This window comes from Triturus cristatus, chromosome 2_1, assembly GCF_964204655.1.
Source record: "Triturus cristatus chromosome 2_1, aTriCri1.1, whole genome shotgun sequence".
Lineage (NCBI taxonomy): Eukaryota > Metazoa > Chordata > Amphibia > Caudata > Salamandridae > Triturus > Triturus cristatus.
Window position 1 is genome coordinate 529,117 of NC_140581.1, and position 243,793 is coordinate 772,909.

At 51.6% G+C, this 243,793-nt stretch overlaps 1 protein-coding gene across 1 annotated transcript; it reads left to right on the plus strand.

Annotated features, from left to right (window-relative positions):
• The first annotated feature begins 105,511 nt into the window (after positions 1-105,511).
• Positions 105,512-243,498, plus strand: LOC146863573 (E3 ubiquitin-protein ligase TRIM39-like). The gene is made up of 4 exons (XM_085640882.1): positions 105,512-105,551; positions 118,762-118,794; positions 132,096-132,335; positions 242,978-243,498. Exons 1-4 carry the CDS (start codon positions 105,512-105,514, stop codon positions 243,496-243,498), a joined length of 834 nt encoding a protein of 277 aa, XP_085497008.1.
• Positions 243,499-243,793: the final 295 nt, after the last annotated feature.

The following is a 243,793-nucleotide window of genomic DNA, read 5'->3' on the forward strand; positions in this document are numbered from 1 at the left end:
GGAGCCTTGTCCGAGCTGGCATTTGCTGGCCTTCACGGTCAGGCCCGCTTGGCGCAGGGCCATTAGTACTTGTCGGAGGTGCTGGAGATGCTCGTGCCATTGAGAGCTGAATACGGCGATGTCGTCAAGGTACGCTGCGCTGAACTCCTCGAGTCCGGCCAGGACCTTGTTCACCAACCGCTCGAACGGCATGACCCTGAAGCGGTAGTGGCCATCTGGCGTGGAGAAGGCAGAGCGCTCCTTCGCTCCTTCCGTGAGAGCGATCTGCCAGTATCCGCAGGTCAGGTCGAAAGTGCTTAGGAACTGGGCGGCCCCCAGGCGGTCGATGAGCTCGTCGGCTCGGGGAATAGGGTGAGCGTCTGCGCGGGTGACCCGCGTTGAGCCCCCGATAGTCTACACAGAATCTTAGTTCGGGGGCGACCCCTGGGGAGGCCGCCTTCGGGACCAGAACCACCGGGCTGGCCCAGGGGCTGTCGGAGGGCTCGATGACTCCTAGGGTGAGCATTTTTTGTACCTCGGTCTTGATGCAGGTGTGGACCCGGTCAGGCACCCGGTAGGCTCGGTGTCTCACAGGCGGGCAGTCGCCGGTGTTCACGTCGTGGACACACCAGTCGGTCACCCTTGGGATGAGGGAGAAGAGGTCTGCGAATTGTCCGAGCATCTGGCGGCAGTCGTCGGCCTGTTGGGGAGTGAGGGTGGCCGACAGCTTCACTCCCTCCACGGACCCGTCCAGTTCTTTCGTGCACAGGAGGTCGGGCAGGGGTTCGGTGTCTTCTTCTGCCCCCTCATCGGTGGCCAGTAGCAAACTCAATTCTGTCCGTACAAAGTGGGGCTTGAGACGGTTTACGTGGAGGACCCGAAGGGGGTTCCGTGGGGACTGGACGTCAACCAGATATGTGACCTGGCTCTTCCGTTCGACCACCTTGAAGGGACCAGTCCATTTGTCTTGTAGGGCGCAGGGTTTCACCGGAGCCATGACCCAAACCTGCTGGCCCGGCTGGAACTCGACCAGGGTTGCGTTCTGGTCATACCAGCGCTTCATTTCTTCTTGGCTGGCCTCGAGGTTAGCCTCTGCAAGTTCTCTAAACTTCCTCGTCTGGTTGCGGAGTGCCAGGATGTAGCGGAACACATCAGGGGGTGTCCCCCGGGGGCTTGTCTCCCAGCCCTCTTTGACCAGGCTCAGGGGCCCTCGGACGGGATGTCCGTACAGCAGTTCGAAGGGGCTGAACCCCAGAGACTTTTGGGGAACCTCCCGGTACGCAAACAGGAGGCAAGGGAGGAGGATGTCCCACTTCCGGCGCAGGGGCTCTTCGAGGCCCAGGATCATTCCCTTTAGAGTTCTGTTGAAGCGTTCCACCAGGCCGTTGCCCTGGGGGTGGTAGGGGGTCGTGAACTTATACGTGACTCCGCACTGCTGCCACAGGGACTTCATGTAGCGGGATATAAAGTTTGTGCCGCGATCACTCACAACCTCGCGGGGAAATCCGACACGGGAGAAGATCCCCATGAGAGCCCGGCCCACCACGGGAGCCGTCACGGTGCGGAGGGGGATGGCTTCGGGGTAGCGGGTGGCATGGTCCACCAGGACAAGGATGAATCTGTGGCCCTGGGCGGTCTTCGGGTCCAGGGGTCCCACGATGTCGATGCCAACCCGCTCGAACGGGGTACTCACAACGGGGAACGGTTGTAAGGGGGCTTTGCGCTTTCCGCCACTCTTCCCACTGCCCTGGCACGTGAGGCAGGACTTGCAGTGTGCTTTTACATTCGCCCGCATCCTGGGCCAATAGAAGTGGGTCACCAATCGCTGGTATGTCTTGTCTTGGCCTAAGTGTCCTGCCAAGGGTACATCGTGGGCCAGGCCCAGGAGGAGGCTCCGGAACCGCAGGGGTACCACCAGTACTCGTGCTGCGCCTAGCTCGGCGGACTTTTGCTCGCTGTAGAGGAGGCCATTGTCCCAATAGACCCAATGGGTTCCGGTTTGGTCACCGGCGACCTGGGCTTCGGCTTGTTGTCTAAGTCCCTCGAGGGAGGGGCAAGTGGTCTGTTCCTGGCAGAACTCTTCGCGGGAGGGCCCCCCTTCGCAGCGCCACTGGGCCAACTCGGGCAGTTCTTCGAGTTCCATCGGGGCCTCTGGGGCGGAAGGTTCCGGTCCTTCCCCTGGGTTAGTGTCTCCTTCCCCCTCGGAAGGAGGGTGGTATGCTTCTGGTAGGGTGTCCCTGCTCTCGGGGATAGTGTTCGGTAAGAGGGCTTCACCGCCCTTGGAGAGAGGCAATCGTGCGGTCATGGAGCGCGTGGTGGCGCAGACCCATTCTGGTAGGCCCATCATCTCCAGGTGGGCTCTTCGTTCTACCTGCCCCCACGGGGAACTCTCCAGGTCGTTGCCCAGGAGGCAGTCTACGGGTTGCGAGGTCCGGACCGCTACCTTCAGTTCTCCGGAGACCCCTCCCCACTCGAAGGGCACCAGGGCCATCTGGCAGAGGCTCTCAGAATTGTCGGAGGATACGACCGGACAGAGGGCCCCGGCTAGGATCTGGTCTTCGGAAATTAGGCTGCGGTGGACCGCGGTGACACTCGCCCCGGTGTCGCGGAGGCCCTCGACTCGGTGGCCGTTGATGGTCACCCGCTGTCGGTACTTTTCTGTGTTGGCGGGCAAGGGTGTCCCGGGGACCATTTCTCGATCACCAAGGGAGACCAGGGCCATGGCCGCCGGTTCCCATTCCTCGGAGTCTTCCATTTCTTCCCCCAGAGCCACGGAGGCCATCTGCCGGGCCGTGGGGTTGGTCGTCGTTGTTCGCTGATACTGGGGACACTGGGGGTCATTGGCGTAGTGACCGGGCTGCTGGCAGCGGAAGCAGGTGATCCTAGCTCGTGGACCTGGTCGTCCTGGGGCTCCGGTGCTGGCGGGAGACTGGGCCGAACCCGCCGCTGGTGGGCTGCTGGGGGGGCTGGTGGAGGACCCCCCGGCAAAGTTTCTTGGTCGGCCGTGGTTCCCTCCGCCCCTCTGGCGGGGGGGACCCTGACTGTTGCGGCCGTAGTCCCCCACGGGGCCCCGGGTGGCCCGGGTGTTCACCCAACGATCAGCCTCAGCGGCCAGCTTCCGAGGGTCGGTGAGTTTACTGTCTAGGAGATGCTGGCGCAGTTCTATAAAGCAATTGGCCTGAGGAAATATGAATTTTATGATCAGATTATGTCCCCTATCTTAGACCCCAACGGCTCCATGTACATGCTACAAGTACATGTATGTTCCCTCCAGTTCCAGTTATGAAGACGCAAATACATGTGCGTCCACCGTCAACATGTCCTCTTTCAGATCCGCCATGAATGAGTCGGATATTCCGTTCCTAAGTATGAAAGGCCACCGACTTTATGTGGTTCACTTTCCACGTTTTACAGTTCAGGCGAGTAGGCCCTGAATTCTGCCATCAAGCCTTTTCCTGCCTTCTGCCTCTGAAAGCTCCAGTCCGAGCCCGCATCTGTATCCATGAACTTTGTCCTACTCCCTGCGCGGCTAACGGTGCCTGATACGGCCTGTTGCCTGCCAAAAAAACTGTATTTCACCTTCAAGATTATCTGCTCCGCTCCTCATCCGATGCATTCCTGTCTAGTAGTTTAGGTAAACATTCTTCCAGCTACCGAGCAAAGGGCCAGGCCTCACTGTCCTCATGCAAGTAATTCATAGCCCTGTTACTATGGAGGATTCCTGCCCCCTCGCATCTCATGTAGACACTTAGACGCTTGTACACGCACTAACAGTCAGTATAGAATAGATTCCGTCCGAGAGACCTTTCCTTTTGGATAATACAGTTCTTTAAACATAAGATATTAGATATGATTTGGGATTAGGTTGACATGACCCCCCAGACTTCTGTCTCCACATGTAGAGCTAAATGTCAAGTCCCCTTCACCCTCTAGTTGCACGTCAATCACACGTCATGCGGCTGCGCACGCATCTCTGCCAAGTATTTCTGCTGACATTGCAGGATTCTCTTATGGATCCACCCACCTGTGACATCATGTTTAATGACGTTTCTAGTCTACGCCTATGTTTACGCCTTTTTACATTACGTATGTGTATTATTATCTATATTATCAGCTGTTACGCCTCCTGCATCTGTCTTAATGTAATGCTTTTCATATAAATATCTTTACTTGTCAATAATGTATTGCCTTTCCTTCCTGAACCCTCGTGGTGATGGAATTTGATGCCTATGGTTCGAACCATAATTCCTTGTAAGGAATAAAGCCTTTCAGAACCTCTAATACCACGGATTCTGCCTCTTATTTTTACCGAGTTATTCTTACTAGACTTTACCGCATAAAAAATAGTACAGGTAATTAAATATTTACCACAGGCCGCTAAATGCTCCCAGGCGATCAGATCGAACAGTTCTTCGAAGGTGGAGACCTTGCTGCCCTTGATCCAACCGTCCAAGGCGCGGCTGTAAAAGTTCACGTATTCGACCCACGTGGTGCCCGGTATCTTTTTGCAATCTCGGAACCGTTGTCGGTACATTTCGGGGGTGAGTCCGTACCGGCCCACGAGGGCTTCCTTCATGTGGCTGTAGGAGTTCATGACCGCGGAGGGCAGATCGAGCAGAGTGTCCCTTCCTTCGCTTAAGAACCGGCCCCATAGGCCAGCCCCCCCAATCCTTTTGCGGGACTCGATGAGAGGTCATGGCGACTTCGTAGGCCTTAAACCACTGCTGGATATCATCGTTCTTATAATACTCCTTTACCACATCCTTGGGGATGTGAACTTTGGTTTCCCCGGCGGGAGCGGCCGGTGGATTCCCGGCTGGCTGTGACTTTTCGTGTCTAGCCCGCCACTCAATCTCCTTCAGGCCGCGCTCATGTTCTAGCTGGAGTTTCTTTTCGTCGTGCTCCCTCTGGAGTCTCTTCTCTTCGAGTTCCCCTTGTAGCCGTAACTGCTCGACGGCTAACTTCTTCTCTGCCAGTTTTATCTCTCCCTCGATTTTTAGTTTTGCCAGTTCCAGTTCGTGGTTGCGGCTTCTCTCTCGGTCCGCTAGTTCCTCGGGGGACAGGTTCCCCTCTGGCCCGTTGTTTCTCGCCGGGGTGCTTGGTGGTTCATGGGTAGAGTCTCCTTCCGTTTGGGTCGGGGGCGCCCCAGTCTCGACCCAGGCTTTCAGTACTTTCTGGAAGTCTTCCTTTGTGCTTAGTCCGGTGGTAGCGATGCCAAGGTCCTTGCAAAACTGTTTTAGTTCCCTATGCGTGTAATAGTCCAATTGATCCTCTCGGAACGGTGAGCTTATTTCGGTACCTGCGGCACCCAGGGAGGTTTCTCCTTCCATCTCTGTTTGGTAGTGCGTCAGTCGTTCACTGCACGCTCTCTTTCGGTGTCGGCTCGGATCCCGTCGTCTGCCACCAAATGTTGGAAAGGCGTTTGCCGGAAGGGGGTTTGATACACGTCTTGCCCACCCCTTTGACCCACCTCTCCCAAGTAAGCCGAACCAGGCGCGCACACCCTGAACTGCACTGCGAACAGAGGGACACCACACGTATTCTTTGTAGGACGATAGGTTCTTTTATCGATGATTTCAAGGGATCTTTATGACCCAAAAGGCAAATGGTACAGCAGTGGCACACCGTACCACAAGTCAGTCGTGGGGAATGGGGGTAGCGGGACAGTCTTTCAAGATAGTGTCTCTGCGAAATACCCTGCGGAAGCTCACAATCCTCGAGCTGGAGGGTGTCGTGTCTCTGGGTGATCTCTTCCCGAGTCGTCCTCAAGGGGAGCGCCGCGAGTCTCTCAGCAGGCACAGGTGGTCGGAGTTCAGGAGCCGCGATTCCGTCAGCAGGGCTCAGATGGTTCAATAGCTAGGGGCCGCGAGTCACTCAGCAGGCCTAGATGGTTCAGTGCTCGGGAGCCGCGACCTCGTCCGCAGGGCTCAGATGGTTCAAATAGCAAGAGGCCGCGAGTCACTCAGCAGGCCCAGGTGACTTCAGCGTTCAGGAGCCGCGACAGCGTCAGCAGGCTCAGATGGTTCCAGGTCTTCTCTGTCCTTGTTTCTCCGGCACCCCTTGTTATACTCCGCTGGTCCTTTGAAGTCCGGACGGCTCCCAGAGGGGGGCGGGGGTGACGGAGGGGGTTCAGCGGGATTTCCTGCCGCTCACTTCTTTGGTCTTTTCAGGTGGGTCTGGGAGGGTCCCCAGACGCTCGGTAGGGGAGGCGCCTGCTCCCCAGGGGCCTGGTGGCCGATTGAGTCCTCCCGGGGAAGGCGACCCGAGGTGTGACTCGGCTGGCGCCTCTGGGTCTGGCTCAAGGGTTCCCGCTTCCTTGGTTGGACATGCGTGGTAGGGTGGTGAGTTGGTCAGGCCTCTGGCCGGCCCGCAGATCGGGGGTGACTGGGGCGGCCGGAGTCGGAGATGTCGTGTCTTGAGGGTGGTTGCAGGTTGGCTGGATGATGGAGAGGGCCGCGCCGTGAGGCCGGTCTCACAGGGGTCGTGAACTTGTATGTGACCCCGCACTGTTGCCACAGGGACCGCATGTACCTGGAGATAAAGTTCGTGCCGCGGTCGCTCACCACTTCGCTGGGGAATCCCACTCGGGAGAAGATCCCCATCAAGGCCCGGCCTACCACAGGGGCCGTTATAGTTCTTAGCGGGACCGCCTCCGGGTACCTGGTGGCGTGGTCCACGAGGACCAGGATGAAGCGGTGGCCCAGGGCGGTTTGGGGGTCCAGGGGTCCCACAATATCGATTCCGACTCGTTCGAACGGGGTGCTGATGACGGGAAATGGCTGGAGGGGGGCCTTGACCCGACCCCCCGTCTTTCCGCTGGCTTGGCAGGTCTGGCAGGACCGGCAGTGGTTGTCCACATCTCTCCGCATCCGGGGCCAGTAGAAGTGGGTCACCAGACGACTGTACGTTTTGTCTTGCCCCAAGTGTCCGGCGAGGGGCACATCATGGGCCAGGTTGAGGAGGAACTCCCGGAAGCGGAGGGGGACCACCAACACGCGGCTGGCCCCGAGTTCTGCTACTTTCTGTTCACTGTACAACAGGCCCTCGGCCCAGTAGATCCAGTGGGTGCCGGTCTGGTCACCGTTGGCTTGCGCGGTCGCCTATTGTCGGACCCCTTCGAGAGAGGGACAGGACTGTTGTTCTTGCTGGAACTGCTCCCGGGTGGGGCCCCCTTCGTGTCGCCATTGTGTCAGCTCTGGTAGGGCGCTCGGAGAAGCCATCTCTTCGGGGGAGGATATGCTGGGTCCAGGGTCGGTGTCCGCCTCCTCCCCGCTGCTGGTGGGAGGGGGTGTGAGCCCCTCGGGTTGGGCGGTCCCGGAGGTCGAGGATGAGCGGGGGGCCGGGGCGGTCATGGACCGGGTGATGGCGCAGGCCCAATCAGCCAGCCCCAACATTCGGAGGTGCTCTCGTCGCTCTACTTGAGCCCAGGGGGAACTTTCCAAGTCGTTCCCCAGGAGGCAGTCGACCGGGGCGTCGTCGCGCACTGTCACCTTCAGCAGGCCCGTCACCCCTCCCCACTCGAAGGGGACCAGGGCCATCTGGCATAGGCTTTCACTGTTGTCGGCCGTCCGTACGGGGCACAGCACGTTCGGTAGAATCTGTTCAGGGGTCACCAGGTGGCAGCGGACAGCGGTGATACTGGCGCCTGTGTCGCGAAGGGCTTCGGCCCTTTGTCCATTGACCGTGACCTGCTGCCGGTACTTCTGGGTGTTGGTTGGGATGGGGGTGCAGGGTACCATCTCTCGGCTACCCAGGCAGACCAGGGACATGGCTGCCGGCTCCCACTCAGTGTTCTCTCAGTCGAGGGCCTCCTCTTCCTCTTCTCCTCCCCCCAAGGCGGCGGCTGTCAGCTGCCGGGGCGGGGGCCCGCCGGTCCCGTTTCTTCGGTTCAGAGGGCAGGCCGGATCGCTGGCAAAGTGTCCGGTTTGTTGGCAGCCGTAGCAGGTCACTGGTGGCCGTGGTCCGGGTCGGGCCGGGCCCACCCTTCGGGCTAGGCTCGGGGAGAGATGTGGTTGCGGTGGCCCTCGAGGGGGGCTCCTGGGTGCCCCGGCGGGAGGGTCTCGGTTCCTGTTCGGCCCTCCCCCCCCCACCGCGCTGGCGGGGGGGTCCGTTGGGGTTCCTCTGGTACTCCCCCATTGAGTTCCGGGGGACCCGGGAGTTGACCCATCGATCGGCCTCGACGGCAAGTTTTCGCGGGTCGGTCATTTTGCTGTCGAGGAGGTGCTGTCTCAGTTCCACGAAGCAATTGTTGGAAAGGTGTTCCCACACGATGAGGTCGACCAGCTGCCCGTAGGTGGTTACTTTGCTCCCTTTGATCCACCCTTCTAGGGCCCGACTGAAAAAGTCCACATATTCCACCCATGTGGTACCCGGGATTTTCTTGCAGTCTCTGAACCGCTGGCGGTACATTTCCGCTGTTAGCCCGTAGCGGGTGAGCAGGGCCTCCTTCATGTGATCGTAGGAGGTCATCACCTCCTCCGGTAGCTGGAGCAGCGTGTCCCGCCCCTCACTCAGGAACCGCCCCCACAGGCCCGCGCCCCAGTCTTTTCGGGGCACCCGATGAGAGGTCATGGCCACCTCGTAGGCCTTGAACCATTGTTGGATGTCGTCATTCTTGTAATACTCCTTGACGACCTCTTTCGGGATATGTACCTTGGCCTCGGAAGGCGGTAGAGTGTCTCTAGTACTGGGGGTGTCGGTCCCTCCGTTCTTGGCCTTGATCTCGAGCTCCTTGAGACTGCGCTCGTGCTCAAGAGTTAGTTTCTTTTCCTCCAACTCCCGGTGTCGTCTCTTCTCCTCTATCTCTTCTTGAAGGCGTAGCTGCTCTAGGGCCAGTTTCTTTTCTGCCAGCTGGAGTTCGCCGTCCAGCCGCAGTCGGGCGAGCTCTAGCTCGTGGCTCCGGACCTTTTCCCGCTCTCGTATTTCTTCTTCGGAGAGGCCGGTTTCTAGGCTCTTTCTTCCTCCGGTTGCCGGAGTCAGTGCGGTTGCTGTGGTCTCAGTCAGGGGCAAGGGCCCTTCTTCCTGGGAGGGGCCTGCCCCGGCCTCCAACCATGCCCTCAGAGCTTTCTGCATCTCCTCTTTGGTACCTAGGCTGGTGGTTGCAATGCCTTTGTCTTTGCAGAACTGTTTTAATTCTTTGTGCGTATATTCTTCCAGCCGTTCGGGCTGGAACTCCATTGTCGCGTTGTTTTCCTGGCTGCTCATGATGCTATTCGTTTGGATGGGTAGCAAGTGGGTACTGGCTGGTACGTACTGCGTTCGGCTCGGATCCCGTCGCTGCAACCAAATGTTGGAAGGCGGACCCCGAGGAGTCGGTGAGACCACCAAGGGGGGGGGGCCCTCACACTGCACGAAGTAGCCGAGCGCTGCCGAGAAGTCTCCTGAGAGATCCTTCTCCTATCACGTACTAGCACAGTAACACCACCACACAGGACTCAAGGAGGTTGTCTTGTGACAAGCAATTCTTTATCAGCAATAAAAAGGTTACGAGGTCAATATTTACACGAAGGGATCGAGGGATCCACCAAAAGTCTCAGTGTCTCTTTGGAAGGGTCGGGGTAGCGGGGCAGTCTTTGGCAGGAATGCGGTACGAGGGTACCTCGGGCCCAGTTCTTATCCTCAAGCTGGAGGACCTCCGGATCTCGGATGGGTCGAGCCGCGACGGCGTCAGCAGGGCTCTGGCGTACAGTTTGTGGAGAGCCGCGATTCAATCAGCAGGGCTCTCAAGATGGTTTCTGCTCAGCTCGAGCCGCGACGTCGTCAGCAGGGCTCCGAGGAAGGTTTCAGCGAGGTTGGGCCGCGACAGCGTCAGCAAGGCTCCGATGTTCCAGGTGGTTCAGAAAGGGTTCACAAGAAGGAGCCGCGACGCAGTCAGCAGGGCTCGTGATGGTTCCGACAAGAGTTCTTCTCCGTAGGGTCAGCCGCGATTCAATCAGCAGGGCTCTCGACTCCGGGATACAACTGCCGAGCTGTGGTGGGGTCGCCCCAGATATAGGTCTGGAGCCCTTTGATGTCCGGACCTATGCGCCCGAGGGGGCGGAGTGGCCGGGTGGAGGTGGCCAGACGCCCAGCAGGAGAGGCGCCAGGCCCATGGGAGTTGCAGGGCGATCACACCTCGAGAGGGGAGGACAGTTGGGGGCCCCATCGATACTGTCCTCCGCCGGGGGCGATGAATGGTTCCTGCGGCACCCCCTGGCTAGTTCGTGGTGCCTCGATGTCGGGGCTTCGCTGGGGTCGAGGCCGGGTTGAGTGGGGTCGCGCCGGCTGGTGCACGGTGTGACGTGGATGCCAACAAGATGGCGGAGCCACGAGGAGTATGCGACCACGTGCAGCTCCGGGTGAAGGGCCTTGGTGCAGTTCAGACGGGTGGCCCGTGAAGGCCGGGGCGGGGAACGGGCACAATCCAGGGGGTTAAGGACCACGCCACGAGGCCGGGTCCAACACTAACTTAGAAAGTCCCCGTAGAAACACAAAACGGGGCTGGTGGGGAAATCGATGCCAGCAGAGGCTAAGTTAACAGGATACATTTTTTTACCGTTTAACAGTCCCTACTTTTAGCCTCTGCTAAATACATTTTACCTAATTAAATAAAGAAACATATATATTCCAGATGCATAAAACATCATGAGTACAGAAAGCATAAAAAGAACATATTAACATACGTAGGGCCATATGTAGATAATTTTTATTTACCGATTCATAAATACCAAATTTTACCGAATCGGTATTTATAAATCGGTAAATAGAATGTAGGTAAACATTCGGTAATTATTACCGAATCGGTAATATTCGGTATTTATGAATCGGTAATTACCGATTCGGTAATAATGCATCCCTTCCCATTCATTCCTATGGGCCTGGAGGCCCATAGGAATGAATGGGAAGCCATTCACTATTACCGATTCGGTAAATACCGAATCGGTAATAGGGGGAGCATAATCATGGGTGGCAGGGTGTCACATTGACACCCTGTTGCACCCCTGAATCGTGCATGTGTGCACATGTGGCGCACATACATGCCCTATGGGCATGTATGTCTGCCACATGGCACTTTCCAAACAGCACAAACTTGCTTTTTCAAAGGTATTTGTCATTTACCATCAACTTGAGGTTGGTGGTAAATAACGAATCCAGAAACAAAAAATGCACTCACTTGAGTGCCCCCTACATAGGATTTCAGGAATCGGTAATTTTCCCGATTCGGTAATCCTGCCAACTACATCTCAATTGCCTAAATACCGGTCGGTAACGGGATATTTACCGATTTTCGGCCGTTACCGACCGGTATTTAGGTACCTACATATGGCCCATAGTGATATAATCACCATGACCACCATATTCCTTCACTTCTAAATCTGATCCTTTTGCCTGTGAGTTACCATCATCATCTGGATAGCATGCTATATTCAGCCCTTTATAAAACCTCCTGTATCAAATGTAAAAACCTCACTAACATATGCTGCCCATAAAACTCCAAACCAAGCCGTGAGAAGCGTTCCCCCTTTTCCGTGGTGTGCAGGCAACAATCCACAAACCCAACAATCAAAAAGATTAGCAATACTATGCATATAATGCAACCTTTGAATAAATGAATTATTCTGGTAAAAAAAACTTTGTTTCTCATCTAACAATGAAAGAGTAAAATAATAGTGTTCAGGTGTAGATGTTGGAGGTACAAGCATGTGCACAGGGTATTTTACATGTAAAAACCAAGTTATAACACAAATTCCTATAACAATAATTAAACTAGCTACTAAGTAAATTGACATCCTTTTTCTATTTTTCTTTCTTGACGTGAGATGTTGAGTATCCTGGTGTTCTTCCTGCATATTTATCGACCAAAAACCAGTAATGTTCTTAATCGTATTGTCTCTCAGAATGCTGCGCAAAATGTCCCTTTTCGAAAGAGTCTATAGTTTATGTCCAACGCATATCAGTCAATGGGGAATTTTCAAAGAAAAAACAAATACTTAAAACAACACCTGTTCACCTCAACAAAGTCTAAACTAAAAAGAGTAAAAACCAAAATCGTTGAAGACTTGCAGTTCGATGATAACTATAGCAATGAAAAATGAGTGTAACAAGTACTAGAAAGGTCATCCACAAGCTCATCTGCAACAGCCTGAAGGATCAATAAATAGTTTGCTTTTTTTTCAAGAAATATTTCTGGGCTAACTGGTGGAAAGTTCAGATTCTATTGCCAATCCTGAACAGAGTAATGTACACAAGGATAGTATAAGCAGTTTTCTGCACCGCAAATCTTCTTTCCATTCAAATATTCTTTTCTCTTCAGCTCTTGACACTTTTTGCTTTTCCAGTGCAGTTTGCTTTAGTGCTGCTTCAGACTGTGTGTGTTCCCTTACAGCTTGACTGACCCTCTTCTGTTGACTTTTGACCACTGCGGGCATCTTTTCTTGAGAGGAGCTGTTTTATCAGGGGAACACGAGACCATAGTGTGAGAGACATGCACACAATTTGGAAGGCCACCACATTTCACAACAGTCTTTGCCAGGATCATTTGGAACAGGCCTTTCCATTTCACAACATCTCTCAGATCAAAGTTTTGGCACCAGCCACTATGCAGATCTTGTGTAGCCGCTGCAATCTGGTGAGAAACTGCACACTCCACATCAGCCAAACCTTCACAGCAATGGCTGGTCTTTTCATCAGTGTATTCACAAGTGCATTTGAATGGACTCATTCAAGCCACTTCAGTAATGCTAAAACAGTCTTTTGCAAAGTGTAACTCTGTGCTGTCTTTTTGTTGCTTCATTGTGCTTGAAACTTCAGGCAGATAGCTACAGTCCAATCTGTGGTTCTGCACACATCATCTTTGAGACCTCATTATGATCTTATTTCAGAGAAACTGACAATCCATACCTTGGACAGCAGTCCTTTGCAATAACACCTTTGCTAGTATACGGATGTCATTTTATTTTTATTCTGTTGTGATACAACCTTGTTGTTTTGCTTATGAAATATTTTCTGGTACCTCTTTTAGTTCTTAACAAGTGTCAGCATTAAATAAACCGTATCCTTTTCAAATTTACCGGCAAAATAAAATTCCCTTGATTCCCTGATTGGAGACACTTCCAACTCCAGCATCACTATCTCAATCTATTGGATCTCAACATTCAATTCTACCTCAACTGTGCTTTTCCCTTCGATGGTGTGAGACAATGGATGGACCGGCTTCTCTTTTAAGGAACTCCTCTGCATATCCTAGGACCTACTGACCTTTGCCTGTGTCAGGGTCCCGCTCACATTGTGCATGAGCCTACCTGCTCCTCCTGTTGTCATTCTCACCAACCCAGTGTGTTTCCTTGCGCAAGAGAGTCCTAACACATGCCTCCTGGCAAGTGCTGAACATCTTAGTAAGTTGTTCATCAATGCCTAGGCCATGACACTACTAACAGTTTGTGACAACTGATCTCTACTCGTGAGGTACGTCCACCCCAGTGAAGAGACTCCCCACCAGCTCCCAAAGCATAAATCAATTCCAGGGCCTCCAAATTCCCTTGATTGTGTGTGATGTAGCCCGGATGGTTGTATGGTGCTCTACATGATTCACTGATAGCAGGGCGGCATCCTCCTTCTCTGCAGGGACTGTTGTAAAGCCAGGTTGAGGTGCCCGGTTTGAAATCACAATCACTGAACAGAGCACAAACGATATGTTCTTCTTACCTGACCAGGCACAACCCAGATCCAAAAGGTCGTCCTGTTGCCTGAGAGGGGCAACACTGAACTAGAGACTGTGCAAAAGGCATGGCCAAGTGTGTGCACCTTACACAAAGAAAAGGGCTTCATGATTATCCTTATCTATCTCTACTTCCAGAAAATAAAGACCCAATAACAGCATCTGACTGGCCAGGCCGAATACCAATGAACAGTCCCCCTGGTTCCTAGTTACCAAGATCACCTAAAGAAATGTCTTTTGACCAGATTGACTCCCTCCAAAGTTGAGACTCACACTTGAATTTGAGTCACGAGTTGGTTCTGGGACAACTGACACAGCAGTGGATAATCGACCTCTTTGGCTAATGCCGTTTTCACCTCTTACTCTGCAGAAGCTCTGCACAACTGTGTAGAGAACATTTGGAACCAGGAATGTTGGCTGTCTTCCCTCAATGAGTTGGGACAGTTACTCAAGACTGAGGACAAAAGCCTGCACTGCTGCAACCCAAAAAATGAAAGGAGATAGAGTGCCTCACTTTTGGGAATAGGTCTTTCCCGGGGTAGAGGGCCTGACTGAAGACCCTGGGGATTATCCACCGGTCCGCCAAGGGTAGGTGGCCATGGCCTTCATCACTAGCCTCCACCACTGGCCCCCACCACTGGCCCCCATCACTGGCCTCCACCGCTGGCCCCCATCGCTGGCCTTCACCGCTGACCTCAATTGCTGACCTCCATCGCTGGCCTCCACTGCTGGCCTCCGCCACTTGCCCCCATCACTGGCGTCCACTGCTGGCCTTCACTACTGTAATGATCAATTCGAGGATGGAGCTTACAGAGAATCCCAGCTTTTCTCGCATCTCTTTGAACATATAAAGAGCTTGAACTTTACAAGATAAGTGATTGGAAACTGGATAAAGGGAAGAGGGACCACAGTAGAACCCACTGAGATACTCTGTTGTCACGAACGTCCAGCAGGGATTGGCACATGGGTATGGTCTGATGGGAGCAGTGACCACAAATAATACATGGAGGGACTTCTGAAGAAGTAAGGTGTAAGCCAACAGGTCTGTGCACAACAATTACCAAAGAGGAGTTAATAAGTGGAGAAAGACACACAGTCACAGAGAGTATCTTCCCCTGATGCAGGGTAACATTGGCAGTAGTGAGACCAGGCATTGACTAGGACACCAGCACTGATCCGCTGGATGCCAAGGAGCAGACAACTCCAGCAGCAGCAGCTGAACAACATATAAAAAAACAAACAAGGACGCAATTCTGAATGACAATGGCCACTGAGAGCAACTGGAAGGGAGGAAAGCAACTAAGCTGATTGGACACAAAGTTTTGTATATGAACTGAGTAAAACTGAGCCAACACAATGCTGCCAGGCAGAGGGGTGAGTGCAGTACTGTTAAGTACTGATTTTACTCCTACTAACCCAGATGTTAACCCTAGTGGCAATCCAAGTATGTTGCCGCATAAATAACTTGAAGAAGAACAGGGTTACCAAAGGATGAGTAGTTTAGTTTTGAAGAAGATCCCATCCATCCATCCAATAGCCTTCCTGGTGTAACTGTTACCGATCCCTCAAACCACAACACTTTCCATCACCTGGTTATGACATGCAAGGTGACATCATGGTGTTCCATAAATGCACAGATCTGACAGCTACCCAGCTACCACACACCTCATCCTCCTTAACAAACCAAACAAAAGAACGTTCCTGTATTATTTTAACTAAATACAAAACTTAAACCAAGAAGAACACCTGTACGCGCACATGAATTACAATAGTGATGGTTTAGAAGTCATACATACTCTTTTAAAATAAGTTACACATAGCCTTTCACATATTCTGAGTTTTTTACAGACATACCAGATTTCCTTATTTCCATTCCAGATTTCCTTATTTTCACTTCCTCATCAAACCCAATCCCATTTTCCATACTATTATTGTTCAAAGTGCCTTTGCAAAAGACAGCAACTCTGTTGAAGTTCCATAGTTGATGATCCTGAAATTTGATTGCATTGTTGAAAGCCTTGATGACTTGAATAGGCTTGGTGAAATTAGGACCAACACCCCCCTCACCAGGTCATTTGATCAAGACAAAGTCACCTACTTGCACCTCCATCTTCCTCACAGCTATCCGCACGTCAAACCTTTTCTTTCTGAGTTTTACCTTTTCCTCTTCTCTCTGACGCCGGGCATCATTACCTATACCCTTTCTCAATTCAGACTCATAATTATTGACCTAGGCAGGTTCCACTGAGGTGTTTGGAAGCCTGCCTCTAAATAGTTGAAAAGTCTTTTTTCCTGTTCTGCAACATGGGGTAACTCTAAACATTGCGATCCTTTTCATTGCTTCCTCCTTCCAATTCAAAGAGTTAGACTTGGCCGACATGATCATTTCCTTAAGCATCCTATTTAACCTCTCAACCATTCCATTCATTTCTGGGTGATATTACTCAAACGTCTTGCACTTTGTATTCCTGTTACTCAGAAAATCTTCTACTTTCTTGGATGTTAGTTGCACTCCATTAGGCGTAAGCATGGTGTCCAAAAACCCTTCCCGCACCGTTGAGTTCCTTCAAGAACCTGATCACATGCTTGCTCTCTATAGCACTTGTCAAAAGAATCTCAGCCTATCTTGAAAACTTGCCTAGTGCAACTATTAGAAACATCTGTTGACCTTCCCCACGGGTGGACATAAAATGTCCATCGCAATTTCCGCGATTTGTTTGGACGTTCCCTGACCACCGTAGGCTCTACTCTTGTCTGTTTAGACTTTTCACTAAGTGCACATGGTAAGCAATCTTGCACCACTCTCTCAACCTGTTTTCCATACCCGGCCACAAAGATTTCTTACACCTGGTATGTATTCTATTTCAAAATAATACTCATGTAGATCAATTGCCCAATTTGTGATTCTTCCTGACATCAGATCAAACCTTTCTTTTTGAAAACCTCACACTGGGCCATATTATCAAGAACAGGCCATAACATTATCGCCGCTTTAGTGGCAGGAAACTGCCACTAAAGTGGCAATAAGGGGCTTGATAACATGCCATATAGAATTCCAATAGAAGCCCAGGTTGTGGTCCTTCACACCAGAACCTGGGCTTCTGGGCAACTTCCAAGAAGGAATGAGGGCCGTCGCCGAATGGATGAAGATCAGCCGCCTGAAACTGAACACAGACAAGACGGAGGTCCTCATCCTTGGACCATCCCCCTCCGCCTGGAACGACTCCTGGTGGCCCGCCGCCCTGGGCACAGCACCGACACCCACCGACCAAGCACGCAACCTAGGGTTCGTCCTGGACTCATCGCTCACTATGACCAAGCAAGTCAACGCCATCTCCTCCTCCTGCTTCAACACCCTCCGCATGCTACGAAAGATCTTCAATAGGATCGCCACAGAAACAAGAAGGACTGTCACCCAAGCCCTCGTCACAAGCTGGCTCGACTATGGCAACGCACTCTATGCAGGGACAACGGCCAAGCTACAGAAAAGACTGCAACGCATACAGAATGCCTCCGCACGCCTCATCCTGGACATCCCCCGCCACATCACCGCCCACCTGAGAGACCTGCACTGGCTCCCCGTCAACAAGAGAATCACGTTCAAGCTCCTCAACCACGCACACAAAGTGCTCCACAATGCCGGACCCGAATACCTCAACAAACGCCTCTCGTTCTACGCCCCGACTAGCCAACTCCGCTCAGCCACCCTCGCCCTTGCCACCGTACCACTCACCAGAAGAACAACAACAGGCAGCAGATCCTTCTCATACCTCGCCACCAAGACCTGGAACTCCCTCCCCACCCACCTCCGACTGACCCAAGACCTGCTCACCTTCAGGAGACACCTCAAGACCTGGCTGTTCGAGCAGTAGCAGCACCCTTCACCCCCACCCCCCTACCCTCAGCACCTTGAAACCCTCGCGGGTGAGTAGTGCGCTCTATAAATGTACTGATTGATTGATTGATTCTATTGGAATTCTATAGGGAATATTATCAAGCCCCTTATTGCCGCTTTAGCGGCAGTTTCCTGCCTCTAAAATGGCGATAATGTATCATCGGTTCTTGATAATATGGCCCACAGAGTCTTGTGATCAGTCCTTAATACAAAGTCTGAGCCCCCAGCCCCCACAAGAACTGTTTCAGCTTCTTCACTGCCCAGTACAAGCAAGGGCCTCTCTGTCAATAACTGAGTACCTAGACTCAGGATCTTTTAAGCTGTATGGATTAACATAAAAGTATTCATGCTATCCTTCCCCAATTGTAGTAGCACATTCCCCTGTCCTTTGAGACTGGCACCCGTTGTTATTATAGATCTTTTCTTGGGATCACATTGAATAAGTGTAGGAGCAGCACTGAGCTGTTCCTTTAACACCAGGAACTCCCTCTCGCAAATCAACCACCTCTCTTAACCAACTCCTCATGCTGTCATGCGGACACTCAAATCAGCAAATTCTTAAAAATTTGCCGTAGTACTTTATCATCCCCAAAAATGTAATTATCCCCTCACGGGATGAAGGTGAGCTCATGTGCAGAATTACATCCACTAACTCTGCTTTGGGAAATACACCCTGGTTAAAAATTGTAAGTCTCAAATTGTTGATGGTTCTTGAACCAAATTTGCATTTCTACAGTTTTATGGTGAGGTTTCAGTCAGTTAATCTTCTCAACACATCTCTCGAACAAACATGATGTTCTTCAAGGTACCTTCTAAAAACTAGGATGTCATCGTGGTAGACACAAACCACTTTGACTCCTTGTAAAACCCTCTATTACACGTTGAAACACTGACGCTGCCGAGACCAACCCAAATGACAGTCACACTAACGTAAATGTTCCAACAGGTGTTATGAACGCAGTATAATCTCTAGAGGACTCCTTCAGTTCAATCCGATGCTAAGCTGAGGTGAGGTTTATGGTACTAAAAAGCATAGCACCACCCAGCAACAATAAAAATTGTACGATATTTGGAAGAGAATACTGGTCCACAATTACATTCTTCTTTAGGTGTCTCAAGTCTACGCACAAGTGCAAGCTTCCAGTCGAATTTCTAGCTACCGCAACAGGCGCAGGCCACTCAATCCCCTCAACTTCTTCTATAATACCACTCTCTTTGAGTTTCTGATTTCATCACACATCTTATCTCTGATAGCAACGGGAACATTCCTCATTTTGCAACATAAAAGTTGCACTGCTGAAACTAGACAAACCTTGTGTTTATAATCCCTCAATTCTCCTATCTCTTTCCTAAAAACCTCTGCAAAACCATTCTTGAGTGGTTCCAACATTTTACCATTATAGTTTGAACACTGCAGAGTTCGCCATCAAACAGATAGGTGGGTCCCTGCTAGAATCTAATAAGACACCCATGTCACCCTGATGTATCCAACTAATGATACTATCACCTCTTTCAGGCACATATATCTTCCCTGAAACTAATTATCCCATCCTCATGCTTCGGATTGAGTTTCTTTAACTTCTCCTTTACAACACTCAAACTTTGTTCCTTCTCTTTATTTTTCTTAATTATACCAACACACTCCATGGAATATTCCACCCGTTTCGCACCCAACAGAACTTCCTCCTGAGTGGGCTCATATTTTAACCATAGCTCCTCCCTCACTCTTTCAATACCACATCCAAGCATAATTTGATCATGTCAATTTTCATCTACCATGCCAACAAATTTGCATGAAGCAGCAAGCCTTCTTAACAAAGTGCCACAGCTTTCAATTGATTCTTCCTCCTTTTGAAATTTTCTCGCAAAATGACACGGTTCTGGAGTGGTTATCCAATTTCTTCATACACACTTGTAAGAAAGAAAGGAGGTGAGGGATTATTTTGCATTTTCTAAACCAATAGCTAGCTCCACAATACACAATAAAGAAAATGTATGCTTCGCAAAAATTGAACAATATGAATAAAAAAGGTAAATACAATCCCAAATCTAGAACTGCCACAGTCAATGAATTCTTAAAATACATAAAAAATCACTGGCACATGGTAAGACGAAGGGGCAGATTTACAAGGACTGGCGCATCCCTGAATATCAGCAGGGATGCGCCAGTAAAGATGTGACATGCAATTCTACCCTTGCGCCATCACGGATGCGATGCATTTACAATGCAGCGCACCGTGGCGCAGGGATAGACAGATGCGTGTCGCATCTGATGGCATAAGGGCGGCGCATTGCTGGACTCATTTGGCAAGCGCGACGCAACTCCAGCAATGCTCAGGGGTGCCCTATGCCTAACATGCTGCGTCACTCCTTACGCCTGCTTCAAGCAGGCGCAGGGTTTCGACGTAGCATGGACGTAAAAGTGACTCCGTGAAATCTTTTAGATTTCACTGCGTCACTTTTACGGGGCTGCCTTACGACGGACCGCCCACCCTGGATACATTAAATCTGACGCAGGTTTAATGTGGCGCAGGGGTTTACAACGTGACGTATCTCCCTAGATGCATCACGTTGTAAATAAGTCACAACGTGGCGCATGGTTTACGCTGCCGCTGTGTCACAGAAGTGATGAAACGTGTTAGACGGACCGGGAGGGTCGGCCGAGGACAAGGGGAGAGGTCTCCGGGGAGAGCCGTCTCCAGCGATCGTACAGATAAATAACTTCCCCCCCACAGACAGACACCACACAAGGAGAAGATTTAGCGTTCTTTATAGGCAATTTCTTATGGTACGATGAAATGGTACAAGGAGGTCTGGACTCAGGAGTCCCCTCGATTCAAGTCTTTCAAGATGGGGAAAGGGGGTAGCGGGACAGTCTGGTTACCAGTCTGGTAGTTGAGATGGTATGGGGGATAGCTCACAATCCTCGAGCTCGGTGTTCTAGCTGGGACGGGCCGCGGCAGCGCCAGCAGGTCCCGGTGAAGATGGTTGATACACGGTCCGCGGCAGCGCCAGCAGGTCCCGGAAAGATGGTCGATACACGGTCCGCGGCAGCGCCAGCAGGTCCCGGTGAAGATGGTCGTTGCAACGGGCCGCGGCAGCGCCAGCAGGTCCCGACGAGGATGGATGTTGCAGAAGGCCGCGGCAGCGCCAGCAGGCAGGACGATAGTTCACAAGATAGGGCTACGGCAGCGCCAGTAGTCCGTCAAGGCTGAGTTCTCTCGGTGTCTCTCGACTCCAGGATACAACTGCCGTCCTGCTCCGGAGCTGCCCTAGTTATAGGTCTGGCGCCCTTTGATGTCCGGACCCTCGCACTTGGAGGTCGGAGGGTCCGGGATGAAGGTGTCCAGACACCCAGCAGGGGGTGGAGCCAGCGCCTGGGGGAGCTGGAGGCGATCGGCACCTGGCGGGGGAGAGCCCTTGACGCTTCGTTCTCCCATTGACCTGCCAAGTGGTCCGCTCACCTCCTGGGTGGATGGTGGTGCCGGAATGTCGGGGCCGGCCAGGCCCAGGGTTAGGGTCGGGTGGAGGCCACGCGGCCTCGTGGCGCAGGGCCCAAGATGGCGGCTTGATCCGGCCGGGGGAGCCGGTGGTGGCTCGGTCCCGTGATACATGGAGGTCCGGGGGCAGGAGTTCCGTCGGGAGACGGGGTGCGGGTGATTCTTTGTGGGTCACGCCTGGCGGGCCGGGGCTTGGGCCCTGTCATGCGGGGAGGGAGCAAGCCCTTCGTGTGGCCTGTCCAACATGCGTCCCCCCCAGCTGAAGGCAGGGAGAGTCACCCATCTTCCTGGGGACTCTCCTCGTCGAGGCGGAAAAAGCGTGACAGGCCATCTGCGTTGGCGTGGTCTTGGCCCGGTCGATGTTCCACGGTGAAGTCCATTCCCTGCAGGGAGATGGACCAGCGCAATAGTTTTGGGTTCTCCCCCCGCATCTGCATCAGCCACTGCAGGGGTCGATGGTTGGTTTGTACCCGGAAGTGGGTACCGAAGAGATAGGGCCGGAGCTTTTTGAGGGCCCACACCACTGCGAAGGCCTCCCTCTCGATTGTGCTCCAGCGCTGTTCTCGGGCCAGGAGACGTCTACTGATGAAGGCCACCGGCTGGTCATGACCCTCGGGGTTCAGTTGGGAAAGAACCGCTCCGATGCCGTGGTCGGAGGCATCTGTCTGTACAATGAATTCCCGACTGTAATCGGGGGCCTGGAGCACAGGGGCGGTGCACAGGGCGGCCTTCAGCTTTTCGAAGGCCGCTTGACAGTCGGGGGTCCAGTTAATCCGCTTCGGCTGGTTTTTGGACGTGAGACCCGTGAGGGGCCCCACAATGCTGCCGTAGTCCCTCACGAACCGCCGGTAGTAGCCGGTGAGCCCCAAGAAGGCTCGGACCTCGGTCTGGGTGACGGGGGGCTGCCAGGACTGGATGGCAGCAATTTTAAGTTGCAGCGGGGCCACCAGCCCGCTTCCCACCTGGTGCCCGAGGTAGGTCACGGACCCTTGACCAATTTGGCATTTGCCGGCCTTAATCGTGAGGCCAGCCCGCTGGAGGGCCTGCAGGACCTTTTGGAGGTGGAGGAGGTGGTCGGACCAGTGGCGGCTGTACACAGCGATATCGTCCAGGTAGGCGGCGCTGAACTCTTCGAGCCCTGCCAAGACCTGGTTCACTAGACGTTGAAAAGTAGCGGGGGCATTCTTCATGCCGAAGGGCATGACCTTGAAGTGGTAGTGGCCATCGGGGGTAGAGAAGGCGGACCGTTCCTGAGCCCGGGGTGTGAGACCGATCTGCCAGTAGCCCGCTGTTAGGTCGAAGATGCTGAGGTAGCGGGCGGCCCCCAGCCGGTCGATCAATTCATCGGCTCGGGGGATAGGATGAGCGTCGGTCCGGGTGACAGCGTTCAAGCCCCGGTAGTCGACGCAGAATCTCAGTTCAGGTGTGGTGCCGGGGTTAGCGGCTTTGGGGACCAGTACAACCGGGCTGGCCCAGGGGCTGTCCGAGGGCTCGATGACCCCGATCGTGAGCATTTTGGCCACTTCCTCTTGGATGCAGGTCCGCACCCGATCTGGCACGCGGTAGGCCCGGTGTCGGATAGGGGGACTGTCCCCGGTGTCCACGTCGTGCAAGCACCAAGGGGTGATCCCGGGGGTGAGGGAGAACAGTGTAGCGAACTGCAGCAGGAGGTCCCGGCAACCCTGGCGTTGCTCCGGTGTGAGGGCATCGGAGAGCCGGACCCCGTCCACGGAACCGTCGTTCTCCTGAGTCTTCAGGAGATCCGGGAGGGGTTCGGAGTCCTCCTCCGCCCCACTGTCCGTAGCCATCAGGAGGCTGAGTTCGGAGCTCACAAAGTGTGGTTTGAGTCTGTTGGTGTGGAGGACCCGAAGGGGGTTCCGGGGGGTCCCCATGTCGATGAGGTAAGTGACGGGGCTTTTGCGCTCGACCACTTTGAAGGGCCCCGTCCACTTATCTTGCAAGGCACATGGTTCGGTGGGGGACATCACCCACACCTGTTGACCAGGTTCGAACTCTACGGAGGAGGCATTGTGATCGTACCATTTTTTCATGTCCTCCTGACTGGCCTCGAGGTTCACCTTGGCCATCTCCCTGAAGCGTCGGGTCTGATTGCGTAGGGCCAGGAGGTACTTGAAGACGTCTGGAGGGGTCTTTAGGGGGGCCATCTCCCAACCTTCTTTGACTAGGCTGAGGGGCCCTCGCACAGGGTGCCCGTACAGGAGTTCGAAAGGGCTAAAGCCGAGGGACTTCTGGGGAACTTCCCGATAGGCGAAGAGGAGGCACGGGAGTAGTACATCCCACTGGCGACGGAGGGGCTCTTCCAATCCCCCAATCAACCCCTTGAGGGTGCGGTTGAATCGCTCCACTAGTCCATTCCCTTGGGGGTGATAGGGGGTCGTGAATCGGTAGGTGACCCCGCACTGTTGCCAGAGGGACTTCATATATTTTGAGATAAAGTTCGTGCCTCGGTCGCTGACGACTTCTCGGGGGAAGCCCACCCGGGAGAAGATCCCCATTAGGGCCCTGCCAACCACCGGAGCTGTTACAGTTCGTAGGGGCACCGCCTCGGGGTAGCGGGTGGCGTGGTCCACCAGTACCAGGATGAACCTATGTCCTTGTGCCGTGCGGGGGTCCAGGGGCCCCACAATGTCTATTCCTACCCTCTCGAACGGGGTGGTGACCACTGGGAAAGGTTGCAGAGGGGCTTTCAGCTTACGGCCGCTCTTCCCACTGGCCTGGCACGTGGGGCAGGACCGGCAGTGGTTAAGGACGTCGTTCCGCATCTTCGGCCAGAAAAAGTGAGTCACTAGGCGACTGTAGGTTTTGTCCTGGCCCAGGTGTCCAGCCAGGGGGACATTGTGGGCCAGAGTTAGTAGGAAGTCTCTGAAGCGGAGAGGTACCACCAGCACTCGACTGGCCCCTAGCTCTGCGATTCTTTGTTCGCTGTATAGCAGGTCGTTATCCCAATAGACCCAATGAGTTCCGGTGGAGTCCCCTGCGCTCTGGGCGCTGGCTTGCTGTCGGAGTCCCTCGAGGGAGGGGCAGGTCTTTTGCTCCTGGCGGAACTGTTCTTGGGTGGGCCCCCCTTCTTGACGCCACTGAGCCAGGCCGGGAAGGTCCTGGGGTTGCGCGACCCCTTCGGCCGTTGGTTCTGGGGGGTTGGCCTCGTCGTTGTCCTCTACTGGGGCGACCGGGGGCGGAGGTTGCTGGCCATTCTGGTTCTTCTGATCGGGGGACGGCACGGGCGGCCATGGACCGGGTGGTTACGCAGGCCCAGTCCGGGAGGCCCAGCATCCCCAGGTGCTCTCTTCTTTCGACGGTGGCCCACGGGGAACTCTCAAGGTCATTCCCCAGGAGGCAGTCCACGGGGGCATCATCCCGGACCGTCACCTTCAACAGGCCGGAGACCCCTCCCCATTCGAAGGGGACGCAGGCCATTTGACACAGACTTTCGGAATTGTCGGCTGAGCGGACGGGGCAGAGAATGTTCGGCAGGATCTGTTCGGCCTTCACCAGGTGACAGCGGACGGCCGTCACACTGGCGCCTGTGTCACATAAGGCCTCGGCCCGACGTCCATTAATGGTCACCCACTGGCCATATTTCCGGGTGTTGGCGGGTAGGGGAGCCCGCGGGACCATGTCTTTTCCCCCTAGGCACGCTAGAACCATGGCGGCCGGTTCCCACTCTTGCTGGGCCGGCTCATATTCTTCCTGTTCCTCTGATAGTCGTTCTTCCCCCAGGGCGGCGGCAGCTACCTGGCGGGGCTTTGGTGTTTGGTTCTGCGGGCAGCTCGGGTCATTGGCGTAGTGGCCGACTCGCTGGCATCGGTGGCACGTGATGTTGGCTCGGAACCCCGGGCGCATCGGGGGGTTGCCCCGGCCGGCCGGGGGTGGGGTGCTGGCCACGGGTGTTGCCGGGATGGTGTCTCTCCCTCGCCCCTGGCCTCCTCCTCCTCCCCGGGGACGGTGCTGGCCTTGGTTGTTTCGGTTTTGCTCATGTGGTCCTCTCCGGCCCACTCAGGTGCTTTCCCATCGGTCAGCTTCGGCGGCGAGTTGCCGGGGGTCAGTTAATTTACTGTCGAGGAGGTGCTGCCTGAGCTCGACGAAACAGTTGTTCGACAGATGCTCCCATACCATGAGGTTAAAGAGTTGCTCGTAGGTCGTTACATGGCTCCCCTTGATCCAACCCTCGAAGGCTCGGCTGAAATAGCTGACGTACTCTACCCAAGTTGTACCCGGGATCCGGGTGCAGTCTCTGAACCTCTGGCGGTACATCTCGGGCGTGAGGCCGTAGCGGGTGAGGAGGGCAGCCTTCATGTGGTCGTAGGACGTCATCTGGTGATCTGGGAGCTGCAATAGGGCATCGCGGCCTTCGTTGACGAACCTCCCCCATAGTCCGGCTCCCCAATCACTCCGGTCGATCCGGTGGGAGGTCATGGCGATCTCGTAGGCTTTGAACCATTGTTGTATGTCGTCCTCTCGGACATATTCTCGGACAACATCCTTGGGGATGTGGACTTTTTTCTCGGTTGCTCCCGAGGTGTGCGGTCGCTCAGGCACCCCCGGTTCTTTATTCTGTTTCCGAAGTTCTATTTCCGCCAGTTTGCGCTCGTGTTCGAGTGTTATTCTTTTTTCCTCGAGCTCTCTCTGTCTCTGTTTTTCTTCTCGTTCTTCTCGGAGCCGCAGATGTTCTAGATTTAGTTTCTGCTCGGCTAACTTTAGTTCACCGTCCATCTTGAGTCGTGCCATTTCCAACTCATGTAATCTGGTTCTTTCTCTTTCTTGGATCTCCTCCTGCGAGAGGCCCGTTCCCCGCTCCTCGGGAGCCGTGGCGTTCCCCTCTGGTGCGACACTGTTTTGGTCGGGGGATCCGGCGACCCCAGTTTCTGGCCACGACTCAAGGGCGCGCTTCAAATCCTCTTTGGTACTCAGGCCGGTGGTAGCAATGCCTAGTTCCATACAGAATTGTTTAAGTTCGCGGTGGCTATATTCTTCCAACTTATCCATTTGGAACTTTTCAGTGGGACCGCTATCTTTGGCTGACATCGTGGTTTTGTCATGGGGTGAGCTACTCTCTGTACGATTACGCGTTGATTCGGATCGCGCCGCTGGCCACCAATGTTAGACGGACCGGGAGGGTCGGCCGAGGACAAGGGGAGAGGTCTCCGGGGAGAGCCGTCTCCAGCGATCGTACAGATAAATAACTTCCCCCCCACAGACAGACACCACACAAGGAGAAGATTTAGCGTTCTTTATAGGCAATTTCTTATGGTACGATGAAATGGTACAAGGAGGTCTGGACTCAGGAGTCCCCTCGGTTCAAGTCTTTCAAGATAGGGAAAGGGGGTAGCGGGACAGTCTGGTTACCAGTCTGGTAGTTGAGATGGTATGGGGGATAGCTCACAATCCTCGAGCTCGGTGTTCTAGCTGGGACGGGCCGCGGCAGCGCCAGCAGGTCCCGGTGAAGATGGTTGATACACGGTCCGCGGCAGCGCCAGCAGGTCCCGGAAAGATGGTCGATACACGGTCCGCGGCAGCGCCAGCAGGTCCCGGTGAAGATGGTCGTTGCAACGGGCCGCGGCAGCGCCAGCAGGTCCCGACGAGGATGGATGTTGCAGAAGGCCGCGGCAGCGCCAGCAGGCAGGACGATAGTTCACAAGATAGGGCTACGGCAGCGCCAGTAGTCCGTCAAGGCTGAGTTCTCTCGGTGTCTCTCGACTCCAGGATACAACTGCCGTCCTGCTCCGGAGCTGCCCTAGTTATAGGTCTGGCGCCCTTTGATGTCCGGACCCTCGCACTTGGAGGTCGGAGGGTCCGGGATGAAGGTGTCCAGACACCCAGCAGGGGGTGGAGCCAGCGCCTGGGGGAGCTGGAGGCGATCGGCACCTGGCGGGGGAGAGCCCTTGACGCTTCGTTCTCCCATTGACCTGCCAAGTGGTCCGCTCACCTCCTGGGTGGATGGTGGTGCCGGAATGTCGGGGCCGGCCAGGCCCAGGGTTAGGGTCGGGTGGAGGCCACGCGGCCTCGTGGCGCAGGGCCCAAGATGACGGCTTGATCCGGCCGGGGGAGCCGGTGGTGGCTCGGTCCCGTGATACATGGAGGTCCGGGGGCAGGAGTTCCGTCGGGAGACGGGGTGCGGGTGATTCTTTGTGGGTCACGCCTGGCGGGCCGGGGCTTGGGCCCTGTCATGCGGGGAGGGAGCAAGCCCTTCGTGTGGCCTGTCCAACAAAACGGCAGTGTAAATGTGTCGCAAGGTGCTCATTAATCTGATCCTAAGTCTCAAAATTCTGGCTACAAATATGCATGTAACAGAATGATTCTGGAAGATGAACAAGTGTGTGAATCACTGCTGGGAAATCTGTAGATACACGCTACAATAAAGCGTAGAAGAGTGTGCGCATCACAGCAAAGTTCAATGTTAGACGGACCGGGAGGGTCGGCCGAGGACAAGGGGAGAGGTCTCCGGGGAGAGCCGTCTCCAGCGATCGTACAGACAAATAACTTCCCCCCCACAGACAGATACCACACAAGGAGATGAGTTAGCGTTCTTTATAAGCACTTCTTAAGGTACGATGAAAAGGTACAAGGAGGTCTGGACTCAGGGGTCCCCTCGATTCAAGTCTCTCAAGATGGGAAAAGGGGGTAGCGGGACAGTCTGGTAGTTGAGGTGGTGTGGTGGGTAGCTCACAATCCTCGAGCTTAGGTGGTCTAGCTGGTACGGGCCGCGGCAGCGCCAGCAGGTCCCGGTGAAGATGGTCGTTACAACGGGCCGCGGCAGCGCCAGCAGGTCCCGACGAGGATGGATGTTGCAGAAGGCCGCGGCAGCGCCAGCAGGCAGGACGGTCGATCACAAGATAGGGCTACGGCAGCGCCAGTAGTCCGTCAAGGCTGAGTTCTCTCGGTGTCTCTCGACTCCAGGATACAACTGCCTTCCTGCTCCGCAGCTGCTCCAGTTATAGGGCAGGTGCCCTTTGATGTCCGGACCCTCGCACTTGGGGGTCGGAGGGTCCGGGATGAAGGTGTCCAGACACCCAGCGGGGGGTGGAGCCGGTGCCTGGGGGAGCTGGAGGCGATCGTCACCTGGCGGGGGAGAGTCCTTGGCACTTCGTCCTCCCATTGACCTGCCAAGTGATCCGCTCACCTCCTGGGTGGATGGTGGTGCCGGGATGTCGGGGCCGGCCAGGCCCAGGGTTAGGGTCGGGGGGAGGCCACGCGGCCTCGTGGCGCAGGGCCCAAGATGGCGGCTTGACCCGGCCGAGGGAGCCGGTGGTGGTTTGGGCCCGTGCTACAGGGAGGTCCGAGTGCAGGAGTTCCGTCGGGAGACGGGGTGCGGGTTATTCTCGTGGGCCACGCCTGGGGGGCCGGGGCTTGGGCCCTGTCATGCGGGGAGGGCGCAAGCCCTTCGTGTGGCCTGTCCAACATGCGTCCCCCCCAGCTGAAGGCGGGGAGAGTCACCCATCTCCTTGGGGACTCTCTTCGTCGAGGCGGAAGAAGCGGGACAGGCCATCTGCGTTGGCGTGGTCTTGGCCCGGTCGGTGCTCCACGGTGAAGTCCATTCCCTGCAGGGAGATGGACCAGCGCAGTAGTTTGGGGTTTTCCCCCCGCATCTGCATCAGCCACTGCAGGGGTCTATGGTCGGTTTGTACCCGGAAGTGGGTACCGAAGAGATAGGGCCGGAGCTTTTTGAGGGCCCACACCACTGCGAAGGCCTCCCTCTCGATGGTGCTCCAGCGCTGTTCTCGGCCCAGGAGACGTCGGCTGATGAAGGCCACCGGCTGGTCATGACCCTCGGTGTTCACTTGGGAAAGAACCGCTCCGATGCCGTGGTCGGAGGCGTCTGTCTGTACTACGAATTCCCGACTGTAATCGGGGGCCTGGAGCACAGGGGCGGTGCACAGGGCAGCCTTCAGCTTTTCGAAGGCCGCTTGACAATCGGGGGTCCAGTTAATCCGCTTTGGTTGGTTCTTGGACGTGAGACCCGTGAGGGGCCCCACAATGCTGCCGTAGTCCCTCACGAACCGCCGGTAGTAGCCGGTGAGCCCCAAGAAGGCTCAGACTTCGGTCTGAGTGACGGGGGGCTGCCAGGACTGGATGGCAGCAATCTTAAGTTGCAGTGGGGCCACCAGCCCGCTCCCCACCTGGTGCCCCAGGTAGGTCACGGACCCTTGACCAATTTGGCATTTGCCGGCCTTAATCGTGAGGCCGGCCCGCTGGAGGGCCTGTAGGACCTCCTGGAGGTGGAGGAGGTGGTCGGACCAGTGGCGGCTGTATACAGCGATATCGTCCAGGTAGGCAGCGCTGAACTCTTCGAGCCCCGCCAAGACCTGGTTCACAAGACGTTGAAATGTAGCGGGGGCGTTCTTCATGCCAAAGGGCATGACCTTGAAGTGGTAGTGGCCATCGGGGGTAGAGAAGGCGGATCGTTCTTGAGCTCGGGGTGTGAGACCGATCTGCCAGTAGCCCGCTGTTAGGTCGAAGATACTGAGGTAGCGGGCGGCCCCCAGTCGGTCGATCAATTCATCCGCTCTGGGGATAGGATGAGCGTCAGTTCAGGTGACAGCGTTCAAGCCCCGGTAGTCGACGCAGAATCTCAGTTCAGGTGTGGTGCCGGGGGCAGTGGCTTTGGGGACCAATACCACTGGACTGGCCCAGGGACTGTCCGAGGGCTCGATGACCCCGATCGTGAGCATTTTGGCCACTTCCTCTTGTATGCAGGCCCGTACCTGATCTGGTACGCGGTAGGCCCGGTGCCGGACAGGGGGACTGTCCCCGGTGTCTACGTCGTGCAAGCACCAAGGGGTGACCCCGGGAGTGAGGGAGAACAGTGAAGCGAACCGCAGCAGGAGGTCCCGGCAGCCCTGGCGTTGCTCTGGGGTGAGGGCATCGGAGAGCCGGACCCCGTCCACGGAACCGTCTTTCTCCTGAGTCTTCAGGAGATCAGGGAGAGGCTCGGAGTCTTCTTCCGCCCCACTGTCTGTAGCCATCAGGAGGCTGAGTTCTGAGCGCACAAAGTGTGGTTTGAGTCTGTTGGTGTGGAGGACCCGAAGGGGGTTCCGGGTGGTCCCCATGTCGATGAGGTAAGTGACGGGGCTTTTGCGCTCGACCACCTTGAAGGGCCCCGTCCACTTATCTTGCAAGGCACATGGTTCGGTGGGGGACATCACCCACACTTGTTGTCCCGGTTCGAACTCGACGGAGGAGGCATGGTGATCATACCATCTCTTCATGTCTTCCTGGCTGGCCTCGAGGTTCGCCTTGGCCATCTCCCTGAAGCGCCGGGTCTGATTACGTAGGGCCAGGAGGTACTTGAAGACGTCTGGAGGGGTCTTTAGGGGGGCCATCTCCCAACCTTCTTTGACTAGGCTGAGGGGCCCTCGCACAGGGTGCCCGTACAGGAGTTCGAAGGGACTAAAACCGAGGGACTTCTGGGGAACTTCCCGGTAGGCGAAGAGGAGGCATGGGAGTAGCACATCCCATTGGCGACGGAGGGGCTCTTCCAATCCCCCAATCATCCCCTTGAGAGTGCGGTTGTATCGCTCCACTAGTCCGTTCCCTTGGGGGTGATAGGGGGTCGTGAATCGGTAGGTGACCCCGCACTGTTGCCAGAGGGACTTCATGTATTTGGAGATGAAGTTCGTGCCTCGGTCGCTGACGACTTCTCGGGGGAAGCCCACCCGGGAGAAGATCCCCATTAGGGCCCGGCCAACCACCGGAGCTGTTACTGTTCGTAGAGGCACCGCCTCGGGGTAGCGGGTGGCGTGATCCACCAGTACTAGGATGAACCTATGTCCTTGTGCCGTGCGGGGGTCCAGGGGCCCCACAATGTCTATTCCTACCCTCTCGAACGGGGTGGTGACCACCGGGAAGGGTTGTAGAGGGGCCTTCAGCTTACGGCCACTCTTCCCGCTGGCCTGGCACGTGGGGCAGGACCGGCAGTGGTTCAGGACGTCGTTCCGCATCTTCGGCCAGAAAAAGTGGGTCACTAGGCGACTGTAAGTTTTGTCTTGGCCCAGGTGTCCAGCCAGGGGGACATCGTGGGCCAGATTGAGCAGGAAGCTTCTGAAGCGGAGAGGTACCACCAGTACTCGACCGGCCCCTAGCTCTGCGATCCTCTGTTCGCTGTATAGCAGGTCGTTCTCCCAGTAGACCCAGTGAGTTCCGGTGGAGTCCCCTGCGCTCTGGGCGCTGGCTTGTTGGCGGAGTCCCTCGAGGGAGGGGCAGGTCTTTTGCTCCTGGCGGAACTGCTCTTGGGTGGGCCCCCCTTCTTGACGCCACTGAGCCAGGCCGGGGACGTCCTGGAGGTGCGCGTCCCCTTCGGTCGTTGGCTCCGGGGGGTTGGCCTCATCGTTGTCTTCTACTGGGGCGACCGGGGGCGGAGGTGCTGGCCATTCCGGTTCTTCTGGTCGGGGAACGGCACGGGCTGCCCTGGACCGGGTGGTTACGCAGGCCCAGTCCGGGAGGCCCAGCATCCCCAGGTGCTCTCTTCTCTCGACGGTGGCCCATTGGGAACTCTCAAGGTCATTCCCCAGGAGGCAGTCCACGGGGGCATCATCCCGGACCGTCACTTTCAACAGGCCGGAGACCCCTCCCCATTCGAAGGGGACGCAGGCCATTTGACACAGACTTTCGGAATTTTCAGCTGAGCGGACGGGGCAGAGAATGTTTGGCAGGATCTGCTCGGGTTTCACCAGGTGACAGCGGACGGCCGTCACACTGGCGCCTGTGTCACGGAAGGCCTCGGCCCGATGCCCATTAATGGTCACCCACTGACCGTATTTCCTGGTGTTGGCGGGTAGGGGAGCCCGCGGGACTATGTCTTTTCCCCCTAGGCACGCTAGAACCATGGCGGCCGGTTCCCACTCTTGCTGGGCCGGCTCATACTCTTCCTGTCCCTCTGACAGTCGTTCTTCCCCCAGGGCGGCGGCAGCTACCTGGCGGGGCTTGGGTGTTTGGTTCTGCGGGCAGCTCGGGTCATTGGCGTAATGGCCGACTCGCTGGCATCGGTGGCACGTGACATTGGCTCGGAACCCTGGACGCATCGGGGGGTTTCCCCGGCCGGCCGAGGGCGGGGTGCTGGCCACGGGTGTTGCCGGGAGGGTGTCTCTCCCTCGCCCCTGGCCTCCTCCTCCTCCCCGAGGACGGTGCTGGCCTTGGTTGCTTCGGTTCTGCTCGTGCGGTCCTCTCCGGCCCACTCGGGTGCTCTCCCATCGGTCAGCTTCAGCGGCGAGCTGCCGGGGGTCGGTCAACTTACTGTCGAGGAGGTGCTGCCTGAGCTCGACGAAGCAGTTGTTCGACAGGTGTTCCCATACCATGAGGTTAAAGAGTTGTTCGTAGGTCGTTACATGGCTCCCCTTGATCCACCCCTCGAAGGCTCTGCTGAAATAGTTTACGTACTCCACCCAAGTTGTACCCGGGATCCGGGTGCAATCTCTGAACCTCTGGCGGTACATCTCGGGTGTGAGGCCGTAGCGGGTGAGGAGGGCAGCCTTCATGTGGTCGTAGGACGACATTTGGTGATCTGGGAGCTGCAACAGGGCATCGCGACCTTCGTTGACGAACCTCCCCCATAGTCCAGCTCCCCAATCACTCCGGTCGATCCGGTGGGAGGTCATGGCGATCTCGTAGGCTTTGAACCACTGCTGTATGTCGTCTTCTCGGACATACTCTCGGACAACATCTTTGGGGATGTGGACTTTTTTCTCCGTTGCCCCTGGGGTGTGCGGTCGCTCAGGCACCCCCGTCTCTTTATTCTGTTTCCGAAGTTCTATTTCCGCCAGTTTGCGTTCGTGTTCGAGTGTTATTCTTTTTTCCTCAAGCTCTCTCTGTCTCTGTTTTTCTTCTCGCTCCTCTCGGAGCCGCAGATGCTCTAGATTTAGTTTCTGCTCGGCTAACTTTAGTTCACCGTCCATCTTGAGTCGTGCCATTTCCAACTCGTGTAATCTGGTCCTTTCTCTTTCCTGGATCTCCTCCTGCGAGAGGCCCGTTCCCCTCTCCTCGGGAGCCGTGGCGTTCCCCTCTGGTGCGACACTGTTTTGGTCGGAGGATCCGGTGATCCCAGTTTCTGCCCACGACTCAAGGGCGCGCTTCAAATCCTCTTTGGTACTCAGGCCGGTGGTAGCAATGCCTAGTTCCATGCAGAATTGTTTACGTTCGCGGTGGTTATACTCTTCCAACTTATCCATTTGGAACTTTTCAGTGGAACCGCTATCTTTAGCCGACATCGTGGTTTTGTCGTGGGGTGAGCTACTCTCTGTACGATTACGCATTGATTCGGATCGCGCCGCTGGCCACCAATGTTAGACGGACCGGGAGGGTCGGCCGAGGACAAGGGGGGAGGTCTCCGGGGAGAGCCGTCTCCAGCGATCGTACAGACAAATAACTTCCCCCCCACAGACAGATACCACACAAGGAGATGAGTTAGCGTTCTTTATAAGCACTTCTTAAGGTACGATGAAAAGGTACAAGGAGGTCTGGACTCAGGGGTCCCCTCGATTCAAGTCTCTCAAGATGGGAAAAGGGGGTAGCGGGACAGTCTGGTAGTTGAGGTGGTGTGGTGGGTAGCTCACAATCCTCGAGCTTAGGTGGTCTAGCTGGTACGGGCCGCGGCAGCGCCAGCAGGTCCCAGTGAAGATGGTCGATACACGGGCCGCGGCAGCGCCAGCAGGTCCCAGAGAAGATGGTCGATGTACGGTCCGCGGCAGCGCCAGCAGGTCCCGGTGAAGATGGTCGTTACAACGGGCCGCGGCAGCGCCAGCAGGTCCCGACGAGGATGGATGTTGCAGAAGGCCGCGGCAGCGCCAGCAGGCAGGACGGTGGATCACAAGATAGGGCTACGGCAGCGCCAGTAGTCCGTCAAGGCTGAGTTCTCTCGGTGTCTCTCGACTCCAGGATACAACTGCCTTCCTGCTCCGCAGCTGCTCCAGTTATAGGGCAGGTGCCCTTTGATGTCCGGACCCTCGCACTTGGGGGTCGGAGGGTCCGGGATAAAGGTGTCCAGACACCCAGCGGGGGGTGGAGCCGGTGCCTGGGGGAGCTGGAGGCGATCGTCACCTGGCGGGGGAGAGTCCTTGGCACTTCGTCCTCCCATTGACCTGCCAAGTGATCCGCTCACCTCCTGGGTGGATGGTGGTGCCGGGATGTCGGGGCCGGCCAGGCCCAGGGTTAGGGTCGGGGGGAGGCCACGCGGCCTCGTGGCGCAGGGCCCAAGATGGCGGCTTGACCCGGCCGAGGGAGCCGGTGGTGGTTTGGGCCCGTGCTACAGGGAGGTCCGAGTGCAGGAGTTCCGTCGGGAGACGGGGTGCGGGTGATTCTCGTGGGCCGCGCCTGGGGGGCCGGGGCTTGGGCCCTGTCATGCGGGGAGGGCGCAAGCCCTTCGTGTGGCCTGTCCAACATTCAATAGCAAAGAAACCAGCAGAACACACTTCAAACCATTAGAATGCGCATATAAGTGTGCGTGTCACTGCAAAGCTAAGCAGCCAGGAACTCAGCAGAGGCACACTCCCAAGGCAGGCATGAGCAGAGGCACACTTTCATGGCAGGCATGAGCAGAGGCGCGCTCCCAAGGCAGGCATGAGCAGAGGCACGCTCCCAAGGCAGGCATGAGCAGAGGCACGCTCCCAAGGCAGGCATGAGCAGAGACACGCTCCCAAGGCAAGCAGGGGCAGAGGCACGCTCCCAAGGCAGGCAGGGGCAGAGGCACGCTACAAAGGCAGGCAGGGGCAGAGGCACGCTCCCAAGGCAGGCAGGGGCAGAGGCATGCTCCAGAGGCAGGCAGGGGCAGAGGCACACTCCCACAGCAGGCAGGAGCAGAGGCGCGCTCCCAAGGCAGACAGGGGCAGAGGCACGCTCCCAAGGCAGGGGAAGAGGCACGCTCCCAAGGCAGGCAGGGGCAGAGGCACGCTCCCAAGGCAGGCAGGGGCAGAGGCACGCTCCCAAGGCAGGCAGGGGCAGAGGCACGCTCCCAAGGCAGCCAGGGGCAGAGGCGCGCGCCCAAAGCAGGCAGGGGCAGAGGCACGCTCCCAAGGCAGGAAGGGGCAGAGGTGCCCGCCTAAGGCAGGCAGAAGCAGAGGCACGCTCCCAAGACTGGCAGGGGCAGAGGCACGCTCCCAAGGCAGGCAGGGGCAGAGGCGTGCTCCCAAGGCAGGCAGGGGCAGAGGCGCGCTCCCAAGGCAGGCAGGGGCAGAGATGTGCACCCAAGGCAGACAGGGGCAGAGGCGCGCTCCCAAGGCAGGCAGGGGCAGAGGCACGCTCCCAAGGCAGGCAGGGGCAGAGGCACGCTCCCAAGGCAGGCAGGGGCAGAGGCACGCTCCCAAGGCAGGCAGGGGCAGAGGCACACTCCCACAGCATGCAGGAGCAGAGGCACGCTCCCAAGGCAGGCAGGGGCAGAGGCACGCTCCCAAGGCAGGCAGGGGCAGAGGCACGCTCCCAAGGCAGGCAGGGGCAGAGGCACGCTCCAGAGGCAGACAGGGGCAGAGGCGTGCTTTTAAGGCAGGCAGGGGCAGAGGAACGCTCCCAAGGCAGGCAGGGGCAGAGGCACGCTCCCAAGGCAGGCAGGGGCAGAGGCGCGCTCCCAAGGCAGGCAGGGGCAGAGGCGCGCTCCCAAGGCAGGCTGGGGCAGAGGCACGCTCCCAAGGCAGGCAGGGTCAGAGGCACGCTCCCAAGGCAGGCAGGGGCAGAGGCACGCTCCCAAGGCAGGCAGGGGCAGAGGCACGCTCCCAAGGCAGGCAGGGGCAGAGGCGCTGTGAGACCGGCCTCGTGGCGTGGGCCCTCTCGACCAGCAAAGTACTCTACAACCACGCCGAACCTCGTGGACACGGCCTTCCGGCTCCCGTGGACCAACATCCCGAGGGCCGACCAGATCCCCAACACGCATGCCTGGCCGAGGGAGAGCGAAACCCCCCAACCCAGACCAGACCGAGAGGCGTCGACCCTGTCACACCTCTGGTCTCTTCCCCGAGGGAGGTTTCGATCGACCACCAGGCCCCCGGTGAGCGGGCGCCTCGCCTGCTGGGCGTCTGGAGTCCCTCCCGGACACCCCTGAACAGATCAAAGGTCCGAGCGATGGGAAAACCCCCACACACCGCCCCCAGGCACCAGACCCCTCTCTGCGAGGACTCCGGACTTCAAAGAAGAGGGGGAGTATAACAAGGGGTGCTGAAGGGACGGGAGGCAGAGAAGACCTGGACTGACGAGAGCCTGCGGACTTGGTCGCGGCTCGATCGCTCCCCGAACAGAAGAACGCTACCCGAACCCCGAACTGTCTGAGCCCTGCTGACGCTGTCGCGGCTCCCCGAACTCTGAACCATCTGAGCCCTGCTGACGCTGTCGCGGCTCCCCGAACTCTGAACCATCTGAGCCCTGCTGACGCCGTCGCGGCTCCCTGAACTAAGACCCTCCGGTGCCTGCTGAGTGACTCGCGGCCCGCTCCTCCAAGAGAATCGGCAAAGATCGCCGAGAGAAGCAACATCCCCTCAGCTCGAGGATTGAGAGCTGGGCGCCGGATACCCCGCAGAGACACTGATTGAAAGACTGTCCCGCTACCCCTTACCCCTCATCACAAGATCGCTGCCGCTTGTGGCATTCATTCTGCACCTGCCTGCCGGATCATAAAGATCCCTGATAACCATCGATAAAAGTCTATTCTCTTACAACGACTTACTGTGTGGTGTCCCTCTATCCGAAGAAGAGAGTAAGCGCAGCGTGTGCGATCCTAGGTACGAGACCCTTCCAGGAAGGTCCTCCCTGCTCTTGCTCGGCCTAGTTTTGGGAAGGGTGGGCCTCAGGGTGGTCAGGAACACATTCCGCAGCCTCCCCGGGGGACGCCTTCCAACATTTGGTGTCAGGCGACGGGATCCGAGCCAACACCTAGAGATCGTACAGTAGACGGCGTACGCACTACCAAGAATAATGGAAGGAGAAACTTCCCTAGGTGCCACAGGCACCAACCCGAGCACGACATTCCAAAAGGACCAGTTAGAATATTATACGCACCGAGAACTGAAACAATTTTGCAAAGACTTTGGAATCGCTGCCACCGGACTAAGCACGAAAGAGGACTTCCAGGGGGCATTAAAAACATGGGTCGAGGCGGAAACTCCCCAGACACAAACGGAAGGAGAGCCTCCCAACGAACCACGAAGCAACCTGGGGAGGAACGGCGCCCCCGAGAGGGGCCTATCCCCAGAGGAACTAGCGGACCGAGAAAGAGATTGCCACCACGAACTAGAACTAGCAAAATTGAAAATCGAAGGAGAGCTAAAACTGGCAGAGAAAAAACTGGCGGTGGAACAGTTACGCCTACAAGGAGAACTAGAGGAAAAGAAGCGACAGAGAGAGCATGACGAACAAAAACTCCAACTAGAGCACGAACGTAGCCTAAAAGAAATCGAGCTCAAGGCTAGGAAGGAGGGGGCCCAACCCTCGGGAACACAACCCATCTCCTCCACCGTGGAACCAAAGGTCCACATCCCCAAGGATGTGGTAAAGGAATACTATAAGAACGACGATATTCAGCAATGGTTCAAGGCCTACGAAGTCGCCATGACCTCCCACCGAGTCCCGCAGAAAGACTGGGGGGTTGGGCTGTGGGGCCGGTTCCTGAGCGAGGGAAGAGATACCCTGCTGGACCTGCCCTCCACCGTAATGAACTCCTATAGTCACATGAAAGAGGCTCTAGTAGCCAGATATGGGCTCACCCCTGAAATGTACCGGCAATGGTTTCGAGACTGTAAAAAGATACCCGGTACCACCTGGGTGGAGTACGTGAACTTCTACAGCCGGGCCTTGGACGGGTGGATCAAGGGCAGCAAGGTCTCCACCTTTGAGGAGCTGTTCGACCTAATCGCATGGGAACACTTGTCCGCTAATTGCTTCGTAGAGCTACGCCAGCACCTCCTGGACAGCAAGCTCACAGACCCTCGAAAACTGGCCGTCGAGGCTGACCGATGGGTGAACACCCGGGCCTCCCGGGGCCCCGTGGGAGACTACGGTTGCCACAGTCAAGGACCCCCCTGCCAGAGGGGCGGAGGGAATCAAGGCCGGCAACGGGAGCTCCCGGGGGGACCCCCGCTCAGCCCGCCCAGAGGACCATCTCCGCCCTTTCCGGCTCCACCTCCGGCCAGCACCGGGCTACCAGGGAGGCCAGGGCCCCGAGTGAGGATCACCTGTTTTCGCTGCCAACAAACCGGACACTATGCCAGCGACCCTCAGTGTCCCCTGTACCAGCGGTCCACCACAACAACCCCGCCGGCTCGACAGATGGCATCCGTAGCCCTGGGGGAAGAGATCGAAGACCACGAGGAATGGGAACCAGCCGCCATGGAATTGGTCTCTCTAGGGGACCGGGAGATGGTCCCCGGAACATCCCTGCCCGCATATACGAAGAAGTACCGACAGCAGGTGACGGTCAACGGTCACCGCATCGAGGGCCTCCAGGACACAGGGGCGAGTGTCACAGCGGTTCATTGTCACCTGATCTCCGAAGATCAGATCCTGCCTGACGCCTTTTGCCCCGTTATATCCTCAGACAATTCCGAGAGCCTCTGCCGGATGGCCCTAGTCCCCTTCGAATGGGGGGGAGTCACCGGCAAGTTAAAGGTGGCGGTCCGAACCTCCCAGCCCGTGGACTGCCTCCTGGGCAACGACCTCGAGAACTCCCCGTGGGGACAAGTGGAACGGAGAGCCCATCTCGAGATGATGGGCCTACCCGAATGGGTATGCGCCACCACGCGCTCAATGACTCTCAGGGCACCTCCCTCCGAGGGGGAAGAGGCCCGGCCGCTGGACACCGCCACCACCCCCGAGATCCAGAATACACCACCAGAGGCCAACGACCCCCCTCTGGACGAGCCAACCGCTCCCGACGAAGGGTCAGTGCCTTCCGACCCCGAAACCCTGACCCACCTCGAGGGCTTGCCAGAACTGGCCCAGTGGCCCTGCGAAGGGGGCCCCTCCCGTGAAGAGTTCTGCCAAGAACAATCCACCTGCCCGTCCCTCATCGGACCACGACAACAGGCCGAGGCCCAAGCAGCAGGCGACCAGACTGGCACCCACTGGATATACTGGGAGGACGGCCTCCTGTACAGCGAACAGAAGTCGGCCGAGTTGGGATCGGCCCGGGTACTGGTGGTACCCCTATGCTTCCGAAGTCTCCTCCTGGGCCTGGCCCATGATGTACCTTTGGCCGGACACTTAGGCCAAGATAAGACCTACCAACGACTCGTCACCCACTTCTATTGGCCCAAGATGCGAGCAAATGTGGAGGCCCACTGCAAGTCCTGTCTCACGTGCCAGGCCAGCGGAAAGAGTGGGGGCAAGCGCAAGGCTCCGCTACAACCCTTCCCCATCGTCAGTACCCCTTTTGAGCGGGTAGGAATAGACATTGTGGGATCGCTGGACCCCAAGACCACCCAGGGCCACCGGTTCATCCTCGTCCTAGTGGATCATGCCACCCGTTACCCCGAAGCCATCCCTCTCCGCACCATGACGGCCCCCGTGGTAGGCCGGGCCTTGATGGGGATCTTCTCCCGCATGGGGTTTCCCCGCGAAGTCGTGAGTGACCGGGGCACGAACTTTATCTCCCGATATATGAAGTCCCTCTGGCAGCAGTGCGGAGTATCGTACAAATTCACCACCCCGTACCACCCCCAAGGAAACGGACTAGTCGAGCGCTTTAACAAAAAGCTGAAAGGAATGATCATGGGCCTCGAGGAACCCCTACGCCGGAGGTGGGACGTCCTCCTCCCCTGTCTCCTGTTCGCCTACCGGGAGGTTCCCCAAAAATCCCTGGGATTCAGCCCATTCGAACTACTGTATGGGCACCCCGTCCGAGGACCTCTGAGCCTGGTCAAGGAGGGGTGGGAAACAACCCCCCGGGGGACCCCCCCGGATGTGTTCCGATACATCTTGGCGCTCCGCAACCAGACCCGAAAATTCAGAGAACTCGCAGAAGCAAACCTCGAGGCCAGTCAGGAAGAAATGAAGCGCTGGTATGACCAGAATGCCACGCTGGTCGAGTTCCAGCCGGGCCAACAAGTCTGGGTCATGGCCCCAGTGAGACCCTGCGCTCTCCAAGATAAATGGACTGGGCCCTTCAAGGTGGTCGAGAGGAAGAGCCAAGTCACATATCTCATTGATATGCAGTCCCCGCGGAACCCCCTCCGGGTTCTCCACGTGAACCGCCTCAAACCTCACTTTGTACGGACCGAATTAAGTTTACTCCTGGCCACCGATGATGGGGCCGAAGAAGACACTGAGCCCCTTCCAGACCCCCTGGGGGCGAAAGAAACCGATGGATCCGTGGAGGGAGTGAGACTGTCAACCGCCCTCACAGCCCAACAGACCGACGACTGCCACCGGCTACCAGGGCAGTTTGCGGATCTCTTCTCCCTGACCCCCGGGGTCACCAACTGGTGTGTCCACGACGTGAACACCGGAGACAGCCCGCCAGTGAGACATCGGGCCTACCGGGTCCCTGATCGGGTCCGAACCTGCATCCAGACCGAGGTGGCAAAGGTGTTAGACCTCGGGGTGATCGAACCCTCTGACAGCCCCTGGGCCAGCCCGGTAGTCCTGGTTCCGAAAGCGACGACCCCGGGTGTTGCCCCCGAGCTGAGGTTTTGCGTGGACTACCGAGGCCTCAATGTGGTCACCCGAGCGGACGCTCACCCTATCCCCCGTGCCGACGAACTCATTGACTGCCTTGGGGCCGCTCGCTACCTCAGCACCTTTGACCTGACCAGTGGGTACTGGCAGATTGCCCTCACCGAGGGAGCCAAGGAGCGCTCCGCCTTCTCCACCCCGGATGGACACTACCGCTTTAGGGTGATGCCGTTCGGAATGAAGAATGCCCCGGCCACCTTCTAGCGGCTGGTGAACAGGGTCCTGTCTGGACTGGAGGGGTTCAGCACAGCATACCTCGACGACATAGCGGTCTTCAGCTCCCAATGGGCCGAGCACCTCCAGCACCTCCGTCAAGTCCTGCTGGCTCTGCGCCGGGCCGGCCTCACCATCAAAGCTAGCAAATGTCAAATTGGGCACGGCTCCGTAACCTATATGGGGCACCAGGTGGGAAGTAGGCAGGTCGCCCCCCTCCAGCCGAAGATCGACGCCATCTTGTCCTGGGAACCCCCTGCAACCCAAACGGAAGTCCGAGCCTTCCTGGGCCTCACCGGCTACTACCGAAGGTTTATTAAGAACTATGGCAGCATCGCCGACCCTCTCACAGAACTAACCTCCAAAAAACACCCCAAGAAGGTACACTGGACTCCCTCCTGCCAGAAGGCGTTCGACACCCTAAAGGCCGCAATGTGCGCGGCGCCAGTACTCAAGGCACCCAACTACGCCCGGGAGTTTGTAGTCCAGACGGACGCCTCGGAACACGGCATCGGGGCAGTCCTCTCTCAGTTCGACGACAAAGGCATAGATCGACCCATAGCCTTCATCAGCCGAAGGTTACTTCCCCGGGAACAGCGGTGGAGCACAATTGAACGAGAGACATTCGCAGTGGTCTGGGCCCTCAAAAAGCTACGGCCCTACCTGTTCGGAACACACTTCCGAGTGCAAACAGATCATCGACCCCTGCGGTGGTTGTTGGAAGGCGGACCCCGAGGAGTCGGCGAGACCACCAAGGGGGGGCCCTCACACTGTACGAAGTAGCCGAGCGCTGCTGAGAAGTCTCCTGAGAGATCCTTCTCCTATCACGTACTAGCACAGTAACACCACCACACAGGACTCAAGGAGGTTGTCTCAAGACAAGCAATTCTTTATCAGCAATAAAAAGGTTACGAGGTCAATATTTACACGAAGGGATCGAGGGATCCACCAAAAGTCTCAGTGTCTCTTTGGAAGGGTAGGGGTAGCGGGACAGTCTTTGGTAGGAGTGCGGTACGAGGGTACCTGGGGCCCAGTTCTTATCCTCAAGCTGGAGGACCTCCGGATCTCGGAGGGGTCGAGCCGCGACGGCGTCAGCAGGGCTCCGATGTTCCAGGTGGCTTCAAAGTGTTCACAAGAAGGAGCCGCGACGCAGTCAGCAGGGCTCGTGATGGTTTGAGTTTGAGTTTGAGTTTAAAAATTCTTATATAGCGCTCTTACACCAGCGGTTTCATGGCGCTGTAAACTGGCAGATCTCCTCTAGACAAGGAAGGGAGGTCGGGTAACAGGGATTAAATGAAGATTTTGCTAAAGAAGTAGGCTTTAAGTTTCTTTCGAAACTGGGAGTATAGGGTTAGGGATCTGAGATCCAGGGGCAATGAGTTCCAAAGGATTGGGGCAAGAGTCGAAAATTTTGAGCCCCCCCACTTTTTCCGGCGAAACCGGGGAACTGTCAGGAGGGATTGGGCTGCTTTTTGGACGTTAGCTCTGTGAGGGGGCCAACAATGCTCCCATAGTCCCGGATAAACCGCCGGTAGTATCCGGTGAGACCCAGGAAGGCCCGAACAGCGGTCGGGGTAGTGGGGGGTTCCCAGGCCTGGATGGCATCTATTTTCGGTTGGAGAGGGGCCACCTGCCCGCTCCCTACTTGATGGCCCAGGTAGGTCACGGATCCGTGGCCGATCTGGCATTTGCTGGCCTTGATTGTGAGCCCGGCCCGCTGGAGGGCGGCCAGGACGGCTTTAATGTGAAGGAGGTGCTCTGCCCAGTTGTTGCTGTACACGGCAATGTCATCTAGGTAGGCCGCGCTGAAGGCCTCAAGCCCGGCCAAAACCTTGTTCACCAGTCTTTGGAAAGTGGCCGGAGCGTTCTTCATTCCGAAGGGCATCACCCGAAAGTGGTAATGCCCATCCGGGGTCGAAAAGTCGGATCTTTCTTGGGCGCCGGGGGTGAGCTGGATCTGCCAGTACCCGGCGGTGAGGTCCAGCGTGCTCAAGTAGCGAGCGGCCCCTAAGCGGTCGATGAGTTCGTCGGCCCGGGGTATAGGGTGGGCGTCCGTCTTGGTCACTGCATTCAGGGCTCGGTAGTCCACGCAGAATCGTAACTCCGGGGGGTGGCCGGGAGCTGCGGCCTTTGGCACCAGGACGACAGGGCTGGCCCACGGGCTGTCGGAGGGTTCGATGACCCCCAGGGCCAGTATCTTCGTTACTTCGGCCTGGATGCATGCCCGCACTCGGTCGGGTACCCGGTAGGCTCTGTGTCGCGCGGGGGGGCTCTCACCGGTGTCGACGTCGTGGACGCACCAGTGGGTCACCCCCGGGGTGAGGGAGAAGAGGGCTGCGTAGTCCTGCAGCAGTTGCTGGCAGTCGTTGCGCTGTTCCGGAGTCAGGGAAGAGGCGAGTTGGACACCTTTGATTGATCCATCATGGACGTTGGACTGCAAGAGGTCGGGCAGGGGCTCGGAGTCGTCCTCGCCCCCCTCGTCGGTCGCCAGTAGCCGGCTCAGTTCGGTCCGGGCAAAGTGGGGTTTTAGCCTGTTAGCATGTAGGACCCGGAGGGGGTTCCGGGGGGACTCCAGGTCGACCAGGTAGGTGACGGGACTTTTCCTCTCCACCACCTTGAAGGGCCCGGTCCACTTGTCCTGGAGGGCGCCGGGTTCAACCGGGGCCATGACCCATACTTTCTGACCTGGCTCGAATTCTATGGTAGAGGAGTTCCGATCATACCACCGCTTCATGTCCTCCTGGCTGGCCTCGAGGTTGGCTTCGGCCATGGCTCGGAACTTGCGGGTCTGGTTTCGGAGGGTCAGGAGGTATCGGTAGACGTCAGGAGGGGCGCCTTGGGGCTTCGTCTCCCAGCCCTCCTTGACCAGGCTGAGCGGTCCGCGGACCGGGTGTCCGTACAATAGTTCAAACGGGCTGAACCCCAGGGACTTCTGCGGGACCTCCCGATAGGCAAACAGGAGGCACGGCAGCAGGACATCCCATCTCCGCCTGAGGGGCTCTTCCAGGCCCTGGATCATTCCCTTTAGTGTTCTGTTGAACCGCTCAACCAGTCCGTTCCCCTGAGGGTGATAGGGGGTCGTGAACTTGTATGTGACCCCGCACTGCTGCCACAGGGACCGCATGTACCTGGAAATAAAGTTCGTGCCTCTGTCGCTCACCACTTCGCGGGGAAATCCCACTCGGGAGAAGATCCCCATTAAGGCCCGGCCTACCACGGGGGCCGTTATAGTTCTTAGCGGGACCGCCTCCGGGTACCTGGTGGCGTGGTCCACGAGGACCAGGATGAAGCGGTGGCCCAGGGCGGTCTGGGGGTCCAGGGGCCCCACGATATCGATTCCGACCCGTTCGAACGGGGTGCTGACGGCTGGAAAGGGTTGGAGGGGGGCCTTGACCCGACCCCCCGTCTTCCTGCTGGCTTGGCAGGTCTGGCAGGACCGGCAGTGGTTGTCCACGTCTCTCTGCATCCGGGGCCAGTAGAAGTGGGTCACCAGACGGCTGTACGTTTTGTCTTGCCCCAAGTGTCCGGCGAGGGGCACATCATGTGCCAGGTTGAGCAGGAACTCCCGGAAGCGGAGGGGAACCACCAACACTCGGCTGGCCCCGAGTTCTGCCACTTTTTGCTCACTGTATAGCAGGCCCTCGGCCCAGTAGACCCAGTGGGTGCCGGTCTGGTCCCCGTTGGTTTGGGCGGACGCTTGCTGGCGGACCCCTTCGAGAGTGGGGCAGGACTGCTGCTCTTGTTGGAACTGCTCCCGGGTGGGGCCCCCTTCGTGTCGCCATTGTGTCAGCTCTGGTAGTGCGCACGGGGAAACCATCTCTTCGGGGGAGGATTCACTAGGTCCAGGGTCGGTGTCCGCCTCCCCCTCGCTGCTGGCGGGAGGGGGTGCGAGCCCCTCGGGCTGGGCGGCCCCGGAGGCCGAGGATGAGCGGGGGGCCCGGGCGGTCATGGACCGGGTGATGGCGCAGGCCCAGTCAGATAGTCCCAGCATTCGGAGGTGCTCTCGTCGCTCTACTTGAGCCCAGGGGGAACTCTCCAATGCGTTCCCCAGGAGGCAGTCGACGGGGGCGTCGTCGCGTACCGTCACCTTCAGCAGGCCCGTTACCCCTCCCCACTCGAAGGGGACCAGGGCCATCTGGCACAGGCTTTCGCTGTTGTCGGCCGTCCGGACGGGGCACAGCACATTCGGTAGGATCTGTTCGGGGGTCACCAGGTGGCAGCGGACAGCGGTGACACTGGCGCCGGTGTCACGAAGGGCTTCGGCCCGTTGTCCATTGACCGTGACCTGCTGCCGGTACTTCTGAGTGTTGCTTGGGATGGGGGTGCAGGGCACCATTTCTCGGCTACCCAGGCAGACCAGGGACATGGCTGCCGGCTCCCATTCAGTGGTCCCTCAGTCGAGGGTCTCCTCTTCCTCTTCTTCTCCTCCCAGGGCGGCGGCCGCCAGCTGTCGGGGCGGGGGCCCGCCGGCCCCGTTTCTTCGGTTCAGGGGGCAGACCGGATCGCTGGCATAGTGTCCGGTTTGTTGGCAGCTGTAGCACGTTACTGGTGGCCGTGGTCCGGATCTGGCCGGGGGCGCCCCCCTTCGGGCTAGGCTCGGGGAGAGTTGTAGCTGCGGTGGCCCTCGAGGGGGGCTCCTGGGGACCCCGGCGGGAGGGTCTCGGTTCCTGTTCGGCCCTCCCCCTCCACCGCGTTGGCGGGGGGGCCCGGTGGGGTTCCTCTGGTACTCCCCCATTGAGTTCCGGGGGACCCGGGAGTTGACCCATCGATCGGCCTCGACGGCGAGTTTTCGCGGGTCGGTCATTTTGCTGACGAGGAGGTGCTGTCTCAGTTCCACGAAGCAATTGTTGGAGAGATGTTCCCACACGATGAGGTCGACCAGCTGCCCGTAGGTGGTTACTTTGCTACCTTTGATCCACGCTTCTAGGGCCCGACTGAAAAAGTCCACATACTCCACCCAGGTGGTACCCGGGATTTTCTTGCAGTCTCTGAACAGCTGGCGGTACATTTCCGCGGTTAGCCCGTAGCGGGTGAGCAGGGCCTCCTTCATGTGATCGTAGGAGGTCATCACCTCCTCCAGCAGTTGGAGCAGTGTGTCTCGACCCTCACTCAGGAACCGCCCCCACAGGCCCGTGCCCCAGTCTTTTCGGGGCACCCGATGAGAGGTCATGGCCACCTCGTAGGCCTTGAACCATTGTTGGATGTCGTCATTCTTGTAGTACTCCTTGACGACCTCTTTCGGGATATGTACCTTGGTCTCGGAAGGCGGTAGAGGGTCTCTAGTACTGGGGGCGTTGGTCCCTCCATTCTTGGCCTTGATTTCGAGCTCCTTGAGACTGCGCTCGTGCTCAAGGGTCAGTTTCTTTTCCTCCAACTCCCGGTGTCGTCTCTTCTCCTCTATCTCCTCTTGAAGCCGTAGCTGCTCTAGGGCCAGTTTCTTTTCCGCCAGCTGGAGTTCGCCGTCCAGCCGCAGTCGTGCGAGCTCTAGCTCGTGGTTCCGGACCTTCTCCCGCTCTCGTATTTCTTCTTCGGAGAGGCCGGTTTCTAGGCTCTTTCTTCCTCCGGTTGCCGGAGTCAGTGCGGTTGCTGTGGTCTCAGTCAGGGGCAAGGGCCCTTCTTCCTGGGAGGGGCCTGCCCCGGCCTCCAGCCATGTCCTCAGAGCTTTCTGCATGTCCTCTTTGGTACCTAGGCCGGTGGTTGCAATGCCTTTGTCTTTGCAGAACTGTTTTAACTCTTTGTGCGTATATTCTTCCAGCCGTTCGGGCTGGAACTCCATTGTCGCGTTGTTTTCCTGGCTGCTCATGATTACTGTACGTTTGGATGGGTAGCTAGTGGGTACTGGCTGGTACGTACTGCGTTCGGCTCGGATCCCGTCGCTGGCCACCAAATGTTGGAAGGCGGACCCCGAGGAGTCGGTGAGACCACCAAGGGGGGGGGGGCCCTCACACTGCACGAAGTAGCCGAGCGCTGCTGAGAAGTCTCCTGAGAGATCCTTCTCCTATCACGTACTAGCACAGTAACACCACCACACAGGACTCAAGGAGGTTGTCTTGTGACAAGCAATTCTTTATCAGCAATAAAAAGGTTACGAGGTCAATATTTACACGAAGGGATTGAGGGATCCACCAAAAGTCTCAGTGTCTCTTTAGAAGGGTAGGGGTAGCGGGACAGTCTTTGGTAGGAGTGCGGTACGAGGGTACCTGGGGCCCAGTTCTTATCCTCAAGCTGGAGGACCTCCGGATCTCGGAGGGATCGAGCCGCGACGGCGTCAGCAGGGCTCCGGCGTACAGTTCGTGGAGAGCCGCGATCCAATCAGCAGGGCTCTCAAGATGGTTTCTGCTCAGCTCGAGCCGCGACGTCGTCAGCAGGGCTCCGAGGGAGGTTTCAGCGAGGTTGGGCCGCGACAGCGTCAGCAGGGCTCCGATGTTCCAGGTGGCTTCAAAGTGTTCACAAGAAGGAGCCGCGACGCAGTCAGCAGGGCTCGTGATGGTTCCGACAAGAGTTCTTCTCCGTAGGGTCAGCCGCGATTCAATCAGCAGGGCTCTCGACTCCGGGATACAACTGCCGATCTGTGGCGGGGTCGCCCCAGATATAGGTCTGGAGCCCTTTGATGTCCGGACCCAGGTGTCCGGGGGGGGCGGAGAGGCCAGGTGGAGGTGGCCAGACGCCCAGCAGGAGAGGCGCCAGGCCCAAGGGAGTTGCAGGGCGATCACACCTCGAGAGGGGAGGACAGTTGGAGGTCCTATCGATACTGTCCTCTGCCGGGGGCGATGAATGGTTCCTGCGGCACCCCCTGGCCAGTTCGTGGTGAACTTGTCGTGAACTTGTATGTGACCCCGCACTGCTGCCACAGGGACCGCATGTACCTGGAAATAAAGTTTGTGCCTCTGTCGCTCACCACTTCGCGGGGAAATCCCACTCGGGAGAAGATCCCCATTAAGGCCCGGCCTACCACGGGGGCCGTTATAGTTCTTAGCGGGACCGCCTCCGGGTACCTGATGGCGTGGTCCACGAGGACCAGGATGAAGCGGTGGCCCAGGGCGGTCTGGGGGTCCAGGGGCCCCACGATATCGATTCCGACCCGTTCGAACGGGGTGCTGACGGCTGGAAAGGGTTGGAGGGGGGCCTTGACCCGACCCCCCGTCTTCCTGCTGGCTTGGCAGGTCTGGCAGGACCGGCAGTGGTTGTCCACGTCTCTCCGCATCCGGGGCCAGTAGAAGTGGGTCACCAGACGGCTGTACGTTTTGTCTTGCCCCAAGTGTCCGGCGAGGGGCACATCATGTGCCAGGTTGAGCAGGAACTCCCGGAAGCGGAGGGGAACCACCAACACTCGGCTGGCCCCGAGTTCTGCCACTTTTTGCTCACTGTATAGCAGGCCCTCGGCCCAGAAGACCCAGTGGGTGCCGGTCTGGTCCCTGTTGGTTTGGGCGGACGCTTGCTGGCGGAACCCTTCGAGAGTGGGGCAGGACTGCTGCTCTTGTTGGAACTGCTCCCGGGTGGGGCCCCCTTCGTGTCGCCATTGTGTCAGCTCTGGTAGTGCGCACGGGGAAACCATCTCTTCGGGGGAGGATTCACTAGGTCCAGGGTCGGTGTCCGCCTCCCCCTCGCTGCTGGCGGGAGGGGGTGCGAGCCCCTCGGTCTGGGCGGCCCCGGAGGCCGAGGATGAGCGGGGGGCCCGGGCGGTCATGGACCGGGTGATGGCGCAGGCCCAGTCAGATAGTCCCAGCATTCGGAGGTGCTCTCGTCGCTCTACTTGAGCCCAGGGGGAACTCTCCAAGTCGTTCCCCAGGAGGCAGTCGACGGGGGCGTCGTCGCGTACCGTCACCTTCAGCAGGCCCGTTACCCCTCCCCACTCGAAGGGGACCAGGGCCATCTGGCACAGGCTTTCGCTGTTGTCGGCCGTCCGGACGGGGCACAGCACATTCGGTAGGATCTGTTCGGGGGTCACCAGGTGGCAGCGGACAGCGGTGACACTGGCGCCGGTGTCACGAAGGGCTTCGGCCCGTTGTCCATTGACCGTGACCTGCTGCCGGTACTTCTGGGTGTTGCTTGGGATGGGGGTGCAGGGCACCATTTCTCGGCTACCCAGGCAGACCAGGGACATGGCTGCCGGCTCCCATTCAGTGGTCCCTCGGTCGAGGGTCTCCTCTTCCTCTTCTTCTCCTCCCAGGGCGGCGGCCGCCAGCTGTCGGGGCGGGGGCCTGCCGGCCCCGTTTCTTCGGTCCAGGGGTCAGACCGGATCGCTGGCATAGTGTCCGCTTTGTTGGCAGCTGTAGCACGTTACTGGTGGCCGTGGTCTGGATCTGGCCGGGGGCGCCCCCCTTCGGGCTAGGCTCGGGGAGAGTTGTAGCTGCGGTGGCCCTCGAGGGGGGCTCCTGGGGACCCCGGCGGGAGGGTCTCGGTTCCTGTTCGGCCCTCCCCCTCCACCGCGTTGGCGGGGGGGCCCGGTGGGGTTCCTCTGGTACTCCCCCATTGAGTTCCGGGGGACCCGGGAGTTGACCCATCGATCGGCCTCGACGGCGAGTTTTCGCGGGTCGGTCATTTTGCTGTTGAGGAGGTGCTGTCTCAGTTCCACGAAGCAATTGTTGAAGAGATGTTCCCACACGATGAGGTCGACCAGCTGCCCGTAGGTGGTTACTTTGCTACCTTTGATCCACCCTTCTAGGGCCCGACTGAAAAAGTCCACATACTCCACCCAGGTGGTACCCGGGATTTTCTTGCAGTCTCTGAACCGCTGGCGGTACATTTCCGCGGTTAGCCCGTAGCGGGTGAGCAGGGCCTCCTTCATGTGATCGTAGGAGGTCATCACCTCCTCCGGCAGCTGGAGCAGTGTGTCTCGACCCTCACTCAGGAACCGCCCCCACAGGCCCGTGCCCCAGTCTTTTCGGGGCACCCGATGAGAGGTCATGGCCACCTCGTAGGCCTTGAACCATTGTTGGATGTCGTCATTCTTGTAGTACTCCTTGACGACCTCTTTCGGGATATGTACCTTGGTCTCGGAAGGCGGTAGAGGGTCTCTAGTACTGGGGGCGTTGGTCCCTCCGTTCTTGGCCTTGATTTCGAGCTCCTTGAGACTGCGCTCGTGCTCAAGGGTCAGTTTCTTTTCCTCCAACTCCCGGTGTCGTCTCTTCTCCTCTATCTCCTCTTGAAGCCGTAGCTGTTCTAGGGCCAGTTTCTTTTCCGCCAGCTGGAGTTCGCCGTCCAGCCGCAGTCGTGCGAGCTCTAGCTCGTGGTTCCGGACCTTCTCCCGCTCTCGTATTTCTTCTTCGGAGAGGCCGGTTTCTAGGCTCTTTCTTCCTCCGGTTGCCGGAGTCAGTGCGGTTGATGGGGTCTCAGGCAGGGGCAAGGGACCTTCTTCCTGGGAGGGGCCTGCCCCGGCCTCCAGCCATGTCCTCAGAGCTTTCTGCATGTCCTCTTTGGTACCTAGGCCGGTGGTTGCAATGCCTTTGTCTTTGCAGAACTGTTTTAACTCTTTGTGCGTATATTCTTCCAGCCGTTCGGGCTGGAACTCCATTGTCGCGTTGTTTTCCTGGCTGCTCATGATTACTGTACGTTTGGATGGGTAGCTAGTGGGTACTGGCTGGTACGTACTGCGTTCGGCTCGGATCCCGTCGCTGGCCACCAAATGTTGGAAGGCGGACCCCGAGGAGTCGGCGAGACCACCAAGGGGGGGCCCTCACACTGTACGAAGTAGCCGAGGGCTGCTGAGAAGTCTCCTGAGAGATCCTTCTCCTATCACGTACTAGCACAGTAACACCACCACACAGGACTCAAGGAGGTTGTCTCAAGACAAGCAATTTTTTATCAGCAATAAAAAGGTTACGAGGTCAATATTTACACGAAGGGATCGAGGGATCCACCAAAAGTCTCAGTGTCTCTTTGGAAGGGTAGGGGTAGCGGGACAGTCTTTGGTAGGAGTGCGGTACGAGGGTACCTGGGGCCCAGTTCTTATCCTCAAGCTGAAGGACCTCCGGATCTCGGAGGGGTCGAGCCGCGACGGCGTCAGCAGGGCTCCGGTGTACAGTTCGTGGAGAGCCGCGATCCAATCAGCAGGGCTCTCAAGATGGTTTCTGCTCAGCTCGAGCCGCGACGTCGTCAGCAGGGCTCCGAGGGAGGTTTCAGCGAGGTTGGGCCGCGACAGCGTCAGCAGGGCTCCGATGTTCCAGGTGGCTTCAAAGTGTTCACAAGAAGGAGCCGCGACGCAGTCAGCAGGGCTCGTGATGGTTCCGACAAGAGTTCTTCTCCGTAGGGTCAGCCGCGATTCAATCAGCAGGGCTCTCGACTCCGGGATACAACTGCCGATCTGTGGCGGGGTCGCCCCAGATATAGGTCTGGAGCCCTTTGATGTCCGGACCCAGGTGTCCGGGGGGGGGGTGGAGAGGCCGGGTGGAGGTGGCCAGACGCCCAGCAGGAGAGGCGCCAGGCCCAAGGGAGTTGCAGGGCGATCACACCTCAAGAGGGGAGGACAGTTGGGGGTCCTATCGATACTGTCCTCTGCCGGGGGCGATGAATGGTTCCTGCGGCACCCCCTGGCCAGTTCGTGGTGCCCCGATGTCGGGGCTTCGCTGGGGTCGAGGCCGGGTTGAGCGGGGTCGCGCTGGCTGGCGCACAGAGTCACGTGGATGCCAACAAGATGGCGGAGCCACGAGAGGTATGCGACCTCGTGCAGCTCAGGATAAAGGGCCTCGGTGCAGTTCAGAAGGGTGGCCCGTGAAGGCCGGGGCGGGGAACGGGCACAATCCCCGGGGGTAAGGACCACGCCACGAGGCCGGGTCCAACAGTGGTTGATGCAGATGCGAGGGGAAAACCCCAAGCTGCTACGCTGGTCCATCTCTCTCCGGGGGATGGATTTCACTGTGAAACATCGCCCCGGGACTGACCACGCCAACGCGGACGGCCTGTCCCGATTCTTCCGCTTCAGCGAGGAGAACTCCCAAGTGGATGGGTAGTTCTCCCCGCCTTTCAGCTGGGGGGGGCATGTGTGAGACCGGCCTCGTGGCGTGGGCCCTCCCGACCAGCAAAGTACACTACAACCACGCCGAACCTCGTGGACACGGCCTTCCGGCTCCCGTGGACCAACATCCCGAGGGCCGACCAGATCCCCAACACGCATGCCTGGCCGAGGGAGAGCGAAACCCCCCAACCCAGACCAGACCGAGAGGCGCCGACCCTGTCACACCTCTGGTCTCTTCCCCGAGGGAGGTTTCGATCGACCACCAGGCCCCCGGTGAGCGGGCGACTTGCCTGCTGGGCGTCTGGAGTCCCTCCCGGACACCCCTGAACAGATCAAAGGGCCGAGCGACGGGAAAACACCCACACACCGCCCCCAGGCACCAGACCCCTCTCTGCGAGGACTCTGGACTTCAAAGAAGAGGGGGAGTATAACAAGGGGTGCTGAAGGGACGGGAGGCAGAGAAGACCTGGACTGACGAGAGCCTGCGGACTTGGTCGCGGCTCGATCGCTCCCCGAACAGAAGAACGCTACCCGAACCCCGAACCGTCTGAGCCCTGCTGACGCTGTCGCGGCTCCCCGAACTCTGAACCATCTGAGCCCTGCTGACGCTGTCGCGGCTCCCCGAACTCTGAACCATCTAAGCCCTGCTGACGCTGTCGCGGCTCCCCGAACTCTGAACCATCTGAGCCCTGCTGACGCCGTCGCGGCTCCCTGAACTGAGACCCTCCGGTGCCTGCTGAGTGACTCGCGGCCCGCTCCTCCAAGAGAATCGGCAAAGATCGCCGAGAGAAGCAACATCCCCTCAGCTCGAGGATTGAGAGCTGGGCGCCGGATACCCCGCAGAGACACTGATTGAAAGACTGTCCCGCTACCCCTTACCCCTCATCACAAGATCGCTGCCGCTTGTGGCGTTCATTCTGCACCTGCCTGCCGGATCATAAAGATCCCTGATAACCATTGATAAAAGTATATTCTCTTACAACGACTTACTGTGTGGTGTCCCTCTATCCGAAGAAGAGAGTAAGCGCAGCGTGTGCGATCCAAGGTACGAGACCCTTCCAGGAAGGGCCTCCCTGCTCTTGCTCGGCCTAGTTTTGGGAAGAGTGGGCCTCAGGGTGGTCAGGAACACATTCCGCAGCCTCCCTGGGGGACGCCTTCTAACAGGCGCGCTCCCACAGCAGGCAGGGGAAGAGGCACGCTCCCAAGGCAGGCAGGGGAAGAGGCACGCTCCCAAGGCCGTCAGGGAAAGAGGCACGCTCCCAAGGCAGGCATGAGCAGAGGCACGCTACCAAGGTAGGCAGGGGCAGAGGCACGCTCCTAAGGCAGGCAGGGGCAGAGGTGCCCCCCCAAGGCAGGCAGGAGCAGAGGCACGCTCCCAAGGCAGGCAGGGACAGAGGCGCGCGCCCAAAGCAGGCAGGGGCAGAGGCACGCTCCCAAGGCAGGAAGGGGCAGAGGTGCCCGCCTAAGGCAGGCAGAAGCAGAGGCACGCTCCCAAGGCTGTCAGGGGCAGAGGTGCCCGCCTAAGGCAGGCAGAAGCAGCGGCACGCTCCCAAGGCAGGCAAGGGCAGAGGTGCGCTCCCAAGGCAGGCAGGGGCAGAGGTGTACGCCCAAGGCAGGCAGGGGCAGAGGTGCGCTCCCAAGGCAGGCAGGGGCAGAGGTGCGCTCCCAAGGCAGGCAGGGGCAGAGGTGTGCGCCCAAGGCAGACAGGGGCAGAGGCGCTACCAAGGCAGGAGCAGAGGCACGCTCCCAAGGCAGGCAGGGGCAGAGGCGCGCTCCCAAGGCAGGCAGGGGCAGAGGCGCGCTCCCAAGGCAGGCAGGGGCAGAGGCGCGCGCCCAAGGCAGTCAGGGGCAGAGGCGCGCTCCCAAGGCAGGCAGGAGCAGAGGCACGCTCCCAAGGCAGGCAGGGGCAGAGGCGCGCGCCCAAAGCAGGCAGGGGCAGAGGCACGCTCCCAAGGCAGGAAGGGGCAGAGGCGCTCCGAAGGCAGGCAGGGGCAGAGGCGCGCTCCCAAGGCAGGCAGGAGCAGAGGCGCGCTCCCAAGGCAGGCAGGAGCAGAGGCGCGCTCCCAAGGCAGGCAGGGGCAGAGGCACGCTCCCAAAGCAGGCAGGAGCAGAGGCACCCTCCCAAAGCAGGCAGGGGCAGAGGCGTGCGGCCAAGGCAGGCAGGGGCAGAGGCGCGCTCCCAAGGCAGGAGCAGAGGCGCGCGCCCAAGGCAGTCAGGCTGATACTTTAGTCTCTTATAGCTTAGAAATATTCACTGCGTTTGGCTAAACAGTAGGGCTCCCTTGATGGGTTGGGGCTCTCTGGAGGGTTGAGACCCCCTGCATCGCAGGGGTCTGCCTTGCGCCCCTGGTTAGAGGTCTAATATTCAATGGCTGGGATGGGCAGTCTTCCACAGTTCACAAACCTTTCTCTGTCCGAATAACACGTTTCTGTGATTGAAGCGGGCAGTGGTCTTGTGCTGTCCTGACTTTGTGCCTCAAGCTTACATATCTCTGGGGCCCCTTCCCTACTTGTTCTTCACCTTACACCCGGACAACCACCCTGGCAGAGTCAGTCACATCAATGCAGGTGTGCCTAGCAAGCCCCAGATTTAAATCGCCCACTTGGCAAACTCACAAAGCAGAAGTTCCTTTTCTCTGAATAAAAAATAAATTACCCGACGTCAAGGGAATTTTCTCTCTGTTTGTGTTCATCATGGATAGTGGGGCAGATGGGGGCGGGGAAACTGAGTGACGGTTGCCCACCCTCTCCACAATAAGGCAGGACAGTCGTTCCGCCCACATGTCCCACCGCAAAGAACGTGCAGAGCAATCCAGGATTCCTCGAAGATTCCATTTTATTCCTTTGTTTGGACCAATTATATTCCACAGGTTTATCACAACATTTTCATTCTTCAAATTAAGGCAACGTGAATCTCATATTTGTCAAATGCTGGTGACATGCCCATCCAGGCCTTATTCACCAGCACCTGGGGTTCAGCAGCCCCTGGCAGCTTTTTTTAAATCTTTTTTATTGCCATCTGTAAAAGATAACATTATCGTGTTCAATACACTATCATAGTCACGGCAAGAATGTCATCATTAGAACCTTTCTCAATCGTTCTCTCAACGATACATTATATATACTGCTATTATCAACATATGTGTCCTCCATTCCATAGAGATTACTATCGCTTGTCCACTAAATTCACTGTCTCAATGCTATAGTCAGGAGTTCTTACATTCTGCCACCTTAAAGTATGTGGGAGGGAGTAGCTGGAGTTGTTGATAGCACTATCTATCCCAGACATACATGTATGTAATATGCATACACAATTGCCCTATAATAAATCCAGCAACAGGAAGAAAAAAAAGAATAAGTAAAAATAAGGGAAATCCAAAAAAGAAAAGAAAAAGAAAAGAAAAATAACTCCGTGCATCCTTAAACTTAATGCACCATGAACTACTATAGAACCACCAGGAGTCCGCCAGCAATACTGCTATCTTAAACAATGTGATCAGCGCTATTAGAGTTAGGGGGTTCTCCAGAGGGAGGAGGAGGGGAAGCTGGGGAGCACCGAGAGAGCCCCAAACAAACAGAGGTAGTGACCAGCAGCCAACCCATCCAGGGAGATATTCAGACAGTGGCCTGATACCGGGGGGTTAATCCAACTTGTTTCCCGGGGTTTACACTCACATTCACACCTCAAAATTAGAGTAATCATCAAGTATTCAAGGGTTGCATACCCCCCTGATCCCTCAGAGTCAGTCGTATCTCTTTGTGAGTCTGGATCGGGCATATTGCGCATGTCCCACGTTCTCACTATATCCGCCCACGGTTCTGCTAAAGGTTTTCGCCTCTTCATGATCTTGTCTTCCCTGAGCGGGGCCTTCTTCTCTGCTCTTGCCCAACAGGAAACATCTTTTTCCCAATCTACTACCAAGGGACTTTATTTCATTTTCCATCGAAGGGTATTCTTCGTTTGGCTAGGAGGAAAGCCAGATCTATAAACCTATGTCCCATTTTTTTCGATTTGGGTCTCGGGAATAAGCCCAGAAGGCAGACCTCCGGTGAACGCTCCAAATTCTGCACCAAGACCTAGTTGACTGTTTCTACTATCCTGGTCCAGTCACCCCCTGGCAGCTTTATGCAAAAACACTCATGGGATAGTCTCAAGAACGTGTGATAATCATCGCAAAATTCGCTTAACGCAACTCTTCACATCGCAGTCTATAGCGGGAAAATAACGCTGTGTTAACGTTGTATTCTCAACACAGCGGTCCCATGCAATAGGCTCACGATAATGCATCAAATGTCTGCGATAAAGAAAACACAACGCTGCAAAAATGCGAAACACGGGCGCAACAAAAGTTGCAATGAGTCCAATCGCGACACAAAAAACATCGAAAAACAGCGACAGGCATGCAATTCCCATGCATCAAGCGAGAAAAGGCACCATAAAAGCTGAACAAAAACAAAGGGAAACAACCACAAACTGCGTAGCACCATGAATGCACCCGGACCGAGTGCAGAGGTCAACGCGAACCCCCACAAGCCACACAGACCACCAGCAGGGAACCTTGGATCGGGGCAGGCCAAGGAGAAGAGGAACACGGGGTGCAGTCTGCAGGAAAACTGGATCAACATCACGGAGGTGACAGAACACTACCATTCAATTTGACAAACGTGACTGCAGTCAGAGTGTTGAGGGGGTCAATGAAGGAGGTCAAGAGGCACTGGCATGATGTGAAAAACGAAACCAAGCACAAACCCGCTGTCAACAGGAAGGCTGCAACGGCGAATGGAGGTGGGAGTCCTGAGCCACAGGAGGAGCTGGAGGAAATGGTGGCCACAGTCTTCAGTGTGGAGACGGTGCAAGGAGTTGGGAGTCTGGACACAGCTCTATAGGACCTGACACAACATCAACAGGGTGAGTAACGACCAGGGACCGGGGGGACGGGGGAGATGGGCACAATGGCACACATGCACAACAAGGTGTAGCACACTGCACACCCACAATGAACCTGGATCATGTCCCTGATCCCCGTGGCACACTGGAGCACACATAGAAACACTAAGTCGGCCCCCGTCCACCGTGTGCCCAAAGGGGCCCCACCGCACACATCCCACAACAAATACATGCACACGTGCGAAACCCTGCACAGATGCGTCTATGTGACCCACACTAACAATGCAACTGACACTACATGTCGACCAGCATGGCTGCAGTACAATCATCATGACATTGTGCACGCCATGACACTGAGGTGGCTGAGTGTGAACCACATCCAGAAAGGAGCAGGTCACACTCTGACACATCCACGTGCACAAACAACCCCTTACGTCACCAATACATCTACAGACAAACAATGCACAAGAGTACAACAACCGTCCAAGAGCATAAATGACCCAAGTCGCCAAGATCTCTGCACCGTAAAAGCACATAAGTCAAAGGTACACCACCTCAAAGGGATAAGGGGCAGCAAAATCACAGCTGCAGGGGCAACTCCCCTCCAATGCTGCACACACACATAGCAATCACAGCACATCCACATTGACGACAATATGGCACAAAGTGAAACACTTACACTGCAGAACAGAGGACACAACTGGGTCCGCTCATGCGTAGAAACTGGCCAATCACATCTGACATAGCTGCCAGAAACTGTCAGATGAAAATGCACATGTACAACCTCACATCCATCATGTCGTTCCAATGTCCACTGTCACGCATCAAACATTCTGCACCTCCCAAACTGTCACAATGTACATTGTCATACAGTCTGCATGTAAACTTGAACAATTCGCCACCACACGTTAACATAATGTCAAAATGCATCTCCCCTTCACATTGCAGAGGGACAAACAACACCCACAGCAGAGCACACCAGACAACTCATCTGTGATGCTGAAGAAGACCTCGGTTTGGGCAGCTGATCATTATCTGACCGCTCGTGGGTCTGGGAGTTGTTTTGTTGGGTTTGCTCTAACACACCAGGAGGTCCACAACATGTACACAGATTGGTGCTCTGGGGGGGTTACTGGGAGGGGGGATTACATCAGATGATAGCCAGTAATACTAGTCAGGTTGAGGGATTTAAGTTCCTGACTTGGAACATCATGGGGATGGGTTCACCTTCCAAACGCTACAGTATCCTGAATTACATAAGACGGCAGGGAGCACATGTAGTGCTGCTGCAAGAGACCCATCTCACAGGGGTGGAGGTGACTAGGTTGCGATGTAGATGGCGAAGGCAGCTATTTGCAACTACTTACTCGGCTTTTGCAAGGGGGGTGCTTGTGTGGGTCAGGCCTGGGGTTCCCTTTCAGGTCTCCAGGAAACTCATAGACGCGGAAGGGAGGTTTGTAGTGGTCAGGGGAACATTGAAGGGCAGAGGCAGAACGCTGGGAAGTGTTTATGCACTGAATTGTGATCAGATCTCCTTTCTAGAACAGCTGTCTGCAGCATTGGCAGGTGTGGCACGAGATGATTTGATTCGGGGGGGGGGGGATTTTAATTGTGTATGTGACTTAGGCTGGGACAGATCTACTCCCTCGCTAAGAGGGACAGTAGCGACCACTATGGCCATGGGGCTTAAGAACTGGATAAGGGGGTGGGAATTGATAGATGTTTGGAGACTCCACAACACGCAAAAAACAGAACACTCTTACTATTCCTCCCTGTATGATTTACATACGAGATTGGATATGTTCTTTTGTTCAGACAGATTGGCTCCGCTGTTCTCTGGGGCTGAATACCTTGGTAGATCCCTTTCAGATCACAGTCCCTTGTTAACACAATTTGCCCCTACCACAGAGAGGGCCCCAATCCCGCTATGGCGCCTAGATCCCACCCTGCTGGAAGGTTTTTGTGAGACCGGCCTCGTGGCGTGGGCCCTCCCGACCAGCAAGCCACCCTGCAACCGCACCGATCCCCGATGTCACAGACTTCCGGCCACCATGGCCCAACATCACGATGGCCGGCCAGACCCCAACACGCATGCCCGGCCGAGGGAGAGAGAAACCCCCCAAGCCAGACTGGGAGGCGCCGTCCCTGTCACACCTCTGGTCTCTTCCCCAAGGAAGGTTTCGATCGGCCACCAGGCCCCCGGTGAGCGGGCGCCTCGCCTGCTGGGTGTCTGGAGTCCCTCCCGGACCCACCGGAACAGATCAAAGGGCCGAGCGACAGGAAGTCCCGACACACCGCCCCCAGGCACCAAGACCCCTCTCGGCGAGGACTCCGGACTTCAAAGAAGAGGGGAAGTATAACAAGGGGTGCTGAAGGGACGGGAGGCAGAGAAGACCTGGACTGACGAGAGCCTGCTGACCTGGTCGCGGCTCGATCGCTCCCCGAACCGAAGAACGCTACCCGAACTCTGAACCATCTGAGCCCTGCTGATGCTGTCGCGGCTCCCCGAACTCTGAACCATCTGAGCCCTGCTGACGCTGTCGCGGCTCCCCGAACTCTGAACCATCTGAGCCCTGCTGACACTGTCGCGGCTCCCCGAACTCTGAACCATCTGAGCCCTGCTAACGCTGTTGCGGCTCCCCGAACTCTGAACCATCTGAGCCCTGCTGACGCTGTCGTGGCTCCCCGAACTCTGAACCATCTGAGCCCTGCTGACACTGTCGCGGCTCCCCGAACTCCGAACCACCTGTGCCTGCTGAGTGACTCGCGGCACTCTCCTCCAAGGGAACCAACAGAGATTGCCGAGAGAAGCAACATCCCCCAGCTCGAGGATTGAGAGCTGTGCGCAGGATACTCCGCAGAGACACTGACTCAAAGACTGTCCCGCTACACCCCATACCCCCATCACGAGATCGCCTCTGATTGTGGCGCTGTACCTGCATTTCGGATCATAAAGGTCCCTTACGTCTACGATAAAGTATACTGTCTTACGAAGAACTACTGTGTGGTGTCCCTCTGTCAGAGAGTGCAAGCGCAGTGTGTGCGATCCTAGGTATGAGACCCTTTCAGGAAGGGCCTCCCCGCCCTTGCTCGGCCTAACTCTGGGAGAGGTGGGTCAACGGGTGGTCAGGAACGTATTCCGAAGCCCCCCCCGGAGAACGCCTTCCAACAGTTTTAAACAATGCCTTTCTGAAGCTATGACCCCCCATTATGCCGAAAATCATGGGACCGCTAGCTCCTGCCTGACAGAATGGGATGCCTTTAAAGTGGTAATCCGAGGGCAATGTCTGGGGCAGACGGTGGGGGCCAGGTGGGAGATTGTCCGGGAACTTGAAACCCAAGAAGCTAAGATTCTGGCGTTCCATAGAGAGATTGCGGACACTGAACTATCAAACATACCAGGAATGGCAACATGTAAAAGGGGGTAGGGTGAGGAGGCTGCTGGCCTGGTTTATCAGACCGGAAAGTAGGGGGCGCCTCTAATCCTAGCATCCATACTATGGACGGGCGGGTACTGTGTTCCGCGCAGGACATAAATATCTCGTTCCGGGAGTATTATGCAAATCTCCACGGGAAGCCGAGAGAATTGCGGGGTGAGGACATATTGGATTACTTAAAAAACCTGAGATTACAGAGACTGGCCCATGACTAAAGACTCGATGGTGCTGCCGATCAAGGCTGGGGAAATTAGGGCAACCATCAAGGAGATAGCCCGGGGAAAAACACCTGGGCCTGACGGCTTCCCGACTGAATTTTATTCCTTTCGTGGATATTGTGGCCCCGAGATTAGAGCAGGTGTATGCAGCTGCACTGTAGGAAAAGCTGTAGGGATATCTTCTTCCTCACGAATGCGCATGCACGGGCGCCCGCGCATGCGCATTCGTGAGGGAGAAGCTATCCCGGAAGCAGCAAGATGGAGCCCCGGGATGTGGCAGCTCAGGTAAGTAATTTTTCTTTATCTAATCTTTGTAATAATTGTAAAATGAGGGCGGGAGGGAGACGGGTGGCGGGCAACTCTGCTTCGCCGCGGGGTGTGCGTAGTCTGCCCCTGCTACGCCTACTTTGCGCAGCGTGAAGTGGGCAGTACTACGCACACTCCGTGGACGGAGCGGAGCAGTGCGCCCACCCTTACTCTATAGTCTTCCAGGCCTGTATGGACTTGATTCACCAACCTTTGGAAAGTGGCAGGTGCATTCTTCAAACCAAAGGGCATTACCACAAATTGATAGTGCCCACTAGGTGTAGAAAATGCTCTCTTTGGCTTTGCATCATCAGCTAATCTGATCTGCCAGTAGCCAGCTGTCAGGTCAAATGTGCTTAGAAACTGGCCATGGCCGAAGTATCTATCAGCTCATCTGAACTGGGGATGGGATGGGCATCAGTCCTAGTGACTGCACTGAGACCGCTGTAGTCCACACAAAACCTCATTTCTCTCTTGCCATCTTTGGTGTGAGATTTCGGCACAAGGGCTACTGGACTAGCCCAAGGGCGATCTGAGGGTTCAATGACTCCCAAATCCAACATCTTTTGGACTTCTGTCCTTATACAGTCCCTAACATGGTCAGGTTGCCTGTAGATCTTATTCTTTACAGGCAGACTGTCCCCAGTGTCCACTTCATGAGTGCACCAGGTTGTCTGACTTGGAGTCAGAGAAAACATATGTCTAAACTGGCAGAGAAGTTTTCTACAGTCAGTTTGTTGCTGGACAGTGAGGCTGCCTGCCAAGGCTACACCATCTACTGATCCATCATCAGGGTTCTGAGAGATCAGGTCAGGGAGTGGGTCACTCTCTTCCTCCTGTCCCTCATCATTAGCCATGAGCAAGCCCATGTCTGCACTGTCAACATATGGTTTTAGTCTGTTGACATGAAGTACCCTATGGGGACTCCTAGGGGTTCCAAGGTCTACCAAGTAGGTGGCCTCCCCTTTCTGTTCAACAATTGTATGGGGGCACTCCATTTGTCCTGGGGGGCTGCTGGGGCCACAGGCTCCAACACCCACACTTTCTGCCCTGGCTGGTACACAGTCAGCACAGCCTTTTGGTCATGCCAGGCCTTTTGCAATTCCTGGCTAGCCTCAAGGGGGCTTATTTATGAGCCCTTGCGTCACTTTTGCGCCGCTGGTGCGTCACTTGTTGTGACGCACCAGCAGCGTAAAAGATGCACCATGTTGCGTCATATTTACAAAGTGACGCATCTAGGTAGAAGCGTCACTCTGTAAACCCCTGCGCCACATTATACCTGCGCCAGGTATAATGTATGCAGGTTGGGCGTTCTGATGCAAGTAAGCCTCATAGAAGTGACACAGTGAAATCTACGAGATTTCACTGCGCCACTTCTAGGATGCAAATGTGTCAATATCTTACGCCTGCCTCACAGCAGGCTTAAGACTGACGCAGGCCCTTTCACATGGGGCTTGCCCCATGCGAAAAGACACATTGCTGGAGTTGCGTCACTTTTATGACACACTCCAGCAATGCGTCACTTTTGCGTCACTTTTGCGTAACTCCTTGCGACATGATGCATCATATTGTAAATATGATGCACCCAGCATGTCGCAAGGAGGGTGCAATGAAAAGTGACTCATCGCTGCTTTCACGCAGCAATGCGTCACTTTTCATAAATGAGGCTCAAGGTCTTTAGTTGTCTTTTTCATATACTCAGCCATCCTGGAGCAGAGACCAAGCACATAGCCCACTATGTCCTGTTTAGGGGGTTTGAGAAGTAATTTACATCCCTCCTTCACCTGACACAAAGGACCCCTAACAGGATGGCCAAACACAAGTTCAAAAGGGCTGTAACAAACCCCCTTTTGTGGCACCCTCTCTGTAGGCAAACAAAAGGCAGGGCAAAAGGATGTCCCATCTGCGCCTAAGCTTTTCTGGGAGACCTTTGATCATGCCCTTTAAGATTTTGTTGAATCTTTCAACTAAACCATTGCATTGTGGGTTTATAGGGTGTGGTGAATTTGTAATTCACTCCACACTCCTTCCACATTGCAGTTAAGTAACTTGACATGGAATGGCCCTACCTCTTCTGTGTGCTGAGGCGGATGGGATTCAGCCAAAACTTCCTGACTCTTATTAAGCTCCTCTACACGAAACCCAGAGCCCGAGTGAGCGTCAATGGTCTTGTCTCCAAACCGTTTGATGTCTCGAGGGGCACTAGGCAAGGCTGCCCTCTCTCCCCGCTCCTCTTTGCGATTGCAATGGAGCCGTTAGCGGCTCGAGTTCGGCAGCACCATACAGCCAGGGGCATCGGATTCAGTGCTAGAAGCTTACTGATTTCGCTGTACGCGGACGATGTCACCTTGTACGTCCTGAACCCTAAAGACAACCTGAGCCCTATACTTCGTGAATTTGTGAGGTTCGAGGGCTTGGCAGGGATATCCATTAATTGGTCGAAGTCAGTGGCCTTCCCCCTGACGGAGAGCACTGTTCGGCCTGCCCCTGACTACCCCCTCAGGTGGGAGACGGAAGCTGTCAAGTATTTGGGCATCTGGATCAGCCGGGATGTACAGGAGTTGTGGTCGCTGAATTTTGGTAGGGCGGTGGACTGGTTGGAAGGAAAGGTCGAAGTCTGGAATAAGCTACCGCTGTCCCTGGTCGCTAGAATTGCTCTTGCCAAGATGGTGGTCCTTCCCAAATTTTTGTACCTGTTCGTAAACGTGCCACTACCTATGACAACACACTTCCACACCCGGGTCCGCTCACTACTGCTGAAGCTGGTATGGGCCGGCGGCCAGGCCAGGGTCTCTTGGGACCTTCTCACGCTTCCGCTCCGACAGGGAGGCCTGGGGGCCCCGGACTTGAAGTTCTATTCACTCTGTGCACAAGCTCAGTTCTTACATTTCTGGGCCTACCTAACCCCCTACCAGCTGCATTTGGCGGTGGAACTGGCAGTAGTCGCCCCCTCGCCATTACGAGTGGCACTATATGGTGAGGTTACGTGCCCGTCGCGTGATGTGGACACAGTGGAAATGGTCCGCTGGTCCTGGCGCGAACTTCGGAAACGAGCTGGTCTCTCCCTGCTTTATGCGCCGGCGATTCCTCTGAGGGGCAACCCGCTGCTACCTTGTTTGACGGCGAGGGGTGGCGTCCTCACTATCCGTGGGAGTCGACTTCTCACCTTCGCTGACCTATATCCAGATGGCACATTTTTCGAGATGCCTGTGGATGAGGATGCCCAGCCTTGTACGTTTGCTGACAAATTACTATATCATTCCCTAAGGGAATCTTGCAAGAAGATAGGACCGTGCTTCCCGGAAGAGCCCTGCGCACTAGAGGCCCTGCAAAACTTGCTCTCGCGGCCCTCCTCTAAAAAACTGGTGTCCAGATTATATAACTGCATGCAGGAACAAGCACCGGTGACAGTAGCCGCGGCCGTGGCCGCTTGGGCTGAGGACCTGGGGGACCAGCTACCGGAAGACGCCTGGGAGTATTGCTGCGCTCAACTCACGGCTCTCTCACCGAGTTACCGACTGCGGCTTATCCACTTCAAATTCCTACACAGATACTACCGCACTCCGACGCTACTACGCCGCATGGGTCTACGTGAGGATGCCTCTTGCTGGAAATGTGGGGGTGACGATGCCACCTTTCTTCATGTGGCTTGGAGCTGCCCCAAGCTGGGGGCATACTGGACAGGGATCTTCAATGCCATCAATCAAATCACGGGGAGGGGGGACTCACCATCTCCACTGCTGGGATTACTGGGGTATGTTAAGCACACCGTGCCCTGCGACAGGAAACTACATGCATTACTCCTTTTATACGCCAAGCGGCAGATCGCTATACACTGGGGCAGGCCGGCCCTCCCCACGCTTGAGAGCTGGATCAGAGATGTGACTTACGGCCACACACAACTGACACACTATTGGGAGACCATGCCCACCGCTTCCAGGCCCACAGATATATGGGGCCCGTTTGTACAGTGGACTACAGAACGCACGGCTCCTGACTCCGCCGGTACTTCACGGGCTACTAGTATTTCAGACGACATGGGCTGAGTGTACTCGCTGCGTAGGTTAACGACAGAGGTCCCGCTGCCCCCGCGCTTCCACTGACAGGAACTGCCCAGACGTAAGCTCTGCGTTTACTGCCTCCGCTGACCCGGATAGTGTCCCCCGCCCCACCCCCCCCCCTCACGCCCTACTGGGCCGACTGTGGATAATTCATTGCCCCTCCCCCCCTCCCCCCTGCCCCGCCCGCCTGTCGCTACCTCATACACAGCCAGGATACCTTTCCGAGCCTGCCCTGAACAGGACTGGCCCTCTACTGGGGAGACCAGTGGCGGACCCACTCGACCCTTTGGTGAACTGAAGTGTGATACAAACGCTGTTTCCAAGTACTTGCACCTATGTTTGACGTTTTTGGTTTGGCTTGTTTGGGGGTATTGTTGGGAGAAACAAGGTGCTGACTGGCACGTCCTTTTTACAGGCTGCTGTGGAGGGTGGTTGACTGCTGCTTATTCGGAGGCGGCCTCATTGATTTTCGCTATCCTTCACTTGTCAGCAGCACTAAGAGAAAAGTAAGACCGTTTACTTGCTAGAGATGCACAGTACAAGATGCAGATTTTATTGTACCTTAAGTTTACCTCTGAATGATCCACTGCCCGGATGACGACCTTAAAGATATTTATATGTAATCTTTGTATAATCTACCAGATAGCGGCCTGCCTCCGGGTTGTTGGCGTGACGCAGTGTACAACATCTCTTTCATTTGTTCATAATAAATGTCTTACAACCAAAAAAAAAAAAGTAACTTGACATGAAGTTTACACCCCTGTCAGATACTACCTCCTTAGGAAAGCCCACTCTTGAGAATACACCCAAGAGGGCCCTTGCCACCACAGGTGCTGTAGTGGTCCTAAGTGGAATGGCTTCTGGGTACCTAGTGGCATGGTCCACCACCACCAGTATAAATCTGTGCTGTTAGAAATGGGGACCCCTGGTTGGCGTTGGTAGTGCCAGCGACAAGCAGGGACCCATCACCTCTAGTCAGGGCGTAGGATTACCCCTAAGAATAACCCCTGCTCACCCTTAAGGTTGCGTGGCGCGAGCAGACAAGGCTAATCCCCAGACGGTATACGGTTAAGCATTTGAGAGCATCCACACAGCAAAGACATCAGTTGTACCACAGAGGGACACCAGTCGGGTTTTTATAAAAATATGTAGACTTTATGAAAATAGATATATTCTTATTCAAGCTTAAGTACAAGACCGTCAATAACGTTTTTAGATGCACACAATACTGGTTTGGATCAAGAGTTCTCTTTAAGAAATGCTTCGTGTCAGGTTCTGTGCAGAGCGGGTCTCTGTGTTACAGACCCTCTGATCCGTGGCGCGCACTTTCCAGTGCGGGGGCACAAAATACCTGGCAGTGACTTGGGACGATGCGGGGCCACGAACGGGCGGTTGTCGGCAGCTCACAGGCAGGTTCGGCTCTCAGCAGCGCCGCGATGCGGGGCATTGGGGCGGGACCTCCGGAGGAGCTGCGGAGGAGTCAGGCTGCGGCAAAGTCCAGCAAAGGGGGAGATTGCTTCAGGGTTGAGGCTACTTCACCCGGGGCGGCAAGGCGACACTTAGCGGCCAGTACGGGTCGTACTGGGCGGCTCTTTAGGTGCGGCGCGGCCTTAGGGAATGAGGCACTGTGCGGAGATACGCTTGTAGGTGCACGCACAGGGTCGTCTTCTCAGACTTGCGCTGTGAGGTCGTGGCGGCTGTCGGCAGTGGCGGTGCGGCTCAGACGTGAAGGGGAGAGCGAGTCAAGTGCAGGACGGCCTCAGCGGGACACGGTGCGAGCTACGGCTTACACAGCGGAGGCCCGCAGGGCCGGGCGGCACCAGCACGGACTCGAGGCACTTCAGGGCAAAACAACGGCTGCAAGGCACACTCAGCAACGTCAACAGCGGAGCACGAGCACAGGCAGTCCAGCAGCTCGTTTTTGAAGGGGGAGAGAGCCCAATGGTCCTGGGGCTCAGTTCAGGGGGTAAGTTCACAAGCAAGCCCTTGGAGATTGTTCACAAAGCACAAGTTGATTCAAAAAGTCTTTCTCAGTCTTTTCCTCTCCTTCTTGCAGCAAGGCACCCACCACAGGCCAGTCTCCCAGGTCAGAGACAGTAGTCCTCCATGTAGCTTTCCCAGGTCCTTCTCTTCGGGCAGAGGTTCTTCTTGGCGTAAACAGGATCTGATTTCTTAGGAGCAGGGTACTTCTTTAATAGCAAGTTTCTTTTGTTCTTTGTCGCCAGGAGGCCTGTGCCTGGCTCAGTCCAGTTCTGGAGCACTTTGTTGTGGTGACTCTGCTCTTTCCTTTCAGCGCAGAGGGCAGAGACATCAGCCGCTCCACAGGGGGCGGAGCCAGCATTGTGATGGCAGAGCACAGGTCTATTCAGAATCAAGGTGCACTCCTCCCACCCATCCTGGTGTAATCTCTCTACCCACCACCTGGAAGCCAGCCTGTCTCCTGGAATTCCCCAGCCCTGCCCCTCACTGAAACTAGGCAGCACACACACACACACAGCAGAGGCGGACTGAAATGGCTAAGCAAGTAAATACTAACTTTCTAAAAGTAGGATTTACAAACACAGGATATTAAAATAAACTTTACTACAAGAAATATTTTATTATTCTGAGTTCAGGCATTCTAAACTTGACTTCCTACCATGCTCTCTGAGTCCACTGGGATTATAGCGTGTAATAATTCCAGAAGCCAATTCTGGCCTATGGAGAGCAGGTAGCCTTCAATAGTGAAAAACGAAAATGGTTGTAATTCACTATTAGGACATGCCACACACATCAGGGCATGTCCTACCTTATGCCTACAATGCACCCTGCCCTTGGGCCTACCAGAGGGGTGACTAATATGTAGTTAAGGAAAGGTTTAGGGACTAGCAAGAAGGTGCACTTGCGCAATCAGCGCGACAGTACCAGACTGCACGCAGGTTCTGCAGTGGCAGACCTTAGACACATTTTGCTAGGCCGCTTCCGTGGGTGGCACAACCAGTGCTGCAAGCCCACCAGCAGCATTTGTATTTACAAGCCCTGGCACTCCTGGTGCACTTTACTAGGGGCTGATAGTAAACCAAATAAGCCAAACATGGACACCAATCAATGTATACATTTTACCATAGGGAGAACATATGCACCTTAGCACTGATCAGCCATGGTACGGTGCCCAGAGTCATAAAACAGCTAACAACAGGTCAGAAAAGATATAGGAGGAAGGCAAAAAGTTTAGGGATGACCCTGCAAAAAGGGCCAGGTCCAACATGTGCCCAGATACTGTTTGAGGATCCATCGGACCAACAATGTCAATACCTACCCTCTCATAGGGAACCCCCAGCACAGGTAGTGGTATCAGGGGGGCCTTTGTGGTTCCACCTGCCTTGCCACTGGCTTGGCAGGTCACACATGAGCGACAAAACTCCTTAGTGTCTTCAGACATGTGGGGCCAGTGAAAGTGAGGGACAATTCTGTCCCAAGTCTTGTTCTGGCCCAGGTGTCCTCCTAAGGGAATATCATGGGCTAGTATCAGTTGGAAGCCCCTAAACTTCAGAGGTATTACCAACCTCCTGGAAGCACCAGGCTTAGGGTCTCCACAGTCTGAATAAAGGAGTCCATCATCCCAATAGATTTTATGGGTGCCACTAGCATTCCCAGCAGCCTCATCAGCAGCTTGCTTTCTGAGGGTTTCAAGAGAGGGGCAGGTTTTCTACTGCTGGCTCAGATCTGCCCTGGAAGGGCCCACTGTCCCCAAGAACTCAACCTGGTCAGGTTCAAGCTCCTCTGGGACAGTTCCTTCTTCAGGCTCAAGATCATCTCCCTCAGGAGGCTGATCTGTATTCAGAGTCAGGGGGGAAGGCGCTGCCTTAATCCTACTGCTCCTCCTCTTGGGAGGCACCTGGTCAATTCTTCCAGAATCCAGGGCCTGTCCAGTGTTAGACATTTTGGCCTGTGACCTAGTTACAGCAAAGACATGAGCAGGGATTCCTAGCATTTCTGCATGTGCCCTGAGCTCCACTTCAGTCCAAGCTGAAGTTTCCAGATCATTGCCAAGAAAGCATTTGACTGGTAGGTCTGCACTTACCACAACCTTCTTAAGGCCAGTTACCCCTCCCCCGGAGAAGTTAACAACTGCCAGAGAATGGTCTGTTCTGACATTGCTAGCATTGGTCACTTGGTACATTTCACCAAGTATAATCTGCCCAGGATCCACAAGATCTTTTGTCACCATAGTGACACTTGCTCCTGTGTCCCTGAATGCCAAAGCCTCTTTTCCATTTATTAAAGGCTGCTGTTTGTATTTGCCAAAGTTACTGGGACTTACAAAGGAGGACATATCCATGCCTCTATCACAGATCAGGGCAGCCTGAGTTGGAACTCTGACTAGGCCAGAGTCCAGCTCAGAACCCAGGGTCAACCCTACTACACCCTTATTCTGGACATTGCCACCACCTATTGTAGCTGTACTAGGGGGAACAGTTGCCTTAGGGGCAATGGTGGCTGGAGTAGATTCTTTGGACTTGGTGCAATCACTAGTCCAGTGAGTTTTCTGCTAACAGATCTTGCATCATGGTTTCTTTTGGCCTTTTCCCTTGTTAGACTGTGAATCCCCACCTGAAGAAGATTTTTGGGGACCTTGTGAAGACTTCTGGTCTTTACCCTTCTCGGTATGAATACACAGAAGTCCAGGGGTATAGAAAACCAAACAAAAACAAAAACAAAATCCACCTGTCTGCAGTGAACCTAACAAAAACCTGAATGAAGCTAACACCAGAACCTAGTATTAAAGTCCTCATAAAGACTACGTAATCCCATCACCCACCGTGGTGGCATGCTTCATCATATGGGATCTCCTCTTAACCAAACCTGGTTTGGCTAAGGAGCTGCCACTCCCAAGGTGTATCTAAGGGAGGTGCTCGCGGATGTTTTAAACTACGCTAATGAAATGAGATCTCCTAAAGATCAATGAGGCTAGCCTAAGTTGGGTGAGGCCCTAAAGTGCAGTGTGAAACTAAGTGATATAAAATTGACTACAGGAACAGAAAGACTTTAATTAGGAGTGTGCCTGTGCCAATGTTAAAAACAGAGTAGTTGCGCGGTCTGATCAAATGAACGAGCACGCTTACAATAAACCAAAAAAAGGTCTACATGTTTCAGCCATAACAGATCATAAAATTGTGATCAAGGCTTTCTTCAGGACCAAATAACCGAAACTACTGCAACTGCAAGCTAGTGCAAAAGTGAGCACTGGCATGACTTCGTGTCTAAAAGTAGAAACGTGAAACGATACAACCAACCTTGTACCACAGGATCAATTGCAAAAATTTGAACTCCTACCGGTCAAGAAGGTAAGTGCCTGTATCAATGTAACAAAATATGAAAAAATATGTATATAATTAATAACCAGGAAATGTACTTCATACAGGTTTATAGACACTGCAAATCAAAGATATCAAATAACCCAATATGAATCTTACCCGTAATGAAATCGGGACTAAGCCTACCGCTCCTGGTAGCAACTCAGGGTGTGAGGCAACGCTCTGTGAAAGAAACAATTAAAAACATGGTCTAGTATGATGAAACGTGTGCACCAGAGGTGCAACAGGCACCGAAGCCTGTCGCTCCCTCAACTGAATCACATAAAGACATTCAACAGGCAGGGAAACAAATGTATTCAAGGAGGGACCGTGGGATGACTCAACCATAGGGTCAAGGTGAATCCTCACTAAATGCCAAAAGCAGGTACATTTTATATATACAAAATTAGAATAATTGACAATAGTGCCCGAAACAGCGGGGCACACGGATATTCTTAAACTGTCAACATTGAAATCAAAACGGGCAATCGTAAACGAGGAGGAGATAACCTCAAAGAACTAAATACCCGCATATTATTTTTATTCATAATTTTTGCATGATAAGAGCAAATACCCTTCATAGATACTTCAAGAGTAGCTCGCACTTCACTGGTGTTCAAAAGTGCGCGACTCTAGTGTCAAGAAACAGCCTCAAGGGCTAACAACACTGCCAGCAAAAAACGGGCAGTAGATAGAAAAAGGGAACCCCTCTATGTACGAGCAAAGGCAGCCACCGATGAACTCGGGAAAGGTACATCGCTGCCGATAGTGCAGCAACAGTAACACACGTCAGTAATTACAACAAATCTCCGAAGATTGTAAACGAAGATTTATAACAACCCAACCACCGCAATTAAAAAATATGGGCATTGACTGGGAAAAACAGTGTTAAGAACAAGCCGACACAATGCAGAAAGGTGCATCGACACGGAGAATCTCACCACTCCGTCGCTACCCCGAACCTTCTTCCTGGATGCTGGCGGCGGCAACCAGTAAACGGCCGAACACGGGGTAAAATAGCACCAACAACGCCCAGACGCACAACATAGCGTAATGACGTGGCGCGTCAGTGGCAAAGTGCAGGGCCCTCTTGATGACGTCACAGCGGGCAAGGGAAGTCTGGGAAATGTAGTTACCCAGTCTCAAAAACCTCCGGCCAGATCATGTAAAGCCCGAGAACTTACAAGAGAACAACAATGAGTTCCAGAGAAACAATCTACCACAGTCATGCCAAAAAGATGTAAAGGGACCAGCACAACGGTATTGGTCACTTATAAAGGCATCCTAGGCTGATCGGACAACAAAACGCAAAATAACTGAACAAACCCAACTGGATCACTAGTGTGTAGGGAAGCATAGTGGTATTCTGCATGATGTTTGACATGAAAGCAAATAACAGCAGACCATGCACACCATCCACTAGGCTGCCTAGTGAAAAAACTGCCACTTGCCTGTAGGCTGTTTGAGTGCTGATGAAAAATCACAATATACAGATATAGTCACTAAAATACAACCCACTCACGATAAACATCTACAGATGGGACCATGGTATGGAATCATTAAGACCAAAATGGTCACTTTGTAACTTAAACACCCAAAGTTGTTCTTTATTGAAAAGAAATTTAGACACATCAGAAACGTGTGCAGGAATAAATGGTTGTTCAAGTACCGTCCAAGACATCTGATTAGGACTGTGATTACACTCCAAGAAATGGTTAGTCAGTCTCGTTGATGCCTTTTTGCATCGAATGGTGCTCTTATGTTCCATGATGCGTTGTTTCACTTTTCTCATGGTCATCCCCACATATTGTTTCTGACAGGGACAAGTGATTAGGTACACTACCTTCTCACTGTTGTAATTAGTATGACGCAATTGTTTCCACGGTTTGGCAAGACCAATGTTAATCTCAGTAGTGTGTGCTGTTTGCGCACAAACCACGCACCCACCACAAGGGAAGTGTCCCCTAACCGGTGGAAGATCCCATAAGGGGTTAGCAACAGTTGGTGGTACGCTACGAGGCCTGGTATGGACCATGGCATCACGCAAATTGTTACCCCTTTTGTACGAAAAAAGCGGAAAAGCCAATTTTAATTGGCCAGTATTCAAAATTCGCCAATGTTTCCGCAAGATCTTCTGAATTCGATTGGAAAATGTACTGAAGGTGTTCACAAAAGTCAATCTCTCATGTTGTGCTTTGGGAACAGCAACTTCTAAAAGGGCATCCCGATTGTTATTGGCTGCTCGTTTATAAGACTGTTTAATCAGCTTCGATGGATAGTTTCTAAGCATCAGGTTCTGCGAAAGAACATTGGCATGTTTCGTAAAAGCTTCGGTGGTAGAACAGTTCCTTCTCAACCGAAGGAACTGGCCAAAAGGCAGACCAGTCCTTAGTCCCTTAGGATGGAAACTGTCAAATTTCAACAAAGAGTTTCTTGCCATGGGTTTAGTATATAATTCACTACCAAGGCCTCCCTCTGTAGGAAAGATCCACAGGTCCAATAAAGCCAAACCCAGTTTGCTAAATTCAACAGGGAAGTTGAGGAAGACGTTTTGGTCATTGAGCCAATGGTGAAAAGCCGTAAGAGAGACATCGTCTCCTCTCCATATGACCAAAACGTCATCGATGTAACGTTTCCATACTTTGATGGATCCAAGAAAGGGATTGGTTGACGTGAGCACGTAATTCTGCTCGAAGAGATGGACATAGAGATTGGCCAGGCTGGGGGCAAAAACACTGCCCATTGAAGTACCGGAGATCTGAAGGAAAAACCGGTCTTCAAACTTGAACAAATTTCCGTCATGGCCAGCCTGGCACACTCCATTATGAAAGGAACAGGTGAACTCAGTGGCTCAGATACCCTTCTCCCCACCCTTGTCAGAGTTCTTAGGATCTTGCTTCTTCTGGTCACCGCCTTGGTTCTGAACCTTCTGCTTCACCCTGGTTCTGACCCATTTGTCTGCCTTCTTTCCCAATTCTTGGGGAGAGGTCAGATCAGAGTCCACCAGGTACTGATGCAACAGCTGATTTGGACAATTATTATGGATCTGCTCCATCATAATTAAATTGTACAATCCTTGTAAGTCATGCACCTTGCTGCCAAGTAACCAACCTTCCAGAGTCTTAGCAGCACAATCTACAAAGTCCACCCAGTCTTGATTTTGTGCTTTTTGGGTATCTCTGAACTTTAACCTATATTGGTCAGTGGTTAGGACAAGACCTTCAATTAATGCACATCAGCATCCTCCTCTCTAACAGTGAGGAGCTCATCTCCACCTTTGTCTGCAAAGGAGAGCCACACGATTGCTGCCAACTGCTCCTGGGGGACCCTCTGAACTTTACAGGCCCTTTCCAGTGCAGTTATCCATTTGTGGATGCCATCCCCACTTTGGTAGGCAGGGACAATCTTGTTTAGGTTTCTATGGGCATGAGATCTTTCCCTATCACTAGGGATGTTGCTGCCACCATGGGACTCTAGTCCCATCTTTTTTTCTAGCTCTGTAGAGCTCTAGGGACTCCCTTTCTAGGGCTATCTGCTGCTCTTTGTTCTTAAGCTGTGCCTCCTCATACTTCAGCAGTCTCTCTCTCCTTTCCTGGGAGGATTCCCTCCTATGAGCAGAGACAGAGGTCCCTATAGATGAACCAGAATGGTTAGACTCCACTGAGGGAGATCTTGACCTTCTAGGCCCACCACCAACTCTTCCAGAAGGGACAAAGAGGAGACCATTGTGGCCCTCCCCCTCATCTTCCAGGGGAGCTGGATTTTCCAGGTCAAGATCATTGTCATCTTCCTTGCCAGCATTAGAGGTCTGGACATGGGGAATTTCACCCCTAGGCCCTTCCTCATCTGCTGCCCCACCCACTCTGCCTACCCCTGAAGACCCTCTAGGTCTTCTGAGTTCATCCAGCATGAGTACCTCTACGAGGCGTTGGGTGGTTGCACTTTTGCCTGTCTTTAGTCTCCTAGTTCTGCATAATTCTCTCAATTCCAAGAATGGGAGTTTATCATATGTGGAGGGAAGACGCCCATTGGCTTCTGGCAGGGACCCACTGGTTCCTGGCCTTGACATTACTAGTAAGGTGTGGTGTATTGCACTACCTACTCTAGTGTGGCCTACTAAACTCTCTTGAGTTGTAGAAAGGGTGTACTAAGCCCTTAACACACAACTCTAAGTTCAGTAGAACTTACTGTATTCTAAAGCTTGTATTATATCTACCTAGGGTACCTTTAGTGGTTTTGAGTTAGCCACTCAATTGAGATTATCGGGTAAAACAACAGCAAGCTGGAATCCCACACGCTGCACATCAATGTGAGAAGTTGGCCTGGTATATGCTGTCCACTAGTAATAGTGGGCACCCTGTACCAGTCCAAACAATCCCTTATTGATGATAGGTTAAAGACAACCTTTATTGAAAGCTATCCTAGTGGTAGCTATGGAGAGCAGCCTTCAGGCTAAGTCTTGAAGGAATTTAAAGCAGCTTGTTTTACCAGTCTATAGTCTCTTGAATGGCTGAATGAAAGGCAACCACACCAGGTATATATATAAAATATATGTATTTATTTCTAAACACACCCTGCTAGTCTCTTTATGAGGCTAGAGGTCTAAAGTTCTAAACACATAAGTCACACTTCAAATATTACAGTAAAATAGCACAAATACACGTCAGGCCCGAGGGGAGAGCCAAACCATATACTAAAATAGTGGTATAAGAACCACGACTTAACTAGACACAAGGCCTAGAGCCTGTAGAATCACTGAGACCCCAAGGAACCACCCAAGGTAGTGACACAGGGGACCCACGTGGGCTGTGTGCAGTGTGAGCGCACAGCTGCAAGCTCCCGTTAGCTTCTATGGGGAAAGTTGCGGTTAGATTTTTAAAGATAAGGGACACTTAGAGATGAGCTAGGACCAAACCCTTTTGGGCTTAGGAAGTTCTAGGGTCAACACCCACGGGAGCACCATAGTACTCGAGTTACCTCACCCAGGGAAGCCGGGTGCATAGGTGTCAAATGGTGTCGCGTCACGTCGTCGTCTTCTTTGGAAGCTGGCGAAGAAGTGCTGCTGCCGGGAAGATGCGAAGTGCCCGAAGAGATCCAAGCCTGGATCGAAGTCGAGAAGAACCTGAAAGCAGAGGGGACAGAGTCTGGGTCACTAGCCAGTGACTAGGGGCACGATAGATGAATGCCCACCGATGTCGGGTGATTTCAGGTGAAGAAGGTGAAGCTTGACTCTTCAGCCACGAGGACCAGGAGGCATCGAGGATGACCAGGAGCTGGATTCGAGCTGTCCCATGAAGGATGTCGAGTGCTGCAGCGTCGGTGCCCGGATTGGACACCACAAGCCTTGGCAACAGCAACCCATGCAGAAAGGAGAAAGATGCTTCGGTGCAGACCAGCAAGGTCTGCGGGACTCACCACGCGGTGGGGAGTCAGGGCACATCTGGAGCAACCAGGAAGCCCAAGGAAAATCAGAGTTGCCTTAACAGGGACCCACCAGTCAACGGACCAGGGATCGTGAAGGAGCCTCGAGCGGAAATGCAAGAAGCAGGCTCACGGAACACTCTTGGAGTGTAGGCCCACAATCTTCAGTGCAGATGGTGCTCGGGGTCTTGGCTACACGTAACCCAAAGCACGACTTCAAGAGACGTCGAGAAGTCAATGCACTTACAAATGTGCACGGTGACCAGGAGTTCCGGTTCCACGTTAGTCACGAGGGCTGCTGGTGACTTGGGTCGGCCTCTGAGAAGTCTGGAAATCCTCTTCCTGGGCTGCAGGTACTTCGGAGTCCGTCTGGAGCTTCGGAGATGCAGACGGGCATATGTTTCGTTGGTGCCTGCCAAGCAGGGGAGTCACTCCTTGACCCCAAAGGAGATTTCTTCTGTCCTCTAGTCTTGAGTAGAGCGTCGAAGTTCCAGGATTCAGCTACAGAGTTTCATCCAGGGATATATAAAGCCCTGTTGCCAGGGGTTCCTTACTTATACCTAAGAAAGGGGTTGGACTAACTCTAGGGACCCACTTATGGGAGAGTTTGGAAAGAGGGGTGGCTACACCCATTTCCTTTGTCCAGTTTCACGCTAGAGCAGGGGCTGGAAGCCCCTGAACCGGTTTGAGCTGGACTATGCACAGGGACACCAAATGTGCCCCCAGTGCAGGACTTCAAAGCAATCTGAGAGTGCGCCCACCCAGCCCCAATACACATCAGCATGTCTGGGAGGTGGTTACACCTCCCTGTGACAGGAAACCTATTGTCCAGGCCTCCCCTGCCGGAGTTATGGTCAGCAGCAGGAGGCCAGACCTGTGTCTGTGGTTGCATCATCCATTTTTGATGCCAGGACTCTTTTAAGTTGGTACCGGGTATACCGGTGCTGTCATGTCTCTCCCTCTAGAAGGGTGGGATCGTACTCTCACACCAGTTACTGGTGTGGGGGTATGATTTCAAGGTGTTTGACACCAAACACCACGGGCCCGATTCACAGAACAAACTTAAGACTAAATCCTAAACTTAGTACCATTCTGGTATTCACAGAATGCACTTAGTACTTCTGGTATTCACAGAATGAACTTACTACTTTTGCTATTCACAGAATGAACTTAGTACTTTTGCTATTCACAGAATGGATTTACGACTCCTAAACTTACGTCCGCACTCAGGCCGGAAATTCCGGCCCGGAGGCGGAGCTTCCGGGCCGGAGGCGGGGCTTCCGGGCCGGAAGCTCCGCTTCCGGCCCGGAGGTGGGGATTCCGGCCGATTTAGCTATGGCTGAAATCTCCACCTCCGGCCTGGAAGCTCCGCCTCCGGCCCGGAAGCCCCGCCTCCGGCCCAGAAGCTCCGCCTCCGGCCCGGAAGCTCCGCCTCCGGCCCGGAATTTCCGGCCCGAGTGCGGACGTAAGTTTAGGAGTCGTAAATCCATTCTGTGAATAGCAAAAGTACTAAGTTCATTCTGTGAATAGCAAAAGTAGTAAGTTCATTCTGTGAATACCAGAAGTACTAGGTGCATTCTGTGAATACCAGAATGGTACTAAGTTTAGGATTTAGTCTTAAGTTTGTTCTGTGAATCGGGCCCCACATGTTTGCATGCAGCTAGTCCAAAGTTAACATTTACCGTTGGGTTATAATGCACTTAAGAGTATATGGTCAGCTGCACCACTGACAACCCTGGAGGATAGATTCCGAAGGCAGGCCTACCATAGGGGTGACTGATAGGTTTCTATGTGCAGTGATAGGTGAGACCTTACCCAGGCTGCAGTAGCAGACCTGTGGTGTAATTTTGGAGGGCTTCCCAGGGGTGGCATAATACATGCTTCAGCCCCTGGTAGGCATCTGGGGTACCTATGCCCTGGGTACATAGTATACCATATACTAGGGACTCACAAGGGTACTCCAGAATCCAATCTGGAGTGTACCTAAAGTACATGGAATCAATTTAGAGAGGAAGTAGCTAGGCTGGAGTCCTGAATAGCAGGGCCCCAGCCAGACTAAAGTCGAAAAACAGTGTTACAGCAGCAAAAAGTGGGGGTAACCATAAGAGGCAGATCCTACTCTCCTACAAAGACAACCTTATATGAAAGCTATCCTAGTGGTAGGTATGGCGAGCAGCCTTCAGGCTAAGTCTTGAAGGAATGAAAAGCAGCTTGTTTTACCAGATTGTAACCTCCTGAATGACCAAATGAAAGGGGAACCACACAAGTGTTGATATTAAAATATGTATTTATTATTAAACACTCTACTAATCTCTTTATGAGATTAGAGCACAAATTACACAATGTTAAATCACTAGAACGACAGTAAATAGCACAATACACAGTGGGCTCCAGGGGGAGACCAAACCATATACTAAGAAAGTGGTATAACAACAACGACCTGACTAGACACAGTGCCTAGAGCACGTAGAATCGCTGGGACCCAAGGAACCACCCAAGGTAATGACACAGGGGACCCACGGGGGCCGTAGCAGTGTGTAAACACAACCGCGGGTTCCCGTTAGCTTCTATGGGCAATGTCGCGGTTGGAAATTTAAAGATTAGGGACACTTAGAATCGAGTCAGGACCAAACCCTTTTGGACCTAAGCAGTTCTAGGGCTAGCACCCACGAGAGCACCAGAGTACTCGAGTTACCTCACCCAGGGAAACCGGGTGCATAGGTGTCTTTTGGTGTCGGGTCGCGTCGTCGATTCCAATGGAAGCCTGCAAAGAACTGCTGCTGCAATCAATTTAGAGGAGAAAGCAGCTAGGCTGGGGTCCTGAATAGCAGGATCCCAGCCAGACTAAGTCAAAAACAGTGAAACACCAGCAAATTGTGGGGGTAACTATAAGAAGCAGATCCTACTCTCCTACATATGCCTGTTATTGTCAGGGTAAAAGAAGGCCAATCGCTGACCTTCTTTTCAGACATTGCCTCAAAGACCCAGAACCTTTTCAGAGATTCCCACCCCCTGCACCAGCGAAGTCACCAGAGGGAGTCACTACTTGTGCAACGCCCACTCCTCTATGGGACAGTGGGACCGGAAGTCTGGCGGAGAGGGCGCTCTTCATGAGATCCCAATGTCTGCCCTTGTGTGTTACACATGCTTTGATGAGTTGCTTCCAACTAGCCACACACACACATAGAAACACACACACACACACACAGAACATCTCTTCCTTATTACACACCCCCACTGCTTTGTTACTTGGAATCTGTTCTGTACCCTGTGTACAAGCCATCTCTGAACTCAGACCCTACCTTCCCAATGCAGCTTGTGTGCACCATGCCAAAGGTAGAAACAAATTCTGAAGTGCTAACTCTCACAGGGCCTTCTTGGAAGAGGCTGTCTTAGCCTCAACTCAGGGGTGGTGGCCACAACTCACGTCACTTGAAGCACCAGCAATGCTGAGTAGTGAGTGTACTGTGAAAGTTCTGCTTGTGTTTGGGCTTAAGTGTGTCTGAGAGTTGCGGCTCTCACTACTTCCCTACTGCTTGTTTCTTGGCACCGCCCACTCACAGGCCACTGGCTTCTATGTATTAGAAGAGGGAGCTGGGGTTGTGTCCATTCTAGAAAGGGGCGTGCTCCCCGTGGTGACAAAGAGCCTTCTGTGTAACACATGATCTCACTTCTGTCTCTCTAGAGAACCTGTTCTACAACACTGAAGGCGACAACCCATGTATGTATTCCATGTGTGTTTATTATTCCATCTATGGATCATAAGTGCATTACTTCACATATGTAACATGTTTGTCTTGCTTAAAGTATGCATCACATTTGTATTACTTCGTTAATGTATCATGTGTGATTATTGTTCCATTAATGCACACTATGTGTGGTTCTCACTCCATGTTGTATCACATGTATGAGTATTACTTCATGTATATATCACAGGTGATTAATATTCCATGTATGTATCTATATCCGCTTACAATTCTGTAGTGAAGCCAGGGATTTCCCTGCACACATTGCATGTTAGTATAAGCGCTTTAAAAGCTAAACGCCATCTTGCCGCTTTGCTGCTTTTGCACACAACACTACAGGTAGTTGTTATTATAAGTGAAACTGCTTGCTTGCTTTTTATTCACGTGAGAACGATCTTTTGTTCACATACCTAGACGTGCACCGCAACCTTAGTCTGAACACTCTGTGCAGAAACCGTCAAGGTCAAATAACAATGTATGCTGTTGAATTCAGGTTGCTCGGCCCACGCTCTAGACACAACACGCACATAGCTGCAAATATCTGAAACACAGGTGCCTTTAATATTGCACTTGCATGCATAGTTCAGACACTTGGAGAAAAACTTTTTTAGATACAGAGAGCTGAGCTGAACCTGTGATGTGATTCACCTAAGCTGATCTTTGAGGTATGGGGTTCCCCATTCAAACCTAGAGACCTTTTATTATTATATAAAACTAGCTTATTAGCGAAGGGAGGGTGATATACAAGTTATTATAGGACCTGTTTCCACTATCATTATAATATGATTTCTCCCTTCATTTTCTATGGAATTGTAACAATGCTGATGGTTTTATTTTTGATCATTTGTCTGCTTATGTTGGCCAAAGTACTGCATCTTAGAGCACGTAGTTAAAAATTAACATTTTAATCTTTTCCGTGTCTCTGATTACTCTTGTTGTGGACTGATATGAGAATAATAACGAAAAGGTGTTCTTGATTCCCACCATTCTTGAGAGTACTCTAAGTCGCTTGTTCTGGGTTGTCTAATCATTGGTAGCTTCGAGATGATACGGAGAACAAATGAGACACTGATGCTAGTCGGATAGGGGTTCTGGGTACTTGTTCTGGGTACTTGAGTATTTGGTACACCACAATTCACTGAGGTCCTGGTTTCCTGTGCATAGTTCTGTGCCTGAGCAGAATCCCTACATCAATTCCATGTGTGTTTATAACACCACATATGTATCGTATGTGCGTCGGCACTCCATGGGGGGGATGTACAAAGATTTTGTGCTGTGTTTGCGTCAAAAAAGTGATGCAAATTGGCACAAAATCTTTTTTTCCCAATTTACTTGGAAATAACTGAAAAGTATTGCGCTGCTTTGCATTTCTTTGCGTCAAGGTGGGCATACCAAGGGTGGTGCATCGGCGTTCCCATGCAACCACCAAAGGTTTTTCACGCTAAACCCAATTTACTAAATATAGGGGGAGATTTACTAATATTTTGAGCTCTGTGTGACGCAAATCAGCGCAAAATCATTGTTTCCCAATTTACTTTCCGGCGCCAAACTTGTGTAGCTCTGCAAAAAATGGAAAAGAAAAGTGAAGCAGTTACTTTGCGCCATAAGGGGGTGGGAACCAAGGGTGGTGCAAGGGCATTCCCATGCAACCACCCAAGGTTTCCCACGCTTAATTTAGGGGTACATTTACAAGAATTGCTGCTGTGAGAAGTTGGCCTGATACAAGGTGCCCACTATAACTAGTGGAAAGCATATATCAGTCCAAACAACCCCTTATGATGATAGGTGAAAGACAACCTTTATTGAAAGCTATCCTAGTGGTAGCTATGGAGAGCAGCCTTCAAGCTAAGTCTTGAAGGAATGTAAAGCAGCTTGTTTTGCCAGTCTATAATCTCTTGAATTACCAAATGAAAGGACAACCACGCCAGGTATATATTTAAAATATATGTATTTAAGATAAAACACACCCCTCTAGTCTCTTTATGAGGCTGGATTTCGAAGTACTGAAGTTACAAGTCAGTATTCAACAGTAAAAGCACAAATACATGTTTGGGCCCTAGGGGCGTACCAAACCATATACTAATAAAGTGATATAAGAACCACGACTGAACTAGACACAAGGCCTAGAACCCTTAGCCATAAGAGGGGCTTATGGTCTGTCTGAACAAGGAAGTGAGTACCAAACAAGTATGGCCTCAACTTCTTCAGAGCCCAAACCACAGCAAAGGCCACCCTCTCAATGGCTGACCAACGTTTCTCTCTAGGGGTCAGGCTTCTGCTTATGAAAGCTACTGGCTGATCCTGACCTTCATCATTCAATTGTGACAGTACGGCCCCTACCCCCAATTCAGATGCATCTGTTTGGACAATGAACTTCCTGGAGTAATCAGGACTCTGTAGAATGGGAGCAGTGCACATGGCCTGCTTCAGGTCATCAAATGCCTCTTGACAGCTAGCTGTCCACTGAACCTTTTTGGGCATTTTCTTGGAACTTAAGTCATTCAGGGGTATCACTATTGATCCATACCCCTTGACAAATCTCCTATTGTACCCAGTCAGGCCTAAGAATGCTCTCACCTGAGTCTGGGTGGTTGGAGCAACCCAGTCCATGCTGGTCTGGATTTTGCTCTGCAGTGGTTGAGCCTGGCCTCCACCTACAAGGTGGCCCAGGTACACAACCTGACTCTGCCCTATCTGGCACTTGGTGGCCTTGATAGTGAGGCCTGCCATTTGCAGGGCCTCTAAAACATTCCTTAGGTGGACCAGGTGATCCTCCCTGGTGGAGCTAAAGACAGCAATATCATCTAGATAAGCTGCCCTGTAGGCTTCCAGACCTGTGAGAACTGTATTCACCAACCTTTTGAAAGTGGCAGGTGCATTCTTCAAACCAAAGGGCATCACCACAAACTGGTTGTGCCCACTTGGGGTCGAAAATGCTGTTTTTGGCTTTGCATCATCAGCTGTCAAGTCAAATGTGCTAAGGTACTTGGCTGAGGCCAAAGTATCTATAAGCTCATCTGCCCTTGGAATTGGATGGGCATCAGTCCTAGTGACTGCATTGAGACCCCTGTAGTCTACTCAAACTCTCATTTCTCTTTTCCCACCACTGGTGTGAGGTTTTGGCACAAGGACCACTGGACTAGCCCAAGGGCTATCTGAGGGTTCAATAACTCCCAAATCCAACATTTTCTGGACTTCTGTCCTGATACAGTCCCTGACATGGTCAGGTTGCCTATAAATCTTATTTTTAATAGGCAGACTGTCCCCAGTGTCCACTTCATGAGTACACCAGGTAGTCTGACTTGGAGTCAGAGAAAACATGTTTCTGAACTGATTTAGCACCTGTCTGCAATCAGTTTGCTGCTGGGCAGTGAGGCTGCCTGCCAAGGCCACACCATCAACTGACCCATCATCAGGGTTCTGTGAGAGGAGGTCAGGGAGTGGGTCACTCTCTTCCTCCTGTCCCTCATCAGTAGCCATGAGCAAGCCCATGTCAGCCCTGTCTACATATGGCTTTAGCCTGTTGACATGGAGAACCCTGTGGGGACTCCTGGGAGTTCCTAGGTCAACTAAGTAAGTAACCCATCCCTTCTGTTCAACAATAGTGTGGGGTCCACTCCATTTGTCTTGGAAAGCTGCTGGGGCCACAGGCTCCAACACCCACACTTTCTGTCCTGGCTGGTAAATAGTCAGTACAGCCTTTTGGTCATGCCAGGCTTTTTGCAGGTCCTGGCTAGCCTCAAGGTTTTTAGTTGCCTTTCTCATGTACTCAGCCATCCTGGAGCGTAGACCAAGTACATAGTCCACTATGTCCTGCTTTGGGGGCTTGAGAGGTAACTCCCATCCTTCCTTCACCAAACACCATGGACCCCTGACAGGGTGACCAAATAAAAGTTCAAAGGGGCTGTAGCCAACCCCCTTTTGTGGCACCTCCCTGTATGCAAACAAAAGGAAGGGCAAGAGAAGGTCCCATCTTCACCTAAGCTTTTCTGGGAGCCCTTTGATCATGCCCTTTAAGGTTTTGTTGAACCTTTCAACCAACCCACTGCATTGTGGGTGATAGGGAGAGGTAAACTTGTAAGTCACACCACACTCCTTCCACATTGCCCTTAAGTAACCAGACATGAAGTTGGTACCTCTGTCTGATACCACCTCCTTAGGAAAACCCACTCTTGAGAACACTCCCAACAGGGCCCTTGCCACCACAGGTGCTGTAGTGGTCCTTGGGGGAATAGCTTCTGGGTACCTGGTAGCATGATCCACTACCAATAGAATAAATCTGTGCCCAGATGCTGTTTGGGGATCCATGGGACCAACAAAGTCAATCCCTACCCTTTTAAAGGGCACCCCCACCACAGGTAGTGGTATCAGGGGGGCCTTTGTAGTGCCACCTGCTTTGCCACTGGCTTGGCAGGTTAAACAGGAGCGACAAAACTCCTTTGTGTCTTCAGATATGTGGGGCCAGTGAAAGTGAGGGACAAGTCTATCCAAGTCTTGTTCTGGCCCAGGTGACCTGCTAAAGGGATATCATGGGCTAGGGTCAATAGGAAGCCCCAGAACTTCAGAGGTATAACCAACCTCCTGGTGGCACCAGGCTTAGGGTCTCTACACTCTGAGTACAGGAGTCCATCATCCCAATACACTTGTAGGTACCACTAGCACTCCCAGCAGCCTCAGCTGCAGCTTGCTGTCTGAGGGGTTCAAGGGTGGGGCAGCTTTGCTGCTCCTGGCTCAGATCTGCCCTGGAAAGGCCCCCGATCTCCAAGAACCCAAGAACTCAACCTGATCAGGCTCAAGCTCCTCTGGGACAGTTCCTACTTCAGGACTGTGATCATCTCCTTCAAGAGACTGATCCCCCTTCTGGGTTAGGGGGGGAAGGCTCTGCCTTAACCCTTCTGCTCCTCCTCTTGGATGGCACTTGGTCCATTCTTTCAGAATCCAAGGCCTGTTCAGTTTCAGACATTTTGGCCTGTGACCTGGTTACAGCAAACACATCTGCAGGGATGCCCAGCATTTCTGCATGAGTCCTGAGCTCTACTTCTGTCCAAGCTGAAGTCTTTAGATCATTGCCAAGCAAGCATTCGACTGGTAGGTCTGCACCCACCACAACCTTCTTAAGGCCAGTTACCCCCTCCCCAGGAGAAGTTAACAACTGCCAGAGAATGGTCTGTTCTGACATTGCTAGCATTGGTCTTGGTACATTTCACCAAGTGTAATCTGCCCAGGATCCACAAGATCTTTTGTCACCATAGTGACACGTGCTCCTGTGTCCTTGAATGCCAAAGCCTGTACTCCATTGATTAAAGGCTGTTGCCTGTACTTGCTCAAGTTACTGGGGCTCACGGAGGGGGTCATATGCATGCCCCATCACAGACAAGAACAGCCCGAGTGGTTTCTCTGACTAGGCCAGAGCCCAATTCAGTACCCAGGGTCAACCCTACTAAACCCTTGGCTTGTGTATTCCCACCACCAATTGTAACTGCACTAGAGGGACCAGGTGCCTAAGGGGCATTGGTGGGGGCTGGAGTATTCTCTTTGGACTTGGTGCAATCACTGGTCCAGTGTGTTTTCTGCTTACAGACTTTGCACCATGGTTTCTTTTGGCCTTTCCCTTTGTTGGACTGTGAATCCCCACCTGAAGAAGATTTGTGGGGCCCTTGTGAAGACTTATGGTCTTTACCCTTGTCCCCACCCTTGTCAGAGTTATTAGAATCTTGCTTCTTTGGGTCACCACCTTGGTTCTGTACCTTCTGCCTCACCCTGGTTCTGACCCATTTGTCGGCCTCCTTTCCCAATTTTTGGAGAGAGGTCAGATCAGAGTCTACCAGGTACTGGTGCAACAGCTGATTTTGACAGTTATTAAGAATCTGCTCCCTCATTATCAGATTGTACAATCCTATGAAGTCACACACTTTACTGCCCAATAACCAACCTTCCAGAGCCTTAGCAGCACAGGCAACAAAGTCCACCCAGTCTTGATTTTGTGCCTTTTGGGTATCCCTGAACTTTAACCTGTATTGTTCAGTGGTTAGGCCAAACCCATCTATCAGTGCACTTTTCAAAACCTGGTAATCCTCAGCATCCTATTCTCTTACAGTGAGGAGCTTATCTCTACCTTTGTACGCAAAGGAGAGCCATAAGATTGCTGCCCACTGCCCTTGAGGGGAGCCTCTGTACTATTCAGGCCCTCTCCAAGGCAGTTATCCATTTGTGGATGTCAGCCCCACTCTGGTAGGGAGGGACAATCTTACTTAGGTTTCTATGGTCATAAGACCTCTCCCTATCTCTAGGGAAATTGCTGCCACCAAGGAACTCTAGTCCCTCCTTTTTGCTGGCTCTGTAGGGCTCCAGGGCTTCCCTATCTAGGGCCATCTGCTGCTTTCTTTTTTTTTATTTATTTTTTTTATTGAGAGTTCGAATATAACAATACAAACAAAACAAAAAGCAGGATACCATTGAAGACCAATTAATACAGTACGAGAAAAGGAATACTAACAATATTCTTGCAAATTGTCATTTTAACATTTAAATTATAAAGTGCAGGATTATGTAAGAGCAATCAATCAATCGACTGTCATTAATATTCAAAGATTTTGTTAAAATGAAAACAGTACGAAACATTTAAATACAGTGGACGTCTTCTCAGTTAATATTACAGAACTAATTTATAAAGTGCCACATGCGAAGTCGAGACGATCATACTAGACTAATAGATTAATAGATGTTCTCGCGAGAGTGTAAATCTTGTTAAGTAATAGCTAGACAAATTTAAGAATCAAACACACTCCAATGTTTATCATATTTTTTGAGAGCCCCTGATCTAAGAGCATAATTTCTTTCCCTACCCTGGATTTGGAGTAGTTTTGACTTCCATGCCTGGAAGGATGGTACAAGATCTGTTTTCCAGGACTGTAATATGAGGGCTTTAGCTATTAAAGAAGCTATAAACAGGGACTCATCATGTTGGGTGTGGATAGGAGAGCAGCCTAGAAGGGGAATAAGGTCATCAAATACAATATTAGTTTTAAGAACAATTGAAAGATATTTTTCTATTTCCTTCCATAAAACCTGGATTTTTGGACACTCCCAGACAATGTGTTTCCAAGTGCCTTTTTCATCGCATCGGAAGCATTTGTCGACTACTTGGGGGAAAATACTATGTAAAAAGGACGGGGTTCTATAAATTAACCATTTGTTGAAAAATTGCATACGTTTAAAATTTGCTCCGCGAAAAATGGTTTTATTGAATTTATTTATTTTGTCCCATACCTGATGATTAATTATAATATCTTCCCTCTTTTTCCATCTTTCAATAATCTTGCTGTAGAGGTCCTGGACCTTACTTTCTTTTAATATTTTAACCCAGATACTCATTTTCTTTTGGATTTTATTATTAAAGATAGTGGAAATATTTTCTTTATTGAATAAATTTCCTATATTGAGTTCTCTGAGTTTTGGATTTATTCTAATAAAGGACCAATTCAGCGTTAAATGCGAGTGGATTAACTGGCTGTGGATTTCGTCCCAGGATTTCCATCTATTTCCCAGGAGGAAATCTTCAATTTTCTCAAAACCATTCTCCTTCCAAAGAGTCAATATTTTTCGGTCCATACAGCAAGCATCTCCCAAGCTACAATTTATTAAATTTGTCTTATTGCTAGAAATGTGCAAGTCATAAAATTTAAAAAACTGCGTTTTCACCTTAAGAATCCACTGAAGGGATTTATAGCGAACTTTTTTAGGATCTTTCGTGGCTCTAACCGGATCATAGATTTTCAATTCAAACAACATCCTTTTCATAAAAAAGTTATCTGTCTCATGAGAATCTAAGAAAAAAAACCTGTGACTGTAATGTGCAAAAGACGCGAAATAGTATTCTTTAATGTTTGGGAGGGACAGCCCTCCTTGTGCAGATGATAAATATAAAGTGCTCACTCAGTGCTAGTCTGGGAGATTTTTTTGCCCATAAGAAAGAGGAGATCAAAGCTTCTATTTTTTTAAAATAAGAGGCCTGGATTACGCAGGGGATTGCGCTAAAAAGGAAATTGAAAAGAGGTAACACCAACATTCGAATTAGCGATGCCCGCCCCATAAGAGACAGGGGAAGTATATTCCAGCGGTCTAAAAGTGAACCCACCTTTTTTAATAAAGGTACAAAATTAAGTGAAAAAAGATCATCTGGGCTATCGGATATAAGTTTTCCAAGACATCTCTTTGGATCCGTGTTATATATCCTCCTGAATTCAGGAGCTAAGGTGTCTGTAGTGCAGTTGAGAAGAATAATTTCCGTTTTGTTTACATTGATTTTATAGCCCCCTAGCTTTTGGAAATCAGAGAAGATTTTTAAAATCTTGAATTGGCTTGAGGGTTTAGAGTCAATGAAAAGGGCAATATTATCCGCATATAACTTTATATTTGTCATTCCTAAAATTGGGGCAGTGTCGGCTTTAATATTCCTGATGGCGATCGCTAGAGGTTCGATAAATAGTGCAAATAGAATTGGCGACAAGGGACATCCTTGTCGCGTGCCTCTAGTAACCACACAAGACCCAATATTGGTCTTATTGATGATAATTTGTGCCCTAGAATTCATATACAAATTTCGTAAAATACAAATAAAAACATTCGGGAAATTAAAACTACATAAAATTGCAAACAGACAATCCCAAGACACTAGATCGAAGGCTTTCTCCGTATCCAAAAACCAAATTTGAGCCTCCACTTTGTTAGTTTTAAAATAATCTAGTGCCTCCAATAAAAATGTAGTGTTGGAATTGAGATGTCTGCCTGCGATAAAGCCACACTGATCATAGGCTACCAGAGATCCTACTATTTTATTTAATCGATTTGCTAAAAGTTTTGTAAAAATGTTGTAATCTGTATTCAAAAGGCTAATCGGTCTGTATGAATTTATATTTTCCTTATCTTTTCCTTTTTTAAAAATACTGACCACCACCGCTGTATGGAAGGAGTCCGGTGGGGGACTCCCTTGAAGTAAGTTATTAATTAGTTTCAAAAACTCCTTACGTAATATTCCCCCAAATTTTAAAAAAAATTCAATAGGGAGGCCATCCTCACCGTTAGCCTTGCAATTGGGGAAGGACTCTATCACTTCATCTAATTCTAATAGTGTAAAATCCTGTGTAAGGTAATTCTTACCCTCAGCATCTATTTTAGGTATTTCGAGTGTCTGTAAAAATTCCTTGATCGAGTCAGGTGTAGCCCCCTCAGTCGCTTGACATATCCCCTCATAATGTTTTAAAAACAACTCACCGATGGAAATGGTGGTCTTAGCTTGTATTTTAGTAATGGGGTCTGTTAGCTGATCTATTCTGTTACGCACCTGTTTTTCTTTAGATTGCCAGGCCAACAGCTTTCCTGTGTATTCACTCTCCTCATAGATCTTTTGCGCTTGTGTATTGGTAATAATCTCATCTAAGTCATAATAAAAATCCTTCATCCTGCGCTTCGCCTCATGAAGTTTATGTCCAGAGATCTTAGATCTGACCCTATAGTGCTCTTGGGTTGCCTGCGAGAGTTCAGATTGAAGTTTAGTTTTCTTCTCCCTTCTTGTCTTGAGTTTGGGAATTTCTTTAGATGTAATAATTCCACGTAAAGTGGCTTTAAATGCATCCCAAATTATATTTACTGGGGCTGTACCTCTATTCTGTATAAAAAATTGCTCTATCTTTTCGTTAATATCCGTACACCATTGTTGGTCAAGAAGGTTAAGTTTGTTAAAAAACCATCTACTTGTAGAGCTTACTTCATAATTCCCCAAATTGACCTTCATGCAAAGAGCTGCATGGTCTGAAAAAGCATTGGGTAGGTAGGCGTAGTTATATAGTTCTAGGTCATGGGATGAAAGGAAAAAATCTAACCTTGACGCAGAGTTATATTTTGCTGAGTGGCATGTATACTCGCGCTTGGTAGGATTTAAGTTGCGCCAATGGTCAGTAAGATCTAGGTCAGTTTTACAACTTTGGACAGCTAGAGCAAGTTGAGGTTTATTCAGTCGGCAATCTTTCTTGGAAGAGTCTAGTCGGGGGTCTTGTAATAAATTAAAATCGCCCCCCCAAATTATTGGCCCTGAAAGCCCCGTTAATGCCTGCTTAACCTGTAAAATAGCTTGAGGGTCATCCAAAATTGGTGCATAGAATGTGGAGAGGATGACATTAACATTATTTAATTTACCGTGTGCGACAGCCCATCTACCTCTGGGGTCTATGCACGTCCCTTCAAGATAAAAACCTACATGTCTCCCTATTAGGATAGAAACTCCTCTCTAGGCCATCCCAGCAGGAGCAGATATGTTATAGCCCGCCCAGCTTTTGAAGAGTTTAGCTGACTCTGTCTGATCTTTATGGTGAGTTTCTTGGAGATAGATGACATCTGGTACAAGGTTTTTCAACCAGCACTCAATAGCGTTCCTTTTGCGAACGTTATTCAGACCATTAACATTTAGAGTGATAAATTTCACCATGTTGTTTTAAATTCAAGACATTGGATGTAGCCCTCCACACGGATACAAATGTGCAAATACGCAAATGTGCAAATATACAAACAGCAGCAGCAACCTATACATTGGATGAAGCCCTCAGCAAAAATACAAATGTGCAAATGTGCAAATGTGCAAACAGCAGCAGCAGTATAACCGACTGGCCAATGATCTATATACATATAACAATGAAAAACAATACATGAAGAATCTAAATTTCAATGTGCAAATATGCAAAAGAGCAGCAAAAGTGTAAGGTAATGTTATTCGGAGAAACATACCATTCGTTATGCAGACAACGTATTGTAAAAAAATAGACCATATAGATATATAATATCATCAGCCAAAAAAAAAAAAAAAAAAAATTACCACTGTCTGTGCAAGTATGCAGATAATCAGAAAAATAGTGCAAATAGCAACGTGGCCTGAGGGTTTAAGTCCCTCTTAGTACAAAATGGCAGATATACTTATGAGGTCTTGTCATCTTAACATGATCCATATGGACAAAAGTGACGAAAAGAAGATTTTCGTGAAATAACCTTACTCATACCGTAGTCATTAAATTGTGAAAAAACATATTGCCTTAGAACTCTCTTTTTTCCCCCCTTGCGACACCCCCCTTCACCCCCCTTCCCTCCCCCCTTGAGTGGACGGAGACCCCAGTGTCTCACTTCCGTCCAACTCTGTTGTATCTTCTTTTTGGATGCCATCACATTGCATCCTTGTGTGCTTCCTGTTTTCATCAAATGTCCGCCCTAAGATAATAGTAGCTTCAGCGAGATTCAGCAACTTATTTAATTATCCCCCAAGGCCGTCGAGGAATGACTGAGCTTTGTGTAGGACCGAGAATATAAAAAATGTTCCTTTAGCCAATACTTTGAGTTTCGAGTGCTGCACTATGGTGGCTTGGGCCCCCTTGCTCTTAAACGAGTCGATGAGCTTCACAAAGTCTCTGCGTCTGTGAGCAGATGCTACCAACATATCACCAAAGATTCGAAAGTTATTCACCCCCTCCACATTGAAAGTTCTTTTAGAAAATGCGGTATTTAGAATTTTTTCTTTCACCCTAAAGTCAGAAAAATTAAGCAGAATAGTACGGGGGTATTTCAAATTGTTAGGTTTATGTGCAGGGACTCTGCGTGCCCTTGTAATAGTCAGGTCTCCTTGCAGTTCAGGGATAGCTTTTTTCAGTAGAGAATCTGTCCACTTGACTATATCCTTATCTTCAAGGCCCTCTGGTATCCCTACAAGACGTAAATTAGATCTCCTATTATAATTCTCAAGGTCCTGAAGCTTTTCCTCTAAGTGGGATTTCTCTCTATTTGCCTCCACGAAATTTTTCTGAATTGTAATTAAAGAGTCCTCTAGAGACGATATCCGAACTTCGGCTTCAGAGATCCTCAAGGGAATGTTGCCAAGGCACTCTTTCATCTGGTGGCAGTATAGGATGAAAGGGAAGTGTTTGAGGAAATCGCAGTTGGAACCGTTGGTGTGGGTGATGAAACATCTTCTAACCTTATCGGTATCTTCTGCGTTGTGGGACTGCTTACTTGACCTCCAGTGAGAGCGACCTCATTCTCCAAAAAAACACTTGTGCTCCCCTGCTTTAACCCCCCCTGTGTAGGAGTACTTGAAGACTGGCCCTGTTGAGAAAAGTGTTTTGAAAAGAGAGGGTATTGTTTCGGGGTAGAGCGACTCTCGTGACAGGAGGTAGGGGACATAATAACATTTATGGCCGTTTTATCCGTGGACCATTCTTAATCCCTTAGCTTCCACACCTCCCTCTTCTTTGTCGCCGACAGCAAGCAAGCTCTGTTCTGCAGATAGATCAGAAAGAGTCAAGCTCTCTACCTCTTCCTCTTCATCTTCACCGCCCTCCTTTTGATCATTTTCCTCATTGTCGTCATCCTCAGCCTGTTTCCTTAACACATTATACTTATTTTTTCTGTATAAGTCAGGGGATACCAATGCCTTCTGTTTCGGGGCTTCTTTTTGTTGATTTTTCCTTTTGTTTTTTCTCTCTCCTTTTGTGGTTGATGGTGAACTAATCGGAACTGTGGGCTTGACCTCCTTCCCCAGCTCCAACTTGGACTTGGACTGTTTGCCCCTCACTCTTGTCGCCATCTGGCAAGGTTCACGGGGTAGCTTGCCCCTTCGTAATTTTCTCGCAACTTTTCAATCAATGCACTAGCGAGTCGCAAGAGTTGCAAGAGGGGCACGGAGCAGCGAGCGCGAACTGGGAAAACCCCAGCGCGCCTTACCTCACACTAAGAACAGGAGACCAGCACTTGATAACAATGCCCCAATTTCCAGTTATTCCAGGTGAAACGGCTTTAATCACGCTATATAACCGCTGGCAAGAGAGATATCAGCGTTGCTTTACCCCTCGACCCCTTGTAATTTTTCAACTTTATGGGCAGCGCACCAGCGTGAAGAGCACAGAGGGCACAGTTCGAACACAGCGAGCGCGAACCGGATACGAAACCAAGTGCGCCTTACCTCACAGCGTCTAACAACCGGCGCCCCCCAGTGCGAACTCACGAACTTGCACAGCTCTCAGCGCTCGGCATCAGCGACAGCGTCAGCCCCCACCTCGGGGGAGAAACAGAAGGTCAGGAGAGACAGGAGGTCGGGAGAGACACCTCCGTCTGGTCTCGCATCGCAGCCTTCCGAGCTCAGGCTTCTGTATCCAACGCAGCGTTCTATTGCATGTGGGCGCGTCAGCGGAAACCCAGGAGGTAGGAAACAGGAAGCACAGTGGTGACGAGGGTGGGTCCGCGTCAGCCGTTCATCCTCCCCATCTGCTGCTTTCTGATGTTAAACTTATCTTGCTCATACTTCAGCAGTCTTTCTCTCCTCTCCTGGGAGGTTTCCCTCCCTCTGTGAGAAGAAACAGAGGTCCCTACAGATGAGGTAGACTGGACAGACTCCCTTGAGAGAGATCTATTCCTTCTAACCCTACTTTCAACTTTTCCTGGAGGGACAAAGAGGGGAGCATTGGGCTCTTCCTCATCATCCTCATCCAGTTGAGCTGTGGTCACCAGATCCTGATCATTGTCATCAGTCTGTTCAGCAGCAGAGTTTGGCCCAGGGGGAGTTCCACCCCCAGATCCACCCTCAACTGCTGCCCCACCCAGTCTGCCTACCCCTTCAGGCCCACTATGCCCTGAGAGATCATCCAGCCTGAGTATCTGTAAAAGATGCTGGGTAGTTGGGATTTTGCCTGTCTTCAGCTTCCTAATGGAACATAAGGCCCTAAGCTGTGCAAAGGAGAGATCCTCATATTTATAGGGAAGGAGCTCACTGGCTCCTGGTAGGGACCAACTGGTTCCTGGCTGGTTAGACATTACTAATGTGGTGTGGTGTTTTGCACTACCTACACTAGTGTGGTCTACTAAACTCTCTTGAGTTGTAGAAAGGGTGTGCTATCCCCTAACACACAACTCTAAGTTCAGTAGAACTTACTGTAGCTAAACTTGATATTACATGTACCAAAGGTACCTTTAGTGGTTTTCAGTTGATCAATTCAATTGAGATTATCTGGTAAAACAATAGAAATCTGGAATCCCACCGCTGCCACCAATGTGAGAAGGTGGCCTGATATATGCTGTCCACTAGTTCTAGTGGGCACCTTGTATCAGTCCAAACAACCCCTTATGGTGATAGGTTAAAGACAACCTTTATTGAAAGCTATCCTAGTGATAGCTATGGAGAGCAGCCTTCAGGCTAAGTATTGAAGAAATGTAAAGCAGCTTGTTTTACCAGTCTACAATCTCTTGAATGACCAAATGAAAGGACAACCACACCAGGTGTATATTTAAAATATATGCTTTTAAGATAAAAACACACCCCTCTAGTCTCTTTATGAGGCTGGAGTTCGAAGTACTTAAGTTACAAGATAGCAATCATCAGTAATAGCACAAATACACGTTTGGGCCCTAGGGGCGTACCAAACCATATACCTAAAAAGTGGTATAAGAACCACGACTGGGATAGACACTAGGCCTATAGCCTGTAGAATCACTGGGACCCCAAGGAACCATCCAAGGTAGTGACACAGGGGACCCACGGGGACTGTGTGCAGTGTGTAAACACAACCGCGGGTTCCCGTTATCTTCTATGGGCAATGTCGCGGTTGGAAATTTAAAGATTAGGGACACTTCTAATTGAGTCAGGACCAAACCCTTTTGGACTTAAGAAGTTCTAGGGATAGCACCCACGTGAGTACCAGAGTACTCGAGTTACCTCACATAGGGAAGCCGGGTGCATAGGTGTCTTTTGGTGTCGGGTCGCGTCGTTGATTTCAATGGGAGCCTGTAAAGAACTGCTGCTGTCGTGAAAAGGAGAAGTGTCCGGAGAGATCCAAGCCTGGATCTAGGATGTAAGGAACCTGAAAGCAGAGGGGACAGAGTCTGGGTCACAAGCCAGTGACCAAGGGCAGGATGGACCAATTCCCACAGATGTCGGGTGCTTCAGGTGAGTTGATGGGTGTCTAGACTCTTTAGCCACGAGGTCCAGGAGGCGTCGACAAAGTCCATGAGCCGGATTCGAGCTCTCCCACAAAGTCTGTCGAGTGCTGTGGTGTCGGCGACCAGGAAGGACCCAACAAGCCTTAACAACGGCAAGTCACTGGAATTTTGAGAAAGGACTGCGGTGCAGACCAGCAAGGTCTGAGGGACTCACCCAGTGAGGGTAAGTCAGGACACGTCTGGAGCAACCAGAAACGCCCAATCAGAAAAGGAGTTGCCTTTGTGGGGACCTGCTAGCCAACGGGTTAGTGATCGCAAAGGAGCCTCAAGTGGTCGCACTTAAAGCTGGCCCATGGGTCACTCATGGAGTGGAGGCCAACAATCTTTGGTGCAGGAGGTGCTCAAGGCTGAGGCTACTCGGAGCCCAAAGCACAACTTTGAGGAGGACCAGGAAGATAGTGTTGCTGCAAAAGTTCATGGTGTCCAGGGGTCACGGTTCCACGTCACCCACGATAGCCACGGGCCTCAGCTTTGCTGTGGACTCAGGGTAGCTCAGGAAAGTCTGGAAATCCACCTCTGGTGATGCAAAGACTTCGGCGTCCAGCGGGAGCTTCAGTGATGCAGACAGGTCAGTTGCTTCTTTGGTGCCTGCCAAGCAGGGGAGTCACTCCTTGACCCCAAAGGAGATCTCTTCCGTCTTCTAGTCAGGATAGAACATCGAAGGTCCAGGATGTATGTTGCAGATTTTCGTCCAGGGTGATCTAAAGTCCTAGGGACTGGATTCCTATATCTATAGTAAGTTTAGGTGATGGACTAACTCTAAGGCCCCACCTATGGGTGGGCCAGGAAAGAGGGGTGGTTACACTCATTTCCTTTGTCCAGCTTCGCACCAGAGCAGGGGCAGGTAGCCCCTGCAACCGGTTTGAACTGGGCTATGCACAGGAACAGCAAACGTGCCCCTAGTGTAGGACTTCAAAGCACCAGAGAGTGCTCCCACCCAGCCCCAATACACATCAGCCTGTCTGGGGAGGTGGTCACCTCCCTTCGACAGGAAACCTATTGTCCAGGCCTCCCCTGCCAGAGTTTCGGTCAGCAGCCGGAGGCCAGACCCGTGTCTGTGGCAGAGGCATCCATTTTGTGATGCCAGGGCTCAGGAAAGTCCTACCGGGTTTAGCCAGCGTGAACATGTCTCTCCCTCTGGAAGGGTGGAATGCTACCCCCGCCGCCAGAACTGGCAGGGGGGTAGTATTCCAAAGCATTTGACACCAATCATGACATGTTTTGATGCAGCCATCCCAAAGTTAGCATTTACCGCAAGGTTATAATGCACTTAAGGGTATATGGTATGGCTGTATCACAGAACAGTCATAAGGATGTATTTCCGAACGCTGCCGAGGGGCTCAGCTCATGCTTGGGCACCCTCTCACATAATACCAAGCACTCTGACTTCAGGATCGTCAAGGCCTGCCATAGGAGTGGCTTATAGGTTTATAGGTGTCTGTATAGGGTAGTGATATAGGTAGCCTATACCACAGTAAGGGGTGCAAGCACACCCTTACCCAGACTGCAAAAGCAGACCTGTGGTGTCATTTTGGAGTGCTTCCCAGGGGTGGCATAATATATGCTGCAGCCCCTGGTAGGCCTCTGAGGTACCTATGCCCTAGGTACATAGTATACCATATACTAGGGGCTTATAAGGCACTCCAGAATCCAATTAGAGATGTACCTAATGTACATGAAAACCATTTTAGAGAGGAAGCAGCTAGGCTGTGGTCCTGATTAGCAGGGACACAGCCAGACTAAGGTCGAAAAACAGTAAAACACCAGCAAAATATGGGGTTACCCATGTGAAGCAGATTCTACTCTCCTACAGCTGGCACTAATGAGAGGAGAGTCTCTTATTTTAGTAAATAGGGCGCTGTTAGACCTGGCACCTTGGCGTGAGTCTCCCTTCCACTTTTTGCGGATGTGCCTCATGTGTTTTGTTGGTGTTTGCTGCTCATGGCACTGTGCCACTGCCAATCAGTGCCACAGTGCAAGTGCTCCCTATGAAAAGTGTATACGTTGATTGGTGTCCATGTTTGGCTTATTTGGTTTACTATCAGCCCCATGTAAAGTGCACCAGGAGTGCCAGGGCGTGTAAATACAAATGCTGCTGGTGGGCTTGCAGCACTGGTTGTGCCACCCACAGAAGCGGCCTAGTAAAATGTGTCTAAGGTGTGCCATTGCAGAACCTGCGTGCGGTCTGGTACTGTCATGCTGACTGCGCAAGTGCACCTACTTGCCAGTCCCTAAACCTTCCCTTAACTGCATGTTAGTCACCCCTATGGTAGGCCCAAGAACAGGGTGCATTGTAGGCATAAGGTAGGACATGCCCTGATGTGTGTGGCATGTCCTAATAGTGAATTACAGCCATTTTCGTTTTTCACTATTGAAAGGCTATCTGCTCTCCATAGGCCAGAATGGGCTGCTGGAATTATTACACTCTATAATCCCAGCAGACTCAGAGAGCATGGTAGAAAGTCAAGTTTAGTATGCCTGGACTCAGAATAATAAAATACTTCTTTTAGTAAAGTTTATTTTAATATGCTGTGTTTGTAAATACTACTTTTAGAAAGTTAGTATTTACTTGCCTAACCATTTCAGTCCGCTTCTGATTCGTGTGTGGGTGCTGCCTAGTTTCAGTGAGGGGCAGGGCTGGGGAATTCCAGGAGACAGGCTGGCTGCCAGGTGGTGGGTAGAGAGATTACACCAGGATGGGTGGGAGGAGTACACCTTGACTCTGAATAGGGCTGTGCTCTGCCACTACAATGCTGGCTCCGCCCCCTGTGGAGCAGCTGATGTCTCTGCCCTGTGCACTGAAAGGAAAGAGCAGAGTCTCCACAACAAAGTGCTCCAAAACCGGACTGAGCCAGGCACAGGCCCCCTGGCCACAAAGAACAAAAGAAACTGTGTATAAAAGAAGGAGCCCTGCTCCTAAGAAATGAGATCCTGTTTACGCCAAGAAGAACCTCTGCCCGAAGACAAGGACCTGGGAAAGCTGCATGGAGGAGTACTGTCTCTAAGCCTGAGAGACTGGCCTGTGGTGGGTGCCTTGCTGCAAGAAGGAGAGGAGAAGACTGAGAAAGACTTTATATTCCACTTGTGCTTTGTGAACAATCTCCAAGGGCTTGCTTGTGAACTTGCCCCCTGAACTGCGCCCCAGGAACAGTGGGCGCTACCCCTCCCTGGAAGAAAGGAAGCTGCTGCTGGTGAATTGCCTTAACGCTGACTCCAGAGAACCTGTGTGCCCCCATCCCGCCGAGCAACGTGACTCCTGCCCGACTGTGCTGCTGTGAGCACCGAGACGGCCTGCCCCGCCTGGCCTGAACAAAGTAAGCTGCTGCCCCCTCGAGCCGAAGCTCGCACCATAAGGAAGAACTGTCCATCTGAGCAACGAGCCTCTGTGGCCCCCGAGCCGTAGAGACCACCGCAAGGACCGACGACACCCAAGTTCCCCGCTTCTGGACGCCGCCGCAGCACCTCGCGCTGAATTCGCCCCCGAGCCGCCCCTCCTTCCACCAACCTCGAGGCGAGCCGTAAAGTCCCGAGGCACCCCACCAAGCATTGTTGTCCTCTGCCAAGCGGGACTGCAACGTGACGTGGGACGCCCCTCCTACGACTGCTGAGGCCGCCCCGAAATCACCATCAAGAAAGAAGGTATTGTGTGCCTCGAACCCCCCAGCGTACTTGCAGCGTACGGCTGCATCCCCCGGAGCGGGGCGCGTCCTCGCGGGCCAACTGTACGGTCCGTACTGTCTTGGACTATCGTCCCCGTACGCTGATCCCCGCGGGAAGCGTGAGCCCTGGAAGGGATCGTCCTGAAGAGCGTACACCCCGGTACGACGCGTACTATCACCTGTACGGCCCGTACTGCTCTGTACGCCAGAGTCCCCGTCCGCCTGCTCACGCGGGAAGCATGAGACGTAGGGGGGAAGCGTCCCGAAGAGTGTACGGCCCGTACTAACAGCGGTACGGCGCGTACCAACAGCGGTACGGCCCGTACCGCTGTTGGTACGCGCAGGTATACACTTGCTTGTCACAAGTGTATACCTGCGCCAACCAGAGACCCCCGATTCTAACATTGGTGGCAGCGGTGAGGATCACGGATTTGCATTTGTGGTGTCTGCGCAGTGATTATTGACCATTGCACAGTTGAAGAACCGGGGTTTAACCCAGCGGCGTCAGGGGCACGCCTAAGATCTTCGAGTTCATCTGTCTTGGTATACAGAGACACGGAATACTTCTGGATGGCATCAAAGACCAAGTTTATTAGCTGCAGCTAGTAACAATGATCCTAGAAATACATCACGGTGTAAATTCTCCGGAGACTGCTCATTTTATTAAGGTGAGACGTCTCCTTTTATACCCAATATTCACATTATAAATTTACACCCACTACACAAAATTCTAGCCAATTAGGTACATTTTCAAACAAAGTGTCACATAACAAAAACTCAATTTACAGTATCCCAACCCAAAAGTTAATTATTAGGAATGTCCCAAATTCAATCTCCACAAGCCGGACAAACCTATAATTGAAAGCATAACCCATGTAATGAAGAAACATAAAAAAAGAAACGGTAACAGATGTTGAACAAGATAAGGCATGTGCAAGGAAACTAAAAGTTAACGATGTCCTGAACATTGATTGGCAATCTCAGACAAATATCGATCAGGGAATTTGGCTTTGCGGGGTCAGTTTCAGTTGCAGAGGTCAGTTTCTTACAGTTCATTTCAGAGTCAAAAAGAAACCTAGTTAATGTATACATGAACTAAGAAGGCCAGGCCACTTTATTCGCCAGGCTACCTTCACAGGCCTACGTGAGGGCAACACGAAATGGTGGCACAGAACAAAATGGAGTCAGACTCGAGAATTACAGAACCTCAGACCCTCCTTTTGCCATTACGTAGGCAATAACCTAAGACTCATGTTAATCTGAATCTAGGTCTATGTCGATATTCATTAGGTCATCAAGGTGTTGCTGTAGCATCATCTTATTATTCTCTACTTCTCTTGGGACAGGTCTCCAAACACACATAGTAGCACAAAGACTACAAATGGCGGGACCACACTGGATGCAAAGACAACAAGAGAAAAGGATGGTTAAAACCATACCAAGGAATGTCAAAATCTTCCATCCCCATTTGGACAGCAGTCCCCAAAACCATCCCGTCAATGACCAGTCTCCTTCGTCTACATGGATAGACTCAGAGATTTTATACAACCTAGAGATAGCTTGGTACACTGTAGGGGCATTATCTGGTATGTAAACACAGCAACTGGATCCAATAAAATTTACATACTCCTCCTCGATCTGCAAGTATGATGTCTAATACCATACGGTTCTGCAAAGTCATAACGCGGTCCGCTTGAGGCTCAGCTGTAACATTACTAAGAGCACCTGCTGTCTCATTAATAGTAGCTTCAACAACGCGGACAAGCGGTCGAATATGCCTACTATTGATCATAGGGCCCCAAAACGGCAAGAAGCCCTTGAAGAAATCTCCTACTTCGTGTGCTGCGGTATCTTCCTTATTGAAGACACCTCTACCATATCTCGTTCTATGATAGTCTGAAGCAGTAGTGTAGGGGGAAGTAGAAACGCCACATAACACGTTCCTGAAAAATCAGGTGGCAACCATGTGTAGGCTCTGTCATGACAAACAAAATATGTGCCTTTAGCTGGCACAAACGGTGGAGAAGTCCGAGATGAATAGACATAGGTTTGAGCACACAAACTCTTACCTAGCTGAGCTTTCGGATTCCGACCATTACCTTGAAAACAAAAGTGGCCTCGGTGGGGTACAATCCAAATAGGGGGAGACCTTTTTCGTCTCTCCTTCGCTGTCAAACTGGTACTATATGAAATGAAATGAAATGAAATGAAATGAAAAGTGGATTTATAAAGCGCAATTGCTGCCAGAAGGCGTCCAAGCGCTACTTGAAGAATAGAATGAGGGTTAGCCTGGACACTTCGGGAAATTAATTTTGGAAAGTAAAAAGAAAAGTCTTTAAGTGTTTACGGAATGAAGAGAGATTGGAGTTGGATCTGAGTTGAGGGGGCAAGAGGTTCCATAGTTTGGCGGCATTAAATGAAAACATCCTGCCACCGGACCGCATTCTTCTGACTCTTGGTACAGTTGCTAAGAAGGCCTGACTGGAGCGGAGGTGCTTTGTCGGAAGATAATGAGTCATAAGGTTCCGGCAGATTGCTGGGCCTGTATCCCAGAAGGCCTGATGAGCAATGCACAGCGCTTTAAAAAATATTCTTTGACGGACCGGGAGCCAGTGCAGTTTCCTCAGTCCGGGTTTTGCTGATATTTTCCGGGGCAATTGAAGTAGTGTGCGGGCAGCACAATTTTGCACTGTCTGCAGCTTGCGGAGGGTGTATTCGGGGGCACCTAAGTATGGAGAGTTACTGAAGTCAAGTCGGGACTGTATCAATCCCTGTACAGCGACTTACCTAGCCTCCATGGGTAGTAATGGGAGCACTTTCCTAAGCATCCTGAGTAGGCCAAAACAGGTTGCAGACAACTTTGTGGCCTGGATGTTGAGTGTTAGGGCCTTATCCAGCCAAACGCCCAGACTTTTTATATTGTCCTTAGGAACAGGCGGGGTGCCAAGGCAGGAGGGCCAAAGAGAGTCAAAAGAAGTGGGGGCGGCAGGCCCCAGAAACAACAGCTCCGTTTTGCTCCCATTGAGTTTGAGGAAAGATCTTGTCATCCACACATTCACAGCCTCCAGGCATTCCCTTAGTCCTCTTTGCATGGGGCCATTGTTCTCCTGTGCCAGGGATACCACTAGCTGAGTATCGTCCGCGTAGGAAACTATTTTGATGCCAAATGGGCGGACGATCTCAGCCAGCGGTCGCATGTAAACGTTGAACAGTGCAGGGCTCAGCGATGCGCCCTGCGGGACCCCACAGGTAAGAGATTTACTAGTGGAGACAGTGTCTCCCTCAAAGACCCGGAAGGATCTATTACTTAGGAAGGATGTGAACCAACTTAGAGCCTTGCCCGAGATTCCTATATCAGAGAGACGGCAGAGAAGCACATCATGACTAACCGTGTCGAAAGCTGCGCTTAGATCAAGGAGGATCACTGCCACTGATCCTCCCTGATCCATCATCCTCCTGGCTTCTTCGGTTACCGCCAGTAAGGCAGTCTCCGTCCCATGTTTTGGTCGGAAACCAGTCTGGGTGATGTCTAGCAGCTGATTTGACTCCAGGAAAGCCATAAGGTGGATGTTGACGTGCTTCTCCAAGATTTCACTTATCCATGGGAGCAGGGAGATGGGACGATAATTACTGAAATCGTCAGGGTCCAAATTGGGCTTTTTTAGCAAGGCACGGACCATGACCTGCTTCTGCAGCACCTCGAACGGATAATTTGGAGGAGCAAAATGACCCGCTGGAGTTGGGGTTCCCTTTCCAGGATTATGCATCAAGCAAATCATGCAGTGTTTAACCAAATTCTCAGCACACTTAGGAATTCCACCATTCTGCCATACCGGAGCCAGCAACTTACATATCCCTTTTGAACTAATGTGAGCCAACCCATGAGCCATAGTAACCACCGGAAGCACATATGCATCCGGCAACAACCATCGCTGGTGCTCTGACAACTCAACCCAACAGCCTGTTGAATCCAACATTCCCGTACTCTCTCTCCACATACTCAATTCTTTCTCAGTAGCTTCTGCCTGAATCATCGTCACACTTTCTGTTGTATCTTCACACATTCCTCCTTCCACAACCCATCTGGCAGGACCTGCAACATACATCCGACTCGTCACATCTTTTGCCGTTTCTCTCGCTACTTCATCTGCAAACGCATTCCCTTGACCCACATCATCCGTACCCTTCTTATGCGCACTACACTTCACTATCGCAATTTGGGTCGGCAAAGTAAGTGATTCAAGAAGTTCACTCACTAATTGTCCATGCTGAATTTTCGTACCAAGGGAAGTAAGAAATACTCTCTCTTTCCACAAGCGACCAAAACTATGAGCCACGCCAAATGCGTATTGGCAAGGCTGGCGGCCCTGGAGGGGTCTGCGCCGGGGGAGGAAGAACCACCTGTGAAGCAACGGGTGGCTGAACAACAACATGGGGTTGAACGACACCTAGGGGTGCAACAACTGGAGGTAGCACCCTGCACATAAGGGGGTGGTAATCTCAGTAAATGTGACATCAAAGGATCCTTTTCAGGGTCTATAGTCACATTTGAAAGGGGAGGTGGCAATGGCCATGCAATGTTGTCTATCTGACACTTCAATCACACAAACTTCTTCATCTTCCTTAAACTGCCTAGCAGCTTGCATTACCAATATATTCCTTTCCTTCCTATCTCTCTTAGCTTGTTTAATTTCTCGCTGTTTGGCTTCCTTACGCCAAAGGCGGAAAGAGTCAAACATCGCCGGCCGGGCTTTCTTCTTAAATAGTGCAACTTCTAGGTTATCTAAAACATCTGATTCAAAACTACCATGTTGGGGCCATCGTAAAACACCATCTTTCCTTGTATAACGGACCCATACTTCATTAAAGGTAATGGGACCTACACCATGCTTTGAATAGAGCTCATAAGTTGGAGTTCCAACCGGAGGTATCGGACACGAATCCTCCAATCGGGAATCCCTATTACAACTACAACAAAACCATTTCCTAAATTTGCTAAAACCAGGCATCTTTTAGCTCACTAGTCTTGCTTCAAACTTCAAGGGGTTATCAAAAATGATACATTCGCAAATATACGAAGCCCCCGGCTTCGACTATTGCAATGGCCGAATCAAAACCAAGAAACAAAACAAAGTCGTGGGAGCGACCCACTTATACTTACCCAAAATGTCTGTCACGCCACCAGAAGACCGTCTAACGTCTCGCCTTACAAGAGGGTCCAAGACAGGGCGACAGTCAGGGCAGCAGTCCTTCGCAGCCGTCGGAAAGGGGAAGCCTCGCAGAAAAAAACCTTCGGTCCACGTCGACATGCAGGGGTCGATGAAGTGGCGGCCGTTCTCCAGAATTTCCTCACGGGGCTCCGAACAATCTTCGGGCTTGGACCAGTACCGCTGAAGTCGCCCCACGTTGGGCGCCTGTTGAAGAACCGGGGTTTAACCCAGCGGCATCAGGGGCACGCCTAAGATCTTCGAGTTCACCTGTCTTGGTATACAGAGACACAGAATACTTCTGGATGGCATCAGAGACCAAGTTTATTAGCTGCAGCTAGTAACAGTGATCCTAGAAATACATCACGGTGTAAATTCTCAGGAGACTGCTCATTTTACTAAGGCGAGACGTCTCCTTTTATACCCAATATTCACATTATAAATGTACACCAACTGCACAAAATTCTAGCCAATTAGGTACATTTTCAAACAAAGTGTCACATAACAAAAACTCAATTTACAGTATCCCAACCCAAAAGTTAATTATTAGGAATGTCCCAAATTCAATCTCCACAAGCCGGACAATCCTATAATTGAAAGCATAACCCATGTAATGAAGAAACATAAAAAAAGAAACGGTAACAGATGCTGAACAAGATAAGGCATGTGCAAGGAAACTAAAAGTTAACGATGTCCTGAACATTGATTGGCAATCTCAGACAAAGATCGATCAGGGAAATTGGCTTTGCGGGGTCAGTTTCAGGTGCAGAGGTCAGTTTCTTACAGTTCATTTCAGAGTCAAAAAGAAACCTAGTTAATGTATACATGAACTATGAAGGCCAGGCCACTTTATTCGCCAGGCTACCTTCACAGGCCCACGTGAGGGCAACACGAAATGGTGGCACAGAACAAAATGGAGTCAGACTCGAGAATTACAGAACCTCACAGTGAGGACAGTCCAGTAGCTTGAGCCACAGACCTTTAATTTTTGCTTGCCAAGAAAGAAGATCCCTTGTGTTTGGAGTCATGCCGGGCCCAAACAGCATAGAGAAAACGACATCTGAAGCCTCTGAAGTAGGAGAGGTTGAATGGGATGAGTCAAAACTGGACAGCTACACAAAAAACGAACTCAAGTACTTCTGCAAGAAGCTCAAGGTTCCACATGTAGCATGCAGGATCAAAGCAGATCTCTACAAGGCACTGAAAGCCTGGATTGAATCAAGGGGTGCAACTGAGGAGGTTGTACCAGTGGAACCAGCGGAGAGCGTTCATAGTTTTGGCAGAGGCCTGTCGCCAGAGGAGCTGGCATACAGACAGGCCACCAGGGATCATGAAATGAAGTTGGCAGAGCTGAAATTAAATGGGCAATTGGAGCTAGAAAGCAAGAAGATGGCTCTGGAAGAAAGAAAAATTCAGATGGAGCATGAGATGAAAATGAGGGAGCTGGAGCTCAAAGCCAAAAGTTTGGAAAACCCTCCCTCTGGTGGCAGCGCAACGCCGGTGCAGGTAGAGTCAAGGGTGTACATGCCAAAAGATGTAGTTAAAGAGTATTTTAAGAATGATGACATAGGGCAATGGTTCAAGGCCTATGAGGTAGCCATGTCCTCTCACCGGGTCCCTGAGAGAGATTGGGGAGCGGGGTTGTGGGGGCGGTTCCTCAGTGAGGGGCGGGACACACTCTTAGATTTGCCCTCTGACGCCTATAACTCTTACCCCGACATGAAGGAAGCTTTAATGACCAGATATGGGCTAACTCCTGAATTATATAGACAGAGGTTCAGGGGGTGTACCAAGATTGTTGGGAGTACCTATGTGGAGTATGTAACCTTTTTCTGCAGAGCACTGGATGGCTGGGTGAAGGGTAGCAAAGTGAATGATTTCCAAGGTCTCTTTGATTGAATTGCATGGGAGCACTTGTCCCTTAATTGTTTTCCAACACCTGATTGATAGCAAGCTGACTAACCCTAGGAAGCTTGTTGAAGAGGCGGACCGCTGGGTCAGCACCAGGGTCCACAAGCGTCACGTGGGAGACTCCGCCAAGGGTGGGCAGGGTCCCCAGCAGAAGAGTGGGGGGGGACAGGGGAAAACAGAAAGGGTTCCCAAAAGGCCCCCAGAGTAATACCCAAGGGAACCAGCAGAAGGGTTCTCAGCCTCCCCCACCCCCGAAGCAGGCAGGGGCCCCGACAGTTAAACCTGTTCCCAAGGGACCCCCACAATGTTATAAATGTGGTGAGCTGGGTCACTTTGCCAGTGATCCCAAGTGTCGCCAGTATGTGAAACCAGCACCCACTGGTGCTCTACCCAAGAAGATGGCTACAGTAGACTTTGGGGAGGAGATAGAAGTCCAAGGTGGGTGGGACCCCGTTCAGATGACCTTATTCTCACTAGGAGACAGTGAGATGGTCCCTAAAACCGACTTGCCCTCTAACACTAAGAAATATGGGCAAGTGGTGACCGTCAATGGGAGGAAGGTAGAGGCTCTTAGAGACACAGGCGCCAGTGTGACTGCAGTCCGGCAGCACCTGGTATCTCAAGAGCAGGTTGTACCCCATGCCTATTGTCGGGTTGTCAATGCTGACAACACAGAGAGTCGTTGTCCAATGGCTCAAGTTCCCTTTGAGTGGGGGGGGTCTCTGGTACTCTGCAAGTCGCTGTGAGAAATGCCATGCCTGTAGACTGTCTCCTAGGGAATGATTTGGAGAGCTCCCCTTGGGAAAAGGTGGAGAAGACAGCTCACCTGCGGATGGTGGGTTTACCCGACTGGGCGTGCGTGACCACCCGGTCAATGGCAGCCAGTAGGGGTGTTCAAGAGATCCTGGAGCCTGAGGGAGAGGCCCAGGATCCGGCCTTAGAGAGAGGGCGCAGGAGGTGTGGGAAACCGGCCCCTAAAGTTTCCACGGCCCAGGAGGAAGCAGGCCTTGAGGGGTATGCCCTGGAGCCTACCGGGGAACAGATAGCCGAACTGGGGGACCTGCCTGCGCTGACCCATTGGCAGCAAGAAGGAGGACCCTCCAGGGAGGAATTCTGCAAGGAGCAGAGAGAATGCCCCTCTCTCGTGGGTATGCGGCAGCAGGCTGCAGCCCAGGCCGATGGTGATCAGTCTGGTACACATTTCATTTACTGGGAGAATGACCTCCTGTATTCAGAGCCTAAGGTTGCTGAACCTGGGTCAGCCCGTGCGCTGGTGGTACCCCAGAAGTTCCTACTGGGGCTGGCTCATGATGTGCCATTAGCAGGGCCTTTGGGGCAGGACAAGACCTATGAGAGGCTTGTCACCCATTTTTATTGTCCTCAAATGCACAGGAGCTCAGATGCTCATTGTAGGACCTGCCAGACTTGCCAGGCAAGTGGTAAGAGTGGAAGGAAGCAAAAGGCTCCACTCCAACCTTTCCCTGTGGTCAGTACCCCATTCCAGCGAGTGGGAATTGACATTGTGGGGCCACTGGACCCCAAGACAGCCATGGGCAACAGGTTCATCCTGGTCTTGGTGGACCATGCCACCCGGTACCCTGAAGCCATCCCTCTGAGGACAGTGACGGCCCCCGTGGTGGGCCGGGCACTGATGGGAATTTTCTCACGAGTGGGATTCCCTCTAGAGGTGGTGTCTGACAGGGGCACCAATTTCATATGAAATCCCTTTGGCAAGAGTGTGGTGTAACCTACAAGTTCACCACCCCTTACCACCCCCAAGGAAACGGGTTGAGGAACCCATGAGGTGTAAGTGGGACGTCCTCTTACCATGCCTTCTCTTTGCATACCATGAGGTGCCACAGAAGTCTCTAGGGTTCAGTCCCTTTGAGCTTCTGTATGGCCACCCAGTACGAGGACCTCTAAGTCTGGTCAAGGAAGGCTGGGAGCAATCTCCCAGGAAACCTCCCCAGAATGTATACAGTTACATGCTGGCCTTCAGGAACCAGACTAGGCGTTTCAGGCAACTTGCTGAGGCAAATCTGGAAGCCAGCCAGGAGGAAATGAAGCGGTGGTACGACCAGAATGCCACTCTGGTGGAGCTTCAACCGGGACAAAATGTATGGGTCCTGGCCCCGGTGGAGCCTTGTGCACTCAAAGACAATTGGACCGGACCCTTTGAGATTGTGGAGCGCAAGAGTTCTGTCACCTATTTGGTGAACTTGCAGTCTCCCAGGAACCCTATGAGGGTCCTACATGTCAATCGATTAAAGCCCCACTTGGAGAGGTCCGAAGTGGGCATGCTCTTGGCCACAGACGATGGGGCGGAAGAGGAGTCCGAGCCTCTTCCTGACCTCCTGATAGCCTCAGAGCGAGACGGGTCAGTGGATGGAGTTAGCCTCTCACCCATCCTGACCCCTGAGCAACAGGATGACTGCCGCCAGCTGCTGGGGCAGTTTCCTGACCTGTTCTCCCTGGTTCGTGGTGTCACAGATTGGAGCGTTCATGATGTGGACACAGGAGACAGCTTGCCTGTGAAGCACAAGGCTTACAGAGTAACTGACAGGGTCAGAGCCTGCATCAAAGAGGAGGTCTCAAAGATGCTTGCTCTAGGGGTGGTTGAGTCCTCCAGCAGTCCTTGGGCCAGCCCAGTGGTCTTGGTCCCAAAGTCTGCAACGCCGGGTGCCACACCCGAACTCCGGTTCTGTGTGGACTACAGAGGACTCAATTCGGTCACCAAGACTGACGCGCACCCCATCCCCAGAGCTGATGAGCTCATCCATCGGTTAGGGGCGGCATGGTACCTTAGCACGTTTGATTTGACGTCTGGGTACTGGCAGATCGCCTTAACTGATGGGGCCAAAGAGAGGTCAGCATTCTCCACACCAGATGGGCAATTCCAGTTCAGGGTTATGCCGTTTGGGATGAAGAATGCCCCTGCCACCTTCCAGAAGTTGGTCAACCAGGTGTTGGCTGGGCTGACCGAGTTCAGCGCCGCCTACCTGGATGACATTGCAGTGTTCAGTGGCACATGGAAAGAACACCTGCACCACCTCTGGGAAGTGTTGATGGCACTGCGCAAGGCAGGCCTCACGATCAAGGCAAGCAAGTGTCAGATCGGGCAGGGTTCAGCGGTGTACTTGGGACACCAAGTGGGGAGCGACCAGGTGGCGCCTCTCCAACCCAAGATTGAAACCATCCTGGCTTGGGAGCCCCCAAAGACCCAGACAGAGGTGAGGGCCTTTTTAGGACTCACAGAGTACTACAGGAGGTTTGTCAAGGGGTATGGCAGCATTGTTGCCCCCTTGACAGAGCTGACTTCTAAGAAGCAGCCCAGGAAAGTGATCTGGACTGACACCTGTCAGAAAGCTTTTGACACCCTGAAGACTGCCATGTGCACGGCGCCCGTGATCTTGGCTCCTGACTTCTCCAAAGAATTCCTAGTGCAGACCGACGCATCAGAGCATGGTGTAGGGGCTGTTCTCTCAAAGATGACTGAGGAAGGCTGGGACCAACCTGTAGCCTTCATTAGTAGGAGGTTACTTCCACGGGAACAAAGGTGGAATGCGATCGAGCGAGAAGCATTTGCTGTGGTCTGGGCACTGAAGAAGCTGAGACCCTACTTGTCTGGGACTCACTTCCGGGCTCAGACCGACTACAGGCCCCTCAGATGGTTCATGCAAATGAGGGGTGAGAACCCAAAACTGTTAAGGTGGTCCATCTCCCTACAGGGTATGGACTTTACGGTGGAGCATCGCCCTGGCACAGATCACGCCAATGCTGACGGTCTGTCCAGGTTTTTCCACCTTAGTGAAGAGGAACTCCCTGGGGTAGGGTAGTTCCCCCCACATTTCAGCTGGAGGGGACACGTGTTAGACCTGGCACCTTGGCGTGAGTCTCCCTTCCACTTTTTGCTGATGTGCCTCATGTGTTTTGTTGGTGTTAGCTGCTCAGGGCACTGTGCCACTGCCAATCAGTGCCACAGTGCAAGTGCTCCTTATGAAAAGTGTATGTTATGTTATGTTATGTTAAAAATACTTATAAAGCGCTCGTACACCAAACGGTTTCATGGCGCTAGTGGGAGAGATGCGGCAGAAGTGTAATAACCAAGACTTACGCATAAGCCTGTGTGAATAGAAGGGTTTTAAGGAGGGTTCTAAATCGAGAAAGGGAGGTTGCAAGTCTGAGCTCAATAGGAAGAGAATTCCAAAGTTGGGGGGCCAAAAAGGAGAAACTAAGGCCACCGTGTTTTTTCCGTTTACAGGGGGGGACGACGAGGAAGTTTGAATGAGAGGAACGGAGAGCGCGTGAAGGTGTATAGCGGAATAACAGGGATGAAATAAAAGCTGGGCCAAGGTCGGCTAGGGCTTTAAAGATAGTACAGCCCAGTTTGAAGGTGCAACGTTTTTCTACTGGAAGCCAGTGAAGGCTCTTCATCAAGGGACGGACATGTTGATGTCTCGGTTGTTGGAAGATAAGTCTGGCTGCTTGGTTCTGAACCAATTGTAGACGGTGAAGCTGGTAGACCGGAATGCCAATATTAGAGTTAGCATAATCTATGCGAGAGATAACTAGGGCCATGAGAACCAAAGTAAGGGCCTCGGTAGTCAGAAATCTCGAGATCTTTCGGATTCTGCGAAGATGAAAAAAACAAGATGATACCACGGCGTTGATTTGAGCTTTCATGGTCAGATCTTTACTGTTGGACCTGGCCCCTTTTGCAGGGTCATCCCTAAACTTTTTGCCTTCCTCCTATATTTTTTCTGATCTGTTGTTGGCTGTTTTATGACTCTGGGCACCTTACCACTGCTGCTCAGTGCTAAGGTGCATATGCTCTCCCTATGGTAAAATGTATACATTGATTGGTGTCCATGTTTGGCTTATTTGGTTTACTATCAGCCCCTAGTAAAGTGCACCAGGAGTGCCAGAGCTTGTAAATACAAATGCTGCTGGTGGGCTTGCAGCACTGGTTGTGCCACCCACAGAAGCGGCCTAGTAAAATGTGTCTAAGGTCTGCCACTGCAGAACCTGCGTGCAGTCTGGTACTGTCGCGCTGACTGCGCAAGTGCCCCCACTTGCCGGTCCCTAAACCTTCCCTTAACTACATATTAGTCACCCCTCTGGTAGGCCCAAGGGCAGGGTGCATTGTAGGCATAAGGTAGGACATGCCCTGATGTGTGTGGCATGTCTTAATAGTGAATTACAGCCATTTTCGTTTTCACTATTGAAGGCTACCTGCTCTCCATAGGCCAGAAGGGGCTGCTGGAATTACTACACGCTGTAATCCCAGTGGACTCAGAGAGCATGGTAGAAAGTCAAGTTTAGTATGCCTGAACTCAGAATAATAAAATACTTCTTTTAGTAAAGTTTATTTTAATATCCTGTGTTTGTAAATACTACTTTTAGAAAGTTAGTATTTACTGACCTGGCCATTTCAGTCCGCCTCTGCTGTGTGTGTGTGTTCTGCCTAGTAACTGTAAGGAGCAGGGCTGGGGAATTCCAGGAGACAGGCTGGCTGCCAGGTGGTGGGTAGAGAGATTACACCAGGATGGGTGGGAGGAGTACACCTTGACTCTGAATAGACCTGTGCTCTGCCACCACAATGCTGGCTCCGCCCCCTGTGGAGCGGCTGATGTCTCTGCCCTGCTGCTGAAAGGAAAGAGCAGAATCACCACAACAAAGTGCTCCAAAACTGGACTGAGCCAGGCCCAGGCCCCCTGGCGACAAAGAACAAAAGAAACTTGCTATAAAAGAAGGAGCCCTGCTCCTAAGAAATCAGATCCTGTTTGCACCAAGAAGAAACTCTGCCTGAAGAGAAGGACCTGGAAAAGCTGTATGGAGGAGTACTGTCTCTAAGCCTGAGAGACTGGCCTGCGGTGGGTGCCTTGCTGCTGGAAGGAGAGGAAGAAAAGACTGAGAAAGATTTTTGATCAACTTGTGCTTTACAAACAATCTCCTAGGGCTTGCTTGTGAACTTGCCCCCTGAATTGCGCCCCAGGAACAGTGGGCGCTACCTTTCCCCTGGAAGAAGAGAAGCTGCTGTAGGTGATTCTGCCAACGCTGACCTCAGAGAACCTGTGTGCCCCTCATCTGAGCACCGCGACTTCTGCCACTGGGACTATTGTGAGCACAGTTAAGGCCTGCCTGGCCTGAGCACAGCAAGCAACTGCCCCCTGAGCCGTAGCTCGCAAAGTAAGGAAGAGACTGACCAGGCTCCAAGCGCAGAGTCTCTGTGACCCCCCTGGCCGTGGAGTTCATTGTAAGGACCTGCGACGCACTGTTCGTCACCTGAGCAACGCCGACAGCACGCCGCGCTGAAAGATCACCCCCGAGCTGCCCCTCCTGCTTCTGAACTTTGTCGTGTACCTGGAAGCCTGGAACATCGCCCCCCAAGAAAAAGGTACTGTGCAGTGCAGCGCCCCTGTACGCAGCTTCCCTTGCTGTGTACGGCGATCGTCCCGCTTCGCTTCACACGCGTGAAGCGTGAACTTTGGCAACGTGCGAACCAGCTGTGCGAGGTGTCCCGACGAAGGTACGGCCCGTCCAGCATCACATACATTGACGGTGCTCACGCGGGAAGCGTGAGGTTCAGCAAGAGGCGTACCGGACGTGTACGACGCGTACCTACGAGGGTACGGTCCGTACAGTTCACGTCCAGCGTACGCGTGCTCACGCGGGAAGCGTGAGAAACGGCACGACGCGTCCAAACAGCGGTACGAAGCGTACAATACCCCTAAGAAGCCTCTTTTAAGTAGAAAAGTGCCATTTTAAGAAGTGTGGACTGCCTAAAAGCGATACAAGTAACTGGAACCTCATTTAAGTAGAGAACTGTATTTTTGAAAGCCTGCGTAAAGAAATGTTATATATAAAGAACTTTATTTTTACATAAATACAGCCTTGTGTCTCAGTGTGGTGGGTTGGTGGTTATTGTGTGGGACACTTTGAATGCTGAACCTAATGCCCTCTGGAATCTAGCCTGACTGCTCACGCCACGTTACCTAGAGGGTGAGCAGGGGTTATTTTTAAAGCGGTAATCCTACTCCCTGACTTAGAGGAAAGGGTCCCTGCTTGTCGCAAGTGCATGCCTGCGCCAACCAGAGACCCCGGATTCTAACATTGGTGGCAGCGGTGGGATTTACGGATTTGCATTTTTGGTGTCTGCGCAGTGAATATTAGCCATTGCACAGTGAGGACAGTCCAGTAGCTTGAGCCACAGAACTTTTTATTATTTTTTTTCGCTTGCCAAAAAAAGAAGATCCCTTGTGTTTGGAGTCATGCCTGGCCCAAACAGCATAGAGAAAACTGCGTCTGAAGCCTCTGAGGCTGGAGAGGTTGAATGGGATGAGTCAAAACTGGATAGCTATAAGAGAACTGAACTCAAGTACTTCTGCAGGAAGCCGCCACGAACATCACCCCCCAAGAAAAAGGTACTGTGCAGTGCAGCGCCCCTGTACGCAGCTTCCCTCGCTGTGTACGGCGATCGTCCCGCTTCGCTTCACACGCGCATGTCGCAAGTGCATACCTGCGCCAACCAGAGACCCCGGATTCTAACATTTACTTATTATGACTCCAAGGCTTTTCACGGAGTCAGCAGGTTGGGGGGGAGTACCTAGAGAAGGTGGCCAGTAGCTGTCATTCCAGGGGTTGGAGGTGCCGCCAGTCAGAACAAGCTCAGTTTTATCAGGATTGAGTTTAAGTTGACTGGCGTTCATCCAGTTGCTAATGAGACATAAGGTAGCCTGAAACCTGAAGACTGACGTGGTGGAAGAGTCAATTGTAAACACTAATTGAAGGTCGTCAGCATAATTAAAAGTAGCCACCTCACAGTTACGTAAGGAGCGGATCAAGGGAAGCATGTACAAATTGAAAAGCAAAGGGGAACGAGAGGATCCCTGAGGGACTCCGCAGGTCAAGCGTGCCCTCCTGGCTGAAAAAGTGTCTAGGCGAACAGCCTGAGACCGATTCTCAAGGAAGGAGGAGATCCATTTCAGGATGGTCCGACCAGGGACATGGGGAGATGAGGGGGGGGAGTAATAATCAGGTTGGCAGTCCAAACCTGATCCAAGATGTGACCCTTAACATGAGTAGCTGCATAGATATGCTGGGTGCAGTTAAGCCCAGAGACGAGGTCAGTATATTCCAGAGAGCTAGTGCTTTCCTTAATGTCCGAGGGCCAATAGTTGAAGTCACCTATAACAAGAATTTTTGCGTTGTTGATGACTAGTTGAGAGATGAGTTCGCCAGCCAACTGAGGGAAGGAGGGCATGTGTTGGGGGGGTCTATAGAAAAGCGCACAGATAAAAGGGAGATGGGGGGAGTCAAATTTTAAGATAAGACTCTCAACAGACAGTATGCCAGTGACTGTTAAAGCCATGAATCTAAATTTATGATGAATGATGGCAGCAACTCCTCCACCAGGTTTCCCAGGGGGTCTATTGGCCTGGAGTATATAGTACCCTGTGGGAATTGCTGCCAGAATGTCTGGTAGAGAATCGGCAGTAAGCTAGGTCTCTGAGAGAAATATGTCGGGTTGATTAGAGTCAAGAAAGTGAAATATTTCTAATTGGTGCTTGGGCAGTGAACGGGTGTTAAGATAGTAAAACTCCATACATGTCTTATTAGAGAGCGGGGGAGAGGTGTGGGCCGGTGTCTCGGCTAAGTTGGCCGAAATGCGCTCTCTAAGCGGGAGAGTGGGGAATGCAGATGACTCGTACCTAGGATGTAGGATACCTACAAAAGAAAGATAGGTTTTTATGCAGGGGTCAATTGGCCAATTCGCTTGAATACTACGCAGTTCAATGGCTGAATAGGACAAAGTTTGGGCAGAGTGAAGTGCCCCTAGCTCCGACCGGCCACGGACGGGCGCAGACGGGCTTGCCAGCGGCGCGCCCGCTGCGCGCGTCCGCTGCGCGCTCGTGCCAGCCTGCTTTTAAATAGTGGCCCTGGTACAACAAGATTGGTCCTCTGCACGCCTCTCTGATTGGCAGCCAGTAGAGTCAGTGCGCATGTGCAGAAGCGCAGACACTCTATCCGCGAATCATGCGCTTTCCTACACACAATGAAAGTCTAAAAACAGGTAAATTTGCCTTAAAAGAATGTGGACCAAGTTTCTAACAATTAAAAACAGATTGTGCAAAATCGCTGAATATTAATTATCGTACCGCGTCTCTCCCGGCTCACACCTCAGGAGTATACGTTGATTGGTGTCCATGTTTGGCTTATTTGGTTTAACATCAGCCCCTAGTAAAGTGCACCAGGAGTACCAGGGCGTGTAAATACAAATGCCGCTGGTGGGCTTGCAGCACTGGTTGTGCCACCCACAGAAGCGGCCTAGTAAAATGTGTCTAAGGTCTGCCATTGCAGAACCTGCGTGCGGTCTGGTACTGTCATGCTGACTGCGCAAGTGCACCTACTTGCCAGTCCCTAAACCTTCCCTTAACTGCATATTAGTCACCCCTATGGTAGGCCCAAGGGCAAGGTGCATTGTAGGCATAAGGTAGGACATGCCCTGATGTGTGTGGCATGTCCTAATAGTGAATTACAGCCATTTTCGTTTTTCACTATTGAAAGGCTGCCTGCTCTCCATAGGCCAGAGTGGGCTGCTGGAATTATTACACTCTATAATCCCAGCGGACTCAGAGAGCATGGTAGAAAGTCAAGTTTAGTATGCCTGGACTAAGAATAATAAAATACTTCTTTTAGTAAAGTTTATTTTAATATCCTGTGTTTGTAAATACTACTTTTAGAAAGTTAGTATTTACTTGCCTAACCATTTCAGTCTGCCTCTGCTGCGTGTGTGTGTGCTGCCTAGTTTCAGTGAGGGGCAGGGCTGGGGAATTCCAGGAGACAGGCTGGCTGGCAGGTGGTGGGTAGAGAGATTACACCAGGATGGGTGGGAGGAGTACACCTTGACTCTGAATAGGGCTGTGCTCTGCCACTACAATGCTGGCTCCGCCCCCTGTGGAGCGGCTGATGTCTCTGCCCTGCTGCTGAAAGGAAAGAGCAGAGTCACCACAACAAAGTGCTCCAAAACCGGACTGAGCCAGGCACAGGCCCCCTGGCCACAAAGAACAAAAGAAACTGTGTATAAAAGAAGGAGCCCTGCTCCGAAGAAATTAGATCCTGTTTCGCCAAGAAGAACCTCTGCCCGAAGAGAAGGACCTGGGAAAGCTGCATGGAGGAGTACTGTCTCTAAGCCTGAGAGACTGGCCTGTGGTGGGTGCCTTGCTGCAAGAAGGAGAGGAGAAGACTGAGAAAGACTTTATATTCCACTTGTGCTTTGTGAACAATCTCCAAGGGCTTGCTTGTGAACTTGCCCCCTGAACTGCACCCCAGGCACAGTGGGCGCTACCCCTCCCTGGAAGAAAGGAAGCTGCCGCTGGCGAATTGCCTTATCGCTGACTCCAGAGAACCTGTGTGCCCCCATCCCGCCGAGCAACGTGACTCCTGCCCGACTGTGCTGCTGTGAGCACCGTGACGGCCTGCCCCGCCTGGCCTGAACAAAGTAAGCTGCTGCCCCCTCGAGTCGAAGCACGCACCGTAAGGAAGAACTGACCATCTGAGCAATGAGCCTCTGTGGCCCCCGAGCCGTAGAGACCACCGCAAGGACCGACGACACCCAAGTTCGCCGCTTCTGGACGATGCCGCAGCGCCTCGCACTGTGTTCGCCCCCGAGCCGCCCCTCCTTCCACCAACCTCGAGGCGAGCCGTAAAGTCCCGAGGCGCCCCACCAAGCATCGTTGTCCTCTGCCAAGCGGGGCTGCAACGCGACGTGGGACGCCCCTCCTACGACTGCCGAGGCCGCCCGAAATCACCATCAAGAAAGAAGGTATTGTGTGCCTCGAACCCCCCAGCGTACTTGCAGCGTACGGCTGCATCCCCCGGAGCGGGGCGCGTCCTCGCGGGCCAACTGTACGGTCCGTACTGTCTTGGACTATCGTCCCCGTATGCTGATCCCAGCGGGAAGCGTGAGCACTGGAAGGGATCGTCCTGAAGAGCGTACACCCCGGTACGACACGTACTATCACCTGTACGGCCCGTACTGCTCTGTATGCCAGCGTCCCCGTCCGCCTGCTCACGCGGGAAGCGTGAGACGTAGGGGGGAAGCATCCCGAAGAGTGTACGGCCCATACTAACAGCGGTACGGCACGTACCAACAGCGGTACGACCCGTACGGACGGCGCTTCGATGCGCACGGGCCCACAAAAGGTGCAGATTGCACCCAAATCGTGCACTTTGAAGAACTGTGGCACCTTTAAGCATTGCAACCAAGTAACTGGACCCATATTTACAAGTGAAGACTGTAACTAAAGCCTGCTTGAAGAAACCTATATAATGAAGCTTTATTTTTATAAGTACAGTCGGGTGTCTCTGTGTGGTGGGTTGGTGATTGTTGTGGTACACCCTAAATGCTTAACCTCATGTACTCTAGAGTTTAGCCTGACTGCTCGCGCCACACTACCTAGAGGGTGAGCAGGGGTTATTGTCTGGGAGTAATCCTTTGCCCTGACTTAGAGGAGAGGGTCCCTGCTTGTCGCAAGTGTAGACCTGCGCCAACCAGAGACCCCCGATTCTAACAGGCGCTCTCCTCCTCTCTCCTTTGCACATAGCGCAGCACAGCATTTGCGGCTGCTGCAGGGCTCTACGTGATAAGAAAGTAAATCTGCCCGATGTCTGTATTAAATGTCGTGCTGTGCTCTGCTGTGTGATAGGGCAAGGGCGGTACTAAGTTATGGCGCGGCTGCAGTCTGCGGGGTCCGGCGCTTAAACACTGCACGATGTCTGGCGGAATACGAGACTGAGTAGAAAAGAAAGCTTCTCCTCACCGTTACCCCTGCCACGAGGACGCACACATGTCTGGTGCAAACCTTTGAGTGCCAACGTTAGCAGAAAATGCTGTGAGTCCACATCCGGGGAATCTTATGACCCATGGGACGCACCCTTGATGCAAAGGAGCACAAAGAAGCGTATAACGCTACGTTGAGTTTAGGGTTAAATACCAGCTAGGAACGACTCTCCAATCAGTTCCTTCCGTTACTTTTGGTGACACTGCACCATGCAATCCAGGCTTGTGTGTTTATCGGGCAAGATGTGGGGCATCATTTATGAAAAGTGACATATCGCTGCGAGAAAACAGCGATGCGTCACTTTTCATTGCGCCACCAATGATGCGTCATATTTACAGTATGGCGCATCATGTCGCAAGTGGTTACACATACGTCAGTATTTCTGACGTATCTGTAGGCGCAAAATGATGCAACTTCAACAATGGGTCATTTCACGTGGGCAAGTCCCATGTTAAATGTGTCTGCGTCAGTCTTACGCCTGCTATGAGGCAGGCGTAAGATATTGACGCATTTGCATCCTAGAAGTGGTGCAGGGAAATCTTATATATTTCACTGCGTCACTTCTGTGACCCTTTCTTGCATTGGAACAACCCCCCCTGCATACATTATACCTGTCGCAGGTATAATGTGGCGCAGGGGCTTACAAAGTAAGGCATCAGCTTAGATGCGTCACTTTGTAAATATGGTGCAACAAGGCTTATTTTTACGCCACTGGTGCGTCACAAAAAGTGACGCAAGGGCTCATAAATAAGCCCCATGGGGGCAGATTTACAATAACTGGAGCATCCGTGCATATCAGCAGGGATGCGCCAGTTATTTTGCTTCACAGCAGAAACCTCTTGCGCCACCATGGATGCGCCACATTTACAATGCGGCGCACCATGGCGCAAGAATAGACAGATGCGTGACGCATCTGATGCCGTAAAAGTGATGCAGTGCTGGAGTTGTGTCGCAAGCGCAATGCAACTCCAGCACTTCTCGGGGGCGCCCTATACTAGCTCTGCTGCGTCACACCTTACGCCTGCTACCAGCAGGCGTAAGGTTTTGGCGCAGCGGGGTCGGAAAGGTGACTGAGTGAAATCTTGTAGATTTCACTCAGCCAATTTTCCGAGGCGTTCCTGCGCCGGACCCCCCCCTGCGCCGGAACGCCCACATGAAACCTGACGCAGGTTTCATGTGGTGCACGGCTTTACAACGTGATGCATCTCCCTAGATGCGTCACGTTGTAAATACCCCACAGCATGGCGCTGGCTTTACGCCGCCGCTGCGTCACTGAAGTGACGCAACGGCGGCGCAAAAGTGGCGTACGGGGCTTGTAAATCTGCACCGTGGTTTGTAGGATCGCACAAAGACACACGAATCCGGCCCAATTCAAATGTTCTTTGCCAAAGGGCTGTGAATAGTCACGGTTCATATACGTGTTCATGCAGCGCAAAGTTCAAAAGCAGAGTGAAGCCGAGCTGATTTCAAGCGTTGCTGCAATGGCTGGCAGGTTCCAGGGGCAGACCCCAGGGGCAGACCACAGGGGCAGACCCCAGGGAGGGTGTGCCATCTACTGGGCCTGCTCCGAGCTCACTGCACCGCTCTTGTTCTAGTTATACATGTTCATAACTTGCACACATGCAATGACGGCACAGCACTGATCACATGTGCGCTCACATTGCTCATAAACGTCAGACTCCGCCCCACGGGTCTGTGCATGAACTGTGCATCCTTGACCCTCGCCCTCTGTGGTGCGGGGGTGTTGTGCATGTGATTCCCAGCTGTGCATGTGACTGACACCTGACTCTCATCTTTCTCCACAGGGGGCAACTCTCCCGACGAAGATGGGGTTGCAGGTAAGATTATTTTCTATGTGTAAAGTACAACTGTGTAATGCATGGTACGTAATGCACCGTGTGACTGTGCAATGTGTAATGCACAGTGTGACTGCGCAGTGTGTAATGCACAGTGTGACTGCGCAGTGTGTAATGCACAGTGTGACTGCGGTGTGTAATGCACAGTGACTTTACGCAGTGTGTAAAGGACAGCGTGACTCTGCACAGTGTGTAATGCACAGTGTGACTCTGCACAGTATGTAATACACAGGTGTGACATCGCAGTGTGTAATGCTCAGGTGTGACTCTGCACAGTGTGTAATGCACAGTGTGACTCTGCACAGTATGTAATACACAGGTGTGACTGCGCAGTGTGTAATGCTCAGGTGTGACTGCACAGTGTGTAATGCACAGTGTGACTCTGCACAGTATGTAATACACAGGTGTGACTGCGTGGTGTGTAATGCACAGGCGTAACTCTGCACAGTGTGTAATGTTCAGGTGTGACTCTGCACATTGTGTAATGCAAGGTATGTAATGCTCAGGTGTGACTCTGTGCAGTGTGTAATGCACAGTGTGACTCTCCACAGTATGTAATGCACAGGTGTGACTCTGAACAGTGTGTAATGCACAGGTGTGATTCTGTGCAGTGTGTAATGCACAGTGTGACTCTGCACAGTGTGTAATGCATAGGTGTGATTCTGTGCAGTGTGTAACGAATGGTATGTAATGCACAGGTGTGACTGCACAGTGTGCAATGCACAGGTGTGACTCTGAACAGTGTGTAATCCACAGACGTGACTCTGAACAGTGTGTAATGCACAGATGTGACTCTGCACAGTGTGTAATGCACAGATGTGACTACGCAGTGTGTAATGCACAGGTGTAACTCTGCACAGTGTGTAATGCACAGATGTGACTCTGCACAGTGTGTAATGCACAGGTGTGACTCTGTGCCCTGCATAATGCATGGTATGTAATGCACAGGTGTGTCTGCGCAGTGTGTTAAGCACAGGTGTGACTCTGCAGAGTGTGTAATGCACAGATGTGACTCTGCACAGTGTGTAATGCACAGATGTGATTCTGCGCAGTGTGTAGTGCACAGACGTGACTCTGCACAGTGTGTAATGCACACATGTAACTCTGCGCCCTGCATAATGCATGGTATGTAATGCACAGGTGTGACTCTGCACAGTGTGTAATGCACAGATGTGACTCTGCGCAGTGTGTAATGCACAAGTGTGACTCTGCGCAGTGTGTAATGCACAGGTGTGACTCTGCATAGTGTGTAATCCACAGTTTTGACTCTGCTCAGTGTATAATGCGCAGGTGTAACTCTGCGCCTTGCGTAATGCATGGTATGTAATGCACAGGTGTGACTCTGCACGGTGTGTAATGCACAGATGTGACTATGCACAGGCATAACTCTGTGCAGTGCATAATGCACAGTGTGACTCTGCACAGTATGTAATACACAGGTGTGACTGCGCAGTGTGTAATGCACAGTGTGACTCTGCACAGTGTGTAATGCACAGGTGTGACTCTGCACAGTGTGTAATGCACAGACGTGACTCTGTGCAGTGTGTAATGCACAGGTGTGACTCTGCACCCTACATAATGCATGGTATGTAATGCACAGCTGTGTCTTCGCAGTGTGTAAAGCACAGGTGTGACTCTGCAGAGTGTGTAATGCACAGATGTGACTCTGCAGAGTGTGTAAAGCACAGGTGTGACTCTGCACACTGTGTAAAGCACAGGTGTGACTCTGCACAGTGTGTAAATCACAGGTGTGACTCTGCACAGTGTGTAAAGCACAGGTGTGACTCTGCACAGTGTGTAAAGCACAGGTGTGACTGCACAGTGTGTAATGCAGAGATGTGACTCTGTGCAGTGTGTAGTGCACAGACGTGACTCTGCACAGTGTGTAATGCACAGATGTAACTCTGCGCCCTGCATAATGCATGATATGTAATGCACAGGTGTGACTCTGCACAGTGTGTAATGCACAGATGTGACTCTGCGCAGTGTGTAATGCACAGGTGTGACTCTGTGCAGTGTGTAATGCACAGGTGTGACTCTGCATAGTGTGTAATTCACAGTTTTGACTCTGCTCAGTGTATAATGCGCAGGTGTAACTCTGCGCCTTGCACATTGCATGGTATGTAATGCACAGGTGTGACTCTGCACAGTGTGTAATGCACAGATGTGACTATGCACAGTGTGTAATGCACAGGCATAACTCTGTGCAGTGCGTAATGCACAGTGTGACTCTGCACAGTATGTAATACACAGGTGTGACTGCGCAGTGTGTAATGCACAGTGTGACTATGCACAGTGTGTAATGCATAGGTGTTACTCTGTGCAGTGTGTAACACATGGTATGTAATGCACAGGTGTGACTGTACAGTGTGTAATGCACAGGTGTGACTCAGTGGAGTGTGTCATGCACAGGGTTTACTCTGTGCAGTATATAATGCATTGTATGTAATGCATAGGTGTGATTCAGTGCAGTGTGCAATGCACAGATGTGGCTTTGCGCAGTGTGTAATGTACAGATGTGACTCTGCACAGTGTGTAATGTACAGGTGTGACTCTGCACAGTATGTAATGTACAGGTGTGACTCTGCACAGTGTGTAATGCACAGGTGTAACTGCCCCTGCGTAATGCATGGTATGTAATGCACAGGTGTGACTCTGCGCAGTGTGTAATTCACAGGTGTGACTCGGCACAGTGTGAAATGCATAGATGTGACTCTGTGCAGTGTGTAAAGCACAGGTGTGACTCTGCACAGTGTGTAATGCACAGATGTGACTGCACAGCATGTAATTGCCAGGTGTGACTCTGCACAGTGTGTAATGCACAGATGTGACTTTGTGTAGTGTGTAATGCACAGGTGTGACTCTGTACAGTGTGTAATGCACAGGTGTGACTGCACAGTGTGTAATGCACAGGTGTGACTCTGCACAGTGTGTAATACACAGATGTGACATTGCGCAGTGTGTAAAGCACAGGTGTGATTCTGCACAGTGTGTAATGAACAGCTGTGTAGCTCTGCGGCCTGCGTAATGCATGGAATGTAATGCACAGGTGTGACTCTGCACAGTGTGTAATCCACAGATGTGACTCTGCGCAGTGTGTAATGCAAAGATGTGACTCTGCGCAGTGTGTAATGCACAGATGTAACTCTGCTCAGTGTGTAAAGCACTGGTGTGACTGCTCAGTGTGTAAAGCACAGGTGTGCATGTAAAATAAAGCTTGAATTGTTCAAACCGTTGTCCCATGTGGTCATTTTTGGTGGTGAAGCTCTATGCCAGGTTTAAAGTGAAGTTTTCCGGTTGAAGGTATTTGATAACGTGACAGTGATAAACGTTAGTGATCGGTATTGACAAGAAACGCATTTGAGCATTCGTGACTGAAGTTCGTGGTTGAATAGCAAAAGTCGTGCCGGGAAACAAAATTTAAACTAGAGGTTTAAAGTAAAATTTCAAGTGATTAAAGGTGTTTAGTAACGTGAAAATGTCGAACTTTTGTGATCGTTATTGAAAAAGACTCGTTTGGGCATTCGTAACTGAAGTTCGAAAAAAGTGGTTGTGCTCGTGTAACATTAGAAAAAATTGAGACAAGCGGGGTGAAGCGTGTTGCGACAAGATTTAGTCTAAAGTAATTACAAAGGTAAACAAAGATAAAACGATATTATTGCTCGTACCTTTCTTGGTTATGATCGTTTGATGTACCGCTTGGCCGGTATTTTAGTTGCTGTACCAGCGTTTCAAGTGATGTTAATATCAGCACGGTGTGGATAAAGTCAGTGCTCGTGCCTCTCCCGGTTGCAATCGTTTGGTGTGCCGCTTAACCAATCTTTGGTTGCTATATAAACGTTTCACGTGGTGTTAGTATCGACGTGGTGTGAATAAAGATAAAAATAGGACTGTGGATTGATCCAAAAATAAAAAAGGGACAGGGTGTGTAAAACCAAGGTGGCCATTTTGTAATGGGTTTTTGCTTAGAAATGGCTATTGGAACATATTTAGACCATGTGAAAATACTCCAGAAAAAATAATCATCAATTAAATCATAAATAACATGACAGTTCAATGCGTTCATTCATCCCGAACGGGTGAATGCTGTCCAATCTTTTGATCCAGTAGTTCTCGCGTTGAAGTAAATGTTTTCTGTGATCACGACCTTCTTTTGGTGTTACCACTTCAAGGATTAAGATTTTAAGTTGACTGATGTGGTGATTGTTTAATGTGAAATGGTTAGCCACTGTTGACTTGATGTTCTTTGTACGGATGTTTGATTTGTGTTCATTGATTCTGATTTTTGTTTTTCTCTCTGTTTTTCCCACGTAGACTATGCCACATGGGCATTTCAATAGATATACCACGTTCATCATGTCACATGTGGCTGTGACATTGAGTTTAATGTTATAACCCTTTCTTGGGTGTGTTATGTTGGTTCCAGGAATGATATTGTGGCAATTGTTGCAATTTTTGCACGCAATAGTTCCTTTGTATGTTTGTGTGTCTTTAATCATCTTGTGTTTTAAGATTTCACCCAAGTTCTTACTCCTGGTATATGCGAAGATTGGTGTGTCTTTAAAGAGATTTTTGAAATCCGGTTCAATTGTTAACATTGACCAATGGCGTTTGATAATCCGTTCTACAATGGAGCTGGCCGTGGAAAATTTAGACACCATCGTGATGCGATTTTCTTTGGTGGTTGTTGTTTTTGATAATAGTTGTTGTCTGTTTTTTTGTGAGCTTCTTTTTTCTGCGTCTTCAAGCACTTGTTTGGGGTAACCTCTTTGTTGAAAGCGTTCCTTTATTTCATTTAATCTGACAGTTGATGTTTGTGGGTCAGATACAATTCGTTTGACCCGTAACATTTGTGAATAAGGTAAATGCCGTTTTAGTGATTCCTGATGTAAACTTGCATAATGTAATGTATTGTTTCGGTCCGTTGGTTTCCTGTAAATGTCTGTTGTAAAGACATTATGTTAGAAAAGGTAGACGGACCGGGAGGGTCGGCCGGGGTCAGGAGGAGAGGTCTCCGGGGAGAGCCGTCTCCAGCGATCGTACAGATAAGTAACTTCCCCCCCACAGACAGATGCCACACAAGGATAAGGTTCAGTGTTCTTTATAAGCACTTATTTAAGGTACGGTGGAATGATACAAGGAGGTCTGGACTCAGGGGTCCCCTCGATTATAGTCTCGCAAGGTAGGGAAGGGGGTAGCGGGACAGTCTATTTACCAATCAGGTAGTTCGGATGAGATGATGATGAGCTCACAATCCTCGAGCTTGGTGGTACGGGCCGCGGCAGCGCCAGCAGGTCCCGGTGTGGATGGTCGATACAACGGGCCGCGGCAGCGCCAGCAGGTCCCCGGAAGATATACGGTCCGCGGCAGCGCCAGCAGGTCCCGGTGAGGATGGTCGTTACAACGGGCCGCGGCAGCGCCAGCAGGTCCCAGGAAGATATACGGTCCGCGGCAGCGCCAGCAGGTCCCGGTGAGGATGGTCGTTACAACGGGCCGCGGCAGCGCCAGCATGTCCCAGGAAGATGAATGTTGCAGAAGGCCGCGGCAGCGCCAGCAGGCAGGACGATGGTTCACAAGAGCGGGCTATGGCAGCGCCAGTAGACCGTCAAGGTTGAGTTCACTCGGTGTCTCTCGACTCCAGGATACAACTGCCTTCCTGCTCCGGAGCTGCCTCAGTTATAGGGCTGGTGCCCTTTGATGTCCGGACCCTCGCACTTGGAGGTCGGAGGGCCCGGGATGAAGGTGTCCAGACACCCAGCAGGGGGTGGAGCCAGCGCCTGGGGAAGCTGGAGGCGATCGGCACCTGGCGGGGGAAGAGCTCTTGACACTTCGTTCTCCCATTGACCTGCCAAGTGGTCCGCTCACCTCCTGGGTGGATGGTGGTGCCGGGATGTCGGGGCCGGCCAGGCCCGGGGTTAGGGTCGAGGGGAGGCCAGGCGGCCGCGTGGTGCAGGGCCCAAGATGGCGGCTTGACCCGGCCGGGGAAGCCGGTGGGGCTGGACCCCGTGATGAGTAAGGGTCCGAGGGCAAAGGGTCCGTCGGGAGACGGAGTACAGGTGCTTGTCGCGGGGTTATGCCAGACGGGCCGGAGTCCGGGCCCTGTCGAGCGGGGAGGGAGCAAGTCGCCTGTGAGGCCTGTCCAACATGCGTCCCCTCCAGCTGAAGGCGGGGAGAGTCACCCATCTCCTTGGGGACTCTCTTCGTCGAGGCGGAAAAAGCGGGACAGGCCATCCGCGTTGGCGTGGTCTTGGCCTGGTCGGTGCTCCACGGTGAAGTCCATTCCCTGCAGGGAAATGGACCAGCGCAAGAGTTTTGGGTTCTCCCCCCGCATCTGCATCAGCCATTGCAGGGGTCGATGGTCGGTCTGTACCCGGAAGTGGGCACCGAAGAGATATGGTCGGAGCTTTTTGAGGGCCCACACTACTGCAAATGCCTCCCTCTCAATGGTGCTCCAACGCTGTTCTCGGGCCAGGAGACGTCGACTGATGAAGGCCACCGGCTGGTCATGACCTTCGGGGTTCAACTGAGAGAGGACGGCTCCGATGCCGTGGGCGGAGGCGTCGGTTTGCACCACAAATTCCCGACTGTAATCGGGGGCCTGGAGCACCGGGGCGGTGCACAGGGCGGCCTTCAGCTCCTCGAAGGCCGCTTGACAATCAGGAGTCCAGCTGACCCGCTTCGGTTGATTCTTGGATGTGAGACCCGTGAGGGGCCCCGCGATGCTGCCGTAGTCCTTCACGAACCGCCGGTAGTAGCCGGTGAGCCCCAAGAAGGCTCGGACCTCGGTCTGGGTGACGGGGGGCTGCCAGGACTGGATGGCAGCAATCTTAAGTTGTAGTGGGGCCACCAGCCCACTCCCCACTTGGTGCCCAAGGTAGGTCACAGACCCTTGGCCAATCTGGCACTTGCCGGCCTTAATGGTGAGGCCGGCCCGCTGGAGGGCTCGTAGGACCTCTTGGAGGTGACGGAGGTGGTCGGACCAGTGGCGGCTGTATACAGCGATATCGTCCAGGTAGGCAGCGCTGAATTCTTCAAGCCCCGCCAAGACCTGGTTCACAAGGCGTTGGAATGTGGCGGGGGCATTCTTCATGCCAAAGGGCATGACCTTAAATTGATAGTGGCCATCGGGGGTAGAGAAGGCTGACCGTTCCTGAGCCCTGGGTGTGAGGCCGATCTGCCAGTAGCCCGCCGTTAGGTCGAAGGTACTAAGGTAGCGGGCGGCCCCCAGCCGGTCGATCAGCTCGTCTGCCCGGGGGATGGGATGAGCGTCGGCCCGGGTGACAGCGTTCAAACCCCGGTAGTCGACGCAGAATCTCAGTTCAGGTGCGGTGCCGGGGGCAGCGGCTTTGGGAACCAGTACAACCGGACTGGCCCAGGGACTGTCCGAGGGCTCGATGACCCCGATCGTGAGCATCTTGGCCACTTCCTCTTGTATGCAGGCCCGTACCCGATCTGGTACGCGGTAGGCCCGGTGCCGGACAGGGGGACTGTCCCCGGTGTCTACGTCGTGCAAACACCAGGGGGTGACCCCGGGGGTGAGGGAGAACAGGGCAGCGAACTGCAGCAGGAGGTCCCGGCAGTCCTGGCGTTGCTCCGAAGTGAGGGCGTCAGAGAGCCGGACCCCGTCCACGGAGCCGTCCTTCTCCTGAGTTTTCAGGAGATCCGGGAGGGGCTCGGAGTCTTCTTCTGTGCCACTGTCTGTAGCCATCAAGAGGCTCAGTTCGGAGCGCACAAAGTGTGGTTTGAGCCGGTTGGTGTGGAGGACCCGAAGGGGGTTCCGGGAGGACCCCATGTCGATGAGGTAAGTGACGGGGCTTTTGCGCTCGACCACTTTGAAGGGCCCCGTCCACTTATCTTGCAGGGCACATGGTTCGGTGGGGGACATCACCCATACTTGCTGCCCAGGCTCGAATTCAACGGAGGAGGCATTGTGATCATACCATCTCTTCATGTCCTCCTGGCTGGCCTCGAGGTTCGCCTTGGCCATCTCCCTGAAGCGCCGGGTCTGGTTTCGTAAGGCCAGGATGTATTTGAAGACGTCTGGAGGGGTCGTTAGGGGGGCCATCTCCCAACCTTCCTTGACTAGGCTGAGGGGCCCCCGCACAGGGTGCCCGTATAGGAGTTCGAAGGGGCTAAAACCGAGGGACTTCTGGGGAACTTCCCGGTAGGCGAAGAGGAGGCACGGGAGCAGTACATCCCACTGGCGACGGAGAGGCTCTTCCAATCCCCCAATCATCCCTTTGAGAGTGCGGTTAAAACGCTCCACTAGTCCGTTCCCTTGGGGGTGATAGGGGGTCGTGAATCTGTAGGTGACCCCGCATTGTTGCCAGAGGGACTTCATGTATTTGGATATGAAGTTCGTACCCCGGTCGCTGACGACTTCTCGGGGGAAGCCTACCCGGGAGAAGATCCCCATCAGGGCCCGGCCAACCACCGGAGCGGTCACTGTCCGTAGGGGCACCGCCTCGGGGTAGCGGGTGGCATGGTCCACTAGTACCAAGATGAACCTGTGTCCTTGTGCCGTGCGGGGGTCCAGAGGTCCCACAATGTCTATCCCCACCCTCTCGAACGGGGTGGTGACCACCGGGAAGGGTTGTAGAGGGGCCTTCAGCTTCCGGCCACTCTTCCCGCTGGCTTGGCATGTGGGGCAAGATCGGCAGTGGTTCAGGACGTCATTCCTCATTTTCGGCCAAAAAAAGTGGGTCACCAGGCGACTGTACGTTTTGTCCTGGCCCAGGTGTCCTCTGATCGGGGGGCGGTCCGGGCGGCCATGGATCGGGTGGTTATGCAGGCCCAGTCCGGGAGGTCCAGCATCCCCAAGTGCTCTCTTCTCTTGACGGTGGCCCACGGGGAACTCTCGAGGTCATTCCCCAGGAGGCAGTCCACGGGGGCATCGTCCCGGACCGTCACCTTCAGTAGGCCGGAGACCCCTCCCCATTCAAACGGGACGCAGGCCATCTTACACATGCTCTCAGAGTTGTCCGCCGAGCGGACGGGGCAGAGAATGTTCGGTAGGATCTGCTCGGGCTTCACCAGGTGACAGCGGACGGCCGTCACGCTGGCGCCGGTGTCACGCAAGGCCTCGGCTCTCTGTCCATTAATGGTCACCCACTGACCGTATTTTCTGGTGTTGGCGGGTAGGGGGGCCCGCGGAACCATGTCTCTTCCCCCTAAGCATGCCAGGACCATGGCGGCCGGTTCCCACCCTTGCTGGGCCGGCTCATACTCTTCGGGTCCCTCCGATGATTGCTCTTCCCCTAGGGCAGCGGCAGCTACCTGGCGGGGCTTGGGTGTTTGGTTTAGCGGGCAGTTCGGATCATTGGCGTAGTGGCCTAGTCGCTGGCACCGGTGGCACGTGACGTTGGCTCGGTACCCAGGCCGCAACGGGGGGTTGCCCCGGCCGGCCGGAGCCGGGGTGCTGGCCACGGGTGTTGCGGGCAAGGCGTCTCTCCCTCGCCCCTGGCCCCCTCCTCCTCCCCGAGGACGGTGCTGGCCTTGGTTGTTTCTGTTCTGTTTGTGTGGCCCCCTCCGGCCCACTCGGGTGCTTTCCCATCGGTCAGCTTCTGCGGCGAGCTGCCGGGGGTCAGTCAGCTTACTGTCGAGTAGGTGCTGCCTGAGCTCGACGAAACAGTTGTTTGACAGGTGCTCCCATACCATAAGGTTGAAGAGTTGTTCGTAGGTGGTGACCTGACTTCCCTTTATCCAACCCTCGAAGGCCCGGCTGAAATAGTTCACGTACTCTACCCAAGTTGTACCTGGGATCCGGGTGCAATCTCTGAACCTCTGGCGGTACATCTCGGGCGTGAGGCCGTAGCGGTTGAGGAGGGCAGCCTTCATGTGGTCGTAGGACGACATTTGGTGATCGGGGAGCTGTAGCAGGGCATCGCGACCCTCGTTGATAAATCTCCCCCAAAGTCCGGCTCCCCAATCACTCCGGTCGATCCGGTGGGAGGTCATTGCGATCTCATAGGCTTTAAACCACTGTTGTATGTCGTCTTCTCGGACATACTCGCGGACCACATCCTTGGGGATGTGAACTTTTTTCTCAATTGGCCCCGGGGTGTGTGGTCGCTCAGGCACCCCCAGTTCCTTATTCTGTTTGCGCAGTTCTATTTCCGCCAGTTGGCGCTCGTGCTCGAGCGTTATTTTTTTCTCTTCCAGCTCTCTCTGTCTCTGCTTTTCCTCTCGTTCCTCTCGAAGCCGCATATGCTCGAGGTTGAGTTTCTGTTCAGCTAACTTGAGTTCCCCATCCATCTTGAGTCGTGCCATCTCTAATTCGTGTAATCTGACTCTGTCTCTTTCTCGTATCTCCTCCTGCGAGAGGCCCGTTCCCTGCTCCTCGGAAGCCGTGGCGTTCCCCTCTGGTGTGATGCTGTTTTGGTCGGAGGGTCCTGCGACCCCCGTTTCTGTCTATGACTCAAGAGCGCGCTTTAGATCATCCTTGGTACTGAGGCCGGTGGTAGCAATGCCAAGTTCTATGCAAAATTGTCTCAGTTCGCGGTGGTTGTATTCTTCTAATTTCTCCATTTGGAACTTCTCGGTGGAGCTGCTATCTTTGCTCGACATCGTGCTTTGTCGTGGGGTGAGCTACTCTCTGTACGATTACGCGTTGATTCGGATCGCGCCGCTGGCCACCAATGTTAGAAAAGGTAGACGGACCGGAAGGGTCGGCCGGGGTCAGGAGGAGAGGTCTCCGGGGAGAGCCGTCTCCAGCGATCGTACAGATAAGTAACTTCCCCCCCACAGACAGATGCCACACAAGGATAAGGTTCAGTGTTCTTTATAAGCACTTATTTAAGGTACGGTGGAATGATACAAGGAGGTCTGGACTCAGGGGTCCCCTCGATTATAGTCTCGCAAGGTAGGGAAGGGGGTAGCGGGACAGTCTATTTACCAATCAGGTAGTTCGGATGAGATGATGATGAGCTCACAATCCTCGAGCTTGGTGGTACGGGCCGCGGCAGCGCCAGCAGGTCCCGGTGTGGATGGTCGATACAACGGGCCGCGGCAGCGCCAGCAGGTCCCCGGAAGATATACGGTCCGCGGCAGCGCCAGCAGGTCCCGGTGAGGATGGTCGTTACAACGGGCCGCGGCAGCGCCAGCAGGTCCCAGGAAGATATACGGTCCGCGGCAGCGCCAGCAGGTCCCGGTGAGGATGGTCGTTACAACGGGCCGCGGCAGCGCCAGCAGGTCCCAGGAAGATGAATGTTGCAGAAGGCCGCGGCAGCGCCAGCAGGCAGGACGATGGTTCACAAGAGCGGGCTATGGCAGCGCCAGTAGACCGTCAAGGTTGAGTTCACTCGGTGTCTCTCGACTCCAGGATACAACTGCCTTCCTGCTCCGGAGCTGCCTCAGTTATAGGGCTGGTGCCCTTTGATGTCCGGACCCTCGCACTTGGAGGTCGGAGGGCCCGGGATGAAGGTGTCCAGACACCCAGCAGGGGGTGGAGCCAGCGCCTGGGGAAGCTGGAGGCGATCGGCACCTGGCGGGGGAAGAGCTCTTGACACTTCGTTCTCCCATTGACCTGCCAAGTGGTCCGCTCACCTCCTGGGTGGATGGTGGTGCCGGGATGTCGGGGCCGGCCAGGCCCGGGGTTAGGGTCGAGGGGAGGCCAGGCGGCCGCGTGGTGCAGGGCCCAAGATGGCGGCTTGACCCGGCCGGGGAAGCCGGTGGGGCTGGACCCCGTGATGAGTAAGGGTCCGAGGGCAAAGGGTCCGTCGGGAGACGGAGTACAGGTGCTTGTCGCGGGGTTATGCCAGGCGGGCCGGAGTCCGGGCCCTGTCGAGCGGGGAGGGAGCAAGTCGCCTGTGAGGCCTGTCCAACACATTATTGGTCAATTTTATTAGTACATCCAAGAATGTGATTTTTTGTTTTTGTACATCATGTGTGAATTGTATTCTGTTGTCAATAAGATTCAGGTTGTTTAAGGCTTCAATTAATGTGGTTTCAGAGCCATTCCATAGTATGAAAATGTCGTCAATGTACCTCAGGAACAGTTTGCAATTTTTCTGCCATGGATTCTTATTTAGGATATGGTCTTGTTCGAATTTGTCCATGAACAGGTTCGCGTACGCCGGTGCGGTGCAATTTCCCATGGAAGTGCCTGTTGTTTGTAAAAACCATTGGTTTTTCCAAGTGAAATAGCTTTGAAACAACGTGAAATGCAGTAATTCCATTAGGAAGACTTGCATTTCTAGGTTTATTTCCGAGTGTAATAGTGCCATCTCAACAGCTTCTATCCCTAGATTGTGAGGTATTGAAGTATATAGTGCTTTTACATCTATGGTGCACATAAGTAGTGTTTCATCTTTGTGAATGTTGAGATTATGAAGTTTATTTAAAAAATCCGTTGTATCCTTCACGAATGTTTGGATTTTAAATACAAGTGGTTGTAAATGTCTGTCAATGAATTGTCCAACCGGTTCATGCAAGCTTCCTTTGGTCGAAACTATTGGTCTAAATGGTGGATTTATCAAATCTTTATGTATTTTTGGAACCATGTAGATGGTGGGGCTTCTTGGATGTTCTTTAATAAGGAACCTTTTGGTTCTGTCGTTAATCACTACTTTTTTCGAAGGCTTGGTTAATAAGTGCTTTCAATGTGATTTTGTAGTTTTCAGTGGGATTAATGTCCATCTTGATGTAAATGGTTTCATCAGAAAGATGTTTGGTAACTTCTGTTTCATATTTACTCATGTTAAGTATAACAAGGGCTCCTCTCTTGTCCGCCTTTTGGCATATGATGTTGGGGTTGTTGGCGATGCTTTTTATAATGCCAAGTTCTTTTTGTGTAAGGTTGGTTCTTTTGCTTTTTTTTTTACAAGATTGAGTTTTGTTAAATCTTGTTTTACTAAGTTTTCAAACATATCTAGAGTTTTATGGCTGATGGGTGCCATATATGAGCTTGGAGGTGATAGTCCCTTTAGTTGGTCGGGTTCAATTTGGATTTGTGGTGTTAGAGTATTTTCAAAGTAATTCTGTAATCGTAGTTTTCTCATAAGTTTAAAGAAGCTTATTTCGAGTTCCAAATGGTTAGTGTTAGTTGTGTGGACGTATGACGTACCCTTTTGTAATGTTTGTAATTCGATTTTACTTATCTAAACGTGAGCTAAACCAAAGATTGCATGCCAGCACCCTCATCAAATGTCACCGAACCCAACGTATACCACGAGGATTAAGAATATCATTAAAACCGTCCCTTTGCAAAAATACACAAAAATTTAAGGACCGCTGGTACGCGATCCTCAATAAATGTTCTTTAGATCTAATCCTACTTATCATAGAGGAACTATCCACAATACTCGAGAAGCTATCCAAAGAAATAGTCACCATCACCAATGAACTTACTAATTCAATGTCCACAGAAGAATGGTCAAAAATCTTGGAAGACATCAATGAACAACTCACTAAACATTCCCAAGAAATAAATGAAAGGAAAATACGCAAGTTCCGCCGGGATACGGTGGACTACAAACTTGGAGAAGTCTATAGTTGGGCTGAAATTTACGCAAAAAGACGACAAAGTAAACCGTATTCACAAAATACAGATACGTCATCTTCAGACAGTGATATCACAAAAACACCATCCAGAACCAAACCACGGCCAGCTCCATTGTAAAACGGATTATCAAACGCCATTGGTCAATGTTAACAATTGAACCGGATTTCAAAAATCTCTTTAAAGACACACCAATCTTGGCATATACCAGGAGTAAGAACTTGGGTGAAATGTTAAAACACAAGATGATTAAAGACACACAAACATACAAAGGAACTATTGCGTGCAAAAATTGTAACAATTGCCACAATATCATTCCTGGAACCAACATAACACACCCAAGAAAGGGTTATAACATTAAACTCAATGTCACAGCCACATGTGACACGATGAACGTGGTATATCTATTGAAATGCCCATGTGGCATAGTCTACGTGGGAAAAACAGAGAGAAAAACAAAAATCAGAATCAATGAACACAAATCAAACATCCGCACAAAGAACATCAAGTCAACAGTGGCTAACCATTTCACATTAAACAATCACCACATCAGTCAACTTAAATTCTTAATCCTTGAAGTGGTAACACCAAAAGAAGGTCGTGATCACAGAAAACATTTACTTCAACGCGAGAACTACTGGATCAAAAGATTGGACAGCATTCACCCGTTCGGGATGAATGAACGCATTGAACTGTCATGTTATTTATGATTTAATTGATGATTATTTTTTCTGGAGTATTTTCACATGGTCTAAATATGTTCCAATAGCCATTTCTAAGCAAAAACCCATTACAAAATGGCCACCTTGGTTTTACACACACTGTCCCTTTTTTATTTTTGGATCAATCCACAGTCCTATTTTTATCTTTATTCACACCACGTCGATGCTAACACCACGTGAAACGTTTATATAGCAACCAAAGATTGGTTAAGCGGCACACCAAACGATTGCAACCGGGAGAGGCACGAGCACTGACTTTATCCACACCGCGCTGATATTAACATCACTTGAAACGCTGGTACAGCAACTAAAATACCGGCCAAGCGGTACATCAAACGATCGTAACCAAGAAATGTACGAGCAATAATATCGTTTTATCTTTGTTTACCTTTGTAATCACTTTAGACTAAATCTTGTAGCAACACGCTTCACCCCGCTTGTCTCAATTTTTTCTACTGTTACACGAGCACAACCACTTTTTTCGAACTTCAGTTACGAATGCCCAAACGAGTCTTTTTCATCACAAAAGTTCGTCATTTTCACGTTACTAAACACCTTTAATCACTTGAAATTTTACTTTAAACCTCTAGTTTAAATTTTGTTTCCCGGCACTATTCACCCCGTTCTAATTCAGTACGACTTTTGCTATACAACCACGAACTTCAGTCACGAATGCTCAAATGCGTTTCTTGTCAATACCGATCACTAACGTTTATCACTGTCACGTTATCAAATACCTTCAACCGGAAAGCTTCATTTTAAACCTGGCATAGAGCTTCACCACTAAAAATGACCACATGGGACAACGGTTTGAACAATTCAAGCTTTATTTTGCATGCACGCATGACGCTAAGACTTAGTTTTAGTTGAAACAGAATGAATCACCATTCCTCATGATATTATTTAACATTTATCCTAGGACTAATCCCTGATGAAGGGTTTTTGAACAACCCGAAATGCATTGGATAAACAACAGTCCTTATACTATGAATTAATAAACAAAAGAAGGATAAATAACAATGTATGAAGAATAAAATACAAATAATTGACATCGAAGCTTGTTTATTTCAAGAAATAAATCGATAAAAACACTGCATAACGGTGGTGCCCAAGGGGGACACAACCCATATGGGAAGTGCTTCACATTAATTGGTCATATCGACGTCTGAATGAAGACGCCACCCCTGGAGCACACATAAAGACCAACAGATTGGAAGCAACATTTATGAACTAAGGTTGTAGCGCGTATCTCAACCCTATTGTTAAAGCACAGGTGTAACTCTGCATAGTGTGTAATGCACATATGTGACTCTGCACCCTGCGTAATGCATGGTATGTAATTCACAGGTGTGACTGTACAGTGTGTAAAGCACAGGTGTAACTGCACAGTGTGTAATGCACAGGCGTGACTCTACGCAGTGTGTAATGCACAGCCGTGACTCTACGCAGTGTGTAATCCACAGTTTTTGCTCTGCTCAGTGTATATTGCACAGGTGTAACTCTGCGCCTTGCGTAATGCATGGTATGCAATGCACAGGTGTGACTCTGCGCAGTGTGTAATGCACAGATGTGACTCTGCTCAGTGTGTAATGTGTGGTATGTAATGCTCAGAAGTGACTGCACAGTGTGTAATGCACAGATGTGACTCTGTGCCCTGCGTAATGCATGGTATGTAATGCACAGGTGTCACTCTGCACAGTGTGTAATGCACAGATGTGATGCTATGCAGTGTGTAATGCACAGATGTGACTGTGCAGTGTGTAATGCACAGGTGTAACTCTGCGCCCTGCGTAATGCATGGTAGTAAGGCTCAGGTGTGACTCTGCGCAGTGTGTAATGCATGGTATGTAATGCACAAGTGTGAATTTGTGCAGTGTGTAATGCACAGCTGTGACTCTGTTCAGTGTGTAATGCATGGTATGTAATGTACAGGTGTAACTCAGTGCAGTGTGTAATGCACAGGTGTAACTCTGCGCCCTGCGTAATGCATGGTATGTGATGCACAGGTTGGACTCTGCGCAGTGTATATTGCACAGGTGTAACTCTGTGCCCTGCGTAATGCATGGTATGTAATGTGCAGTGTGTAATGCACAGGTGTGACTCTGTGTAGTGTGTAATGAAAGGTATGTAATGCACAGGTGTGACTGTGCAGTGTATAATACACGGCATGTAATGCAGAAGTGTGACTCTGCACAGTGTGTAATGCATGGTATGTAATGCGCAGGTGTGACTGCACAGTGTGTGATGCACAGGTGTGACTGCGAAGCGTGTAATGCACTGGTGTGACTGTGCAGAGTGTAATGCATGGTATGTAATGTACAGGTGTGACTGCGCAGTGTGTAATGCACAGGTGTGACTCTGTGCAGTGTGTAATGAGTTGTATGTAATACATAGGTGTGATTCAGTGCAGTGTGTAATTGTGAGAAGTTGGCTTGGCATATGCTGGTCACTAGTTAAAGAGGCCACCTTGCACCAGTCCAATTCGACTCTTATGGTGGATAGGTTTAAGACAACCTTTTAAAGAAAGCTATCCTAGTGGTAGCTATGGAGAGCAGCCTTCAGTCTAAGTCTCAGAGGAATGTAAAGCAGCTTGTTTTACCTTATAATCACTTGAATTACCAAATGAAAAGGACATATATATCAAATATATATGTATTTATTACTAGACACACTCTACTAATCTCTTTATGAGATTAGAAGTCAGGAACATATGCACCAATCAATGGTTCACAGCAAATTAAGCACATATATGGCTGGGGCCCTAGGGGCATACCAGACCATATACTAAAAAAGAGGTATAAGAAGATCGACTTGAGAAGGGAGAAGGCCTAAGGTCTTCAGAAGCACTGGGGCCTCACTAATCCACCCAAGGCAGGTAAGTAAAGGACCCACGGAAGACGCATGCAGTGTGAGAATACAGCCGCAGATCCCAATAGACTTCAATGGAGCAAATCGCGGTTGGAATTTTAAAGTTTTAGGGTACTTCGGGAGAGTCTACAAGCAAGTCACTTACAGGGTAAGTAGTTCGAGGGCCAACACACACACAGGAGCACTGGAGTGCGCGAGTTACCTCACCCAGGGAAGCCGGGTGCATAGGTGTCTTTTAGTGACGGGTCGCGGTGTCGTTTTCAATGGGAGCCAAAAAAGACTTGCTGCTTGTGAAGACAGGAGAAGTGTCCAGTGGAATCCAAGGCTGGATTCTGAAGAAAGAAGACCTGAAAGCAGTGGAGACAGTGTTCAAAGTCACTTGCCAGTGACCCGGGCCAGGAAGCTGGATGCCCACATAAGTCGGGTGTTTTCAGGTGATCATGGGTGTCTTGACTCTTCAGCCACGAGGTCCAGGAGGGATCACTGACATAATATCGACTACAAAAATATAGACTTACAAAAATATCGATGCCAAAATATAGAATACCAAAATATCGACTCCCTATCTCCAAACAGGAAAAATACAAAAATATAGAATCCAAAATATCGTTGTAAATAATATAGTTAGTCAAAATATCGAATTTTTTAAATGTTTTAAAAGTAATGTAAAATTAATGAAATAATACATATAATTAACTGACACATACTTAAAAATACTTAAATAACATTAAAATTAATAAATAATTAATGTAACTAAAAAAAAAAATTAATACATATATATTAACGTAATATTTATTACAAATATTCAATATTTTCTGCGTAGGATAGCGGGCGGGTAAAATTTACTATTACCACTCCAGTAAGTGCAATAGTAGGGAAAGCGTTGGATAGCGGGAGGGTAAAAATTACTATTCCCACTCCAGAGAATGCAACAGTAGAGAAAGTGTTGGATAGCGGGAGAGTAAAAATTACTATTCCCACTCCAAAGAGTGCAACAGTAGGGAAAGCGTTGGATAACGTAGGGGTAAAAATTACTATTCCCACTCCAGAGAGTGCAAACGTAGGAAAAGCATTGGATAGCGGGAGGATAGAATTTACTATTCCCACTCCAGTGAGTGCAGCAGTAGGGAAAGCGTTGGATAGCGTAGGGGTAAAAATTACTATTCCCACTCCAGAGAGTGCAACAGTAGGAAAAGCATTGGATAGCGTAGGGATAAAAATTACTATTCCCACTCCAGAGAGTGCAACAGTAGGGAAAGCGTTGGATAGCGGGAGGGTAAAATTTACTATTCCCACTCCAGTGAGTGCAACAGTAGGGAAAGCGTTGGATAGCGTAGGGGTAAAAATTACTATTCCCACTCCAGTGAGTGCAACAGTAGGGAAAGCATTGGATAGCGTAGGGGTAAAAATTACTATTCCCACTCCAGAGAGTGCAACAGTAGAGAAAGTGTTGGATAGCGTAGGGATAAAAATTACTATTCCCACTCCAGAGAGTGCAACAGTAGGGAAAGCGTTGGATAGCGGAAGGGTAAAAATTACTATTCCCACTCCAGAGAGTGCAACAGTAGGGAAAGCATTGGATAGAGTAGGGATAAAAATTACTATTCCCACTCCAGAGAGTGCAACAGTAGGGAAAGCGTTGGATAGCGGGAGGGTAAAATTTACTATTCCCACTCCAGTGAGTGCAACAGTAGGGAAAGCGTTGGATAGCGTAGGGGTAAAAATTACTATTCCCACTCCAGTGAGTGCAACAGTAGGGAAAGCATTGGATAGCGTAGGGGTAAAAATTACTATTCCCACTCCAGAGAGTGCAACAGTAGGGAAAGCGTTGGATAGCGTAGGGATAAATATTACTATTCCCACTCCAGAGAGTGCAACAGTAGGGAAAGCGTTGGATAGCGGGAGGGTAAAATTTACTATTCCCACTCCAGCGAGTGCAACAGTAGGGAAAGCGTTGGATAGCGTAGGGGTAAAAATTACTATTCCCACTCCAGAGAGTGCAACAGTAGGGAAAGCATTGGATAGCGTAGGGATACAAATTACTATTCTAAGTCCAGAGAGTGCAACAGTAGGGAAAGCGTTGCAAAGCAGTAGGGTAAAAATTACTATTCCCACTCAAGTAAGTGCAAAAGTAGGGAAAATAATAAATTAATATTTTCTTAACAATTAGTTAATTATTAATACCAAAACAAGTATTACAATTAATTACCAATCACACAAGATTTAATAATTGATTATTTATAAATACCAATATATTTTTGTTTAATTAATTACCTATTAATAATTAATTAACAACCAATTGTTTATCAATAACAAACATTAATAAATGCTAATAATACCAATTAATCATTAATTAATAATATATTGATTAACGATATACACAAATTATTTAAATAATTAATTTTTTACAATTATATTACTTCCCACCATATTCCCCTATAAACACACTACCCACTACAAATATTAAATAAATACAATTAATATAATTATCAATTAAACAATTAATACAAATTAATTACCAATTAATACAAATTATTTACCAATTAATAATTAATCAACCACCAATTAATTTTCAATACCAATTAATAATTAACTAATAACAATTAAATTACTTCCCACCCTATTCCCCTATAAACCCACAACCCGCTACAGAAGTAAAACGCTAAATTAAATTAATGATATATTAATTAACAATCTACACACATCAATTAAATAATTAATTATTTACAATTATATTACTTCCCACCATATTCCCCTATAAACACACTACCCACTACAATTATTAAATAAATACAATTAACATAATTATCAATTAAACAATTAATACAAATTAATTACCAATTAATACTAATTATTTACCAATTAATAATTAATCAACAACCAATTAATTTTCAATACCAATTAATAATTAACTAATAACAATTAAATTACTTCCCACCCTATTCCCCTATAAACCCACAACCCGCTACAGAACTAAAACACAAAATTAAATTAAAAATTATTAATAATTCCAATAAATTATTATTTAATGTATTATAATTAAATTACTTCCCACCCTACTCCCCTATAAACCCACAACCCGCTACGGAATTAAATTACACAAAAATAAAATACCATAAAATTAATTACTTTAAAAATATTCTAACATACATTACAATATTAATACATACTTTTAACACATATACTAACACTTAAAACACTATAAAAAATTCGATATTTTTAACAACTATATTATGACTGTCGATATTATTTACTTCTATATTATTGCAATCGATATTTCTTACCTGTTTTTCGATATTCTTCACCACTATATTTTGGTAATTCGATATTCTGTCCATTCTATATTTAAAACTCGATATTCTGTCCACTCGATATTTTTTTTTCGATATTATGTCTATTTACCGCCCAGGAGGTGTCGACGACAACCAGGAGCTGGATTCGGAGTGTCCCACAAAGTCTGCAGCTTACTGAGGTGTTGGCAACCGGATTGGAGCCAACAAGCCTTGGCAACAGCATGTCTCGTGGAATGTGAAGAAAGTCAGCGGTGCAGACCAGCAAGGTCTGAGGGACTCACCCAGCAAGGGTAATTCAGGGCAGGCCTGGAACAACCAGGGGAGCCCTTTGGTTTGATAAAAAAAAGTCTTCAGGGGACCCACAAGCCAACCGGCAAGGGATCGCGAAGACGCCTCGGGAGGATTCACTTCAGAGGAGCCCACGGTCACTCGGGACAAGGTAGGCCTCTGATTTTTGGTGGAAATCCAGCTGGAGGCTTGGACCACACGTGGTCCAATGCACAAATTTGTAGAATGTCGTGAAGGGGTTGCACTCGACGATTGTGCATGGTACCCGGGTATTGCTGTTACTCGTCACTCGTGGGGTCCACTCACCTCAGTTTTGCTGGGGACTCACAATAGCCGTTCAGAAGTCAGGAAATCCACTTCTGGGGCTGCAGGGTCTTCGGACTCCGGTGGGAGCGGGAAAGTTTGCGACCGTTGATGCAAAGTTTTGGTGCCTGCCAAGCAGGGGAGTCACTCCTTGACTCCAAGGGAGATTCTTCAGTCTTCCAAAGGTAGTGGAACGTTGAAGGTCCAGGATTCTTCTTGTAGAGCGTGGTCCAGGGATATTTAGTTTGCAATGGCAAGGTTTCCCTATCTTATACTAAAGGAAAGGGAGGGACTAGCTCTATGACCACTCCTATGGGAGGGTCAGGGGAGTGGGTGGTTACACCCACTTCCCTTTGTCCATTTTCACGCCAGAGCAGGGGCTGGTAGCCCCTGAACCGGTTTGAGCTGGCATATGCACAGAGGAGCCTACTGCTCTCCCAGTGCAGGACTTCAAAGCACTCTAGGAGTGCACCCACCCAGCCCCAATACACTAAATTCTGCCTGGAAGGTGGTGACACCTCCCTGTGACAGGATGCCTTTTGTTGGGCCTCCTCCACTGCGAGTTTCGGTCAGCAGCAGGAGGGCAGCCCAGTGTCTGTGCTGGTGGCATTCATTTTGTGATGCCAGGGCTCTTTCAGGATTCTACAGTGTTTCCACAGTAGTTACATGTCTATCATTCTAGAAGGGTGGGATCCTACTCCCACACCAGTTACTGGTGTGGGGGTAGGATTCCAAGGCGTTTGACACCAAACACGACATGTTTTGATGCAGCCATCCCAAAGTGAGCATTTACCGCTAGGTTATAATGCACTTAAGAGTATATGGTTTAACCGCATCCACAAACAGCCACAGAGAATAGACTCTGCCAGCTGCAGAGGGGCCCTGCTCAGGCAGAGGCACCCCCTCACATGGAAACCAAGCACCCTGCCCTAAGGATTGATAGGGCCTGCCTTAGGGGTGACTGATAGGTTTATATGTGTGTGTATGGTGAGATATAGGGAACCTATATCTCAGTGAGGAGTGCTATCACTACCTCACCCAGGCTGCAGTAGCAGGCCTGTGGTGTCAGATTTAGTCTGCTTCCCAGGGGTGGCATAATGCATGCTTCAGCCCCTGGTAGGCCTGTGAAGTACCAATGCCCTTGGTACCTAAGGTACCATATACTAGGAGCTCATAAGGTACCACAGTATCCAATCACTAGTGCATCTAATATGCACTCCAAGTTGTTTAGAGAGAACAGAGAGGCTGGTGCCCTGATTAGCAGGGTCCCAGCCAGACTATAGCCAGAAACCAGTGTAAACATCAGAAAAAAAGTTGGGGCAACATAAGTGCTGATCCTACTCTCCTACAGTAATGCACAGGTGTGACTGCGCAGTGTGTAATGCACAGGTGTGACTCTACACAGTGTGTAATGCAAGGTATGTAATGCACAGGTGTGACTGTGCAGTGTGTAGGAGAGTAGGATCTGCTTCAAATGGGTACTCCCACTTTTTGCTGGTGTTTCACTGTTTTTCGACCTTAGTCTGGCTGTGGCCCTGCTAATCAGGGCCCCAGCCTAGCTGCTTCCTCTCTAAAATGGTTTCCATGTACATTAGGTACATTTCTAATTGGATTCTGAAGTGCCTTATAAGCCCCTAGTACATGGTATACTATGTACCTAGGGCATAGGTACCTCAGAGGCCTACCAGGGGCTGAAGCATGTATTATGCCACCCCTAGGAAGCCCTCCAAAATGACACCACAGGTCTGCTACTGCAGCCTGGGTAAGGTGGTGCTTGCACCCCTTACTCTGGTATAGGCTACCTATATCACTACCATTGCACACACATATAAAACCTTTAAGTCACTTCTATGGCAGGCCTTAACAATCCTGCAGGCAGAGTGCTTGGTTTTTATGTGAGAGGGTGCCCCTGCATGAGCAGAGCCCCTCTGCAGCGTTTGGAGTACCTCCTCTGATGCTGTTTGTAGTGTAGCCTGACCATATACTCTTGATTGCATTATAACCTCGCGGTAAATGCTAACTTTGGGATGCCTGCACGGAAACATGTTTAGTTTGTTGTCAAACGCTTTGGAATACTACCCCCCACCAGTTCTGGCGGCGGGGGTAGCATTCCATCCTTCTAGAGGGAGAGACATGTTCACACTGGTCTAACCCGGTAGGAGTTTCTACAGCCCTGGCATCACAAAATGGATGCCTCTGCCACAGACACAGGTCTGGCCTCCTGCTGCTGACCGAAACTCCGGCAGGGGAGGCCTGGACAATAGGTTTCCTGTCCCAGGGAGGTGTAACCACCTCCCCAGACAGGCAGATGTGTATTGGGGCTGGGCGGGAGCACTCTGGTGCTTTGAAGTCCTGCACTGGGGGCACACTTGGTGTCCCTGTGCATAGTCCAGTTCAAACCGGTTGCAGGGGCAGGGTGAAACTGGACTTTGGAAATGGGTGTAACCACCCCTCTTTCCAAACCCTCGCATAGGTGGGTCCCTAGATTATGTCCAACCCTCAAACTTTGCATAAGTATGGGAACCCAGTCCTTGAGACTTTAGATTACCCTGGACGAAACTCTGCAATATATATCCTGGACCTTCGACGTTTACTTTGCTTAGAAGACTGAAGAAATCTCCCTTGGAGTCAAGGAGTGACTCCCCTGCTTGGCAGGCACCAAAGAAGCAACTGACCGGTCTGCATCGCTGAAGCTTCCGCCGGACACCCAAGTCTTTGCATCACCAGAGGTGGATTTCCAGACTTCCCAGAGGCTACCCTGAGTCCACAGCAAAGCTAAGGCCCGTAGCTATCGTGGGTGATGTGGAACCGTGACCCTTGGACACCGTGATCTTTTGCAGCGCCCTCATCTTCCTGGTCTTCCTTGAAGTTGTGCTTCGGGCTCCGAGTAGCCCCAGCCTTGAGCATCTCCTGCACCGAAGATTTCTGGCCTCCACTCCACGAGTGACCTGTGGGCCAGTTTCCAGTGCGACCGCTTGAAGCTCCTTCATGATCGTTAGCACGTTGGCTAGTAGGTCCCCACGAAGGCAACTCCTCTTCTGATTGGCCCTTCCTGGTTGCTCCAGACGTGCCCCGACTTACCCTTGCTGGGTGAGTCCCTCAGACCGTGCTGGTCTGCACCGCAGTCCTTACTCTGATTCCAGAGACTTGCCGTTGCCAAGGCTTGTTGGGTCCAATCTGGTCGCCGACACCGCAGCACTCGACTAACTTTGTGGGACAGCTTGACTCCAGCTCCTGGTTGTCATCGGCACCTCCTGGACCTCGTGGCTGAAGAGTCAAGACACCCGTCAACTCACCTGAAGCACCCGACATCTGTGGGCATTGGTCCATCGTGACCCTGGTCACTGGCAAGTGACCCAGACTCTGTCTCCTCTGCTTTCAGGTTCCTTCCATCCTAGATCCAGGCTTGGATCGCTTCGGACACTTCTCCTCTTCACGGCAGCAGCACTTCTTTGCCAGCTTCCATTGAAATCGACGACGCGACCCGACCCGACACCAAAAGACACCTATGCACCCGGCTTCCCTGGGTGAGGTAACACGAGTACTCCGGTGCTCCCATGGGTGCTAGCCCTAGAACTTCCTAAGTCCAATAGGGTTTGGTCCTGACTCGATTCTAAGTGTCCCTAATCTTTAAATTTCCAACCGCGACATTGCCCATAGAAGCTAACGGGAACCCACGGTTGTGTTTACACACTGCACACGGCCCCCGTGGGTCCCCTGTGTCACTACCTTGGGTGGTTCCTTGGGGTCCCAGCGATTCTACAGGCTCTAGGCCTTGTGTCTAGTTCAGTCGTGGTTCTTATACCACTTTATTGGTATATGGTTTGGTACGCCCCTAGGGCCCAAACGTGTATTTGTGCTATTACTCTTGATTGCTAACTTGTAAATTAAGTACTTCGAACTCCTGTCTCATAAAGAGACTAGAGGGGTGGGTTTTATCTTAAATACATATATTTTAAATATATACCTGGTGTGGTTGTCCTTTCATTTGGTCATTCAATAGATTATAGACTGGTAAAACAAGCTGCTTTACATTCCTTCAAGACTTAGCCTGAAGGCTGCTCTCCATAGCTACCACTAGGATAGCTTTCAATAAAGGTTGTCTTTAACCTATCACCATAAGGGGTTGTTTGGACTGATACAAGGTGCCCACTATAATTAGTGGACAACATATATCAGGCCAACTTCTCACACAGTGTGCAATGCGTTGTATGTAATGCATAGGTGTGATTCAGTGCAGTGTGTAATGCACAGGTGTGACTCTGCGCAGTGTGTAATGCACAGGTGTGACTCTGCGCAGTGTGTAATGCACAGGTGTGACTCTGTGCAGTGTGTAATGCACAGGTGTGACCCTGCGCAGTGTGTAATGCACAGGTGTGACTCTGCACAGTGTGTAATACACAGGTGTAACTGCGCCCTGCGTAATGCATGGTATGTAATGCACAGGTGTGACTCTGCACAGTGTATAATGCTCAGGTGTGACTGTGCAGCCAGTGTGTAATGCACAGGTGTGACTCTGTGCAGTGTGTAATGAATGGTATGTAATGCACAGGTGTGAGCAGCTGGGCACAGCTTTCTTTAGCTGCAATGGGTATGCTGTGTGAACTACAGGTAGGAGTGTGGAAACTGTAATATGCAGACGCGTAGTATGCAGGTGTGACTGCGCACAGCATTGTTTAGCTGTACAATGCATGCAGTGTCAACTACATGTAATAGTGCAGTAATTGTAATATACAGGTGTGAATGTGCACAGTTTTCTTTAGCGGTACAACACATCCTGTGTAACAGTAAAGTACAGGTATGAGTGTGGTAACTGTGTGATATACAGATGTGTCGCATATAAGTATGACTGTGACACCTTTCTTTACCTGTGTAATGCATAGTTTGTATGGCACAGGTGCGAGTGTGATACGTGTAATGCACAGGTGTGCCTTGTTTACAGCTGAGTACAGTATTATGCAATGTGCAGATGTGGTTGTGTGAACTGTTTAGTATGAGGGAGTGCAAGGTTCACATGTGTAGTACGAGGGTATGTAATATACATATGCGGTTGTGTGCACAGTTTAATGGTGGGCAGTGTACTGCAGTGTACAGTATTGTTATACAATGTGCAGATGTGGTTCTGTGAGCTGTTTAATAGGAGGGTGTGTGATGTGAGAATGTGCCATGTGCACATGTGTAGTACGCGGGTGTGTAATGTACAAGTGTGGCTGTGTGCACACTTTCATGGTGGACACAACTGCAGTGTACAGTATCAATATACAATGTGCGGATGCGGTTGCGTAAGATGTGTAATATGAGAGTGTGTAATGCACACATGTGTAATATAATGGTGTGTAATGTACACAGGTGGTTGTGTGCACCGTTTCATAGTGGGCAGTGTACCACTGTGTGCAGTATTACTACATGATGGACGGATGCGGTTGTGTGAACCGTGTAATATAAGGGTGTGTAATAAACATGTGTGGTTGAATGCACCATTTCATGGGCAGTGTATCTCTGTGCACCGTGTTATTATACAACATGCAGTTGTGGTTGTTTGAGCTGTGTAACACGAGGGTGTGTAGTGTACACCTGTGTAAAACGAGGGTGTAATGTACATGTGTGTAAAACGAGGGTGTAATGAACACGTTTGGTTGTGTGCACAGTTTCATGGTGGGCAGTGTACGTCGGTGTACAGTATTATTACACAGTGCAGCGTTCCTTGTTGTGAGAGGGCCTCGAAGCGCTGTACTTTCTGTTCGAGGAAGATGAAAGCAAGCTCAGGCCGAGGCAGCATTATTTGAGCCGGGACTCAGGTGGTGACGTACCCGAGACTAAGGCTCAATGCCCCACCCCCTCCTCATTTCCACCCCTGACCCTCCCCCCCACACACATGATCGAAAGGACGGCGGGATACGGCACAGGGCCGACAGGTCACACAAGGCGCCTCACAGGAGTGGCTGACGTTATGTACCCCCGCCTCCCCCCTCCTCTGACCCTCCTAGGGGTGGCTGATGCTTTGTACCTCCGTCCTATCCAGGGTTGGGTGACAACTCTTGACCCCCCTTCTCTGAGACTTCTTGGAGTGACCTACACTGCTCCCTCCCTCCTCTGTCCCTCCTAGGGGTGGCTGACCCCCCTCTGTCCCCTTTTATGACCATCCTAGGGGTGGCTGAACCCCCTCTGCCCCCTTCTCTGTTACTCCTAGGGGTGGCTGACCCTCCGCTGACTCCCTTCTCTGTTCCTCCTAGAGGTGGCTGACCCTTCTCTGTCCCTCCTAGGGGAGGCCGACCCTCCTCTGTCTCCCTTCTCTGTCCCTTCTAGAGGCGGCTGACCCTTCTCTCTCCCTCCTAGGGGTGGCTGACCCTCCTCTGTCTCCCTTCTCTGTCCCTAATAGGGGTGGCTGACCCTCCTCTGCCCCCTTCTGTTTCCCTCATAGGGGTGGCTGACTCCCCTCTGCCCCCTTCTCTGTCCCTCCTAGGGGTGGCTGACCCCCCTCTGTCCCCTTCCTTGTCCCTCCTAGGGGTGGTTGACCTTCCTGTTCCCTCTTCTCTGTCCCTCCTGGAGGTGTCTGACTCTTCTCTGTCCCTCCTCGGGGTGGCTGACCGCCCTGACCCCCCTCCTCTGACCATCTGAGGGGTGGCTAACCCCCCTCTGCCCCCTTCTCTTTCCCTCCTAGAGGGTGTCTGTCACCCCCACCCAAGCTCCTTTATCTGACCCTCCTAGGGGTGACTGGCCCTTCTCGGTCCCTCCTAGGGGTGGCTGACCCCATCCTCTGTCTCCCTTCTCTGTCCCTCCAAGAGGAGCCAGCCCCTCCTCTGCCTCCCTTCTCTGTCCCTCCTATGAGTGACTGACCCTCCTCTGCCCCCTTCTGTTTCCCTCATAGGGGTGGCTGACTCCCCTCTGCCCCCTTCTCTGTCCCTCCTAGGGGTGGCTGCCCCCCTCTGCCCCCTTCTCTGTCCCTCCTAGGGGTGGCTGACCCCCCTCTGTCCCCTTCCTTGTCCCTCCTAGGGGTGGTTGACCTTCCTGTGCCCTCTTCTCTGTCCCTCCTGGAGGGGTCTGACTCTTCTCTGTCCCTCCTCGGGGTGGCTGACCGCCCTGACCCCCCTCCTCTGACCATCTGAGGGGTGGCTAACCCCCCTCTGCCCCCTTCTCTTTCGCTCCTAGAGGGTGTCTGTCACCCCCACCCAAGCTCCTTTATCTGACCCTCCTAGGGGTGACTGGCCCTTCTCGGTCCCTCCTAGGGGTGGCGGACCCCATCCTCTGTCTCCCTTCTCTGTCCCTCCAAGAGGAGCCTGCCCCTCCTCTGCCTCCCTTCTCTGTCCCTCCTATGAGTGACTGACCCTCCACTGCCCCCTTCTCTGTCCCTCCTACGGGTGGCTGACCCCCTCCTCTGCCTCCCTTCTCTGTCCCTCCAAGAGGAGCCTGCCCCTCCTCTGCCTCGCCTCTCTGTCCCTCCTATGAGTGACTGACCCTCCACTGCCCCCTTCTCTGTCCCTCCTACGGGTGGCTGACCCCCTCCTCTGCCTCCCTTCTCTGTCCCTCCAAGGAGTGGCTAACCCTCCTCTACCTCCCTTCTCTGTCCCTCCTATGAGTGACTGACCCTCCCCTGCCTCCCTTGTCTGTCCCTCCTAGGGGTGGCTGACCCCCTCTACCCCCGTCTCTGTCCCTCCTTGGAGTGGCTGACCCTCCCCTGCCTCCCTTCTCTGTCCCTCCTAGGGGTTGTTGACCCCCCTCTGCCCCATTCTCTGTCCCTCCTAGGGGTGGCTGATCCCCCCTCTGCCCCATCTCTGTCCCTCCTAGGGTGGCTGACCCCCATCTGCCCCCTTCTCTGTCCCTCCTAGGGTGGCTGCCCCCCTTTGCCCCCTTCTCGGTACCTTCTAGGGGTGGCTGATCCCCTCCCCTGCCTCCCTTCTCTGTCCCTCCTCGGGGTGGCTGAACCCCTCTGCCCCCATCTCTGTCCCTTCTAGGGTGGCTGCCCCCCCTCTGCCCCCTTCTCTGTCCCTCCTAGGGTGGATGCCCCCTTCTCTGACCCTCCTAGCGGTGGCTGACCCCCTCTGCCCCCTTCTCTGTCCCTCATTGGGGTGGCTGACCCCCCCTCTACCCCCTTCTCCGACCCTCCTAGGGGTGGCTGCCCCCCCCTTTGCCCCCTTCTCTGTACCTCATAGGGGTGGTTGACCCCCTCCTCTGTCTCCCTTCTCTGTCCCTCCAAGAGGTGCCTGCCCCTCCTCTGCCTCCCGTCTCTGTCCCTCCTATGAGTGACTGACCCTCCTCTGCCCCCTTCTCTGTCCCTCCTAGGGGAGGCTGACCCCCTCCTCTGCCTCCCTTCTCTGTCCCTGCTATGAGTGACAGACCCTCCCCTGCCTCCCTTGTCTGTCCCTCCTAGGGGTGCTGACCCCCTCTGCCCCTGTCTGTGCCTCCTAGGAGTGGCTGACCCTCCCCTGCCTCCCTTCTCTGTCCCTGCTAGGGGTGGGTGACCCCCCTCTGCCCCTGTCTCTGTCCCTCCTAGGGTGGCTGACCCCCCTCTCTGTCCCTCCTAGGGTGGCTGACCCCCCTCTGCCCCTTTTCTGTCCCTCCTAGGGTGGCTGACCCTTGTCTGCCCCCTTCTCTGTCCCTCCTAGGGTGGCTGACCCCTGTCTGCCCCCTTCTCTGTCCCTCCTAGGGGTGGCTGATCCCCTCCCCTGCCTCCCTTCTCTGTCCCACCTAGGGGTGGCTGACCCCCCCCCTCTGCCCCCATCTTTGTCCCTCCTAGGGTGGCTGCCCTCCTCTGCCCCCTTCTCTGACCCTCCTAGGGCTGGCTGACCCCCTCTTCTCCCTTCTTTGTCCCTCATTGGGGTGGCTGACCCCTTCTACCCCCTTCTCCGACCCTCCTAGGGATGGCTGCCCTCCTCTACCCCTTCTCTGTCCCACCTAGGGGTGGCTGACCCCCCTCCTCCCTCCTTCTCTGATCCACCTATGGGTGGCTGACCCCCTATGCCCCCTTCTCTGTCCCTCCGAGGGGTGGCTGATCCCCCTCTGCCCCTTTCTCTGACCATCTTAGGGGTGGCTGACACCACTCTGCCCCCTTCTCTGTCCCTCCTAGGGGTGGGTGACCCCCTCTGCCCCCATCTCTGACCCTCTTAGGGGTGGCTGACCCCCCTCCTCCCTCCTTCTCTGACCCCCCTATGGGGGGCTGACCCCCTATGTCCCCTTCTCTGTCCCTCCGAGGGGTGGCTGATCCCCCTCTGCCCCCTTCTCTGACCCTCTTAGGGGTGGCTGCCCCCCTCTGCCCCCTTCTCTGTCCCTCCTAGGGGTGGCTGACCCCCCTCTGTCCCCTTCCTTGTCCCTCCTAGGGGTGGTTGACCTTCCTGTGCCCTCTTCTCTGTCCCTCCTGGAGGTGTCTGACTCTTCTCTGTCCCTCCTCGGGGTGGCTGACCGCCCTGACCCCCCTCCTCTGACCATCTGAGGGGTGGCTAACCCCCCTCTGCCCCCTTCTCTTTCCCTCCTAGAGGGTGTCTGTCACCCCCACCCAAGCTCCTTTATCTGACCCTCCTAGGGGTGACTGGCCCTTCTCGGTCCCTCCTAGGGGTTCTGACCCCATCCTCTGTCTCCCTTCTCTGTCCCTCCAAGAGGAGCCTGCCCCTCCTCTGCCTCCCTTCTCTGTCCCTCCTATGAGTGACTGACCCTCCACTGCCCCCTTCTCTGTCCCTCCTACGGGTGGCTGACCCCCTCCTCTGCCTCCCTTCTCTGTCCCTCCAAGAGGAGCCTGCCCCTCCTCTGCCTCGCCTCTCTGTCCCTCCTATGAGTGACTGACCCTCCACTGCCCCCTTCTCTGTCCCTCCTACGGGTGGCTGACCCCCTCCTCTGCCTCTCTTCTCTGTCCCTCCAAGGAGTGGCTAACCCTCCTCTACCTCCCTTCTCTGTCCCTCCTATGAGTGACTGACCCTCCCCTGCCTCCCTTGTCTGTCCCTCCTAGGGGTGGCTGACCCCCTCTACCCCCGTCTCTGTCCCTCCTTGGAGTGGCTGACCCTCCCCTGCCTCCCTTCTCTGTCCCTCCTAGGGGTTGTTGACCCCCCTCTGCCCCATTCTCTGTCCCTCCTAAGGGTGGCTGATACCCCTCTGCCCCATCTCTGTCCCTCCTAGGGTGGCTGACCCCCATCTGCCCCCTTCTCTGTCCCTCCTAGGGTGGCTGCCCCCCTTTGCCCCCTTCTCGGTACCTTCTAGGGGTGGCTGATCCCCTCCCCTGCCTCCCTTCTCTGTCCCTCCTCGGGGTGGCTGAACCCCTCTGCCCCCATCTCTGTCCCTTCTAGGGTGGCTGCCCCCCCTCTGCCCCCTTCTCTGTCCCTCCTAGGGTGGATGCCCCCTTCTCTGACCCTCCTAGCGGTGGCTGACCCCCTCTGCCCCCTTCTCTGTCCCTCATTGGGGTGGCTGACCCCCCCTCTACCCCCTTCTCCGACCCTCCTAGGGGTGGCTGCCCCCCCTTTGCCCCCTTCTCTGTACCTCATAGGGGTGGCTGACCCCCTCCTCTGTCTCCCTTCTCTGTCCCTCCAAGAGGTGCCTGCCCCTCCTCTGCCTCCCGTCTCTGTCCCTCCTATGAGTGACTGACCCTCCTCTGCCCCCTTCTTTGTCCCTCCTAGGGGAGGCTGACCCCCTCCTCTGCCTCCCTTCTCTGTCCCTGCTATGAGTGACAGACGCTCCCCTGCCTCCCTTGTCTGTCCCTCCTAGGGGTGCTGACCCCCTCTGCCCCTGTCTGTGCCTCCTAGGAGTGGCTGACCCTCCCCTGCCTACCTTCTCTGTCCCTGCTAGGGGTGGGTGACCCCCCTCTGCCCCTGTCTCTGTCCCTCCTAGGGTGGCTGACCCCCCTCTCTGTCCCTCCTAGGGTGGCTGCCCCCCTCTGCCCCATTCTCTGTCCCTCCTAGGGGTGGCTGACCCCCCTCTGCCCCTTTTCTGTCCCTCCTAGGGTGGCTGACCCTTGTCTGCCCCCTTCTCTGTCCCTCCTAGGGTGGCTGACCCCTGTCTGCCCCCTTCTCTGTCCCTCCTAGGGGTGGCTGATCCCATCCCCTGCCTCCCTTCTCTGTCCCACCTAGGGGTGGCTGACCCCCCCCCCCTCTGCCCCCATCTTTGTCCCTCCTAGGGTGGCTGCCCTCCTCTGCCCCCTTCTCTGACCCTCCTAGGGCTGGCTGACCCCCTCTTCCCCCTTCTTTGTCCCTCATTGGGGTGGCTGACCCCTTCTACCCCTTTCTCCGACCCTCCTAGGGATGGCTGCCCTCCTCTACCCCTTCTCTGTCCCACCTAGGGGTGGCTGACCCCCCTCCTCCCTCCTTCTCTGATCCACCTATGGGTGGCTGACCCCCTATGCCCCCTTCTCTGTCCCTCCGAGGGGTGGCTGATCCCCCTCTGCCCCTTTCTCTGACCATCTTAGGGGTGGCTGACACCACTCTGCCCCCTTCTCTGTCCCTCCTAGGGGTGGGTGACCCCCTCTGCCCCCATCTCTGACCCTCTTAGGGGTGGCTGACCCCCCTCCTCCCTCCTTCTCTGACCCCCCTATGGGGGGCTGACCCCCTATGTCCCCTTCTCTGTCCCTCCGAGGGGTGGCTGATCCCCCTCTGCCCCCTTCTCTGACCCTCTTAGGGGTGGCTGACACCACTCTGCCCCCTTCTCTGTCCCTCCTAGGGGTGGCTGACTCCCTCTGCCCCCTTCTCTGACCCTCCTAGGGGTGGCTGCCCCCCTCCCCCTTCTCTGTCCCTCCGAGGGGTGGCTGATACCCCTCTGCCCCCTTCTCTGTCCCTCCTAGGGGTGGCTGACCCTCCTCTGCCTCCCTTCTCTGTCCCTCCGAAGGGTGGCTGACCCTCCTCCGCCTCCCTTCTCTGACCCTCCTAGGGGTGGCTGACCCCCCTCCTCCCTCCTTCTCTGACCCCCCTATGAGTGGCTGACCCCCCTCTATCCCCCTCTGACCCTCATAGCGGTGGCTGACCCCCTCTGCCCCCTTCTCTGACCCTCTTAGGGGTGGCTGACCCCCCTCCTCCCTCCTTCTCTGACCCTCCCTATGTGTGGCTGGCCCCCTATGACCCCTTCTCTGTCCCTCCTAGGGGTTGCTGACCCCCCTCTGCCCCCTTCTCTGACCCTCCTAGGGGTGGCTGACCCCCTTCTTCCCCCTTTCTCTCACCCTCCTAGGTTAGCTGGCCCCGTCTGCCCCTTCTCTGACCCCCCTAGGGGTGGCTGACCCCCCTCTGCCTCTCCTAGGGGTGGCTGACCCCCCTCTGCCCCCTTCTCTAACCCTCCTAGGGGTGGCTGACCCTCCTCTGCCCCCTTCTCTGACCCTCCTAGGGGTGGCTGACCCCCTTCTTCCTCCCTTCTCTGGCCCTCCTAGGGGTGGCTGACCCTCCTCTACCCCTTCTCTGTCCCACCTAGGGGTGGCTGACCCCCCTCCTCCCTCCTTCTCTGATCCACCTATGGGTGGCTGACCCCCTATGCCCCCTTCACTGTCCCTCCGAGGGGTGGCTGATCCCCCTCTGCCCCTTTCTCTGACCATCTTAGGGGTGGCTGACACCACTCTGCCCGCTTCTCTGTCCCTCCTAGGGGTGGGTGACCCCCTCTGCCCCCATCTCTGACCCTCTTAGGGGTGGCTGACCCCCCTCCTCCCTCCTTCTCTGACCCCCCTATGGGGGGCTGACCCCCTATGTCCCCTTCTCTGTCCCTCCGAGGGGTGGCTGATCCCCCTCTGCCCCCTTCTCTGACCCTCTTAGGGGTGGCTGACACCACTCTGCCCCCTTCTCTGTCCCTCCTAGGGGTGGCTGACCCCCTCTGCCCCCTTCTCTGACCCTCCTAGGGGTGGCTGCTCCCCTCCCCCTTCTCTGTCCCTCCGAGGGGTGGCTGATACCCCTCTGCCCCCTTCTCTGTCCCTCCTAGGGGTGGCTGACCCTCCTCTGCCTCCCTTCTCTGTCCCTCCGAAGGGTGGCTGACCCTCCTCTGCCTCCCTTCTCTGACCCTCCTAGGGGTGGCTGACCCCCCTCCTCCCTCCTTCTCTGACCCCCTATGAGTGGCTGACCCCCCTCTATCCCCCTCTGACCCTCATAGCGGTGGCTGACCCCCTCTGCCCCTTCTCTGACCCTCTTAGGGGTGGCTGACCCCCCTCCTCCCTCCTTCTCTGACCCTCCCTATGTGTGGCTGGCCCCCTATGACCCCTTCTCTGTCCCTCCTAGGGGTTGCTGACCCCCCTCTGCCCCCTTCTCTGACCCTCCTAGGGGTGGCTGACCCCCTTCTTCCTCCTTTCTCTCACCCTCCTAGGTTAGCTGGCCCCGTCTGCCCCTTCTCTGACCCCCCTAGGGGTGGCTGACCCCCCTCTGCCTCTCCTAGGGGTGGCTGACCCCCCTCTGCCCCCTTCTCTAACCCTCCTAGGGGTGGCTGACCCTCCTCTGCCCCCTTCTCTGACCCTCCTAGGGGTGGCTGACCCCCTTCTTCCTCCCTTCTCTGGCCCTCCTAGGGGTGGCTGACCCTCCTCTACCCCTTCTCTGTCCCACCTAGGGGTGGCTGACCCCCCTCCTCCCTCCTTCTCTGATCCACCTATGGGTGGCTGACCCCCTATGCCCCCTTCTCTGTCCCTCCGAGGGGTGGCTGATCCCCCTCTGCCCCTTTCTCTGACCATCTTAGGGGTGGCTGACACCACTCTGCCCGCTTCTCTGTCCCTCCTAGGGGTGGGTGACCCCCTCTGCCCCCATCTCTGACCCTCTTAGGGGTGGCTGACCCCCCTCCTCCCTCCTTCTCTGACCCCCCTATGGGGGGCTGACCCCCTATGTCCCCTTCTCTGTCCCTCCGAGGGGTGGCTGATCCCCCTCTGCCCCCTTCTCTGACCCTCTTAGGGGTGGCTGACACCACTCTGCCCCCTTCTCTGTCCCTCCTAGGGGTGGCTGACCCCCTCTGCCCCCTTCTCTGACCCTCCTAGGGGTGGCTGCTCCCCTCCCCCTTCTCTGTCCCTCCGAGGGGTGGCTGATACCCCTCTGCCCCCTTCTCTGTCCCTCCTAGGGGTGGCTGACCCTCCTCTGCCTCCCTTCTCTGTCCCTCCGAAGGGTGGCTGACCCTCCTCTGCCTCCCTTCTCTGACCCTCCTAGGGGTGGCTGACCCCCCTCCTCCCTCCTTCTCTGACCCCCCTATGAGTGGCTGACCCCCCTCTATCCCCCTCTGACCCTCATAGCGGTGGCTGACCCCCTCTGCCCCCTTCTCTGACCCTCTTAGGGGTGGCTGACCCCCCTCCTCCCTCCTTCTCTGACCCTCCCTATGTGTGGCTGGCCCCCTATGACCCCTTCTCTGTCCCTCCTAGGGGATGCTGACCCCCCTCTGCCCCCTTCTCTGACCCTCCTAGGGGTGGCTGACCCCCTTCTTCCTCCTTTCTCTCACCCTCCTAGGTTAGCTGGCCCCGTCTGCCCCTTCTCTGGCCCCCCTAGGGGTGGCTGACCCCCCTCTGCCTCTCCTAGGGGTGGCTGACCCCCCTCTGCCCCCTTCTCTAACCCTCCTAGGGGTGGCTGACCCTCCTCTGCCCCCTTCTCTGACCCTCCTAGGGGTGGCTGACCCCCTTCTTCCTCCCTTCTCTGGCCCTCCTAGGGGTGGCTGACCCTCCTCTGCCCCCTTCTCTGACCCTCCTAGGGGTGGCTGACCCCCTTCTTCCTCCCTTCCCTGGCCCTCCTAGGGGTGGCTGACCCTTGGTACGTCTTCCCTGAGCATCTCTAGGGGTGTCTGAGACATCTATCTCTCTCTCTCTCTCTCTCTCTCTCTGTGCCCCCTGAATTCTCCCCACAGTTGTTGCCGCTTCTATAACGACGAGAACCGACCCCCATGTGCGCCTCCTGCATTTAAAGTGCACATTCATCAGCCTGGGCTGCTGACAGCAGTAGAACAGATATGATTAGCATTAATGAAGAGATCTGTGTGCCCAGGATCACAAGGCTGACCTCTGCCCTTCTCTTTGCAGTGATCCAGTCGTCGGACTACGGAACTAAACGTGAGTGCCTCTTCCTTTGATTGTCTGCATGCGGGGCCCTCTGGGGACTTTACACACTACAACGGAGCACATATATATGAGAGGCTTGCATCACGTTTGCACCAAGCAGAGTGGTACATGTGTGACACAGGGCCTTAAGTCCTATTATGAAGCCACACAAAACCACTTTGCGTGGCTTTGTGTGGTCTCATACATCTGGAGAAGCCAACGCAGCATAGATTGCTGTGTTGCATGAGTCTGCCAAGGGAGGCGTTCCATGGGGCACGTCGTAGTGGCGCAATGCAGCCAGGCTACCTTGTCGCGCTGTCCTGTACACACAGGGGAAGGACGAGAATCCACCATATTTATACAATACGGTGCATTCCTGGCCTTTCCGCCTGCGCTGGTGCCATTTCGGCAGCTTGGCCAATGCAGGTACCCTCGCACCATGGTGCAAGGGTGCCTCCATTGCATGCAGGATGCTTGTTTGTGCAGGAAGGGGCACCTTCCTGCATGAAAACAATCCTGAGATGCTTCCACTTTCTGTGTGCTGCAGAATGCAATAGACGTAGAAAGAGGAAAGAACAAGGAGAAATAATGATATTTCTCCTTTTTACACCTCACCCCAGTAAGTGTAAGGTTTTGGTGCATTCCTGAATGCATAAAAACCATGGAGTTACATGGAACACCCACCAGTGTCCCTTCCTTCACATAAACAATCCTCAAATGCAATCCTGTCACTTTCATGTGTGCTTCTTCATGCAGCACACATGAAAGTAACAAAATTGCATTTTTTAAAGGTTTGTTTATGAACAGGAAGGGACGCCTTCCTGTACATAAACAAAGCGGGGCATATTGTTTTTTCTATGTGTGCTGCACATAGCAGCACACATGGAAAAAGCAAAAATGAGGAGAAGTAAAGCATTTCTCTTCGTATCACCAACTTAAGACCAGGGTTTTCCTGATCTTAATGTTGGTGCTGCTTCCTATGTATGCCACCCTTGTACATAGGGGGCAGCGTCAAATACAATGGGTGTTGCGGTGGAACGCCCACCACAACACCCACTGCACGCCCCTTTCACGCTAACCATAGTGTGAAAGGGTGCCATATGTACAAGGCAGCGTTAAGCCACGTTAATGTCACTAAAAGTGACGTTGTGGTGGCGACAGGGGCTTGTACATATGCCCCCAGGTTTTTATTCTCGAGCCAAGATGAATTCATGCGCACGATAGAGCTCCTTGGTGGTAAAACGAGTGGGAACGGTGACCAGTTCGCGAGGAGTACAGGAGGAGGACTCAATATCATAAGTGAGGACATTGGGCTGAGTGTGAGACGCAGGCGTGGCAGGGCTTGAGCTGCCCTGTCATTGGCCCCAGTGGTCCATCGCACCTCCCATGCCGAGGCCTTCTGTCCGCCTCTCTCTCTGAGCCATGTTCTGGAGGCAGCCATGTCTTCAAGCTCTTGCCCACTGATGACGCAGAGGACCCCACAGTGACCACCTAAGACCAAGCGTGCTCGGGGGATGACCAAACATCTGTCTTATTCAGAGGTTCACACATTTCTGACAAGAGAAGCACTTTGGGCATCTCCGACGTCAAGCTAGCAGGGCTACATGTGAAGGGCTTTGCCAGGAGAGCTAGGAAGAACATTTTGCGCCTCACAAAAAGATTTTATAATCATTTTATATGGGAAAAGAGATTATTTGCAGGCTGTGCGTCCCTTCATGGAAGGTTCACTACTCCACTGTTCCAGTCCACAAACCCCCAAATCCTCACCAAGGAGATAGAAAGTGGATTTGATGACCCTTCTACATGGTCACTCACATCACTGGCGAAGTCCGGTCCCCGCGTTTCCAACAGCCAGAGCTCACTGAGCGAGAATTCTTAAGAAGCCTCCCTCTGGCCACTGGAGGTGAAAGATCAGGACCAAAGTCAAGCAAGTCGACAGAGAGGTAGAACCCTATCTCCTCAGAAGGGTACATGTAAGGCAAAACGAACCATCAGGGTCTGAATGGTGCTAACCCACCTCCCTGGCTTTTCCCTCTGCGCACCACAGACTCTTAAAACCTTCAGAATTCAGGTCTTGGGGAGTGGAGGAGTCACCCTGGATAGACCACTCTGACAAGGTGACTGTGCCGATGGACTCAAGGTGCCCCTCATGGACGAGGCCCTGGAATGAGGAGGCAGTGTGGGGTCGCTTGTGGCTCCTTCGGGAGGGGACCTCCCCTGCAGCCTGAGATGAGACCCGCACAAGGCTCTGGAATGAGGAGCCAGTCTGGGGCTGCTTGTGGCCCCTTCTGGAGGGGACCTCGCCCTGAAGCTTGAGATGGGACCCGCACGAGGCCCTGGAATGTGGAGCCAGTCTGGGGTCACTTGTGTCCCCTTCTGGAGGGGACCTCACCCTGCAGCTTGAGATGGGCCCGACTTAGGTAGACACAAGGCCTAGAGCCTGTAGAATCACTGGGACCCCAAGGAATCACCCAAGGTAGTGACACAGGGGACCCACGGGGGCCGTGTGTAGTGTGAGAACACAGCTGCGAGCTCCCGTTAGCTTCTATGGGGAAAGTTGCGGTTAGATTTTTAAAGATAAAGGACACTTAGAGATGGACTAGGACCAAACCCTCTTGGAATTAGACAGTTCTAGGGTCAACACCCACGGGAGCACCAGAGTACTCGAGTTACCTCACCCAGGGAAGCCGGGTGCATAGGTGTCAAATGGTGTTAGGTCGCGTCGTCGTTTTCAATGGAAGCTGGCGAAGAAGTGCTGCTGCCGGGAAGATGCGAAGTGTCCGAAGAGATCCAAGCCTGGATCGAAGATGTGAAGAACCTGAAAGCAGAGGGGACAGAATCTGTGTCACTTGCCAGTGACCAGGGGCACGATAGACGAATGCCCACTGATGTCGGGTGTTTCAGGTGAAGAAGGTGAAGCTTGACTCTTCGGCCACGAGGACCAGAAGGCATTGAGGATGACCAGGAGCTGGATTCAAGCTGTCCAACTAAGGATGTCGAGTGCTGCAGCGTCGGTGCCCGGATTGGACACAACAAGCCTTGGCAACAGCAACCCACGCAGAAAGGAGAAAGATTCTTTGGTGCAGGCCAGCAAGGTCCGAGGGACTCCCCCAGCGAGGAGTGAGGGCACATATGGAGCAACCAGGGAAGCCCTAAGAAAGTCAAAGTTACCTTCACAGCGACCCACCAGTCAATGGACCAGGGATCGCGAAGGGACCTCGAGAGGAATCACAAAATGGCGGCCCACGGATCACTCGGAGTGACCAGGCCGACAATCTTTGGTCGATTCTCTGCTCGGGGTCTGGGCTACAAATAACCCAATGCACAGCCTCAGGACACGTCGAGAAGCTGATGCACTTGCAAATGGGCACGGTGTCCAGGGGTTCCGGTTCCACGTTACCCACGAGGGCTGCGGGTCTCAGCTTTGCTGGGGACTCGGGTCGGCCTCTGGGTAGTCTGGAATCCACCTCTGGTGTTGCGAAGTCTTAAGTGTCCAGCGGGAGCTTCGGAGATGCAGACCGGACAGATGCCTCTTTGGTGCCTGCCAAGCGAGGGAGTAACTCCTTGACTCCAAGGGAGATTCTTCAGTCATCTGGCGTTGAACAGATCATCGAAGGTCCAGTGTTGGACAGGCCACACAGAGGGCTTGCTTCCCCCCCGCACGACAGGGCCCGAGCTCCGGCCCACCAGGCATACCCCCGTGACAAGCCCCTGTACTCCGTCTCCCGACGGACCCTCTGCCCTCGGACCCCTACTCATCACGGGGCCCAGCCCCACCGGCTTCCCCGGCCGGGTCAAGCCGCCATCTTGGGCCCTGCACCACGCGGCCGCGTGGCCTCACCTCGACCCTAACCCCGGGCCTGGCCGGCCCGACATCCCGGCACCACCATCCACCCAGGAGGTGAGCGGACCACTTGGCAGGTCAATGGGAGAACGAAGCGTCAAGAGCTCTTCCCCCGCCAGGTGCCGATCGCCTCCAGCAGCCCCCAGGCGCTGGCTCCACCCCCTGCTGGGTGTCTGGACACCTTCATCCCGGACCCTCCGACCTCCAAGTGCAAGGGTCCGGACATCAAAGGGCACCAGCCCTATAACTAAGGCAGCTCCGGAGCAGGAAGGCAGTTGTATCCTGGAGTCGAGAGACACCGAGTGAACTCAACCCTGACGGTCTACTGGCGCTGCCGTAGCCCGCTCTTGTGAACCATCGTCCTGCCTGCTGGCGCTGCCGCGGCCTTCTGCAACCTTCATCTTCCTGGGACCTGCTGGCGCTGCCGCGGCCCGTTGTAACGACCATCTTCCTGGGACCTGCTGGCGCTGCCGCGGTCCGTTGTAACGACCATCTTCCGGGGACCTGCTGGCGCTGCCGCGGCCCGTTGTAACGACCATCCTCACCGGGACCTGCTGGCGCTGCCGCGGACCGTACATCTTCCGGGGACCTGCTGGCGCTGCCGCGGCCCGTTGTATCAACCATCCTTACCGGGACCTGCTGGCGCTGCCGCGGACCGTACTGCCTAAACACCAAGCTCGAGGATTGTGAGCTCGTCATCATCTCATCTGAACTACCTGATTGGTAAATAGACTGACCCGCTACCCCCTTCCCTACCTTACGAGACTCTAATCGAGGGGACCCCTGCGTCCAGACCTCCTTGTACCATTCTACCGTATCATAACTAAGTACCTATAAAGAACACTGAACCTTATCCGTGTGTGATCTCTGTCTGTGGGGGGGGAAGTTACTTGTCTGTACGATCGCTGGAGACGGCTCTCCCCGGAGACCTCTCCCCCTGACCCCGGCCGGCCCTCCCGGTCCGTCTACCTTTTCTAATATTGGTGGCCAGCGGCGCGATCCGAATCAACGCGTAATCGTACAGAGAGTAGCTCACCCCACGACAAAAACACGATGTCGACCAAAGAGAGCAGCTCCACCGAGAAATTCCAAATGGAGAAATTAGAAGAATACAACCACCGCGAACTGAGACAATTTTGCATGGAACTTGGCATTGCTACCACCGGCCTGAGTACCAAGGATGATCTAAAGCGCGCTCTGGAGTCATGGACAGAAACGGGGGTCACAGGACCCTCCGACCAAAGCAGCGTCACACCAGACCAAACCAGCATCACACCAGAGGGGAACGCCACGGCTCCCGAGGAGCGGGGAACGGGCCTCCCGCAAGAGGAGATCCGAGAAAGAGACAGAGTCAGATTACACGAGTTGGAGATGGCACGACTCAAGATGGATGGGGAACTCAAGTTGGCTGAACAGAAACTTAACCTCGAGCAGATGCGGCTTCGAGAGGAACGAGAAGAAAAGCAGAGACAAAGAGAGCTGGAAGAGAAAAAAATAACGCTCGAGCACGAGCGCCGACTAGCGGAAATAGAACTGCGCAAACAGAATAAGGAACTGGGGGTGCCTGAGCGACCACACACCCCGGGGCCAAGTGAGAAAAAAGTTCACATCCCCAAGGATGTTGTCCGCGAATATGTCCGAGAAGACGACATACAACAGTGGTTTAAAGCCTATGAGATCGCAATGACCTCCCACCGAATCGACCGGAGTGATTGGGGAGCCGGACTTTGGGGGAGGTTTATCAACGAGGGTCGCGATGCCCTGCTGCAGCTCCCCGATCACCAGATGTCGTCCTACGACCACATGAAGGCTGCCCTCCTCACCCGCTACGGCCTCACGCCCGAGATGTACCGCCAGAGGTTCAGAGATTGCACCAGGATCCCAGGTACAACTTGGGTAGAATACGTGAACTATTTCAGCCGGGCATTCGAAGGGTGGATCAAGGGAAGTTAGGTCGCCACTTACGAACAACTCTTCAACCTTATGGTGTGGGAGCACCTGTCAAACAACTGTTTCGTCGAGCTCCGGCAGCACCTACTCGACAGTAAGCTGACCGACCCCCGGCAGCTCGCCGCCGAAGCTGACCGGTGGGAAAGCACCCGAGTGGGCCGGAGAGGGCCCCACGATTAGAACAGAGGCAACCAAGGCCAGCACCGTCCTCGGGGAGGAGGAGGGGGCCAGGGGCGAGGGAGAGACGCCCTACCAACAACACCCGTGGCCAGCACCCCGCCTCCGGCCGGCCGGGGCAACCCCCCGTTGCGGCCTGGGTACCGAGCCAACGTCACGTGCCACCGGTGCCAGCGACTAGGCCACTACGCCAATGACCCGAACTGCCCGCTAAATCAAACACCCAAGCCCCGCCAGGTAGCGGCCGCTGCCCTAGGGGAAGAGCAATCATCGGAGGGACCCGAAGAGTACGAGCCGGCCCAGCAAGGGTGGGAACCGGCCGCCATGGTCCTGGCATGCCTAGGGGGAAGAGACATGGTTCCGCGGGCTCCCCTACCCGCCAACACCCGAAAATACGGTCAGTGGGTGACCATTAATGGACAGAGAGCCGAGGCCTTGCGTGACACCGGCGCCAGCGTGACGGCCGTCCGCTGTCATCTGGTGAAGCCCGAGCAGATCCTGCCGAACATTTTCTGCCCCGTCCGCTCGGCAGATAACTCTGAGAGTATGTGTAAGATGGCCTGCGTCCCGTTTGAATGGGGAGGGGTCTCCGGCCTACTGAAGGTGACGGTCCGGGACGATGCCCCCGTGGACTGCCTCCTGGGGAATGACCTCGAGAGTTCCCCGTGGGCCACCGTCGAGAGAAGAGAGCACTTGGGGATGCTGGGCCTCCCGGACTGGGCCTGCATAACCACCCGATCCATGGCCGCCCGGGCCACCCCCCGATCAGAAGAAACCGAATGGCCAGCACCTCCGCCCCCGGTTGCCCCCGTCGAGGGCAACGGCGAGTCCGATCTCCCGGACCCGACTATCGAAGCAGACGCACAACACCAGGACCTTCCGGATCTGGCTCAGTGGCGTCAAGAGGGGGGGCCCACCCAAGAACAGTTCCGCCAGGAACAAAAGACCTGTCCCTCCCTCGAGGGACTCCGCCAACAAGCCGATACCCAAAACGCAGGGGACACCCCCGGAACCCACTGGGTCTACTGGGACAACGACCTGCTCTACAGCGAGCAAAGAATCGCCGAGCTGGGGGCCGGTCGAGTTCTGGTGGTACCGCTCCGCTTCCGAGACTTTCTGCTCAACCTGGCCCACGATGTCCCCCTGGCTGGACACCTGGGCCAGGACAAAACATACAGTCACCTGGTGACCCACTTTTTCTGGCCGAAAATGAGGAATGACGTCCTGAACCACTGCCGATCTTGCCCCACGTGCCAAGCCAGCGGGAAGAGTTGTCGGAAGCTGAAGGCCCCTCTGCAACCCTTCCCTGTGGTCACCACCCCGTTCGAGAGGGTGGGGATAGACATTGTGGGGCCTCTGGACCCCCGCACGGCACAAGGACACAGGTTCATCTTGGTACTAGTGGACCATGCCACCCGCTACCCCGAGGCGGTGCCCCTACGGACAGTGACAGCTCCGGTGGTTGGCCGGGCCCTGATGGGGATCTTCTCCAGGGTAGGCTTCCCCCGAGAAGTCGTCAGCGACCGAGGTACGAATTTCATATCTAAATACATGAAGTCCCTCTGGCAACAATGCGGGGTCACCTACAGATTCACGACCCCCTATCACCCCCAAGGGAACGGACTAGTGGAGCGTTTTAACCGCACTCTCAAGGGGATGATTGGGGGATTGGAAGAGCCTCTCCGTCGCCAGTGGGATGTGCTGCTCCCGTGCCTCCTCTTCGCCTACCGAGAAGTCCCCCAGAAGTCCCTCGGCTTTAGCCCTTTCGAACTCCTGTACGGGCACCCTGTGCGAGGGCCCCTCAGCCTAGTCAAGGAAGGTTGGGAGATGGCCCCCTTAACGACCCCTCCCGACGTCTTCAAATACATCCTGGCCCTACGAAACCAGACCCGGCGCTTCAGGGAGATGGCCAAGGCGAACCTCGAGGCCAGTCAGGAGGACATGAAGAGGTGGTATGATCACAATGCCTCCTCCGTTGAATTCGAGCCTGGGCAGCAAGTATGGGTGATGTCCCCCACCGAACCATGTGCCCTGCAAGACAAGTGGACGGGGCCCTTCAAAGTGGTCGAGCGTAAAAGCCCCGTCACTTACCTCATCGACATGGGGACCACCCGGAACCCCCTGCGGGTCCTCCACACCAACCGGCTCAAACCACACTTTGTGCGCTCCGAACTAAGCCTCCTGATGGCGACCGACAGTGGTACAGAAGAAGACTCCGAGCCCCTCCCGGATCTCTTGAAGACTCAGGAGAAGGACGGCTCCGTGGATGGGGTCCGGCTCTCCGACGCCCTCACTTCGGAGCAACGCCAGGACTGCCAGGACCTCCTGCTGCAGTTCGCTGCCCTGTTCTCCCTCACCCCCGGGGTCACTCCTTGGTGTTTGCACGACGTAGACACCGGGGACAGTCCCCCGGTCCGGCACCGGGCCTACCGCGTACCAGATCGGGTACGGGCCTGCATACAGGAGGAAGTGGCCAAGATGCTCACGATCGGGGTCATCGAGCCCTCGGACAGTCCCTGGGCCAGTCCGGTTGTATTAGTTCCCAAGGCCGCTGCCCCCGGCACCGCCCCTGAACTGAGATTCTGCGTCGACTACCGGGGCTTGAACGCTGTCACCCGGACCGACGCTCATCCCATCCCCCGAGCAGACGAGCTGATCGACCGGCTGGGGGCCGCCCGCTACCTTAGTATCTTCGACCTAACGGCGGGCTACTGGCAGATCGGCCTCACACCCAGGGCTCAGGAACGGTCAGCCTTCTCCACCCCCGATGGCCACTATCAATTTAAGGTCATGCCCTTTGGCATGAAGAATGCCCCCGCCACATTCCAACGTCTTGTGAACCAGGTCTTGGCAGGGCTCGAAGAATTCAGCGCTGCCTACCTGGACGATATCGCTGTATACAGCCGCCACTGGTCCGACCACCTCCGTCACCTCCAAGAGGTCCTCCAAGCCCTCCAGCGGGCCGGCCTCACCATTAAAGCCGGCAAGTGCCAAATTGGCCAAGGGTCGGTGACCTACCTTGGGCACCAAGTGGGAAGCGGACTGGTGGCCCCACTACAACTTAAGATTGCTGCCATCCAGTCCTGGCAGCCCCCCGTCACCCAGACCGAGGTCCGAGCCTTCTTGGGGCTCACCGGATACTACCGGCGGTTCGTAAAGGACTACGGCAGCATCGTGGGGCCCCTCACGGGACTCACATCCAAGAATCAACCGAAGCGGGTCCACTGGACTCCTGATTGTCAAGCGGCCTTCGAGGAGCTGAAGGCCGCCCTGTGCACCGCCCCGGTGCTCCAGGCCCCCGATTACAGTCGGGAATTTGTGGTGCAGACCGACGCCTCCGACCACGGCATCGGGGCCGTCCTCTCTCAGCTGAACTCCGAAGGTCATGACCAGCCGGTGGCCTTCATCAGTCGACGTCTCCTGGCCCGAGAACAGCGTTGGAGCACAATCGAGAGGGAGGCATTTGCAGTAGTGTGGGCCCTCAAAAAGCTCCGACCCTATCTCTTCGGTACCCACTTCCGGGTACAAACCGACCATCGACCCCTGCAATGGCTGATGCAGATGCGGGGGGAGAACCCAAAACTCTTGCGCTGGTCCATTTCCCTGCAGGGAATGGACTTCACTGTGGAGCACCGGCCAGGCCAAGACCACGCCAACGCGGATGGCCTGTCCCGCTTTTTCCGCCTCGACGAAGAGAGTCCCCAAGGAGATGGGTGACTCTCCCCGCCTTCAGCTGGGGGGGACGCATGTTGGACAGGCCACACAGAGGGCTTGCTTCCCCCCCGCACGACAGGGCCCGAGCTCCGGCCCACCAGGCATACCCCCGTGACAAGCCCCTGTACTCCGTCTCCCGACGGACCCTCTGCCCTCGGACCCCTACTCATCACGGGGCCCAGCCCCACCGGCTTCCCCGGCCGGGTCAAGCCGCCATCTTGGGCCCTGCACCACGCGGCCGCGTGGCCTCACCTCGACCCTAACCCCGGGCCTGGCCGGCCCGACATCCCGGCACCACCATCCACCCAGGAGGTGAGCGGACCACTTGGCAGGTCAATGGGAGAACGAAGCGTCAAGAGCTCTTCCCCCGCCAGGTGCCGATCGCCTCCAGCAGCCCCCAGGCGCTGGCTCCACCCCCTGCTGGGTGTCTGGACACCTTCATCCCGGACCCTCCGACCTCCAAGTGCGAGGGTCCGGACATCAAAGGGCACCAGCCCTATAACTAAGGCAGCTCCGGAGCAGGAAGGCAGTTGTATCCTGGAGTCGAGAGACACCGAGTGAACTCAACCCTGACGGTCTACTGGCGCTGCCGTAGCCCGCTCTTGTGAACCATCGTCCTGCCTGCTGGCGCTGCCGCGGCCTTCTGCAACCTTCATCTTCCTGGGACCTGCTGGCGCTGCCGCGGCCCGTTGTAACGACCATCTTCCTGGGACCTGCTGGCGCTGCCGCGGCCCGTTGTAACGACCATCTTCCGGGGACCTGCTGGCGCTGCCGCGGCCCGTTGTAACGACCATCCTCACCGGGACCTGCTGGCGCTGCCGCGGACCGTACATCTTCCGGGGACCTGCTGGCGCTGCCGCGGCCCGTTGTATCAACCATCCTTACCGGGACCTGCTGGCGCTGCCGCGGACCGTACTGCCTAAACACCAAGCTCGAGGATTGTGAGCTCGTCATCATCTCATCTGAACTACCTGATTGGTAAATAGACTGACCCGCTACCCCCTTCCCTACCTTACGAGACTCTAATCGAGGGGACCCCTGCGTCCAGACCTCCTTGTACCATTCTACCGTATCATAACTAAGTACCTATAAAGAACACTGAACCTTATCCGTGTGTGATCTCTGTCTGTGGGGGGGGAAGTTACTTGTCTGTACGATCACTGGAGACGGCTCTCCCCGGAGACCTCTCCCCCTGACCCCGGCCGGCCCTCCCGGTCCGTCTACCTTTTCTAACATCCAGGATTCAGTTGCAGAGTTTCGTCCAGGAATATCTAAAGTCCTGTTGCCAGGGGTTCCTCTCTTATACCCAAGGAAGGGGTTGGACTAACTCTGGGGACACACCTATGGGAGGGTTTGGAAAGAGGGGTGGCTACATCCATTTCCTTTGTCCAGTTTCACGCCAGAGCAGGGGCTGGTAGCCCTTGAACCGGTTTGAGCTGGACTATGCACAGGGACACCAAATGTGCCCCCAGTGCAGGACTTAAAAGCACTGTCAGAGTGCACCCACCCAGCCCCAATACACTAAAGCCTGTCTGGGAGAGGGCAACACCTCCCTGTGACAGGAAACCTAATGACCAGGCCTCCCCTGCCAGAGTTTCGGTCAGCAGCAGGAGGCCAGACCTGTGTCTGTGGCTGCAGCATCCATTTTGTGATGCCAGGGCTCTTTTAAGTTGGTACCGGGTATACCGGTGCTGTCATGTCTCTACCTCTAGAAGGGTGAGATCATACTCCCACACAGTTACTGGTGTGTGGGTATGGTTCCAAGGTGTTTGACACCAAACACAACATGTTTCCGTGCAGCCAGTCCAAAGTTAGCAATTACCGTTGGGTTATAATGCACTTAAGAGTATATGGTCATACTGCATCACAGACAACCCCGGAGAAGAGATTCCCAAGGCTGCAGAGGGGCTCTGCTCATGCATGGGCACCTTCTCACACAAAACCAAGCACCCTGCCTTCAGAATTGATAAGGCCTGCCATAGGGGTGACTGATAGGTTTCTATGTGCAGTGATAGGTGAGATATAGTGAACCTATACCTCAGTAACAGGTGCAGGCACCACCTTACCCAGGCTGCAGTAGCAGACCTGTGGTGTCATTTTGGAGGGCTTCCCAGGGGTGGCATAATACATGCTCCAGCCCCTGGTAGGCCTCTGGGGTACCTATGGCCTGGGTACATAGTATACCATATACTAGGGACTTATAAGGGCACCCCCGAATCCAATCTGTGGTGTACCTAAGGTACTAGGAATCAATTTAGAGAGGAAGCAGCTAAAATTGATACTTGTATAGCGCACTACTCACCCGCAAGGGTCTCAAGGCGCTTGTACGAATACCGCTGTGGAACCCATCCTGGCTTTCCCTGTGAGGTGTCCACTCCTGGGCACCCCCAAGGTGGAGGCCAGGCATCCTTAGCGTTGTGGGGGCCGTTGTGGAGATTAAGCAAGCTATTGCCCAGAGTTGCAGAGTGGGACTCCATGATTGGAATAGGCACCGAGGCAAGAATTGTCAGGTCCGTGGAATTTTGAGCCCAAGACCCGCCGAGGCGGGGAATTGAACCCTGGTCCCGGGCCAGACCTCTGCATCAGGGTCTGCTGCTCTAACCATTGAGCCACACTTCTCTAGCTAGGCTGGGGTCCTGAATAGCAGGGCCCCAGCCAGACTAAAGTCGAAAAACAATGTTACAGCAGAAAAAGTGGGGGTAAACATAAGAAGCAGATCCTACTCTCCTACACAACACCCCCTCCCCCAAAAGCAGGGACATTAAACTAACCTTGAAAAGTTGAGTCTTCATGTTCTAAGTGGAACTATCTGGAGAGTCCATCTGCATTGGCATGGTTACTCCCAGGTCTATATTCCACTGTATAGTCCATCCCCTGTAGGGAAATGGACCACCTTAAAAGTTTGGGTTTTTCACCCTTTATCTGTTTTAGCCATAAGAGGGGCTTATGGTCTCTCTGAACAATGAAGTGAGTACTAAACAAGTATGGCCTCAACTTCTTCAGAGCCCAAACCACATCAAAGGCCTCCCTCAAATTTGGCTGACCAACGTTTCTCTCTGGGGAGGTCAGCCTTCTGCTTAGGAAAGCTACTGGCTGATCCTGACCTTCATCATTCAACAGTACAGCCCCTACCCCCAACTCAGATGCATCTGTTTGCACAATGAACTTCTTGGAGTAATCAGGACTCTGTAGAATGGGAGCAGTGCACATGGCCTGCTTCAGGTCATCAAATGCCTTTTGACAGCTAACTGTCCACTGAACCTTTTTGGGCATCTTTTTGGAAGTGAGGTCATTCAATGGAGTCACAATGAATCCATAACCTTTTACAAATCTTCTGTAATACCCAGTCAGGCCTAAGAAGGCTCTCACCTGAGTCTGGGTAGTGGGAGCAACCCAGTCCATTATGGTCTGGATTTTGCTCTTGTGAGAAGTTGGCCTGGCATATGCTGTCCACTAGTTATAGGGGACACCTTGCACCAGTCCAATTCGACTCTTATGGTGATAGGTTAAAAGACAACCTTTAAAGAAAGCTATCCTAGTGGTAGCTGTGGAGAGCAGCCTTCAGGCTAAGTCTTGAAGGAATGTTAAGCTTCTTGTTTTACCATAGATAACCTCTTGAATGACCAAATGAAAGAGTAGTCCACACAGGTATATATTCAAAATATATGTATTTATTCTAAGAACAAATCCCACTAGTCTCTTTATGAGGCTGGAGGTAAAGATACAATTCAATAAAGCAATAATAGTTATAATAAATAGCACTGGAATCACAGGGCTCCAGGGGGGGACCAAACCATATATCAAAAAAGTGGTATAAGAACCACGACAATTCTACAGGCAGTGCCTAGGGCACTTAGGGTCGCTGGCCCCTTACGAAACCACCCAAGGTAGTGAGGAAGGGGACCCACAGGGAACGTGTGCAGTAGTTAAACTAAGGCAGGAGTCCCCGTTAAACCCTATGGGAATGTCGCGGTTGGAAAATGCAGGAATCTAGACACTTCAAGCAAGAGTTCGAGTTCAGGAGTTTTAAGTTAAGCTTTTGGAGGACCCACACCCACGATAGTACCGAGGTACCACTGTTACCTGCCCCAGGGAAGCCGGGTACATAGGTCGTTTTCGGTTTCGGATCGAAGTCTCGTTTTCTATGGGAAAACGTGAAGAACTGCTGCTGGAGAGAAGAGTCGTCGATGTCGTGCAGGTTGAAGATGAAGATCTTGAACAAGAGGACCTGAAAGCAGAGGGGACAGAGTCTGGGTCACTAGCCAGTGACCAGGGGCCTCTGGAGAGAGAGCCCTTCAATGTCGGGAGATTCTGGGTCGAAGAGGTGCAGCTTGGACAAGCAGCCACGGAGTCCAGGAGGTGTCAAGGAAGGCCAGCTGCTAGAGGGCGACTGTCCCACGAAGGATGAAGGCCGCTGCGGTGTTAGTGTCCGGATTGGATCCACTAAGCCTTGGCAACCGCAACCCACGCAAGGATGAAGAAACAGCTACGGTGCAGACCCTCAAGGTCTGGGCAAGGTTTCCAGCGAGGAGACTGAAGAGCAGGCCTGGAGCAACCAGGGTAGCTCGTTAAAGTGAAGATTGACCTCTGCCAGGGCCCACCAGTCGAGAGACCAGGGACCGCAGGAGGCAGCAAAATGGCATGTATAAAGATGCGCCCACGTGTCGCCGGAGTGGGCTGGAGCGTCGATCTTTGGCACAGGTGATGCTGAGAGGTTGGCCCAACGTTAGGACAAAGCACAACTTCCCCACTCGTCGGGTTCGTGTGCTGTGCAAGAGGTGGCTGGTGTCCTGGGGTATTGGGTATTTCGGCACCCACGGGGTCCACGGTGCTCAGCCTTGCTGTGCACACTCACTGGCCTCTGGGATGCTTGGGAACCCACCTTAGGGTAGGCAGAAGTCTTAGAAGTCCGTAGGAGCAGCGGAGTGCCAACCGGGTCAGTTGCAGTGTTTCAGGTGCCTGCCAAGCAGGGGGGTAACTCCTTTACCCCAAGGGAAATTTCTTCCGTCAGCTGGGCAGCAGCTCGTCGAAGGTTCAAGTCTTTGAAGCAGAGTTCTCGTCCAAGATTAATCTGAGGCTCTGGGGGACCCTGCACCCACCTTTATCCAGGGATTAGGGGAGTGACTAAACCAGGGCCCACCAATGGGAGTTCAGGCGGGAAAGGGTGGCTACACCCTCTCCCCTTTGTGGAGTCTCCCGCCAGAGCAGGGGGACAGGATGCCCCTGAACCGGTCTGAAGCAGTGTATGCAGAAGTAGGCACCGAAGGGGCCTACGTGCCAGTTCCAATCCACATAGTCTGTCTGGGGAGGTGAGGACACCTCCCTGCAACAGGATCCCTATTGTCCAGCTGCCTTGGCTGGAGTTCTGCCCAGCAACAGGCAGCCAGAATTGTGTGGGTGGCTGGTAGCATCCATCTTGTACTACGTGTGCTCTTTTAAATTGGTGTTTAAAATCAACCGCTTTTACCATATCACCCCTCTAGCAGGGTGGAATCATACCCCCCTCCAGTTACTCCAGGCCTCTGAGGGCCCCATGCCCTGGGTACAGAGGGTACCAGCTACAAGGGGCTCACAGGGTGGCCTCAGTATCCAATTGGTATGTACCTAGGGTACTCACATCGGTTTAGAGAGGAAGCAGATAGGCTGGGGTCCTGGGTAGCAGGGCCACAGCCTGGCTAGAGTTAAAAACCAGTCAAAACATCAGCAAAAAGTTGGGGTCAACTATGCAGTCGATGCCAATCTCCTACAGCTCTGTAGTTGTTGAACCTGGCCTCCACCTACAAGGTGGCCCAGGTACACAAACTGACTCTGCCCGATCTGTCACTTAGTAGCCTTGATAGTTAGGCCTGCCTTTTGCAGGGCCTCCAAAACATTCCTTAGGTGGACCAGGTGATCCTCCCAGGTGGAGCTAAAGACAGCAATATCATCTAGATATGCTGCACTATAGTCTTTCAGGCTGTGCATCAGTCTGTAAGGACTTGATGCACCAACTTTTGGAAAGTGGAAGGTGCATTCTTCAAATCAAAGGGCATTGCCACAAATTGATAGTGCCCATTAGGGTTAGAAAATGCTGTCCTTGGCTTTGCATCATCAGCTAGTGTGATCTGCCAGTAGCCAGCTGTCAAGTCAAATGTGCTTAGAAACTTGGCTGAGGCCAAAGTATCTATCAGCTCATCTGCCCGTGGGATGGGATGGGCATCAGTCCTAGTGACTGCATTGAGACCCCTGTAGTCCACACAAAACCTCATCTCTCTCTTGCCATCTTTGGTGTGAGGTTAAGGGACAAGGACTACTGGACTAGCCCAAGGGCTATCTGAGGGTTCAATGTCTCCCAAATCCAACATCTTTTGGACATCTGTCCTTATACAGTCTCTGACATGGTCAGGTTGCCTGTAGATCTCATTCTTCACAGGTAGACTGTCCCCAGTGTCCACTTCATGAGTGCACCTGGTGGTCTGACTTGGAGTCAGAGAAAACATATGTCTAAACTGGCTGAGACGTTTTCTGCAGTCAGTTTGCTGCTGGACAGTGAGGCTGCCTGCCAAGGCTACACCATCAACTGACCCATCGTCAGGGTTCTGAGAGAGCAGGTCAGGGAGTGTCTACCCTTTCAACATATGGTTTTAGTCTGTTGACATGAAGTACTCTATTGGGACTCCTAGGGGTTACAAGGTCTGCAAAGTAGGTGACCTCCCCTTTCTGTTCAACAATGGTATGGGGGCCACTCCATTTGTCCTGGAGGGCTGCTGGGGCCACAGGCTCCAACACCCACACTTTCTGCCCTGGCTGGTAAACAGTCAGCACAGCCTTTTGGTCATGCCAGACCTTTTGCAATTCCTGGCTAGCCTCAAGGTTTTTAGTTGCCTTTTTCATATACTCAGCCATCCTAGAGCGGAGACCAAGTACATAGTTCACTATGTTCTGTTTAGGGTGTTTGAGAGGTAACTCCCATCCCTCCTTCACCAGACACAAAGGACCCCTAAGAGGATGGCCAAAAAAAGTTCAAAAGGGCTGTAACCAACCCCCTTTTGAGGCACCTCCCTATAGGCAAATAAAAGGCAGGGCAAAAGGATGTCCTATCTGCGCCTAAGCTTCTCTGGGAGTCCTTTGATCATGCCCTTTAAGGTTTTGCTGAATCTTTCAAATAAACCATTGCATTGTGGGTGATAGGATGTGGTGAGTTTGTAATTCACTCCACACTCCTTCCACATTGCAGTCAAGTAACTAGACATGAAGTTTATAACCCTGTCAGATACTACCTCCTTAGGAAAACCCACTCTTGAGAATATAACCATGAGGGCCCTTGCCACCACAGGTGCTGTAGTGGTCCTAAGTGGAATGGCTTCTGGGTACCTAGTGGCATGGTCAACCACCACCAAGATAAATCTGTGCCCAGATGCTGTTTGTGGATCCATGGGACCAACAATGTCAATCCCAACCCTCTCAAAGGGAACCCCCACCACAGGTAGTGGTATCAGGGGGGGAGGGGGGGGGCTCTGTGGTTCCACTTGCCTTGCCACTGGCTTGACAGGTTACACAGGAGCGACAAAACTCCTTAGTGTCTTCAGACATATGGGGCCAATGAAAGTGAGGAACAATTTTGTCCCACGTCTTGTTTTGGCCCAAGTGTAGTGCTAAGGGAATATCATGGGCTAGTGTCAGTAGGAAGCCCCTAAACTTCAAAGGTATTACCAATAGGCCTGGGCCAAAATCCCGTTCCGTTCGCGGAAATTGCGATAATTTGGCATTTTCGCGTAAAGCGTGAAAATGTCAAAATGTCCGCATTCCGCAGCTTAGCGATAATTTGTTTCTTGCTCGCGCTGTAAAATAATACATTCTCGCGTTCGCGCGATCGCCTTACCTGAATCCCCGCGTTCGCCGACAAGTTTTGCCGATCCGGTCTCGTTCTCCACGAGATGTTGGATTGTTGGTAGCCATTTGCGCTGTCTCGCGACAGTTCGCGCCCGCAGTAACGTCATGCGTCGCGCGATCACGTCTTGCTTCTCGCGATCATGCACCGCGAGACAAGTGAAAACAAGATGGCCGCGCCGCGAGCAACCGCATGGGTAAGTTGGCGAGCCGCGACCACGAAGAAAATACCGCGAACGGGGGGGAAAAAAACTTCCGCATCTTCGCGATATTTCCGCGTGTTTGCAGAGATTTTTAACATTTTTGCGATAATTTGCGAAAGTGAATTTCGCAAATTCCGCCCACCCCTAATTACCAACCTCCTGGAAGCACCAGGCTTGGGGTCTCTAGACTCTGAATAAAGGAGTCCATCATCCCAATAGATTTTATGGGTGCCACTAGCATTCCCAGCAGCCTCATTAGCAGCTTGCTTTCTGAGGGGTTCAAGAGAGGAGCAGGTTTTCTGCTCCTGGCTCAGATCTGCCCTGGAAGGGTCCCCTGTCCCCAAGAACGCAACCTGGTCAGGTTCAAGCTCCTCTGGGACAGTTCCTTCTTCAGGTCCAAGATCATCTCCCTCAGGAGGCTGATCTGTATTCTGAGTCAGGGGGGAAGGCACTGCCTTAACCCCACTGCTCCTCCTCTTGGGAGGCACCTGGTCTATTCTTCCAGAATCCAGGGCCGGTCCAGTGTTAGACATTTTGGTCTGTGTTCTATTCACAGCAAATACATGTGCAGGGATCCCTAGCATTTCTGTATGTGTCCTGATCTCCACTTCAGCCCAAGCTGAAGTTTCCAGATCATTGCGAAGCACGCATTCAACAGGTAGGTCTACACTTATCACAACCTTCTTAAGGCCAGTTACCCCTCCCCAGGAGAAATTCACAACTGCCAAGGAATGGTCTGTCCTGACATTGCTAGCATTGGTCACTTGGTACATTTCACCAAGTATAATCTGCCCAGGATCCACAAGATCTTTTGTCACCATTGTGACACTTGCTCCTGTGTCCCTGAATGCCAAAGCCCTGTTTCCATTAATCAAAGGCTGCTGTCATTATTTGCCCAAGTTACTGGGACTCACAAAGGAGGACATGTCCATGCCTCCATCACAGATCAGGACAGCCTGAGTTGGAACTCTGACTAGGTCAGAGTCCACCTCAGAACCCAGTGTTAACCCTACTACACCCTTATTCTGAGTATTACCACCACCAATTGTAGCTGCACTAGGGCGAACAGTTGCCTTAGGGGCACTGGTGGCTGGAGTTGAGTCTTTGGACTTGGTGCAATCACTAGTCCAGTGAGTTTTCTGCTACAGATCTTGCATCATGGTTTCTTTAGGCTTGTCCTTTATTAGATTGTGTGGTTCTCCTTTCATTTAGTGATTCAAGAGGTTATAATCTGGTAAACCAAGCTGCTTTACACTCCTTCAAGACTTAGCCTGAAAGCTGCTCTCCATAGCTAGCACTAGTATAGCTTTCAATAAAGGTTTTCTTTAAACCTATTCATCAATAAGGGTTGTTTGGACTGGTACAAGGTACCCACTATGACTAGTGGACAGCATATACCAGGCCAACTTCTCACAGTGGGGTGCAGTTGTGGACAGGGCGGTGCAGTCATGGGAAGGGAGGTGCTGTCATGGGAAGTGAGGCGCAGTGATGGGCATGAAGGCGCAGTCATGGGCAGGGAGGTGCAGTTGTGGGCAGGGAGGTGCAGTTGTGGGCAGGGAGGCACAGTTATGGCGAGGGAGATACAGTCATGGGAACTGAGGCGCAGTCATGGGAACTGAGGCGCTGTCATGATAAGTGATGCACAATCGTGGGAAGATAAGCAGAAGCGAGTGGCAGGGAGGCGCAGCCATGGGAATTGAGGTGCAGTCATGGGCAGAGAGGTGCAGTCATGGGCAGGGAGGTGCAGGGAGGTGCAGTCATGGGCAGGGAGGTGCAGTCATTGTCAGGGAGGCGCAGTCGTGTGCAGCGAGGCGCAGTCGTGGGTAGGGAGGGGCAGTCATGGGCAGGGAGGGGCAGTCGTGGGCAGGGAGGGGCAGTCGTGGGCAGGGAGGGGCAGTCGTGGGCAGCGAGGCGCAGTTGTGTTCAGCGAGACAGTCATGTTCAGCGAGGCGCAGTCGTGGGCTGAGAGGCGCAGTCGTGGGCTGAGAGGCACAGTCGTGGGCTGGGAGGCGCAGTGATGGGCAAGGATGCACAGTGTACAGTCGTGGGAAGGGAGACATAGTCATGGGAAGGGAGGCGCAGTCGTGGGAAGGGAGGCGCAGTCGTGGGAAGGGAGGCGCAGTCGTGGGAAGCGAGGCGCAGTCGTGGGCAGCGAGGCGCAGTCGTGGGCAGCGAGGCGCAGTCGTGGGAAGGGAGGTGCAGTCATGGGCAGCGTGGCCCAGTCGTGTGCAGCGAGGCCCAGTCATGTTCAACGGGGTGAAGTCATGAGCTGGGAGGCGCAGTCGTGGGCAGCGAGGTGCAGTCATGGGCAGCGAGGCGCAGTCGTGGGCAGCGAGGCGCAGTCATGGGCAGCGAGGGGCAGTCATGGGCAGCGAGGGGCAGTCATGAGCAGCGAGGGGCAGTCATTGGTAGGGAGATGTAGTCATGGGCAGGGAGGTGCAGTCATGGAAAGTGAGGTGCAGTCATGGGAAATGAGGCGTAGTCATGGGCAGGGAGGTGCAGTCGTTGTCAGGGAGACGCAGTCGTGTGCAGTGAGGCGCAGTCGTGGGTAGGGAGGCGCAGTGATGGGCAAAAAGGCGCAGTCATGGGCAGGGAGGTGCAGTTGTGGGCAGGGAGGTGCAGTTGTGGGCAGGGAGGCACAGTTATGGGGAGGGAGATGCAGTCATGGGAACTGAGGCGCTGTCATGATAAGTGATGCACAATCGTGGGAAGAGAAGCAGAAGCGAGTGGCAGGGAGGCGCAGCCATGGGAAGTGAGGTGCAGTCATGGGCAGGGAGGTGCAGTCATGGGCAGGGAGGTGCAGTCATGGAAAGTGAGGTGCAGTCATGGGAAATGAGGCGTAGTCATGGGCAAGGAGGTGCAGTCGTTGTCAGGGAGGCGCAGTCGTGTGCAGCGAGGCGCAGTCATGGGTAGGGAGGGGCAGTCATGGGCAGGGAGGGGCATTCGTGGACAGGGAGGGGCAGTCGTGGGCGGGGGGGCAGTCGTGGGCAGGGAGGTGCAGTTGTGGGCAGGGAGGCACAGTTATGGGGAGGGAGATGCAGTCATGGGAACTAAGGCGCAGTCATGGGAACTGAGGCGCTGTCATGATAAGTGATGCACAATCGTGGGAAGAGAAGCAGAAGCGAGTGGCAGGGAGGCGCAGCCATGGGAAGTGAGGTGCAGTCATGGGCAGGGAGGTGCAGTCATGGGCAGGGAGGTGCAGTCATGGAAAGTGAGGTGCAGTCATGGGAAATGAGGCGTAGTCATGGGCAGGGAGGTGCAGTCGTTGTCAGGGAGGCGCAGTCGTGTGCAGCGAGGCGCAGTCGTGGGTAGGGAGGGGCAGTCATGGGCAGGGAGGGGTATTCGTGGGCAGGGAGGGGCAGTCGTGGGCAGGGGGGGCAGTCGTGGGCAGCAAGGCGCAGTTGTGTTCAGCCAGACAGTCATGTTCAGCGAGGCGCAGTCGTGGGCTGAGAGGCGCAGTCGTGGGCTGAGAGGCGCAGTTGTGGGCTGAGAGCCACAGTCGTGGGCTGGGAGGCGCAGTGATGGGCATGGATGCACAGTCTACAGTCGTGGGAAGGGAGACACAGTCGTGGGAAGGGAGGCACAGTCGTGGGAAGGGAGGCGCAGTCGTGGGAACGGAGGCACAGTCGTGGGAAGCGAGGCGCAGTCGTGGGCAGCGAGGCGCAGTCGTGGGCAGCGAGGCGCAGTCGTGGGAAGGGAGATGCAGTCGTGGGAAGGGAGACGCAGTCGTGGGAAGGGAGGTGCAGTCATGGGCAGCGTGGCCCAGTCGTGTGGAACGAGGCCCAGTCATGTTCAGCGAGGTGAAGTCATGAGCTGGGTGGCGCAGTCGTGGGCAGCGAGGCGCAGTCGTGGGCAGCAAGGCGCAGTCGTGGGCAGCGAGGTGCAGTCATGGGCAGCGAGGGGCAGTCATGGGCAGCGAGGGGCAGTCATGGGCAGCGAGGGGCAGTCATGGGTAGGGAGATGTAGTCGTGGACAGGGAGGCGCAGTCGTGGGCAGCGAGGCGCAGTCGTGATGGGGCAGTATTTGTTGAGAGTGGAGGTAGGGAAAGGATGCGGGTTTGGATGGGTCTATGTTGCACCGTTCTGGGGGGCATATCAACAAGGGCTTTATCTCTGCTTTTTTGGCTTTAAAAGCCAAAAAAGCAGAGATAAAACTAGCATCCTATCAACAACAGGGTGCTAACATGCAAATTTGCATGTTAGCACCCTTTTACTCTACGCTTCCCCTTGCATCTCTAATGAGATGCAAAGGGGGCGTTCCAGAGTAAAATAATAGGAGAAATGTCGCTAAGCGACATTTTTCCTATTATCAAGAATATCGCTAACCCTGTTAGAGACAAAGGGGAATATCAACAACAACCGGCGATAATTATCTCTAAGCGCACTTAGCGCTAGGATAATTATCGCCGGCTAGCGTGAATTTTTATCGCTGAGATAGCGTGCTATTAGCAACGCTTATCTCAATAGCGATAAAAATCCTCACGCTAACAGGCTAATGTGAGATTATCGCTGGAAACCCAGCGATAATCTCACGTTACCTTGTTGATAGGGCCAGACACACTTAGCCATGATATCCTCCTTCCATAGGATATCATGGCTAAGTCAGAAAAATACCAGACGTAAAAAAGCAGCGTTAACCGCGGTTAGCGCTGCTTTTTTTGTCTCTAACAGGGTTAGCGACATTCTTGATAATAGGAGAAATGTCGCTTAGCGACATTTCTCCTATTATTTTACTCTGGAACGCCCCCTTTGCATCTCATTAGAGATGCAAGGGGAAGTGTAGAGTAAAAGGGTGCTAACATGCAAATTTGCATGTTAGCACCCTGTTGTTGATAGGGCGCTAGTTTTATCTCTCCTTTTTTGGCTTTTAAAGCCAAAAAAGCAGAGATAAAGCCCTTGTTGATATGCCCCAAAAAAAGCAACGCTAACCGCGGTTAACGCTGCTTTTTTACGTCTGGTATTTTTCTGACTTAGCCATGATATCCTACGGAAGGAGGATATCATGGCTAAGTTTGTCTGTCCCTATCAACAAGCTAACGTGAGATTATCGCTGGGTTTCCAGCGATAATCTCACGTTAGCCACTTAGCGTGAGGATTATTATCGCTATTGAGATAAGCGTTGCTAATAGCACGCTATCTCAGCGATAAAAATCAACGCTAGCCGGCGATAATTATCCTAGCGCTAAGTGCGCTTAGCGATAGTTATCGCCGGTTGTTGTTGATATGCCCCCGGTGTTCCGACGGGGGTCGTCACTAGACGGGGGCGTGGGGGGGGGGGGGGTGATAAGTTTTGCAGAAGGTTTCAGTGAGGTGTCTGTTGAGCTCCGAGCCAGGCTACATCCGACATGGGGGAGTTCATGTGATACCAGTTGATACTGGGGTGTGGGGGTGTAGGCTTAGAAAGGAGCGCAGAGAGAGCAATCCTGCCTCTGCCACTGACAGTCACAAGTTGCAGGGTATATTCTGGGGGCTCCCTGAAGCTGCCAGGGGTGTGGGGTGCAGGGGGCGGGGGGCACTGGCCCTTAACCATTCATGAGCAGGTGAGTTCAGCCCCTCCTGGGTCCAAGAGCACAAGTGAGGTCTTTGCTCCTTCACTCCCCCAGGGCCCTGCTCACAGGAGCAGTCCTCAGTGTGACCCTCTGCATCTGTGGTGTGTCACAGCTGCGCCCTCTGCTGGTATGTAAAGGCAGGTGCTCGAATTCTGTCAAAATAACCTTTTAGAAGTGAAAGACTGAGGGATGCAGACAGACATATTGTAACAAGCTCTGACCAGATAGAAATGTTCAGTCTCTGCTGTGCAAAACCCTCACATGCATTAACTTCACGTTTTCCCTTCTCTTTAGCGAAACAGAAGCCGCCCACAGTCACCGGTGAGTGTTTGAAGACTCGAGAAGGAAACTTTATTCTGTGTCCACAGCCTTCATTAGACTGTTAGAACTCTCCCCCATCTGAGGGTACAGGCTCAGGGGCTGTTAGAACTCACTCCCATCTGAGGGTACAGGCTCAGGGGCTGTAGGAACTTACTTCCCTCTGAAGGGACAGACTCTGGAGCTGTTAGAACTCTCCCCCATCTGAGGGTACAGGCTCAGGGGCTGTTAGAACTCACTCCCGTCTGAGGGTACAGGCTCAGGGGCTGTAGGAACTCACTCCCCTCTGAAGGAACAGACTCTGGAGCTGTTAGAACTCTCCCCCGTCTGAGGGTACAGGCTCAGGGGCTGTTAGAACTCACTCCCGTCTGAGGGTACAGGCTCAGGGGCTGTTAGAACTCACTCCCGTCTGAGGGTACAGGCTCAGGGGCTGTAGGAACTCACTCCCCTCTAAAGGAACAGACTCTGGAGCTGTTAGAACTCTCCCCCATCTGAGGGTACAGGCTCAGGGACTGTTAGAACTCACTCCCATCTGAGGGTACAGGCTCTGGGGCTGTAGGAACTCACTCCCCTCTGAAGGAACAGACTCTGGAGCTGTTAGAACTCTCCCCCATCTGAGGGTACAGGCTCAGGGGCTGTTAGAACTCACTCCCGTCTGAGGGTACAGGCTCAGGGGCTGCAGGAACTCACTCCCGTCTGAGGGTACAGGCTCTTGGGCTGTAGAAACTCACTCCCCTCTGAAGGAACAGACTCTGGAGCTGTTAGAACTCTCCCCCATCTGAGGGTACAGGCTCAGGGACTGTTAGAACTCACTCCCGTCTGAGGGTACAGGCTCAGGGGCTGTAGGAACTCACTCCTATCTGAGGGTACAGGCTCAGGGGATGTTAGAACTCACTCCTGTCTGAAAGTACAGGCTCAGGGGCTGTTAGGACTCAATCCTGTCTGAGGGTGCAAGCACTGTTAGAACTCACTCCCATCTGAGGGTACAGGCTCTGGAGCTGTTAGACCTCACTCCCGTCTGAGAGTACATGCTCGGGGGCTATTAGGACTCACTCCCGTCTGAAGGTACAGGCTCAGGGGCTATTAGAACTCACTCCCGTCTGAAGGTACAGGCTCAGGGGCTATTAGAACTCACTCCTGTCTGAGGGTGCAGGCACTGTTAGAACTCACTCTCATCTGAGGGTGCAGCCTCAGGGACTGCTAGAAGTCACTCCTGTTTGAGGGTACAGGCTTAGGTGGTGTTAGAACTCACTCTCACCTGAGGGTGCAGGCTTAGGCACTGTTAGAACTCACTCCCATCTGAGGCTACAGGTTTAGACACCGTTAGAATTCACTCTCACCTGCAGGTACAGCGTCAGGGGCTACTAGAACTCTCCCCCCACCCCCCATGTGAGGGTACAGCCTCAGGGACTGCTAGAACCCCTCCCCCATGTGAGGGTACAGGCTCGGGTGGTGTTGGCCCTGCTCCTGTGAGCGGATACAGGCTCTGGCGTTGTTACAACATGACAGGCTCACGCGCTGCTAAGAGTCATTCCTGCGGGAATGGACAGGCTCAGAGAGTTGTACAACCTACTCCTCACAGGGGCAAAGGCTCAGAGAGTTGTAAAACCTACTCCTGACAGGGGCAAAGGCTCAGACAGTAGTAAAACCTACTCCTGACAGGGGTAAAGGCTCAGAGAGTTGTAAAACCTACTCCTGACAGAGGTAAAGGCTCAGAGGGTTGTAAAACCTACTCCTGACAGAGGTAAAGGCTCAGAGAGTTGTAAAACCTACTCCTGACAGGGGTAAAGGCTCAGACAGTTGTAAAACCTACTCCTGACAGGGGTAAAGGCTCAGACAGTAGTAAAACCTACTCCTGACAGGGGTAAAGGCTCAGAGAGTTGTAAAACCTACTCCTGACAGAGGTAAAGGCTCAGAGAGTTGTAAAACCTTCTCCTGACAGAGGTAAAGGCTCAGAGAGTTGTAAAACCTACTCCTGACAGGGGTAAAGGCTCAGACAGTTGTAAAACCTACTCCTGACAGGGGTAAAGGCTCAGAGAGTTGTAAAACCTTCTACTGACAGGGGTAAAGGCTCAGACAGTTGTAAAACCTACTCCTGACAGGGGTAAAGGCTCAGAGAGTTGTAAAACCTACTCCTGACAGAGATAAAGGCTCAGCGAGTTGTAAAACCTACTCCTGACAGAGGTAAAGGCTCAGAGAGTTGTAAAACCTACTCCTGACAGGGGTCATGGCTCAGATAGTTGTAAAACCTACTCCTGACAGAGGTAAAGTCTCAGAGAGTTGTACAACCTATTCCTGACAGGGGTAAAGGCTCAGAGAGTTGTAAAACCTTCTACTGACAGGGGTAAAGGCTCAGGGAGTTGTAAAACCTACTCCTGACAGGGGCAAAGGCTCAGACAGTAGTAAAACCTACTCCTGACAGGGGTAAAGGCTCAGAGAGTTGTAAAACCTACTCCTGACAGAGGTAAAGGCTCAGAGAGTTGTAAAACCTACTCCTGACAGAGGTAAAGGCTCAGAGAGTTGTAAAACCTACTCCTGACAGGGGGCATGGCTCAGATAGTTGTAAAACCTACTCCTGACAGAGGTAAAGTCTCAGAGTTGTAAAACCTACTCCTGACAGAGGTAAAGGCTCAGACAGTAGTAAAACCTACTCCTGACAGGGGTAAAGGCTCAGACAGTAGTAAAACCTACTCCTGACAGGGGTAAAGGCTCAGAGAGTTGTAAAACCTACTCCTGACAGGGGTAAAGGCTCAGAGAGTTGTAAAACCTACTCCTGACAGAGGTAAAGGCTCAGAGAGTTGTAAAACCTACTCCTGACAGGGGTCATGGCTCAGATAGTTGTAAAACCTACTCCTGACAGAGGTAAAGTCTCAGAGTTGTAAAACCTACTCCTCACAGAAGTAAAGGCTCAGACAGTAGTAAAACCTACTCCTGACAGGGGTAAAGGCTCAGACAGTAGTAAAACCTACTCCTGACAGAGGTAAAGGCTCAGACAGTAGTAAAACCTACTCCTGACAGGGGTAAAGGATCAGAGAGTTGTAAAACCTACTCCTGACAGGGGTAAAGGCTCAGAGAGTTGTAAAACCTACTCCTGATAGGGGTAAAGGCTCAGAAAGAAGTAAAACCTACTCCTGATAGGGGTAAAGGCTCAGACAGTTGTAAAACCTACTCCTGACAAGGGTAAAGGCTTGGACAGTTGTAAAACCTACTCCTGACAGAGGTAAAGGGTCGGACAGTTGTAAAACCTACTCTTGACAAGGGTAAAGGCTCGGACAGTTGTAAAACCTACCCCTGACAGGGGTAAAGGCTCAGACAGTTGTAAAACCTACTCCTGACACGGGTAAAGGTTCAGACAGTTGTAAAACCTACTCCCGACAGGGGAGAAGCATCAGACAGTTGTAAAACCTACTCCCGACAGGGGTAAAGGCTCAGACAGTTGTAAAACCTACTCCTGACAGAGGTAAAGGCTCAGACATTTGTAAAACCTACTCCTGACAGAGGTAAAGGCTCAGACAGTTGTAAAACCTACTCCTGACAGGGCTAAAGACTCGGACAGTTGTAAAACCTACTCCTGACAGAGGTAAAGGCTCGGACAGTTTTAAAACCTACTCCTGACAGGGGTAAAGGCTCAGACAGTTGTAAAACCTACTCCTGACAGAGGTAAAGGCTCAGACATTTGTAAAACCTACTCCTGACAGAGGTAAAGGCTCAGAGAGTTGTAAAACTTACTCCTGACACAGGCGTAGCCTTAGGTGCTGCTAAAATCCAATCCTATGAGAGGGTATAAATTCCTGCACCCCGTATTCTGATTCTCAAGCATGAGGTGCCTGCCCCCACTTGCTGCTGCTCCCCGTGTCTGTATCACCCCCATGAGCTGCCCCTCCGGGAGTGGGAGGGGGGTTACTTTGCTGTTTATACTTAGGCGGTAATAACCTTCATCGAATAGTGGAATGGCGCGCGCCCCATAGGCCTAGAAAATGTCCCTTGAAAGACGAGCATAAAAAAGTAATATTATTTTCGGTTTGTTAATGCCGCTCAACAAGTGATTCTGTCAAGTAATAAAACTGGACTCTTTGTCTCCTTCCGCAGTGAACATGACCGCTCTCGTCACAGTCGCAAAGGGTGAGTTTAACCGACACAATGTGTGAGCTGGGGGCAAACAAGCAACGTATCAATCATTGGAAGCGAGTCAGGGGCCCAGTGTTAATTTGTAAAGCAATAAGTCCTGGTGACCGAAGTTTGTCTCAGAAGCCTGCAGCTGGCATTAACAAATGCTGGGATTTCAGAACACGAGGCTGCATAAACATGATTCCACCTTACTCCTCTTTCTTCCACCCCCTACACTTCCTGTCTCTACCTCATGAATAACAAGGCTGCGTAGCTGTGATTCCACCTCACGCCTCTTTCTTCCACCCTTACACTTCCTGTCTCTTCCTCATGAATATCACGCCTCTTTCTTCCACCCCACACTTCCTGTCTCTACCTCATGAATGCCGAGGCTGCATAGACTTGATCCCACCACATACCTTTCTTCCACCCGTACACTTCCTGTCTCTAGCTCATGAATGCCAAGGCTGTGTAGCCATGATTCAACCCAACGCCGTTTTCCTCCACCCCCTACACTTTCCATCTCTACTTCATGGATACCACGGCTGTGTAGCTTTGATTCCACCTCACGTCTCTTTCTTCCACCCTTACACTTCCTGTCCCTTCCTCATGAATACCACAGCTGTGTAGCTTTATTCCACCTCACGCCTCTTTCTTCCACCCCCTACACTTCCTATCTCTACCTCATGAATGCCAAGGCTGCGTAGCCTTGATTCCACCTCAAGCCTCTTTCTTTCACCCCCTACACTTCCTGTCTCTACCTCATGAATGCAAAGTCTGCATAGTCTTGATTCCACCTAACACATCTTTCTTCCACTCCTACACTTCCTGTCTCTACTTGATGAATTCCAAGGGTGTGTTGCCGAGATTCCACCTCACGCCTCATTCTACCACCCCGTACACTTCCTGTCTCTATTTCATGAATACCACGGCAGCATAGCCGTGATTCCACCCCACGCATATTTCTTCCACCCCCTACACTTTCTATCTCTACCTCATGGATAGCACAGCTGTGTAGCCTTGATCCTACTTCACACCTCTTTCTTCCACCCCCTGCACTACCTGTCCCTTACTCATGAATAACAAGGCTGCGTAGCTATGATTCCACCTCACACCTTTCTTCCACCCTTACACTTCCTGTCCCTTCCTCATGAATATCACACCTCTTTCTTCCACCCCACACTTCCTGTCTCTATTTTATGAATGCCAAGGCTGTGTAGCCTTGATTCCACTTCACGCCGCTTTCTTCCACCCCCTGAACTTCCTGTCCCTTCCTCATGAATACCAAGGCTGCATATCTGTTATTCCACCTCACGCCGCTTTCTTCCCACCTCTACTCTTCCTGTCTCTACTTCATGAATACCAAGGCTGCGTCGCCATGCTTTCACCTTGAAGAACAAGAACCTTTTGGACCTGGCGGCGCAGGGTACGCCTTAATCTCCTGGGTTCGCCTGATTAGCTACACAGAGACACGGGAACAATCTGTCGGCGTAAAAGATCAGATTTATTAGCTGCAGCTAGTACAGTTGTCCCAGAAGTACACGAGGTAGGTTCTCAGGAGACTGCCCCTTCACTCTGTGGCGTACAATCTTTTATAGCATATATGTAAAATGTACATTAACCAAATAAACACCCACAGTACATAAGAAAGAGCCAATAAGGAAAGTTGGAAAACAGGACAGAACCAATAGGAAAAGTTTAAAAACAAGTGTCAGATGACTCGAAGAAGCCTTATCTTCAACTGTGTTTGTCACGCCTCCTTCAAACTAATTCATTAACGGATCTACAACTAACTTGCAGGTGGCGAGATACGTTTGTGTGTATTGGAGGACAGTTGTGAAACGAGGGAATGCTAGCAGAGGATAGCGAAGGCCAAACGATAAGATAAAGTCAGAAAAGAATAGTGTGAGTCAACAGATAGTTGAGACGGGGATTAGAAAAACCAGACAGGGATTAGTGTACTCGGCCAGACCTAACACCAGCTTTGCAAATAGAGGCAGAAGGTTAATTTTAACACGAAGCTTGCAGAAAAAGCAGAAAAAGACTTCGACCGTCGTGCTGCCTGAGTGAGGGCAACACAAGATGGCGGCGGAGCACAAAATGGCGGGTCGATACGATCTCAATCGAAAATCGAAGTTCCTCAGACCCTCCTTTTGCCAGAACTCAGGCAAGATATTAATCTGAGTCAATGTCAATGGCCATAAGGTCATCGAGCTGTTGCTGTAGCATCATCCTGATATTCTCCGTTCTTTGTGGCTTGGTTTCAGGGATGCACATAGTAGCACAGAGGTCACAGATGGCGGGGCCGCAGTGCATACAAAGGCAACAAGAGAATATGATGGCTAAAACTACTCCAAGGAACGTCAATATTTTCCAACCCCATTTGGACAGTAGTCCCCAAAACCACTCTAATAATGACCAATCTCCTTCGTCTTGATGAATCGACTCAGAGATCATGTGTAACTTAGAGATAGCTTGGCATACTGTCGGAGCGTCATTTGGTATGAAAATACAGCAACTTGACCCGATCAATTTGCATACTCCACCACGGTCTGCAAGAACAAAGTCTAAGGCAACTCGGTTCTGTAAAGTCATGAGACGATCTGCCTGTAGTTCTGTCGTGATATTACTTAAGGCTCCTACAGTGATGTCTATGGTGGTTTCTACGACACAAACCAATTGCCTTATATTTCTGCTGTTGGCCATTGGACCCCAAAAAGGAAGAAATCCTTTGAGGAAATCTCCTCCCTCTTGTCCTGCTGTGTCCTCGGAATTAATAATCCCTCTGCCGTATCTATTTCGATGATGATTTGCAGAAGCGGTGTACGTAGGGGGAAGAAGGAAAGCTATATAGCAAGTACCGGAGAAACCTGTTGCCAACCACGTGTAAGCCCTATTATAACAAATGAAATATGTGCCTTGAGACGGCACTAGAGGAGGCGAGTTTTGAGAGGAGTAGATATATGTGTGGGGACAGCTATTTCTTTGCATAGTGTCAGCAGACTGACTGTAGGAGAGTGGCATCGACTGCATAGTTGCCCCCAACTTTTTGCTGATGTTTTTGCTGTTTTATGACTCTAGCCAGGCTGTGGCCCTGCTATCCAGGACCCCAGCCTATCTGCTTCCTCTGTTAAACGATGTGAGTACCCTAGGTACAACCCAATTGGATGCTGAGGGTGCCCTGACAGTCCCTTGTAGATGGTACCCTAGGTACCCAGGGCATGGGTCCCTCAGTAGGCCTACCAGGGCTGCAGCACTTATTGTGCCACCCTGGGACAGCCATACAAACTGACACCACCAGACCACTACTGTAGTCTGGGTAAGGTGGTGCTAGTATAGGTACCCTATATCTCACCCCATTACAACACATATACTCTCATAGGCCACCCCTATAGCAGGCCTTGGTAATCCTACAAGGCAGGGTGCTGAGGTATGTGTGAGGGGGGACCCCTACGTGAGTAGGGCCTCTCTGCAACCTTCGTAAAATCATTGCTGGGTTGTTTGTAGTGTAGCCATACCATATACTCTTAACCGCATTATAAGTCTATCACGATAACGCGATAACTTGAGAATGGCTACACAGAACCATATCGTGTTTGGTGTCAAACATGTAGGAACCATACCCCCAGTCCAGCCATGGGCATGAGGGTATGATTCCCCCCTGCTAGAGGGGCGATATGGGAAAAGCGGCAGAATTTAGACACCAATTTAAAAGTGCACAAGTAACACAAAATGGCTACTGCCCGCCACCTACATGACCCTGGCTGGCTGTTGCTGGGGAAAACCCCAGCCTCGCCAGCTGGACAATAGGGCTCCTGTGGCAGGGAGGTGCTAGCATCTCCCCAGACAAGATAATGTGGAATGGAACAGGGTAGGTGCACAAAATGTCCTTTCAGAGTTGCACGTAGGCAGCTGCAGAAGCCTCATTCTGCATACACCGCTTGGAACCGGTTCAGGGGCATCCTGCCCCTCGCCCAGGTGGGAAACACACAAAGGGGAGAGGGTGTAGCCACCCTTTCCCGCCTCACCTACCATTGGTGGACGCTACTCTGGACACTCCCCCAATCTTGGGGATAAAGGTGAATAACGTGGCCCCAGTGCCTCAGATTAATCTTGAACTTTACAGTCTTGACCTTCGACTTGCTGCTGCCCAGCTGACGGAAGAAATCTCCGTTGGGATAAAGGAGTTATCCCCCTGCTTGGCAGGCACCTGAAACACTGCAAGTGACCCGGTTGGAACTTCGCTGCTCTTGTGAACTTCGACGACTTCCAGAAACCTTGAGGTGGGTTTCCAGCGTATCCCAGAGGCCAGTGAGTGTGCTCAATGAGTTTGGGCACCGTGGACCACGTGGGTGCCGAGATCCCCAATACCCCAGGACACCGGCCACCTCTTGCGTAGCACACGACCCTGACCAGTGGGGAAGTTGTGCTTTGGCCCGTTTACGAGCCAACCACTCTACAGTAATTGTGCCAAAGATCAGCGCCCTAGCCCTCTCCAGTGGCCCGCGGGTGCCCTTTTACGCACTCCAAATTGCCGCCTCCCGCGGTCCCTTGTCTCTCAACTTGTGGGCCCTAGCGGAGGTCTATTTCTACAATCAAGAGTTCTCCTGGTTGCTCCAGGCCTGCTCTACAGTTTCCTTGAAGGAGACCTCTCCCAGACCTCGTGGGTCTGCACTGTAGCCGATTTGTTTATTCTTTGTGGGTTGCGGTTGCCAAGGCTTAGTGGATCCAATCCGGACACTAACACCGCAGCGACCCTCATCCAACGTGGGACAGTTGCTCTCCTGAAGCTGGCCTTCCTTGAAGCCTCCCGGAGCCCGTGGCTGCAGATCCAAGCTACACCACTTTCCACCTGAAGCACCCGACATCGAAGGGCTCTTTGCTTTGAGCCTCCTGGTCACTTTGCCGTGACCCAGACTCTGTCCCCTCTGCTTTCAGGTTCTTCTCTACAATCTTCACATCTTTGATCTTCACGGCATCATCGACGCTTTTGGCTAGCAGAACTTTTGACTATTTTCCCATTGAAAATCAGCCCGCGACCCGACAGCAAAAACGACCTATGCACCCGGCTTCCCTGGGGCAGGTAACAGTGGTACCTCGGTACTCTCGTGGTAGTGGGCTCCTCAAAAGCTTAAGTCTAAAGTTTTAACTTTGTACTCCTGCTAGAAGTATTTTTAATCTGTTTATTTCCAACCGCGACATTCTCCATAGGCTGTAATAGAGATCCCGATAGCAGCTACTTGCACTGCAGGCACCTCCCGTGGGTCCCCTTCCTCATAACCTGGGGTGGATTCTTAAGGGGCCAGCGATCCTGAATGCCCTAGGCATTGCCTGTAGAATTGTCATGGTTCTTATACCACTTTTTCAGTATATGGTTTGGTCCCCCCCTGGGGCCCAATGCTAATAGTGCTATTTATTGTGTCTATCAATGCTTGTTTGATATTGTAACTTTGCCACAGCTTCATAAAGAGACTGTGGGATTCTGTCTAGAATAAATACATATATTTTATATATATACCTGTGTGGACTACTCTTTCATTTTGTTATTCAAGAGGTTATTATGGTAAACAATAAGCTTAACACTCCTTCAAGACTTAGCCTGAAGGCTGCTCTCCACAACTACCACTAGGATAGCTTTCTTTAAAGGTTGTCTTAAACCTATCATTAATAAGAGTCAAATTGGACTGGTGCAAGGTGTCCCTATAACTAGGAGACAGCATATGCCAGGCCAACTTCTCACATTGGTGTGCAGCGGTTGGATTCAAGCTTGCCATTGTTTTACCAGATAACAAATTGAATTTCTAAAGTGAAAGCCACTTGGTACCAAAGGTACATATAAATTCAAGCTTAGAATACAATAAGTTCTACTGAACTTAGGAGTTGTGTGTAGAGGGTTTAGCACACCTTGACTACAACTCAAGAAAGGGTTCAGTAGGCCACACTTAGTGTAGGTAGATACACCACTATCACTACACTAGAAATGTCTTTAGGTTCAGGTGCCCATAAGGCTCTGGAAGGACCCCAAAGGGTCCCAGTCGACAAGTATGATCATCTCTCCTTTGCTGATCTTAGGGAGATGTGCACCCTTAGGAAACTTAAGACAAACAAAGGTGCCAATACCCAACGTCTCAGGGAAATCCTGCTCATAGCAGACTTTATGCAGACTTTAGGGTCTGGTGGGGTAGACAGGTTGGGTGGGCATCCATCAGAAGAGGACCCTCCAAGACAGGACTCTGATGAGGACCAGGAAGAGGATGAAGATCCTGACCTGGAAGAACCAGACCACTCACAACATGGAGGTGATGCCCCAGGAGGCACTCCCTCCATCCCTAAAGGGAGAGTGGTGGATCCCAGAAGGAACAGATCCCCCTCAGTGGGGTCCAGCCATTCTAGGAGATCCAAAAGGACCTCTGCCTCTCCTCAGAGGAGAGAATCCTCCCAAGAGAGGAAGTGCAGACTGATCCAGTTTGAGCAGGCAAAACTACAGCTCAGGAGAGAACAGTTAGCATTAGACAGGGAGTCCCTGGAGCTTCAGAGAGCTTCAAGAAAGTGGGGTCTAGAGACCCCTGGTGGCAGTAATGAAACCCCTAGAGTTAGAGAGAAAGTCCCTGACAATAGGAACCTTCACAAGATTGTGCCCCCCTATCGTACAGGGGATGACATCCACAAATGGATATCTGCTCTTGAGAGGGTCTGTAAAGTACAGAGGGTCCCAGTAGAGCAGTGGACATCAATCCTGTGGCTCTCCTTTGCAGACAAAGGTAAAGACAAGCTCCTCTCTGTTAGAGAAGAGGATGCTGATGATTATTATATCCTGGGAGATGCTTTAATAGATGGGTTTGGCTTAACCACTGATCAATACAGACTTAAGTTCAGAGATACCCAAAAAGCACAGAATCAGGATTGGGTAGACTTTGTTGATTGTGCTACCAAGGCACTGGAAGGTTGGTTAACTGGCAGTAAGGTGAATGATTACCAAGGATTGAATAATCTCATAATGAGGGAGCAGATTCTTAATAATTGTCAGAACCAGCTTTTACATCAGCATCTGGTGGACTCTGATCTGACCTCTCCCCAAGAATTGGGAAAGAAAGCAGACAAATGGGTCAGAACCAGGATTAAGCAGAAGGTCCAGCCCTTGGGGGGTGCAACTAAAAAGGAAGATGCCAAAAGCTCTGAGAAGGGTGGGGGAAAGGGAAAAGACCAGCAGTCTTCAACAGGCCCCCAAAAATCTGCATCTGAGAAAACCCAAGCTAATAAAGCTAAACAACCAAAGAAGCTATGGTGTAAGTTCTGTAAGCAGAAGACCCATTGGACTTCAGATTGTAATAAGGCCAAAGACTCCACAAGTACCACTCCACCTGCCCCTAAGGCAGCTGCTCCCCATAGTGCAACCATAGGTGGTGGTACACAGAACAAGGGCATAGTAGGGTTGACCCTTGGATCTGGAGAGGACTCTGGCCTAGTCAGAACTCCTACTCAGGCTGTTCTAGTTTGTGATGGGGACCTGTCCCTGTTTGTGAGCCCCAGTGGTCTGGACAAATACAGACAACAGCCTGTCAAGAATTCCTGTCATACAAGGGAAACACGCCCTTATGTAAACAGGAGAGCTGTTACATAACTCAAGGAAAACACGCCCTTATGTAAACAGGAGAGCTGTTACATAACTCAAGGGAAACACGCCCTTATGTAAACAGGAGAGCTGTTACATAACTCAAGGGAAACACGCCCTTATGTAAACAGGAGAGCTGTTACATAACTCAAGGAAAACACGCCCTATAAAGGGAGGAACCGGGAGGTACAACGCTGTCGGATATTGTGTTCACACCGACGTACCTGCTTCGTGAAGAGCAGTGTTCCGGAGTGGTGCTCCAGTAAGGCAAGAACGGAGGTAGGTCGAGTCGTTACTCCCTGGGCCGTGTCTTGCCCCATCGTCACCTGTGAAGGACCCGGAAGCTCTACCGGTCAACCATTGAGCTTCGCTTTTTGACTCGGCTGAGTCCAAGCGCAGTGGCGCTTTTGCTGGTTGGAGTCGTAACTCCCAGCCCGACCAGAGACACAGGGACTGCCAGCTGTAACGCACACCAGGAGGTGTTTGCCGCGTTACAGACTCGGAAGTCCACAGGATCGATCGAGCGGCTGCTCTCGGTTCAGTCTTCTTGCTTGTGATTGGGGTATCGGTGACGCATCACCAGGAGGTGACTCCGCGTCCCGGTGCAGTCTGAGGAAGAGGTTGAGCGGCTGCTCCCTTCAGGTAGAGACCCCGGCTGGGTGTTTCCCTGACTCCTCGATTCTCCCCAACACTCTTCGTGCCCCTCACAGCCTACCGATTGGCATTGTCGGCCATTTCATTTCTGCCCTCTGTTGGCATACGCCGGGACCGGCGTATATGCAGAGGACGGTTAGGACCATCCGTGCTGTGGGCTGGTAACGTACTTAGCCTGGAGGATTCCAGTGACTATAACTTGTTTATTCTTTGTATTATATTTGCCTTCATTAAAACAACTAACCCTTCACTAGTGGTTGCGTCCTCATTGTCGTGTCTGTTAAACGATCCTGAGACGTTCAGGGCGTTACACAGCCAAAAATTAATGGAAGGGAGTCACTATTTTACCAGTGTCACCATAGTGACTAAGGACCTTGTAGACCCTAACCAGATCATACTTGGGAAAATATACCAAGTGACCAATGCAAGCAACGTTAGTACTGACCATGCTCTAGCAGTTGTGAACTTCTCCTGTGGAGGGGTAACTGGCCTCAAGAAAGTTGTGGTGAGTGCAGATCTACCTGTTGAATGTTTACTAGGGAATGATTTGGAGACCTCAGCATGGGCTGAGGTGGAGCTAACTACCCATGCAGCAATGTTGGGTATACCAGCAGAAGTGTTTGCCCTGACAAGGTCAAAAGCAAAGCTGATAGGAACTGAACAGGCCTTGGATCTTGGAAGAATGGACCAAGGACCTTCCAAGAGGAGGAGTAGCAGGGGTAAGGCAGAGCCTTCCCCCCAGGAACAGTCTGTAGAGACTCTTTTAGCAGAAGAGGATCTAGCTCCTGAAGAAGGAACTGCCCCTGAGGAACTGGAACCTGATCAGGTTGAGTTCTTAGGGGCAGGGGGACCTTCTAGGGCAGACTTGATCCTGGAGCAGCAGAGCTGCCCCACTCTTGAACCCCTCAGACAGCAAGCTGCTGCTGAGGCTGCAGGGAATGCCAGTGGGACCCATAAGATTTATTGGGATGAAGGGCTCCTTTACTCAGAGGGTCGAGACCCCAAGCCTGGTGCAGCCAGGAGGTTGGTCATACCTCAAAGGTTTAGGGGCTTCCTGCTCACACTGGCCCATGATATTCCCTTAGCAGGACACCTGGACCAAAACAAGACTTGGGACAGAATTGTCCTTCACTTTCATTGGCCCCAGATGAGTGAAGACTGTAAGAGCTTTTGCAGCTCTTGCATTACCTGCCAGGCAAGTGGCAAGGCAGGTAAATCCACAAAGGCCCCCCTGATACCATAACCTGTGGTGGGGGTGCCCTTTGAGCGGGTAGGGATTGACATAGTTGGTCCCCTGGACCCACCAACAGCATCTGGGCACAGGTTCATTCTAGTGGTAGTGGATCATGCCACTAGATACCCAGAAGCTATTCCCCTTAGGACCATCACAGCACCTGTGGTGGCCAGGGCCCTCCTGGGAGTCTTTTCCAGAGTGGGATTTCCTAAGGAGGTATTGTCAGACAGAGGTACAAACTTTATGAGTAGTTACCTGAAGGCAATGTGGAAGGAGTGTGGGGTTAACTATAAGTTCACCACCCCTTACCACCCACAATGCAATGGTCTTGTTGAGAGATTCAACAAGACCTTAAAGGGTATGATCAAAGGGCTCCCAGAAAAGCTTAGGCGATAATGGGATGTTCTTCTGCCCTGCCTTCTCTTTGCATACAGAGAGGTGCCACAAAAGAGGGTTGGTTATAGCCCCTTTGAACTTTTGTTTGGCCATCCTGTTAGAGGGCCACTTTGTCTAGTGAAGGAGGGATGGGAGCAACCTCTCAAACCCCCTAAACAGGATATTGTGGACTATGTACTTGGTCTCTGCTCCAGGATGGCTGAGTACATGAAGAAGGCAACTAAAAACCTGGAGGCAAGTCAGGAATTACAGAAAGCCTGGCATGACCAAAAGGCTGTCTTGGTGGTGTACCAGCCAGGACAGAAGGTATGGGTGTTGGAGCCAGTGGCCCCAGCAGCTCTCCAAGATAAATGGAGTGGACCCCATACCATTTTGGAGAAAAAGGGAGAGGTTACCTACTTGGTAGACCTTGGCACTCCCAGAAGTCCCCACAGGGTACTTCATGTTAATAGGTTGAAAGCATATGTGGACAGGGCTGACGTGGGCTTGCTCATGGCAACAGATGAGGGACAGGAGGAAGAGAGTGACCCTCTCCCAGACCTGCTCTCTCAGAACCCTGACGATGGGTCAGTTGATGGAGTAGCCTTGGCGGGCAGCCTCACTGACCAGCAGCAAGCTGACTGTAGACAAGTTCTTCAGTCTTATAGTCTTATAGACATATGTTTCCTCTGACTCCAAGTCAGACCCCCTGGTGCACTCATGAAGTGGACACTGGGGACAGTCTGCCTGTCAAGAATAAAATCTACAGGCAACCTGATCATGTCAGGGACTGCATAAGAACAGAAGTCCAAAAGATGTTGGAGTTAGGAGTGATTGAGCCCTCAGATAGCCCTTGGGCTAGCCCAGTAGTCCTAGTACCAAAACCTCACACCCAGGGTGGTAAGAGAGAGATGAGGTTCTGTGTCGACTACAGGGGACTCAATGCAGTCACTAAGACTGATGCTCACCCAATTCCCAGAGCAGATGTGCTCATAGATAGATTGGCCTCAGCCAAATATCTGAGCACATTTGATCCGACAGCTGGCTACTGGCAGATAAGGTTAGCTGAGTCTGCAAAAGCCAAAACTGCATTTTCTACCCCTAGTGGGCATTATCAATTTATTGTGATGCCCTTTGGTTTGAAAAATGCACCTGCCACTTTTCAAAGGTTGGTGAACCAAGTCCTCTCAGGCCTGGAAGACTTTAGTGCAGCATATCTAGATGATATTGCTGTCTTTAGCTCCACCTGGGAAGATCACCTGATCCACCTGAGGAAAGTTTTGGAAGCCCTGCAAAAGGCTGGGCTCACTATCAAGGCTACTAAGTGCCAGATAGGGCAGAGTCAGGTTGTGTACCTGGGTCACCTTGTAGGTGGAGGCCAGGTTCAACCACTTCAGAGCAAAATCCAGACCATAATGGACTGGGTTGCTCCAACCACCCAGACTCAGGTTCGAGCTTTCTTGGGCCTGACTGGTTATTATAGGAGGTTTGTAAAGGGATATGGATCCATTGTGACCCCCTTGAATGACCTCACCTCTAAGAGGATGCCCAAAAAGGTTCAGTGGACTGTCAGTTGTCAGAAAGCTTTTGATGACCTAAAACAGGCAATGTGCTCTGCTCCAGTGCTCCAAAGACCCAACTACTCCAAAGAATTCATAGTTCAAACTGATGCTTCAGAGGTGGGGGTAGGTGCTGTGTTATCACAACTGAATGAGGAGGGCCAGGATCAACCAGTAGCTTTTATTAGCAGAAGGTTGACCCCCAGAGAGAAACGTTGGTCAGCTATAGAGAGGGAGGCCTTTGCTGTGGTCTGGGCCTTGAAGAAGCTGAGGCCATACTTGTTTGGCACTCACTTCATTGTTCAAACAGACCATAAGCCCCTCCTATGGCTAAAACAGATGAAGGGTGAAAACCCCAAACTACTCAGGTGGTCCATTTCCCTACAGGGGATGGACTATACAGTGGAACATAGACCTGGGAGCAACCATGCCAATGCAGATGGCCTCTCCAGATATTTCCACTTAGAACATGAAGACTCAACTGGTCAAGGTTAGTTTAATGTCCCTGCGTTTGGGGGGGGGGGTTATGTAGGAGAGTGGCATCGACTGCATAGTTGCCCCCAACTTTTTGCTGATGTTTTTGCTGTTTTATGACTCTAGCCAGGCTGTGGCCCTGCTATCCAGGACCCCAGCCTATCTGCCTCCTCTGTTAAACGATGTGAGTACCCTAGGTACAACCCAATTGGATGCTGAGGGTGCCCTGACAGTCCCTTGTAGATGTACCCTAGGTACCCAGGGCATGGATCCCTCAGTAGGCCTACCAGGGCTGCAGCACGTATTGTGCCACCCTGGGACAGCCATACAAACTGACAACACCAGACCACTATTGTAGTCTGGGTAAGGTGGTGCTAGCACCCCTTACAGGGATATAGGTACCCTATATCCCACCTCATTACAACACATATACTCTCATAGGTCACCCGTATAGCAGGCCTTGGTAATCTTACAAGGCAGGGTGCTGAGGTATGTGTGAGGGGGGACCCCTACGTGAGTAGGGCCTCTCTGCATCCTTCATAAAATCATTGCTGGGTTGTTTGTAGTGTAGCCATACCATATACTCTTAACCGCATTATAAGTCTATCGCGATAACGCGATAACTTGAGAATGGCTACACAGAACCATATTGTGTTTGGTGTCAAACATGTAGGAATCATACCCCCAGTCCAGCCATGGGCATGAGGGTACAATTCCCCCCTGCTAGAGGGGCGATATGGGAAAAGCGGCAGAATTTAGACACCAATTTAAAAGTGCACAAGTAACACAAAATGGCTACTGCCCGCCACCTACACGACCCTGGCTGGCTGTTGCTGCGGAAAACCCCAGCCTCGCCAGCTGGACAATAGGGCTCCTGTGGCAGGGAGGTGCTAGCATCTCCCCAGAAAGGATAATGTGGATTGGAACAGGGTGGGTGCACCAAATGTACTTTCAGAGTTGCACGTAGGCAGCTGCAGAAGCCTCATTCTGCATACACCGCTTGGAACCGGTTCAGGGGCATCCTGCCCCTTGCCCAGGTGGGAAACACACAAAGGGGAGAGGGTGTAGCCACCCTTTCCCGCCTCACCTACCATTTGTGGACGCTACTCTGGACACTCCCCTAATCTTGGGGATAAAGGTGAATAACGTGGCCCCAGAGCCTCAGATTAATCTTGAACTTTACAGTCTTGACCTTCGACTTGCTGCTGCCCAGCTGACGGAAGAAATCTCCCTTGGGATAAAGGAGTTATCCCCCTGCTTGGCAGGCACCTGAAACACTGCAAGTGACCCGGTTGGAACTTCGCTGCTCTCATGAACTTCGACGACTTCCAGAAACCTTGAGGTAAGTTTCCAGCGCATCCCAGAGGCCAGTGAGTGTGCTCAACGAGTTTGGGCACCGTGGACCGCGTGGGTGCTGAGATCCCCAATACCCCAGGACACCGGCCACCTCTTGCGTAGCACACGACCCTGACCAGTGGGGAAGTTGTACTTTGGCCCATTTATGAGCCAACCTCTCTACAGCAATTGTGCCAAAGATCAGCGCCCTAGCCCCCTCCAGTGGCCCGTGGGTGCCCTTTTACGCACTCCAAATTGCCGCCTCCCACAGTCCCTTGTCTCTCGACTTGTGGGCCCTAGCGGAGGTCTATTTCTACAATCAAGAGTTCCCCTGTTTGCTCCAGGCCTGCTCTACAGTCTCCTTGAAGGAGACCTCTCCCAGACCTCGTGGGTCTGCACTGTAGCCGATTTGTTTATTCTTCATGGGTTGCAGTTGCCAAGGCTTAGTGGATCCAATCCGGACACTAACACCGCAGCGACCCTCACACGACGTGGGACAGTCGCCCTTCTGAAGCTGGCCTTCCTTGAAGCCTCCCGGAGCCCGTGGCTGCAGATCCAAGCTACACCACTTTCCACCTGAAGCACCCGACATCGAAGGGCTCTTTGCTTTGAGCCTCCTAGTCACTTTGCCGTGACCCAGACTCTGTCCCCTCTGCTTTCAGGTTCTTCTCTACAATCTTCACATGTTTGATCTTCACGGCATCATCGACGCTTTTGGCTAGCAGAACTTTTGACTATTTTCTCATTGAAAATCAGCCCGCGACCCGACAGCAGAAACGACCTATGCACCCGGCTTCCCTGGGGCAGGTAACAGTGGTACCTCGGTACTCTCGTGATAGTGGGCTCCTCAAAAGCTTAAGTCTAAAGTTTTAACTTTGTACTCCTGCTAGAAGTATTTTTAATCTGTTTATTTCCAACTGCGACATTCTCCATAGGCTGTAATAGAGATCCTGATAGCAGCTACTTGCACTGCACGCGCCTCCCGTGGGTCCCCTTCCTCATAACCTGGGGTGGATTCTTAAGGGGCCAGCGATCCTGAATGCCCTAGGCATTGCCTGTAGAATTGTCGTGGTTCTTATACCACTTTTTCAGTATATGGTTTGGTCCCCCCCTGGGGCCCAATGTTAATAGTGCTATTTATTGTGTCTATCAATGCTTGTTTGATATTGTAACTTTGCCACAGCTTCATAAAGAGACTGTGGGATTCTGTCTAGAATAAATACATATATTTTATATATATACTTGTGTGGACTACTCTTTCATTTGGTTATTCAAGAGGTTATTATGGTAAAACAATAAGCTTAACACTCCTTCAAGACTTAGCCTGAAGGCTGCTCTCCACAGCTACCACTAGGATAGCTTTCTTTAAAGGTTGTTTTAAACCTATCATCAATAAGAGTCGAATTGGACTGGTGCAAGGTGTCCCTATAACTAGGAGACAGCATATGCCAGGCCAACTTCTCACACTGACCATTTATCTGTAAACAGAAATTGCCTTGATGTGGTATAGTCCAAATCGGTGAAGACTTTCCTTTTTTTACTTTATCACTAAGGCTAGTGATGTATTGGGTGACGTTCCAGTTAGTATACGCTTTTCTTTCGTCAATGGAGATCTTACTATTTTCCATGATTTTAGCCATAGCTACCATTCCCTTTATCAACGAACTATGACTAAAATCCGGATCACTAACACGTGAACTAACGGATCGTCTGAATTTGCTTTGATAGGCATTGGAAAAGATGACAAAGTAAGCCCAAGCAGAACCCTCATATGAAAACGGAAGGACTAAATACGGCATTCCTTTTTCTACAGTATGTGGCATGAGTCCACACACCCAATAGTCAGTTGTATTGATCACTGACTGATGTTGGTGTAATAACTGGACAAAGGAATTGTTATAATATTCAGTTCTTCTAATGAGTGCATGTTGAGGAGGAGATAGAAAGAGATGTGGAGAGACAGTAGAAGAAGATGAAGAGGAAGAAGGAGAGACAACTTTTTGCTGCAGAGCATAAATAATCCAACCTATAAACACCAAAACAATACACAATAATATAATAACACGTAAGGTTATATTAAAATGACTGTACATTAATTTACAGGATTCTTTCTTCATTTTATCCTTTCTCTCTCGTTTGCCTAGTGTAGTTTCCATCTTTCTAATGGATGCTCACGGCAATCTTCCTCAATCACTTAGTCTCGATTGTCTGCCGTCCTATGACACTGCAAGTCCTGCAGGCCTATTGCCACTACTCAGGTCGCAACTAAGACTCCTACCGTGACCCTGCAACCGGGACAGAATACTACTCAAGAGAGAAAAATCTTAAGTGTTCTTTGGTCTAGGTCTCAAATTATAGTGTTCTTTGTTTGGTACAGTCTGATCTTGGAACAATGTTCGTGGATTTGTTGTATCTAAGCGACGATGTGGTGTTATCGCTTCCTGCAGAATGTTGTCGTCCTCTTTCTCAGACAGTGTCCCATTCAGGCGTGCATCACTGAAAGGTACGAATCGTGGAACCTTCTCACTCTCAGAGTCACCAATGCCCCTGCGTACCCATTGATCGTAAGGTAAGGGAAAAGGCACTTTCTTACAATGCACGCCGTGAATCCAATTTTTCTTTCCTTCGACTTTTACTGCTGTTCTCGTGGTTAGGAGAACCAACCGAGGTTCCTTCCACCGGGGCTCCAAATTTTTCGTCCTTTGGAAATTCTTTATGCACACCCAGTCACCTGGTCGGATGGAATGACCTGGGTCTGTGGAAGCCTCCGGTAAAGCACTCTGAACCTGTTGATGGAGAACACGCAATTTAGTCGTAAGGTCATGCAAGTAGTCAATTAACATTGGATATGGCAAGTCTGAGTATTTCTTAGGGCGAGGGACTCCCCATACGTTAGCCGGGCGTCCAAAAACCACTTCGTAAGGGCTAAGTCCCAAACGAGAGTGTACTGCAGTTCTGGTGGACAGAAGAGCTAATGGCAAAGCATCGGGCCAATTGAGTCCTGTACTAGCCTGAACTTTTGCTAGTTTTAACTTTAAGGTTCCGTTGTAGCATTCTACTAAACCCGCTGACTGTGGATGATTTGCCGCATGAAACTTTTGCTTGATACCAAGTCCAGCACAAACTTTTTGCATGACTTGGCCCACAAATTCGCTCCCATTGTCACTCCAGCCTATGCGCGGCAAACCAAACCTGGGGAAAAATTATTTTAGTAGGACTTTAGCTGTTGATAAGGCTGTGTTGTCCTTTAGAGGGTATGCTTCTATCCATCTTGAAAAGGCGCATACTACCACCAGAACATATTTGAGGTTGTTGCATCGCTCCATATGAATATAATCGATCTGCAACACCTCAAATGGGTATGTCGGAGGAGCAAGGTGACCTGCTGGAGTTGGGGTTCCCTTTCCCGGATTGTGCATCAAACAAACAATACAATGCTTCACTACATTGTCTGCACACATTTCGGAATTTCTTTATTTTGCCATACTGGAGCTAGAAGCTTGCATATACCTTTTGCACTTAGGTGAGCTGGACCATGCGCCATAGTGACCACTGGAAGTACATAGGCATCTGGTAACAGCCAACGTTGGTGTTCAGACAGTTCCACCCAACAACCCATCTCATCCAACATTCCTGTACTTTCTTTCCAATTGCTTAACTCTTTCTCTGAAGCCTCCTTCTGAATCGCTCTTACACTTTCCACTGTATCCTCATACGTTCCTCTCTCTCTAACCCAATTTGCAGGACCCGCCACATACATTCGACTTGTTGCGTCGCTTGCTGTCTTTTTTGCTACTTCATCTTCAAATGCATTTCCTCGACCAACATCATCTGTAATCTTTTTGTGCGCACTACACTTCACAATTGCTATTTGGGCAGGTAAAGAAAGTGACTCAAGAAGATCAGTCACTAATTGGCCATGTTGTATTTTAGTGCCATGAGAAGTAAGGAAACCCCGTTCCTTCCAAAGACGCCCAAAATTAAACGCTACACCAAAAGCATACTGACTGTCGGTGTACACGTTTACTCTCTTTCCTTTTGACAACACACATGCTCTTGTTAAAGCTATCATTTCTGCTGCTTGAGCCGAATTGTGTCTGATACGTGTGGTTTCCACAACTGTATGTAAAGTATAGGCTGAAACTGTATCTCCATTCGGAAGCTTGTAACAAGAACCATCCACCCATAGAATACCATCCGGATTCTCTAGTGGCGTATCTGTCAGATCAATTCTCCCTTTTGTCTCTTCCTCGGTCCGGAGGAAACAATCATGTTGTTCTTGGTTATCTTTGTCCACTGGAAGAGGCAACAAAGTAGCTGGATTTAGGGTATTACATCGTTTGATGTGTACGTGACTAGCTAAAAGTGTCAACTCATATCCAGACAAACGAGCACTCGTAAGATGCTGCATTTTTGTTCGATTCAGTAAGGTGTCCACTGCATGCGGCACCATAACAATAAGTGTGTTATCTAACACTATTCCAGCAGACTGCCGAATAGAAATCGCTGCTGCTGCTGTTGCTTTGAGACAACTAGGCAATGCTTTAGCTACTGGGAATAACGTAGCCGAAAAATATGCACATGGTCGCTGTTTGTCCGCAAATCGCTGCGTTAAAACTGACAACGCACACCCTTCTCTTTCATAAACGTAGAGCGTGAAGGGCTTACTGTAATCGGGAGTACCCAATACAGGAGCGGAACATAGAGCAGTACGTAAGTCAGTAAAACTCTGCTGACATTCGTCAGTCCATGGAAGGGGCTGAGGCATATCTTTCAAAGTGAGTGTTAACAGAGGCTTGGCCAACAAAGAGAATCCACTGCCTACAATAAGAAGTAATACCCAGAAAGGCACGTACCTCCCTTTGTGTGGACGTCACAGACATTTGCGCAATCGCCTGAATTTGTTCTGAGGTTAACCTGATGAATACAGGCCCCAGCTAGGCCCGCAGGACACAAGGGTTCGCTCTCCTGTAAAGGAATCTATAAGGAAGTTGGCACGGAAACTGCAAAGTACAAAGACAGAGTTTATTAACCCTTAAGGGTGGTCCTACAATCCATACAATACCTTCAGTATTGCATAGAGTAGCACAAAGAACTTTCGTACACGGTCCCCTTTTATACACAACAGAGGGGCTCATAAGTGGGACGATACAACATGAGGCGAAGAATGTTACCTTTTATGGACATTTTCAATACAAGATCAATATGTGGGCGGAGCTGACATACTCCTTAAGCCCGCGAAAACATGGTCAAGCAAGGACTAACTGATAACAGATGTGGTCAAGTCTGGGCATGCGCCAGGCGGAAAAAGGAACTATTTATAGACTGTTACTAGGCAGATTACAAGAGCAACTAACACGAAGATAGGACTCTCCTCGTGTTGCGCACGTGGAGACATGACAATACAAAATGGAGTCCAAACTTCAGTCAACATAACGAAAGAGACATGTGTAAGGCAGGAGAATTCATGTCTTTAGTAAATGCTTAATCACATCGTAGTTGCAATTTACAACAGACGACCCTTTCAGCATTTACTGAAGACATCCGGTTTGTTAGGATAATCATCGTATATATCAAGTATCATCATCTCTTCTACTTCCTTAGCTAAACGTTTCTGATAAGTGACATTGGCAATAGCTTTCTTATCGGGGATACAGAATGATACACATAAGGAACAGAGCAAGGGACCACATTGGACACAGATGCAACAAGAAAACAGAACTGCTATAATTATACAGAGACCAGTTAAAACCTTCCAACCCCAAGCAGTGATCAATGCCCAGAACCATCCAGAAAAGGACCAAGTGCCGTTTTCTGTATGGATTTCAGCTGCAATTTTATGCAACCTGTTAATTGCATTATAGACTGAAGGTGTGTGGTCAGGAATAAACACACAGCAACTACTTCCGATAATTTTACAAGCTCCACCTCGATCAGCTAACATAACATCTAACACCATACGATTCTGCAATGCAACAATTCTGGTAATCTGTAATTCTTCCGTAAGATTCCCAAGAGCAGCAGCGGTTTGGTTTGTCACAGCCTCTACCACTCTTGTTAATCTTCGAACTTTCCTACTATTTAGGGCAGCTCCAACGAAGAAAAACAATCCTAAATTGAAATCAATATACTGCTGCAAACTGGTGTCAGTCTGGTCCACGTCATCAATTGATAGAGTACGTTTATACCTATTTACAGTCACATTATTTAACAACCTTAAATCCTTATGATAGGATGCAGGTGCCAGAAATACAGGAGGCAACAAAAATGCTGCATAACATACCCCGGACCAACCGGCTGGCAAACGGTAATAACCTTTATTTCCGCATACAAAGTATTTATTATGGGATGCTAAGAAGGTACTGTTATTCAACCCATCGATGTTTAATATGGTAATACAATCGCTAACACCAACAGGAATATAACCCACACTTTGGACACATAGGTCTGCTTGAGCTTGTGCCACTTGAATCACAAATTTGTCTTTTCCCACAGTGTCTCTGGTGTTCGTGAAAACATATGGAATCGATTCATTGTCTGGTCGATACTCTTCCCATTCCCAAATTGTCCCATTCGCTTGCGGATATCCATCTTTATCCTGATGACATTCTTTATTGAGTCTGAAGAGTAATCGTCCCCCTGTGGGTTTCCGAGTGGCAAAAAGCAAAGTGTACCATGCTCTACAAGAGCCATTATGAGAGAAAGGAAGAGGTATGAATGGCGTTCCTCCTTTCTTCTGATGAGCTGGCATCATACCACATATCCAACAGTTCGTAGCATTGGTGGCAACGTGGGTATGATGTAACATCTGGATGAAAGTGTTATTCAAATAAGACTGACGATGCTTCAATTCTTGATACGGAAGGGTATAGAAGTAGTGCTCCGCAGGCACTGGAGTGGTCAACAGAAGTAACTCTCGAGCAGGAGTCACATCCTCCACAAACCATGTGGTTATCCCAACAATAGCTACTGTGAGCATAAAACCTGTTGCACAAAGTATCTTCTTTTTCTCCATGTCAGAATAGAGAATCAATATCTTCCTGAAACTAAAAGGTTTGTCAGAACTCTTCCCCTTGGGCAGCGGTCGATTTCTTCACCAACGGGCCAAGACGGGTGTCGCTACACTAATGCAGGGCTGATCCCCCCCTTGCCTCATTGGCTCTCCGTTTCACTAACCCAAGGGCCGTTCTGACAACATGTCCCGATACTGAAGGATTCACTTTCTTGGCCTCAGATGATATCGCCTTCCTCCAGGAGCCGCGTGGTCCGGAAAGAGCTCCGCAGCGTCGTTCGATTCCACAGCACGGCCTTTCTCTGTGGTCAGAATCTCTCGTTGATCGGTCAATACAGCAGGCTCCATCAATCCGGGCGGTACTTTGCGGCAGTGCAGGGAATGGATCCAATTCTTTCTGTTAGAAACTCGCACAGCCGTCCTCGTTGCCAGTAAGACTTGCTCAGGGCCAACCCATCTCGGCTCCAGGCTGTTCGTCCTGTCAAAGATTTTCAGCATGACATAGTCTCCAGGCCGGAGACTATGTCCTTCGCCGGTGGACCGATCAGGGAGCGCCTCCCGGACCTGTTGATGAATGGAAACCAAGTTATCCGTTAACTGTGCCAGATAATCATTCATCATTACACAAGGTACATCATACACAGTCTTAGGTTTTGGTGGACCCCAAATATTCATTGGACGTCCAAAGACAATCTCGTAGGGTGTAAGACCGATTCGAGAGTGCGGTACCGACCTAATTGACAACAACGCCAGCGGTAAAGCATCTGGCCAAGTCAAAGACGTCGAAGCTTGAATTTTAGCGATCTTGAGCTTCAGTGTACCATTATATTTCTCGACTAGTCCTGCAGATTGAGGGTGGAATACTGCGTGGAACTTCTGGGTGATGCCTAGACCCTTCAAAACATACTTTATAACATCCGCTATAAAGTGGGGTCCGTTATCACTCCACAGAAGTCTACAAACGCCATATCGAGGGAAGAACTCCTTCAACAGCATCTTAGCGGTAGTCATTGCAGTATTGTCCTTCGTAGGGTATGCCTCAACCCATTTGCTAAAGGCACACACCACTACTAGAACATACTTCAAATTGTTACAACGCTCAAGCTGGATGTAATCCATCTGCAAAACCTCAAAGGGTGCAGTAGGTGTTACAAACCCTCCTGCTGGGGTTCGAGTACCCTTTCCTGGGTTGTACCTCAGGCAAATCATACAGGTCTGCACCACCCTCTTTGCCGTGCTAGCAATCTCTGGATGCTCCCAGACTTGGGTAAGCAATTTTACAATTGCGGAAGCTCCAACATGTGCTAGCCCATGTGCCATCTGAACCATAGGTTGTACAAAAGCCGTGGGTAATTTCTAGGGGTGGGCGGAATTTGCGGAATTAACCTTCGCAAATTATCGCGAGAATGTTTAAAATTATCGCAAACAAGCAGAAATATCGCGAAGATGCGGAAGTTTTTTTCCGGCATGTTCGCGAGATTTTCTGCATGGTTGCGGGTCGCCAATTTACCCATGTGGTTGCTTGCGGGCGCGGCCATCTTGTTTTGAGTTGTTCTCGCGGTGCATGATCGCGAGAAGAAAGACGTGATCGCGCGACGCATGACGTCACTGCGGGCGCGAACTGTCGCGAGACAGCGCAAATGGCTAAAAACAATACAACATCTCATGGAGAACGCGACCGGATCAAGAAAACTTGTCGGCGAACGCAGGGATTCAGGTAAGGCGATCGCGCGCGCGCGAGAATGTATCATTTTACAGCGCGAGCAAGAAACAAATTATCGCCAAGCTGCGGAAACCGGAATTTTTGACATTTTCGCGCTCTCCGCGGAACGCAAAAATGTCAAATTATCGCAATTTCCGCGAACGGAACGAAATTTTTGCCCAGGCCTAGTAATTTCCATCTATCCATATGCTTATTTCTCCAGCAGCCCTCATCATCCAATTCTCCCTCACTGGACCATTGCTCCCGTTCTTTGTCAGAAGCGGTCCTCTGTATTTCTCGCACTTCTTCCTTCGCATCATGCCATCTTTCTACTTGCGACTTCACTACATACATGGCAGTAGCACCGGGCTGCATCGCAGTATCCCGCGCCACCCGGTCTGCTAACGCATTCCCTTCTCCAACTTTATCGACTACTTTCCTATGGGCGCTACATTTAACGATGGCAATTTTCTTCGGATATGTCAATGCAGTTAAAAGATTATGAACCAACTCCCCATGCATTATTTGTACTCCATGTGACGTTAAGAACCCTCTTTCCTTCCAGAGCAGGCCGAAATCGTGCGCTACTCCGAAGGCATAGCGGCTATCTGTATAAACATTCACACACAATCCTGTACTGAGCTCACATGCTCGTGTTAATGCTATCAGTTCCGCTGCTTGAGCTGATTTCTGTGGTATGCGTGCTGTCTCCACTATTGTTTGCAATGTGGTAATCGCATACGCTGCTGAAGTCGTACCATCTGGTAGCTTCAGGCATGACCCGTCCACCCACAGTTCTCCATCTACATCTGAAAAGGGCGTATCCTGGAGATCAATACGACCCTTTGTTTGTTCCTCGGTCACAAGGATACAATCATGTGCTTTTCGTGCCTCAGACCGAGTCTCGGGGTATGGCAACAATGTGGCAGGATTTAACGTCACGCACCTCTTTAACGTAATATGAGGAGCCAAAAGCGTCAGCTCATATCCCGTTAAACGGGCACTGGTCAGATGCTGCGTCTTTGTCTGATTAAGCAGGGCATCAACAGCATGGGGGACTAATACCAACAGCTTATGAGATAACACAATTCCCTCGCTTTGGCGTATTGACACAGCTGTTGCCGCAACCGAGCGAAAACAACCAGGCAATGCTCGGGCAACAGGATCAAGTACAGCCGAAAAATATGCACAAGGGCGCTGCTTGTCTCCGTGCATCTGCACTAAAACTGATAATGCACATCCATCTTTCTCATGCACATACAGCGAAAAAGGCTTGGTATAATCAGGAGTCCCTAACACTGGTGCTGAACAGAGGGCCTGTCGCAGTTTCTGAAAGGCAGTGTCACACTCATTCGTCCAAGGAAGCGGGATAGGTGTGTCTTTTGTCAAAAGGGCTAACAATGGCTTGGCTATGTGCGAAAACCCTAATATCCACTGCCTACAAAAAGAAACAAGACCCAAAAATGCGCGCACGTCCTTCTGCGTGGACGGCGTCGGCGTGTCCAGAATCACTTGGACACGATCTGGTGTGAGTGCACGTCCCTCCTTAGACAAAAGGTGACCCAGATAAGTCACCTTTGGTCTACAGAATTGCAACTTTTTCCGAGAGACTTTGTGATTGTGGGATGCCAAAAAGGAAAGCAAAGACAACGTACTCGTTTCACACAACTCCGGAGTGTCGGCCGCCAGCAAGATGTCATCGACATATTGAATGAGGGCGACACCCTCGGGCAGAACAAAGGAGTCCAATTGTCTTTTCAAAGCTTGACTGTAAATGCTAGGGCTTTCTGTGTAGCCCTGAGGGATTCTACAAAATCGATAAGACCTATTATTTAGAGTGAAACCAAAAAGGTATCGACTATCGGGATGAATGGGAATTGAAAAGAAGGCATTTTTCAAATCAATAACTGAAAACGTGGTCGCCGTAGGCGGGACCAAAGTAAGCAACGTCGTGATATCAGAAACCACTGGGTACTAAGGTATCACGATCTTGTTTACTTCTCTCAAATCAATGATAAACCGATAGACTTTGGCATCCGTATCCTTTTTCAGAATGGGTAGAATCGGGCTATTACAAACGTTATAGGGAACTTCTTCCACTACTCCCACCTTAATCAAATCCTGCACAATCTGTATAAGAGCCTCTTCCCCCTCCTGCGAAATACGATACTGTGGAAGGCGTGGTAACACCGCCCCTTCCTGGACACTAATGTGAACAGGCGGAATCACCATCTGTCCCACATCAGTATCCGAGGTGGCCCATAGAGCACGAGGGAGGGTAGCTAACACGGCATCTTCTGTAACCACACACATCCGTTCAGACAGGGGGTAATTGTCATTCAATATCACCCGCACTCCAGCAGGGGAACAGCGGATCGTAGCTCTGAAGTGCTTCAGCATATCAAGGCCCATAATATTGTCCGGCGTGTTCGGGGCAAGCAAAAACGGACAGGGTGCAGAAAATGAATCAACCTGAAATGTGAGGGGCTGCGAAAGAGGGCTTCGGGAGAGTGTACCATCAAACCCTACCGATGTAACCATTAAGCCAGATGGGGGAGCCCTCGGAACCAATTGTTTAGACAGCGCACTACGAGTCGCTCCTGTATCCACTAGGAACTGATCAGTAGAACCCAAAACCTCAGCTGATACGTAAGGACCCTTCTGATCAACCGGCACCTCAACTGATTCTAACCCCCATCCAACGCATTCCTATGCATGCTGAGAATCATGGTACCCAGAACGGTCAATCCCCGACACTTGATACTGGTTTTGTCGATCGAAAACATTAGACCTATCTCGTTGCTGCCCGGCAGGGTCAAAACGAGCGTGATCATTAGAATTCCCTCTAAAATTCGAGAAACCCCCTCTACCTCTCGGGCCACCCTGATTGTGTACCTGACGCGAAGCATGCAACGCTGGGCAATCTCTGGCCCAGTGTCCCGATTGCTTACAATACGCACATTGATTCCTATTCAGATCAGATCGGCCCGAGGGAGGACCATAAAATCCTCCCCTACCTCTATTTACACCCCGTCGGGGCGGACCATATACTTGTGCTAACATCACCTTTGTTTTTAAATCCTTCGATTTCTTCTCCTCCTGCCCCTTCGCTTCTTGCTCCTGGCGCTCATAGTACTGAGCTATAGTCAGGAGGGCTGTCGGGGTCGCAGTGGACCAAGAACTTTCACTCGCTTTTAGGCGGGCTGCAATCGCCGGTAATAATTTCGCCACATATTTATCAGCAAAAAGGTGCCGACCCGTGTCATCCGTAAGAGACTGACCACTAAAATCATGAAACGTCTCCTCAAAGCGCGTAAAGAAATCTGCAACTGATTCATCGACTTTCTGCTTGCACGAGGCTAGCATATTCCAGTCAATCTTTTTAGGGGGAATGATTGTCTTCAACTTAGTCAGAATAGCAGCAGGGAGATCTAAGATAATCTGAGGTGGTTTCTGCGCGGGCTTTCTCTCCCTATCCTCATCCTCAAGCTCAGACCATCGAGCCTTAAAAGTGGCAGCATCATCCACCTTCCGCACAGATCGCCACATATCTGGTGGTAGAATAAGCCCAAAGAACAAATCTATATCTGCTAGGGTCATAATACAAGAATTCAAGGCCCCCTCGACTTCTTCGTAAAAGGCCGCTGGATTCTTGCGGGGATCAGGCAACGCATTCTTTAATGCCATGACGTCAGCCCTGTGCCAGGGAGTATAAACCCAATTATACACAAAATATCCCTTAGCATCGGCGGAGGTAATATCGGAGCTAGTCCTGATGAATACAGGCCCCAGCTAGGCCCGCAGGACACAAGGGTTCGCTCTCCTGTAACGGAATCTATAAGGAAGTTGGCACGGAAACTGCAAAGTACAAAGACAGCATTTATTAACCCTTAAGGGTGGTCCTACAATCCACACAACACTCTTCAGTATTGCATAGAGTAGCACAAAGAACTTGCGTACACAGTCCCCTTTTATACACAACAGAGGGGCTCATAAGTGGGTGGATACAACATGAGGCTTAAGAACATTACCATTTATGGTCATTTTCGATACTGAATCAATATGTGGGCGGAGCTAACACACTCCTTGAGCCCGCGAAAACATGGTCAAGCAAGGCTAACTGATAACAGATGTGGTCAAGTCTGGGCATGTGCCAGATGGACAAAGGAGCTATTTATAGACTGTTACTAGGCAGATTACAAGAGCAACTAACACAGAGGTTGGACTCTTCTCGTGGGGAACACGTGGAAGCATGACAATACAAAATGGAGTCCGAACTTCGGTCAACATAACAGAGAAAACATGATCTATAAGAGGGGGATTAATGTCTTTAGTAAATGCTTAATCACATCGTTGTTTCAATTTACAACAGACGACCCTTTCAGCATTTACTGAAGACATCCGGCTTGTTAGAATAATCATCATATATATCAATTATCATCATCTCTTCTACTTCCTTAGCTAAACGTTTCTGATAAGTGACATTGGCAATAGCTTTCTTATCGGGGATGCAAAATGATACACATAATGAGCAGAGTAAAGGACCACACTGAACGCAGATACAGCATGAAAACAGAACCGCTACAATAATGCAGAGACCAGTTAGAACCTTCCATCCCCAGGCAGTAATTAACGCCCAAAACCATCCAGAAAAGGACCAAGTGCCGTTTTCTGTATGGATCTCAGCTGCAATTTTATGCAGTTTATTGATGGCATTATAAACTGATGGCGTATGATCAGGAATAAACACACAACAGCTACTTCCAATAATTTTACATGCTCCTCCTCTGTCAGCTAGCATAACATCTAATACCATACGATTCTGCAATGCAACAATTCTAGTGATCTGTAATTCCTCCGTAAGATTCCCAAGAGCAGCAGCAGTCTGATTTGTCACAGCTTCTACCACTCTTGTTAATCTTCGGATCTTCCTACTGTTCAGGGCAGCTCCAACAAAGAAAAACAGTCCCAAGTTAAAATCAATATACTGTTGCAGGCTGGTATCAGTCTGATCTACATCATCGATTGATAAAGTACGTTTATACCTATTTACAGTCACATTATTCAATAATTTCAGATCCTTATGATAAGATGCGGGAGCTAAGAATACTGGAGGTAATAGAAATGATACATAGCATACCCCAGACCACCCAGCCGGCAGACGGTAATAACCTTTATTTCCACACACAAAATACGTATTATGGGAGGCCAAGAAGGTACTATTGTTCAACCCATCAATATTCAAAATAGTAATGCAATCACTAACACCAACAGGAATAAAACCCACACTCTGGACACACAGGTCCGCTTGAGCTTGTGCTACTTGAATTACAAACTTGTCCTTTCCCACAGTGTCTCTTGTGTTCGTAAAGATGTAGGGAATGGATTCATTGTCTGGCCGGTACTCTTCCCACTCCCAAATTGTCCCATTCGCTTGTGGATACCCATTTTTGTCTTGATGGCATTCTTTATTGAGTCTGAAGAGCAATCGTCCCACTGTTGGTTTCCGAGTAGCAAAAAGCAAGGTATACCATGCTCTACAAGAACTATTATGAGAGAAAGGAAGTGGTATAAATGGCGTTCCTCCTTTCTTCTGATGAGCTGGCATCATCCCACATATCCAACAGTTCGTAGCATTCGTAGCAACGTGGGTATGATGCAGCATCTGGATGAAAGTGTTATTCAAGTAAGATTGTCGATGCTTCAACTCTTGATACGGTAATGTATAAAAGTAGTGCTCCTCAGGCACCGGAGTTGTCAACACAAGAATTTTCCGAGCGGGAGTTACACCCTCCACGAACCATGTGGTTATCCCAACAATGGCTACTGTCAACATGAACCCTACTGCACAAAGTATTTTCTTTTTCTCCATGTCAAGGTAAAGATAAGAATAAAACCAATATCTTCCTGAAACTAAAAAGTCTGTCAGAACTCTTCCCCTTGGGCAGCGGTTGATTTCTTCACCAGCGGGCCAAGACGGGTGTCGCTACACTAATGCAGGGCTGATCCCCCCCCCTTGCCTCATCGGCTCTCCGTTTCACTAACCCAAGGGCCGTTCTGACAGTATGTCCCGGTACTGGAAAACTCACTTCCTTGGTCGAAGATGATATCGCCTTCCTCCAGGAGTCGCGTGGTCCGGAAAGAGCTCCTCAGTGGCGTTTGGCTCCGCAGCACGGCCTGTCTCTGCAGCCAAGATTTCTCGTTGATCGGTCAGCACGGCAGGTTCCACCAATCCGGGCGGCACCTTCCTACAGTGCAGAGAGTGGATCCAATTCTTTCGGTTGGAGACTCGCACAGCCGTCCTCGTTGCGAGGAGGACCTGCTCAGGGCCCACCCATCTCGGTTCCAAGCTGTTCGTCCTGTCGAAAATTTTCACCATGACATGGTCACCAGGCCGGAGACCATGTCCTTCACCGGTAGACCGATCAGGGAGCGCCTCTCGGACCTGTTGATGAATAGAAACCAAGTTATCCGTTAACTGTGCCAGATAATCATTCATCATTACACAAGGTACATCATACACAGCTTTAGGTTTTGGTGGACCCCAAATATTCATTGGGCGTCCAAAGACAATTTCGTAAGGTGTAAGGCCAGTTCGAGAGTGTGGTACCGATCTAATTGACAATAACGCCAGTGGCAGAGCGTCTGGCCAAGTCAAAGACGTTGAAGCTTGAATTTTAGCGATCTTAAGCTTCAGTGTACCATTATACTTCTCAACTAGGCCTGCAGACTGAGGGTGAAACACGGCGTGGAACTTCTGAGTGATGCCTAGACCCTTCAAGACATACTTTATAACGTCCGCTACAAAGTGAGGGCCATTATCACTCCACAGAAGTCTACAAACACCATATCGGGGGAAAAACTCCTTCAGCAGCAGCTTCGCAGTAGTCATCGCAGTATTGTCTTTCGTAGGGTACGCTTCAACCCATTTACTGAAAGCGCAGACCACTACTAGAACATACTTCAGATTATTACAGCGCTCAAGCTGGATGTAATCCATCTGCAGAACCTCAAAGGGTGCAGTGGGTGTCACAAATCCTCCTGCTGGAGCTCGAGTACCCTTTCCTGGGTTGTACCTCAGGCAGATCATACAGGTCTGCACCACCCTCTTTGCTGTGCTAGCAATCTCTGGATGCTCCCAGACTTGGGTAAGCAATTTCACAATTGCGGAAGCTCCAACATGTGCTAGCCCATGTGCCATCTGAACCATAGGCTGTACAAAAGCCGTAGGTAATTTCCATCTATTCATCTGCTTATTTCTCCAGCAACCCTCGTCATCCAGTTCTCCCTCACTAGCCCATTGTTCCCGCTCTTTGTCAGAAGCGGTCCTTTGCATTTCTCGCACTTCCTCCTTCGCATCATGCCATCTTTCCACCTGTGACTTCACTACATACACGGCAGTGGTACCGGGCTGCATCGCAGTTTCCCGTGCTACCCGATCTGCCAACGCATTCCCCTCTCCAACTTTGTCAACTACTTTCCTATGGGCGCTACACTTAACGATAGCAATTTTCTTTGGGTATGTCAATGCGGTTAAAAGATTGTGAACTAACTCTCCATGCATTATCTGTACTCCATGTGACGTTAAAAACCCTCTCTCCTTCCAGAGTAGGCCGAAATCGTGCGCTACTCCGAAAGCATAGCGGCTATCTGTATAAACATTCACACATAGTCCTGTACTGAGCTCACATGCTCGTGTTAATGCTATCAGTTCCGCTGCTTGAGCTGATTTCTGTGGTATGCGTGCTGTCTCCACTATCGTTTGCAATGTGGTAATCGCATACGCTGCTGAAGCCGTACCATCTGGTAGTTTCAGGCAGGATCCATCCACCCACAGTTCTCCATCTACATCTGGAAAGGGCGTATCCTGGAGATCAATACGACCCTTTGTTTGTTCCTCAGTCACGAGAATACAATCATGCGCTTTCCGTGCCCCAGGCTGGGTTTCGGGGTATGGCAACAATGTTGCCGGGTTTAACGTTACGCACCTTTTTAACGTAATATGAGGAGCCAAAAGCGTCAACTCATATCCCGTTAAACGGGCGCTGGTCAAATGCTGCGTCTTCGTTTGATTGAGTAGGGCATCGACAGCATGGGGGACTAATACCAACAACTTATGAGATAACACAATTCCCTCACTTTGGCGTATTGACACAGCTGTCGCCGCAACCGAGCGAAAACACCCTGGTAATGCTCGGGCAACAGGATCAAGTACAGCCGAAAAATATGCACATGGGCGCTGCTTATCGCCGTGCATCTGCACTAAAACTGACAATGCACATCCATCTTTCTCATGCACATACAACGAAAAGGGTTTTGCATAATCAGGGGTTCCTAACACTGGTGCTGAACAAAGGGCCTGCCGTAGTTGCTGAAAAGCAGTATCACACTCATCTGACCAAGGGATTGGGATAGGCGTGTCCTTTGTCAAGAGGGCTAATAATGGCTTAGCTATGTGCGAAAACCCCAATATCCACTGTCTACAAAAAGAAACAAGACCCAGAAATGCACGCACATCCTTCTGTGTGGACGGTCTCGGTGTATCCAGAATTACTTGGATACGATCCGGTGTGAGTGCACGTCCCTCCTTAGACAAAAGGTGACCCAAATAAGTCACCTTTGGTCTACAGAATTGCAATTTCTTCCTAGATACCTTATGATTGTGGGATGCTAAAAAGGAAAGTAAGGATAACGTACTTTTTTCACACAACTCCAGGGTGTCAGCCGCCAGCAAGATGTCATCGACATATTGAATGAGGGCGACCCCCTCGAGCAGAGCAAAAGAATCCAATTGTCGTTTCAAAGCCTGACTTTAAATGCTAGGGCTTTCTGTATAGCCCTGGGGAATCCTACAGAAACGATAAGATCTATTATTCAATGTAAACCCAAAAAGATATCGGCTATCAGGGTGAATGGGAATGGAAAAGAAGGCATTCTTCAAATCAATCACTGAGAACATGGTCGCCGTAGGCGGGACCAAAGTAAGCAACGTCGTGATATCGGAAACCACTGGGTACTGAGGTATCACGATCTTGTTTACTTCTCTCAAATCGATTATAAACCGATAAACTCTGGCATCCGTATCCTTTTTCAGTATGGGAAGGATCGGACTGTTACAAATGTTGTAGGGGACTTCCTCCACTACCCCTACCGCCATCAAATCCTGCACTATCTGTATGAGAGCCTCCTCGCCCTCCTGGGAAATACGGTACTGTGGGAGGCGTGGTAACACCGCCCCCTCCTGGACGCTAATGTGGACCGGTGGAATCACCATTTGTCCTACATCAGTATCCGAAGTTGCCCACAAAGCACGAGGGAGGGTAGCCAACAGCGCATCCTCTGACATCGTACACATCCGTTCTGATCGGGGGTAATTGTCATTCAATATTACCCGCACACCAGCAGGGGAGCAACGGATCGTAGCCCTAAAATGCTTTAACATATCAAGACCCATAATGTTGTCCGGTGTGTACGGGGCAAGCAGAAACGGACAGGGTGCAGAAAAAGAATCAACCTTAAACATGAGGGGCTGCGAAAGAGGGCTTCGGGAGAGTGTTCCGTCAAACCCTACCGATGTGACCATTAAGCCAGATGGGGGAGCCCCCGGAACCAATTGCTTAGACAGTGCACTACGTGTCGCTCCTGTATCCACTAGGAACTGATCAGTAGAGCCCAAAACCTCAGCCGATACATAAGGACCCTTCTGATCAACCGGCACCTCAACTGATTCTAACCCCCATCCAACGCAATCCTATGCATGCTGAGAGTCATGGTACCCCGACCGGTCAATTCCTGATGCTTGATACTGATGCTGGCGATCGAAAACATTTGATCTATCTCGGTGCTGCCCAGCAGAGTCAAAACAAGCCTGTTCGTTAGAATTCCCTCGAAAGTTCGAGAAACCCCCTCTACCTCGCGGGCCACCAGAGGTATGCCCCTGACGCGATGCATGCAACACCGGGCAGTCCCTAGCCCAATGACCCGATTGCTTACAATACGCACATTGGTTCCTATTTAAATCAGATCGGCCCGAGGGAGGACCATAAGATCCTCCCCTACCTCGATTACTACCCCGTCGAGGCGGGCCATAGACTTGTGCCAACATCACCTTTGTTTTCAAATCTTTCGATTTCTTTTCCTCCTGGCCCTTTGCTTCTTGCTCCTGACGCTCATAATACTGGGCGATAGTCAGGAGGGCCGTCGGTGTAGCGGAGGACCAAGAACTCTCGCTCGCTTTTAAACGGGCCGCAACTGCCGGCAGCAGATTAGCCACATATTTATCCGCAAAAAGGTGGCGACCCGTATCGTCAGTAAGCGACTGGCCACTAAAATCATGAAACGTCTCCTCAAAGCGCGTAAAGAAGTCCGCAACTGACTCGTCAGCTTTCTGTTTACATGCAGCTAACATATTCCAGTCAATCTTTTTAGGGGGGATAATTGTCTTCAACTTAGTCACAATAGCAGCAGGGAGATTTAAAATACTCTGGGGCGGTTTCTGCGCAGGCTTCCGCTCCCTATCCTCATCTTCCAATTCAGACCATCGAGCCTTAAAAGTGGCAACATCATCTACCTTCCGCACAGATCGCCACATGTCTGGTGGTAGAATAAGCCCAAAGAACAAATCTATGTCTGCTAAAGTCATGACGCAAGAATTCAAGGCCCCCTCGACTTCTTCATAGAAGGCCGCTGGATTCTTGCGGGGGTCAGGCAGCGCATTCTTTAATGCCATCACATCAGCTCTATGCCACGGAGTATAAACCCAATTATACACAAAATATCCCTTAGCATCGGCGGAGGTAATGTCCGAGCTAGTCCCCGCTCCTTTAGGAGGAACATACAAAGGCGCCGCCTCGCGCATTGGCTTAGCATGCACTAGATCGCTCTTATCTGATTGAGAGGTGGATGAGTGGCCTTCTGCGGTACACGAATCCGACTGCGTCTCCTCCCCTGCTCGTTGGCGCGCTTTTTCTCTATGGGCCAGCACCGCGTCCCGCAAGGCGAACAGCCGCCGAGCCGTATCAGGAGCCTTAGAGGGAGGAAAAACACCATCATGCAATGCTTTGGCATCCGATGTCACTTCTTCAGGCTCAAAGACACTAGAATATTTCCGAAAAGCAGCAATCACTTCCTCAGCGAAATGGTTCAAAAAATACAATCTCTCTCTATCCTGCCACGACCCCCAAGTATGGAACAATTCATCCACGGACACCTTACCCTTAAGTGCACGGAAGGAAAGTTGCCGAAGCTCAGCCATATGCTCAGCCGATAACATGGACCGCGTATCTACCTTACCCGTACCCGGGACAGAATCTTGTGGCCTCGGAGCAGATGCGCCAACATAAGGGGGCGGAGAGCGATCTAGTAAATAAAAATCATCATCAAAATTATTAAGGACAGGATAAAGTGGCTGCCGAACAGCGTATTGACCCGAAACTTGTAGCCTACGCTCCTTCTCTTGCCTGTCCGTCTGCTCTCTGTCCTCCCGACGCTTCGCTTCCTGTGCTCGCACATGATCATTCTTCCGTTGTTCTTTATCAAACAGCGCTTTCTCACGCTTCTCTCGCTCACGCACCTCCTTCACCCACAACCGCACACACTCAAACATATCCTGACGAGCACGCCGCTTACACATACACTGTTCCACATACTCAATCTTACGTATATCAAACGATCCATACAAAGGCCATCGCAACTCAGGATCTTTTTTCGTATATTTCCTCCATACTGTGCTGTACATTATGGAAGAAAGACCATGCTTCACATACATATCCCTATTAGGAGTCCCCTCTGGGGGAGCTGGAGCAGATTCCTCGAGGTTCAACCGGTTCCCAAAACAGCAGCACCACTTACGGAGTGCGCTGAAAGCAGGCATGCTCAGAAATAATGCAAAATATGCAATATTATAGAAAAATGGCACTTAATTGTTGCGCCGTTCAAGGTTACACAGCTCCGGAGAAATCTCTCCACATTACCTGCCTATATGTGTTGCAACGCATATATATTCACAAAGACAAATTCAAAATATGACTAGTCATCACAAATCAAACTCAAATAGCCAGATCAGGCTTCAAAAACTCGGAGCAAGTACCGTACACCGGTTCTTACCAATCAAGAGTCCAGATTCCAACTGCCAAGCTCCACAATCGCCCAAACGGCTTTCACGGCAAGACCGACAGAAGAGGTCTCAGTCGAGGACCGGCGCCACCCAGACGGTCAGCTCGGAAGGGAAGGAAGAAAAACCTCGGGATGCCAGGGCTAAGACGCCGCTGGCAGTGATCACGTCCCCGGCCAAATTCCTCACCTTCGTCGCGACCAGTCCTTCGAGCATCCGAGTCGCCGATGAGCCCCACGTGACGGGCGCCAATTGATGAATACAGGCCCCAGCTAGGCCCGCAGGACACAAGGGTTCGCTCTCCTGTAACGGAATCTATAAGGAAGTTGGCACGGAAACTGCAAAGTACAAAGACAGCATTTATTAACCCTTAAGGGTGGTCCTACAATCCACACAACACTCTTCAGTATTGCATAGAGTAGCACAAAGAACTTGCGTACACAGTCCCCTTTTATACACAACAGAGGGGCTCATAAGTGGGTGGATACAACATGAGGCTGAAGAACATTACCATTTATGGTCATTTTCGATACTGAATCAATATGTGGGCGGAGCTAACACACTCCTTGAGCCCGCGAAAACATGGTCAAGCAAGGCTAACTGATAACAGATGTGGTCAAGTCTGGGCATGTGCCAGATGGACAAAGGAGCTATTTATAGACTGTTACTAGGCAGATTACAAGAGCAACTAACACAGAGGTTGGACTCTTCTCGTGGGGAACACGTGGAAGCATGACAATACAAAATGGAGTCCGAACTTCGGTCAACATAACAGAGAAAACATGATCTATAAGAGGGGGATTAATGTCTTTAGTAAATGCTTAATCACATCGTTGTTTCAATTTACAACAGTCCCCGTTCCTTTAGGAGGAACATACAAAGGCGCCGCCTCGCGCATTGGTTGAGCATGCACTAGATCGCTCTTATCTGATTGAGAGGTGGATGAATGGCCGCCTCCGGTACGCGAATCCGACCGCTTTTCCTCCTCAAGTTGTTGGCGCGCTTTCTCTTTAAGATCTTTCGCCGCATCCCGCAACGCAAACAGTCGCCGAACCGCCTCGGGCGCCTTAGAGGGAGAGAAAACACCATTACGCAATGCTTTAGCATCTAATACCACATCGTCAGGTTCAAAGACACTGGAATATTTCCGAAAGGCAGCAATCACTTCATCAGAAAAGTGTCCCAAGAAATACAACCTTTCTCTATCCTGCCACGACTCCCAAGAATCCAACAACTCAGCAAGGGATAACTTGCCCTTACATGCACGATAGGAAAACTGCCGAAGCTCACCCATTCGCTCAGCCGATAACATGGACCGCGTGTCTACCTTACTCGAACCCGATCCAGAATCTTGTGGCTTCGGGGCAGACGCGCCGACATAAGGAGGCGGAGAACGATCTAATAAATAAAAATCATCGTCATGATTATTAAGGACAGGATAGAGTGGCTGACGAACAGCATATTGACCCGAGACTTGTAACCTGCGTTCTTTCTCTTGCTTCTCCGTCTGTTCTCTTTCCTCCCGACGCTTTGCTTCCTGCGCTCTCACATGATCATTCTTTCGTTGCTCTTTATCAAACAGCGCTTTCTCACGTTTCTCTCACTCACGCACTTCCTTCACCCATAATCGCACACATTCAAACATGTCTTGACGAGCACGCCGTTTACACATACACTGTTCCACATACTCAATCTTACGTATATCAAACGACCCATACAACGGCCACCGTAACTCAGGATCCTTTTTGGTATATTTCCTCCATACTGTGCTGTACATTATGGAGGAAAGGCCATGCTTCACATACATATCCCTATTAGGAGTCCCCTCTGGGGGAGCTGGAGCAGATTCCTCGAGGTTTAACCGGTTTCCAAAACAGCAGCACCACTTACGGAGTGCGCTAAAAGCAGGCATGCTCAAAAATAATGCAAAATATGCAGTATTATAAAAAAAATGGCACTTAAACGTTGTGCTATTCAAAGTTACACAGTTCCGGAGAAATATCTCCACATTACCTGCCTATATGTGTTGCAACGCATATATTCTCACAATAATCAATACAAGATATGACCGGTCATCCCAAATCAAACTCAAATAGCCAACCCAGGCTTCAAAAAACTCGGAGCAAGTACCGTACAACGGTTCTTACCAATCAAGAGTCCAGATTCCAACTGCCAAGCTCCAAAATTCGCCCAAACGGCTGTCACGGCAGGACCGACAGAAGAGGTCTCAGTCGAGGACCGGCGCCACCCAGATGGTCAGGTCGGAAGGGAAGGAAGAAAAACCTCGGGATGCCAGGGCTAAAATGCCTCTGGCAGTGATCACATCCCCGGCCAAATTCCTCACCTTCGTCGCGACCAATCCTTCGAGCATCCGAGTCGCCGATGAGCCCCACGTGACGGGCGCCAATTGATGAATACAGGCCCCAGCTAGGCCCGCAGGACACAAGGGTTCGCTCTCCTGTAAAGGAATCTATAAGGAAGTTGGCACGGAAACTGCAAAGTACAAAGACAGAGTTTATTAACCCTTAAGGGTGGTCCTACAATCCATACAATACCCTTCAGTATTGCATAGAGTAGCACAAAGAACTTTCGTACACGGTCCCCTTTTATACACAACAGAGGGGCTCATAAGTGGGAGGATACAACATGAGGCGAAGAATGTTACCTTTTATGGACATTTTCAATACAAGATCAATATGTGGGCGGAGCTGACATACTCCTTAAGCCCGCGAAAACATGGTCAAGCAAGGACTAACTGATAACAGATGTGGTCAAGTCTGGGCATGCGCCAGGCGGACAAAGGAACTATTTATAGACTGTTACTAGGCAGATTACAAGAGCAACTAACACGAAGATAGGACTCTCCTCGTGTTGCGCACGTGGAGACATGACAATACAAAATGGAGTCCAAACTTCAGTCAACATAACGAAAGAGACATGTGTAAGGCAGGAGAATTCATGTCTTTAGTAAATGCTTAATCACATCGTAGTTGCAATTTACAACAAACCGTCGTCCCTCCTTTGATAGGAGATGACCCAAATAGGTAACCTCTCTACGAACGTATTGTAATTTTGAAGGTGAAACCTTATGATTCAGATCAAACAGATGGCGTAACAATGCAACAGTCACATCTTTACAAATATCTTCTGAATCAGCAGCGATCAACAAGTCATCCATATATTGGATAACAGCAGCACCAGACGGTAAATGAAAAGCATCAAGATGACATTTTAAAGCTTGACTGTAAATAGAGGGACTTTCACAATAGCCCTGAGGTGCGCGCTTAAACCGAAGCTTCGGCCTCCAAGAGAGAAGCCAAAAATATCCCTACTCTCTTCAGCAATGGGAATACTAAAAAAGGCATTTTTTAGATCGATGACAGAAAACCAAGTCGCTGTAGAAGGTATCATTGTCAACAAAGCAGTGAGATTTGGGACTACGGGAAATTGCGGCACAACAATTTTGTTTACCTCCCGGAGATCAATCACAAAACGATATACAGGAGGTTGAGAAGGATCAGTGCGTTTAAGAACAGGAAGAATAGGACTATTGCATATGTTACCTCTCGTTTCCTCAACCACACCCTTCTGAATCAAATCATGAATGATTTCCAAAAGCGCTTTCTCACCTTCAGTAGACATCCTGTACTGCGGAATGCGTGGCAATTCAACAATAGGCTTAAGAGTGACAACATAAGGTGGAATCTCAAGACAACCCACATCGTTCGGACCCGCGGCCCAAAGCGTTGCCGGAAGAGAAAGCAATTCAGGTGGAAACTGATCTTTGGACAAATACATTGGAGAGATTAGTTTCTGTCCTAAAGTTAGATGTACACCAGAAGGAGAACAATATATCGTAGCATGCATTCTTTTCAATAAGTCCAGACCCAACAGATTCTCACCGCAACCATTCGTCAAGAGGAGTGGAGCTTCCAAATCATAAGGGCCAATTGAAATAGGCAAAGGGCAGGAAACCGGATTACGAACAGGGGCGCCAGAAAATCCTACAGAAACATTCGTTAAGCCAGACAAAGGTGCCCCAGGGAGTTTAGAATGAATGATAGAACTTCTCATTGCCCCAGTATCTAGGAGAAATGGCTCTGAAACGCCCATTGTAGTGACATTAACATAGAGTCCATTCTGATCTACTGGAATCGACACAACTCCCTTACTTTGTCCATGGCTGTCCTAGTTAGTGTGAAGATTTTCATTCTCGCTTTCGACATAACAATCTTCATTATAATACTGTGTAGACCTAACGTTTTGCTGATCAAAATAGTTCACAGAATTGGGAGGAGGAAGGGAACGTTGTTCTTGGGTTGACATGCCTCGACCCCTACCTCTGTTTGCTGACTGGAGGCCAGCACGACCTCGTGGAGCAGATGATGTTCCATTGCGCTGCAACAAAACCGGACAACTACTTTTAAAATGACCTTCTTCTCTACAATAGGCACATTGATTAGGTCCTAAGAAAGGTCGCGGAATGTATGGCTCAGGTTTTTGATACAACCTCTGAAACTGTGGAGGCTGCTGAAACTGAGGCTGAACATAGGGAGGAGGATAAGCTTGCTGCAAAAGAACCTTTGTTTTTAGTTCTTTCGTCTTTTTCTCTTACTTTTCTTTTTCTTCTTTATCTCTGTTTTCATAATATTGTGCAGTAGCCAATATCTGGGCAGAAGAAGAAACAGCCCATGAACTTTCAGAATCTTTCAATTTGTGCGACAACTCGGGAAGCAAATTAAATACAAATTTGTCCACAAATAATCGCTGACCACCTTCTGTAGCCATGTCTTGACCACTGTGATCAATAAATGTCTCCTCGAAACGAGTGAAGAAATCAGAGACACTCTCGTCTTTCTTCTGTTTGCATGCTGCTAATTTATCTCAGTTAACTCTTAATGCAGGCATCATCGTTTTCATTAGTGTAATAATCCTACCAGGGAGTTCCGAAATCAAAGCGTCAGGCTTTGCACCACCCACTTGCTCTCTATCTGTGGCAGTTATAATATTCCAATTAGCACCTAGTTCCTGTGCGTGATCCTCTTTACGAATCTGAGCCCATATTGTCTGTGGAACTACATTTCCCATCAACATGTCAATATCAGCTAGATTCATGATGCAAGCATCAACTGTCTGTGATAATTCTTTGTAATAACCTGCAGGGTTCTTACAAGGATCCGGTAGAGTCTGCTTAAGAGCCAAAACTTCAGATCTCTTCCAGGGGACAAGTAACCATATACGTTGAAAGTGAGCAGGAATAGCTGGATTAGCACCTACTGCTGCAACTTCTTCCTTCCATACTGGAGGAACCTCTCTCATGGGATAGTTTTTCAATGTCAGTCTAACCGACGGATCGGAATCAAGGAAAGCCTGAGGGGACAATAAGGATCTACAAGAAACAAGTGTCCTTACAGCTTTCTCAACCTTAGATCCCACAACAAGTCCTTTATCAAAATCAGCCTGAACATCTAACAGATCTTGTGGGATCGGACTCGAATTCACATCCTCCCATTCTTTAATGAGAGTATCGCACATTGCATTAAAAACATATCTTTGCGTAGGCGCATTCCATTGTGAGAAAGTAGGCATAATATCAGGTACACCATACTGAGGACCCTTCTTGATCCATTTACGTGCGAGAGAGTCCAACCTTTCTCGTTCTTCAAAATCTGGAAACTGACTGCGAGATTGTCTTTGAGCAAAAGCCGGAGACACATTTAAAACTTCAAAGAAAGGAGATAGAATACCAGTGACAGTGTCTGTGAGACGCTTACGTACCGACGGAGAATTAGACATAAGAATAGGGGACAAGGTATTAGGCGAACTAGTGGAAGGAGAACCAATAATTGCAGGAGGAGCAGAAGGCAAAGGAGATCGAAGATCAGAGGATGAGGGCAAAGAAGTTGAAGTTAAAGGCAAAACTGGCAGAGGCGGTAATACTGGAGGAGGCAAATGTGGAAGAGCCGGAACAGGCAGAGGTACTACTGGCAGTTGAACAGGCTGTAACAACTGGGGTGCATTAGTACCTTGTACATAGGGCGGAGGCAACCTCAATAAATGGGACATTAGGGGATCTTCTTCTAAATCTTTCTTATTATCGGAAGGGGAAACAGGCAATACCGGATAGCATTTATCTATCGCCATACGATGCTGTCTTTCTGAAATTTCCATCGCATTATCAATTTCATCATCTTTAAATTGTTGGGCAGCCTGTATAATTGTCATACCCTGTGCTTTCCTATCTCGTTTTGCTTGCTTAATTTCTCTCTGTTTGGCTTCCTTACGCCAAAGGCGGAAAGAGTCAAACATTGCCGGCCGGGCTTTTCTTTTGAATAGAACTGCTTCCAAATTATCTAGCACATCGGGCTCAAAGCTACCATTTTCTGGCCATTTTAGAACACCATCTTTCTTCGTGTATCGGGTCCATGCCACGTTAAAGGCAATGGGGCCAATACCATGTTTCGAATAGAGCTCATATGTGGGAGTTCCAACCGAAGGAATCGGACAAGAGTCCTCAAGTCGGGAATCTCTATTACATCCAAAGCAACAAAATTTCCCAAACTTAGTCAGACCAGGCATCTCGTGATTTTACCTGACTGTTCACAAACTTCAAGGGGGTAAAACTCAGTTTACGCAGCACAAATGCACTCACCCTCGGCTTCGGCTATTGCAATAGTCGAATCTAAGGACCACAAATACTAAGAAAACAAAGGACAAAACAATTGTGGGCGCGACCCACGAAGATACTTAACTAAGGACGTCTTCTTACACCAACAGAGGCCCGTCTATCGTCTCGCTTTACCATACATCATCAAAGGAAGGGCCAAGGCAGGGCGGCAGTCAGGGCAGCAGTTGTTAGTAGCCGTCAGGAAGACCTGACGCTGCAAAAGACCTTCGGACCACTTTCGACATACAGGGGTCACTTGATGTGGCTCGCGATTCCTCCAGAATTTTCTTGCGGGGTTCCTCACGACCTTCGGGCAGAACCGGTACCACTGAAGCCGCCCCACGTTGGGCGCCAGTTGAAAAACCAGAACCTTTTGGACCTGGCGGCGCAGGGTACGCCTTAATCTCCTGGGTTCTCCTGCTTAGCTACACAGAGACACGGGAACACTCTGTCGGCGTAAAAGATCCGATTTATTAGCTGCAGCTAGTACAGTTGTCCCAGAAGTACACGAGGTAGGTTCTCAGGAGACTGCCCCTTCAATCTGTGGCGTACAATCTTTTATAGCATATATGTAAAATGTACATTAACCAAATACACACCCACAGTACATAAGAAAGAGCCAATAAGGAAAGTTGGAAAACAGGACAGAACCAATAGGAAAAGTTTAAAAACAAGTGTCAGATGACTCGAAGAAGCGTTTCCTTCAACTGTGTTTGTCACCCCTCCTTCAAACTAATTCATTAACGGATCTACAACTAACTTGCAGGTGGCGAGATATGTTTGTGTGTATTGGAGGACAGTTGTGAAACGAGAGAATGCTAGCAGAGGACAGCGAAGGCCAAACGATAAGATAAAGTCAGAAAAGAATAGTGTGAGCCAACAAATAGTTGAGACGGGGATTAGAAAAACCAGACAGGGATTAGTGTACTTGGCCAGACCTAACACCAGCTTTGCAAATAGAGGCAGAAGGTTAATTTTAACACGAAGCTTGCAGAAAAAGCAGAAAAAGACTTCGACCGTCGTGCTGCCTGAGTGAGGGCAACACAAGATGTCTTCTTACACCAACAGAGGCCCGTCTATCGTCTCGCTTTACCATACATCATCAAAGGAAGGGCCAAGGCAGGGCGGCAGTCAGGGCAACAGTTGTTAGTAGCCGTCAGGAAAACCTGACGCTGCAAAAGACCTTCGGACCACTTTCGACATACAGGGGTCACTTGATGTGGCTCGCGATTCCTCCAGAATTTTCTTGCGGGGTTCCTCACGACCTTCGGGCAGAACCGGTACCACTGAAGCCGCCCCACGTTGGGCGCCAGTTGAAGAACCAGAACCTTTTGGACCTGGCGCAGGGTACGCCTTAATCTCCTGGGTTCTCCTGCTTAGCTACACAGAGACACGGGAACACTCTGTCGGCGTAAAAGATCCGATTTATTAGCTGCAGCTAGTACAGTTGTCCCAGAAGTACACGAGGTAGGTTCTCAGGAGACTGCCCCTTCACTCTGTGGCGTACAATCTTTTATAGCATATATGTAAAATGTACATTAACCAAATACACACCCACAGTACATAAGAAAGAGCCAATAAGGAAAGTTGGAAAACAGGACAGAACCAATAGGAAAAGTTTAAAAACAAGTGTCAGATGACTCGAAGAAGCGTTTCCTTCAACTGTGTTTGTCACCCCTCCTTCAAACTAATTCATTAACGGATCTACAACTAACTTGCAGGTGGCGAGATACGTTTGTGTGTATTGGAGGACAGTTGTGAAACGAGAGAATGCTAGCAGAGGACAGCGAAGGCCAAACGATAAGATAAAGTCAGAAAAGAATAGTGTGAGCCAACAGATAGTTGAGACGGGGATTAGAAAAACCAGACAGGGATTAGTGTACTCGGCCAGACCTAACACCAGCTTTGCAAATAGAGGCAGAAGGTTAATTTTAACACGAAGCTTGCAGAAAAAGCAGAAAAAGACTTCGACCGTCGTGCTGCCTGAGTGAGGGCAACACAAGATGGCGGCGGAGCACAAAATGGCGGGTCGATACGATCTCAATCGAAAATCGAAGTTCCTCAACCTCACGTCTCTTTTTCCACCCCTACACTTCCCATCTATACCTCATGGATACCACGGCTGCGTACACTTGATCCCACCTCACACCTCTTTCATCCACCCCCTGCACTCCCTGTCCCTTCCTCATGAATAACAAGGCTGCGTAGCTGTGATTCCACCTCACGTCTCTTTCTTCCACCCTTACACTTCCTGTCCCTTCCTCATGAATATCACGCCTCTTACTTCCACCCCACACTTCCTGTCTCTATTTATGAATGCCAAGGCTGTGTAGCCTTGATTCCACCTCATGCCTCTTACTTGTACTCCCTGACCCACTCCTTGTCCCTTTATTTCTGCCAGGTTATTTTTTATTCATTCATGATTCATCTTTGTCAGGAGGTCCGGTACCCCGGGTATTGGTATGACATGCCTCCGATAGGTCCTGGTGTCTTCACAACTGGTGTGGAGACATATCTAACCCTCTGGAACTGGTGTACCTCTTCATGTTCGGTTGCTCTGTCGGCGTCACTGGGGAGTGGAAAGTCGGTAAACAGGACTCTGCGGGTGCGGTGCCTGCATGCTGCAGATGAGTAGCTCCTCTACTCCATGGGAGATCTTTGGCGATTAGCAACGGTCTAGAGGTCCTCTGGGGTTATTAGAGGCCTCACAGCAGCAGGACAAGTCAGCACACCACGATGATCCAGTCTTCAAGCAGCTAGCAGCGGTTTGCACCAAACGTCTGCAGCAGGAACTCCATTCTTGGGTTCAGCAGCTCCTCTTAGTCCTTTTCTTCTTTAGGTCCATCAACTTTGAAGATATGGGTTGAGGGATGCCACCAGAATACAAAATGTAGGGGCGTTAAAGGAAGAGACGGGAAGTTGTCAATGGGCTGCCTACCTTTTGGGTGTCTACACCCTCTAAGTGACCACTTCCTGTGGGAAGGAACACTACCCTGACCCTAATTTGCTATTTCCCCCTCAAACCAAGATGGAGGAAAATGAAAATTGATGTCCACGTCGCCTGCCCTACCTTTAGGGGTGGTGCTGGCAGAATGGGGACCCACCTTTGAATTTACCTAATTTTCCTGCCTGTCCTCCCACCAAATGTGGAGCGGGAAAGGGGAGTTTGCATCCTCCAACAGCTTAAGCTGCCTGGGTCACATTTCTAAGGCAGAATCGCCTTTGAATCTTCCTGCCTCGGAAGGCCATCTGGTCCTGGGGGAGGTGTGAGGCACCTCCACCCGGAGCAGGCTTTGTTCCTGGCCTCTGAGAGGGTTGGCTCTCACCCCATGAGATCACAAACATATTTGATGATGGCAGGCTGGCTAGGACTAATCAGAGATAACACCAGTACTTGTAGGCTTTGAGGGGACCCTCTAAAGGGTCTCCTGTGTGCATTTATTAATAAATTCAACACTGGAACCAGTGAAAAATTATTAAGACAAGATGTTTGGTACAAAACATCTTAGGGTACAATGAAGACATCATGGAGCAGGGAATCTCATAATAACAAGTATCCAGCCTATGTACTCTCCCTTTCCCCGGTGACTTCTGACCTGCTCGCAGGCCGAGCCGCCTCCCCGACCGCCACTCAGCTCCACCTGCTGACGCCTCGCCGCTGCTGTCTCCCAGCACGAGTCCGCGCCCGGGGAGACCGCTGCTGCCGCTCTTCTGCCGCTTCTTAAGTAGACCCCCTGATTGTGCTGTGATGTTTATTGTATCTTTGCTGTTTTTTTCCCGTGTTAATTTATGTTTTTTGCTAGCCCTACTCACCCCCACCACCCCTTTTTTTCTGTATCCCTTGTCTTTTCCCGCCACCTCGTCCTGAGGCCACGCCCCCTCACCGCCCCGCTCCCGCCTCCCAGCTGCTCCTCCCTCCCCGCCTCAAAAGGTGCCTGCTGGCGGGCGACCGGGGTGACTTTTGACCTGCTCGCAGGCCGAGCCGCCTCCCCGACCGCCACTCAGCTCCACCTGCTGACACCTCGCCGCTGCTGCCTCCCAGCGCGAGTCCGCGCCCGTGGAGACCGCTGCTGCCACTCTTCTGCCACTTCTTAAGTAGACCCCCTGATTGTGCTGTGCTGTTTATTGTATCTTTGCTGTTTTTTTGCCGTGTTAATTTACGTTTTTCGCTAGCCCTACTCACCCCCACCACCCCTTTTTTTCCTTCTGTATCCCTTGCCTTTTCCCGCCACCTCGTCCTGAGGCCACGCCCCGTTGCTGCCCCGCTCCCGCCTCCCAGCTGCTCCTCCCTCCCCCTCATATGACGACCGCTGCCCGGACGCGCAGCGGACACGCAGCGGGCGCGCCGTCTGTGCGCTGAAGGCACGCCTAAGGCAAGCCCGTCTGCTCACGTCCGCGCCTGGACCGCGCCCAGTGCCGGAACCCCTGGACCCCACAACGCCAGACTTCGATACGACGCCACCACCCTCCATGCTCTCAACACCGTCCGAGACCACCGCTGATTCCAGGCCACCCCGAAATGGACCCACGGACCCTTCTCCTGCCATGCCTGCAACTTCACCTGCGCCAGAACCACCAAGCCTCCAAGGACCGGACCCAACCACCTTCGATGCATATTCCTCAACACCCGCTCCGCACGCAAACACGCCGTCGAGCTCTGGGACCTGCTCGACACCTCCTCCCCAGACGTTGCCTTCCTGACCGAGACCTGGTGGAAAGACTCCTCGGCACCGGACATCGCCATAGCCATCCCGGACGGCTACAAGGTCTCCCGCAGAGACCGCACCAACGGAATCGGAGGAGGAATAGCCATCGTACACAAGTCCACCCTCCAGGTCCACACCCTCGAAGACGACTCCCTCAACTCCGCCGAACACCTCCACTTCCGGATCCAAACGGATCCCAACACCACCCTCAGAGGAACACTCGTCTACAGACCCCCCCGGACACCGGGCTCAGTTCAGCGACTCCATCGCCATCCTCGCCAGCACCCACGCACTCGCCTCCACGGACTACATCCTGCTCGGGGACCTGAACTTCCACCTCGAGAACAACAACGATGCCAACTCTGCCACCCTGATCGACAACCTCGGCCTCCGACAACTCGTCACCAAACCCACCCACGCCGCCGGCCACACGCTCGACCCCATCTTCTCCTCAAGCACCCACGTCACCTTCAACACCACCACCGAACTCCACGGGACCGACCATCGCTGCATCCACTTCACCTTCAAGAAACCAACCACACATCACCACACCCAACAGCTGCCTCGCCGCTGCTGGAGCAAAGTCACCAAGGACCAGCTGACCTCCACCCTCACCCAGAACCCACCCACCGACCCCACTGACCCAGACGCCGCCACCCGTAACCTCAGGCAGTGGATCGAAGACTGCGCCAACACCCTCGCCCCGCTGAAGAAACCCCCCCATCAACCACCCCAGGAAGAAAGCCGCCTGGTTCACCGAAGAACTCCAGACCTCCTAACGCACATGCTGGAAGCTGGAGAAGAAATGGCTCCACGACCGCACACCAGACAGCCACGCAGCCCACAAGGACGCCACCTGCAGACATCACCACCTCATCAGAACAGTCAAGAGATCTTCCTTCAAAACCCATCTGGATAACAAAGCACACGACAGCAAAGAGCTTTTCAAAATAGTGAAGGAACTCTCCAACCCCAGCGCCAACACCAACGACATCTCGCCCTCGCAAGATCTGTGCGACTATCTGACCGCCTTCTTCCATCGCAAGATCGCCGACATCCACGACAGTTTCAACACCCCATCCGCTCCGACCCCGACAGACCTCACCCCAAACACCACCTGCACCAACCAGCGGACCTCCTGGTCCCACTTCAACGACGACGAGACCCGCAAGGTCATGAACTCCATCCACTCAGGTTCTTCGTCAGACCCCTGCCCGCACCATGTCGTCAACAACGCAGACACAACCATCGCACCCCAACTACAGAAGGTCATCAACATCTCCTTCAACACAGCGACATTTCCAGAAAGCTGGAAGTACGCCAAAATCAACGCCCTCCTCAAGAAGCCCAAGGCGGACCCCAAGGACCCCAAGGACCTCAAGATCTTCCGGCCCATCTCCCTGCTCCCTTTCCCGGCGAAGGTCATCGAGAAAATCGCCAACATACAGCTAACCCACCACCTCGAGGACAACAACATCCTAGACCCATCCCAGTCCGGATTCAGACGAAACCACAGCACCGAGACAGCCCTCATCGCCGCCACATATGACATCCGGCGCTAACTAGACAACGGCGAAACCTCAGTCCTCATCCTCCTGAACCTGTCAGCCGCCTTCGACACGGTCTGCCACCGCACACTAAAAACACGCCTCCAAGAAGCCGGAATCCAAGAGAAGGCCCTGGACTGGACCACGTCCTTCCTCTCCGGCAGAACCCAGAGAGTCCGCCTCCCACCCTTCCGATCCAAAGCCACTGACCTCATCTGCGGCATACCACAGGGCTCTTCCCTTAGCCCGACCCTGTATAACGTCTACATGGCCCCCCTCGCACAAGTGGCCCGCCAACATGACCTGAACATCATCTCCTACGCCGACGACACCCAGCTAATCCTCTACCTCACCAAGGACCCGCACACCGCCAAAACCAACCTCCACGAGGGAATGAAGGCCGTCGCCGAAAGGATGAGGAGTAGCCGCCTGAAACTGAACTCGGACAAGACGGAAGTGCTCATCCTCAGCCCCACCCCCTCTGCCTGGGACGACTTCTGGTGGCCGACCACACTGGGAACAGCACCGACACCCACGGACCATGCACGCAACCTAGGATTCATCCTCAACTTCTCCCTCTCCATGTCGAAACAGGTCAACGCCATCTCCTCCTGCTACAAGATCTTCCGAATGCTCCGCAGGATCTACAAGTGGATCCCGACCGAAACAAGAAGAGCGGTGACCCAAGCCCTCGTCAGCAGCAGGCTGGACTACGGCAACGCACGCTACACAGGAATCCCGGCCAAACACCTACAACGGCTGCAACGCATCCAGAATGCCTCCGCCCGCCTGATCCTTAACATCCCTCGACGCAGCCACTTCACCTCCCACCTAAGAGACCTGCACTGGCTCCCCGTCAACAAGAGGATCACCTTCAAGCTCCTCAGCAACGCACACAAAGCAGTCCACGACACCAGACCAGCCTACCTGAACAACAGACTCAACTTCTACACCCCCGCCCGCCAGCTCCGCACTGCCAGCCTTGCCCTCGCCGCCATCCCGCGCATCCAACGAACTACCTCCGGCAGCAGATCCTTCTCCTTCCTCGCCGCCAAGACCTGGAACACCCTCCCCACCCACCTGCGGCAGACCCAGGACCTGCTCACCTTCAGGAAGCTCCTCAAGACCTGGCTCTTCGAGCAGTAGCAGCACCCCCTCCCATCAGCGCCTTGAGACCCTCACAGGTAAGTAGCGCGCTCTACAAATTCACTGATTGATTGATTGATTGATTGTGCACATACAATATCCAAAAGTGGTCTTGCTATTTTAGGGTCCTATCTGCTCATGCAGATATGTCCACAAATGGGCTATAGTGCACCCTGCCTTTGGGGTGTAAGGCCTGCAGTTGGGTTGACTTACCTTTATCACATGCAGTGCTTGAGGGCATGGCACACAGGAACGTGTGCCTTGTCAGCTCTTCAGTTTTCTCTGCACCAAGACACACAGCCTCAGTAGCAGTTTGCATGGTCTTGGTGAGGGGTCCCTAGGGAGGCACAATTTGAGCTGCAGCCTCATTGAACCCTCTTCAGTCCCAATAACCTAGGTACCATCAGTATCTTTTACTAGGGACTTATAGGGGTTGCTGAAGTTGTGCCATTTGTGGCACAGTTTTAAGAAAGGAACACTGGTACTGAAGACCCTGGTTAGCCGGTCCCCAGTACTCCTCAAAAACCAGGCACACACCCACTCAGACAAGGACATGCCCAATGAAAGACCAACTCAGACACTGATGCACCTACTCACATACGCAGTGATACATCACACACCCACTGACAGACCTACCGGAAACTGATGCACCCACTGAAAGACTCAGTCAGAGACTCACACACCCACCCACAGACCCACTCTGACTTTCATGCATCCACTCACAGACTTACTCAGAGGCTCATACTTCTACTCACAGACCAAATCAGAGACTCATGGTTCCACTCACAGACCCACTCAAACCTCATACACCCACTCAAAGAGCCACTGATACACTTATGCACCCATTCACAGGCCCACTCAGAGATTCACACACCCACTCACAGACCCACTCAGAGATTGATACATCGACTCACAGATCTACTCAGACACTAATGCACTCACTCAGATTCCCACTCATATTCGCATGTACTCACTCAGAGACCCATACAGACATTCACACAGTCACTCACAGACCCATTGATATTCTGATGCAGTCACTCCCAGACCCACTCAGACACTCATACCCCCACTCAGAGACCCAATGAGAGACTTGTGCATCCACTCACAGACCCACAGGGAGGCTCATGCACCCACTCACAGACCCAGTCAGACACTTATGCACCCACTCACAGACCCACTCAGACACTCACGTACCGATTCACAGACCAACTCAGAGATTACATCACCTACTCACAAACCTACCAAGAGACTTCTGCACCCACTCACAGACCCACTCAGACACTCATGCACCCAATAACAGACCCACTTAGACACTTACACACACACTCACAGTCTCATGCACCCACTTACAGAGCCAGACAGACTCAGACGCCCAGTCACATATCCACCCAGAGACTCATGCACTTAGTGACAGACCCACTGGAAAACTCATGCACTCACTTACAGACCCACTCAGAGAGTCATACAACAACTCAAAATTCCACTCAGACACTTATGCACCCACTACAGCAGAATACTGTTGACAGAAACACTTTGCATGGTGTCCGATCTGGGGCTTGGTGATGCCCCTTGGAATTCATAGCCCCACGTGACTTAGGCTGGAGCTGTGATATTGCACACATTCAGCAAATTCATGACCACAACAAGATATTAAGCCCTGACGATGTTCCCAGTGGTTAAGGGACAAAACACATTGGCTGGATTATTTGTATAAATAAAGGCAAAGTAATTTTGATAAATAAAGAATTCATTAAAATATATCTGATTGGACTTCTCTACCTGGTGCACCTCCATATGCTTCATTAATCCAGGACCTCATATATTACATCACTCATGCCATGGTCAGTGACATCATTCAGGACATCACTGATTACATATCAAATGACATCAGTCATGACATAATCAACAGAACCACTCACAAACCGACTCACACCCCTATACAAGTACACATACACCCACTCCCACACAAGCACTCACAAACCCATTCACAGACCCATACAAGGGCTCAAACAGCCACTAACTGGTTTATAGAGCCACTCACACATCCACTCACTCAGACAACCCCTTACGTACCCATACAGCCACACATACACCCACTCACCAATAAAGGCACTCACATATTCAGTAATAGAGACACTAACATACCCACTCACACTCATATGCCTACTCACTCACCCATACAGCCACTCATACAGCCACCAAAACAGTTATTCAGATGCCAACTCACTTACTTACCCATACAGATACTCACACATGTACTCACTCACCTATACAATCACTGACACAAGCACACACTCACCCATACAGGCACTTTCACATTCACTCACTCACTCACTCATACAGTCACTAACACACCCATGCACTCACCCATACACCACTTATGCACCCACTCACTCACCCATACAGCCATTCACATTTCCAATCTCTCACCTATACAGCCATTCACATGCCTTCTGACTCACCCATATACCACAAACACACCCACTCACTCACACACACAGTAATACACACTGTCACTTACTTATCCATACAGCCACTCACACAGTCACTCACCCATACAACCACTTACAGACCCATAGAGCCACTCAGATACCTACTCACATGAATACATGGTCACTCAGCCACTCACATACTTGTTACAAATAGTATCACTCATTATTAGTACACAAAGTATACTAATTTAACTTTTGTAGTATCATACTATATATCTTTAACACTCATAAACTTTTAGAAAAAAAAAAAGAATCACTAGATGATGTCATCAGTGATGTCATTTGAGATGTCGTCAGTGATGCCACTGGCCATGTCATAAGTGATGCAATATGTGAGGCCGTAAGCAGTACATTACAGGGTTGTAAAGTACAGTTAGCTCAGGTAACTAGAACATCTGAATTTCTCTGGTTTTGTACGAGTGAAATGTGAGCCTAACTATAACGTCCCTGTAACCTTTGTGTTTTTTGTGAAACTATGTCTCAATATATTGTCACAGCTACAAGATGATGGATGAACACATTATGTGGCACATTCATTGGTAGTATTATTGGTAGCATTATTTTCATTCATGAATAGAAACAACATTTCTGTGAAATCTGCAAATTATGCTAAATATGTGGCAAACTATGTGGTTAATTTAGAATATACCTAATTATTCAGTAAGTGTTGCAGCCACAGAACTGTATAAATTCAGTGGCAGTCACCATTCTCCATTGATTCATCAACTATTTATTCATGAAAGCTAAAAAATAAACAAATGAATTCTAATTAGTGCCATTGTTAGCAGCATTTTGAAGAATCAACTTTTCGGGCAGAGTACCTCAAAATAAAACTGCAGTATGGGTCAGATGCAATATGCTTCTTCACACCCATCTCGGAGTTCTAGTGACATTTACAAACCACTCAGCTTTGGTCTATCATGTCATCAGAACCCCTCCGTGGCAATTTTGGACCATAGTACACAGTTACCTGGTCTGTATCTTCCCTCCCTCTACCTATGTACCTACATGAGGCAAAGCCTTCAACGGGTCATAATGCCCTCCCATCTCTCAGCAATGGTAAGAAATAGCATATTACATAGGACTGTGCAGTGTAAATATGGTTTATCAAAACACAAAACTTCTCGGGTCTATGCTAGCATGAAACCAATTTGGAAAGAAAGAAAAGAGTGAATCTGCGTCTCACACTAAAGCCCCAAAGGGGAGCAATCCCTTTTAGGATGAATGCCCTCATCCACCATAGGTGGCATGCTTCATCATATGAGCTTCTCCTCCCAATGGGAAAACCTAGTCCCACTGAGGGCTACAACTCCCTCACTGTGAGGTAGGAGCTCTGGGATGTTTTTAGATTGTCCTAAACTGTTGAGGATGCTAAAATCCCACATGTGAGTAATAGGTGTCATGAAGGTGCAGCGTGACATGTGAGTGAAGATGCAAAAGTGAGTTTAAAACTACCTAGCGGGGACAAAAAGACTCTTTATTGACTTGTCCAAACTGGCAGGGTTCAAAAGCAGTGCAAAGCAGTGTAGATTCATACTGCTAAGATGTATAAAACGGTCGACATGTTTCAGCCTACGTGATCTATATTAGTATCCAGGCTTTCATCGGGACCAGCACTAATAAACAAAGCTGCTGCTGTGTGTGTGAAAGAAAAGTAAAAAAAATTAAATAGAGTGATACAAAAGCAGTAATCCTGTGTACAGCTCGGTATTACTGGAACTTATCTGTAAACGTGAGACACAAAAAATTGCAACGAGAGAAACAATACATTATTATCAACAGGGTACATACTTATGTTGACAGTTTGTTAACATATCTTTGAGTCCAAAAAGGTACTCTTCTACTATCTACTCACCCAAATTTGTAGGGTAAGCCACCCCACCTTAACCTGGTTACAACTCAGGGAAGGGGGCCCGCTCTGCAAAAACAAAATCATGTGTCACACATCCGTGCTATGCAATGTGGACACTTGTATAGTGAAAGGAAGGATGTGCTGGTGGTGTACCTAACGGTTAGAGACACAGTGGGAGACGGACGCATAGAAGATTAGCAGTCAATGTTATAACTAGCGCCATCATCAGTGACAGTGGTAATTTTAAGATATTTTTTTGATGGTAAGTAGTAACATATAAGTTTTTTGATTTTCTTTGATAGCATCATGTTCAATAACAAGCACGCACCACATTATAACTGCCTTATTCTACCGCTTAGATAGTTTGCAGTGGAAAGATGCGTAATAAGTTGTATGCTTATGGTTGCGCTGTGCGGTTTTACTAAATACAGCTTAGAGAAGAGGTGTATTACCGCGCGCTGTTTAGATTGAGACTAAAAACATAGGGGCATATCAGCAACAACCGGCGATAATTATCGCTCAGCGCTCTTAGCGTGAGGATAATTATCGCCGGGTAACGTGGATTTTTATCGCTGAGATAGCGTGCTATTAGCAACGCTTATCTCCTCAGTTATAAAAATCCTAGCGCCAACTGCCTAACGTGAGATTATTGCTGGAAACCCAGCGATAATCTCACGTACTGTGGCGTTAGCTTGCTGGTAGGGACTCACAAACTTAGCCATGATATCCACCTTCCATAGGATATCATGGCTAAGTCAGTCTTGAAGCAGGCGTAAGGAAAGTAGCGATAACAGGGGTTATCGCTACTTTTCCTGGCGCTATGCTTCATAGCGTGGGGCTTGATGATAGGAGAAATGTCGCTTAGCGACCATCCTTCCTTGTAGCCAGCCTGCGCTGACCGGCCCCCTGGCATTGGCAATCAATGATAATGGCATGATCATGCATTACAGCACTTTGGACTCCAGGCCGCTCTCTGACAATCAAGTCTCCAAGACGAAGTTAAAGGCCCCAAACACGGTCTGAACTCATCATCAGCTGCTGCTTAATTAGAGAGTCAGACTAAGTCAGCTGACTTACTCGAGTCGCCCAGCGCTGCAGAGGACACCGGACATTAAGTATCAGAGAGTCTGTGTCGACGAGGCTCAGACTAATTGTAGGTCATGCCCAGCAGCAGTGTTAATTAGGAAAAAAGTGCAGGTGTCCCGTTTTTTAGGTCTAGCCTAGAGCAACGCATGCGTTGCTTGCTCGACTTTTTGTAAAGTGTAAAAAAAAGTGCTACCTACCAGAGTTTTGCTGGCCTGAAGCTTGAGTGCCCATGGGTGTGTGCACGCGCGCAGCCACCATCTGTCTCCTCCGTCACGGGTCATTAAGTTGCATTCTCCTCTGCCTCCGCCCGATCACTTTAACTTTCACTTTCGTGGCTTGACTTGTTTAGATAGTTTGAAAAGATCGCTTGGTTTCCAAACAAATGTTTTTATTTATATGGATGCTTAAAAAAAGTGCAACACTGCATATAGCCTTTGGCTTTCGCCCTCCTGTGCATCAGCAGTAGTGCAAGATACAACATGCTGTACTTTTTGAGTCCGAGAAAGGAAAACAAACACTGTTAAAGGAATGATCAGCAGCGGATGAAAAGAAGCCTCTGACATTTGACACCCTGTCTTTGAAAAACACTATATGTTGCAAGACAAAGTGCAAAGTCCTCTATTCATTTTCAAAGTGGTTATCTTGGGGTGCTGCATCCCTGGTCCAACTCCGAGGGTGTTCTTTAAAGAGGGGGCTGTTTTTTAAGCGGTGCCCTCTTGAAGATGGCTGCTTGGCATGCCAGCCCCCGCAGTCACCTACGAGGAAGACATTCTCGCTGCTGCCTGCGTCTGATGAGGACATCTGTATGCACTGTGGAACACATGCAAAGACTGGAAATATGGAGAACATTTCTCGAGTTTTATGCCTCTAACATGCTGTCAGCTGCTTGATTAACACTGGATGGAAGCCTTGTTCTCACCCAGTCAAGCTGTAATGTGAATTAGGAAGCGCCGAGATCTCATTCTCTCTCCATACGTCCATATTCCAGAAGTCTGACACTGATGAAAGTAGTTATCCCTCCGTTACAGCGCCAACTTTTAGCAGGCGCTTTAAATCCATGTGGGGGAGAGCCACTAGTGTCAGTGAATTCTCTGCCAAGCCACCTCCAGGTGAACACTTCCCAGATTTCTGGAAAGGGGTCATGATAGGATGGAGTGAGTACATCAGTGGTGTCCAGCATAGGTCTAAGAGGACTGTATCCATCCCAGTTTTTAAAAATAACCTGTAACTGAGTTACCTTCAGATTCATTGCATTTACATTTATTGTATGTGAAAATCTAGAAAATCTGGTGTGGATCTGGCCATCCTGGACTTACGTTTGACCTCCTAGGATACGTGACTATTGCGCTTCGTGCACCTTTAATTCACAAGCATCGGGGCAAAATTAACAAACAATATCAAATTAGAGAAACTGAAAAATCTTTATTTAGAGAGTAAGCCTTGTTCAATCTTTGACTGCCGAAGGCATCACTTTCAAATGGGAATCGGCACAGCCACCCTGGCCACATAGCAGATCATGTTCTTGTCCTGGTTTGTGACGAAGGAGGCGTGAGCATAATGCTTTCCTCTATACCTACGGACTACCCATTCAGTATTACTCTGACAACAGGTTAAAGTTTTTTTTGTTTTTGTTTACCATTCTGTATATGTGATTTAGCTATGCAAAGACTCGAACGTTGCTTTTACATCTTTGGTTTGAAGGATCCTGGCTTCCAAAATAAGCTTGAACACTTGATCCTTTCTGGTGGTATCTCAAGACCAACATATGGATAACATTCCTTTTCTTTTACAGCCAGAATATTCTCCCTTAGGGAATCATTTTAAAGGATAAATTCCCCAGGAAGTAACACCTGGAACCGAGGCTCATGCAGGAATGTTCTTCAAATAGTTCATATAAGCGAATTTCTAGGAGTGCTCCATGCTATTTTAATCTTTGAAATCAGAAAGCGCGCATCTGTTTTCCTTCACCAGAAACAAAATCCACTCTTTGGCATTACTGAAATAATTTAAGGACGTGTCAAGTCTCTCAGGGGGACAGAGGTCTGCCCCTCACTGTTAGATTCATCAGGGGCTCACATGAACCTTAAACAAGCATTGGCATAGCCAATAGGTCTCGCTTTTGGGACCTTCCAAGTATTTAGTTATGCAGCACAATATCCTTGGTGCAACAAAATCAACTGTTGCGTGGCTAAACACTTATAAAGTCCCAAAGGCGAGACCTATTGGCTATGCCAATGCTTGTTTCTTATTAGGAACTAACCCATTATTCCTGAATGGATGCTAGGGTCAGTGAATTTCGGATTTGTCATATTTCACACTTTAAATATTTTGTCAGCCTGACGACCTCAGGCTGGCTGTATTTCAAAATCACCGAAGTGTTTACTGGTTACAGCTCACAGCTGCACGGCTCAGGCAGTCAGTCTGCCAATCACAGTCACAGAGGCCCGGCCGCAACTGCACCAGATCACACTAGCAGCAGGCACAGTGCCGCCAGCAGCCACTCGCTCACAGAGCTGCTGGGGCACTCTTTGGGTGACGGAGCGGTAGCAAATGCATGTACTATATAAGTAGCAACTGATGGACACTCACGAGGCACTTACTTGGGCTGGGACCGGGAGTAACAGCTGAATGCGGGGCATGCTGCAAATCGAAGGCCGAGTAGCACGCGTGGCAACAGGAGGCCGCAATCGAGGTAGTCGGTGGTCCGTACTCGCAGGTATGGGGGCGGGCCGGTAATGTACCTGACACGCCCACCAGTTAGAAATTAGAAAAGGGGGGTGGCAGGGAAACCATGAGCTGCAGTGCGGCGCCGCACAAAGCCTTGAATCCGCCGCACACCGGGCGGATTCTAGCCCAAATTTCAGTAGCCCGCACAAGACGACTTTTTCTCGCACAATCGGGCAAAATATCGCCCAATTGTGCGAGAAATACCCCAATCTGGCAACCCTGGTGTTGTGTCCAGGCCGGCTCCTAGGGTCCAGGGAGGGAGGGAGGGATGAAGAGAGGGTGGTCCCAGGAGCAGAGGAGGGAGCCGAGGGGTCGGGGGAGCCCGGGCAAGCAGCTGGAGCAAGGAGGCGGCCAGCCAGGGAGGGGGTTATGGAGGGCTGGACTGGTGGAGCGAGGGGAAGAGTGTGTGCAGGAGGCAGCTGGGGAGGGAGAGACGGAAAAAGCAGCGGTAGAGGCGCGAGGTTACGGGTGGTGTGAGGTGTGAGTCATACCGTAGGGCTCCTACATTTACCATGGGGTGCACGCACACCTCAGACCCGAGGGACAGTTGGGGAGGGGGGTTAAAAGGCAAATAAAGATGGTAACAGGTGAGAGGGGAAACGTGCTGAAAGGGGTGGAAGAGAGGGAGGAGGAGAAAGAAGGATAAGGGGAGTCTAACGTGAGAGGGGGAGCGGACAAGGAGGGGGTGTAAGAGGACTGCGAGCGTGATGTAAATATGTGATAGCAGAAATTTGTGCCTGGGGCATGTGTGAGGGGAGACCTGAGAGGTTGAAGAATACATATAGTAGATTGCAAAGTACCTCATACGTTTCGGTCCGTCTCATATCGGCCGCCGCAGCTTAAGGATGTGTGACTGTCCCTCCGCCGCCACGGGGCTCTCCGTGCAGCGCTCCCTCATTGGAGACTCGGAGCTGGGGTGCGTGGGGAATAAGGACGTCACCTCCGAGGGACGTCAAATGTTACGTGTTCTTATTGTGCATACCCCCTCTTTGAAGCATATCACACATGGCAATAAACGAGCGAGTGCGGCGAGCGAGCCCAGCTGCCAGTCGTTGAGGGAATCGCCATGAACACCACCATGTTTCTCCGAGGTCAAGCAGAAATGCCTCGGAGAAACGCAGCGTCATTTTCGGATTCGGGGGGATGTTTTTCTTTCTCTCTTCCTCCCATTGGCTGGAATGTTTACATTCCAGAGGAGAGAAAGAAACTAAAAAACACACCCCCGAATCTGAAAAAGACGGGGCATAAATGGACAGACACCCCTCTCCTCCAATGGCTGGCCTCCGTTTAGGAAGCCAGCCAATGGAGAAGAGGGCAGGGTCAATTCCCACTACTGAAAAACGTAAAATCTCGCCAAGCGAGACTGCGCAAGCGCAGCCTTCGCTAACCGAGACCTAAAAAGAGGAACTGTTAGAGATGGATTCTCATGTCAAATAAGTGATGGCGGTATCCATACTAGATCGACCGTTCACATGTTGTTAATTATCAAATGCAACAAGAGTTATGCAATGCTTTATTTGCACGCGATATTGTTTAAAAGACATCTGGAGGATAAAATCAAACTTGCCCATGTTTTATTTCATGTCATGTGATAGCGGCTAATGAGAGCAGCAAGCACTGACTCACTAGTAAGTTAGCATATTACGTGTATTTATAATGGATAGTCGATGTTCTGCATTGGTATGTATGAAACTGATATGTAATTACGGGTCATACTCATCCATACACAGTGATAGCCAGGGAATCTCTTCATTCAGCCCTGTAGTATCACTTTTGAACCTGTAGACACAACGTTGTTCTCTGCGTAACACAAATTGAGATATGTTCATGATGTGTGGGTGAATGTAAGGTTGTTCTAAAATTGTCAAGCGTAGATTGTCTGCCTGGTGATTCATATCCAGAAAATGATTAGTCATCATAGTTGATCTCTTTGTACATCGAATGGTGCTTTTGTGCTCGAGTATTCTTGTTTTTAATTTGCGCGTGGTCATTCCCACATAGTGCTAACCACACGGGCAAATGATCAAGTAGACCACCTTGTCACTATTGCTGTTGGTATGTCTTGATAGGATCCAGAGTTTGTCAGTGCCTATATCAACCTCCGTCATGCGAGAGGATTGTGGGCACGCTGCACAGGAACCACAAGGAAAATGTCCTTTGATGGGTGCTAACCCCCACAGGGATTCTTGGTCTGAGGGTTTAGGCTTGATGAGTGGCCTTGTGTGTACGATTTGGTCTTTGATGTTCGTGCTTCTTTCGAAGGCAAACAATGGAGTGGGCAGAGGTTCTCTTCCAATGCTTGAGAAAACTCTTTTTGATTAGATTGGAATAACTGCAAAGAGTGTTGACACAGGTCAACCTGGAGTGTTTCATGCTAGCATAGACCCGAGAGGTTTTGTGTTTTGATTATAATGTTAGGGGAATCTCTTCTCGCGGGTCTTTAAACTGTCTCCCTTGGACCCTCGCCTCATGTTCTCTGTGTTATATATGGTTCATGCCACAAAAAAAATTTCATGTTTGTTTTAAAAGACTATTTGTCAAAACCAGGATGCAGGATGCAAGGGTGCAAAGGATTACATTTGTGCAATAAAATGAAATGATATTGAATGATATTGAACAGGAACTGTGGCCGTCGTAGGTGTATTATGCAATGTGTGAGGCAGTAAAGAGCACTTCTCTCATGTCAAGCTTACCCTACTGTGGTAATAAACTGCAATCCGCCTTTGCATTGCAGTCACACGTGTTTATTATTACAGCTGCTCTTACTGGCGCCATGTTTATGTTCACTGCCATTGCATACGTGTTTATATATCCTATTCATTTATGCCTGCAGGTGGAATAAATGCGGCCATATGCATTAATAGGAATAGGTGCACCAATACACCCAATTCCAATCATGTATCTCTACAGTGCAAAGGCCAAATGTCATGTTAATACCGCCGTACAGTTTAACAGACCGGAATGACACTGCTTTTGTTGCACAGACAACATAGGAACACAGCTGGGCCCAGTTATTGTGATGGCGTTTACCTTTTTGTACAGCTACTACCCATGACAAAACAGCATGGCAAGAACCATACATGCAGATGAGTGGAGGGTGACAGTCTACCTTCACCCTTGCTGGCTGACCGGAGGACATTATGACCCTCTGAGGCTTCACCTCTCGTGAATCGTGGCTCCTCCCACACTCAGCACTGGTAGCATCTAGCAAATCACAATCCCCACATTTGCATATCACCTAGTGGGCGTTGCCACCAGCTAGTTATTGTTAGGTCTGGATTTCTGTGTTTTCTTAGCTTAAAATGTGACAAATTCACTGATCTCTAACGTTACTTTAATCTTTGTTTATTTCAGTGAATTTCCCTGAATTTTTAAAAACAAAAACTGATCTTTTGTTTACCACACCTAACTATGACGTTCCTTTAACCTTTAGTTTGTTTTGTGAATATGCTATATAAATATACATTTTTTCCAGAGGTCTAGTCGATAGCCAGGAGGGTGATGCTCCCTAAGCTCACTCTTTCCCCTCTAGCTCTCTCTCGCTCTATTTGTCTCACTCTATCTCTCTCACGCTATCTCTATCTCTCTCGCTCTATCTCTCTCACTCTATCTCTCTCACTCTCGCTCTAACTCTATCCCTCTCTTGCTTTATCTCTCTCGCTCTATCTCTCGCTCTATCTCTATCTCTCTTGCTCTATCTCTCTCTTGCTCTATCTCTCTCGCTCTCACTCTAACTCTATCCCTCTCTCGCTTTATCTCTCTTGCTCTATCTCTATCTTGCTCTCTCTCTCTCGCTCTATCTCTCTTGCTCTCTCTCTCTCACTCTCACTCTATCTCTCTCGCTCTAGCTGTCTCTCGCTCTATCTCTAGCTCTCCCACTCTCTATCTCTCTCACTCTATCTCTCTATCGCTCTAGTTCTCTATCGCTCAATCTCTATCTCTCTCACTCTATCTCTCGCTCTCTCTCTTGCTCTACCTCTATCTCTCTCTCTCGCTCTATCTCTATCTCTCTCGCTCTATCTCTCTTGCTCTATCTCTCTTGCTCTATCTCTCTTGCTCTATCTCTCTCACTCTATCTCTCTCTCACTCTATCTCTCTCTTGCTCTATCTCTTGCTCTCTCGCTCTCTTGCTGGCTCTTCGGCTCTGGATGTCTCCTGTTCTCTCTACAGAGGTCTAGCACATAGTAAGCGATCACTCACTGATACCGTTTCTTTCTCCCTCTCCAGAGGTCATGCTGCTCGATCGGAACACAGCCAACCCAATGCTTACTGTCTCAAAAGATGGAACTAGTGTGAAACAAGGGGTGCTCCAGAACCTGCCTGACACACCCGAGCGCTTCAACGCTCTTCCCTGCGTCCTGGCCACGAAGGGCATCTCCTCGGGGAAGCACTACTGGGAGGCGCAGATCCTGGACGAGCAGTGTGAAGATTGCAACCCCAGCATCTGGATCATGGGTGTCGCCAAGAAGAGTGTCAAGAGGAAGGGCAAGGTCTACGCCACCTCTGACGAAGGGATCTGGGTCCTCCAGTGGATCAACTTCTACCAAGGAGGACTTTCTGTACCTTTCGATGTTATGAATGCGAAAACCAAGCCCAGCCTTCTAGGCTTGTTTCTTGACTACGAGATGGGATCCCTTACCTTTTATAATGCGGCCAATGGGAAGGTTCTCTACACTATTATCGACAAATTCAATGAACAAGTCTTCCCTATCTTCTGTACCACAAATTCAGTGGAACTCAAAGTGTGAGCTCTCTTAGAGGATGCTTCATCCCTCAAGTATATATCTCAGAGCTTGGATCTTCCCCTGGTCTAATTCATCTGCTTTAGTTGCAGGCTTTAGACCTGTTGAAACATGTAATATTAAGCAATGTTACTGCAACGATCATGACCACTGCACTGCTAGTTACACACAACCATGTCACCAAGTGCAAACCTCTCACGCCAACAAAGACTCGGCTCCAACAATCTCTAGCAATATTACACAGGAGACCAGGGGCCCTCAACAGTAAACTTTACTCTTGTCGCTCAACTCAAATTGTTGT

What these genes read in the sequence shown, in the direction of transcription:
- LOC146863573 (XM_085640882.1), top strand. Translation starts at nt 105,512, where the DNA reads ATGGCTACAGTAGACTTTGGGGAGGAGATAGAAGTCCAAG. An exon ending in CGACGAAGATGGGGTTGCAG is followed by an intron (nt 118,795 to 132,095) that starts GTAAGATTATTT and finishes TACTTATCATAG; the next exon opens with AGGAACTATCCACAATACTC. An exon ending in TTACGCAAAAAGACGACAAA is followed by an intron (nt 132,336 to 242,977) that starts GTAAACCGTATT and finishes CTCCCTCTCCAG; the next exon opens with AGGTCATGCTGCTCGATCGG.